Source organism: Vipera berus (assembly GCF_964194415.1).
Source record: "Vipera berus genome assembly, chromosome: Z".
Taxonomy (NCBI): Eukaryota; Metazoa; Chordata; class Lepidosauria; order Squamata; family Viperidae; genus Vipera; species Vipera berus.
The window spans coordinates 55,839,554-56,114,431 of record NC_138205.1 but is presented as its reverse complement, the minus strand read 5'-3'; the positions used below and the strand labels follow the sequence as shown (position 1 = coordinate 56,114,431).

General features: G+C 41.9%; 3 protein-coding genes and 1 long non-coding RNA gene across 7 annotated transcripts; 2 read left to right on the top strand and 2 right to left on the bottom strand.

The window, feature by feature from the left end:
* Nucleotides 1–19,102: 19,102 nt before the first annotated feature.
* BAG1 (BAG cochaperone 1) lies at nucleotides 19,103–92,857 on the bottom strand. 4 transcript variants are annotated; one of them, XM_081346487.1, is made up of 8 exons: nucleotides 92,734–92,857; nucleotides 65,633–65,758; nucleotides 63,909–63,991; nucleotides 38,984–39,097; nucleotides 35,820–35,927; nucleotides 24,937–24,999; nucleotides 22,085–22,165; nucleotides 19,103–19,563 (listed from the first exon to the last, which is right to left on the bottom strand). In XM_081346487.1, exons 1-7 carry the CDS (start codon nucleotides 92,780–92,782, stop codon nucleotides 22,127–22,129), a joined length of 582 nt encoding a protein of 193 aa, XP_081202613.1. In that variant the 5' UTR covers nucleotides 92,783–92,857; the 3' UTR covers nucleotides 19,103–19,563; nucleotides 22,085–22,126. The 4 variants fall into 4 exon arrangements, with proteins under 4 accessions (XP_081202613.1, XP_081202612.1, XP_081202614.1 ...); XM_081346486.1 differs by lacking the exon at nucleotides 22,085–22,165; XM_081346488.1 differs by lacking the exons at nucleotides 22,085–22,165; nucleotides 35,820–35,927.
* Nucleotides 92,858–112,247: 19,390 nt separating this feature from the next.
* Nucleotides 112,248–174,895, top strand: CHMP5 (charged multivesicular body protein 5). The gene is made up of 8 exons (XM_081344323.1): nucleotides 112,248–112,401; nucleotides 120,646–120,750; nucleotides 131,884–131,930; nucleotides 149,266–149,359; nucleotides 149,446–149,517; nucleotides 168,598–168,706; nucleotides 169,568–169,680; nucleotides 174,024–174,895. Exons 1-8 carry the CDS (start codon nucleotides 112,333–112,335, stop codon nucleotides 174,072–174,074), a joined length of 660 nt encoding a protein of 219 aa, XP_081200449.1. The 5' UTR covers nucleotides 112,248–112,332; the 3' UTR covers nucleotides 174,075–174,895.
* Nucleotides 174,896–195,111: 20,216 nt separating this feature from the next.
* On the bottom strand, nucleotides 195,112–246,508 carry FH (fumarate hydratase). The gene is made up of 10 exons (XM_081344322.1): nucleotides 246,163–246,508; nucleotides 233,029–233,163; nucleotides 231,935–232,045; nucleotides 229,757–229,933; nucleotides 228,741–228,923; nucleotides 228,400–228,565; nucleotides 220,978–221,181; nucleotides 209,526–209,653; nucleotides 207,409–207,562; nucleotides 195,112–195,670 (listed from the first exon to the last, which is right to left on the bottom strand). Exons 1-10 carry the CDS (start codon nucleotides 246,280–246,282, stop codon nucleotides 195,528–195,530), a joined length of 1,521 nt encoding a protein of 506 aa, XP_081200448.1. The 5' UTR covers nucleotides 246,283–246,508; the 3' UTR covers nucleotides 195,112–195,527.
* Nucleotides 223,968–228,387, top strand: LOC308677697. The gene is made up of 3 exons (XR_014028549.1): nucleotides 223,968–224,032; nucleotides 224,112–224,266; nucleotides 226,915–228,387. It is a non-coding gene; the product is annotated as an uncharacterized lncRNA (long non-coding RNA).
* Nucleotides 246,509–274,878: the final 28,370 nt, after the last annotated feature.

Below are 274,878 nucleotides of genomic sequence, written 5' to 3'. Positions count from 1 at the left end.
ATGAGATTCGGCTGTAATTCAGGTTCTATAGAGATGGAAAATTACTATTTTAAAAAGTTTTATAGATAAATAGTTCTATAAATAATATAGAACTATATTACTGTTGCATTATCCAATTAAATCACTGCTAGCGTTCTATCAGTAGAAGTCCTCTAATTCAATCTCCTGACACAAGTAAACAATTGTATGATAAACAGAGGCAAATTTTTAAAGAAACAATTACAACAAAACAATGGGAGAAATTTTGGAAAAAAATAAAGCTGATTCCATGTTTTTACTGTAAAAAATAAAAAGTACAAAATATTTTATATATAACAGAATAACAATTGGAAGGTACCTTAGAAGTCTTCTAGTCCAACACCATGCCCAAATAAAACACTCCATACCATTCCAGACAAATGGCTATCTAATCTCTTCTTAAAAACCTCCAGTGACGGAGCAGCCATCATTTTAAAGGCAAGCTGTTTCACTGAATAATTGTTCTCACTGACAGGAAATTTCTCCTTAGTTCTGGATTGAATCTCTCTGTGTTAAGCTTCCATACGTTACTTCATGTTCTGCCATCAGGTACTTTGGAGCATAGATTGACCCCTTCCTCTCTGTGACAGTCCCTCAAACATTGGAAGACTACTATCATATCACCCATACTGCTCTGTTACACTAGACCACAGGTCTGCAAACCGCGGCTCTGGAGCCGCATGTGGCTCTTTCAGCCATCTCCTGCGGCTCCCAGTCCTCTGCCATGTGCAGTCCAGAAAAAAAAGTGGGACTAAAAAAGTTCAACCAATCAATTCAAATATGCAGGGTAGGTGCATATCTCGCTTTGTCTCCACTCTTCAGTGAAACCCTGTTCTGCACATGCGTGCATGTACGCGCATGCGCACACATTTTTTCCTTTTGTGAGGGAACCAGTTCCGAGTGGCTCTTTCACTGTTTCAGGTTGCTGACCCCTGCACTAGACATTCCTGGTTCTCTCAACCCTTCATCATATACTCTCTACTCACTCACTCACTCCCTACTTCACTCTCCCTATTCATCTTTGTTGCTCTTCTTTGAACACTTCCTTATTTTTCAGTTGCTAAGTCTTGCTCTATTTTCTGCAAACTCATGAACCACAGCATACCAGCCCCACCCCGCATCCTCAGCTATCACCCAGAATTTGCCCAAACTCAAGCCCACCACATCATTGACACTATTTAACCATCTTGTGGTCTGTTGTCTCCTCCTTTGCCTTCCTTTTTCCCCAACATTACAGTCTTTTCCAATGAGTCCTGTGTTTTTATTTAGTGGCCAAAATATTTGAGTTCAGCTTCAGTATCTGTTCTTCAAAAAGTCAGGGTTGATTTGATTTCCCTGGAATCCAATGGACTCTCAATCTTCTCCAAAACCACAGTCCAAAAGCATAAATTTTTTGGCGCTTAGCCTCCTTTAGGGTCCACCTCTCATAGCCATACATTACTACTGGGAAAACCATAGCTTTGACTATATAGACCTTTGTTGGTAAAGAAATTGCTTTTTAATATGCTCTCTAGGTTTGCCATAGCTTTCCTCCCAAAGAGCAACTGTCTTTTAATTTCATGGCTGCATCTGCCATCTGCAGTGATCTTGGAGCCCAAGAATTAAAATCTGACACTGCTTCCATTTCTTCCCCTTCTATTTGCTAGGAAGTGATGAGACTAGATGCCATGATCTTAGTTTTTTAATGTTGAGTTTTGAGCCAACTTTTACACTCTCTTCTTTCACCGTCAGCAAGAGATTCTTTAGTTCCTCTTCACTTTCTGCCTTTAGAGTGGTATCATTTGCCTATCTTAGGTTGCTGATATTTCTCCTGGCAATCTTCTCGCTTGTAATTCATCCAGCCTGGCATTTTGAAAAATACTCTGCATATAAGTTAAATAAGCAGGGTGACAATATACATCCTTGTTGTAGTCTTTTCCCTATTTAAACCAATCTGTTATTATATATCTGGTTCTAACTGTTTCTTCTTGACCCATATAAAGGTCTGTTAGGGGACTATTAAGGTGGTCAGAAACTTCCCTCTCTTTAAGAACTTGCCAAAGTTTATTTTGATCTACACAAGCAAAGGTTTAGAGTAGTCAGTGAAGCAGTAGATGTTTTCCTGGGACTCCTTTGCTTTCTTCATAATCCAATAAATGATGGCAATTTGATCACTAGTTCCTCTGCCTCTTTGAAACTCAGTGTCAGGTCTCCAAATCCTTATTGTCTCCTTTATTGTCTCCTTCCTGTCCTCTACCATCTTCTGGAGTCCATTTAAGCTCACACCTACTGCTTCAGTGACTCCATCCAGCCACCTCATTCTCTGTCGTCCCCTTCTTCTATTGCCCTCAATCTTTTCCAGCATTAGGCTCTACTCCAGTGAGTCCTTCCTTCTCATTAGGTGGCCAAAGTATTTGAGTTTCAACTTCAGGATCTGACCTTCTAAAGAGCAGTCAGGGTTGATCTCCTCTAGGACTGACCGGTTTGAGTGCCTTGCAGTCCAAGGGACTCGCAGGAGTCTTCTCCAGCACCATAGTTCAAAGGCCTCAATTCTTTGGCGCTCAGCCTTTCTTATGGTCCAAATTTCACAGCCATACATTGCAACTGGGAAAACCGTGGCCTTGACTGTATGCACTTTTGTTGGCAGGGTGATGTCTCTGCTTTTTAGTATGCTGTCTAGATTTGCCATAGCTTTCCTTCCCAGGAGCAAGCATCTCTTAATTTCTTGGCTGCAGTCCCCATCTGCAGTGATCTTGGAGCCCAGGAAAATAAAATCTGTCACTACCTCCATTTCTTCCCCATCTATTTGCCAGGAATTGAGAGGGCTGGATTCCATAATCTTGGTTTTTTAAATGTTGAGTTTCAAGCCAATTTTGCACTCTCCTTCTTCACCCGCATCGAGAGGCTCTTCAGTTCTCTTCACTTTCTGCCATTAGAGAGGTATCATCTGCATATCTTAGGTTGTTGATATTTCTCCCAGCAATCTTAATTCCAACTTTTGATTCATCTAGCCCTGCCTTTCTCATGATGTGCTCTGCATATAAGTTAAATAGGCAGGGTGACAGTATACAGCCTTGCCGGACTCCTTTCCCAATTTTGAACCAATCAGTGGTTCCGTGTCCAGTTCTCACTGTTGCTTCTTGACCTGCATATAGGTTTCTCAAGAGACAAATAAGATGGTCTGGTACTCCCATCTCTTTAAGGAGTTGCCACAATTTGTTGTGATCCACACAATCAAATGCTTTAGCATAGTCCAGGGGTAGGCAACCTCGGCTCTTTTATGACTCATGGACTTCAACTCCCAGAATTCCTGAGTCAGCATAGCTGACTCCGGAATTCTGGGAGTTGAAGTCCATGAGTCATAAAAGAGCCGAGGTTGCTTACCCCAGGCATAGTCAATGAAGCAGAAGTAGATGTTTTTCTGGAACTCTCTAGCTTTCTCCATGATCTAGTTCCTCTGCCTCTTCGAAATCCTGCCTGTAGTTCTGATAGTTCTCGATCCACATATTGCTGGAGTCTAGCTTGTAGGATTTTAAGCATAACTTTACTAGCATGTGAAATGAGAGCAATGGTGCGATAGTTTGAACATTGTTTGGCATTGCCTTTCTTTGGAATTGAAATGTAAACTGACCTTTTCTAATCCTGTGTCTGCTGTTGAGTTTTCCAAATTTGCTGGCAAATTGAGTGTAGCACTTTTACTGCATCATCTTTTAAGATTTGGAATAGCTTAGCTGGAATACTGTCACTTCCACTAGCTTTGTTGTTGCTCAGCTTTTCTAAGGCCCACTTCACTTCACATTCTAGGATGTCTGGCTCGAGGTCAGTGACCACCTCATCGTGGTTATCAGGGACGTTAAGCTCATTCTTGTATAGTTCTGTGTAATTTTGCCACCTCTTCTTAATCTCTTCTACCTTTGTTAGGTCCCTGCCATTTTGGTCCTTTATCATGCCCATCTTTGTATGAAACATTCCCTTCATATCTCCAATTTTCTTGAGGAGATCGCTGGTCCTCCCTATTCTATTGTTTTCTTCTATTACTTTGCATTGCTCATTTAAGGAGGCATTCTTATCTCTTCTGGGTATTCTCTGGAATTCTGCATTCAATTGGGTGTATCTTCCTCTTTTTCCCTTCCTTTCACTTTCCTTCTTTCCTCAGCTATTTTAAAGCTTCCTCAGACAGCCATTTTGCTTTCTTGCATTTCTTTTTCTTTGGGATGGTTTTAGTTGCTACCTCTTGTACTATCTTGTGAACATCCATCCATAATTCTTCAGGCACTCTGTCTATCAGATCTAATTACTTAAATCTATTTGTCATTTCTACTGTGTATTCATCAGGGATATGACTTAGTTTTTTTATTTTTTTTTATTGAAAAGTTTTACAATAGATTTTAAACATAAATTGCCCCCCCCATAAAATCCACCCTTCCCTCCCCCTCTACCCCCCCCAACTTCCCAGAGCTGAATACAGGGTATTGCATCTAACAAGCTTGAGCTAGAATATGCTAACTAACTATAAATACACTTTAAATCCTATCGCACTTTAACTCCCGTTAAGCATAACTAAACAATAATACATCTTATTAAATTCTAATACTCATTCATATGCTAAATAAAACTTTTTAGTCCCATATTTATTCAAAATGTAATCAATCCATCTTCTCCATTCCGAAATGTATCTTTACTGCAATTAACCTTTCAAATATACTGAAATTTTTACCATTTCTACTAAGTTCGAAACTTTTAAAGTCCACTCTTCTATAATAGGCAGATCCTCCTTCTTCCAATATTACGATGCCCAAAGTCTTGCTGCCACTATTAAATTCAACATAACTTTAATTTTTATAACAATACAATCTGTAATAATGTCCAACAAAAATAACTGCAAAGAAAACCTTATCTTTTTCTTAAATATCTTCTACGTATTCCACCAAATTTTAATCCAAAAATCCCTTTGCTCTTATAGGTACATATATTCCAATTAAAAATATATTCTTTCCTTCTATTAAGCTTTGTTGCCATCCTTTGCAGCTTGAAGCTTTCAGAACATATCTTGCAGATCCATAAACACCTGCCTCTTTGGTCTCATTCCTCCCACTGGTTCAGTATTAGTAGATTCTTGAGCTGTGATTTTAGAATACTGTTTCTGTTGTTCCTGTTGTTGTTCCTTTCGTCTGGTTGCAGCCCATGTCATTATTTGATCCTTTGGCTCTTCTAATAGGACCAGGGGCTGTGCAGTTTCCAAAGTTTGCTGTGCTTCTTTTACAATCAGCGAGGTTATTTCTTCACCATACTGTATTACTTCCATTTGAGGCTGTTGCGCTCCTTCTTCCTTTCCTCTTGCAATAAGCTGACTTTGTAATAATGCCACTTGGGGGGGGCTAATAAGCAGGCATATACATAGAATGAAGGCTATTGCTAAGCACACTGATTTGTGCTTTAGATTGTAAGCCACCCTGAGTCTTCGGAGAAGGGCGGGATATAAATGGGATTAAAATAAATAAATAAATAAATAAAATAAATAAAAATCTCTTGCCTTCAGAACTGTATTAAGACGATATCTTGTACCTGCATAGTTCACCACCATCCCAGTTGGTATCTCCCATCTGAACTGGATCTGTCATTTTTTTAAATTCATCTACCAAGAAACCAAACTCTTTCCTTTTTCTTAAAATTCTTGATGGAATTTCTTTCAAAATTAGGACCTCTTGATCAGCCACTTTAAATCTGTTATTATAAAAAGCTTGAATAATCGCATTTCTAATCGTTCTCTTTGTAAAATAAACAACCACATCTCTTGGTAGTTTTCTTTGCCTGGCAATCCAAGAGTTGACATGAAATATTCTATCTATTTCCCTTATAAAATCTTCAGCTCGCCATCCCAATATAGGTGCCAGGGCCTTTGTGAATGTCTCTTCCAAATTTTCTTGTGGGTTTTCTTTCAGACCTCTTATCCTCAAAGCAAACTCCATGTCTCTATATTGTATCATTACCACCTCATCATCAATCTTATCCATTAGAATTCTCAACTTCACATATTTTAGCTTCACATATTTTAGCAATATCAAATTATTTTGGTTAATTTCTTCCACATGTTCATCCAAACGCTCAATACAAACTGCCAACCCCTGGCATGCCAGTAAAATATCCTTTCTTATTTCTTTATTTTTCTCACTAATGAGCTCTGCAATTTGCTCAGATTGAAGTTTTAACGCCTCTTGTAAGTCTTTTAATGTTAATGTTGATGAGGGTGGTGCAGGGGATGGCATCAAGGTCTGAAATACAGATTGTTGTTGAGCTGGTGATGCCCCCGCACTTCTGGAAACAGGAGCTCTAGGCGGTTTAGAAGCCATTTTAACACTCATTAACTTTCGTTTCTCACTTTCACTTTTTCACCCAGTCCTAAAAAAAACACAGTTCAACTTAGAAACCCAGGTTGCAACTTTGTTGCTTTCCTTTTAAATCTCCGAATCTTGTAAATCTCTTTTGTACCAGCTTCAAATGTTTTTTAAAAGAGTCTTTTACAGCTTTTAAAAGTTCATTCCGGCGCCATCTTCCACCCCTTTCTTTTAAATTAAGCTTTGGAGAAGAGAAAAAAAAATAACTCCCCAGAGTTAAAGATCTTGTACTTGCAATTTCAGAATTCTCCTGCTCAGCTCTGCCTGCATCCGAGTAATCCAAAGTTCAATATTGAATGCAGGGATGGTTGCAGTGTCCCGCTCTGTTTTAAAACCTTAAAACAGAGGAGTCCCCGAGTCCAGAGCTGAATTCAGGCTCCGAGGGAGCTCTCGCCCTTCGCTCCCCAAACTAATCATTCTGGGGATCTAGGGGAGCTCTATCTCTACCTGAATGCTCACCCCCCCTTCTCCCGAAGGGGGGATTCCCAAACTGCGAAACAGCTGATTGTTGCTGTTTTTGCGATTTGAACGGAACAACGGGGCTGACGGTCAAAAATGACCGCCATCGACGGAGCCTTGCCACTTGGAAGTCCCAGGAATATGATTTAGTTTGTATCTGAGTGGCCTAGTGCTTTTCCCTACTTTCTTCAATTTAAGTCTAAATTTTGCAACAAGAAATTCATGATCTGAGCCACAGTCAGCTCCTGGTCTTGTTTTTACTGACTGTATAGAGCTTCTCCATCTTTGGCTGCAGAGCACATAGTCAATCTGATTTCTGTGTTGGCTGTCTGGTGATGTCCATGTGTAGAGCCATCTCTTGGGTTGTTGGAACAGAGTGTTTGCTATGACCATTGTATTATCTTGACAAAATTCTATCAGCCTGTGCCCTGCTTCATTTTGTTCTCCAAGGCCAAATTTGCCTGTTATTCTGGTTATCTTTTGGCTTCCTACTTTAGCATTCCAATCCCCCATGATGATAAAGACATCATTTTTTGGTGTTAATTCTATAAGGTGCTGTTAGGCTTCATAGAACCGGTCAATTTCCTCTTCAGCCAGTGGTTGGGACATAGACTTGGGCTACTGTGATATTGAATGGTTTGCCTTGGATTCACACTGAGATCATTCTGTCATTTGGGGGGTTGTATCCCAGTATTGCTTTTCCTACTCTTTTATTGACTATGAAGGCTACTCCATTTCTTCTGAGGGATTCTTGCCTGCAGTAGTATACCTGATGGTCATCTGAATTAAATTCACCCATTCCTGTCCATTTTAGTTTGCTGATACCTAAGATGTCGATGTTCAGTCTTGTCATCTCTTGTTTGACCACGTCCAGCTTTCCTTGATTCATGGATCTTACATTCCAGGTTCCTATGGAGAATAAATTTCTACAGCATCGGACTTTCCTTTCACCACCAGATGCATCCACAGCTGAGCATCATTTTGGCTTTGGCCCAGTCACTTCATTCTTTCTGCCGCTACTATTACTAGCCCTCTGCTCTTCCCCCGTAGCATATTGGACACCTTCTGACCTGAGGGGCTCATCTTCCAGCGTCATAGCTTCATTGAGTTATGCAAGACCCTTCGCCACCAAGGCAGTAATTCATAAAGGGGATAAATGAAAGCTGGAGAAGACCTTGAGATGACTGCCAACTGTACCAGTTACCCGCTCATTTTGCCACCTGTGGATTGGCTGGATTTCAAATGGACATTATGACTTTGGTGGGAGGAGGAATGTTGCTGGTTTAATTATACCGTTCAAGTGGGATTTTCTCCAGATCTCGCCTTGACTTCCCTACTGTCACTAGCCCCTAATAAAAGTTTCCTTTTGAGACAATGTCTGTTTGAAGAGTTCTGCTTTTTTGGGTGGTTAGCTGAAGTGGGTCCTTACACCCAGCTTGTACTTCTGGTATTCTCAGTTCACATATTGCTGAAGCCTAGCTTGTATGATTTTGAGGATGACCTTGTGTGTGAAATGAGTGCAGTTGTACAGTAGTTTCAACATTCTTTGGCATTGCCCTTCTTTGGGATTGGAATGTAAGCTGACCTTTTCTAATCCTGTGGCCCTTGTTGAGTTTTCCAAATTTGTAGGAAAGTATGGCACTTTAACAGCATCATCTTTTAGGATTTTAAATAGCACAGCTGGAATACCGTCACCTCCACTAGATCTGTTGTTGGCAATGCTTCCTAATACAAAGCATATTCATCCCCACCTTATGTTACCAATGCCAAACATAGATGCTCGCAATAAAGCATAAGCAAATGTTAACTATTATGGGAATGAAATGTTTGAGAAAAGCTGCTGAAATGACTAGAAGGGATAAAATGAGGAATGAGATTATAAGGGAAAGAATCGGAATAAAACTAACATTAAACTATATACAAAGACAGGAAATAAACTGATTTGCCCATACTGGAGAGAAAGTCTGGGAATTCCATATCATATAAGATACACATAACAACAGGAAAAGGTCAAAAAGCATGAGGCAGACCCAAATGAAGATGGCAAAACAACATCAAAAACACACTATTTATTTATTTATTTTATTTATTAAATTTTTATACCGCCCTTCTCCCGAAGGACTCAGGGCGGTGTTGTTGTTGTTAGTTGCGAAGTCGTGTCCGACCCATCGCGACCCTCCTCCAGGCCTTCCTGTCCTCTACCATCTTCTGGAGTCCATTTAAGCTCACGCCTACTGCTTCAATGATCCATCCAGCCACCTCATTCTCTGTCGTCCCCTTCTTCTATTGCCCTCAATCTTTCCCAGCATTAGGCTTTTCTCCAGTGAGTCCTTCCTTCTCATTAGGTGGCCAAAGTATTTGAGTTTTAGCTTCAGGATCTGGCCTTCTAAAGAGCAGTCAGGGTTGATCTCCTCTAGGACTGACCGGTTTGATCGCCTTGCAGTCCAAGGGACTCGCAGGAGTCTTCTCCAGCACCATAGTTCAAAGGCTTCAATTCTTTGGCGCTCAGCCTTTCTTATGGTCCAGCTTTCACTGCCATACATTGCAACTGGGAAGACCATAGCCTTGACTATACGCACTTTTGTTGACCGGGTGATGTCTCTGCTTTTTAGTATGCTGTCTAGATTTGTCATGGCTTTCCTCCCCAGGAGCAAGCGTCTTTTAATTTCTTGGCTACAGTCCCCATCTGCAGTGATCTTGGAGCCCAGGAAAATAAAATCTGTCACTACCTCCATTTCTTCCCCATCTATTTGCCAGGAATTGAGAGGGCCAGATGCCATGATCTTGGTTTTCTTAATGTTTAGTTTCAACCCAAGTTTTGCACTCTCCTTCTTCACCCGCAACAAGAGGCTCTTTAGTTCTTCTTCACTTTCTGCCATTAGAGTGGTATCATCTGCATATCTTAGGTTGTTGATGTTTCTTCCAGCAATCTTAATTCCAACTTTTGATTCATCTAGCCCTGCCTTTCTCATGATGTGCTCTGCATATAAGTTAAATAGGGAAGGCGACAGTATACAGCCTTGCCGGACTCCTTTCCCAATTTTGAACCAATCAGTGGTTCCGTATCCAGTTCTCACTGTTGCTTCTTGGCCCGCATATAGATTTCTCAAGAGACAAATAAGATGGTCTGGTATGCCCATCTCTTTAAGGACTTGCCACAGTTTGTTATGATCCACACAATCAAAGGCTTTAGCATAGTCAATGAAGCAGAAGTAGATGTTTTTCTGGAACTCTCTAGCTTTCTCCATGATCCAGCATATGTTAGCAATTTGATCTCTAGTTCCTCTGCCTCTTTGAAATCCTGCCTGTACTTCTGGTAGTTCTCGATCCACATACTGCTGGAGTCTAGCTTGTAGAATTTTAAGCATAACTTTACTAGCATGAGAAATGAGTGCAATGGTGCGATAGTTTGAACATTCTTTGGCACTGCCTTTCTTTGGAATTGGAATGTAAACTGATCTTTTCCAATCCTGTGGCCACTGTTGAGTTTTCCAAATTTGCTGGCAAATTGAGTGTAGCACTTTTACTGCACTGTCTTTTAAGATTTTGAATAGCTCAGCTGGAATACTGTCACCTCCACTAGCTTTGTTGTTGCTCAGCTTTTCTAAGGCCCACTTCACTTCACATTCTAGGATGTCTGGCTCGAGGTCAGTGACCACCTCATCGTGGTTATCAGGGAAATTAAGCTCATTCTTGTATAGTTCTTCTGTGTAATTTTGCCACCTCTTCTTAAAATAGTAGATAGTATCAAATATTTAGGTATTGACATCCCAAAAAATATTCAAGAATTAAAGAAGATAAATTATGAGAAGTTAAAGAAAGATATGAAAGATAAAATGGATAAATATAGAAAAGTAAAATTATCATGGTTCGGAAGAATTGCAGCAATAAAAATGAAAGTTTTACCAAAAATTAACTTTTTGTTTTGGATTATCCCAATTAAGTTTTCAGATCAAGAATTAAAGGAAATACAGAGATTGCTGGAGGTGTATTGTAATGGAGGCAAGAGAGCAAGAATAAGTAAAGCTTTATGGTATGAACCATTAAAAATGGTGGGCTGGGTCTTCCAAATGTTAGAAATTATTGGATAGCTAATCAACTAAGGGTGGTCCCAGATATTATAGCAGATAGAGATTTATTATGGAGTGATATAGAATTGAAGGAATTAAGGGAAATAGGCGATCCTATAGAAACATATTGGTTTAAAAAAGATATTAAAAATTAAGAGAATTCAAAATCCCTTTTTAAAAAACTTGATAGAATTATGGGATAAATGGAGATATCGGTTAATGCCAGGAATTTCTCCTTTAATACCGGTAGTAGAAATGGAAAAATTCCCTAAGATTGAACTGAAAGATTGGATTAGTAAATTTTAAAAAATCAAATATATAAATGGGAAGACTGGAAGAACAAGATAAAGAATATAATACAATTAAAGAATGTTTTATCAGATACTAAATTAAATTGGTTGAATTTAATACAATTAGAGAAATGGATAAAAATGAAAGAAAAATTCGAGGTGAAAGGTAGACAGTTAACAAAATTTAAAATGATTATAAAAGAAAGTGAGGAAAATGAAGAATATATAGATAATGGAAGAATTGGGAAGATATACAGAACTAGAACTAGAAGATCAGGCAAAAGGTTTAAAATTAATCTGGGAAACAGATTTAAGAGAAATAAATGTTAAAGATTGGAAAACTATTCAGAACAGAAGAGTATATAAGAATATGTCAGTTAGAGTTAAGGAAAATGAATATAAAGTGATATGGAGGTGGTACCCAACATCATGCAAATTAAATCAAATAGATATTAAATATACGAATATTTGCTGGAGGTGCGAGAAAGAGATTGGAACATATAAACATATGTGGTGGGATTGTGATAGCGCACAAAAGATATGGGACATGGTATTTAGGGAAATTAGAGAACTTTTGAAAGTAAATTTAGATATGTCACCGAGGATCGCATTATTGTTACTGGTGGAAAAACAAGATATAAATGAAGCAAAAAAGGAATTGATTGTAAATTTGATAATGGCAGCTAGATTAGTGATGGTTAAATATGGGAGATGGAATTGGGATATTCAAAGAAATGAGTGGTATAATGAAATATGGAATATGGCAATAAATGATAAATTAATAACAGAAATTAAATTTTAAAAAGGGATGATTAAAGTAAATAATTATAATGAAATATGGGATGATTTTATAAAAACAATCTTGGTGGAAGGCAAAGGGAATAAACCTGCTCAAGAATATATGCTGTTTTGGAGGGGATTGTTCTGTACCAGCCTGCTACCGGCCCTGCAGAAAAGGCAGGGACAACCCCTTTTACAAGAAGGCAAGAGGCTGGAACTAAGCCTGCCAAATTTATGGATACAAAAGCAAACAGAACAAGACACGAACCATGAAACAGGAGCTATTCAAGCGGTTGCCTTCAGCAAACCAGCCCTCCCACGCATTCCCCTTTTATACAGTTCAGGGCGTGGCTTTTCTCTGCCTCCTTCCGAGGTGCCCCATTGCCTTCCTCTGTTTACTCCTGATTGACTGCCTCCTGCGTCGGGCGTCCTTGAACAGGGCCAGCTGTGGGTCATCTTCATCCACGCTGTCAGGCTCACACAGCTGGGTCTGCGTCGTGACCAGGTGGGAGGGGCCTGGCTGAGGGCTCTCATCAGCAAGCTCTCCAACCCCCTCAGCAAGCTCTTCAACACCCCCCTCCTCCTCTGAGTCGTCCGACCCAACTGCCGAACCCACAGGCTGACCCTGAATCACAACAGGGATAAGGGCACAATTGAAATATATTGTATATTGTTAGTTGTTATATGAGAACAAATATAGGTAATAAAAATGGTCTCCAGGAGTGTGGGTGCACTGTAGTATTTGTATTTTTATACTGTTTTTTATTTAGATTTATATGTGTTATGTTTGTATTATTTGTATTTTAATAAAATAAAATTTTAAAAAATCATCCCAATATTTTTACATTTTGTGTCTTATCAAAAGTATCATATTACTTATATCTCTTATCCTACTTATTCTAAACCCCATTTATAGCCAAAGTTATTTGTTTATTTAGCCGTATTCAAACAAGTGTTTGCTCGTATAATATTCCATCTGTAGGGTGAGTCAAGTCTCTTAGGCCACTCTCTAATCTTCTTCCATTGCCAAATTGTTTTCCAAATTAATATTTTCGACTTGTCAAACAGTTCTTGTATTTTTGTAGTTGTTGTTAGGTGTAGAGGTATATAATACGTAAGATGAATGTTTGTTGACTCCCAGACAGTGATTCTCCTAGCAGTGTCCATTTTGTTAAATCTTCTTTTTTCTCAGGTTTATTTTGACATTCTAAGGTATCTTTTTCATATTTATTATAGTATCCAAATCTTGTGAGCTTTTTCTTGTTTGTATTAAGTTATAGTTCCATTCATTTGTGACTTCTCCAATTAAGTCATTTTTTTTCTAGTTCACATTCTGTTATCTGGTTTGTTCACTCTTTACCATCATTCTTTGAATGTTTTTTTATTGTAGATTTAAATGTATTCATTTATGTTATTAAAGTTGTGTTTCATCTTCTCATGGTTTAGAGCTATTGTGATTTGTATCTGTCATAGCATTGCATAAATTTCTTCTTGGAAAGTATTTGTCTTGTCTTGAAATGTTGCTTCTAGAGGTCATTGATCTTTCTGGTTGAATCCTTCAAGAGTAGATATTAAGTGTGGCTTTCTACCATTTTTTAATGAGTATGTCATATCCATGTTGTCTCTTCCTTTCGAGTAATCTGTCATAAGTGCCATATTCTCTGTAATTAACCTTGTCAAGCTAGCCAAAACTCAAAATCCAAACACTCCAATTTTATATAGTTCTTATCTTTACATATAATTTTTATAATACACTGTAATTTTCAATTGTCAAAGTTTCAGTAAAATCAGTGTTTTATAACAATTCTTTCTTTCAGGAGTCAATTGTCAACCAGTCAGAATCCTTCCTGTAACTTTCCCTCTCAAAACTTAGTCATAGATCAAAGTTTTTAAACAACTCATAAGTTTAGACCACAATCAAAGTATTTCTTTTCCTTCAAACAATTTCCAATCTTATAGCTGGCCCAGTATACAATCTCTTCTTTGTTACCTGGCAACTATCTTCTTAAAGGTTATTAGAGTTCATGGGAACAGATTTTTCTTTGTTTCTGGGCATTGTCTTTTAATGTCCTATATTCTAATTATAGGGACGCGGTGGCTCAGTGGGTTAGGATGCTGAGCTTGTCGATCAGAAGGTCGGCAGTTTGGTGGGTCAAATCTGAGTGCTGCGTAACAGAGTGAGCGCCTGTTACTCGTCCCAGCTACTGCCAACCTAGCAGTTCGAAAGCACATAAAAATGCAAGTAGAAAAATAGGGACCACTACGGTGGGAAGGTAACAGTGCTCCGTGCGCCTTTGGCGTCTAGTCATGCCGGCCACATGACCACGGAGACGTCCTCCTACAAGCGCTGGCTCTTCGGCTTTGAAACGGAGATGAGCACCTTAGAGTTGGAAACAACTAGCATGCATGTGCGGGGGAACCTTTACCTTTACCTTTTATTCTAATTATCCACTAGATGTCAGCAAATATTTGTTTTCCAGCTTTTTCAGGCAAGATGTTCTTATTGTTTTTCTTTTTATATATAATTTCATTAAAATCCTTTAGAATATAATCTTAGCAGTTTGTTTTAATTTCTAAGTTTGATCAGATTGTAGTATTTTAAATTTAATTTCAATATGTTTCTTTCTTCCTTAAAGGTTAATTCACTGCTTCCATCTATGGGGGAATGGGAATGTAGTTCCCATCCCTACCCCACTGCACTTTGGCAGGTTTTTTGCTTTGGGGATCTTTCCAGGTTTGCGCCCATAGCGCATGGCCATATGACAGTGGACCTTCACTCTGCACGGCTAGTTTTGTCCTGCCAGGGGGACCCTAGATCGGTCCAAAGTCACCATGAAGAGGTGACCATGAAGGAGGGGCATCCTGTTGTTCACGAAGCAACAGCAATCACTTCGTTTGATCTAGGGAAAGCCCTCCGAACCCGACAGGAGAAAGGCTAGCCACATGCTAACGTCTAGCCCAAGCTACCTGCATCCAAAGTCCAAGAGCACTAAGCAGAACAACGGTAAACAGCGTGCTTGGAATTGGTGAGAGTATTTGATCTTCTCTCCCTTATTTTGCAACTAAGTCCCAGGTGTGGTCTTACTGTGGTTTTATAAAGCGGTACTAATACTTTGTGTGATCTTGATTCTATGCCTCTGTTTTTACAATCCAGGATTGTATTAGATTTTTTTGCTGCTGCTGCACACTGCTGGTTCATAGTCAAGTGAATGTCCACTAGGACAGGTTACTCTCACAGTTACTGTTTTTAAGCCAGGTCTCGCCCAATCTGTACTTGTACCTTTGATTTTTTCCTGCCTAAATGTAAAACTTTGCTTTTCTCCACACTGACACTCATTTTGTTGGATAGGGCCCATAGTTCAAGTTTTTGGATCCTGAGTTTGTCTTCTGGGGTGTTGGCTACTCCTGCTAGTTTGGTGTTATCTGCAAATTTCATGATTTCCCCTTCAATTCCCTCATCTAAGTCATTGATGAAGATATTGAAGCGTACTGGGCCTAAGACGGAACCTTGTGGTACCCCACTCCTTACTTCTCCCCACGTGGATGTAATGCCACTGAGGACTACTAGTTCAGTACAGTTTGCCAGCCAGCTACAGATCCATCTGATGGTGATGTTGTCTATTCCATCTTTTTCTAGTTTACTAAGGAGTAGGTTGTGGTCTACTTTATCAAATGCCTTACTGAAATCTAAGTATACTACATCCACAGCATTTTGCTGCTCTACTAGTTTAGTCACTTTATCAAAGAATGAAATGATTGGTTTGGCATGATTGGTTTTTAACAAACCTGTGCTGGCTACTAGTTATAACTTTGTTTGCTTCTAGTTGTTCATAGGTCTGCTTTTTGATTATCTTTTCTAGGATCTTCCCAGGTGTTAATGTTAAACTGATTGGTCTGTAGTTTTCTGGGTCCATTTTTTTCCCTTTCTTGAAGATGGGAACCACATCAGCCCTTTTCCAATCCTCAGGTACTTCCCCGGTGTTCCAAGATATATGAAAGATGTGATGCAATGGTTCTGAGATAACATCTGCCAGCTCCTTCAGAACTCTGGGATGTAATCTGTCAGGTCCCAGTGATTTATATTCATCAAGGTTGGATAGCTGTTCTCTTACCATTTTCTTGCTTATTTTAATTTTTATTTCTACTTTGTCTTTTGCAGTGGGGTTTTTTTTGGTACGTTGGGCTATAATTTCTTTTTGTGTGAAGACAGATGCAAAGTATGAATTAAGCAGCTCTGCTTTCTCTGTTGCCTGCTATTTCCTTGCCATCTTCTCTCTTTAGTGGACCTACAGTTTCTTTGACTTTTTTCTTGTTGTTAATCTGTTGGAAGAAACTTTTTTATTATCCTTGATTTCTGTTGAAAGTCTTTTTTCATTCTGAACCTTTGCTTTCCTGACTTCATCTTTGCGTGTTCTGGCTGTCTGCTGATAATCGGCCTTAGTTATGTGCCCCTCTTTCCATTTTTTTGTATTTGTCCTTTTTGTCTTTCAGTTTTTCAGAGAGAACTTTGTGCAGCCATGTTGGTTTCTTCTTGAATTTCTTGTTTTTCTTTCTCAGTGGTATTGTGCTGGTCTGGGCTTTTATGACATTTTTCAGTTTTCTATACTTCTTAGGTTGTATTCCCCTTTAGGATTTTCATCCATGGGATCTTTCCTAGGTTCTCTCTGAGTCAGCTCTTTTGAAGTTTAAGACACTGGTTGGGTTGTTTTCTATTGCCAGTGTTTGCATTATATTAAATTCCAGTATGACTTTCACCCAATGTTCCGGCAGCTTCAACTCCCTCTATCACTTTTTCCCTATTAGTAAGACTTAAGTCCAGTATACCTTTACATCTAGTTCCCTCTTTCATATTTTGGGTGACAAAGTTGTCGGCTAGGTTAGTTAGGAATCTATTTGATCTCCCAGTTGATATCTGGATAATTGAAATCTCCCATTACTACTATGGTATGTATCCTATATACATTTGTTAACTGGTTAGTTAGATAGCCATGGACTTTTTAGTTGAGCAGCCAGAGAGTGATGGGAATACTGTAATATGGACCATTGTTGACCTATTCTCCAAGCAGACACATTTCGTACCATGCCCAAAGCCTTTCTCAGGCCAGCTCCTAGCGAAAATGTTTGTGCAATACGTTTACAGACTGGACAGGGTCCCAAAGAGGATTATCTTGGACCAGAGAGTGCAATTTACTGCAAAGTTCTGGTGGGAGTTCGTGAGCCTAGTAACTCATCCTAGGAACTTGGCTCCAATTTTCATCCCAGTACTAACAGATCAGCAGAGCAAGTGAACTCAGTGGTGGAGCAATACCTAAGGTGTTACGTAATTATCAGCAGAGTTACTGGGCTGAGCTGCTGCTGTTCATTGAAGTGGCTTACAATAAATTGGTGCATAGCAACACGGGACTTACCCCTTTTAACATTGCTATGGGGGGTTGAGTTCATAGCCATGCTGGAGCTTTTCCCCAGGAACCCATCATTGCAACACTAAAAGAAATGGGTGGACTCTCTGAGAGGCACATAGGTTATGGTGAACAAGCCACTAGGGAAAGCAAGAGAAGACTAGAAAAAGCCAATTGGAAGAGAGTCCCTCAAAGGGAGTTCAGAGTGGGTGATAAAGTGTAAAAGGTAAAGGTAAAGGTTCCCCTGCACATGCATGCTAGTCGTTTCCAACTCTAGGGGCCGGTGCTCATGTCCGAGGACGTCCCCGTGGTCATGTGGCCGGCATGACTAGACACCAAAGGCGCACAGAACGCTGTTACCTTCCCACCGTAGTGGTCCCTATTTTTCTACTTGCATTTTTATGTGCTTTCGAACTGCTAGGTTGGCAGAAGCTGGGACGAGTAACAGGCGCTCACTGTGCTATGCGGCACTCGGGATTCGACCCGCCAAACTGCCGACCTTCTGATCGACAAGCTCAGTATCCTAACCCACTGAGCCACCGTGTCCCTTGTGATAAAGTGTACTTGTCCACAAAGTATTTAAACCTAAGACAGGTCTGTAAGAAGTTGGGTCCTAAATATATAGGTCCTTTCTCCATTGTGTGGATGATAAACCCAGTGACAGTCAAGTTACAAATGCCGAGAAGTCTTAGGCAGATCCACCCAGTGTTTCATTGCAGTCTTACTAAAATCCATTTGAGATTCTAAGCTAAGGCCAGTGGAGGGATCCCTCCACCTCCAATCTTTATAAAAGGGGAGGAACACTATGAGATTAAGGATGTCTTGGACTCTAGGCACCACAGGAAAATTTGCAGTATATGTGGTGGAAGTGCTCTCCTGTAGCACAGACATGTCAAACTTGCAACGTCACATGACATCGTGCAACATATCACAGCTTTTTCACCATTGCCAGCAATGGGGTGGCCGTGGTTTCCCGATGATGCGTCTGGCCCATGGGCCGGCAGTTTGACACCCCTGCCGTAGCGAATGCTGAATGGGTGGTGGCAAAGAACCTTAAAGCAACTAAATTAATAAAGAAGTTTCATGCCAGGTACCCTAAATGACCAAAGTGAAAGTGTTTTGTAAATGGTAGGTTGTGTATGATAATGTGTGTTTGTGTTCATTCCAGATGTATCATTCTTCCAGCATGTCAAGAGTGATTCGCTTTTCACCTAGTTTCTTCTCCGGCTCTCAACTTGACAACAATCAGGAGGGGAGTAGTTGAATTGCTTGGGATGGTAATGGAATGCTAGGAATCCATCTACAGATTATGAGGCCCTGCTTCCCCCTTCAAGGTCATGCTGCACAGGTGTTTGAACAATCCAGGCAGTTCTCATAACAAAAGGAGTGTAGTTGATTGAACAACGCAACGGACTGAAGAGAATGGGCAAAGGGGGGGAATGCAAGTTTAATTATGTGGACTTTTTAGCGGAAAATTCAGAGCTGATTTTGCTTTTTTTGTGCCAATGTAGTGTATTCACACACTACTACTCTCAGCTGCTGCTGTGGGCACCCCAACCCACTGTCATACAAAGTGTGTGTGTGTGTGTGTGTGTGTGTAGTCATAGACATATAATCTTATATATGTGATATATATTCATACATATAATCATATATATGTCATATATTCATACACATATAATGTGGTAGGATATTTGTTGCAATGTATTACATTGTTTATTGAGTTTATTTTCAATGACAATGATAAAAGATATTTGATTTGATTCTACAACATCCATAAGTTATTAAAAGATAGAACAAATAAAAATATTGAAGCCTCAACAGCTGAAACATGTATGTTTATAAAACGATATATTGCAATGTAAGAAAGGAAAAAATAATAAACAAATAGAGATGGGTTGTGTGTCTGAAGACTATCCTTAAATATAACCAGAATACATATAGATGAATAAAAAATAGCTAGCATGCAATGCTCTCACAAAACTCTGCTAAAACTAAAATTCTGAACACTTGAATAACTGTTCCAAAAGCAAGTTCTTTGTGCTCACAGAGCAATTCATTATCCTAGTTACTTAAAAGAGCTTCATTCTGCAAGGACCATATTCTTTGAGTGTAGTTTATCCATTTCTTGACCAATATTTCCTTCCACAGTATCACACTGTGCAAGAAAAGCCTGAAAACAAAAATAAAGACAAAGCAATATTTTTCAAAATGTAATATTCTTACTACATTTCTAAGATAAAAGTGACAATTTAATTATTTTAGTTATTAATTATACAGTGAACACCACAGACAATTCTATTAGAGCATCTTATTCCATATAGTTATTATAATATTAACACAGTTGTCTTCCTCCCTTCCATTTTCCTTCTCCCCCCTAGTGCAGCTGTTCTTCATTTGACAAAGTAACTGACTGACAAACCATACTCAACATATAGTCCTTAATAGAACTACATCTATATGGAGGGAAGAAAGCAGAGGGGTACCCAAGGTTCCATTTTAGGCCCAAGAATCTTCAACATCTTCATAAACAATTTAGATGAGGGATTAAAAGGGAAACTCATCAAACTGGCAGGAATAACCAACACTCCAGAAGATACTTGAACACTGGGGCCTATTTAATAAAATGAAATTCAATGGAGAGAAAAGTTTTACACTTAAGCAAGAAAAAACAAATGTACAAGTACAGATTAGGTGAAACCTGCCTCAATAGCAGTAACTATGAGAGGTTGAAGTCCTAGTGGACAATCACTTAAATATGAGCCAGCAGTATGTGGCAGCCACCAAAAAAGCCAATACAATCCTAGGTTACATTAACAGAGGAGTAAAATCATCATGTGAATTATTACTACCACTTTATAAAGCCTTAAAAAGACTGCACTTAGAATACTGGTTTTGGTCACCATATTATAAAAAAGATGTTGAGACTCTGGACAGAATGCAGAAAAGAGAAACAAAGATGATTAGGGGTCTGAGGGTAAAACATACGAAGAACAGTTGCAGGAGTTGGAGATGCAGTCTAGTGAAAAGAAGGACCAGGGGTGATATGGTAGCAGTGTTCCAATATTCAAGGGGCTGCCACAAAGAACAAGTCAAGCAATTTTTTTAAAACACCAGAAGGCAAGAGAAAAAACAATGGATGGAAACCAATCCAAGGAGCGAAGCAATCTAGAACTAAGGAGAAATTTCCAAATAGTGAGAACAATTAACCAGTGGAATGGCTTGCCTTCAGAAATTGTGATGCTCCATCACTGGAGGCTTTCAAAACGAGACCAGACAGCAGCTTGTCTGAAATGGTACAGGGTCTCCTGCTTGAGCAGGGGGTTGGACTAGAAGACCTCCAAGGTCCCTTCCAACTCTGTTATTCTGTTATTCATTTACCCTATTTACATCCTATTATCTTTTTTTTGCTATTTTTTCTGGAAAGAAAGATGGAATTGTACAGGTCTGTGTTTTGGTTTATGAAAGAATGGTGGCATATGCACATGGAAATAATTTTATAAATTATTATTAGTACTTCAGTTTAGAGATTAATTTTAATGGATAATTATTAATTCAATTAATTTATCATAATGCTTTTTGAAGATGGTTTCTGGAACAAATGCATAAACACACAAGCTTACACACAAAAAGGTATACAATTTTTATGTATTATTATATAAGAATATATAAGTAGTATTAAAAAGATCTATGTAATCAATGACATTTAGCTATTCTAATGCAAAAATTTGCAAGTATTAAATTATTTATTCTTCAAATATAAATGTGTATTTAACTGTCATGAAATTATGAAGATAAGAACTTGCTGGACAGGCTTCAGGAATTGTTTGCAGTGGTTCTTCTCTTTTCTTGTAACTGTTTCCAGTTGGTGTTAGTGGAGGAAGACAGGTCTAGACCTAGGTTGCTGCAGTGTGGTATGCCACAAGGTTCTGATCACTCATTTTTAACTGTTACATGAAATGGCTGGGTGAGGTTATTTGATAGTATTGGATGCAGTACCATCAGTACACTCTACTTACTTAATCAGTGTATTATTTGCTGGTCTTTGGTTTGGACTATAAATACATTTTGATTGATTGATTGACATAACTCCACCTTGGGCCAAGGATGGGATGCTATTTCAGTGCTGACTCAGTAAACGTTGCTGTAAAGCCTTGGGTGGAAACGAACTGTCTCTTAGTCAACCCTATAGTCTTGTTATATAAGCGAAAAATGATTCTGTGCTGGAGTTCTGTCAGCCTCCTGAACATACCAGACAGGAAACAAAACTTGATGAGCTAAATCTATTTTAAAGCTACATTAACCGTATCTTGCAAGTCCGAAGTTACAACTCTTCCAATGCCACTTTTAACCATTTGCAATTTCTGATTTTCTAATATCTGCTTTACATGCAAAACAGACTTTATCTTTAAAGGCAATCTATCCATTTTTGCACACTCTAAAATATTCTTAATTAGTACTTCTTCAGCTGGTAAATTTTTGTTTTTATAATGTTGGGCAAATACACTTCCTGCTGCTGTTAGTACGTGTAGTATTAAATATATGCAATCTTTCTCATAATTTGCTCCTGTTATTCCTAACAAAAATCATTCTGGCTTAAAGTTTATTTTTTAGTTATTTTCTCCAACCATAAATGTATTTTAACCCAAAATCATTTTGCTTTAGGCATGTCCACCAGATATGATAATAAGTACCTGGTCTTTGTTTGCATTTCCAACAGTTGTTTGAAGTATTTTTTAAATATTTTTGCTAATCTCACTGGTGTCATATGCCATCTGTAAAACATTTTATTTAAGTTTTCTTTATATGCCACTGCTTTAGATAATTTAACATTTCTTTCCCATAACTTTTGCCAGTCTTCTAATTCTATATTATATCCAAAGTTCTTTGCCCATGTTATCAGTTTCTTTTACTTGTTCTTCCTCCATCTTTAAGTTTAACAGAAATTTATAGTTTCTTAATCAACTGGTTCTTACTTATAAAGCCCTACATGGCTTAGGTCCAGGATATTTGCAGGACCGTCTGCTGCCAGGAACGACTTCCCATCGCCCTGTGCGCTCACACAGAGAGGGTCTCCTCAAGGTGCCGTCGGCCAGACAATGTCGGCTGGCGACCCCCATGGGGAGGGCCTTCTCTGTTGGGGCACCTGCCCTTTGGAATCAGCTCCACCGAGAACTTCGGATGGCCCCAGATCTCCGGTCCTTTCGTCGCGACCTAAAGACATACCTTTTCCAACTGGTCGACTTGGACTGATGTTGGGGGTTTTAATCATGTTTTTAATTTTTACAGGTTTTAGTGGGGCTTTGTAAAATTTAATCTCTTTTAATATTTGTATTCGTTGTTTTTATTGTTATTTTTATTGTTGTTAGCCGCCCTGAGTCCTTCGGGAGATAGGGCGGCATATAAGTCCCATAATTTAATTTAATTAAATTAAATTAAACTTTTCATCTGTTTTTAACAGTATCTGATCAAATTCTGTCTGTTCTTTATAAAATCCCATTGTTTTAGCATCTTTTTCATATCTCGTTTGAATTTGCAGATATGGCCACCATGCTAAATCAATACTTTGTTCTTGTAAATCTTGTCTGTCTTTCAATTTTCCTTCATTGTCCAAAATATCTTTATATGTCACAACTTTATCACAGTTAATTAAATTTGGGTAAGCAAAAGCTTCCATTGTTGAAAGCCATCCAGGTATCTTAATATATTTTTTTTCTTTTCTTTTTCCCCATTCTGAAAGAAGTGCATTTTTTATAAAATGGTTTTGAAAGTATCTATGTATTTTATTCTTTCCATACCACAGAAAGGCATGCCAACCAATTTGTAGATCATGCCCCTCCTCTAGGTACGTTTATAAAGTTTTTTCCAAAGTCCATTTCTGCAAGCTGCTGGAACATAAATTGCCAGTTTACGTTGTCAAATGCTTTCTGTGCATCAAGGAATATTAAAGCCATCTGTTTCCCTGAATGAATTTCATTGTACTCTAACACATCAAGAATCATTCTTAAATTATTTTTTATCTGTCTTTTAGGTAGAAAACCATTTTGGTCTGTATGTATAAATTTGATCAAAAATTTCTTTAGTCTTTCTGCCATTACTGAGGCGAATATTTTATAATCTACATTTAAGAGTGATATTGGTCTATAACTTTTTATTTGTGTTAAATAAGAATCTTTGGGTATTAAAGTAATGTTGGCTTCAGTCCATGTATTTCAGACATGTCAAACAAAAGGCCCGGGGCCCAGATCTGGCCCGTGAAGTGGTTTTATGCGGCCCGTGAAACCATCCTGGAAACAGTGAGGGAACGGCCCCCACTGCCTTGGCCCTGGCCCAGAGACCCTCCTTCTGCCAGAGACCCTCAGATCTGTCCCACTCCTGCCCAGGCCCCCATAGGCACCCTTGATGCGAACGATGTAGAGCTGGCCATGCCCACCCAGTAGGCCATACACACTTTAGCCATGCCCACCCAGTAGGCCACGCCCACCCAGGCCACACCCACCCGCCCCCCTGAGGGCAACCGCAATGCTGATGCGGCCCTCAATGAAATTGAGTTTGACACCCCTGATGTATTTGGTATTTTAGCCTCCAGAAGTATTTCATTACAGTTCTTTCAGGATTGGACTTAATACATTTTGTAATGATTTATAAAACTCTGCAGGTAATCCATCTGGGCCAAGAATTTTATCATTTTTTTGCCTTTTTATAGCCTCTATAATCTCCATCATTAATATTTTTCCATTTAATATGTTTCGAATATTCTCTGGAATTTTTGGTAAATCTGCTTTTTTTAAATACTGCTGAATTTCCTCTGCCTTATAAGTATCTGATAATAAACTTTCATAATTTTTTAATTGTATCATTTTGAAACTGTAATTCACCTTTTGGATCTTGCAGCTTGTTTATCAATTTTTTATCTTTTTCTTTTTTCAGTCTATATACTAACCATATCCCCGGCTTGCTGGCATTTTCAAAGAAGTTCTGTTTAGCCCTTTTAATCTGTTGAGCCATTATTTCCATCTTGGCTAGATTTAATTTATGTTTTATTACCCCCATTTGTTTCTTAAGTATTTTCTTTTGTGGATCTATTAGTAATACTGATTCTAACTTTCTGATTCTTCCTTCAACTTTAACTGTTGTTGTTTCTCTTCTTTATTCTTTTTAGCGATATAAGTTATAGCCAACCCTTTGAAATATGCTTTAGCTGTATCCCACACATTTTAGCTAAATCTATTTTAAAGCTACATTAGCCATATCTTGCAAGTCCAAAGTTACAATGCTCCCAATGCACTTTTAACCATTTGTAATTTCTGATTTTCTAATCTTTGCTTTACATGCAAAACACTCTAAACTTACCTGTTCCAGCAGTCCGGCCTGGCCTGATAGCTCTAATTGGGGTCCCAGTTTGTTTTTACTATTGTTTTTCACTATTGTTCAATCTGTATACCTACCTTACTCTGTACACCGCCCCGAGTCCCTCGGGAGAAGGGCGGTTTATAAAAACAAATAAATAAATAAATAAATAAATAAACTTTATTATAGAACTTACCTGAATTTTTTTCACTAGCCCTTTCTTTTTCTGTTTACTATCATTAAAGTTGTCTGGTAGAATCTGAGAAGAATAAAAATAAATATCATTAAAATTGTCTGGTAGAATCTGAGAAAAATAAAAATAAATCTTGGATGAGAAGCGAAATGTCTTCAAGGAAAAACAAAGAAGTCTAGTTGCCTCTTGGAAAAGCACTTTTGGGGCAATCATGACCTGGATGACTGAGAATTTCCATAGACATCTTGGAGTCCTTGTTATTTAAAAGGTAAGTTGACTCCCACTGTTAAATGTTGAATTCTGGTAGAGCAGGCATGTCACTCACATCATGTGATGTCGCGTGACGTATCACGACTTTTTCCCCATTGACGGCAATGGAGTGGATGCAGTTTTGGCATGACGCATCCGGCCTGCAGGCCAGCAATTTGATATGCCTGTGGTAGAGGAATAATGGCTTCAAACATTTGCCAACAAGGGAAAAAGAAATTCCCTGTTCCCACTTCGTCTGTGAAGAGAAATGTTAACAAATATATTTATAAATAAAGGCTTTAAAGAAGCTGACAATAAACTACTGATAAATATTTCTGAATTAGAAATAATTATTCTCTTTCCATATCCTATTAATATTCTTGAGAGAGAGGAAAAAAACCTTTCTTATTTGAAATTTTTGGTCTTTTGGAATCTCTTTTCAGTATTTATAAAAGCATTAAGCTAATGTCAACACAATGCTGCAGAACATCTATTTTTCATAAAGATATGAAAATTAAAGACAACTACATGAGACAAGGTTTTGAAAACAAATAGCAAAAGTACTAATAAATAATTTAGAAACAAGATTTCAAAATATTAATATCAACCACTTAAACATCTTTATGGAGTCATTTTTAATGAGCTTTTTTCACAAAATAGATACAATCAGGAAATTAATCCTGTATCATGTAGGGATAAGAATAAGATATGTTCAAGAACTTTATCAGACAATAGCCCAGTATGGATGGAATTGGACAAGGGAAAGGGAGATGGGAGATCTTGGAGGTTAAATGAAAATTTGTTTAGATATGAAAATGTGGAAGAATGTAAAAAATATATGAAATATTTTTTATAACAAATATGCATAAGGGTACTTCCATTGAAATGATTTGGGATGCAAGTAAAGTTTATATGAGAGGAGTGTTAATATATTTGAATAATAAATATAGATGTAGATTGGAATATAAGCGTAAAGAATTAGAGGAGGAAATAAAGATGAAAGAGAAGGCTTTTATTTTGAACCCATCTAATAAGAGGGTGAAAGAAGCAATTAATCTGTTAAGACGGCAGTTTAATATGTTGATGGCAGACCAAGTGGCAACTAATTTACGGTATGCCAAACATAATACTTTTTGTAATGCTAATAAGCCAGGTAGGTGGTTAGCTTATCTGTTAAGGAAAAATGAAAGTCACGTAATATAGATGATAGAATATAAAGGTAAAGAGGTGTTTCAGCAAAATTTTATTAAAAAGGCTTTTGTTGAATTTTATTCCAAATTATATGTTAGGGATGTAACTCAAGGTTTAGATATAGATAGATATTTACAAGAAGTGAATATCCCTGTACTTACACAAGAACCAAGGGAAGGAATGAATCAACTGATAACTGTTGAAGAAATTATTTTAGCAATTAAACAATTAAAAGTGGGTAAGGCACCTGGAACAGATGGTTTGACAGCCATTTATTATAAAAACTTACAAATAGAAATGGTGAAACCTCTAAAAGAATTATTTAGAACAATTCAGTCTGGAGAAGTGCCTCCTTCATGGAAAACAGCTTTTATAACGTTAATTCCAAAGGAAGATCAAGATCTTACTCAAACTAAAAATTACAGACCAATATCGCTTTTAAATACTGATTATAAGATATTTGCTAAAATTTTAGCAAATAGATTAATGAAGGTTATGCAGCAAATGATTCATAGTGATCAAACAGGATTTATAGGTGGTAGACAAATAAAAAATAATGTGAGACATATTGTAAATTTATTAGAATTTTTGGAAAGAAATAATCAAGTCCCCGCAGCGCTGATCTTTGTGGATGCCGAAAAGGCCTTTGATCAATTGAATTGGCAATTTTTATTTAAAGTATTGGAGAAGATGGAGTTTGGGGATAGGTTTTTACAACCTATTAGGGCAATATATCAGAAACAAACAGCCCAAATAATAATTAATGGTAGTTTAACAGAAGCTTGTAAAATTGAAAAGGGTACAAGACAGGGATGTCCGTTGTCACCTTTGTTGTTTGTTTTAACATTGGAAATATTATTGATCAAGATACGTGACTCAAATAAGATAAAGGGAATTAAAATAAAAGATCAAGATTATAGATTAAGGGCGTTTGCGGATGACTTGGTTATTACATTAAGTCAACTGACTCTGTCGGTTGTAGATTTGATGGAGATAATTTTGCAATATGGAAAAGTTTCTGGATTTAAGATAAATAGGCAAAAATCTAAAATACTGTCTAAAAATATGACTATAGAACAAAAGGTAGTCCTAGGAAAATTAACAGGATTTGAAATTGTTAAAAATTAAATATTTAGGGGTATATATGAGTTTGGGGAAAAATATCGATATAAGTTAAATTATAAAATACCAATTTGGGCAATACCTAAACACGCAATAGAAAATATAAGTGTGGGATTTAAACATGATGTGACTACATATAAAGAAATTCTTAGAATGGAAAGGAATGTATGGCAATTAAAGTTGTTTAATATTTTAAAAGAAGAAAAAATAGTTCAAACCTGGTTTCAGTATGGGCAGTTACAAGCTAGATGGAAAGAAGACCAGAAAATTGGTATTTTGACAACTGATGAAAATTTGGTAAAACAAATTAGAGATCAAAGTCAAGTGCATATAAGAAGGATATATAATGCATTGATAGAAATAGATTCAGAAATGGAACTTGTTAAAGATTGTATGATAAAATGGGCCCAGAATTTTCAGGAGCCAATAACGATGGATATTTGGGGAAAAACTTGGGTCAGAAATGTAAAATTCACACAGGCAAAAAATTTAAGAGAGAATTTTTATAAAATGTTTTATAGATGGCATTTAGATCCTAAAAAATTAGCATGTATGTATCCAAATTATCAGCCTAAATGTTGGAAGTGTGGTTGTGATGATGCAACGTATTATCATGTATGGTGGACTTGCAAAAAAGTTAAAGCTTTTTGGATTAAAATTTGGTGGAATATGCAGAAAATATTTAAGAAAAAGATAAGGTTTTCTCCAGTTATTTCTGTTGGGTATTATTACAGATTGTATTGTTACAGAAACCAAATTGATGTTGAATTTAACAACGGCAGCAAGACTTTTGGTATCCCAATATTGGAAGAAGGAGGACCTGCCTACGATAGAAGAGTGGACTTTTAAGGTTTCAAACCTGGCAGAAATGGCAAAAATCTCAGCATATTTGAAAGAACAATCGCAACAGAGATATATTTTGGAATGGAGAAGATGGATCGATTATATTCAGAATAAATATGGGACGAAAAAGTTTCATTTAGCATATAAATGAGCATTAGTATTATAAGATGCATTATTATTTAGTTATTATTATTTAGTTATTTAGTTATGTTTAAGGGGAGTTAAAGTGCAATAGAATTTAAAGTGTTTTTTTTAGTTGGTTAGCATATTTTAGCTTAAGTTTGTAAAAGCTAATACCCTGTATTCAGCTCTGGGAAGTCGGGGGAGGGAGGGGAAGGGGGGAGGGGGAGGGAGGGAGTTTATGTTTTTAAAATGTATTTTAAAACTTTTCAATAAAAAAGAACACAAGAAGTGATAATACTGCTTAATTCTGTACAAATGAGGCTACACTTGGAACACTGCATCCAAATCTGATTACCATGATACAGTGAAAATGCTGAGACCTAGAAAGAGTGCAGAGAAGACCTACAAAGGTAAGGAGTCTGCAGGATAAATCATATGAGGAATGATTAAGGGAGCTAGATATGTCTGCAAATTTGAAGGAAAAAATTAGGGGTGACATGATAGCTGTCTTCCAGTACATGAGGACCTGCTTATTCTCCAAAGCTCCTAAGGATGGGAGAAGAAGCATTGGGTAGAAGCTCATTAAGAGAGATACAGCTAGGAACTAAGGAGAACAATTAACCAATGGAACAGCTTGCCTCCTGTAGCTGTGGGTGCTCCATTGCTGGAGTCTCAAAGGTGTTTTTTGAAAAGGCAACTGGACTGATTTTTTTTGAGGAAGGAGAAGAAAAAGATATTTTGCTTCCTGTGTACAACTAACCAAGCTTCCTGGATGGGAAGCAAAATGTCTTTTTCTTCTCCTTCCTGAAAAAAATCAGTCCAGCTGCTTTAAAAAAACACACAAAAAACACACACACACCTTTGAGAAAACTATGACCTGATGACTGAGAATCTTCATAGACATGCATTGCTGGAGGTTTTCAAGAAAAGACTGGACAACCATTTGTCTGGACAGCCATGGCAGAGGGGTTGGACTAAAAGACCTTCAAGGTCCCTTCCAGCCCAATGATTCCATTCCATTCTATTCCATCCCATCCCATCTCAATCACTACACCACATTGGCTCTCTTTAGCTTCTCCTATCATTTATTTATTATTTATTTTATTTTAATTCCATTTATATCCCGCCCTTCTCCGAAGACTCAGGGCGGCTTACAAGCTTAGCAGTAGCCTTCATTCTATGTATATGCCTGCTTATTAGGGTTTTCACCCCCCCCCCCAAGCGGCATTATTACAAAGTCAGCTTATTGCCCCCAACAATCTGGGTCCTCATTTTACCTACCTCGGAAGGATGGAAGGCTGAGTCAACCTTGAGCCTGGTGGGACTCGAACCTGCACTAATTGCAGGCAGCTGCAAGTCTAAGCTATGTGTTTAACTACACACAGTTTTCCTTAAAATCAAGAATTCTTTTGATGTTCCATTTCATGTATAGTTAGATCTAAACTATTCTTCACTTGATGCCTTTTTTTACCCTCTGAAGAAAGAAGTTGTTCATAGGACAGATCAGGAATCTCTAACAAGGGCCATAACTGACTTTGTTCCCAGTAGATATATTAGTTTAATGAAAATCCCTTTCACTATCGCTTCATTTCCACTGAAAGATCTGCAATTTGTTTCTTGGAAAATATTGTATCATTTAGTTTCTTTTTGGATAGATGAGTGAGGTTATATACCAACATGAGACTTAAAACATGATACTTAAAACATTCTTCTATTTACTCATTTTTAATTTTAATTTAGAAATCCACTTGCCCTAGCGCAAAGCACAAACTTGCATCAAAACCATCAACCATGACCGCAGGGGAGTGTCAGCTTACAATCAAGAGTTCTATGAGCTGGCCTGCCAGCTAGCCAATTAGCCGGAAGACATCCTGATAGAATGTTTCTAAGATAGGCTCAACAATATGTACACAACACCTGCATTTCGCGGGGAGCCCCCTGCACTCTACACCTGTGGTACGTACTAGCTAAGGAGGTGGAAATCAACTTGGCCAGGTATCACAGCCACAATGCCCACAGATGGCACTGTTCCTCCGCCCTGGAGAAGAAGGATGCCCCAAGAACACCTGGATGCCCATACGCCAACTCATTGGCTGCTTCAAATGTGGGAAGGGCACCATGCTGCCGACTTGCCAAAACAATCCCAAAACCCAGTGGCAATGCTAGGAAGAAAGTGGGAAAGCTCAGCCCGAGGGCCCACAAGACGGTGTTGGAGGGACTCAAAATCGTTGAGTTCTCCCTGCCTAGCTACGGAGATCAGGGAACTCCAACCATACTGGAGAGGAGCAACATGAACTCCAATAATGTCTCCCTGGTAAGTCACCCTTGAACCTCGTCACCATTCCAGTCTAGCTGATTGTGCCGTCATCGGGCGCCTAGGGGAAGGTGTTGGCTTTACTGGACTCGGGCTACACGAGATGTATGGTGAGTTCTTAGGTAGTAGAGAGTTCAGATACTGGTTGTCTATATATAAAAATAATGATATAAGTCTGCCAGTTAGATTTATGGGCTGATGTTTTGGAGGTATAAGGTTTTCCCTCATTTCTTTGATGTAGAAGTTAAACAGCAAAAGATTTAAAATATACTTTTGTTTAACATCTTGAAGATAAGTGCCACAGCAGAAAGCTGACCAGAATGGTCAAGCCTTAATTGAATATATATGTTATTAAGCAATATTTTTATGAATGCCAGCAGTTTACTAATATCAATTGAAGCTTCTAATTATTTTTTACACAATTTTTCTCCAGAAATGGAGTCAAAGCTTTTTAAAAAATTAATAGATAAAGGTAAAGGTTTCCCCGCACATGCGTGCTAGTCATTTCCAACTCTAGGGGCCGGTGCTCTTCTCTGTTTCAAAGCCGAATAGCCAGCACTTGTCCAAGGACGTCTCCGTGGTCATGTGGCCGGCATGACTAGACGCCAAAGGCGCACGGAACGCTGTTACCTTCCTACCATAGTGGTCCCTATTTTTCTACTTGCATTTTTACGTGCTTTCGAACTGCTAGGTTGGCAGAAGCTGGGACGAGTAACAGGCGCTCACTCTGCTATGCGGCACTCGGGATTCGACCCGCCAAACTGCCGACCATCTGATCGACAAGCTCAGTGTCCTAACCCACTGAGCCACCACGTCACTTTAAAATTAATAATGCAGCATTATGAAATTTATTTGCCAGAATGGACCAGCAAATGGCCACATGACACTGCCCATTTCATCCTGGCTGACCCACCATAGCTGTTTGTCTACGGCTGATGTATCACCGCCACAACTTCACTGCTTCTCCAAGACTGCCTAATCATGGCTGATGCATTGTATCCCAAGTCTTCACAGTCAATTCCCCCAGAGGACGATTAAATGTGCTTCTAGCATTTCTACCTCACTTTTGGCATGCGCCTGATGGGGAGAGGCACGGGGGCATTGGCAGGAGCAGGCAGGAGCAGTGCTGTAAATCAGCGGTGGTTTAGCAGGTGCTGGGGGGCTGCGGTGCCATGTTTGCCAGCAGCATTTGGATGATGAGGGGAGGGGTGACAGAGAGGCTTTGCCAGCAGCATTTGAATAGCGGTGTGTGTGTGTGTGTGTGTGTGTGTGTGTGTGTGTGTGTGTGTAACAGAGAGGCTTTGCCAGCAGTGATATTACCACATTTGGGGCATTAAATTCTCACACAACTTGGGGAAAAATCTATTAGTTTGGGGTCAGGGAGGGAAGGTCAAAACGTGTGCATGCAGGCATCAGGCGCAATGAGTAGCCTCCCATGTGCCACCATCCCCTTAGTTTGAAGAATGAGGGTTTGGCCCCCATGCAGGTCTACTGGGGCCACAATCCCATGCCACCAAACATGCCCTCCCAATATGCCTTTTCCCCCTGACCCAATATATCTCTTCATTCAGAATCTGCCCCTTTTATTTTCCACACCTGAAACATCTCTTGCACTTGTTTTTGCACTGTGAAGTTCTTTGCAGTGGGGGGAAGGGGGAAACTTAACAGCTGCCTTGAAAAAAGGGGGCGATCACCATCCCAGCAAAAGCAGATTAAAAGTGGGCTGGGGGAGATTGGCAGGAAGGCAGCCACAGCTCCAACACAGTGTGTGTGTGTGTGGGGGGGATGCTCGTCCCAGTTGGTTGGCTACCAGAATCCATCACAGCTGCTGAACTTTGACGAAAAGAAAGCCAGAAAGGAAAAAGAAGGGAAATTGGGAATCATTGTAAAGTAACCCAGCAGCAACCTGAAACCTATCTTTCCAGTGAGAGACACACACCAATGCACACATCTTTCCATGGCCAACCCCAAAGTTCATCCCAGTTGAACTAACAAATGAAACACGATTAAACATTAATGTTTAATTTAAACCCATGGAAGGGGTATGCACGTTGGTATGTGTATCTTTCTGGAAAAATAGATTACAGATCCTGGTCATAAGAATAGTACATTTCAGCCACTCTTTTCATCTCCCACCCTGAGCTATCCAAATGCTGCTGGCAAAGCCTGTCATCCCCTCCCCTTGCCATCCAAATGGTGCTGATGAATGTTACACCCCAGCCCCCCTTATATCGCCACTGCTTTCCAGCACCGCTCCTGCCAATGCCCCTGTGCCTCTTGTAGTTGGGCACAAACCAAAAGCGGGTCAGAAGTTAGAAGCACCAGAGGCGCATTTAATCATCCACCAGGGGAATTGGTCGTGAAGGCCAATTCTCCCATTCAGGCCCCCACAGCCACCAGGTATTGTGCAAGGCAGCTATAGCATTCCTTGGGTACCAGTGGTGAAGATGTAAAGCTAAGTATCATCAGTATATTGATGATATCTCATCCCATTGTGTTGGATGATCTCACCCAGTATGTAGAAGCTAAAAAGGAGTGGAGAGAATACCATGCCCTGTGGAACCTCACAAAGAAGCAGCCTATTAACCCATATTGTAACTGGTCATGGAGAAAGAAATTAAATTGGTGCAACACTGTACTTCCCAGTCCCAAATCTGGCAGCTGGTCCAAAAAGTGATGGTTGATGGTATTGAAAGCTGCAGAAAGGTCAAGAAGAGCAAGAAAGGATGGACTGCCTCTATTATACTGTCAGCAGAGATCATTGACTAGTATGACCAATGTTGTTTCTGTCATATGACCAGGTCTGAAACCCGATTGAAAGGAAGCTAGGTAATCTGTGTCATCCAAGACCTTCTGGAGCTGCAATGCAATCATTTTTTCCATCACCTTGTCTAGAAAGGGAAGGTGGGAAACTACATGACAATTGTCCAGTACAGTAATCCCCCAAGTATGAACATTCATTTAGCAAGTTTTCACAAAAACAAATTTATTCAGAAAGGGTACTTACATTAGAAATTCAAAATTGTGAGCAAAGAGGGCTCTATAGCCATGTGACTTGGATTCAGTTACTGCTGCAAGCCATGGCCATTTTTAACTCTGTGACTTGCCTGGGCCAGTCAGGTTACAAATGCAATTTCCTGAAGTCAGGAGGGGATGTTTTGGTCCCTGGTCAAGACTGGATAGGCATTTATCAGAAATATTTTGTTGTGAGAACAGTGGGTTAGACTAGATGATCTCAAGGTCCCTTCCATCTCTATTACTGTTGCAAACTGAGAGTTCTGTAAATCCCTCCCCCATCTCACTTTCTGTGCCTGGCTGGAGACTCTTAAGCTAAATAGTGGCAAGTGGGTTGTTTTTTGTTAAGCACTTGCTCTGGGCAGCTGAAAATGCTTGAACTAACTACAATAGCAGCAGTTGGTTTTTTTTTTTTAAAAAAAAGCAAAAAAGCAATTGCAATGGCTGCAAGCCCAGCTTGGAGGCAGTTTAGTTGCTGAGCTGGCTGCACCACAAATAGCTAATGGGCAGGCGGCAGGAAAGCCTTTCAGTTCAATTAACTGAACTGAACGTGGCAGCGATCAATTAGCAAATCGGAGAAAATAGTAAGTCAGACCTTCATTCATTTAACAACCTATTTCATTCAATTATGAATTTGATTTTAAAAATTTGTAAAATTGAGTCTGAGTCATTGATGAATTTTTGATTTACAACCCTAATGGGCAGGGTCCATAAGGTTCGTACTTCAAGGACTACCTGTACAGCGAGGTCTAATGATGGCATCTTGAGGGAGAGACAGACCACGGCCTTTTTAAAGGATGTCGGGAAATTCCCCTCCTGCAGTGATACTTTAATTGTTCCTTGCACCCAACCCACAATTCACTGTTCTGGAAGTTTTCAATAATTAAGCGGGACAGAGATCAAATAAGCAAGTAATTGCACTGACAGTCCCAAAGATCCTACCTACTTCATCAAACTGCTCCCACATAATAGGGTAAGTCCATTCCCTGGGCATTTCAAATGGAATTACAATACACTTGGACTCCAATCAAGAGTGAATCTGAGTGATTTTATCCATCAAGTGTTGCACAAACTCTTCTGTGAGGCCCTGAAGATGATCGTCTGAGACTTTTCCCAAAGGTGGGACCAGATGCCCTGAACAAGCCCAATGGGTGACACTCTGTGGATGCAATGTGCAGAGAAATACTGACATTTCACTGCTTTTATTGTACAAGGTACACCTTAATCACAGCTTTAATACGTGTTTAGTTGGATTCGTTCTTTGTTTTCCACCAATGTTGCTTTTGTCGTCAACTCTTTTCAGTTCCTTGTGGACCATGGGGAATGTTGGGGCTGATTTGCCAGGGGAAGACACATAAGTGTAATTCTGTTCAGGACTTTCCAGCCTCTGAGGGCTTGACAGTCTGCATTAAAAATGGCTAACATTAAACTTAACTAATAAAATGCAGTTTTCTCAAAAGGAGATTTTACAACTAATGATTTAAAACAGGGGTGTCAAATTGGTGGCCCATGGGCTGGATGCATAAGTGCAGGCCACGCCCACCCTGGCTCCACAAAAGCAAAAAAAGTCACAATACGTCGCAATATGTGATTGAGTTTGACACCCGTGATTTAAAACAACAAGATTTGGTTATAAGACACCTATAAAGCCATGGCTTATCTTCCAAAATCATGTCCATAAACACCAAGAATTTAATTGAAAATAAAATAAAATAAATAAAATGGCCAAAATCTCATGAGAATTTGACATTCCACAAAACTTCATAAAATCTGGATATGTAGTTCAGCAAATCTTGTGGATTTAAAAGTCTTTTAACAATTCAGAAGATTTTGTTGGGGTGAGGGAACTACTTAGATCATTGAAGGTTGGCAACCTCTGTGACAAGGTACTATATCACTATAGCGATTATTATAAATTTATGTTGACTATTATGATTAACCATGCTTAATAACTCTGATATCAACATCATTTAAAATTAAAGAACTGAGATTTCTTTCAGTTAACCATATGTTGTCATTATTTACTTACAATAGCATCTATTTGTTCCAGAATTTTCATAAACTGCTCAGCAATTCCCTTTATCCGCTTATCCAACTGACTAAGAGCTTCAGTTTGATTATTCTTTGCAAGAAAATCCTATATGAAAAATACACTGTTTACATTATGCTTATTCATAAGTTAATTGGAATAGGCATTTTTATTATTACAGCTATAAGAGCTATGTTCCTATAATATCCATAATTCTGTAACTAATTCCATGTATACAACAGGCAATGTGTGTCCAACTTTCTATGCAGAAAAGCACTGACTCATATGAATATAAATGAAATTTACTAAAATACATCAGTAAGCATGGTACACCATTGATTACATTTGTTCATCAACATCACATACTCAAACTGGGCTGAGGAACCGACCAGGTGGTTCCGCCCCAGGCGCCTAATGGACCCAGAACGGTTCCAGATGGTGCTTGGGTCTATACCCATCACCCTCACAGCCTGGCCGATGCCTTGGTGGATGCCTGGGAAAGGGCGGCCACCAAGGCACTCAACCGTGTTGTACCCTTGCGACCCCTGACCCAGCGCAGATCCCGCTGGGCTCCATGGTTTTCTGTGGAGCTCCGGGAGATGAAGCGTCGGAGACAGGGTCTAGAGAGCGGTTGGAGGTCTAGCCGATCCGAATCTGACCGATTGCAGTTAAGAACCTTTATAAGGTCTTATCTTGCTGCGATGAGGACGGCGAAGGCTAACTACTTCACTGCCCTCATTGCGTCCGCAGATAATTGCCCGGCCGCCCTGTTTAGGGTAACTCACTCCCTTCTTAACCAGGAGGTGAGGGAGGACCCCTTACAGGGGTGGGCCGAGGAATTTAGTCATCATCTGACGGACAGAATTGCTCAGATCCGGGCCGGCTTAGACTCTGACTGGGCGGAATCTAACGTGGAGGAATCAGACGGTCTTGAGCATGTTATCTGGACTGAGTTTGATCCTGTTTCCCCTGATGATGTGGACAGGATTATGGGGAAACTGAGCTCCACCACCTGTTTGTTGGACCCATGCCCCTCCTGGCTGGTTTATGTGGCCCGGGAGGAGACACGAGGCTGGTTCCAGGCAGTAATAACTGCTTCCTTGAAGGAGGGTATCTTCCCCTCCGCCTTGAAGGAGGCGGTGGTGAGACCCCTTCTCAAGAAGCCTGCCCTGGACCCGGCTGTCTTAAATAACTATCGTCCGGTCTCCAACCTTTGCTTTCTGGTGAAGGTTGTTGAGAGTGTGGTGGCGCACCAGCTTCCTCTGTTCCTGGACCCATACCAATCGGGTTTCAGACCCGGGCACAGCACGGAGACAGCATTGGTCGCGCTGGTGAATGATCTCTGGCGGGCTCGGGACAGGGGTTGTTTCTCTGTCCTAGTCCTATTAGACCTCTCAGTGGCTTTTGATACCATCTACCATGGTATCCTACTGCGGCGTCTCAGGGGGTTGGGAGTGGGAGGCACCGTTTTACAGTGGTTCTCCTCCTATCTCCTGGGCCACTCGCAGTCGGTGTTGACAGGAAGGCAGAGATCCGCCCTGAGGCCTCTCGTTTATGGAGTTCCTTAGGGGTCGGTTCTGTCTCCCCTCCTGTTCAACATCTATATGAAGCCGCTGGGCGAGATCATTCATGGTTTCGGGTTGGGGTATCATCAGTATGCTGGTGATACCCAACTTTTATTCTCCACCCCGAACCAACCTAGTGATGCCCTCGCCGTGATGTCCCGTTGCCTGGAGGCGGTCCAGGTCTGGATGGGGAGAAACAAGCTTTGTCTCAATCCTGCCAAGACTGAGTGGCTATGCATACCAGCATCTCGGATTAACCAGACTATTCCAACTTTAATGATGGGGAGTGAGGTGTTACCCCCCGTTGATAGGGCTCGCAACTTGGGCGTCCTCCTGGATTCATGGCTCAATTTTGAAGATCACATAGGATCCGTGACCAGAGGGGCTTTTGCCCAGGTTCGCCTGGTGCGCCAGTTGCGACTCTATCTGGACTGAGATTCCCTACGCACAGTCACCCATGCACTCGTGACCTCCTGGTTGGACTACTGCAATGCTTTCTATATGGGGCTGCCCTCGAGGACCACTCGGAGGCTTCAGCTGGTGCAGAATGCTGCTGCGCGAGTTGTGATGGGGGTTTCCCGATACTCCCATGTAACACATCTACTCCGCGAGCTACATTGGCTTCCGGTTGCCCTCCGGGTGAGATTCAAGGTGCTGGTGATGACCTATAAAGCCCTAAATGGCTTGGGTACAGGATATTTGAGGGAACACCCACTGCCGGCATCAAGTTCCCTTCGTCCTGTGCTTGGAGGGCCTTCTCAGGGTGCCACCTGTAAAAGACTGCCGGCGGATAACACCCAGGGGGAGGGCCTTCTCAGTGGGTGCGCCTGCCCTTTGGAACCAGCTGCCTGTGGAGCTTAGGACTGCCCCCGACCTTCGGTCATTCCGCCGGGACCTGAAGACCTGGCTCTTTGAGCTTTCCGGCCCAGGCTGAGAGTTTTTTTTCCCTCCTCCTCAGGGATCAAATTTAATTATTTTAACTGTTTTTAACTCTTGTATTGTATTGATGTTTTTAAATACTTTGTAAACCACCCTGAGTCCTACGGGAAAAGGGCGGTATATAAATTCAATAAACTTATAAACTTAACTTATAAACTTCCTTCATGTGCAGGCTTCTGTTCTCTCATATTTTCTTCTCTCCCTACTGCTATACAAGCTGGCTGTCTTCTACCTCAACTCTGAATCTATACAGTCCTTCCCCAATATCACATGTACAGATCACACAGTCTTACAATTCCACAACATTAATTGGGAGAGTTACATTCAGATATAGGCTTTATTATAATGTTAATAACACTCATAGTCGAAGACATATCACTCTTCCCTCACTGGGAGTGCCTTCCCAAATCTCAGTTAGATTAAATCTATCACAATTCTAGAGTAAAATATGCATGATCTGTGTTACACCTACACACATCTCAGAGTCATACCTCCTAAGCCCTACATATTATATAGCAATCATTCTGAAGAAAATTCATTTTCATATTCATATATACTTCTGACCATACATTTTGCTAGATTTTGTCAGATTCTAAATTGACAAATCTATACCTGACTTTTACAAATATATATTAACTATTGAAATGTAAAGTAACTTACTTTCTGAATCTCTCTAAGCTCTTTATTTACTTCATCTATTTTTTTAGCAAGATGTTCCACTGATTTCTCCAAAACTTTTAATTTCTTTAATTCAGTCTCCTCCTCAGGACTGTTCTGTTAAGAGAAGAAAACATTACTATCATGAAGTACCTGGCTTGCTGGGGTGGATGCTTTCAAATAAAAGGCAAAAATATTATAATCACAGAACAATATATAAGGGAACAACTGAATAAATCACAACAAAATTTGCAGTAAAACATACGATGAGCAGGCAGCTATATGACATAAGTACATGCTATTCCATTTGGCCTTAAATGGATGCCTAATGTTATAGTCCAAATGACGGAGTATAACTGCTCTGCAATCTATGGGGAAAGTGAGATGCTTAGCTAGCTTTTCTGGTTTCAAATTGCTACATATTTGCCTATAGATAGGTTTCTGAAGCAGATAACAATCTCCAATTGTCAAAATCTAAAGTTTTTGCTTTAGTACAATCCCTGCTTGATTACTGATGCTACAATAAGTTAAAATATATTTATGCCTAAAAAAGATAGGGCAATTTTTTTCACAACATCTTCCAAATCTTCTTAGAAGCAAGTATGTGATTGCATTGTAGAATCATTGTATTACAGATGTTGAATATTATAGTACTAATATATTATTTTGCAAACCAGACAACCTTAATGGCCAATATTAAAGGGCTTCACATGACCATAGTGGACGGATGATAACTGCCCAGGGAGGTTTGTTTCTCTGGAATGGCGTTTTTTTCAACTTAATAACAGAAGAAAAAGGCATTCCTTTAGTTTATATGATTCTCCTTGGTAAGGGACAGTCCTAAAATCACCCCAGAAGATCCTCCATATAGCAGTAGTCTGGAAGAAGCTTCAGGAACTGTGCTTCAGAGTAGCTGGTAAGCCGTTCAGCTGGGGGTGGGGCTGAATCACTTCATTGTTGAAAAAGAAACCATTTTGGAATTTATTTTTCAAACAGAGAGTAAATTGTGCCTTTCATTTCTTAATTTTAGCTAAAAGAGGCTTGTTTTAGTCACAGTCTGCTATGACTGAATGCACCATTTTTGAGTCTTTATTGTTACAACAAGGAAGAGGGTTGCTGAAGGCATGCTAAAATAAGTATGGAGTATCAATTTTTTAAAAAATTGATGGAGAAACATAATGGAAATCTGTGACTTTATTTTACTACACTTAAGTAATCTGTTGCTTTGAACTGCTCTATTGTGGATGACTGAAACTTTTCAGTTTTTATGAACTCTGGCTAGGAATCAATAACTACTTTATAAAAACATTATTCTTTGACCACAAGAGGGAGCTAGGAGAATGGTTAAAAACAAGTGCCGTATTTTCCGGCGTATAAGACGACTTTTTAACCCACAGCCACTTTTTAACTCACAGCCCGGTCGATGCCTTGGTGGATGCCTGGGAAAGGGCGGCCACTGAGGCACTCGACCGTGTTGTACCCTTGCGACCCCAGACTCGGCACAGATCCCGTTGGGCCCCATGGTTTTCCGTGGAGCTCCGGGAGATGAAGCGTTGGAGACGGGGTCTAGAGAGCGGTTGGAGGTCCACCCGGTCTGAATCTGACCGATTGCGACTAAGAGCCTTTACAAGGTCTTACCTCGCTGCGATGAGGACGGCGAAGTCTAATTACTTCACTGCCCTCATCGCGTCCGCAGATAATCGCCCAGCCGCCCTGTTTAGGGTGACTCGCTCTCTCCTTAATCGGGAGACGAGGGAGGAAGCCTTACAGGGACGGGCTGAGGAGTTTAGTCATCATCTGGTGGATAAAATCGCTCAGATCCAGACCGATTTGGACTCTGACTGGGCAGAGTCTGGAATGGAGGAATCAAGCGGTCTTGAGCATGTTACCTGGACTGAGTTCGACCCTGTTTCCCCTGATGACGTGGACAGGATCATGAGGAGACTGAGTTCCACCACCTGTTTACTGGACCCGTGCCTCTCCTGGCTGGTCTGTGCGGCTCGGGAGGAGACACGAGGCTGGTTCCAAGCAGTAATATCTGCTTCCTTGAAGGAGGGTACCTTTCCCACTGCTTTGAAGGAGGCGGTGGTGAGGCCCCTCCTCAAGAAGCCTGCCCTGGATCCGGCTGTTTTAAATAACTATCGTCCGGTCTCCAACCTTCGCTTTTTGGCGAAGGTTGTTGAGAGTGTGGTGGCGCATCAGTTCCCTCTGTTCCTGGAGGAAACGGATTATCTTGACTCGTACCAATCGGGTTTCAGGCCCGGGTACAGCACGGAGACGGCATTGGTCACACTGGTGAATGATCTCTGGCGGGCTCGGGACAGGGGATGTTCCTCTGTCCTAGTCCTTTTAGATCTCTCAGCGGCTTTCGATACCATCGACCATGGTATCCTACTGTGGCGTCTCAGGGGGTTAGGAGTGGGAGGCACTGTTCTACGGTGGTTCTCCTCCTACCTCCTGGGCCGCTCGCAGTCGGTGTTGACGGGAGGGCAGAGGTCCGCCCCGAGGTCTCTCGTTTGTGGAGTCCCCCAGGGGTCGGTTCTCTCTCCCCTCCTGTTCAACATCTACATGAAACCGCTGGGCGAGCTCATTCGTGATTTCGAGGTGGGGTATCATCAGTACGCTGATGATACCCAACTTTTTCTCTCCACCCCGAACCAACCCAGTGATGCACTCGACGTGATGTCCCGTTGCCTGGAAGCGGTCCGGGTTTGGATGGGGAGAAACAGGCTTCGTCTCAATCCTGCCAAGACTGAGTGGCTGTACATACCGGCATCTTGGATAAAGCAGGTTGTTCCACCACTAATGATGGGGGGTAAGGTGTTACCCCCCGTCGATAGGGCTCGCAACTTGGGCGTCCTCTTGGATTCACAGCTCAATTTTGAAGACCATATAGGAGCCGTGACCAGGGGGGCTTTTGCCCAGCTTCGTCTGGTACGCCAGTTGCGGCCGTATCTGGACCGAGATGCCCTACGCACAGTCACCCATGCGCTCGTGACCTTCCGGCTAGACTACTGCAACGCTCTCTACATGGGGCTGCCCTTGAGGACCACTCAGAGGCTTCAACTGGTGCAGAATGCAGCTGCACGAGTTGTTATGGGAGTTTCCCGATACTCCTGTGTAACACCTGTTCTCCGTGAGCTGCATTGGCTTCCGGTTGCCCTCCGGGTGAAATTCAAGGTGCTGGTAATGACCTATAAAGCTCTCAATGGCTTGGATCTGGATTATCTAAGGGAACACCTGCTGCTGGCATCAACTTCCCATCGTCCTGTGCGGTCCCACAGGGAGGGCCTTCTTAGGGTACCGCCGGTCAAGGAATGCCGGCGGGTTATCCCCAGGGGAAGGGCGTTCTCTGTGGGTGCGCCGGCCCTTTGGAACCATCTTCCCATGGAGCTTAGGACTGCCCCCGACCTTCGCTCATTTCGCAGGGATTTGAAAACTTGGCTTTTTGAGCTGTCTGGCCCAGACTGAGGGGTTTTAATTATTTATTAATGGGGTTTTAGTTTAAATTCAGGGACTTAATTTAATTTTAGTTTTAATCGATTTTAACTTTGTATGTATGTATTTTAAATTTTTCCCTGTAAACCGCCCTGAGTCCTACGGGAATAGGGCGGTATACAAGTTTAAATAATAAATAAATAAATAAATAAAATCTTCTCAAAAGTCAGGGGTCGTCTTATATGCCCAGTCGTCTTATACGCCGGAAAATAGTAAATCAATCCTCGGGAGCAGAGACGTTAGTGGAAACGGACAAATCCAGCGCTCGAGAACAGTGAAAGACGGCCTCCTCATAAATAAACTGACCAGCCCAACCGAGGCTGAGGCTCCAGCTTACCGGCGTCCTAGGGCAGCAGCCCTTTTTTTTTGGAAGGGAGCGGGAGTTAAGCGCGTGCCAAGCCACTGGCGCTCCGCGAGCACAAGAGCTCAAGGGAGTGCGGAAAGCCAGGCGGAAGCCAACCTGACATGTTCGTGCAGAGCTAAGCTTCACCTGACCCTGGGAGTTTAACTTCAGGGTGTGGTGCCGCGGCAGACCTACAGCAACACCTGCCCGGGAAGGCGCAGCTCAGGAATTGCAACAGGCAGACCGCAGTGGAAAGCTGGTGCTGGGGCTTCAGCAGCCCGGGGTCGCCCCTCTGCCCTGAAGTAGAAGGCGACCTTGGGGAGGGTGTGTGAATCTTAAACTTGCGGCGCAGGGCTGAGCCCGTTTCTTCCCCCCCCCACTCCTCCATCGCCCTGTTCATTAACTAACCTATGGAAAGAATTGCCTTCTTTCAGACCTGGTGCCTTCCTGAAGTGTTGGGCCACAATGCTCGTCGCTCCTGGCCGAAACAGCCAGCGCGTGTGGCTGAAGTAGAAGGGGGTGCCAAGGCGAGAGGAGACAAGGTTTAGGTGAGGCAGAGCAAAGCTGATCTCAAGGCCAAAAGCTCTTGATAAACCTTCACCTAATTGAGAAGCAGCCCTGACTTCCTACTTATGTCTGGCAGAAGCAGTTTGTTCACTTTGTCTAGACAGGCACAATCATACCAAAGAGAATGCCTGTGGAGATTCTCAGTCATGAGGTCATGGTTGTGTTTTTTTCCAAAAGGCAACTGAACTTTCTTGGTGGTTGTTTTTTCCCCCTGTGCAAATGTTTTGCTTCTCATCCAAGAAGCTTCTTAGTTCAACTAAAGAAGCTTGCTTGGATGAGAAGTGAAAACATTTTCAAAGGAAAAAAAACCAAGAAAGGCCAGTTGCCTTTTGGAAAAAGCACCTTTGGGACTACCAAAGAGTGTTATCATTAATAAGTATGAGTGTTACAAATATGCAAATAAAATCTACATGAACCAGTCAAGTCAATAGTATTGTATTCCTACATTGCCTCATAACTACAAGTGTGCTAAAGCTCACAACATACTAGAAATGCATCTTTTTTGTATGTCAGTCAACTGGAGAGAGCTGGACATATCTAGAAGATTCTGCTACTGAGGACATTTATAAAATAAAAATAAGGTCACAGTTTAATGCTGTGCACAAATAAAAAATAGGCTGGGTTTATTTAGAAAGATCAGAAGCAAACAATGAATGTTAAACATCAAGACTCTGTATATCCGAACAGCTAAGATAAAAGCGTCATTGTCTCTTTTTGCCTAAGATGCTGAGAATCAAAACATTTGGTTAAATCAGTCTTTCCCTAGCTTGGCATTCTCCAGATGTGTGAAAATTAAAATTCTCAGCCAGAACAATTTTGAGCATTGTTAACTCTAAGGCACCTGAGGAGCACCACATAGGGAAAACTACTTTTTAACCCATGAAAATCTTCTCAAAAGTTGGGGGTCATCTTATACGCCCAGTCGTCTTATACGCCGGAAAATATGGTGTAATTTTATAGAAAATAATTCACTTTATAGACCAATTATGTTCTAAGGATGTCATAAAGGAAAATATGTTATAGATGATATAAAAGAAGAGAAAGAGGTGCAGTCATGTATAAAAGGTATCAGACCACTGACACAATTTCACAAAAACCTGACAATGTAAAGCAGGAGTCCCCAACTTGTGGGTTGTGGCCCACTACTGAGCCATAGTCTATTGGTCGCCAGCATTTGCAGCCCGGCCTGTACAAGCATTGTTATGAGTGTCACGGGCATTTGTGGCCCCATCGCACGAGCATTGCTATGAGCATCACGGGTGTTTGCAGCCTCACTTGCATCAGTGTTGCCACAAGCTTTGCAGGTGTTTGCAACACCCATGAGTGTTATGGGTGCTTGCAGCCTCACTCGCACAAGTGCTCATGGCCCTGCTCATATGAGCGGGGCCACAAACATTGGCAATACTCGCACAAGTGGGTCTGTATGCATACACACACACTCATGTACAGGCAAGCCACTCACACGGCCCAGTGGCCAACTGGTGCTCATGTGCACACACACACACACACCTGCCCCTCCACAAAACCATCCCTTCTTTTCCTCTCCCCCCACCCCGAGCTGCCAACCTAGAAAGGTTGGGGAATTCTGATATAAATGACTTAAATGCAACTATCGAATACAAATATGACACCAGTCTTTATTATGATGGTGCATTGAATCCAACCCTCTCAGCGCAACTGAAACAAGAGTTCCAAGTAAATCCACAACTCTCAAGAGGACAAGTTTGGGACTTTTTCTTCATGGATACTAACAAGGATGAAAATTCTTTGAGAAAAAGAGACTTCAGTCATTCCAGAGAAAAATAAGATTTTGTTCTCTGAGGATAAGTGGAAGGGAGTGACTTAAACTTAATGAAGCAACTGGAGTTAACACAGCTCTTTACAAATCTGATATATGTAATTGAAAGAAAGCTCTAATGTAATTTTGTGTTTATAAAGTGAAAAATGTTTTATATATACAATGTTTAAGTAATTCTTAAAATTTGTAAATGCTATTGAAAGTGAATTTGAAGGTATGTTAGAAGTAAAAAGATGTACTAAAATTTATTGATTTTAGAAATATTTTCAAATAAAAGTCTTGAGTCTTAAAATGGGTTTAAACAAAAAGTTTTTCTCCTTTAAAGAAAGAATCTGAGAGTTACCGTATTTTTCGGACCATAAGACGCACCTGACCATAAGACGCACCCAGTTTTTAGAGCAGGAAAACAAGAAAAAAAATATTCTGAACCAAATAGTACCGGTATACTAGGAAGGAAGGAAGGGAGAGAGAGAGAGAAGGAAGGAAGGAAGGAGGGAGGGTGGGAGGAAGGAAGAAAGAGAGAGATAGAGAGAAAGAAAGAAAGAAAGAAAGAAAGAAAGAAAGAAAGAGAGAGAGAGAGAGAAGGAAGGAAGAAAGAAAGAAAGAAAGAAAGAAAGAAAGAAAGAAAGAAAGAAAGAAAGAAAGAAAGAAAGAAAGAAAGAAAGAAAGAAGGAAGGAAGGAAGAAAGAAAGGGAGGATGGAGGGAGGGAGGGAGCAAGGAAGAGAGAGAGAGAGAGAAAGAAGGAAGGAAGGAAGGGAGAAGGAAGGAAGAAAGAGAAGGAAGGAAGAGAAGGAAGCAAGGAAGAAAGGAGGGAGGGAGGGAAGAAGAAAGAAAGAAAGAAAAAAAAGAAAGAAAGGTAGTTTCTTTTCCCTGAATAGGTTTTCTAAGAGCAATTTCAAACAATTAGCAGTATTATCTTGCAAATGGGAAATCACTTCCAATAAACTTCGCAGAGACAACTCCTCACGGCTTTGCTGGGGCAAGTTGCCTATGAGGTTTAGTTTAGCAAAAACTATTTCTTTAGCAGCGAGGTAAAAGAAAGAAAATGTGCGCGCGCAGGGAGGGGGAGGCAGTCAGAAGGCATGGCAGGCACGTCCGTATTTCCTCCCCTGCCGACCAATCACAGGGGCGGGGCGGAGAATTCCATGTCTTCATTCAATCACGTCTCTCCAATGGAGCTGATGGACTGCGTTGACTGAACGGGAGACAAGTGTTTTCACTTACCTTCAGACCATAAGATGCACCTCGTTTTTCCACCCACTTTTGGGAGGGGAAAAGTGCATCTTATGGTCCGAAAAATACGGTAATAAATTTGGTTAATATAAATGATAGTTTAAAAAGATTAATTACAAACAGAAATATATATTATTTCCCACACCAAAGAAAAAAAAATAGACAGTTATTTTATTTTAAAAAAAGAACCTAATCTTCTTTCCATTTGCAAAGCACTTCTGGATTTTGTGATTGTGATAAAAAATGAAATTTTGATTCTGCTGATTAGATGGGTTTGTGCTGATTAGAAATGGCTAGTAATTATTATGTAAAAGTAAAAAGTTGAGGCTCTACTTTTATTATCAGAAGTCAACAGCTTTTTCCCCTTCTAGTCCCTTCTTTCTCCCTTTATTTTTTTTCTCCCCTAGTTTCTCATTTTTTAAAATTTTCTTTGTATTTTATATTCTGATAAACTAATAAATTTTGTAACAGAGAACCTTAAAAGCCAATATTAATCAGTTTTTAAAACCCCAAAGTCTTAGGTTTTTGGACCAGAAAGTTGAAAACTTCTTAAATCTTAGCCTCCTCTGTTTGGAAGGGATTTTAAAATCATCATAAATAAATGGGGAGCTATAAGGAATTGCTCTGACATGGCTAGATATACTAAAGAAAAGATGCTCAATGTTTTAGACTCCATTCCTTTCACTTATAACCTAGCAGGGGGAAAAAACATTCTGTTCTGAAACTCTAAACTTTTCTTTGGAAAATTTTTTGATAAAAGTTTAAAAAATAATAAATCCATGGCGAGCAGGGTATTCTTTTAAAAAACGAATAAGATTTAGACAATTTTACTAAACAAGCTGGATGCAAATACATTTTGTCCTAAACTATTTGTTTAGTGACTATTTGAAGTTAAAACAGCACTGAAAAATGACTTACTCAAACTTACAACTGTTGAAAACATCCCCACAGTCATGTGACCAAAATATGGGCTCCTGGCAACTGAAGAAGAAACTTCCCTGTCTCAATTCTCTGGGTATCTGGGTTCCTGTGGAAAACTTTGGAGCAGCGTGAAGAGACTAGGTTAGTCTTCAGCTAGGGACAGGCAACCAAGAAGCAAGATTACCACTGAAGAATCAGAGATTTTTAATTATTTTTAAAATGGACAATAAAATGTGTCTTCCATCTCTTAGGCATTTAATTTTGTTGATTTTTTTCTACTTTAAAGGGGACTTTTTTTGGCTGAAGCCTGCTTCTTTTTTCAAACTGTATCATTATAGAAGCTCCATGATTTTAAAATGGCAAGGAGGAAAGATAATGGAGATGAACCAGAATTAGGAAGCTTAAAACTATTTTCACATTTTTTAAACATAATGACTTAAACTTTTTTGAGTATATTTCTTTTACAATGACTTTGCCTGAAATTTTGAATAAAACCTTTATAACTAGTGATTTTAAGAAGTTTGTTGTGGGAGAAAAAGAATTCTGATTGGACAGGAAATAATATCAGAATTAAAGCTGTTTAATTTTAATGAGATATATGACCACAAGAGAGAGCCAAGACAGAATATCGCTTGTACCGCTAAGCTATAATTTAATGGAACAAATTTCTAGAGCTACTATTTGACCACAAAAGGACATCAAGGATCGCAAAATTGTCTGCAAGCAATTAATTTAACAAACTGAGCCTTATCATAATATGAGTCTAGTGGTTAAAACATCAGACTAGAAATTGGGAGACCATAAATTCAAATCTTGCCTTATCCATGAAAGCCAGCAAGTGACCTTGGGCCATATACTCTCAGCCCAATTCACCTGACAGGGTTGTTGCAGTGGGGGAAATAGGAGGGGGAAAGTTTGGGAGTTATTAATATGGTGATAAGGAGAAGGCAAGAAGGAAGAGGTTAAGAGTAACCTCAACCCCTAAGAGCTGTTCTGGAGAATATTCAGGTGAAACACTTCAAGCAATTCAGGCAAATGAAAGCAAAGCTAGAATTAAAATTAATAGACTCCTAAAGGATATTTGTGAGAAGATTCATCAGCTTACTGGAGAAATCAAACAGATAAAGAATAGTGTGGAATTTTTGAACTGTAAAATAGAAAAGAAAGATATTCTGTATGAAACTGATTTAGATGAGAGCCCCCCCCTTTGGAACTACTTGACAAAAAAAATCAGTTGAGATAGTTAGGGCCATTTATTTAGAGCTGAAAGTTGATTTCTCAGCCCTATCTAGAAACACTTCTTGAGCCACTCTGCACACCCTCTTTACCAGCTAGGTATCTCAGTCATATAACTATCCCAAAATTCAGAAGGGCCCTTTCCTTGCCAGATTCAATATTCTTCCAACAGCTGTTACTAAAGGAAGATATCAAAAAGTTCTGTTGAACAAAGACTGTCCATGTAGTGGTAGTATAACTATATCGTTGGAATATGTTATGCTCTTTTGTCTCATCTATACAGGAACACTCCAGAAGCTATTATTTCCATTTCTTATTAAATACTCTGGTTCCTATTTATTTTATCTTAAAATGCTATTAATAGGTCAGACTCCATCTTTCTCCCCACAGCTAAATACTGCTCAGTAATTTGTTCTTTATACCATAGGATTGATTCTAATCCCTTTTAGATACAGGTATTGTAGTGTGTGTATGTGCACGTATGTGTATGTATATATTTGTGTACACACACACACTCATACATTCTCTTGTATTGTATTTTAAGTAACTATGATTTCTGTATTCTACATGCTGCCCTGTTACCAAATAAAGATTTGATGATAAATAAAATGTAGATATAATTATCCTGAAGGAAATTCTTGTTAGAATTTTAAGAAAGAGGAAAACCTATCCCTTCTTAATGGACATTCTGAAGAAGAAAAAGATTACATTTCACTGGGACAAACTTGAATGAATGATATTTACTTATCAAGAATAAAGATTTAAACTGAACTCCACAGAAAAAGCTAACTATTTTTTGATTAAACACGAACTAATCCTGGACCCAATGCAAGAAATGTATACGGGGAAACAATCCAGTGTGGACTAACCCCAAACATCAGATATAAAAAAAACCAAGGAAGATGCTGAGGAAATGACTGTACAGAATTTTGTTTCACTGTTTAAAGATGGAGAATAAATACTTAACATGAAACATTAATAGGGCAAATGCCCCATCTAAAAGGAAAAAAATATTTCCCTATCTGGAAATTAAATGTTGACATAATTTGTTTGCAAGAAATACATATTATTTTAATAAGAAATATTTAGCAACTAAAAGATTATATAAAGAATTAACTCCAATGGAATTGTCTTAAATATAAAATGACAATTTAAAACCAGTTATTATCAGATGAGCAAGGTAGATTTCTAGCTGTAAAAGTGGAGCTTATTGGAATAAAATCAATTATAGTGGAGCTCTCTAAGATGATAAAGGTTTTTTTTTTTAAAAAGTATCTTATGGCTCAATTATCACTCTTTTCTTACGAAAACTGGTTCATTTTGGGTAACTGGAATGGAGTTCTCTCATCTACTTTGACAAAACATCTACAAAAGGGATCAAATTCTCAGGATAAATTACCAAAGATTTTTGTGACATCATCGACAATTTAGTACTGATAGATTCATAGAAACAAAAAAAATGAACTGGCTAGAGAATATGCTTTGTTTTCAGAACAACATAAATTAGCCTCAAGAATTGATATGATATGGATTTCTAAAAGCCTCACAAATAAAATCTTAGAAGCTGATATTTTGCCTAAATAATTTTCTGATTACAATCCAGTTCTTTTGATACTCAGAAAAAAAGATTTTGAATTATAGGTGAAGATTAAATGAATCTATTTTACAGAAGAAAATTATTATGAAGGATTATAAAAAGAAATTAAATGAATATTTTGACCAGGGGTCCTCAAACTATGGCCCATGGGCCGCATGCGGCCCGCCTTGTCTTTTTATCCGGCCCACCTCAACCTCTCAGGCAAGCCATCCAATCGCAAGGATATAGTGGGTGGATGGTGGCGAGAGCCCCAGCCAGTGGCGGGACCATGAGTTGGTGGGAGTAGATTTTTTCCCCCCAGTTTCTCCCTCATGTGCCCAACTGTGTGTTCGCATTTCAGCCAGGCCCCCCTTCCTCTCCTTCTCTTGCCTCTTCACGTTTTTACCTCAGGGCCGGGTTGAGAGGTTTAGGCCTCACTTGCAGCCTCGGCCTCGCTTAGGGCAGTCAAGCCGGGCAATGAATTTGTCAACTAACCAGAAGTTTGGCTGGTATATAAACTGAGAAAGGAAAAAGAAAATCATAGAGGAAATCCAAAAAGGAGACAATGACCTTATTAAAAAGTTGTTTTATAATTTCTTTTCCAATTTTTATAAGAAACAGGAAATACACAGAAAAAATAGATGAATATCTACAAAACATTTACATAAGGTCTCACAAGTTTAGAGATAACCTATGAATGAACCACCTTTGAAATATCAGAAACTATTTTTAAAAAAATGAAAATAGGCAAAGCTATACATCCACAAGATCCCACAAGCCAATTTTATAAATGTTTTGAGAATCATTCCTACAGCCATTAAAAGATATAAATGAATTGTCTACTACAAGAAGCAAAGATTCTTCCAACTTAGAAAGAACCCAACATTGTGGCATTACCAATAACGGAAAGATGCTTTGAGTATAAAAATTATAGACCAATTTCATTATTAAAGAATAAGTATAAAATCTTACTTCAATTTTGGCAGAAAGACTGAAGAAAGTTCTACAGCCTTATATTCATGAAGACCAATCTGGCTTTCTGCCAATTGAGAGACAATTTGAGAACTGTTTTGAATGTTATTGATTCACTTACAATATTGCAATAAGAACCAATATTTAATATTTCTGTTTGTGGTGAATGCCTTTGACAACTGAAATTGGCTTCTTTACATTTAAAGTCTTGTATTTTGGAGAGAAATTTATTCAAGGGATTATTCAAGGGATTAAAGCAATATACACATCACAGCAAGCAATAACATTATTAATGGAGATTTAATCAAACCATATGAAATTCAAGAGAGCGTGAGACAACAATGTCCTTTATCTCCTTTGTTGTTTATATTAGTGCGTGAAGTTATGACTAAAGATATTTAGTCCTAAGGAGAAAATAATGCATTTAAAAATTAAAAAGGAAGTTGATAATCTTTACTGATGATCTACTTTTATTTCTGCAAAACCATAACCTGTATAGAATATTTGTTGAAGAAGTTATATGACTTTATTTTGAAGCCTGCTAACCCTCCAAATAGAAAACAACAATGCTTCTCAAGAATATAGCTTTTTCAGATTATAAAATATTGGCAAGAAAGACAATTTTCAAGGTGAGGAAAAAGGTTAAGTATTTTGTGGTTACCCTGACAAATACAAATTCTAAAAAACAAATTTGAATCCATTTGGAGTGATATTAAAAAAAACTTATTAAGATGGAACAATTTACAATTAGATAGAATCTCAGTAATTGAGAAATCTTACCAAAGATATTATTTTTATTTCAGAACTTACTGATATTGACAAATGACACCCCGTTTAAACAATGGCAAAATGATATTTCTAAATTTATATAGCAAGGAAAAATTGCAAATTATTGCAAAATGCTACAGAAGAAAGTAGTTTTGGATTTGCCAGATTTGAAACTGATTCTGATGATCTCAATGAAGGAGTAGGTAACTCTCCAAAACAAGAGATTACCGTACTTCAATTACAGGGCCATGAACTAAGATTTGGATGGCATGCTTACTTACAGTATGACAAGATTTAAAAAATAAACATTGACTTTAAGAATAATTTTATTATGCATGGCATCCTAAGCTCTGGAACAAATATAAAACAAGGTTCTCTACAAGGTAACTCTTTGAATGACACCTTTGTTGTTGTTAGCTGCGAAGTCGTGTCCGACCCATCGCGACCCTATGGACAACGTTCCTCCAGGCCTTCCTGTCCTCTACCATCTTCTGGAGTCCATTTAAGCTCACGCCTACTGCTTCAGTGACTCCATCCAGCCACCTCATTCTCTGTCGTCCCCTTCTTCTATTGCCCTCAATCTTTCCCAGCATTAGGCTCTTCTCCAGTGAGTCCTTCCTTCTCATCAGGTGGCCAAAGTATTTGAGTTTCAATTTCAGGATCTGGCCTTCTAAAGAGCAGTCAGGATTGATCTCCTCTAGGACTGACCGGTTTGATCGCCTTGCAGTCCAAGGGACTCGCAGGAGTCTTCTCCAGCACCATAGTTCAAAGGCCTCAATTCTTTGGCGCTCAGCCTTTCTTATGGTCCAACTTTCACTGCCATACATTGCAACTGGGAAGACCATAGCCTTGACTATACGCACTTTTGTTGACAGGGTGATGTCTCTGCTTTTTAGTGTGCTGTCTAGATTTGCCATGGCTTTCCTCCCCAGGAGCAAGCGTCTTTTAATTTCTTGGCTACAGTCCCCATCTGCAGTGATCTTGGAGCCCAGGAAAATAAAATCTGTCACTACCTCCATTTCTTCCCCATCTATTTGCCAGGAATTGAGAGGGCCGGATGCCATGATCTTGGTTTTCTTAATGTTAAGTTTCAACCCAAGTTTTGCACTCTCCTTCTTCACCCGCAACAAGAGGCTCTTTAGTTCTTCTTCACTTTCTGCCATTAGAGTGGTATCATCTGCGTATCTTAGGTTGTTGATATTTCTTCCGGCAATCTTAATTCCAACTTTTGATTCATCTAACCCTGCCTTTCTCATGATGTGCTCTGCATATAAGTTAAATAGGCAGGGCGACAGTATACAGCCTTGCCGGACTCCTTTCCCAATTTTGAACCAATCAGTGGTTCCGTGTCCAGTTCTCACTGTTGCTTCTTGGCCCGCATATAGGTTTCTCAAGAGACAAATAAGATGGTCTGGTACTCCCATCTCTTTAAGAACTTGCCACAGTTTGTTATGATCCACACAATCAAAGGCTTTAGCATAGTCAATGAAGCAGAAGTAGATGTTTTTCTGGAACTCCCTAGCTTTCTCCATGATCCAGCGTATGTTGGCAATTTGATCTCTAGTTCCTCTGCCTCTTCGAAATCCGGCCTGTACTTCTGGTAGTTCTCGATCCACATACTGCTGAGGTCTAGCTTGTAGGATTTTAAGCATGACTTTACTAGCATGAGAAATGAGTGCAATGGTGCGATAGTTTGAACATTCTTTGGCACTGCCTTTCTTTGGAATTGGAATGTAAACTGATCTTTTCCAATCCTGTGGCCACTGTTGAGTTTTCCAAATTTGCTGGCAAATTGAGTGTAGCACTTTTACTGCACTGACCACCTCATTGTGATTATCAGGGACATTAAGCTCGTTCTTGTATAGTTCTTCTGTGTAATTTTGCCACCTCTTCTTAATCTCTTCTGCCTCTGTTAGGTCCCTGCCATTTTGGTCCTTTATCATGCCCATTTTTGCATTAAACGTTCCCTTCATCTCTCCAATTTTTTTGAAAAGATCTCTGGTCCTCCCTATTCTATTGTTTTCTTCTATTTCTTTGCACTGTTCATTTAAGAAGGCATTCTTATCTCTTCTAGCTATTCTCTGGAATTCTGCATTCAATTGGGCGTATCTTTCTTTTTCTCCCTTGCCTTTCGCTTCCCTCCTTTTCTCAGCTATTTGCAAAGCTTCCTCAGACAGCCATTTTGCTTTCTTGCATTTCTTTTTCTTTGGGATGGTTTTGGTTGCTACCTGTTGTACAATGTCGCGAACCTCTGTCCATAGTTCTTCAGGCACTCTGTCTATCAGATCTAATTCCTTAAATCTATTTGTCACCTCTACTGTATATTCAACAGGGATATGATTTAATTCATACCTCAGTGGCCTAGTGCTTTTCCCTACTTTCTTCAGTTTAAGCCTAAACTTTGTAAGGAGAAGCTCATGGTCTGAGCCACAGTCAGCTCCTGGTCTTGTTTTTATTGACTGTATAGAGCTTCTCCATCTTTGGCTGCAGAGCATATAGTCAATCTGATTTCTGTGTTGACCGTCTGGTGATGTCCATGTGTAGAGCCGTCTCTTGGGTTGTTGGAAAAGAGTGTTTGCTATGACCATTGTATTCTCTTGACAGAATTCTATCAGCCTGTGCCCTGCTTCATTTTGCATTCCAAGGCCAAACTTGCCTGTTATTCCGGTTATCTTTTGGCTTCCTACTTTAGCATTCCAATCCCCCATGATGATAAGAACATCATTTTTTGGTGTTAGTTTTATAAGGTGCTGTAGAGCTTCATAGAACTGGTCAATTTCATCCTCTTCAGCACTGGTGGTTGGGGCATAGACTTGGACTACTGTGATATTGAATGGTTTGCCTTGGATTCGAACTGAGATCATTCTGTCATTTTGAGGATTGTATCCCAGTATTGCTTTTCCTACTCTTTTATTGACTATGAAGGCTACTCCATTTCTTCTGAGGGATTCTTGCCCGCAGTAGTATACCTGATGGTCATCTGAATTAAATTCACCCATTCCTGTCCATTTTAGTTCGCTGATACCTAAGATGTCGATGTTCAGTCTTGTCATCTCTTGTTTGACCACGTCCAGCTTTCCTTGATTCATGGATCTTACATTCCAGGTTCCTATGGAGAAAAAATCTTTACAGCATCGGACTTTCCTTTCACCACCAGACACATCCACAGCTGAGCGTCCTTTCGGCTTTGGCCCAGTCGCTTCATTCTTTCTGGCGCTACTAGTACTAGCCCTCTGCTCTTCCCCAGTAGCATATTGGACGCCTTCCGACCTGAGGGGCTCATCTTCCAGCGTCATATCGTTTTGCCTTTTGGTACTGTCCATAGGGTTTTCATGGCAAAGATACTGGAGTGGGTTGCCATTTCCTTCTCCAGTGGATCACGTTTTGTCAGAACTCTCGGCTATGACCTGTCCGTCTTGGGTGGCCCTGCACGGCATAGCTCATAGCTTCATTGAATTACGCAAGCCCCTTCGCCACGACAAGGCAGTAATCCATGAAGGGGAATGACACCTTAAGAAGCTTTTATTTTTTTAAGAAAAGAAATAAATGATGGTGAGGTCAGATTTGTGGACTTAGTGCAAAATAATACTTTTTAATCAAGATGAACCTACTCTTATGCCCAAGAGTTGGAGTCAAAAGGATATGTCAGTCACTGCTCTACATTTATCAGTTGAAAGAAAGATTTAAACTAGACAAAAAAATGTTATGGGTCTGACCTTGTAAAAATGAATTTCAAATTGTACTGTATGGTAATAATAAACATCTTTTTTTTATTTTTTTAAAGTTTATTTTAAATATTTACAGACACATACACACTAAGTATATACATTTCGAATTAAGAAAGAAAAGGAAAAGGACAAACAAACACTTAACAAACATGCATATAAACTAACTGGGGATTGAAATCCCCTGTGCAGTTATACATAATTACATCCCGGTAAATCTTAAATCTTATTTAACGTTGTCTATTTCGACTATTAAATATTATCATAAAGATTACTATGAAGTGTCATATTAACTATTCTAGGTTTGTTCTATTTTTTAACCAATCATACCATCGTTCCCAGTTGGTGTAATACATAGATTCTTGTTTCTGTTTTAACATATAAGTTAGTTTATCCATTTCAGCACAATTCAGAATCTTATTAATTAACATTTGGTCCGTTGGAATATTTATATCCTTCCACTGTTGAGCGAAGGTTATTCTCACTGCTGTTGTAACATGTACAAAGAGATACCAATCTTGTCTATTAATTAGTTTTGGCTTTATACCAAGTAGGTAAGAGTCTGGAAGCAGAGGGAAGATGACACCAGTTATTTGTTTTAACCAGTTTTGGACCTTCTCCCAATATTTCTTACTCTGAGGGCAAGTCCACCACTGGTGGAAAAAAGTACCCTTGGCCAGTCTACATTTCCAGCATTTATCAGAGGCGTCTGGAAACATTTTGGCTATTCTAGCTGGCGGCAAATACCATCTATAAATCATTTTAAAATAGTTCTCTTTGAATGCCGAAGATAATGTTATTTTCATCGTTCTGGCCCATATTGTCTGCCATTCCTCTAGTTGGATCGACCTCCCTATGTTTCTCCCCCAGGCTATCATTGTATCTTTCATGATCTCATCATCTATATATCTAGCTAGGAGGAGATTGTACATTCCAGAAATAAATTTTAGTCCGGGGCCTTCCAAACTTTTATCGAAGGGTTGACTAGTTTGGGAGATGCCGTATTCCTGTTTATCCTTAGAAAACCTGGTTTGGATTTGAATGTATGACCACCAGTCTATATCTATACCTTGTATCTGTAATTGTTCTCTAGATTTCAGATTCCCTTCTTCATCCACCAGAATCTTGTAGGACCAGTTTCTTTTCAGGTTGTGAACAGTCGGCTGGGTTGTTATCTCCAATGGGACCACCCATTTGGGAATCTTAGTATACATTCGTTTTTTAACTTTTTGCCAAATTCTGATCAAAATTCTCCTGATGTAGTGGTTAGTAAAGTACTTGGATGGAGTTTTTTGATATGACCATAAAGTTGAGTGCCATCCTTGGTTAAGGTCAAAGCCTTCAATAGTTAATATGCGTTTCCTCGACAGGGATACCCAATCTTTAATCCAGAGGAGTGCAGAGGCTTGATAGTATAACTCCCAGTTTGGAAGTCCCAAGCCCCCCCTTGTTTTGTGCTCCTGGAGCATTTTTCCCTTTATTCGTGGTTTTTTACCCCGCCAAACAAATTTCCCTATTGCTTGATCCAATTTCCTAAAAAATTTGTTGCCTAAATTTACGGGGGCCGTTTGAAATAAAAAAATCCAACGTGGGAGGATGTGTGCCTTGATTGCGGCAATTCTGCCCAAAAATGATAATTGAATATTTTTCCACCTGTCAAGGTCTTGTAGTGTATTGGCAAATAATTTATTATAATTAAGTTCTTTAATATTGGAACATTTATTGGTTAATTTGATTCCCAAGTACTTTACTTTTTTAGCAAATTTTAACCCCATAATTCCTTCTATTTCTTTTCTCTTTACATCAGTTAAGTTTTTGGACAACATTTTGGTTTTTCCTCTATTTATTTTCAGTCCTGCCACCTCACCATATTGTTCAATCCTTTTTACTAAATTTGGCCCAGAGACTAGGGGGTCCTCTAACACAAACACTAAATCGTCGGCAAAAGCCTGAAGTTTATATCCTTCTCCTCTAATTTTGAGGCCCCTAATAGTCTCATCTTGTCTAACTATATCAAGAAGTGGTTCCAGAGCCAAAACAAACAATAATGGGGAAAGAGGGCAACCTTGTCTGGTGCCCTTGAAAATTCCAAATTCTCCAGACATCGCTCCATTAAAAAACAGCCTAGCCGACTGTTCAGAATATATTGTTTGAATTGCATTCATAAATTTAGGGCCAAATTCCATTACTTTTAATTGATGCATAATAAATTTCCAATTAACTCTGTCAAAAGCTTTTTGTGTGTCTACAAATATCATCGCCATGGGCCTGTCTGAAAGTTTCTGGTAGTACTCCAATACATTTAAAATTATTCGCACATTATCATTAAGATGTCTACAGGGTAAAAAACCATTTTGGTCCTGGTGAATAAAGTGGGAAAGAAATATTTTAAGTCTTCCTGCCAATATGGTCGTAAAAATTTTGTAGTCTGCATTCAATAACGAAATTGGTCTGTAATTTTGGATCAACGTCAAATCCGAATCAGGTTTAGGAATTAAGGAGATATGAGCCTCTCTCCAAGATTCGGGCATTTTTGCATCAGTTAAAATGTTATTAAATATATCCCTTAATTGAGGACCTAGCAGGTCAATGAATTCCTTATAAAGTTCACAAGGCAGGCCATCCGGGCCTGAAGTTTTCCCCCTTGTTTGTTTTTTAATAGCTTCCTCAACTTCATCCATAGTTATTTCCTTATTCAGAAGTTGTCTAAAAGAATCCGAAATCGGTTGGGGGCGATAATTCTGAAAATATTGTTCTAACTTGCTTTGTGGACATTCTTCCTCACTGTAAAGTAGTCTATAAAATTCTTGTGCAATTTTTAGTTTTTGTTCCTTATTAATCACCAGGTTACCATCCTGATCTTGTAGATAGTCTATCCTTTTTGCTTTTTGTTCCTTTCTTAATCTGTAACTTAACCATTTCCCCGGTTTATTAGCGTGTTCAAAGTACCTCTGCCTGCTCCTCTTAATTTTATCTGCCAGCTCTTTTTGATCAATCAAAAGAATCTCATGTTTGATCAAATCTTTTTTTTCTTTATGCTGGGAATTTTGGGGATCTAATTGCAGCGCCTCCTCTATTTTTGATAATTTTGAAAATAACTCAACTCTTTTTAATCTTTCTTGTTTCCAACTATAGGCCGAATGTTTTATAGCGAGCCCTCTCACTACTGTCTTAGCTGTGTCCCAAATAGTTTGCAGAGAGGTGTCCTCTCTTTTGTTTTCTATAAAAAAAATTCTAACTCCTTTTTTGTACTTTTGAGAAATTCCTCATCTCTCATTAAATCTGGTCTCATAGACCACCTCGCCCTTTTTTGGGGGGGGTCCTGCCCATTTGACTATTAAGGGGTGGTGGTCTGCCCATACATTGGTGTTTATCTCTACCTCTATAATGGTCTCTTTAATCTCAGATGTCGACCAAAACATATCTATTCCAGACCATGAATGGTGCCTAGGGGAGAAATAGGTGAATTGTTTTTGAGTAGGATGTAAATCTCTCCATACGTCTGAAAGTCCAATTTGGGTTACTAGCTTGTCCCATATTTTAGGCAAAATTTTCCTTTGTCTTTTTATGTACCTTGGGGGGCCTGCCCCTGGTTCGTAGTCTTTATTAACATCTTTAATCGCATTAAAGTCCCCCAAAATACATATATTTTCATAATCAAGATCAGTTAATTTCTTATATAACTTTTTTAAAAAAAAAATCTGATCCGTATTAGGCGCATATATAACTACTAATAATACCAGTTTTAAACCTATTTTAGTTTCCAGCGCTAGTATTCTTCCCTCTTCATCAGAGTACACTTGTTGTGTCACTAATCCTTTGCGGTCGTACACAGCAATACCTCGTTTTTTCTGACTGGCCAAGGATACATATAATTTCCCCAATTGGGGACACTCTAATACTTTTTGATGGTTTTTACATATATGAGTTTCCTGTATACAAATCAAATCACAATTTTGTTTTTGTAAGTTAAGCCAAATTCTTTTCCTTTTAGCAGGGGCATTTAATCCGTTAATATTAACGGAAAACAAATATAATTCTTCTTCCATACTCTTACTTACCTGCGGCCTTTTGTCTCTGTGATCTAGTTTCAACTTGTAGCCCTGTTGCATCTCCAGTCCTATTGTTGCCATTCATCCTCTTTCCTTGATCATCCTGCTGCTCTATACTGGGTTCTTGTGAAGTTTCTTCCATACTCTTACTCTCTGTTTCTCCTTCACTTTCTCGATCAAATAAGGTAACTTGTGTTTCATAAAAGTCCTGTGCATCCTGAAGTGACTCCAGTTTAAGCCTTTGAGTTTGCCACGTGAATGATATTCCTTCTGGTAGTAACCAACGGTACCGAATCTTATATTTCCTTAAAAAAGTTGTAAGAAATTCAAACTGTCTTCTCATATCTCGTACTCTCTTTGGTATTTGTGGCAGTACTACTATACGTTTTCCCTTGTATGTAAATGCTTGGAGCCTGGTTTTCTGGAGTATCTCATCTCGAATTGACTTTTTAGTAAGACGGACATGCACTTCTTTGGGTAGATTATTACGTCTGGCATAACTAGTATAAATGCGATAAGCTTTGTCCACATCTCGTAATATCTCAGTTTGGTCTCTTCCCAAAATCCCAGCCATAACTTCTCCCATCACTTCTCGAAGGCATTCCTCTTTTTCTTCCATTATATTCTGGAAACGTAGGAAGTTCCCAGATTTATCCATTTCCAACATCACCATCTCATTTTCCAATCGTTTGTTGACTCTGGCAAAATGGGCATCCATCCTCCCCACTTTCTCATCTGTTTTGGCAATTTTCGTTTCTATAGTTTGCAGCTGATCTTCATGTTTAGTTAAAATATTCTGTATTTCCTCGAATCTTGTATGAAATTGTCTAGTCTCGTCTGTCAATATTGCCACATTCGATTTTAGTTCCTCCAGTACCTTAAATGTAGATTCTTGATTATTGACCAAGGTATCTTGGTTCTTAAGAACCATATCCTGTATTGATTTAAGCATGTCTTGCCATTCTTGGGGTATAGTTAAGGATTGGCTTGCAGCTGGGATATCTTCTGCAGATTTCTTCAGCATCTGTGGAATCGTTGTCACGGGGGAGAAACATCTTATTGTCAATATTTATAAATTATTACTGAAATTCAGTTTGGAGAATACATGAAACATTGTATGATTTAATAAGAAATCATTTGAATACAATATAATGCTTGAACAATGGGAAACATGTGGATGAAGTATTTAAAATTTGCACTAAACTATAATTTAAAAGACATTTTTTATTAAATGATATTTTATATTGGTATTTAACAGCTGATAAATTGTCAAAGTTATTGCTAATGTATGTTGGAAATGTAAATGTAAACAAGGAACTTTTAACCATCTTTCGTGGATTTAGAGAATACAGACTAATAAGAGTTGGAAGAGACCTTAGAGATATTCTAGTCCAACACCCTGTTCAAGTAGGAAAAAATATATCAGAGCTCCCCAATCTTTCCGGGTTGGCGGCCTGAAGGTAAAGGGAGGAGCAGGGAAATGGGCCGCATACGTGCAAGCACAAATGGGCATGCATACAGCGGCAGCACTAGCACCCACGCACATGTGCAAGCAAGCCATGCACAGTTGCAGTGGGGCTAGCGGCAGAGATGGCACATGCATGCATTTACAAACAGGCTAGCGCCCGTATGACACTGGTGGTGGTGTAAGCACTCCTGCACATGTGCAACAAGGCCGCTAGCGCAAGTGGAGGGGTGCGTGCACACGTGCATGCATTTGCCAGCCATTCCCGCAGCCTGGTGCCCAACAGATCACAGGTTGGAGACCCCTGCCCTATACCAGTGGCGACGAACCTGTGGTACACGTGCCAGAGGCAGCACTCAGAGCCCTCTCTGTGGGCACATGCACCATCGCCCCAGACCCCACCCCCTGCAGCCCCTTGGTGGGCAGGGGGGCAGAGCGGGTCCGGTTATTGGGCACTCAGTTTCTAAAAGGTTTGTCATCACTGCCCTATACCATTACAGACAAATGGTTGTTCAATTTCCTTTTAAAAACCTCCAGTGATAGAGCACCAACAACTTCTGGAGACAAGCCATTCCACTGATTAATTGTTCTTACTGACAGGTAATTTCTCCTTAATTCTAGGTTCAATTTCTCTAACAATCTCCCTTCCATTGTTCTTATACTGCCCTTAGGTGCTGTGAAGAATAGGTTGACTCCCTCTTCTCTGTGACAATCCCTCAAGTACTGGAAGACTGGTATCATGTCACTGAAGAACTTTTGATACTTATTCCCACAATTGAAGAATGGCTGGAAAAACTTATGGAAGTAGCAGAGATGGCCAAACTATCTTCAAAGAATACATCCATTTTTACTTGGAAACCACTTCTGGATTTTGTGTTTGAGATAGAAAAAAATTGAAACTCTGATTCTGAGATTTGCAGCTGAGACTAGTTTGTTGTCATAGAAATGGCTAATACGAATTAGGTATGCAAAAGTATAAAGTTGAGGCTACAATGTTATTGTTTTTATTCTATTGCACTGAAAAAAGTAACACTTTTTTTCCTTTTTCCCCTTTATGCTAGTTTATTCCTCCCTTTTCACCCTTTCCTTTTTTCATCTATTTTCTTTTTCATGTGTATGTTATATTTTTATAAGTTTAATAAACTTATGTATAAAAGAAAAAATAACTGCCTTGCTTAGCAATGGAAACTCTGGTCACAATTGTGGTCATAGGTTGAGGACTTCCTATAGTGAATAAACTGTACCACTGAAATGAAGACTGGATTAAAAGGGTTCTGTTCATAAAATTGCAGTTTCTAAGTCAATACTGCAGGAAAATGAGTAGATTTTAGGATATTTTTCTGTAATTTCTTAAAAACTTTTAATTATTTAAATTTATTTAAATTTAATAAAAAGATTTTAATTAAAAATAATTTTAATTTTAATTTAACCTTCAATGTTAATTATAATTTATTTTTAATTAATTAACTTTTAATTAGTGTGGACTAGATATTTCAAATTCATCTTAAGTGCAAAATATGGCCTAGCTCAGGGGTGTTAAACTCACAACGTCACGTGACGTGTCACAACATATCATGACTTTTTTTGCTATTGCTGGCAATGGGGTGGCGTGGTTTTGCTATGATGCATCTGACCTGTTGCCTGGCAGTTTGACACTCCTGGCCTAATTTATTAGCTTAAGGACTGCAATAAAGAAGCTCTTTCATAAAGTGAGACAAACATGAAGAGTACTACAGTATGCCACTAAACATTAATTTATTAAATAGCAGAAATAAACAGAAAGGTGTTATCAATTTCAAATACAACAATACAGTAACTACCAAATGTAGGGCAGCAGCTTGACTAGATGTAGGGCAGGAGCATAACAAGAAATAATTTAACACCCAGTCAGAGAACGATGAGAGGCTGATGCATTCCTTACCCCATATCAATGCAACGTCACAGCCAGGAACAGGCCCTATAAGCTTGCTGCTAGTAGTAGTGATAGTAGTAGTAGTAGTGATAGTAAGGCAGGATGTAGGGCAGGAACATAACAAGAAATAATTTAACACCCAGTTAGAGAATGATGAGAGGCTGATGCATTCCTTACCCCACATCAATGCAACGTCACAGCCAGGAACAGGCCCTATAAGCTTGCTGCTAGTAGTAGTGGTAGTAGTAGTAGTAGTGATAGTAGCAGGAACTACACTCTTCTTGTGAGGATGGATCTAGAGCGCATGGCCAAGATCAACAAGCTGTCCTAATGCGTGTGTGAGAAATAGATGCACAAAATTATATAAGGGACATTTTGATTTTGTAAGCCTCCCTAAAAGCTGTATCTTGATTATTTATTGCCTTTCTTGTACTGTAAAATAGCTTTCCATTAATTGAACTGTTTCACGTTTCATCAATACATTAAGTTATTAACGTGATTTATTAGGTTTTTACTTCCTATATTATGTGAACCATGCCACTCTGATTTATTCAACACATGGCAAGAGCAAACCATGAGTTTGAACAATATGTGAGTCCAATTGTACTGCCATTACCAAACCAAAATCTTTTGGTGGCAGTTGTGCAAGTAATTGGGCTTAAATGGAACAAGAGCAAAAAATGCAGAATTAAATTTTCTTATTGTTCCTTTAGTTCCTTGAGGACATAAAATGAAATAAAATTATGTAAGAGTTCCAAAAAAAGACTAGAATACAATACCATTATGTACTTATCACGTAATGGATATTCACCAATATCATTGATTTGCAAAATTCAATATAGACTTCATAAAAACAGTTACCCTTTTCCCAATCAGCATAACTTTACAACCATTTTTCACTCCAAGCGTTGATAATGGTTGTTCCATTTCTTTCAATGACTTTCCTAATAGAAAAAGAATAACCAAATCCTCAAGTTCATTTTGGGAAATTCAACAAACAAAAACAAAAATAAAGTTTTAAATGTATTCAAAATGTGTGAAACAACTTTATTTTAAAAAAATATATTATACTTCATATATACAGCATATGTGGAAAAAAAACTTAAGTACAATCTGTTTCCAATAAAATTATTAACCTCCTGCCCCAAATGTAAGACTACTGCTTTGGGGAGTGGGGCAGGAAGGAGGTAGCATTTTGGAGGCATGCTGTGTTCAGAGCAAGTCTGCTTTAAGCTCAGATTCCTCCAAAAATTCATGAAGTATCATTATAGGAATTAAATGTTTTACAAAAATCTTCCCCCATCAAAATATTTTAAATCAAAATAATTTTTGTATTTTTTTTCAATCCATCAAATAAGTGGTTTAGAAATTATTTTAACATTTCAATTTTATTTCAAATTTTAAAAATATTTTAAAATTTTATTTTCTTTAACATTATTAAAAACAGAAAGCAAGTGAAATAATTTGGAATGGTTTCATCATTCTTTATTATTACTGATATTTTTGTTAATATACATATCCTTATTTTTCAAATAAAAGGTAAAGGTAAAGGTTCCCCCGCACATGCGTGCTAGTCGTTTCCGACTCTAGGGGCCGGTGCTCATCTCCGTTTCAAAGCCGAAGAGCCAGCGCTTGTCCGAGGACGTCTCCGTGGTCATGTGGCCGGCATGACTAGACGCCAAAAGCGCACGGAACGCTGTTACCTTCCCACCGGAGTGGTCCCTATTTTTCTACTTGCATTTTTACGTGCTTTCGAACTGCTAGGTTGGCAGAAGCTGGGACGAGTAACAGGCGCTCACTCTGTTACGCGGCACTCGGGATTCGACCCGCCAAACTGCCGACCTTCTGATCGACAAGCTCAGTGTCCTAACCCACTGAGCCACCGCGTCCCTTGTATTTTTCAAATATTCCTAAGTAAAAAAGTTAATATGAAATATTATGAAAATATTTCTGTGTCAAAATCTCTTACATATTTCCTCAATAACAATAAAATAATTGTATATGACAGTGATGGCGAACCTTTTAGAGACCGAGTGCCCAAACTGCAACCCAAAACCCACTTATATATTGTCGGGTGCCAGGTGGCTCTGGCCAATTGGGTGGGTGTGGCCCATTGGAAGTGTGTGGCCCATCGGATGGGTGTGGCTGCAGTGGTAACGGCAGACTGGGTGGGACTAAAAAGTTCAATCAATCAATTCCAACTTTAGAGATCTTTTTTTTTCCAGCGAGAAGTTGAAATTGATTAACCTTTTTTTGTTGCACATGGCAGCGAGGCCTAAAGCGAAAAGGTTTTATAAAACCCAGCTGAACGGCTAGGACTGGGGCAACGGCTTGTGTGCTCACAGAGAGGGCTCTGCGTGCCACCTGTGGCACGCATGCCATAGGTTCGCCACCACGGGTATATGATTTTAAAATCAACTCACAGATGAATAAAATATGAAATTATTTTAACTCCCAGTTTTCCAACTAAGTAGTATATTTAATACTGAATACAGAAAGCATTTTGCTTACATTTCTATCCAGAGAGTAATCTGGATAGAACTTAACAGGACTTATGCCTGAATATACAGGGAAGTTATACTTACCCTTATAAATCAGTTTCTGAAAAGAAACTGGAACTCCAGTTACTTGCTCAGTTAGTAAAGCCAAATCATGTACTGTTGGTTGACTACCTTCTTGAGAATCAACCTGAAGATTATGTTTTTCATTGCCTAAAGATAAACAATATAAAAACATATTCAGGTTCCATTCAGGGAAAACAACAACTAACATTAGAATCCTTTTTAAAAAAATAAATCTGCCCTGATTTTAGAATACTATCAAAGATCAGATCAAGCACAGTTCTAATTCTAAAATCTCTAAGAAACTAGGTAACAGCAGAAATTTCAAGGATTTTTACTATTAAAGTTTTTAATGCAGATACAACAGTCATTTGGTAAATACATAGGAGCCTACTGCATAAATCAAGCCATATAAAAATGCCAGCCCCAAAGATTCAACCTTAATTTCCTTCCAGCTTTAAATAAAAAAACCTTTTGATTATTATTATTTTTTTACCTTGACAACAAAATCCATACAACAGATCTGTCTGGTTTGGATATCATTGGTTGTCACCTCATCATCTTTAATCATTACAGCTTCTTTCTTTAAAAATGTTTTGTTTTAAAAAAACTAAACTATTTTTCCTCACAAATTTTTATTTTATTCAGAGAATTAAAATACAAACTTCAAAAAACTTCAGAAAAACAGAATTGACAAGTATATTAGAAAAAATTGTGTGTCCCATTTTGTGTCATGGCGAAATGGGGCGAAGGAAGGCATGGCTTTGCCTTCCTCGCCCGATTTCACCCTGCTGGGGGCCCTGAAAAGGGCTTAAAGTTGACCCGAAGCGGCAATGAAGAAGAGGGGTGTCTTGTCGATCACAGAGAGATGGTTGTCTCTCCGTTCGATCCAAGGAAAGCCTTTAAACCGGCAGGAGTAAGACCGGCCACATTTCTCCTGCCAGCCATTAGCTGCTGACAACTGAACAAAAGCTTTACTTAGCACATTGTAAACAGCATGTCTAGGGACGCGGTGGCTCAGTGGGTTAGGATGCTGAGCTTGTCAATCAGAAGGTCGGCAGTTTGGCGGGTTGAATCCCGAGTGCCGCGTAAAAGAGTGAGTGCCTGTTACTCATCCCAGCTTCTGCCAACCTAGCAGTTCGAAAGCACGTAAAAAATGCAAGTAGAAAAATAGGGACCACTACGGTGGGAAGGTAACAACGTTCTGTGCGCCTTTGGCATCTCGTCATGCCGGCCACATGACCACGGAGACGTCCTCGGACAAGCGCTGGCTCTTCAGCTTTAAAACAGAGATGAGCACCGGCCCCTAGAGTCAGAAATGACTAGCACGCATGTGCGGGGGAACCTTTACCTTTACCTTTAAACAGCATGTATGGACTGAGTGAGAATACTGATCCTTTCTTTACTATTTTACAACTGAATTTCCTGGGAAAGGCTCCCAAGAAGCTTAAAACCTCCGGATGTGAACAGAAGCAGCGTTTTAAATTTTTTATGGGGGACCGAAATACACAATACTGAAGTGTATTTATCAAAGCTACAGTTTTGATAAATCTGAGAACTGAGATAATTATTAAGATTTTCTCTTTGGAAAAAAAACTATTCAGGTGAAATATAAGAAATCTACCCTTTGTTTTAAAAATGGAAAATGGACTTTGAATGACATCTAGTGGTGGATTTGAGTATAGCACTATAACTAGCTTCTTGGCTGCTTGGTGACTTTCAGCTTAAGGGAGAACAGCTGAAAATAAAGGAAAATATTTATCATCCTTCTTGGACTATAATTACCTACTGAGCTTGGACTTTTTATCTCAAGAGCTAGTGGGAGAGAAAGAAAAATTTGACTTTTGAATATATCTGGCTGCAGGGAGGCTGAACATTTTGAACACTTGGAATACTGTGGATTACAACCTTGTCTGACTGATAATTTTCAGGATACTTGAGACAAAGGATTACTATAAAATATTGCTATTAGGACTGGAATATAAAGGCTATATATAAAGACCAGAAAACTAGAGGAAATTTTGTTCCATTCTTATTGAGATTGGTGATACTAGAGGATTTCTAGGAATGATGCCTCAAGAAAAAACAAATACCTTTCAGAAGGAAATATTCTCTATGCTACAGCAAATTCATCAAATAGTTAGTTCACACAAAGACATAAAAAGAAACCATAATGAGACTAAAAATAACCTAGATATAAAGAACCAAATCACCAAATTGAACCTACAACTGGAAAGCTCCCAGATGACTATAAAGTATGAACAAATAAACCAGAAATCAGAGGGTGAAGCAGAAGAAATGGACCTAGAGATGGAGGAGATAGGAGAAGGGAAATATGGACTGCCATACACAAATAAAATACTACAAGACCTACCTATAACAATGAAAATATAAAAGACCCGTTACTCCTTTCTCCAAAATACACCTGATGACAAGGAAAAATATTCTAGAAAATGGAACATAGGGCGGGTAGGGGAAATGTCTAGGAAAGGTGGATGGGTGGAGTTTCCCCCCTCTCCAAATACTCTACCTAAATTGTCTTTCTTATGCCAAGCAGCTTTCGCAAAAAGAGAAAGAAAATTCTTAGGCAATTTAATTGCCTTGGCCTGGAAAGCTGCTTGGCAAAGAAAGAAAGCGAGAGTTAGTTTTAAAAAAACAAAGGATTTGACCCATCAGAGGGGGCACTATCTGTTTTAATATGATTAAAAGAATGAATGACCCTTAGATAGAACTAGATCTTTATAATGGAAGATATTATTTAGAATTAAAATAGCATTTTATTTCTTCTTTTGATATGGGAAATTTGAAAATAAGAGGATTGGTATGAATAAAATTTTTAGCTATATAAATGTAATTAATATCGAGAAAATCATAACTGACAAAAATACTTTAAATATTGATGGGGAAAATAGGATATTGACTTATGAATTGATATTATTGTTATTTTTATATTAGTAAAATGATGAATGATGAAGATGTCTATATCTAATTTTGTATACATCAATAGTACTAAGAATTGTAATTGTTTAATGAGGGGAAAAGGGAAAAAATATGGGGAAGGAAGATCAAGGAAAAAATACTGGATTGTGCAGTACTGAATAGATTTATATTGAAGAAGTTAATGTTAATGTTAAATATGTGAACCCAGACAACATGTTGTTTACTAAACTCTAAAGATTGTAATTAATAAAATTAATAAAACCTATAAAAAAGAAAAAGAAAAAATTGTGCATTAAAAAAAGACAAAAACATGTAACATATATGTTATATATATGATATATATTGTTGTTGTTATTGTTAGTTGCGAAGTCGTGTCCGACCCATCGCGACCCTATGGACAACGTTCCTCCAGGCCTTCCTGTCCTCTACCATCTTCTGGAGCCCATTTAAGCTCACGCCTACTGCTTCAGTGACTCCATCCAGCCACCTCATTCTCTGTCGTCCCCTTCTTCTATTGCCCTCAATCTTTCCCAGCATTAGGCTTTTCTCCAGTGAGTCCTTCCTTCTCATTAGGTGGCCAAAGTATTTGAGTTTTAGCTTCAGGATCTGGCCTTCTAAAGAGCAGTCAGGGTTGATCTCCTCTAGGACTGACCGGTTTGATCGCCTTGCAGTCCAAGGGACTCGCAGGAGTCTTCTCCAGCACCATAGTTCAAAGGCTTCAATTCTTTGGCGCTCAGCCTTTCTAATGGTTCAACTTTCACTGCCATACATTGCAACTGGGAAGACCATAGCCTTGACTATACACACTTTTGTTGACAGGGTGATGTCTCTGCTTTTTAGTGTGCTCCCTCCCTCCCTCCCTCCCTCCCCCCCCCCTCTCTCTCTCTCTCTCTCTCTCTCTCTCTCTCTCTCTATATATATATATATATATATATATATATATATGTTTTCTGAGGTTTTCGCGGGTGTTTGTATGTGGATCTTTGGTCATTCGGGTTTTTCCCCGCGTAGAATTGAAGGTGTAGGAGCAACGTTTTGACGGAATCCCATCCGTCATACTCAGGCTGGTGGCTTCTCATGCTTCTCCCAGAAGAAGGAAGCTGAAGCCACCAGCCTGAGGATGACGGATGGGATTTCATCGAAACGTTGCTCCTACACTTTCAATTCTACACGGGAAAAAACCCGAATGACCAAAGATCCACATATATATATGTGTGTGTGTGTGTGTGTGTGTATATATATATATATATATATATATATATATATATATATATATATGTATATATATATATATATATATATATATATATATATATATATATATATATATATATATGATATATATATATGATATATATGATATATATATATGATATATATGATATATATGATATTTATGATATATATGTTATATATATCAAATCACCAGGACCAGATGGATTACACCCCAAGGTTCTCAAGGAACTGGCACACGTGATCTCAGAACCACTGAACTATATTTTTCAAAGATCCTGGAGCACTGGGGAACTACCAGAGGACTGGAAAAGAGCTGATGTAGTTCCCATATTCAAAAAAGGAAAAAAATAGATCCAGGAAACTACAGACCTGACCTCAATACCTGGGAAGATTCTGGAAAAGATAATCAAACAACAAATCAGCGAACACCTTGATGCGAACAAAGTTATCACTAAAAGCCAACATGGGTTTGTCAAAAACAGATCGTGCCAGACAAACCTTATTGCATTCTTTGACCAAGTGACAAAACTAGTGAACCAGAGGAATGCTGTAGATATAATTTACTTGGACTTCAGTAAGGCATTTGATAAAGTAGATCACAACCTACTACTTGATAAGATAGAAAAATGTGGGTTAGATAGTATCACCACCAGATAGATTTGTAGCTGGCTGACAGGCCGTACTCAGAGTGTGGTCCTCAATGGAACTGCATCTACATGGAAGGAAGTCTGTAGTGGGGTGCCCCAGGGTTCTGTTCTGGGCCCAGTGCTCTTCAACATCTTCATCAACAATTTGGATGACGGGATAGATGGGGAACTCATCAAATTTGCAGATGACACCAAGCTGGCAGGAATAGCCAATACTCCAGAAGATAGGCTTAAGATACAGGAGGATCTGGACAGACTCAAACATTGGGCACTATCTAACAAAATGAAATTCAATTGTGAAAAAAGTAAGGTTCTACATTTAGGCAGGAAAAATCAAATGCACAGGTATAGTATAGGTCAGGGGTCGGCAACCGGAAAAAGGAAAAGAGCCACTCAGAACCGGTTCCGTCACACAAACAAAAAAGTGGGAGCCGCAAAAAGTGCGCGCGCGTGCGTCCACTCACACGCATGCGCAAAAAACATTTTGCGCATGCGCAAAATGGGAGGCACCTGCGCGGTGACGGGTCTCCCCTTTGGAGAGGTGCGCACCGTCCCGTCCGGAGACCTGCCGCGTTCGTCAAACGGGGCCAGGCCGGCGCGCGCAGGGGGGAAGGGGCGACGGGGGCTTTTGTCCTAAGAACAGCGGCTTTTAAAAGTGGGAGGGTCGGAGTGCCGCGGGCAGGTCCGGAGAGGCAGGGGACGAAGCCCCGCTTGCCTGGACGGGGGCAGAGAAGCGAGTTGCTGCAGCCCACCTTGGGCAGCTCCCGCCCTTTGTTCAGGCGCCAGCATCCCAAAGAAGCCCGGCCAGGAAGCCCGCCCCCCCGCCCGCTTTTCCGGAGCAGGGCAGAAGGAGAGAGCACGTCCCTCCCTTCTTTGTCTGCTCCGCGGCTGCCCTGTGGGAGGGGAACAACGCTTCGTATGCCCAGCCTGGCCCCTGGCCCCGGCGCAGGGGGCGAGAGAGGCAGCGTTTGGGCCAGGCCAGAGGACGAAGCCGGACTGTGCGAGCTGCGCTCCCCCCTCCCTCTGAGCAGAAACCCGGTCCTTGCCGCTCCCGAGGATCTGCGAGGCTGGGGGAGCCGCCCTTCCCCTCGTTTGCCCCGGCGGATGCTCCTGGCGCTGCTGCCAACGGGTGTGATTCCAGCCGGAGGCATCAGAAAGCCGCCGCCGTCCTTGGGAGAGGTGCGCGCGCACTCTCCAAACCACCGCGGCAGGTCTCCGGGCTTCCTTCGGGGGGCCTTTCATTCCTGTACAAGGGGGAAGGGGAACTCTCTGTGTTTGTGTGTGTTTGTGTGTGTGTGTGTGTGTGTGTGTGTGTGTGTGTGTAAAGCACGAAAGAGGGAGGAAGAGGGGGGGAAAGCGAGATCTCAAGCCCCGATGTTTCCTGCCTTCCACTGCTGGCGGCCGCCCCACATTCTTAGGCTGTGACTCCGAGGTCATCGTCGCCGTCTCCGCTGAGCAGTGCCGCTTGGAAGAGAAAGGGAGCAGGACAGGCATGCTCGCCCCAGCGGAGTGGCCGGCCCTCATTTTAGTAGCGAGACAGTAATCACTCCCTTCCGCCCCCCAATGCTCCCGGTTCTCCTGTTCGCCCACCGCCCCGCTTTCCTTCCTGAATTTTGCGCTTCCTTACGCAACTCCAAACTTTCTCTAGCGCCCCTGTGCTTTAGGAGGGGGAACCAAAGGCGGAGCCATTTCTCTCTCTCTCCCCCCCTGCTTTTGCCGCTCCCCCACCCAACCAGTATCCCGCTTCTCCTTCCTCGGCAGCTTTGCAGATGGGCCACACACACACACACACGCACACACAAAAGCACAGAGAGTTCCCCTTCCCCCTTGTACAGGAATGAAAGGCCCCCCAAAGGAAGCCCGGCCTCTTCACCGCACCGATCCGCTGAGGAGGTTCTTTCAAGCGGGACAAATGTCATAATAAAATTAACAGTACAACCCATGTTAGCAACAGTCTTTCATTCTTACCTGCTTTAATCTACAATAACTATAAGCATACAGTATTACTCAGATGACTCAGTATTCTTACTCAGTATTCTTCTCCTCAATAAGTTCAGCTATTTGCTGGGATTGTATTTTTAAAGCATCTTGTAAATCTTTTAATGTTAATGCGGGTGCGGGTGCCACAGGAGGAGGCATCAAAGCCTGTAATGAAGAATGCTGAACTGGTAAAGCACCAGCACTTCTAGGAACAGAAGCTTTGGTTGATTTAGAAGCCATCTTAACACCCAGTTAATTTCCGTTGCGCACTTTCATTTTCCACACCACTTGCAACTTTTTCTTTCAAAGTAAACCAGAGTTAAAGTTCAAATACTTGCTGTTTCAATATTCTCCTGCACAGCTCTCCCTGCATCCAAGTAATCCAAAGTTAATTGTTGATTGCAGGGATGGTTGCAGCATCCTGCTCCGCTCCAAAGCCTTGGAGCAGAGGAGTCCCCGAGTCCAGAGCAAATTCAGGCTTCGGGGGGGCTCTCACCCTTCAACCCCCAGAGTTAAAACTCTGGGGGTCTAGGGGAGCTCTATGGAAAGCAACGGGGCTGACGGCCAAAACGGCCGCCATCGACGGAGCCTTGCCACCCGGAAGTCCAACTAATACAGTTCTTTATATCAATTAAATAGAAATAACTTTCTTACATTTGTCAATAATTTTTAGTTTATACATATCGTGGTTATTTTAACATTCAATCTTTATAGACAATCAATGTCCTAATTAGTTTTTCCCAATTTTTAGTTTCCCATTAATATTTAAGTTTAAAATTTAATATTTATAGTTTCCAAGTTTTAAATGACAATTCCCTTTATCACAATTCATCACAAAATCTAATATTCAGAATACACCTCTTATCTATTTAAATATATTCTATTTCTCACCATCTTACATCAACTAATCAATAATACAGTATAACATTATTTTCTATTAATTTCCAAATATCTTAAATTTAGTAACCAAAATTTTCACTTATTTCAACACTAAATACTCTTTTTCTCGTCTACTATCTCATATTTAAGCTAGAAATTTTTATTATAACAGCTATGTATAAACATATTTATTAAATTTATCAATAGATTTTTAGCTTATATCTATCTTAATTACTTTTACATTCAACCTTTATAAGCAAATCAATATTCGAGTTTAACTTTTAATATTTATAGTTCCAAGTTTTAAATGACCAGTTTTCTTTATCTCAGCTCATAAAAAAATCTAGTATTCAAAGTACTCATCTTGTCTATTTGCGTATGTTCTATTTTCATTCTCAATAATAAGTTAAAATCCCAATTTTTTCAGCCTTATTCTAGCTTTCTTTCACTGCCAACTCGCCTTCCATGTTTGTGCTTTTAAGTCGTCCAATAGATCTCCCTGTTATTTTATATATATTGTTTGAAGTAGAAAAGGCCATTTGGTTGACATTTTTTTGGAAGGACTAACAAATCGTCTTTATTTTTCCATCTTGACATAGTTATCCTGAAATGTTTATCTTCCATTCAGTCTGTTCTTCTTGATCTTCAGGTTTCTTCTGGTTTATATAAAAAGTCTTTTCCTTTTTCCATGTTGTCAGTCTCTTTTCTGGGTTTTCCATTAACTGTATTTTGTTGATCAATTGAATCTTCTATCATAGCATTTAATTGTTCCATTTCTTCTATTATATTCTGTGTAGTTGATTCTTTAGTTGTAATCAAAGTTTGGGTTCATATATCTGGGCTGACATCTTGTTCTTTTCTGTAGCTTATTTCATCAGCTTCTTATTTTATCACTGAGTATAGAACACAGCTGTGCTTCTCAGCTGGTATCTGTCAAGGTTGCAAAAGTCTTATCATAGTCTGGGCATCGAGCCATGTCTCCTTTAGACAATAACAAATTGTAATATCAGGTTTAGCCACAAAATGTCACCCATACCATTTAGAGCAGGGGTGTCCAAACTTTTTTCAAAGAGGGCCAGATTAGATGAAGTGAACATGCTGGAGGGCCGAACATTTTTCCGAACATTATAACAACCTCAAAATTCAGAGCTGTTTTCAAACAGGTACAAAATTCTTGCATGAAAATACCCTTGGGCATATGTGTGTGTGCGGGGGGGTCGCTCCCAGGAGGCCCCCTAAGCACGGCCGTCTGGAGGTGCGTCCTCCCTTCCCTCCAAAGCACGCAGCAGCCCCCCCGCCCTTCCCTGGACGTCGCCTTCACCCAGGGGAGCCAGAGAGCTTCGGAGCCGGGGCAACTCCGGCGGCGAAGAAAGCGCGCCCTGATTCTCCCGGGCCAGACCTGCCCCGCCGCTGCCTCACCTTCCTCCCTGCCGAGGAGGAAAGAACCAGCGTCGCACGCCCCAACCCGCTAGCCGCACCCCGGTAGCCTCCGCTGCCCGCACCGGGCTCAGCGCCTCGCTGGGAAGGAGGGGTGTTCCTGCCCCGCCCAGCGGAGCCGCGGCTTACCTGGGCCGCGACTGGAAGGCATTCTGCACGTGCCCAGAGGCGCCACGCCCCTCCGCCAATGCGGGCGGCCCCTCTCTTGAAACCAAAAAGCAGCTCTCCCCAATTTCTGTAAGCCCCCCTTCCCCCGCCGCCTTTCCCCTAAAGAACGCCACAGCCAGCTTTCCGTGCAGGAGCCTTGCGACCCCGCGCGCCGGCTCCCTCGCCCGGTCAGCCCCTCCAGTCTTTCGCAGAAGAAATGGGCTGATGTTGGTGGAAAGGACCCCCCACCACTTGCCTCGCCTTGAAGCTGCTGAAGAGCCTCCAGCAATGACCCGACCTACTTCCCTCGCTTGCCTTCTCCAACTCCAAACTCGCTTGTCTTACGCTCGTCTTCCAAGTTTGGGCGGTGACGTCAGGATCGGGCTTCCGATGCGGCCCTCTCACCGCCCTCCCTCCTGTGGCAGACAGTCTTCTGTTTGCCGCCCTCAATCAGAAGGGAGGGCCGCATTTACACAGAGCAGGGAGGGCTGTTAGAGGGCCGTATTAAACCGCCCCCCGGGCCGCAAATGGCCCCCGGGCCGGACTTTGGACATGCCTGATTTAGAGGTTGTTGTTTTTTAGTTTGAAATTTTTATAATCCTTTTTCCAATTTTACTTCTTTTTTCTAAGTAGAAACCCAAATCTTCAATAACAATAAACAATCTTTTAGACCACAAATTTTAGAAGGATAAAGCTCTAGTTAAAATCAGGTTATTGTTGCAACATTTTAAACTCCCCTGGATAGTCAGTCACCACTGTTTTTAGAGGGTGGGATAGAATCTCCCTTCCCTCTCTTACAGGGGGAAAAATACTTTGGCAGCTTATACAGGTGGAAAAAATAAGTAGGACTGAAGAGAGGTAAATCTCACCCAGTCTCATCCGTGCTGCTTTGTAGGTGCCTGATGGTAAATTTGACTTCGCTGTCAGCAGCCTAGTGACGGGCCATATTTCTATGGCTGGTCTTCTGTCCACCGGTTTGTAGGGCTGCCCCGGATCGAGCAGAAGGGCTATTGCCCTCCTGCAATCAAACGGGGACCAGGTCCTTGCTGGTTGCCCCTACAGGGCAACTTTCTACTCTTTCCAGGGTCCCCCAGTGATGCAGAATCGGGCGTGGAAGACAGAGCTCGCCCTCCAAACGTCCAAACAGCAAACCAGAAGTCCAGAGAATCTTTTTTAAATACCAGCAAGGGCTTAGAACAATTCAGCATTCAATCAGTCAATTAGTATTTAAAACTAAAGGTCAAAAGGAAAAAATAAATATCAAAATGTAGGGTTTAAACAAAGGCAGGTTTAAAAAAATAGATAGCTAAATGGAAATGGTGGAGACCCAATGCTCTGGCCACTCCTATCCAAAATTAAAATAATCAACATTCCTCTTCAGGTAGGTCCACAGTTGTCCAAGGGTCATTTTGGATCATTCAACTCTAGAAAGCTATGTGCAGCCAAAAGACCAGCTTTAGCAGCAAATCAGCTGTCTGGCAGCAGGTAGAAAAATCACTTTGTGATAAGAAACTAAACGAAACTCTTTTTCTGACTTAAGATTTTTTATTAAATCAGCAAAAAAAATTGAACATGAAAGTTTCTGAGCTTAAAACAGCTGTTTTCAGCACTTGTATTCACTTGTATTCGGAGCTAGAGATAAAACATAGCCATATTTGCAGTATTTCACTTTGTATCTTTTGTGGGAAGCACACACTGGATATGAATAATTACAGTTTGAATACAAACTTCCTTGGCAAATGTTTGGCCTGGCTGCCCCACAAGTCATCTGAGTAATACTGTATGCTTATAGTTATTGTAGATTAAAGCAGGTAAGAATGAAAGACTGTTGCTAACATGGGTTGTACTGTTAATTTTATTATGACATTTGTCACCTGTATTTTATTTGACTTCTAAATCCCATTTCTAAGCAAACTACAGGAATTCTGCATTTCATATTTTCCTTGCAGAAAGTAATATCACTTTTAAGAATATCAGTAAGAAATGGACCGTAAAACAAGACATATATTACTCAACCTCACTAGAAACAAAAGGATTTATTTAATTTTAAACTTGGTTTTATACTACTCCATTTTACAACCAAGTATCATGTTCTCTTACACCACGGGTCAGCAACCCGCGGCTTCAGAGCCACATGTGGCTCTTTAAGCCGTCTCATGCGGCTCCCAGTCCTCCTCCACCATGTGCAGGTCTGGAAAAAAAGTGGGACTAAAAAAGTTCAACCAATCAATTCAAACTGCTCACAAAAAAACACCTCCCGAAGTTTGAATTGATTGGTTGAACTTCTTTGGTTTGTGGGACTGCCCACAAACCTCTGCTTCTTCGGACTGCACGTGGTGGCAGCAGAGGAAGAGACAGGAGGACTGGAAAGGTGAGTGGGCCCTTTTTCTACCTGCTGTGCGGGTGGGGACAGCCAGTCTCGGGGTGCCCTGGGCCTGTCTCTTCCATGCCTGGCAGGTCTCCCCTTGCCCTGCTCTGCCGCCACCTCTCATAGCCTGGGGGGGGGTTCCACCAGGAGTCTCAGAAGCTTCCCCTGTCGGCCTCCGCCTTTTGGCCATCCCCTTCTCTCAGCTGGCTGGCCTGAACTAAGAGGAGCTGAAGGCAGCAGCTCTGCAATCCTCTGCCGCCCCCTTCGTTTGGGCCAGGCAGCTGAGAGAAGGGGGCAGCGGAGGCTTGCAGAGCTGCTGCCTTCGGCTCCTCTTCGTTCAGGGGGGGGGGGCGGAGGCTTGCAGAGCTGCTGCCTTCGGCTGCTTTTCTTTCGGGCCATACAGGCTCCGCTGCCCCGTTCTCTCAGCTGCCTGGCCCGAACGAAGGGGGTGGCGGAGGCTTGCAGAGCTGCTGCCTTCGGCTCCTCTTCACTCGGGCCAGGCAGCTGCATTAACCATAACTTTGCCAATATAAGGTCTGAAGCTCCTTGAAATTTCAATCCCACAGGAGTATTGGCTTCTGGATTTTGAAGCATCGTGTAATTAGCCCATTTAAGGTACTTTGATTCGAAAATTGTTGCCCTATGATGCACCATTGTGGGTTACAGACATGAGTTTTACTAGTGTATAGGTAACTGCAAACTTAAAAGGTATAATAAGTCATTAAACTTAAAAATTAAATCTCAATCTTCACAAAAAATGGATGCTGGACTATTTGTGAAAAAATGAGATTAATTTTTCAAATGAGACTGAACTATTTCTGCTGCAGACATACATATCAACAGAATCCTTTCCTTTATAGCATCTCCAAATCATATACCTCTGCTTACAGCCATCTATCTATACATTGGCTCCCATCTTCACCTGATCTTTAATAAATTACTGGATATGTATTATGTTCCTTCTTGCTTCAAACACCCTACTATCATTCCAGTTCCCAGGAAACCCTCCATCAAGATGCTGAATGTCTACAGATTGATTGCTCTGACATTTGTAGTTATGAAGACCTTTAAAAGATTAGTGTTGCCTATATGAAAAATCATCATGAATCTGGTGTAAAACTCCTTGCAGTTTGCCTATCCAACAAATAGACTGGCAGATGATGCTGTCAATATGGTACTGCATTACACCTTGCAACATCCTGAATCTCCAGGGACCTATCATGGGTCCTTTTTGTAGACTTCAGCTCAGCACTCAATACCATCATTCCAGACATTCTTCTCTTTAAACTGACTCAGCTAGCTGTGTCTGTCCATGTTTGTAGGTGGATTATAAGCTTTTTGACAGATAGGAAGTAACTGAAAAACCTAGGGAAAATCACATCAAGTAACTGGACAATTAGCACAGGTGCCCTTCAGGGCTGTTTGCTCTCTCCATTATTCTTCTCTCTATATACCAATAACTGCATCTCTAAGAATATATTAAAGATTAACCAAAATTTCTTACGTTTCAACATTTAATACATCCTTTCATGTCACTACATTTAAGTATATTAGTTACACTCTATCGTTCTTAACATATATACATTTTAATCCTGTCATTTAAAGAATTCAATATTTCAATGTTAATATTCATACTTCTGTATTTTGTTTTGTTTTTAATTAGTCAGTATTTTTATCTAGTCATCAAAAACCATCTCTCGTAATCCAAGTGCAATCCTGTCTATTTTGATATTATCTATTTCAGGCCTCTTAAAAATCTCCATATTTCTTCAGTCTTATTCTTGCTTTCTTCCTTTGCCATATCATTTTTCGCTTCTTTGCCTCAGGGTCATCAAAGCATTTTTGTGTTGTTATATCATATTGATGTGGCCATCTAGTCTCCATTTTTGAAGGATTGAAAAGACTATTAAATAACAGCACCAAATCTTCTCATCATTTTCACCTCTAGATATAACTGTCTTGGTCTGAATAAAAATTTTTCCACTTGTTTCCCATCATGATCTTTGAAAGACTGTATTTGTTGAATATTTAATTCTTCTGCCAATGTATTTGATTGTTCAATTTCTTCTGTTAAGTTCTATCCCAATAAAATATTAGTTGTAGTCAAAGTTTGAGTTTGTTTCTTTGAAATGCTTTCTAATTCTTTTCCAAAAGCTCTTATTTCGTCGCCAGTTGTAGAGAGGAACTGATAGGTTTGGTAAGATATTTCCCACATAGCATAGATTTGTTTTTGAAACTCTTCCATAGTGGAGTTTCACATCTGGTGTTCAAGGTTAATCTTATCTTGTTTTCCTTAAATGTTTTCTTGATTTTTTTTAAAGAGAAAGTCAGATTGCAGTTTCAGGTTTAGCCACTGAGTGTCCCCCAAGTACTTTGAAAATTCTTTTCTTTTAGTCCGTTTCTTTTTTCAACGCTTTTTTTAAAAAAACACCCTGGGCTTGCCTGCCGCTTATTTGAGGGGTGGGTTGAATTCCCCCCTCCCTCTCCACAGGGGGGAAAGTACTTAACAGCTTGTTTAGGTGAAAAGAAGATGATTAAGGTATAAGAGAGGAATCTTACCCCCGTCTCTTCCACGCTGCTTTAATGTTGCCTGATGGTAAGTTTGACTTCGGCTGTCTACAGCCTAGTAACTGGCCATATTACTATGGCCAGTCTTTTGTCTGCCGGTACGAAGGGAATGCAGGCATTAATGGGGGGGGGTTGCGGCTCCCCCGCGTTTCTGCAAAAGCCCCTTCTATCTGGTCGCCCCTCCAAGGAGACTCTTCGGTCCTTTTAGGATCCCCCAGAGATGCAAATCATGACGGCTGGCTTGGCAAACCGGAAATCCATTTGTACTTCTATAACTATCTGGTTTTGTATAGCAACTAAACAGTACAAGTACTGACTCCAAAAGATAGTTAGGACTGCAGAAAAAACAACTGCAACCAGCTTGCCTTCATAGAGGACCTCTATATTGCACGGGTCAGAAGAAGGGCTGAGAAATTATCTACATAGCTCTCATATCTTGGACATAAACTGCTTCAACTGTTTCCCTTGGGATGCTGCTTCAGGGAATTGCTCAGATTGAAGAAGCTACGTTTGAAGCTTCTTCAAGAAGAGAGACATCCTGTTCCTGTTTTCCAGCGAGCAGTCTGAAGATTTGGAATGCCGAACTCTTCGGCTGGAATTTCTTTTTGTTGGGGACCCTAAGGGGCCAGAACCCACCCTGAAGGGGTGGAATGAGGGAAGGAAATCTCAGGGACTTAGGAGAGACGGTGGTCTCTCCAAATGGTCCAGGAGAAGCCTCCCAGAAACCAACAGAAGAAAAGGCTGACTAACTGCATGTTCAGCCATAGTTGGAGACAACAGAAGTCATAAGCCTTTAAATTAAGCGGATTTAAAACAGCATGCTTGAATCTCGGTAAGAATATTGATTTTCTCTATCCTACTTATTTTCCTGAATAAGAAACTCCCCAAAATAAGAGATCTCCGAAGAAGGAAAGGAGGAGGGGGATTCTGCTCCCTCCTTTTGGTTATCGGAAGCGGCGAAACTTACCCTTTAGAAAGAGAAAAAAGACTAGAAAGACCTGAAAAATGAGCAAACGCTGACACCTGCTGGTGGGTGAGGATTTTTTTTCTCTGACCCTCAAAGTTTTTAGAAAATGCTGCTGTGTAAACAAAGTGAGAGTAACAAAGCTGAAGCATAGAATACTTCACAAAAGGAAACATATGATAAGCAGCAACAATTTCAAAGGACAATGACTTTAAACTACAAAGAAATTCAGAATAACCTTGAGACCATGAATCAACTTATTTCCAACTTAATTTCACTCCAAGAAATTTCCCAGGAAAATACTGTAGAGATGACTGAACATAATTCTGAGGATAGACTTAAAGATGGAACCATATAAAATAAAAAATCATGATTTAATCCAAATGGGAAATATTTGAATGCATCCAAGCAACTTTGAAGATAAGGAAAAGAATGAGAAAAAAATCTTTACAGGGAAACAAACGATGCAGCAAAACTTACTGGTTAAGAAAGGCAATGGCCAGAGAAAAAAGACTAAAATGGAAATCAAGAAAATAGATGGAACTTATCAGAGACAATACTTAAAAAAGAAACATTTGTTTAAATATGGCTAAAGAAATGGAAAAACTCTGAAATATATTACTCTTAAAGGGATGATTTTTTCTTTTTTTTCCCCTTAATATATATTTTTTTCTTTGTTAAAAAAAAGTTGAAATGATTTAAACAATGCAAATGTTTTAGTTATTTAAATGTGATAAGAAAAGCATAAAAATGTGTTTTGAATGAGTTAAAGGATTAGATGATTAGAACTATTGAATGGAATGGTTAAAATTTAAATAGATTAAATACATTCCTAGCTATGGTCAAAAAGAATAAGAAATTGAGGGAATAAATATATATATTAAATTAGGAGGGATACATACTTTAAGTTGTATGTTATTTTTTGTATCTCAGTGCTCTTGTCTTTCTTTTTTCCCTTTTCTTTCTTTTTCTTTTCTTTTTTCTTCTTTTTTGTCTCTCTCCTCTTTTCTTTTCTCTTTCTACTTTTTTACTTATTAAGAAATATAAAATTATGAGAGGGCTTATATAGAAAAAACAGAATTAAATCCACCAATGTAAATATAGTTAACTGTTGAAAAAATTGTCACTAGTAAGAATATTTAGAATTTGGGGGGAGAAATAAGCTGAAATAAACATTGTAACAGGATTTACGATGAGGCAATTAAAATGACAAATAGGATTATTGAAATTATGTACTTAATTGTTAATTAAAATAATGAGAATTGTTTTAATCTAATGTTTTGCAAAGAAAGATACTTTGGGGGAAGGGGAAATCAAATGAAATTAATATATGGAATATAGTTCATAGAAAATAATTGTTAAAGATTGTCTTATAAATCTTTTTTCTTACCCAGACAACATACTGTTTACAAATTACTGATTTATGTTGTTAAAAATTCTAATAATATATATATATATACAAAAAATGAAGCTTCTTCAAGAAGAGAAACGTTTCAAACCAAAAAAAGAAAAAGTCCAGTTGCCACAACTCAACTTATTTATTTATTTAATTAGTTTTATATACCGCCCTATTCCCGAAGGACTCAGGGAGGTTTACAGGGCAAAATTTAAAAGACAATATAAAAGTTGAAATAGAAATAGAATTAAAATGAATTAAATTAATTAATAGCCCAACAAATTAAAACAAAGTTTAAAAACTTAAAACCCCTCAGTCCAGGCCAGATAGATCAAAGAACCAGGTTTTCAGGTCCCAGCGAAACAAAGGTCAGGGGCGGTCCGGAGTTCCACAGGCAGATCATTCCATAGGGCAGGCGCGCCCAGAGAGAACACCGTCCCTTTGGGGATCACCCACCGGCACTTCCTGACCAGTGGCACCCTAAGGAGGCCCTCCATATGGGAGTGCACAGAACGATGGGAAGTTGATGCTGGCAGCAGGTGCTCCCTAAGATAATCCAGGCCCATGCCATTTAGGGCTTTATAGGTCATCACCAGCACCTTGAATCTCACCCGGAGGACAACTGGAAGCCAATGCAGCTTGCGGAGAAGAGGCGTTACACAGGAGTATCGGGAGACTCCCATCACAACTCGCACGGCTGCATTCTGCACCAGCTGAAGCCACCGAGTGGTCCTCAAGGGCAGCCCCACGTAGAGAGTGTTGCAGTAGTCTAACTGGGAGGTCACGAACGCATGAGTGACTGTGCGTAGGGCATCTCGGTCCAGATAGGGCCGCAACTGGCACATCAGGCGAACCTGGGCAAAAGCCCCCATGGTCACGGCTCCTATATGATCTTCCAAACTGAGCCGTGAATCCAGGAGGACGCCCAAGTTGCGAGCCCTATCAACGGGGGGTAACACCCCACCCCCCATAGTTAGCAATGGACAAAGCTGGTTCTCCCAAGATGCTGGTATGCACAGCCACTCAGTCTTGGCGGGATTGAGTCGAAGCCTGTTTCTCCCCATCCAAACCCGAACCGCCTCTAGGCAACGGGACATCACGTCACGGGCATCACTGGGTTGGTTCGGGGTGGAAAGAAAGAGCTGGGTATCATCAGCATACTGATGATACCCCACCCTGAAACCACGAATGAGCTCACCCAGCGGCTTCATGTAGATGTTGAACAAGAGGGGAGAGAGGACCGACCCCTGAGGAACTCCATAAACGAGAGGCCTCGGGGTGGATCTCTGCCCTCCCGTCAACACCGACTGCGAGCGGCCCAGGAGGTAGGAGAACCACTGTAAAACAGTGCCCCCCACTCCCAACCCAGAGACGCTGCAGTAGGATATCATGTTCGATGGTATCAAAAGCCGCTGAGAGATCTAACAGGACTAGGACAGAGGAACAACCCCTGTCCTGAGCCCGCCAGAGATCATTCACCAGCACGACCAATGCCGTCTCCGTGCTGTACCTGGGCCTAAAGCCCGATTGGTACAGGTCTAGATAATCAGTTTCCTCCAGGAACAAAGGAAGCTGATGCGCCACCATGCTCTCGACAACCTTCGCTAAAAAGCGATGGTTGGAGACCGGACAATAGTTGTTCAAAACAGCCGGGTCCAGAGCAGGCTTCTTGAGGAGGGGCCTCACCACCGCTTCCAGACAACTACTTAGATAACTGAGAATATTTATTGATACTGAGATTGCTACTTTTTCACATTAGGATCTGAACAAAAACTATAGCAGTTTATCCCAGAGATTTTTTTAAAAAACTTCTATTACAGGTTGGAAATTATCTGAGTAGATTAAAATATAACAAAAATAAGTGTCTATATAGATTATTCAAATTAAAATTTCATTGGATATTAATTTTACCCTAAAACTTCCCTATTTTCCATATATAAAAAAGCGAAACTTTTTTTTTAAAAAAAGCCTTCACTTTTCCAATTCTGTTCCACTGTTTCTTAAGACAGAGCTTTTCAACCAGTGGTACGGGTACCAACTCTGGTACATTGGCACCTGGCAGGTGGTACGTGACCATCCTAGAAAAGTGGTAGCAGGGGAGGGGAATGGCAGCAGCACATAAGCCTGAGCGAGAGATGGCTGGAGCTGCAGGGATCTCAGGGCTCAATGGAAGTGTCAGGATCAGCGCCAGTCTCCAGCTGGAGCTCGGCACTGATCCTGGCGCTTCTGAGCCCAGAAGAACTGCCGATCAGCTGGAATGTTGCAGCATCTCCAGGGTCTTGTGATTTACATTCAAATGCTTGGCAACTGATTCATATTTATGATGGTCACAGTGTCCCGGGGTCATGTGAAGTGACCAAAACCTGCTGCAACCACCTAGCAGACGGGGGGAATAAAAACCAAACATCCCCACCCCCCACCCCCATTGCCAATTCTCAACAGAAATGCTCACAACAATGAAAACCTCAGACAGGAGGAAGAGCGCCGCCAGGTGGGCAGGTAGGTGTCTTGCTCGGCTGTGGCTTGGGTGGCACTTTTTTCAGTGCCACTGTAACTTTGAACAGTCACTAAGCCAACTGTTGTAAGTCAAGGACTATCTGTACTTCATCACTTTTTTCCTCTTTTTTTTGGTCATCAAGTTTTTGACACCTTGCTAGGTGACTGGTGGTACTCGGATGTTGCCATATCTTAAAAGTGGTACAATGGATGAAAAGGTTGAAAAGCCCTGCCTTAAGAGACAGAAAAAGTTATGGCAGTAGAGGCAGAAATAGGAATTAATATAGGAATTAATGTAAACATCAGACTATGGGTTTGGGAAACTATATCTGTAACAAAACAGGCTGTTGTTAAAGCACTCCTCCTTAACCCCAATTCATCCTCTGATTTAGCTTCAAACAACTCAGTGAATTAACTCCAAGAGGGCTAAGCTCCTTATGTGAAAAATGGCTTATAATTCATAATTTGGTTAATTATGACTTACTGAATAAACCATAATTGACTGGGTTCATATAATTTACTAAACTTATAATTAAATGAACCACTGTTTGTGTCTGTGTGTGTGTGCCCATTTTATCTCCAAACCCCATAAATTTTAAATGAAAACAGACATACATGAAGAAAAAGAAGTGTCCCCGGCAATCGAAGAAAATAGGGGAACTCAGGCACCACACAGGTTATGTAGAAAGTAAACATAGGGTCAGTCATAAAGGACTCAAATGTCTATACCAGGGCTTTTCAACCATGGTACGCGTATCACTAGTGATACGTGAACAGCTGGCTGGTGGTACGCGAGCCCTAGCTAATTGTAGTGGGGGCTACAGCTGATACAGCCACCCAGAAGCATGGATCAGCTGTAGCCCGGCCCTGATCCTGGAGCTTCAGTTAGCAAGCAGCTTGTTTTCCAGAAGCGCAAGCAAGTGAGCTGGGTAGGAGCCCAGGATCAGCGTCTGCAGCTACAGCTGAACCGTGCTTCTGCGGAGCCACCCAGAAGCGTGGGTCAGCTGTAGCTGCACACGCCGATCCTGGGCTCCTGCCCAGCTCACTTGCTTGCAGAAAACATGCTGCTTGCAAGTTGCATTGTCCCAGGGAGATCACGTGATCCCCTTTTGTGTGATCCCCTTTCCTTCTGAGAAGGAAAGTCAAGCTGGATTCAAACAACTCTGGGACTAACTTAACAACTGCAGGGATTCACTGAACAAACATGGCAAGAGAAATTTGTAAAATGGGGCAAAATTACAATGGCTGAGCGGCTCTGTAGCGCCGCTGTGGGGAGCCTACTTGCGATCTCCCCCGGGATTCAGTTTCCCCCTCGGGCAAAGGGGAGACAGAGCGACTCCCCACCTTCCCGGCCAGGCTGCTCGGATGCGGGCGGGGAGGTCTTGCGCTCTCCAGAAACAAACTCCACTGGCCCAAAGGGAGCCATGGGGGGTGCCACGGGTGGATCCAGCAGAGAGATCCAGGCAGCTCCGGCCCGTGACCCCCACCCATCCCTTTACCTGGCTGTAGAGCAGGGCTTTTCAACCAGTGGTACGGGTACCACCTGTGGTACATTGTCACCTAGCAGGTGGTACGTGACCATCCTAGAAAAGTGGTAGCGGGGGAGGGGAATGAGTTGAACCAGTGGCAGCACCACAGAAGCCTAAGCAAGAGATGGCTGGAGCTAGGCAACTGGTGGTACTCGAATGTTGCCATATCCTAAAAGTGGTACAATGGGTGAAAAGGTTGAAAAGCCCTACTGTAGAGCTCAGTCAGCGACATGGCCAGGCCAGTGGGGCGCACAGCCGAAGGGGTGCAAAGCAGAGGAGTTACGTCTGCAGGCAGCCCTGGAGCCGAAGTGGTGGCCAGGGGAGCGAGGGCATGGGAAGGGCATTCCGACAGCCGGTGCACCACACAGAGAAGCGCCCACGACCTTTGCCTGGCCTCAGCCCAAATTCTCTACCCGGCGGCCGTCAAAGGGCAGTTAGTGGACAGGAGCAGCTGCTGCCCGGCGAGGCGGGGAATGCGCCGCTCCCTCATGGCCAGGTAGGGGAGGTGCTGGGCCTGGCAGGGGGAGGCGGCTGCCCGGCTCCACTTCCCTGCACTCGCCTGGTTCCCTGCACTCTGCCAGCTGAGCCCGGGAAGCCAGGGTTCACCGCCCCCGATGGGGCCTCGCGGTGGTGTGGCCAAGCTGCAGAGGGCTGGGCCAGATACCCTCGGGGGAGCCCTCTGGCTCTTCTCCCCCGGAGCGCTCCCAGGAGCCCTTTCATTGAACTCCCCGGCCAAAGCCGCGCTTCTGCTCCCGGCCCTCTTGGCTTCCACAGAGGTTCTGAGGCAGTGCGGCAGGCAGCCTTCCTCTCCTGCGAATAAGGCCATAATAAGGCATCCTGCACCTGAGTCCCATCTTTTTTACACAAACACACACACACACTTTTCCCATACAGGATCAAAAAGAGGAGCAGCCCCGAGTCTCTACCTGTCAGGTAGTAAAGTGGCATCCTGACGTCCCTGGAGAAACCCCCTTGTCCTTCCGGGAACATTAAGGAGCTCCAGCAAGACCAGGTCCCCCGATTCCCACAATTCTTCTTGGTGAGAGAGGCCACCAAGCCCCCACCCGCTGGAGGGTGCCCAGTTGAGAAAGCTGCCTTGTCTCTCCTTTTTTCTTTTTTTTAAAACTCCCCTGGAGTGATCTGTCAGACAATTTTACCGGCTGACCAAATGGGGAGGGAGGGAAAGGGAAAGTATGCGGATGGGGAAGGGAAGGGAAAAAAATAAATGGATGAAAAAGGGAAGGAAAGAAAAGGAAAGGGAAGAGAGAAATATGAGAGAAAGCAAGGAAGAACAGTGAGTAGGAAAGAGAGGGAGAAAGGTGAGGAAAGAAGGAAAGAGAAAGGGTGAAAGGTGGAAGGAAGGAAGGAAGGAAGGAAGGAAGGAAGGAAGGAAGGAACAAACGAAGGAATGAACGAACAATGGGACAGAGGGAGGGAAGACACCCACCCCAGTCCCACCTCCCTCTACCAGAGACTCACGGATTTTCCCCCCCCCCCACAGACATCCTACAACCTGAGTGATGAGCTGGCCATGCCCCCACCAGCCATTGACTTTGCTTGTCAAAAAGTTGCAAAAGGTGATCACATGACCCTGGGACATTGAACATCATAATTATGAATCAGTTGCCAAGCATCCAAATGTAAATCACATGACCCTGGGGATGCTGCAACAGTCTAAGTGTGAAAAATGGTCATAAATCACTTTTTCAATGCCGTTGTAACTTCGAACAGTCACTAAGCGAATTATTGTAAGTCAAGGACTACCTGTACTTTATCATTTTTTTCCTTTTTTTGGTGGGGGGGGGTGTCAAGTTTTTGACACCTTGTTGGGCAACTGGTGATACTTGGATATTGCCTTATCCTAAAAGTGGTACTGTCAGGACCCACCCCAATCCACGTCTTAGGAAAACAAAAACTCTTGGAGTCAGTTCTAGTCCAAAAGGAATTTTTACTAGGACATGCTTGGTTGTGGAAATACAAGACAGGACTTGGTATTGTTTTACAGATTGAAACTTTATAAAGAGTTCACGGTTCAACCCCCCTTCCCTCAACCCCATTTGGTCAGCCCCCCATCATTTTACTTCATGTCATGCCTTTCGTGGGAAAAAGGGAACTTTGAATCTTTATGGTTATTGCCTTCTTCCTTTACAGATTCAAATGGAGACACAGGCCAGATGCCTTCTTCCCTAACCCTCCCCTTTGTTCCCCCAGTTCAAAAGGTTTCACTTGGTCTTTGAAATAACCTAAGGCAGGCTGAATCCACAAGCGCTCTTCCTTCCTCGGGAGATGGCAGAATCCATGGGGGGGATGTTTTAAACATACATTTATGAATGTGATATAAATGGATTCTGACAGGTACAATGGTTGAAAAGCCCTGGTCTATACACCAATGCACAGAGTATGAACAGTAAGCAGGGTGAACTAGAAATTCAGGTAAATGAGGGCGGATATGATATTATTGCAATTATGGAAACATGGTGGGACGAAACTCACAAATGGAACACACAGCTAGAGGGATTTAAATTATTTAAAAGAAACAGACCAAACAAAAGAGAAGGTGTAGTTGCTCTCTATATAAGAAATAACTATATCTCTACAGAAATAGAGCACAACAATGATGAAAACTGTCTTGAATGCATTTAAGTCAATATAAAAGGGAGAAGAAAACATTGCCAAAGGTGCATACTATAGGCCACCCAACCAAACAGAAGAAATAGATGAACTTTTTGCTAGTCAGCTAACTAAGGTATGTAGGAAGCACATCACAATAGTAATGGGGGACTTTAATTACCCTGACATCAACTGGGAGATAAACTCTACACCAAGTGAAAGATCAAACAGATTCTTGACAAACCTAGCAGACAACTTTGTCTCCCAAAAAGTAGAGAAGGGAACTAGGGGATTAGCCATATTGGATCTAACCTTCACTAACAGAGATGAAATGATAGAAGGTGTTGAAGCCACAGGAAACTTGGGGGAAGTGATCATACAATATTGGAATTCAACACTATGCAAGCACAAGCAATAGAACACAGTCAAACTAGAGTCTTGGACTTTAAAAGAGCTAATTTCAATAAACTTAGAGAGAGCTTGGGAAGGATTCCATGAATGAGAATCCTAAAGGGGAAAACAACTCAAGAAGCTTGGGAAATTTTGAAAAGTGAGATAATAAAAAGCCTAGTCTAGCACAATATCAACAAAGAAAAATAATACCTCTCAAAAGAAAACAGCATGGCTGCATAAAGAACTCTCTGATAAATTGAAAGATAAAAAGGACAAGTATTAAAAGTGGAAAGAGGGGTACATAACTAAGGCAGAATATCAGCAAATAGCCTGTGCCTGCAAAGAAGAAGTGAGGAAAGCTAAGGCTCAAAATGAACTAAGGCTTGTGACCAAAGTCAAAAAAAACAAAAAAAAGCTTCTTTCAAGATGTAAAAAACAAGAAAAAAGTTAAGGAAATGATTGTTCCATTAGGGGGGAAAAGTGGCAAGAAAGTGACAAGAAACAGGGAGAAAGCAGAACTATTTAACTCGTTTTTTGCATCTGTCTTTACACAAAGGGAAAGAACAGTCCAACCTTTCAAAAACAGTACCATAAAAAACAGAATAGAAACACAAGTTAAGATAGGCAAGAAAATGATAAGTGAGCACCTGTCCAGCCTAGACAAGTTCAAATCACCAGGACCAGATGGATTACACCCCAAGGTTCTCAAGGAACTGGCAGATGTGATCTCAGAACCACTGAACTATATTTTTCAAAGATCCTGGAGCACTGGGGAACTACTAGAGAATTGGAAAAGAGCTGATGTAGTTCCCATCTTCAAAAAAGGAAAAAAATAGATCCAGGAAACTACAGACCTATCAGCCTGACCTCAATACCTGTTAAGATTCTGGAAAAGATAATCAAACAATGAATCAGTGAATACCTAGAGGCAAACAAAGTCATTACTAAAAGCCAACATGGGTTTGTCAAAAACAGATCATGCCAGAAAAATCTTATTGCATTCTTTGACCAAGTGACAAAATTAGTGAACCAGAGGAATGCTGTGGATATAATTTAATTGGACTTCAGTAAGGCATTTGATAAAGTAGATCACAACCTACTTGATAAGATAGAAAAATGTGGGTTAGACAGCATCACCACCAGATGGATTCATAGGTGGCTGACACGCAGTGTGTGGTCCTCAACGGAATTGCATCCATGAAGGAAGTATGTAATGTGGTGCCCTAGGGCTCTGCTGTGGGTCCAGTGCTCTTCAACATCTTCATCAATGATTTGGACGAGGGGATAGATGGGGAACTCATCAAATTTGCAGACGACACCAAGCTGGCAGGAATAGCAAATACTCCAGAAGATAGGCTTAAAATACAGGAGGATCTGGACAGACTCGAACACTGGGCGCTATCTAACAAAATCAAATTCAATGGTGAAAAAAGTAAGGTTCTACATTTAGGCAGGAAAAACCAAATGCACAGGTATAGTATAGGTGGTACCTTGCTTAATAGTAGTGACTGTGAAAGGGATCTTGGAGTCCTAGTGGACAATCACTTAAATATGAGCCAGCAGTGTGCTGCAACTGCCAAAAAAGTCAACACAGTACTAGGCTGCATTAACAGAGGGACAGAATCAAGATCACGTGAAGTACTAATACCAATTTACAATGCCTTGGTAAGGCCAGACTTGGAATACTGCATTCAGTTTTGGTCACCACGATGTAAAAAAGATGTAGAGACTCTAGCAGTGTTCCAATATCTCAGGGGCTCCCACAAAGAAGAGGGAGTCAAGTTATTCTCCAAAGCACCTGAAGGCAGGACAAGAAGCAATGGATTGAAACTAGTCAAGAAGAGAAGCAACTTAGAACTAAGGGGAAACTTCTTTATAGTTAGAACAATTAACCAGTGGAACAACCTGCCTCCAGAAGTGGTGAATGCTCCAACACTGGAAGTTTTTAAGAAGAGACTGGACAGCCATTTGTCTGAAATGGTATAGGGTTTCCTGCCTGAGCAGGGGGTTGGACTAGATGACCTCCAAGATCCCTTCCAACTTCTTCTTATTATTAGTTTAGTGACTGCTCAGTTACAACCACATTGCAAAATGTGACCTATGACCATTTTTCACAGTTATGACCCTTGCAGCATCTCTATGGTCATATGATCAAATTTAAGATGCTTAAAAGCTTACTCATATTTATGACAATTGAAGTGTCTTAGGGTCATGTGATCATTTTTTGTGACCTTCTGACAACCAAAGTTAATGGAAAAGCCAGATTCACTTAACAACCATGTTACTAACTTAACAACTATAGCGATTCACTTAACAACTTTGGCAAGAAAGGTTGTAAAAGGGAGCAAAATTCACTTAAGTGCCTTGTCAACTGTGGTCATAAGCTGAGGATTATCTGTACAATCCTTGGTATGCCATACAAAACCTAATACGACCATTAAGGTGATGAGATAAGCCATAATTGGTTTAGTTTTAGTTTAATGTGATAACCAACCAATAATTGATTGTTATATGAGTGATGGATTGTTACATTTTTTTTACAGGGAAGGCTAGTAATTGTATTGCGAATTACAGTCACTTGAGGTTTATTCACTACAATTATAAATCTTTTTATGCCAGTACACACTATGAATTATGAGTTAGCATCTCAGTACTATTTCCAATAATTCTATAACATTGGTCACTGTTACTAGATTATAATCTAGATTTTGGAAAATAGGGTATTTAGTTGCTAAAGTTGACTGTCAGTAATAAAGCTATTATTGTTCCTATTTGTTGCTACATTTCATAATTTATAGAATTATAATTTTAATTACATTAATTTTAAAAATTAATTAATAACATTTAACAGTCTGACGGACCACTCTTTAGGAGCAGCATGACCAATTCATCCTAAATATGTTTTCGAACAGCCATGTTTTTACAGTTCTATGAAACTATATTAAGGACAGAATGTTCCAGATATCCAGGTATAAGCTATTCCAAAGGCACAGTTCTTGAGTTTTGCCCAACCAGATAAAGTGTAAATCCAGTCACTGTATATGCCTCATCTAATTGTTAACTTTACATGCATGTATGAGAAGTCTAATTCAGCCTTCCCAACCTAGTTGCTATGGTAGAACTACAACTGACATGCATATCAAGATCATCAAGAGCACTGTCATATGAGATGATGGGCTCTGTAGACCAGCATCAGGTTAGTAAAAGCTGCTCTAAGCAAGAAGTAGTCGAAATTTGGTTTTACCAGTTTTTTATTTATGCACGAACTCACCAAAATACAGTATGGCTACTTCCACTGGGAGAAGTAATTACCGGGCCAACTGGTAGATTAAATTCGTAAGAAATGGGAATAGGATGGGGAAATGGAGGCGAAAACTGCACAAGAGATACGAAGAGAATTCCTGTACAGTTTCTGTGGACACTCTACCTCACAAACCCGCGAAGCTGCGACAGTCAGGCATCAGCGGTCGCAACAAGTCAGCGAGGAAGACTTACCCACTCCCTCCTTTTCCCGTTTTCTGGCATGGCTTCTTACCGTATGTGACCGTTACTATCATGGCCGACCGCTCGTAAGGCCCCGCCATTCCTCTTGTCCACCTCTCCGCTCGAGTTGCCTCTGATGCCCAGCAGCTGCTTCTCCTTCCTTTTAATCCGGAAACTGCCCGGCGCCTAGAAAAAAAAGGGAAGAAGGGGTGTGACGCCAGAAAACTTCCGATAACCAGCCCCTCATCCTGATAGCAGCGATTGGAGGGCAAAGAAATACCGCCTTCTTTGTCCTACAAATAAGGTACTGCAAGATATTTCTGAGAACCAAGTTCAAGCAGCATTTAGACGTTCATTGTGTAGAAAGAAAATTGTTAGCAGACAGTTTATTCCATTACACGATTTCAAAGAAAAATTTTACAGTAACACAATTCTGAAGGCAGAGGTGATTGTTCCAGCAGTCATAAAGGGATTTATTTTATATGTATATTTTTACTTGTCTGTTCAAACTGAGTGTCCAAAACAGTATATATCTTAAAAATAACAATGATAATTAAATGGTGTTGTTTTGCTTATGTACCAATACAAATCATATTGCGTTATACCATCAGAGCAAGATTTTGTGATTAGATCTAATTGGCAGAAAAAAGGAACCTGAAATCCAGCAGTTTATCTGTTTTGAAGTAATTGAAATAATATTACTTTTACACAACATTTATAAATCAGGTTATAAATACATCTATTTGTGATTGTATGACATGCTTTTTGTGTGTCATCTTATCCTGGCAATTGTCTGAATATGTCCCTGCAGTTTTCTTGGAAAGTTTTCAAAAGTATACGGAATAAATGTACTTTATTAACCTCAGCATTTGAGTATTCATAGCACTCTGAATCATAAACATGACTGGATTCACTTAGCACGCTAGACTAAAATGTAATTAGGTTGTTTCAAATTCAGTGTGGTACATGGATGCAGACTAATGGAGATGCACTGGGAACCATAATTTTTACTTATAGCTTGTAAAACTCTCAGTTTTATCCAGACCAAGAAATGGACATTAAGACCTGTTCTTCCAGCTTCCCAAAATGGTTTTGAAACATTATTCCAGTTCAGCATTTTAATACAATAAACTGAACCATAGAAATAGAGGAACTATAAACTGGACAGATTCATAATGAGGCAGGCCATAAGGAAAAATATAAATAATACATATGGATGCTGTATGTCATAAATGTGAGGTAGGACACAACAGTGAGGCATAGAGAATAATGCGTGTATTAGTTAGAAGAAGAAGAACAAGGAAATGGAAAATGTCAAACCACACATTCACCCCTGGGGCACCTTTGGTATAGCTGTCACAGAATTCAGTTACAGCTAACCACATATGTCTTGCTTGTACCCAACCACAGACATAGCACAGGAAACTTAGATGCTAGCAAGGTGCCTGTGACCATTGTTAGAAACAAGGTTGCACGATATTTAGCTAGAATTTCGCACTGCAAAGGGGGGCTAGGGATGAGCTAGAAGGGGGCTTAGAATCCATGTAACCAATCAGAATTAATAATTTACATTTCCGTGTTCTGTGACTTTTGAAAACTATAAATGTACCTGCTTGTTTCCTGGAAAGTTGTTCAGACATTGCCTTTGCTTTCTAATCTGAACCTTTTGCGCGCAAAATAAAACAAACTTCTTTTGATTCCGAGGTCTGAGTCTCTTAATTCTGCAATATTTTCTGGCACCCCAGATGGGACTTGGAGCGATGTTTCGCTGAGGACGGCACGGACCACCTGGGGCCCAGCCGGGGTCGTCCTGTCTTCCTTTAGCCGGCACGGACGATTTCTCCGAAAGGAGGCGGAGGACTCTGTGGGGGCGCCTGGTGGACACCCGACCGATCCAAGAACCCGCACGGAATCAAAATAAGTCATCCACAACCAGAACTTGACATCTGAGGGAGAAGATGCCTGCAGGCAAGTATATTGAAAAAAGGGTAGTCCCGCTCGTTTAAAAAAAATGGATGAAATAGTCCCATTCGTTGTAAAACGTAGGGACTATAGACCCACTAAGAGTGGAAGAGGGGGCCTGATCACCCCCCTGGGTCCAGGATCAGCGCGTCCTAATGTGACCCTAGAGATAGTGTTGTGTGGGTGGTTAAGCCATTGCAGTTCCTGTTGGTGACCGTTGGAACGTCCGGCACCACAGGTCAGTGGCAGTGTCTTAGAAAATGGGTGGTGGAGGAAGTGTCCCTCGGACACCTCTTCAATGTATGCTGAAGAATTTCAAGAAAGGTTTTAGTGGAGATTATGGTCACCCAGATCAATATCAATAGTGGCAAACAGTAGTAAAGGAGAATCCTGAATGGCTCCGCAAATGCTGAGTAGAATTCCTGCGGGTCTGTGTGGCACGAATGAATAGAAATCCTAGATGTCAAGAAGGAAAAAAAGGGTCAGATTGAAACCATACCTGTTTCAAAAACTGATCCCTATGAAGAAGATGCGCCCCTCCCCCATGTCCCTGTGTATCACCCTGTGCCTCAAGTGCCACCACCAGTGGTTCCAGTCCAGCAGCCAGTGGTGAGTCCAGTTCAACCCGCAGATGTTGATAATGACACTAATCAAGTTCAAGGGATAGGAGCCCAAGGAACTCACCAAGAAATCCTATTAAAAGCACTAGTGCATTTTGCTCAAAATATGGAAGTTTTAAAAATTGGCTATGTCAAGCACTAAACATATAGGTTAATAAAAGAAATTTATGTGCCTGATGGATCCCAGGCAGTATATAGTCCATTTTTTGTTAGAGGAGTGTGGAGGTAGTGTTTGTGTGTCTGTGTTGTGTCTAATAATAATAATTAAGTGTCTGTGTTGTATCTAATAATAATTAATAAAAAGGCCTTATTAAAAAACAACCAACAAACAAGGGAGCTTATTGGCTTCTGAACAGCTCCTTGTAATTATAATATTAGTTATTGATTTGTCAGAAGAAAGTATGAAATGAAATATCTGTATGTGAAATTGTTTATGCAAGCAGTTTGAATGGAAATGAATGTATGGATATGATAATCCTCTGTGTGTGAGAGAGAGAGAGAGTTTCTCCCCCACCACAGATTGTGAAAGAAGCAGTAAACTGCAGAATTTCTTTTGTTTGTTTATTAAAAAGTGAAATGAAAAAGCAATATAAGCGTTTGTATGAAAAGTCTCATGGAAGATGTGTGAGAGAATTCATGGAAATGCATGTGAAGAAGAGAAAACTATTTTGTTAGTGGTGAGATTTTTCTGTAATTCTTCTTTTTCTGTCTTCTCACCTTTGCTGGTTGTGTTGCTTTAAGAGCGAGAGAGACAGAAAGGAAAAGGGGGGGTCTAATCTTTTAAACTATTTTTTTTTCGGTTTAGAATTCTGGTTTGAGGAAGCTGGGATGGATGTGAAATTTAATGTTTTAACCTACTTAATGGAAATTTGTTTCCATCTGAATGGAATCTGATTAAATTGGAATTTGACTAAATTTATATTAAGAGCGAAGAGTTGATATTACAGTTTGATACAAAACTATTTCAGTAACTCACAATATCTTATTAATCTTGTTTATTTTATTTATTTTGCTGGAGTTGCGTTTTGTTGTCATTTTATTTTTATTTTTTTAATGTTTTTATGCCTGTGTGTGGGACACACTGATAGAAAACAATACCTAAGAGAATTGAAGGAATTGTAATTCAACCCTTGTTTAAAACGAAGAAGTTGAGAAAAAGTTTGGGATTATAAATGAGTTACTGTATATTGTTTTGAGTGAAGATTTATGTGCAAACAAACTCAATCAGAGTTTGGTGAGGATTCCTTTGTTGCTCTTTACTAAGCAATTTGTTTGTGAATACAGACAAAGGAATGGCTACAGGAAGGGGTTCTTTACCCAGAAGTGGGGAAAAGAAAAGAAAAAAAGAGAAAATAGAGGCTGAGGCCAATTTCAAGAAAAAGTTGAGGCCATAGGGTTGGCAGCAGCTGAACAATGGACTGAAAACTGAAGGGGACCAGAGTTAAGTCAAGCCCCCCCCCCCTGAACCCTTGGTCCGAATGAAGATAGGGGACAATAATGTGACCTTTCTAGTAGATACAGGGGCATCTAGATCTGCAGTTACTAAGTTATTGGCTCCCTTTTCTACTGATGTCATATATGTGCAAGGAGTTGATGGCTCCATTCATCGTCATTCTTTTTTGAAGCCCCTGAGATGTTCCCTAAATGGATGGGACATTGAACATCAATTCTTATATATGCCTGAGTGTCCCATTCCTTTGCTGGGGTGAGACCTGCTATGAAAAATGGGAGAGACATTGTCATTTGAAGAAGACAGAATGGCACTTGTAATGAAGTACCTTCCAGATGAGATGTGGCGAATAATGGTGGCCCAAGAGGTTCAAGTCCCCGATACGTGGCAGGAATTTGGAGTGCTCCAAGTATGGGCAGAAGATAATCCTCCAGGTTATGCAGCCCAGCATGCACCACTAGTCATCCAAGTGAAGCCTCTGGCAGTGCCTATTCGTCTCCGGCAGAGAAGCTACCCTCGCCCCATTGCATACTGAATTTTGCCCTGCTAGCCAAACCACTCTATGAGTCCACAAAGGGGGGAGAAAAGGAGCCTTTTGTTTTGAGACTTTAAAATCAGCTTTATCTCAAGCTCCTGTCACAGGACTTCCCAATCTGGAGAAACCTTTTAATTTGTATGTGGACTCAAAGAGTAATGTGGCTATTGGAGTCCTGACTCAAGAAAAGGGAAGTTGGCAACAGCCCATAGCTTATTTGTCAACACAACTTGATGCAGTTTCAAAAGGGTGGCCACAATGTCTAAAAATTCTGGCAGCCACAGCTCTCCTGATAGAGGAAGCTAATAAATTGACTTTGGACAGATTCTGAATATGCATTCCTCACATTACATGTACATGCTGCACTCTATAGAGAGAGAGGACTCTTGACAGGAGCAGGAAGAGAAATTAAACATCCTCTTTTGATTGAAAGACTCATCAAAGCTGTGTGGGGACCTAAAAGAGTAGCGTCATGCACTGTAAAGGATATCAAAAGGGACAAGATGTAGCCCGAGGAAATACAGCAGCTGACAAAGAAGCAAGGTTATCAGCAACTCGAGATAGCCAACCCTACCCTGACATGACAGCTTGTGTAGCATTAGAAATGCCAAGAGGATTGAGCCCTAAATATTCCAAAGCTGAGGAATTACAGGCAAGTGTAGACTTCCAAGGACACAAACAGGGAGAGTGGTACATGCTCCCAGATGGAAGGATTTTTGTCCCTGAGAATTTAACCTGGCCAGTAGTAAAAGAAGCTCAGCTAACTACTTACATGGGGAAGAGTGCACTAACTGAAGCCCTCCGTCGTATTGTGTACATTAATCGCCTTCACTTGCTGTGTGCCCTTGCAACCAAGAGATGTAATACCTGTGCCCAGGTTAATCCAAAACAAGGACCTACTCTTCCGCCAGGAAGCCAGCCTAAGGGATATCACCCCATGGATTCTTTAGTTGTTGATTTTACAGAAATGCCAAAATGTGGACTATATAAAGCAATGCTAGTTATGGTGTGTAATTATACTGGGTGGCCTGAATGTTTCCTTACCAAGACAAAGCATGCATGAGAAGTGGCTAGAATCTTACTCAAGGCAGAATAGAGGAAAAGGTGACTAAGGTGTGCCTTGAAATTCGCCTTAAATGGGCGGATGCATTGCCACTAGCACTTTGGTCTGTGAGATGCACCCTTCAAAAGGGAATTAGGCTATCTCCTTATGAAATGATGTTTGGAAGACCTCCCCCTCATGAGTACTAATTTGAAAAATCATGTAGGGAACTTAAGTCAAATAGGGACTTCATGGGTGAGTCAAATGGTGGGAGAGTTAAATAAGCAAATACAAGAAATCCAACACTATTGTGTGTCCCTAAGCCCACCATTTCTGAGTACTCCCAGTCATAATATCCAAGTGGGAGACAAAGTATGGGTAAAACACTGGAAAGGAGAAAACTTGAAACCTAGATGGAAAGGCCCGTATATTGTGGTCATGTGTTCTCCCCTAGAAGTAAAAGTGTTAGAATCCAAGTCTTGGATTCACTGGAGTTAAGCCCGCAGCTGATGACTGTAGGGAGTCAGAGCAGGACGAGACCCGTCCTCTAGTGCTACACTTGAAGAAGTGCCCCCTATAACTGCCCTACCGGCAATGGGCAGGCAACATACGGGGCAGAAGAGGCCCTACTGGTGTCACTCCGGAAGCTGACCCTCTACGTACGGCTGAAAACGAGAAGAAAAACAATTGTTAATGTGTTAGGGATGGTTTGTGTGGTGTAGGTTGGACCTATCTCGAGAAATGGTAGTCCGACAATATATAGTCATAGGTGTAATGTGTCTGGCATTAGTGATCTTAATTATTTTGATTGTAACCTGCTGCATTGGAAACCTTTTCTTCTGGAATCACCCCACACCCAAAGTAACAAGTGTTGCACCTAAAATCACTAAGTGTGACCAAGGAAAGTGTGTATCTTCTGTGGACACTTATGTTTCAAACACCCTGGGAGTGGGTTCTTTGGAGTCTGTTGGGAGTCTTGGGATTGTGGACACTAAATTTAGCAAATAAGACTAGGCTTTGTGATTCATCCAATACTGATACTGTCCTTTCCCAAATTCCACCTAATCCCCTCCATCCTCCGGGCGTGGTAACCTTGTAATTGTAATTATTCCCCTTGTTGTGACTGTGAGTGTGGAATAGAAATAATAGAAAATGACATTGACCTATTTTAGGTTGTCAACCATGAATCTCCTATGGCTATGGATACTATTTACAAGTGGCCTATTGGGTAAGAAAGCCATGGATGGTAGTCCCAAATGTTGTGAGAATGGTCAGACAGTTCCTTTCACCCTAGAGGAAGGCTCAGGGGCTGTTGAAGAACCTGAAGGGACAAGTAAAGCCCAGGCTTTGGGGCCACTGGAGATACTCGGCAAAGAGAGACCGGAGCAAACCCACTCCTGGTCTTATTTCCCAGTGGGGAGTGCACCCCAGGCCAACCCCAGCTCCTAAATCTAAGCGTGTTATTCCTAGACTAAAACCAGGTTTGGAGCAATGAGTATAATCATAGATTTCATGCCTTTTCCATGAGTATGGCAGTGTGTTTGGAAGAGGATGGAGTCTTTTTCTTGTGTGGAGAAAATGTGTATGTATGTTTGCCTACTACTTAGACTGGAACTTGTACTCTGGTACACCTCTTCCCAAAGATGGGTGTTGTTAATGGGGAACAAGCCCTCCCTGTTCCTCTCATAGGACATGTGCAAAAAAGAGTACCTCTAGTGATACCCTTGTTACCTATCTGAGGAATAGGCACTGCAGTTGGAACAGGTGTGGGAGGCTTAGCCCATTCTGAGGAATTTCAACAAAGTCTAACTCAGATTGCTGGGACCTTGGTCGAAGTACAAGACCAAATAGATTCCTTGGCAGCAGTAGTCTTGCAGAACAGGCGGGCCCTAGACCTCCTGACAGCTGAAAAAGGTGGCTTGTGTCTCTTTTTAGGAGAAGAATGCTGCTTTTACATGAATAAATCAGGAATGGTCAGAGAAGTGGCAAAGGATCTGCAAGACAGACCGTCCAGGATTAGCCAGAGACTCCAGGGAACTGACCAATGGTTCTCATGGTTACCAGGAACCGCATGGGTCAAGCAAGTGCTGTTCCTATTGCTCCGTGGAGTAGCGGGGTTAGCCTTCATCCCATGTGTAATTCCCTTAATGAGGCAATTGGCTGTGAGATCAATGAAAGAGATAAGGATTGAAAAGGAACTGATTATGCTCGAGGGATCTTTGGAAAATGGATACACACCTGGGATTCCAAGGGAAAGAAGGGATCCGGATGGTGGAATATATGTGCGGTTTGGACCGTGGGGCTTAGAGAGAGTGCCTGAGGAGGATGAAGTCTAACTCATGGAATACTTCTTTCTCTCTTTGCTTTTCGCTATCTATCTCTATCTTGATAAGTGTCAGTTCAAAGTGTTGGTCTGCTATACTGTTCACCTATCCTAATATACAATGGTTTTGATCTTTGCTTGCTGGGGAAACTGGAATTGCTTGCTGAAATAAAGGAATATCATGGAAGGTGAGACTCCTTGTCCAAATGGAGATTGAGTCTCAACAGGGGGGAATGAGGCAGGCCATAAGGAAAAATATAAATAATACATATGGATGCTGTATGTCATAAATGTGAGGTAGGACACAACAGTGAGGCATAGAGAATAATGCGTGTATTAGTTAGAAGAAGAAGAACAAGGAAATGGAAAATGTCAAACCACACATTCACCCCTGGGGCACCTTTGGTATAGCTGTCACAGAATTCAGTTACAGCTAACCACATATGTCTTGCTTGTACCCAACCACAGACATAGCACAGGAAACTTAGATGCTAGCAAGGTGCCTGTGACCATTGTTAGAAACAAGGTTGCACGATATTTAGCTAGAATTTCGCACTGCAAAGGGGGGCTAGGGATGAGCTAGAAGGGGGCTTAGAATCCATGTAACCAATCAGAATTAATAATTTACATTTCCGTGTTCTGTGACTTTTGAAAACTATAAATGTACCTGCTTGTTTCCTGGAAAGTTGTTCAGACATTGCCTTTGCTTTATAATCTGAACCTTTTGCGCGCAAAATAAAACAAACTTCTTTTGATTCCGAGGTCTGAGTCTCTTAATTCTGCCATAATAATATATGGCACTCTAAAACAGCCCATATCATCTTTTGTCTAGCAACTTTTTATTTCCTTTGCCCAAGCCTCCCTCCATATCTCTTTTTACTGCCATTCCTTCATGACATTGTATTCGTCTTATTCAGAACTCATAACTAAGGCAACTTAAAGTTATCCATAAATATATTTTAAATGCTGAAATACTGCTTTTTCCCCAAGCAACAAGGCAACTTATTTTTTGTGTTGAAGAATCTGTACATCTTATCAATCATTTGGATGTTACTGAAATCGGGTGACATTGCATCTCACACCCCAGAACTGGAATTAGTTTGGCATCTACTGGCTGATTTGGGCTAAGACTGGTATGTGCTCTCCTCTCTCTGGTTCAGAGCTATTTTGCTTTATACACAAAGAGAATCTACTTTTTGAAACCAGACTGTCCTTCTGTACTCAACTGGTCTACAAACTGACCACAGTTCAGAGACCTATATCATTCTGAAGATCAGTTGATGGCCAATGGCAGTAGATAAGATGGGGGGGGGGAGGAATACGCCATACTGTAAAGCGAGAGGAGATTATCTGTTGTGCAAGTCTCCCTATATTGCAAGTCTTCCAAGTTACTCATTGGATTGCTTTTGAACACAGGTGTGGCATTCTTCTGTAACTGCCTTGTTTTGCCTAATAATTACACTTCCTTTGATTGCAGCCATATTTGCATACAATCAGAATGAACTTTGACAGGTAGCTAAACTCTTGGTCTAGCCATCAGTCAGAACTTGTCTTCCTTATTTCCATTTCATATTAAGAGAGTGATTAACTTTTCATCTGCTGTCAGAACCCTCAATTATTAATCATGCATATTCTCTGGGTTTAGGTTATTTGGGTTCTGCCATTCTCCTATAGAGGGAGGGGGGTAGCTGGGGGCTTGTAGTGCATGTAGACCGTTTCCTCTATCTGCTTTAATGTATCCTTTATGGGGTGTGAAAGGAATGCCTCAGGGCCATCTGCCTTATCTCAGAGTACAGGGAGGAACCAGACAAGACCTAACAACCTTGAGAGAGGTGCCTTATCAGTTGTTTTCCCTCAACTCAATGTCACCCGTGGATTGGCCTGTTTGAACTGACTGGATGGACAGTTGGGGTGGGGTTATTGTTTTGCAAGTTTAAACCTATTGATTGGGGCGGGAAGTCTTCAGATCCTGCCTAGCTTTCCTGCTTTCTGTACCTGCCAATAAAAGTTCCTTTTGAAATGATGCCAGTTTCAAGAGTTCTGCTTTCTTGGTAGAGAAACAGAGGCAGGTCCTTACAATTACCTTACAGCAAATACCGGTAAATGCAAACAATGAAAGTGATTGATAAGTAATCATTATTAATCATTAATAAGTAATCATTATTCAGGAGAGGAGAGAAACAAAGATGGGGGAATCCACCAGTCTCTCTCTTTAACATCTCCTGTGCACTATAATTAAGGAAGCATCATTTGTCTATACAGTGTCTGTGGAAGAATATTAATCATCAGTGGGAGGAACATGTTTTATGCTGTACAATTTTCTTCCAGTTCAAGGGCTCATGGATAATATCTTAATTCAACAATGAAACAGAGCCCATAGTATATTACACTGAACCCAGAAACAAGTGTATATGTGTAAAATGACTTTAATATTTGAAGAGTGTCAAGGAATAATTCTTCCTATCAGAGGGCGATGGACCGTGCTTCAGAAGATGCATAATGCGTGTGGGTAAAGGAAATAAAGCCCGACACATATTCTATTAAAAACCTTTAATCACAAAAGAAATATACAGTCATGCTCGAAATTGTTGGCACCCCAGAAACTTTTCCAGAAAATCAAGTATTTCTCACAAAAAAGTATTGCAGAAACACATGTTTTGCTATACACAGGTTTATTCCCTTTGTATGTATTGGAACACAACAAAAAAAGGGAGGGAAAAAAGCAAATTGGACATAATGTCAAACAAAACTCCAAAAATGGGCCGGACAAAATTATTGGCACCCTTAACTTAATATATGGTTGCACACCCTTTGGAAAAAATAACTGAAATCAGTCGCTTCCTATAACCATCAATAAGCTTCTTACACCTCTCACCTGGAATTTTGGACCATTCTTCCTTTGCAAACTGCTCCAGGTCTCTCTTATTGGCAGGGCGCCTTTTCCCAACAGCAATTTTAAGATCTCTGCACAGGTGTTCAATGGGATTCAGATCTGGACTCATTGCTGGCCACTTCAGAACTCTCCAGCGCTTTCTTGCCATCCATTTCTGGGTGCTTTTTGACGTATGTTTGGGGTCATTGTCCTGCTGGAAGACCCAAGATCTCGGACATAAACCCAGCTTTCTGACACTGGGCTGTACAGTGCAACCCAAAATCCTTTGGTAATCCTCAGATTTCATGATGCCTTGCACACATTCAAGGCACCCAGTGCCAGAGTCAGCAAAACAACCCCAAAACATCATTGAACCTCCACCACATTTCACTGTAGGTACTGTGTTCTTTTCTTTGTAGGCCTCATTTCATTTTCGGTAAACAGTAGAATGATGTGCTTTACCAAAAAGCTCTATCTTGGTCTCATCTGTCCACAAGACGTTTTCGCAGAAGGATTTTGGCTTACTCAAGTACATTTTAGCAAACTGTAATCTTGCTTTGTTATGTCTCTGTGTCAGCAGTGGGGTCCTCCTGGGTCTCCTGCCATAGCGTTTCATTTCATTTAAATGTCGACGGATAGTTTGCGCCGACACTGATGCTCCCTGAGCCTGCAGGACAGCTTGCATTCCTTTGGAACTTGTTTGGGGCTGCTTATCCACCATCTGGACTATCCTGCGTTGCAACCTTTCATCAATTTTTCTCTTCTGTCCACGACCAGGGAGATTCGCTACAGTGCCATGGGTTGCAAACTTCTTGATAATGTTGCACACTGTGGACAAAGGCAAATCTAGATCTCTGGAGATAGACTTGTAACCTTGAGATTGTTGATATTTGTCCACAATTTTGGTTCTCAAGTCCTCAGACAGTTCTCTTCTCCTCTTTCTGTTGTCCATGCTTAGTGTGGCACACACAGACACACAATGCAAAGACTAAGTGAACTTCTCTCCTTTTTATCTGCTTTCAGGTGTGATTTTTATATTGCCCACACCTGTTACTTGCCCAAGGTGAGTTTAAAGGAGCATCACATGCTTGAAACAATTTTGTTTACCCACAATTTTGAAAGGGTGCCAATAATTTTGTCCGGCCCATTTTTGGAGTTTTGTTTGACATTATGTCCAATTTGCTTTTTTTCCTCCCTTTTTTGTTGTGTTCCAATACACACAAAGGGAATAAACCTGTGTATAGCAAAACATGTGTTCCTGCAATACTTTTCTGTGAGAAATACTTGATTTTCTGGAAAAATTTCTGGGGTGCCAACAATTTCGAGCATGACTGTATATATAAACAAAGAAAGCTAACCGACTACATCCTCTCTCAGACAGTAAAGGGAAAAATGTAACGACAAAGACTAGAAAAACTTTTTACGCTTGCGCACACAGCAAAGCTAACTCATAACATTGCTAGACCACATGACATTCACTATGGTTACCAGATAGGTTATCAACACAGGTGCAGAACAGAAGGAAATGTACAATTAGAATTGAGCTTTTCGGACGAACTAAAAAAAAGTGCAGTGACAAAGAGCACATTGGGACTTCTATTAACTTAGATTACCATGTTCTATAAACACAAGGGCACAGGCTGATAGAATTTTGTCAAGAGAATACGATGGTCATAGCAAACACTCTTTTCCAACAACCCAAGAGACGGCTCTACACATGGACATCACCAGACGGCCATCACAGAAATCAGATTGACTATATGCTCTGCAGCCAAAGATGGAGAAGCTCTATACAGTCAGTAAAAACAAGACCAGGAGCTGACTGTGGCTCAGACCATGAGCTTCTCCTTGCAAAGTTTAAGCTTAAACTGAAGAAAGTAGGGAAAAGCACTAGGCCACTCAGGTATGAATTAAATCATATCCCTGTTGAATATACAGTAGAGGTGACAAATAGATTTAAGGAATTAGATCTGATAGACAGAGTGCCTGATGAACTATGGACAGAGGTTCGCGACATTGTACAACAGGTAGCAACCAAAACCATCCCAAAGAAAAAGAAATGCAAGAAAGCAAAATGGCTGTCTGAGGAAGCTTTGCAAATAGCTAAGGAAAGGAGGGAAGCGAAAGGCAAGGGAGAAAAACATAGATATGCCCAATTGAATGCAGAATTCCAGAGAATAGCTAGAAGAGATAAGAATGCCTTCTTAAATGAACAGTGCAAAGAAATAGAAGAAAACAATAGAATAGGGAGGACCAGAGATCTTTTCAAGAAAATTGGAGAGATGAAGGGAACGTTTAATGCAAAAATGGGCATGATAAAGGACCAAAATGGCAGGGACCTAACAGAGGCAGAAGAGATTAAGAAGAGGTGGCAAAATTACACAGAAGAACTATACAAGAATGAGCTTAATGTCCCTGATAATCACAATGAGGTGGTCACTGACCTCGAGCCAGACATCCTAGAATGTGAAGTGAAGTGGGCCTTAGAAAAGCTGAGCAACAACAAAGCTAGTGGAGGTGACAGTATTCCAGCTGAGCTATTCAAAATCTTAAAAGACAGTGCAGTAAAAGTGCTACACTCAATTTGCCAGCAAATTTGGAAAACTCAACAGTGGCCACAGGATTGGAAAAGATCAGTTTACATTCCAATTCCAAAGAAAGGCAGTGCCAAAGAATGTTCAAACTATCGCACCATTGCACTCATTTCTCATGCTAGTAAAGTCATGCTTAAAATCCTACAAGCTAGACTTCAGCAGTATGTGGATCGAGAACTACCAGAAGTACAGGCAGGATTTCGAAGAGGCAGAGGAACTAGAGATCAAATTGCCAACATACGCTGGATCATGGAGAAAGCTAGGGAGTTCCAGAAAAACATCTACTTCTGCTTCATTGACTATGCTAAAGCCTTTGATTGTGTGGATCATAACAAACTGTGGCAAGTTCTTAAAGAGATGGGAGTACCAGACCATCTTATTTGTCTCTTGAGAAACCTATATGCGGGTCAAGAAGCAACAGTGAGAACTGGACATGGAACCACTGATTGGTTCAAAATTGGGAAAGGAGTCCGGCAAGGCTGTATACTGTCGCCCTGCCTATTTAACTTATATGCAGAGCACATCATGAGAAAGGCAGGGCTAGATGAATCAAAAGTTGGAATTAAGATTGCCGGAAGAAATATCAACAACCTAAGATACGCAGATGATACCACTCTAATGGCAGAAAGTGAAGAAGAACTAAAGAGCCTCTTGTTGCGGGTGAAGAAGGAGAGTGCAAAACTTGGGTTGAAACTTAACATTAAGAAAACCAAGATCATGGCATCTGGCCCTCTCAATTCCTGGCAAATAGATGGGGAAGAAATGGAGGTAGTGACAGATTTTATTTTCCTGGGCTCCAAGATCACTGCAGATGGGGAATGTAGCCAAGAAATTAAAAGACGCTTGCTCCTGGGGAGGAAAGCCATGACAAATCTAGACAGCACACTAAAAAGCAGAGACATCACCCTGTCAACAAAAGTGCGTATAGTCAAGGCTATGGTCTTCCCAGTTGCAATGTATGGCAGTGAAAGTTGGACCATAAGAAAGGCTGAGCGCCAAAGAATTGAGGCCTTTGAACTATGGTGCTGGAGAAGACTCCTGCGAGTCCCTTGGACTGCAAGGCGATCAAACCGGTCAGTCCTAGAGGAGATCAATCCTGACTGCTCTTTAGAAGGCCAGATCCTGAAGCTAAAACTCAAATACTTTGGCCACCTAATGAGAAGGAAGGACTCACTGGAGAAAAGCCTAATGCTGGGAAAGATCGAGGGCAATAGAAGAAGGGGACGACAGAGAATGAGGTGGCTGGATGGAGTCACTGAAGCAGTAGGCGTGAGCTTAAATGGACTCCAGAAGATGGTAGAGGACAGAAAGGCCTGGAGGAATGTTGTCCATAGGGTCGCGATGGGTCGGGCACGACTTCGCAGCTAACAACAACATAAACACAAATTGAATATAAGAGCTAGAGTGAGGGGGGCAAGTATTTGATTCCCTGCTGATTTTGTACGTTTGTCCATTGACAAAAAATGGATCAGTCTATAATTTTAATGTTAGGTTTATTTTAACAATGAGAGACAGAATAACAACCAAAACAATCCAGAAAAACACATTTCAAAGAACTTACAAATTGATATGCATTTTAATGAGTGAAATAAGTATTTGATCCCCTATCAATCAGCAAGTTTTCTGGCTCCCAGGTGTCTTTTAAACAGCTAACAAGCTGAGATTAGGAGCACTCTTAAAGGGCATGCTCCTAATCTCAGCTTGTTACCTGTATAAAAGACAAATGTCCACAGAAGGAATCAATCAATTAGATTCCTAATTCTCCACCATGTTCCAAGACCCAAGAGCCATCCAAGGATGTCAGGCACAAGATTGTAAACCTTCACAAGGCTGGAATGGGCTATCACCAAGCAGCTTGCTGAGAAGGTGACCACAGTTGATGCAATCATTTGCAAATGGAGAAACACAAAATAAATGTCAATCTCCCTCGGCCTGGGGCTCCATACAAGATCTCACCTCATGGAGTTCAATGATCATGAAAAAAGTGAGGAATCAGCCCAGAACTACAAGGGAGGATCTTGTCAATGATCTCAAGGCAGCTGGGACCATAATCACCAAGAAAACAATTGGTAACACACTATGCCGTAAAGGATTGAAATCCTGCAGTGCCTGCAAGGTCCTCCTGCTCAAGAAAGCAGATGTGTAGGCACATCTGAAGTTTGCCAGTGAAGATCTGAATGATTCAGAGGAGAACTGGGTAAAAGTGTTGTGGTCAGATCAGACCAAAATTGAGCTCTTTGGTATCAGCTCAACTCATTGTGTTTGGACGAGGAATGCTGCCTATGTCCCCAAGAACACCACGCCCACTGTCAGACATGGAGGTGGAAACATTATGCTTTGGGGTTTTTTCTGCTAAGGGGACCGGACAACTTCAGCACATAAAAGGGAGGATGGACGGGGCCATGTACTGTCAAATCTTGGGTGAGAACCTCTTTCCCTCAGCCAGGGCATTGAAAATGGGTTGTGGATGGGTATTCCAGCATGTCAATAACCCAAAACACATGGCCAAGGAACAAAGACCTTAATCCCATAAAATGAGTCCTCAACCCCTGCTCCATGGACCGGCACTGGGCTGCAGTATGCCAGAAACTGGTCTGTGCAAACAAGCAAAGCCCCATTTGCAGGATGCAGGCAATACATGAAACCACACTCCCACCAGTCCACAGAAAAACCTCTCTCCATGGAACCAGTCCCTGGTGTTCAAAAGGTTGGGGACTTCTGCCATAGAAAATCTGTGGAGGGAGGTGAAGGTTCAAGCCGCCAAACAACAGCCTCAAAACCTTAATGACTTGGAGATCTGCAAAGAGGAGTGGGACAAAATCCCTCCTGAGATTTGTGCAAACCTGGTGGCCAACTACAAGAAACAGACCTCTGAGATTGTCAACAAGGGTTTTGATACCAAGAACTAAGTCATGTTTTGCGAAGGGGTCAAATACTTATTTCACTCATTAAAATGCAAATCAATTTATACCTTTTTTGAAATGCGTTTTTCTGGATTGTTTTTTTTGTTATTCTGTCTCTCACTGTTAAAATAAACCTACCATAAATTATAGACTGATCATTTCTTTGGCAGTGGGCAAATATACAAAATCAGCAGGGGATCAAATACTTTTTTCTCTTACTGTAGTTCACAGAACATATTAAACCATGCATTTTATTCAAGTTTGGTTTAATCTCTTGTATGAACCTGTAGGAATGTACAATATTCAAAATGGGTAAGAGTTGAGGATATCTGTGCTAGATTCAAAGAGCCTTTCCTGTTTTGGACCCAAATATTTCATATCTGTACAATTGAGTCATTGTGGTTTTTAAATCATAAATTTCAGCTAGTGTGTTATGTGAACCCAGCCAATGGTTTATTCAGAAAACCTTGATTAAGTAAAACATGATTCAGTGCAATTAGTGAACTCCTGACTCTGAGATCACATTCTGTTTACACAGTAAAATAGCATTTGTAGAATTGTCCATGGTGGCAGAAAAATAGCATTAACTGCACACTTGTGTTGGAAGAAAGGTCTTCATCGTGGTTCATCCAAGCTGGGAATAAACATGGCAACCACTTTAGGAAAACGTTTATTTATTTATTTATTTATTTATTTGATTTATATACCGCCCTTCTCCCGAAGGACTCAGGGCGGTGTACAGGGCAATAAAAATAAGAATACAGGATACAAGATTTAAAGTTAAATGATTGTGCCCAATGTAGTAAGTTAGTTAAAAATAATGTTAAAACCCCAAACCCATCAGGCCAGGCCGGCTTGTTCGAATAGATAAGTTTTTAGATCACGCTGGAAGGAGCGATGGTCGGGGGCCATCCGTAGTTCAGCCGGTAAGCGGTTCCAAAGGATTGGTGCGCCCACCGAGAATGCTCTCCCCCTGGGGGTCACCAGCCAACATTCTCTGACCGGTGGTACCCTGAGGAGGCCCTCTCTGTGGGAGCGTACAGGACGGAGGGAAGTTGACGCCGGCAGTAGATGCTCCCGTAGGTAATCCGGACCCATGCCATGTAGGGCTTTGTATGTCATCACCAGCACCTTGAATTTCACCCGGAAGGCAACTGGAAGCCAATGCAGCTCACGGAGCAGAGGTGTAACATGGGAGTATCGGGAGACCCCCCAAAAGAACTCACGCAGCTGCATTCTGTATCAGCTGAAGCTTCTGAGTGGTCCTCAAGGGCAGCCCCATCCAGAGAGCATTGCAGTAGTCTAGCCGGGAGGTCACAAGTGCATGAGTGACTGTACGCAAGGCATCCAGGTCCAGATAGGGTCGCAACTGGCGCACCAGACGAACCTGGGTGAAGGCCCCTCTAGTCACAGCTCCTATATGATCTTCTAAGGAGAGCTGTGAATCTAAGAGGACACCCAAATTGCGAGCCTTTGGTTTATTGGAGAGGAGAACCAGACAGGAAGATGTCTGGCAGAAAAAAGCACTGATCACATGTAGGGAGTGGGTTTTTATACTCTCTGGAGCCTTTTGTTTGGAGCTGTTTCCTGTTTGTTTGAGGCTATTTTCTGTGTCGTGAACTTTTGACCTGAGTGTGCCTTTCTGGTATTCTGATGGTGATGGGTTATGTCCAAAGGTCATGTCCAGCTTCCCTGGGGCTGGGGTATGTAGATTTTAGGTGTCTTTGCCTTCTTAATCTCCCAGCTGGGGGCCTGCAACCTTCCTGGATTTACATTGCATTTGCATAGAACAGGTTTCTGCTTGTGGGAGGGAGACCTGGGGTTATCAAGAAAAACTGGGCATGTTTTCCTGCCTCTTCAAGATCCTTTGAGGAAATATATTTTTTCTGCCCTTTTAATATTTCCTTTTATGGGGAGCTGACTTCCCACACTTACAAGTCAAGATTTGTAGTTGACCTTACCCTGAAAACAGTCTATATATTATTGTGGGGGGAAAATGGGATATCTCCAATCATGCTGGCTCAGCATAATAAATGGGCACATATCTTCTTTATGATCTATTTTTTCCATCTAAAGCAGCAGTTTCCAACCTTTTCTATCCCCGCACCCCTAGAACACTTCTGATATATTCTTGCATTCCTAACAAAATTTCAAAATAATGGAAATGAATTATGCATATACACTATAATTTTGAAACTTCTAAACTCAAATTTTCGCACCCCCTGGAATATTGTCTCGCACCCCCAGTTGGGAACCCCTGATCGAAAGTGTTTGTATTGAACCTATAATTGTGATTTCTATGTGCATGAAATAAAATTCTATTTAAAAAGTTCTATCAGTACTTAACTCTTTTTTAGACCAGGATCTTATGTAATTCAAACTTTTAATTCAGTGATGTTTGAACACACAGTCATTGTGGTTTATAAATTCATGTCTTAATTTATTATATGAATCCAACAAAAGTCTTTCCTATTAGCTGTATTTGCATGATGCACCTACATTATCTGAATATTATGGAACATTTAATCTTTTAAGCTTCAGTGGTACAAAGAACCAGTAACTTTATAGATTGGGCTCACACATACTGGAGTAAAATTTGGTTGGTTTTTTCAGCATTCTATGCAAAACAAGAAATACCGGTAGATGCACCTAGAGTCTGAACACATTCAAGGAAAAGGAACCCTAACTTTTATATTGTTAAAAGTAAATTAAGCCACTCAGTTATTGGTCTTTTGTCATTATTCAAGTCACTGTTAAAGCTGGTTTACCTAATGCACTAAAACATATTTAAAGAGCAATCCAAATGTAGCCAACCATTATTAAATAAAGCAAGCTTAACAGAATGTATAAACTCACTCTGTAAGTTTGCTCTTAAACGTGCAATGGGAACCTGTTAAAATAGTTTCCATAATAATCCAGAAGATCTTGTAGCCTTCCTTTTAGTCCAATCTGTCATAGTATTTTGCCTACTATTTTGCAAAAGTAAAAAGAATAAACAAATATTCCTAATACTTTGCTCTGTCTCTTTTACTCCATCCTTTATTTCCATCCTTTCCTTGTTCGAAGCAAATACATCCTTGCTCTACTAACAAGTTCTCCTCCACAACGGTGTTTTCCAAAGAAACCCGGAAGAGTTTAATTTTTCTATAACAATTTTTTCTCAACATCTTCCGGTCTTTAATCCAAATGTCACGCGCAGTTTCTATCGTCAACTGATTGGTCGTTGTCTCAGAAGGGCGAGATCACTGAGCAGGCGCAATGGATAGTTTCCGGGTCCGAGGGGGTTGTGAAACTTTTGAAGTCGCTCTTTGTTTTCTATTTGGGCTGTATTTCTCTGGCTGGTTGCTGAGATGAATCGTTTGTTCGGTAAATCGAAACCTAAGGCGCCACCTCCGAATTTGACGGACTGTATTGGCACGGTGGGTACCACACAGAGAGGGTGTGTGGCTGGAGCACCCTTACTGCCGGCTTCTGTAGAGAAGAAAATCGTCGTCGCATCTGTCTGAAGGCTGAATCTCATTGTCAGAACATTTTAGTACAGATATCTATTGGCAGATTTACTATGTTGTTTTTTGATAATCTAGGGCAGTGTTCCTCAACCTTGGGCCCTTTAAGATGTGTAGATTTCAACATCAGAATTCTCCAGCCAGCTTTGCTGGTTAAGGAATTCTGGGAGCTGAAGTCCACACATCTAAAAGGGGCCAAGGTTGAAAAACACTGATCTAGGGTGAATAAGAAGACGTAGTCGCTAGCAGAGCAGCATATTCTTTCTCGGGAGCAATATTTACTGGTCGATAATTCGTCAAATGAGTGTTTTTAATGTAGTTTGAGCACTGACTTGCGTATGGCTCCATAGCTCTGACTTGAATTGTTTAGATGTGGTCAGTAATTTGATTCATGTCTTGTGAGCCATGGTTTGCTTAATGATAGATTGTTGAATAAATTGTTGGCTGGATCTGAGAACGTGCTTTGCTTGATGTGGTTGTGATTTATTTAAAACCAAAGAATCTATGCCTGCTAATCACTTCTATCCCTCTCTTTTGCCCCTCCAAAGAATTATGTGGTTAATTCTGCCTGTTTATAATGGTTTGTGTCTTGTGCTTTCTAAATAACAAGTTTCATAATAAGCTTTTTATTGTTTTTTCACCCTCTACATACATGTTAGTTTTTCAAACAGCGTGTGATCTGGGTGCATAAAACGCTAATACATAGGCAAGTCCTACTCTTTGGTTCTCTCTTCTAGCCATTTGTAGAATAGATTCCAGCTTTGGTAGTATTCTGTTTCTTATCTTTCAGCCTCATAGTTAATCTGTCCTTCTCGCATTCCAGTATCTTTTTTATTACTTCTTCTGAAGGTATTCATTCATTCTTCCAACATTGCGCATAGCTTATTCTTCCAGTGTTTATAATATGTAGAACCAAATATAGGTTTTGCTTATTATTCTTTTCTGGTACTATACCTAATAAAAAAATCAGGATTAAATACTACAAGTTCTCCTAATATTTTTTCTAGCCAAGCATGTATTTTTTTCAATAGGCCTTTACTTTGTCACATGTCCACCAGATATGATAATACCTACCTAAATTATGTTTACATTTCCAACATTTACCTGATACATTTTTAAACATTTTTGCTAATCTTGCTGGAGGCAAATGCCATCTATAAAACATTTTATACAGATCTTCTTTATCCGCAGTTGACATTGTCAATTTATAATTTCTCTCCCATAATTTTTGCCATTTTTTTAATTCTATATTATAACCAAAGTTTTTCGCCCACCTTATCATTGTCTCTTTAGTTTGTTCACTTTCCATCTCTAAAATTAACCAAAAAATATACATTTTCTTAATTAATTTCTCATCAGAAGTTAATAATATCTTATCAAATACAGTTTGTTCTTTATAGAATCCATAGTTTCATATCTTTTTCATATCTATTTTGTATTTGTAAGTGTACCCACCATGACATGTTGATGCCCTGATTTTCCAGCTCTTGTTTCGATTTTAATGTCCCATCAATATTTAAAATATCTCTATATGTCCAGGTTTTTTCAAAATCTAACAAATTTGTGTGTTAAAAAGCTTCAATTGTTGATAACCACCCTGGAATTTTTACATATATTTTCATTTTAATTTTTTCCCATACTGTTATCAAAGCATTTCTAATACAACAACAACAACAACTTTATTGATTAGCCCTTGGGCCATATCAAAGTACAAAGTTCCAGGAACAAACCATCACCAAAACTAGATAAAAGGCATTTCTAATACAGTGATTTTGAAAATACTTATGGATTTTGTTTTTCCCATACCACAAAAAAGCGTGCCACCCCAATTGTAAGTCATCTCCCTCCAAGTATAACAACTTTTTGTTCCTAAGCATTATCCATTCTTTCACCCATGTTAATACAGATGCTTGATAATACAAAGCCCACTCAGGTAGACCAAAGCCTCCATTTTCCTTAGTATCTTGCAAGGTTTTCATCTTTATTCTAGCTTTCTTTGCCATACAAACTTTGAAATTAATGAATTCAACTCTTGGGAAAAAATTTTCCCAAGTTTTATCAGAATTGTTCGAAACAAAAATAAAATCTTAGGCAATATATTCATTTTAACTGTAGCAATTCTTCCTAATAATGACAGTTTTAGATTCTTCCACTTTTCCAAGTCTAGCTTTATTTCTTTCAATAACCTTGTGTACAAAATGAAGCAGGGCACAGGCTGATAGAATTTTGTCAAGAGAATACGATGGTGATAGCAAACACTCTTTTCCAACAACCCAAGAGATGGCTCTACACATGGACACCACCAGACGGTCAACACAGAAATCAGATTGACTAGAGGAGATCAACCCTGACTGCTCTTTAGAAGGCCAGATCCTAAAGCTAAAACTCAAATACTTTGGCCACCTAATGAGAAGGAAGGACTCACTGGAGAAGAGCCTAATGCTGGGAAAGATTGAGGGCAAGAGAAGAAGGGGACGACAGAGAATGAGGTGGCTGGATGGAGTCACTGAAGCAGTAGGCGTGAGCTTAAATGGACTCCAGAAGATGGTAGAGGACAGGAAGGCCTGGAGAAACGTCCATAGGGTCGCGATGGGTCGGACACAACTTCGCAGCTAACAACAACTAGCTGATAAATACTGTATATACCCAAATATTTTACCTTTTTCACTATCTGTACTCTATTACTTCTGACATTCGGCTTTTTTGCTTTTCTGTAAGATTCTTATCTATTATCTTGGGTTTTTTAAAATTTATTTTTAGTCCCACTATTTCACCCTATTCTATTTACCCCAGAATTTTGGGATCACCTCCAAGGGTTCTTTCAAAATAAATACTAAATCATCAGCAAATGCTTGTAGTTTATATGTTTCACCCTTTATCCCCAACCCTCTAATTTCTATATCTTGTCTTATATTTCGATTTAAAACTTCCAAAGTAAAAATGAATAACAGAGGGGATAGAGGGCATCCTTGCCTTGTGCCTTTCTTTATTTCAAAGCTCTCAGTACAATCTCCATTCACAATCACTTTGGCTGTTTGTTTATTATATATTGTTGTTACCATATTTATAAAATTCTGTCCAAAGTCCATTGTTTGTAACTGATGAATCATAAATTGCCATGAAAGATTATCAAATGCCTTTTGAGCGTCTAAAAATATTAATGCCATTTGTTTCCCTGGATGTAGCTCATAGTATTCCAATACATCTATTAGCATTCTTTAAGTTATTTTTAATTTGTCTCTTTGGTAAAAAGCCATTTTGATCCGGGTGTATAAATTCAACCAAGTATTTTTTCAATCTCTCTGCCATTATTGAAGTAAAAATTTTATAATCCACATTGAGCAATAAAATCGGTCTATAGTTCTTAATCTGGGTCAAATCCGAATCTTCTTTTGGTATTAAAGTAATATTTGCTTCAATCCACATCATTGGTATTTTAGCTTCTAATAAAAGTCCATTACAATCATCTTTCAATGGTTCACTTAATATCTCTTGTAAGTTCTTATATAACTCTGCCGGAAGTTCATCTGGACCAGGGGTTTTCCCATTTTTTTGTCTCTTTATGGCCTCCGTTATTTCCATCATTGTAACCCCATTCATATTTATGATGGTCACAGTGTCCCAGGGTCATGTGAAGTGACCAAAACCTGTTGTAACCACCCAGCAGAGGGGGGGAAATAAAAACCAAACACCCCCCACCCCACTCCCGCTGCCAATCCTCAACAGAAATGCTCATAACAATGAAAACCTCAGGAGGAAGAGCGCCACCAGGCGGGCAGGCAGGTGTCTTGCTTGGCTGTGGCTTGGGGGGCACTTTTTTCAGTGCCATTGTAACTTCGAACAGTCACTAAGCGAACTGTTGTAAGTGAAGGACTACCTGTACTTCACTTCTTTTCCTTTTTCGGGGGGGGGTCATCAGGTTTTTGACACCTTGCTAGGTGACTGGTGGTACTCGGATGTTGCCATATCCTAAAAGTGGTAGAATGGGTGAAAAGTAGAGTAAAAGTAAAAGGTTGAAAAGCCCTGCTCTATATAGACTGAGCTCTGTCAAGTTGTTTTTAAAAATTAATATCTCAAGCAGTCCCCAATTTTTTTTATTTCTTCTGTTTGGCTTGCTAACAAAGAATAAAGGGAGATTGATATGATCATTTCAAACTTATTTGTTCTCATCAGTCAGCCATACCCTTCTGAGATTCGAACTTGGGCCAACTGCATCTTAAGCAGTTGTTTTAACCCCTAGGCCTCAGGCTCTCTCTCTCTCTCTGTTAGCTGAGAAGCAAGGAAGATATGTGTTAAATGTTTGTTAAGCATTCAGAATACACTTGTTTTAACCTAGGGGTTAAAACAACTGCTTAAGATGCAGTCGGCCCAGGTTCGAATCTCAGAAGGGTATGGCTGACTGATGAGAACAAATAAGTTTGAAATGATCATATCGGTCTCCCTTTATTCTTTGTTAGCAAGCCAAAAAAATTTACACAAATATGAGCTGCCACTGCTGTGGCTACTGCCTGTAGATGGCCTTGGGCTAGGCTGAAACAGGAAATAAGATTTGTCCCGTGTCTGGGACTAAGCAAGTATATTCTGAATGCTTAACAAACATTTAACACACACACACACACACACACACACACATATATATAAAATTGGGTTTTTTTACATATCACCATTAATATTTGGTAAACAGTATGTTGTCTAGCTTTGTATTTACAAATAATAACATTTAATTTTTATAGTTCCATATTCCACATAGTAATTTTCCTTGATTTTCTCTTCTCCCAATAATCTCTTTTATCAACCTTAAATTAAAACATTTCTTGATATTTTTTTTGAAAAATAATTAAATGTCTATGAATATCCTCCACTTCATTATTAAGCTTCTTTTCTAAATAATCATCTTTTCTAAATAAGCTTCTTTTCTAAATAATAATCATCTAGATCACCTTGTCATAGATCCTTTTTAAACTTCTCATTTAAATTTATTTTCCCCACAATATTCAAAATAAAGCATTTTTACTTGTTAAAACTTTCTTAGAGTTAATTACGCTTATATATTGAAATCTTTTTCCTCATGAACCATGCCAACACTTAAAATCTTCATATCTTGAAATAGAAAGAAGAAAGGACAAGAATAATATACTATCTAAAAAAGCATATCCTCTTAAACTAAAATACCTTAATAATCATTTTTTAAAAACATCCATATCTTCAAAATCCATTATATTTGAATATGTTTTTTAAAAATGAAACATTTCCCTCATATAAATCTTCCCACACATTTTTATATTTCTCACATCATAGGCAAAAAAAATACTGTATTGCTTAAGGAGCCTATCCCTTCTAAGCTTCTTTAACCGTATTTAAACAGGTATTTGTTTAATCTTTAAATATTGCATCAAACTAATCACATCATCTAATTTAATTCTGGCTTTATCCCTTTTTTTTGGCCAAACATTTTTCCTAGTCAGTATGTTATGTTGAATCCCAAGATCTTCCCATGGTTTTGTAGATGTTGTCAGGACAAAAGCTAAGTCAGTTAAAGTATTTTTGTGAAGATATTCCTCAGAGATCTTTTGCTTTCATTCTCTCTTAGTTTCTCCCATCACCTTTTTTCTCTCAAATTCTTGAATTCTTGACGTATTATAGATTGTCTTTTCTGTGTCCAGTATTTCCAGGAAGCTTTTGTCCATCTGAATCCTTCCATTATTAAATTCCATCTCAAAGTTTCTTTCCACTAGTTTATATTCAGTTGTATGCTTTACACGATCTGTCTCTTTTTTGTTTTCTGATCCTTCATTTGTTGTGACGTTGTGCATTCATTTAAATTTTTAAATTCATTTTTAATTTCCTTGTGGTTTAAAATTAATATCATTTGTATTTGTCGCAACATAACATACATTTCCTACTGGAAAATATTTATTTTTTCTTGATATATTCTTTCTGCAGGCCTCTGATACTCCATAATGACCAAAAATCCTTTCTCTGCCAATCGCTTTAAAGTTATAGTTTAAAAAATATTTTTAGTCCAGGAAGGTCAATTTTTTTCTAAATTTTATAGAGCTAGTCTACCATGTTTTTTTTAATTACAGCTTTCTTTATTTGGTTAAATCTTTGAAGGTCACAATAACAAGTTTTTTTTCTGGGCTGTATATTTAGGGTTGTATTTCCATCCACCACTAGATGTCGGCACCAGTCCATCTTTCAATTTTCAAAACAAATAAAGCATTTACAGGTAGTCCTTGAGTTACGTATCTCAGGGTGGGGAAGGTCATGGAGGACTAGTGCTGGAACAGGCCCCCAAGGCCTCCCCAACCCACTAAGATACCGCATGTTTCCCCCTCCCTTCCTGCTGTCACCTGGATTTGAGGCCAGGGAATGCTTCTGCACACCCTGTGTGGCCCGATCTGGGCTCCAGAGGCCTTTTCCAGGCACCTGCTGCCTGGATTTGGGGCCGGGGAATGCTTCCATCGTCCCTCCGCAGCCTGAATGGGGCTGGAAAAGGCCTCCAGAGCCCGGATTGGGGTGCACATAAGCATTCCCCAGTCTCAAATCTGGGTATCAGCGGCCTGGAAGAAGCCTCTAGAGCCCAGATCAGGCTGCACAGGTTGTGCAGAAATGTTCCCTGGCTTCAAATCCAGGGACCAGTGGCCTGGAAAAGGCCTCTGGAGCCCGGATTGGGTGCGCAGGGTGCGCAGAAGCGTTCCCCGACCTCAAATCCGGGCAGCAGCGGCCTGGAAAAGGCCTCCGGAGCCCCGATCCAGCCTCTAGACGCACGTAGAAGTGTGTCCCAGCTTCGGTTCCATTCTCTGTTGAGAGAACAAGGCCTAAAGTACCATGAGAGCACGCAAGATCAGTAGCGTGATATCTCACCCCACTGATCTTGCATGATCTTGTGTTACTTTAGGCTTCTATTCTCTGCAAACACACTGAAGGCTGGAGCAGCCAAGAAAGCAAAGGATCTGGATCTTCGCAGGATATTGAAGGCTTGGTGCCTAGGGAAACCTGGGGCGGGAGGAAATAACCAGGGTGAATGTTGCAGAGCCATTGCGGTTGCTCGTAAGGCCGAACGACTGCCGTACTGCAATATTCATAACTTGCTCGTAAGCACTAGGAAGTGCTCATCACATAACTTTGAATGAACGTTAAGTGAACGCTCATAACTTGGGGATTACCTGTATCTCCATCAATAATCTTTTGCCAGGAAAATCTTAATAAATTCCATCGATTTCACCTTTTCCACGTTTAAATATTATTTTAATTTTATTTCTGTGTATTTTTATTCCCCATAAATTTAATTTCCTGCTTCTGTTTAGAGGAGGGTGGAGCAAAGACCCTCCCCTCGCTTTCAGAGGATTTTTACTTCTGGGGTTTTTTTCTCTTTTTTTCAGGAAATCAGTCAGGTAGAAGAGAGAGAATCAATATTCTTACCCTGTTTACGATTGCTTAATTTAGTGCTTTTTGGCTTTGGCTGCATGTAGCTTTGGCGCGGTGGCTCAGTGGGTTAGGACGCTGAGCTTGTTGATCAGAAGGTCGGCAGTTTGGCGGGTCAAATCCCGAGTGCCGCGTAGCAGAGTGAGCACCTGTTACTCGTCCCAGCTTCTGCCAACCTAGCAGTTCGAAAGCACGTAAAAATGCAAGTAGAAAAATAGGGACCACTACAGTGGGAAGGTAACAGCGCTCCGTGCGCCTTTGGCGTCTAGTCATGCCGGCCACATGACCACGGAGACGTCCTCGGACAAGCGCTGGCTCTTCGGCTTTGAAACGGAGATGAGCACCGGCCCCTAGAATTGGAAACGACTAGCGCGCATGTGCGGGGGAACCTTTACCTTTACCTTAGCTTTGGCTAGACTCACAAATGATGCTAGCCTTTCTTCTGTTGGTTTCTGGAGAGCTTTCCCCGGATGCCCGGATTGACCACCATCTCCCGAGGCTCGGCGGGGCTTCCCTCCTTCTTTGCCACCTCTCCGAAGTGGCTTTTGGCCCATTTAGGGTCCCCAAACAGAGAAATCAGCTGTAGAGTGCAGAGCACCACAATCCCTCGGCTGTTGTACTAACTGTAGAAAACCAGAAGCGATACTGTAGAACATTTTTACTTTTTATTTTGGCTGATGTCTTTTGCTGCCAATTAATAGTTTATTTATTTATTATTATTTACTAAAGGTGGATAGCAGAGCAGAATCGATTGATAAGAAAATTTCTAGACTTGATGCAGAGCTGGTGAAATATAAAGACCAAATGAAAAAAATGAGAGAGGGGCCTGCAAAGGTAAGATGTAAATTGTTTTATGGTGAAGTGATTCGTGGTCACATGATGACTTATGTCTCCTGGTTTTTAGGAGGATTTTTCAATGTACCAGAAATTAGAAGAAAACCAATGAATAATAGTATATAATGGTAGAAATAGGATCTGCAGGGCTTGAAATCAGTGACCAAAAGGAGTTTCTAGGTGATGGCACTTGTCTGTGACTTTTTAGAACAGGTACATACTTTTCAATATATACTGTTGCTATATTAACTTTGCCAACAGAAGCCAACAGTATTGATGTTGAAATCCTGCTTATGTTAAAGAATTTTGAGTCTAGGATGGGTATCATCTTGCACTTTGAACTGTGTATTTATGTTCAGGTAATAATAAAGCCATAGTAAAGCCTTAATGAGGCTTTAGTGCAGGGAGGCATACTGTATGTGAATTTTAGCTCAAGAGGTATGTAACTGAACTGAATAAGGTACAATTGACTTGTGGTTCATCTATAATGTGAACTTTACAACAAGGCAAATCATCTAACTTTGATTAATAAATTTATATTGATTTTACATTTTTATAATGATTATTTATACATGCAATGGGTTGGGGAGTCTCTTTTTGTAAGGTGGGTGGCTGTATAAATTTGAGTACTAAATAAATAAAGCTTTTCAACTGACAGTGGGTGAGTCCACAGAATATGATAGGCCAAAGTCATTTTAAGTATAAAAAAGGTAAAGGTAAAGGTTCCCCCGCACATGCGTGCTAGTCGTTTCCAACTCTAGGGGCCGGTGCTCATCTCCGTTTCAAAGCCGAAGAGCCAGCGCTTGTCCGAGGACGTCTCCGTGGTCATGTGGCCGGCATGACTAGATGCCAAAGGCGCACGGAACGCTGTTACCTTCCCACCGGAGTGGTCCCTATTTTTCTACTTGCGTTTTTACGTGCTTTCGAACTGCTAGATTGTGGCTTAATATGTGTGAATACGTTGCACGCACAGCGCTTCCGGACGTGCAGGAACAGCTTGCTTCCTGCCGTCCGTTTCTTTCTTTTTTGGAGGACCCTGAAAAGGGTCAAAAATCGCCCTGGAGGGGCGATTACCGAGAGAAGGATTTTCCTGTGATCGTGGAAGGGTGGCAGCCCTCCACTGGAATCCGGAATCATCTCCTTTGGCCCAAAGAAGAAGAGACCGGCCATAAAGATGGCAGATCATTAAGCCGCTCCTTGCCGAAAGCCAAAGCACTACCTAGCACTAAGAAGCAATCTGGAGGACCTGGGTGAGCTTTTACCTTTCTTATTCCCTAACCATTTTCCTGTGGGACTTTCCTGAAAATCTTTTCCCCCATTTTTTGAGAAAACGGTGAATATCTACTTTGGGAACAAATCTTAAAGCCTCAAAGCTATAAAAGAACTTTAATTAATTCAGCAAAGAAATTAAGTAATTTCATCTGTATTTACTAAAAAGCTTCTATTTGTTGCTGGGAATCCACTACCCTATCTTTTCTCTAAGCTGTGAATTAAGGAAAAAATTTGGACTAATCCTACAAAAGTTCTATATTAATTTGGAAAAAGAAAAGAAAATTCCTACATTGCATGTTATATGTTACTGATGACATCTTGTAGCGAAACCTGGTACAGCAAGTAAATTTCCTTTTTTTGTTGTGAGAACTGACTGAATAACACAGCTGTCCTTGACACCAAGATAAGGGTGGGAACACCTGGCACTGAATACAACTCTTCAGGAGGTGGAAAATCTTTGACTATTATTAAAACAACCTCCATGGAAGATTTATAAACTGATACTGGACACGATTTTGGCAATGACAGAGCAAATTAAAGTCAAATTGCAAGAAAAATCTGACAACCTAAAGCCACCCAGTCAAATTTTGACTTTAAATGAGGAAAAGATAACCCAAAATCAAATAGAAGAAGTGGAAACTTACACTAAAATAGGAGATTTCAAAGAAGAACAAAAGCAACCTACAGAAGACCTTAAAGTCCAAACTTTAATGCAACTACAAAACCTACAAACCAGATAGCAGCAGCACCTGAAGAAAACACCAAGAGTGAAGACACTAAAGGCCTTCAAGTACAATATATTGAGAATTCAATTAATAAAAGGACAATCATAATACCAGCTACAACTTTCTACCTAACCCAGAGAGAATTGGAAGAACAAAAAGATTTGACTGATTTAGTGACAACTATATTATATCAACCATCAAAAATTGAATTATCAAAGCAAAAATACAATGGTTACAAAGGGGACATCTTCCTTGCAAAACTGACATTTGGATACGCTACCTGGATTCAAATAAGGGGTATAGGAAGAAAGGAAGATACATTTGAGATTTTAAAGATGCCAAGAGGGAAGCATGATTGGCACAAAAGGAAGGCAAGAGTTAGATTTTTTTAAAAAAAACTGAACTTGTTTCTCTTGGGATTCCTAAAGATAGACTATAAAAATATCTCTTTTATGGATTAAGGGGAATCCCTAAAAAATACAACTGATTTTACATTTAGCTTTTAGATCGGTAAAGGAAAACAAATGTAAACTTTTAGAATATAACTCCGAACTATATTTTAGAACTTTGAATGACATATCAAAAGATAGTACTTTAATAATTGATGTACGGTCAAGATGACTTATAGAATATTCAGTGGTTACTTTTGAATCATAGTATAGAATCTAGAATTTTATATATAAAAGATAGTATTTTAATAATTGTTGAATGGTTAAGGCAAAAAACACATTTCTAATAACTGGTGATTTCTTAAGATGGAAATTAGACTTTAATGGTAAAACATAAGAATGCTTTGTAATGAACAATATAAGTTTTGTAGACAAAAGAATTATTCTTTATTGAAATAGGGAATTGTGGGTTACCCAAAAATTAAGCTTTTTCCTATATACTATAGGTCACTGTAGAATATCCTATTGCAGTTAGATAAAATTTAAAAACAGGATATTGATATGTGTTACTGAAAATATATTTTAAGTTTTGTTGATTGACTAGGTTACAACTAGAAATGTACTAACTTGCCTATTTTGATTATGTAATAACTAAGGGAAGTAGAGAGGGCATCTCTGTTGATGTAACCTGAACTATTTACAACTGGTTATTTCTTATTTTAACTACCCAGCCACCATATTGTTTCACAAATACTTGTATATGTAAATATTAAAAAATCAATAAAACTTGTCTTAAAAAATATGTGTGAATCCATGTTCACTATGTTATAAAATTTACTCCATAGCTTTTCTTCTAAATTAAGTTGGCTAGCTTCAAGTCATAAACTGCAATAAGCAAAGTGCATATTGGTTTAATGTAATGAATATACAGGTGAAACTCGAAAAATTAGAATATTGTGTAAAAGTTCATTTATTTCAGTAATGCAACTTAAAAGGGGAAACTAATATATGAGATAGACTCATTACATGCAAAGCAAGATAGTTCAAGCCGTGATTTGTCATAATTGTGATGATTATGGCTTACAGCTCATGAAAACCCCAAATCCACAATCTTAGAAAATTAGAATATTGTGAAAAGGTGCAATATTCTAGGCTCAAAGTGTCCCACTCTAATCAGCTAATTAAGCCATAACACCTGCAAAAGGTTCCTGAGCCTTTACATGATCTCTCAGTCTGGTTGAGTAGGAATCACAATCATGGGGAAGACTGCTGACCTGACAGTTGTGCAGAAAACCATCATTGACATCCTCCATAAGGAGGGAAAGCCTCAAAAGGTAATTGCAAAAGAAGTTGGATGTTCCCAAAGTGCTGTATCAAAGCACATTAATAGAAACTTATGTGGAAGGGAACAGTGTGGAAGAAAAAGGTGCACAAGCAGCAGGGATGACCGCAGCCTGGAGAGGATTGTCAGGAAAAGGCCATTCAAAAGTGTTGGGGACTTTCACAAGGAGTGGACTGAGGCTGGAGTCAGTGCATCAAGAGCCACCACACACAGATGGATCCTGGACATGGGCTTCAAATGTCGTATTCCTCTTGTCAAGCCGCTCCTGAACAACAAACAACGTCAGAAGCGTCTTACCTGGGCTAAAGAAAAACAGACCTGGTCTGTTGCTCAGTGGTCCAAAGTCCTCTTTTCTGATGAGAGCAACTTTTGCATCTCATTTGGAAACCAAGGACCCAGAGTCTGGAGGAAGAATGGAGAGGCACACACTGCAAGATGCTTGAAGTCCAGTGTGAAGTTTCCACAGTCTGTGTTGATTTGGGGAGCCATGTCATCTGCTGGTGTTGGTCCACTGTGCTTTATTAAGTCCAGGGTCAACGCAGCCGTCTACCAGGAGATTTTGGAGCACTTCATGCTTCCTTCCGCAGACGAGCTTTATGGGGATGCTGACTTCATTTTCCAGCAGTACTTGGCACCTGCCCACACTGCCAAAAGCACCAAAACCTGGTTCAATGACCGTGGGATTACTGTGCTTGATTGGCCAGCAAACTCGCCTGACCTGAACCCCATAGACAATCTATGGGGCATTGCCAAGAGAAAGATGAGAGACATGAGACTGAACAATGCAGAAGAGCTGAAGGCCGCTATTGAAGCATCCTGGTCTTCCATAACACCTCAGCAGTGCCACAGGCTGATAGCTTCCATGCCACGCCGCATTGAGGCAGTAATTGCTGCAAAAGGGGCCCAAACCAAGTACTGAGTACATATGCATGCTTATACTTTTCAGAAGTCCGATATTGTTCTATGTACATTCCTTGTTTTATTGATTGCATGTAATATTCTAATTTTCTGAGATTGTGGATTTGGGGTTTTCATGAGCTGTACGCCATAATCATCACAATTATGACAAATCACGGCTTGAACTATCTTGCTTTGCATGTAATGAGTCTATCTTATATATTAGTTTCCCCTTTTAAGTTGCATTACTGATATAAATGAACTTTTGCATGATATTCTAATTTTTCGAGTTTCACCTGTAGATAGTGGATCTTATTGCAATAAAGTGTGATAGAGACTAGTCTCCTCACGGTGCACCCTGGGCAACATGATTTTGTCATGGCTAAATAGTCTACACCAGGGGTGTCAAACTGCCGGCCCAAGGGCTGGATGCGTCATCCGGAAGCCGCGTCATCCGGAAGCCACGGCCACCCCACTGCCGGCAATGGCAAAACCATCCCAATACGTTGTGCGGTGTCACGTGACATCACGAGTTTGACATGTCTGGTCTGCACGTTCTGGCTGCTAAACCTCACAAGGATATCCCAACAAGAAGCAGCAGCATAAATACTGAAAATAAAAATAACATCTCTTTTCATAATCAAGTGACAAAAGACATAAGAGATGTCCTGAAAATTGTATAACTTTATGCAGAAGATATGAGCGGGGCTAAAGCTGACTATTTACTTAGGCTTATGAATGATTCATTCATAAGCCCAAGTAAATAGTCAGCTTTAGCCCCGCTCATATCTTCTGCATAAAGTTATACAATTTTCAGGACATCTGAAATTCAGTGGATGTTGTCGTACTACAAGAAATTCCTGGCGCTGATGAAAAACCCGTACCAATCGGGTTTCAGGCCCGGACACAGCACGGAGACGGCATTGGTCGCTCTGATGAATGATCTCTGGCGGGCTCAGGACAGGGGTCATTCCTCTGTCCTGGTCCTATTAGACCTCTCTGCGGCTTTTGATACCATCGACCATGGTATCTTACTGCGGCGTCTCAGGAGATTGGGAGTGGGAGGCACTGTTCTTCAGTGGTTCTCCTCCTACCTTCTGGAACGTTCACAGTGGGTGTTGGCGGGTGACCAGAGATCGACCCCGAGGCCTCTCATTTATGGAGTTCCTCAGGGGTCGGTCCTCTCACCTCTCCTGTTTAACATCTATATGAAGCCGCTAGGTGAGATCATCCGTGGTTTTGGAGTGGGTTATCATCAGTATGCTGATGACACCCAGCTTTTCATCTCGACCCCAAACCACATCAGTGATGCCCTCGACGTGATGTCCCGTTGCCTGGAAGTGGTCCGGGAATGGATGGGGAGGAACAGGCTTCAACTCAATCCGGACAAGACTGAATGGCTGTACATACCGGCATGTCAGGATATTCAGATTATTCCATCTCTTAATATCGGGGGCGAGTTATTACCCCCCGTAGATAAGGCTCGCAATCTGGGTGTCCTCTTAGATTCACAGCTCTTCTTAGAAGATCATATAGGAGCTGTGACTAGAGGGGCCTTCGCCCAGGTTTGTCTGGTGCGCCAGCTGCGACCCTATCTGGACCTGGATGCCTTGCGTACAGTCACCCATGCACTTGTGACCTCTCGTCTTGACTACTGCAACGCTCTTTACATGGGGCTGCCCTTGAGAACCACTCGGAAGCTTCAGCTGGTGCAGAGTGCAGCTGCACGAGTGCTTTTGGGGGTGTCCCGATACTCCCATATTACACCTCTGCTCCGTGAGCTGCACTGGCTTCCAGTTGCCTTCCAGGTGAAATTCAAGGTGCTAGTGATGACATACAAAGCCCTACATGGCATGGGTCCGGATTACCTACGGGAGCACCTACTGCCAGCGTCAACATCCCTCCGTCCTGTGCGCTCCCACAGAGAGGGCCTCCTCAGGGTGCCACCGGTCAGAGAATGTCGGCTGGTGACCCCCAGGGGGAGAGCATTCTCGGTGGGTGCGCCAATCCTTTGGAACCGCTTACCAGCTGAAATCCGGATGGCCCCCGACCTTCGCTCCTTCCGCCGTGATCTAAAAACTTATCTATTCCAACAAGCTGGCCTGGCCTGATGGATTTGGGTTTTAAAATTTTCTCACTTTATTGCTTTATTGTATTCTTACTTTATTGCTCCCTGAGTCCTCCGGGAGAAGGGCGGTATATAAAACAAACAAACAAACAAACAAACAAGTAAATAAATAAATAAATAAATAAATAAATAAATAAATAAATACAGATGGAAACTTCTAGAATATTTTCTGACTGCAGCTACTTACCATGCAATGTAAGGACTGCAACCTACGTAAAAAACAACATAGATCAAGTACAAGATATGAAAATCATACTGAAGTAAATGTCACACAAACAAAAATTTCCAACATTGAAATTGTCAACTTGTATAAATCATCTGCACAACCATGGAATGATAGCACGTTGTCTAATATGCAGCATTCCACAATAATTGTAGGCAATTTTAATAACTAAAATACTTTATGTGGACAAAGACACTAATGAAGATGGTAAAATGGCAGGCACTGAAAATCTCTTCTTAGTCCATGATGCTGAGAATAAGGGTATGTTCCACTTGGCCAGATGGAGTAAGGACTATAATAACCCTGATTTACATTTTGTCTCCAAATGTTACAGACCATTACATTGTAACAAAAAAGTACTTCCAGAAATCCCTTGAAGTCAGCACAGACCTGTGCTATTAAATGTTGGAGTGCAGATCTCAAATGTAAGACAGAAGTCTAAGCCTTGATGAATTTTCAAAAAAGCCAAATGGAAACATTTGTTGTTGAATTCAACCACACATACAGTGGATCCCCCTAACGCAAAAAATTACAATCGATATGTGGGATTAAGTTAAGAAACATATCCCAAGGGCCTGTAATAATAATAATATCTTTATTGAGTAGCCCGTGGGCCATATTAAGGTGCAGAGTTCCAAACACACATTATAATAAAATGCAGTAAAAACAATTTAGAATGGAATTGGTTAAAATATAGTTTAGAATAAAATAGAAATAGAATACAATTTTAAATGAAATTGGGATAAAATACATTTTTAAAATGAAATTAGAATTAAATATGGCACATTAAGATGTAGATAGATAAAATATGATAAAATTATATTTCACTATCACCCCTACAATCTACCCCAATCAGTCTCACATATGCCAATCTCAGCCAAACCATTTTGCTCAGGTACTATTAAATAAATGTATTAAATGTATTTTCAAATTCTGGCCTCACATAAAGTAAGTCATTTTGATATGGGGGTCCCAATGGGTCATTCATTTAGTGTATAGGCCAAGATGCCTGTCTCTCATCCTCTTATATATAGGCAGCAATGAAATAGGATGTGAGCCAGGTCCTCAACCTCTGCCACTCCGCAGATGCAGAAATGTCCATTATAGCAGGGCTTTTCAACCAGTGGTACAGGTACCACCTGTGTTACATTGGCACCTGGCAGGTGGTATGCGACCATCCTAGAAAAGTGGTACCGGGGGAGGGGAATGAGCTGAACCAGTAGCAGCACCACACAAGCCTGAGCGAGAGATGGCTGGAGCTACAGGGCTGCTTAATAGCTTGTGCAATCCTACTTGTGAATACAATAATAGGATCATATCATCGGCATAGGGCAAGCTATTACAGTATGTATTTAGGATCATCAGCATATGTAACCCTGGCAGGTCATTAATGTGTAGATTAAATAATAATGGGGCCAGGATACACCCTTGTCTTACCCCTTTATTTGTGTGAATCCTGTTAGTTAGGGGCCCATAAATCCTATACCACACCTTCAAACAGGTACTTGTGTAAAGGGCTTTAATCAAAGCTAGCAATCTAGGTTCTATTTTAAGAGATGTCTGTTTACTTCATAGTACTTCTCTGTTTACAGTATCAAATGCTGCTGTAAGGTCTATAAAAGCAGCAAACGGGTCTCCTCTTATAGGCATATTTGGCAATTAGATGGTTCAGGACAAAGCAGTTATCAATGGTAGATTGGTTTTATCTAAAACCTGCTTGTTCTTCTGTGAGGATATGATTTTCCTCTACCCAGATTTCAATTCTATTCAAAAGGAACCTAGCATATATTTTTGCTATAATGTCAATAAGACTAATGGGCCTATAATTATTAGGATCCTTTTTATTCCCTTTTTTATATCTGGGGACAACTATTGCCATCTTCCACCCATCTGTTATATAGCAGGTGTTATTTATATGTGTAAAAAGACCTGCCAGTACTGGACCCCACAAGTCGGGAATTTCTTAAATAATTCTGCTGGCAAAAAATCTTCACCTGGGACTTTATTATTCTTTAGGCTTTTAATGATGGATTGTATCTCTTTTACCAAGACTGGATATATGGGATTGCTACTTTCAGTAGTTAAGAAGCATATCCCAAGGGGCTGTAGAAAAACATACATCCCAGCCTAGAGCCAAGAATGCCAGAATTATACAATCAATATGTGGAGAGTCATAAACCTGAAGTTGCTGATGAACTCCTCCAACTCTAGACTCTGCCAGAAGAGAAAAGTGGCACTCTCTTATGGAGCAAATGAGTTTTCAACATGCCAGCAAAAAGGCTTACCAAACTGGGTGATAGCTCCATGAAAGAAATCTGAAATGTTGGCAATATCAGCCCTAATGATCCTTACAAGGAAAACATCAGGATCAAATAAAGAGAGAACTAGTGAAATCAAAAGGGGAAAAAAACCAGAGTCAATGAACTAACACCTGAAAGCAACATCTCAGAAGAATTTTCTACATTAGAAATCGCTAAAGTACTATCGATAAAATCAGGAAAAACAGCTGACCTAGATGGAGTATATCCTGAACTTCTGAAGCATCTGACTTACACAATTTTATAACGATAAACAACAAACAGGGAGGCTTCCAACAATACCCAAAAGACTCCAAATTGTAGCCATCCTGAAACATGGTAAAGAAGAGAAATCTGTGAAAGATTTTAGACCTATAATGTTCTTAAGCATTTCTTATAATGTACTAGAGAGACTCATCATAAACAGAATTAAACCCCTGACCAAGGAACATATACCTATAGAATAGGCTGGATTTAGCTAAAAAGAAACTGTGATCAGGTATCATCGCTAATACCCCATACAGAAAATGGATTTCAGTGAAGAAAAATTATGTTGTTGTGTTCATCAACCTATCATCAGCCTACGTGAAGAGAAAGGATGATTCTAAAGTTCTTATACATTGTGCCTTGTAAGAAAACAGTTATTCTATTCAACAATATGCTTTCAAACAGATACATTGAAGTACATCTGGATGGCCAAATCAGTCAGAAGTATAGGTTAAATGACAGCTTCCACAAGGTTGTGTGCTGAATCCACTACTTTTTAATATTTTTACATCAGGTCTACCAGGCACTGCTGCAAGAAAGTATATATGGATTGATGAAATTGTGCAGATAAAAAAATCTGAAGACTTTAATACCTCTGAAAAAGCCCTCAAAAATTATCTAAAAGAAATGGAGTTTTTTTAAAATCTGGAGACTAAAATTAACAAAACCAAAGTCTCCAGTTTTCACTTGAACAACAGACAAGCAAACTATACACCCGAAGTGAAATTTAGGAATCAGCTGCTAAAGTTTAATTTTAATGCAAATATTTAGGAGTGGCCCTTGACTGGTCCTTAATCTACTGGGAACTGGTACTAGCTGAAGAGCAAATGCTACAGCTCTTAGGATATCAGCTGTTGTTTTGGTATATTTGGCAGCTGAGTATTGCAGCCCTGTATGGTTAAATAGTGTTCATATAAAAGCAGTGGGAACTCAGCTTAATCATACTATGATGCTAATATCAGGAACTATTAAATAGATGCCTTCTGAATGGCTATCTGTACTATTTAACATATCACCCTCACACTTTAGAAGATAATCAGCCTTAAAAAGGGAGTGGCAAAAGTGAAAGGCAAACCAATTATTACCTATATATGAGGACTGTCACGTCCAAATACTCAGACTCAAATCTCAGAACTCACCATGGAAATTGGATAGCAATTAATCAGAGAAGACTTTGATATTAGATAGCATGACACCAGGAATGCACTACCTCTAACCTAGATCTATTTATTTAGTGTCTGATCCAGTACAATGCCTCTCTGGCTGTGATCTTCCAAGGAAAAATTGGACAATGCTCAACCAGATCTGAACCTACCATGCAAGTGCCAACACTGGAAATAAAATGGGGGTTGTTTAATAACACTAACTGTGACTGTGGGAACATCAGGCAAACTTTATATTAAGCAATTTTGGATTTTTTAAATTGGTTGATTATTGCTAATCTTATCAATGAGTGTCTTATTGGTATTTATTGATCCTAGGCATTATAGTAAAAATCTTATATATACATTTTAAAATTCATTATAATTAAATGTTTCTATTCAGGTATTAATCTTTATTGAATTTAACATCTGCTTTTTATATTTCCTTTAGAATATGGTAAAGCAGAAAGCCCTGAGAGTATTAAAACAGAAACGAATGTAAGTGTCTTATTCTCTAAACATTGTGTTCAAACAGGTCGTCAATCTGAATGGATATCGACATGAGTCTTAAGTTGTGTTTATAACTAGGCTGCTATCCAGCTATTCTTTTGAATTGGACTTGGGAATAAGATGGTTCATCACTCATTTTGCATTGACTGTTGTATCTTGGTTGCCTCTAACGGTTAACCCTAATTTCCCGATTGCAATTCATCTCACTGTTTTATGGCAGAGAAAATTGAAAAAAGCAAGGTTCTTAGGATGGAAAGAGAAGGAACTTATTTTCTAAAATAAATTTATTACATATGGTGGCAAAGAAAAATCAAGAATCTAGTAGCATTTTTTATTGTTTGTAGGAAAAGGTGAAGCAATTGGGCCATGACAGGTTTTATAGGCAGTAATGCTCAAGAAACTGAATTATAATAATTTCATAGGACTAGCTATACATAAAATCAGCTAGAGTTGTCTAGGTCATCAAATTGCGAGTTATAAAACATGCATTCTTTCAGAAGGCACAATACTAACAAGGGCATTAACATGCAGTCTTATAAGCTGTCTGGAGTCATTCATGTGAGATTTGGTAGCTATTTCGTGTAGTGGTAAAGATACTGGCCTAGAAAACAGAAGTCTATGATTTCTTTCTTATGAAAGCTATTTTTTATCATCTTAAAAACCAAATGTCTAAATTTGCCCTATTGTGTAATATGTTCTCAGCAAAGTTCCTCTTTTCCACTGTCATGCCAAATTTGTCCTTGCAGCCACCAGAATGTCTCTTAAACGGATAGGCTAGGCTAGGCTAGGCTAGGCTAGGCTAGGCTAGGCTAGGCTAGAATAGAATAGAATAGAATAGAATAGAATAGAATAGAATAGAATAGAATAGAATAGAATAGAATAGAATAGAATAGAATAGAATAGAATAGAATAGAATAGAATAGAATAGAATAGTTCCGACTGATGGAACTCTTCAAAGAACTTCGAGGTATTGTTTACCTTAAAGAATCTTTATTTGAGTAGCATAGCATCGGCACTAACATAATCAAAGCCAAAAACTGAATTCCCCTCCCCTGAGCACATGGTATCAAGCACAAGTCCCTCCTGCAGTTGACAGTCATAAATCACATTCCCCAATTAGTTTAAAGCTCGGGTTTCCCTTCCAGTTCTCCAGCCCAGGGCTTTTCAACCTGTGGTACGCGTACCACTGGTGGTACGCGAGTACCTGGCTAGTGGTATGCAGCATTGCCTTCTTCCCCCACTGCTTCCTCCGCCTCCCCCGCTCCTTACCAGCTCACTTGCTGCCAGAAAACATGTTGCTTGCCGGCAGCCTGCAGGCGAAGAGCGCAGGAGGAGTGAGACCCCGCCCTCCCTTGGACTTATTGTCAGCAACCTTCCCCCAGAAGCAAGCCTGAGCCTGAAGGGGACAGAGACATCCTCGGCAGGTAGATGTTCATTTTCTTTTCCTCCTCCTTCTCCTCTTCCCGATGTTCTTTATGGAGGGGAGAGCAAAGCGGCAATGAGTCCCCAGGACTCATCCCGCAGCAGCAGGTGGGAATCAAGTCCCACATTTTTTTCTGATCCGCGCCAAGGTAGGAGAAGCCATCAGAATGTGGAGGGAAAAATGCGCCTGCCTGACTCCCTCCCCCCTCCACTGTTGGTGACTCTGTTCAGCTGGCCCCGACCTCCACTGACTGGAGCCTGTCGGCGGAGGTCGGGGCCGGTGGTACAGAGTCAGCTGATCGGCGGCCCTGTGTATGTGTCCTCCCAGGCCCACGGGAGCTCTGGCGACTCCGTAAGGCCGGCCCCGACCTTCATAAGTGGAAATCAAGGGAGATTGCCAGGAGCACGAGATCGGCCTTTCTCAGCTCGCGCTCCTGACAGTCTCCCTCTCTTTCTTTCAGCTTTCTTTCTGTTGATCAGCGCGCGTGGAGAAATGCCGATTCCCTCTGCTGCGCCATCCCAATTGCTTTCCTTGCTGCAAGTATTTACTGGCCTCACTTTATTTATTTATTTATTTTATTTTAATCCCATTTATATCCCGCCCTTCTTCGAAGACTCAGGGCGGCTTACACTCTAAGCACAAATCAATGTGCTTAGCAATAGCCTTCATTCTATGTATATGCCTGCTTATTAGGGCTTTCGCCCCCCCCAAGCGGCATTATTACAAAGTCAGCTTATTGCCCCCAACAATCTGGGTCCTCATTTTACCTACCTCGGAAGGATGGAAGGCTGAGTCAACCTTGAGCCTGGTGGGATGCGAACCTGCACTAATTGCAGGCAGCTGGTGTTACTTAAGGAGGCATTAGCCCACTGCTCCACCAAGGCTCTTAGCAACCTCAAGCTCCCAGAGAAGACAGGGAGGGAGGAGGAAAGGTGAGGAGGGAGGGGGAGGTGGGAGGGAAGGAAGGAAGGGACAAAGAAGGCGGTAAGAAAGGAAGGAAAGAAGGAACGGACAATGGGAGAGAGGGCGGGAAGGAGGGCACCCACCCCAATCCCACCCCCTCCACCAGAGACCCGTGGATTCCCCCCACACAGGCACCCTGCAACCTGAGTGATGAGCTGCCCCCCCCAGCCATTGATTTCGCTTGTCAAAAAGTTGCAAAAGGTGATCACATGACTCTGGGACACTGACCGTCATAAGTATGAATCAGTTGCCAAGCATCCGAATGTAAATCACATGACCCTGGGGATGCTGCAACAGTCATAACTGTGAAAAATGGTCATAAGTCACTTTTTTCCAGTGCCGTCGTAACTTCGAACAGTCACTAAGCGAAATGTTGTAAGTTGAGGACTACCTGTACTTTATCATTTTTTTCCTCTTTTTTTTTGATCATGTTTTTGACACCTTGCTAGACGACTGGTGGTACTCGGAGAGTGCCTTATCCTAAAAGTGGTACAATGGGTGAAAAGGTTGAAAAGCCCTGCTCCAGCCCACCAATTCTTATCATCTCTTATTTCAATCACCTTGGTTCTCACACTAGGTTCAGTGTTATTATGTCTAGCTAGACTATCTTGCACATTCCCGCCCCCCTCCCCAGCATCAACTAATTCTAAAAGCAAAAAGAAGAAAATGGTTGCATCTCCATCTGTTGTCAATGCAAAAACATCCAGTTAGCGCGTTGACATAGGAGCTGGAAGGGAACTTGGAGGTCTTCTAGTCCAGCCCCCTGCTCAAGCAGGAGAACCTATACCATTTCAGACAAGTGACTGTCCAGTCTCTTCTTAAAAACCTCCAGTGATGGAGCACCCATGATTTCTGAAGGCAAGCTGTTCCACTGGTTAATTGTCCTCGCTGTTAGGAAGTTTCTCCTTAATTCCAGGTTGCTTCTCTCTTTATTTATTTCCAACCAGTGTTTCTTGTCCTGCCTTTTGGGTGCTTTGGAGAATAGTTTGGTGCCCTCTTCTTTGTGGCAGCCCCTCAAATACTGGAATACTGCTATTATGTCACCCCCAAATTGTGTTATTTTTCATTTATTTTCTGGAATTTAACATTATTATTATTTGAATATTTTTATATATTTTTATGACATTTATAGCATATATTATTATATGATTTGTCTCTTTTGGTATTTATTGACAGAGTCGTATGTCATCTCTTAATACATTTTATACCAATTATGTCTTAAATTTTAAGTTGAAGTAAATTATATTATTTTTTCCCATAGCTCATCCTTTTAATGTACTATGATTACTTCTTTGAAGATTTACCGTATATACTTGAGTATAAGCCGACTCGAGTATAAGCCGAGACCCCCAATTTTACCCCCCAAAACTGGAAAAAGTTATTGACTCGAGTATAAGCCGAGGCTGGGAAATGCAGCAGCTGGAGGCTGGATCCCCCGAAAGACGTCTCTGCTGAGATGAGAGAACGGGGTGGCAAGCCGCCGAGAGAATGGGGCGGTGGAGTGCTCCGCCGAGAGAATGGGGCGGCTTGCTGTTCTCTCGGTGCAGCACGGCAGAGGCTGGATCTCGCGAAAGAAGTCTCCGCTGAGCGAGAGAATGAGGCGTCTCAGCGCCCATTTTCTCGGCGAAGACTTCTTTCGGGGGATGCAGCTTCTGCCGCCCCTTTCTCTCAGCTGCCCAGTGGAACAGCTTGCCACCAGAAATCAAGAGTGCTCCATCACTGGAGGTTTTTAAGAAGAGACTGGACATTCACCTGTCTGAGATGGTGTCGGTCAGTGGTGGCGAAACTTTTAGAGACCGAGTGCCCAAACCGCAAGCCAAAATCCACTTGTTTATCACAAAGTGCCAAGGCAGCATCGGCATTCTGGTGCCCTCGGGGGAGGGGACAGGGAGGCGCCTCTGAGTGCCGCCTCTGGCACGAAAAAAAAGGGGGAGCAAAAAATGGGCCACCGTACCGCAAGGCACAAAAACGCCAACCGCCGCGCCGCAGGGTGCAGATACAAGGCACCGCACCACGTGAGAACGGGGCTGGGCTAGTGAGTATCACGCAGGCACTAGCCCCGCCCCCTTTGCAGCATGTGCCTGCTCGTGGCCCCGTGCACGCATGCACGCATGTAAAATGCTTCCCCCTCCCTTTTCTTCCAGTCCACCAACTGACAAGGACCTGCTGCTGGCAGCGGTGGTGGCGCACGTGCCAACAGAGAGGGCTCTGAGTGCCGCCTCTGGCAGGCGTGCCATAGGTTCACCACCACTGGTATAGGTCCTCCTGCTTGAGCAAGGGGCTGGACTAGAAGACCTCCAAGGTCCCTTCCAGCTCTATTCTATTCTATTCTATTCTATTCTATTCTATTCTATTCTATTCTATTCTATTCTATTCTATTCTATTCTATTCTATTCTATTCTATTCTATTCCATTCACTTTCTATATTTCTATTCTATTCTATTCTATTCTATTCTATTCTATTCACTTTCTATATTTCTATTCTATTCTATTCTATTCTATTCTATTCTATTCTATTCTATTCTATTCTATTCCATTCACCTTCTATATTTCTATTCTATTCTACTCTATTCTATTCACTTTCTATAATTCTATTCTATTCTATTCTATTCTATTCTATTCTATTCTATTCTATTCTATTCTATTCTATTCTATTCTATTCTATTCTATTCTTATTACCATTCTCTATTCTATTCTATTCTATTCTATTCTATTCTATTCTATTCTATTCTATTCTATTCTATTCACTTTCTATATTTCTATTCTATTCTATTCTCTTCTATTCACTTTCTATATTTCTATTCTATTCTATTCTATTCTATTCTATTCTATTCTATTCTATTCTATTCTATTCTATTCTGTTCTATTCTATTCTATTCCATTCACTTTCTATATTTCTATTCTATTCTATTCTATTCTATTCTATTCTATTCTATTCTATTCTATTCTATTCTATTCTATTCTATTCTATTCTATTCTATTCTATTCTTATTACCATTCTCTATTCTATTCTGTTCTATTCTATTCTATTCTATTCTATTCTATTCTATTCTATTCTATTCTATTCCATTCACTTTCTATATTTCTATTCTATTCTATTCTATTCTATTCACTTTCTATATTTCTATTCTATTCTATTCTATTCTATTCACTTTCTATATTTCTATTCTATTCTATTCTATTCTATTCTATTCTATTCTATTCTATTCTATTCTATTCTATTCTATTCTATTCTATTCTATTCTATTCTATTCTATTCTTATTACCATTCTCTATTCTATTCTATTCTATTCTATTCTATTCTATTCTATTCTATTCTATTCTATTCTATTCTATTCTATTCTATTCTATTCTATTCACTTTCTATATTTCTATTCTATTCTATTCTATTCTGTTCTGTTCTGTTCTGTTCTGTTCTGTTCTGTTCTGTTCCATTCCATTCCATATTTTCTATTCCATTCTGTTCCACTGTCAGAGCCCATCGGAGGCAACCCAGTCAGCCCAAACAGGAGTTACACTAAGGCTACGCAGCCTGTCCTCTCAACCTGAACCCCTCCTTACCTTTCCTTTTATCTGCATCCTATTTTTAACTGCCGGCTCTGCCCTGCCCTATTTTGTCCTTGAGCACTCGTGAGCTCATCAAGAACAGAAGGTAACTGTGGGGGGAAAGGCAGGGCAAGATCTGCAAGATCCCCATTTGCATTTGACTTTGCCATCCCATCTGGTTCGAGATAACACACCACACACACACACACACACACACAGAGAGAGAGAGAGAGAGAGAGAGAGAGAGAGAGAGAGAGAGAGACATGCACACCTCAGCAAAAAAGAAAGAAAGAATAAAGAAGTAGTAGAAGAGGCAGAGAGCCCCTGTGGGTAGGAGTGAGGATGGGGAGAAACAGCAAGAAGACCGGGTGGGGTGGGGTGGGTTAATCACTAAACCTTCCAGTGTTTAACCAAAGCAGCTTTTGCATTTGTCAAGCTCTGCTAGCAGGGCACTGGACGGGCCTGGCGGAGCTGCTGAAGGTGAACGGGAGAAGGTGAGTCTTCGCCGAGAAAATCTCAGCGCCCATTTTCTCGGCGAAGACTTCTTTCGGGGGATGCAGCTTCTGCCGCCCCTTTCTCTCAGCTGCCCAGCTGAGAGAAGGGGGTGACAGAGGCTGGATCCCCCGAAACAAGTCTCCGCTGAGACGAGAGAACAAGGCGTTGGAGCGCTCCACGAAGTATGGGGCGGGGAAGCTTGCCGCCCATTCTCTCAGCGACGAAGACTTCTTTCGGGGGATCCAGCCTCTGTCGCCCCCTTCTCTCAGCTGCCCAGCTGAGAGAAGGGGGTGACAGAGACTGGATCCCCCGAAACAAGTGTCCGCTGAGACGAGAGAACAAGGCGTTGGAGCGCTCCGCGAAGTATGGGGCGGGGAAGCTTGCCGCCCATTCTCTCAGCGACGAAGACTTCTTTCGGGGGATCCAGCCTCTGTCGCCCCCTTCTCTCAGCTGCCCAGCTGAGAGAAGGGGGTGACAGAGGCTGGATCCCCCGAAACAAGTCTCCGCTGAGACGAGAGAACAAGGCGTTGGAGCGCTCCGCGAAGTATGGGGCGGGGAAGCTTGCTGCCCATTCTCTCAGCGACGAAGACTTCTTTCGGGGGATCCAGCCTCTGTCGCCCCCTTCTCTCAGCTGCCCAGCTGAGAGAAGGGGGTGACAGAGGCTGGATCCCCCGAAACAAGTCTCCGCTAAGACGAGAGAACGAGGCGTTGGAGCGCTCTGCGAAGTATGGGGCGGGGAAGCTTGCCGCCCATTCTCTCAGCGACGAAGACTTCTTTCGGGGGATCCAGCCTCTGTCGCCCCCTTCTCTCAGCTGCCCAGCTGAGAGAAGGGGGTGACAGAGGCTGGATCCCCCGAAACAAGTCTCCGCTGAGACGAGAAAACGAGGCGTTGGAGCGCTCCGCGAAGTATGGGGCGGGGAAGCTTGCCGCCCATTCTCTCAGCGACGAAGACTTCTTTCGGGGGATCCAGCCTCTGTCGCCCCCTTCTCTCAGCTGCCCAGCTGAGAGAAGGGGGTGACAGAGGCTGGATCCCCCGAAACAAGTCTCCGCTGAGACGAGAGAACGAGGCGTTGGAGCGCTCCGCGAAGTATGGGGCGGGGAAGCTTGCCGCCCATTCTCTCAGCGACGAAGACTTCTTTCGGGGGATCCAGCCTCTGTCGCCCCCTTCTCTCAGCTGCCCAGCTGAGAGAAGGGGGTGACAGAGGCTGGATCCCCCGAAACAAGTCTCCGCTGAGACGAGAGAACGAGGCGTTGGAGCGCTCCGCGAAGTATGGGGTGGGGAAGCTTGCCGCCCATTCTCTCAGCGGCGAAGACTTCTTTTGGGGGATCCAGCCTCTGTCGCCCCCTTCTCTCAGCTGCCCAGCTGAGAGAAGGGGGTGACAGAGGCTGCATCCCCCGAAAGAAGTCTTCGCCGAGAAAATGGGTGGCAAGCTTCCACCGCCCCATTCTCTCAGCGGAGGCTTGCAGAGGTGGCGGTGGAGCTGCGCGCGCAGCTCTCCAAACCGCTGCAGCCCGTTTGGAGAGCTGCTGCCTTTGTCCATGTTTGATGAAAGCAGCAGCTCTCCAAACTGGGGGGTGGAAGTTCTTTTTTTTTTTGTTCACTGGAGTATAAGCCGAAGTGGATTTTTCAGCCCAAAAAGTGGGCTGAAAAATTCGGCTTATACTCAAGTATATACGGTACATCCAACTTGTCATAGAATTTTTTTTTAACATTATACATAACTTTAGCACATAATGATAGTATTGCATAATGATTAGTATTACATCATCTGCAATGTTAGTGGTATTCTGAGTTGGCAAAACATGATTTAAATAATTAGTTACTTTAAAGAAATGGACTATTCAAAAAACATTTCCTATGTAGCACATATTAATTCAGTTATGGAATCAGTATAATACACTAAATACCTTGACATTATTTCTCTGCTTCAAGACCAGTTTAAGCCAAAGTCATCCTTGATTGATGATTTAGTGCCAGAGAGACCTAATTAGGGAACATGACGTTTCTGATTTTGTCCCTCTACCACATTAGTTACCATTGGCCCTGTTTTTCCTTTATATCAGAATAATATGTCAAGATAAAAGTAAAGAGAAAAAAAAGAATGGAAAGAATAATGAAGTGAGAATTCTTATTCTTCCTGCCAAAGACCTAGATCAGCCATGTCAAACTTGCAACATCATGTGACATTGCACAACGTATCGTGGTCGCGATTTTAGTGTGATCCATCCGGCCAGCAATTTGACATGCCTAACCTAGATGAAGGGCCAGATTTTTCTGATTCTTCTAAACAACAGCAGAATTGGGGCTATTTGGATATGGAGGGAATCCCAGTACAGAAGGCAAACGTTGCTACAAGAAAAGGCACGCTTCTAGTCTTGAGAGACATTACGTGTAAATCCTTGATTTATAACTATTACATGTAAATCCTTGATTTACAACTATTCGTTTAGTGACTGTTCAAAGTTACAAAGGCACTGGAAAAAGTTACTTGTGACCATTTTTCCCACTTAAAGTTGTTTCAGTATCCCCATGGTTATGTGATTACATTTTGGATACTTGGCAACTGGCATGTATTGATGACAATAACAGTATCCCAGGGTAATGATCAACTTTGGCATCTTCTGATAAGCAAAGTCAATGGGGAAGATTGGAGACACCCAAGTTATGAACATCTATAAGCCTCCTACTATCTCTTGGCCTAACACAGTTCTTCCAAGGATTCCACACCCGGGCATCTATATAGGAGATTTCAATAGCCACCATACCCAATGGAGATATATGCTTAATGATACTAACGGCGAGACCCTCTGCGAATGGGCAGAGCAGAACAACTTATACCTAGTTTTTGATGCTAAAGATCGAGGTACTTTTAAATCAGCTGCATGGAAGAAAGAGTATAACCCTGACTTATGTTTTGTTACACAAGATAAAACCAAACCTGTACCTGCCTCTCGGCAAGTGCTACCAACCTTCCCCCATAGCCAACATAGACCTATTATCATTAAGACAGGAATAAAGATACCTATTATCAGATCTATACCCCGACCAAGGTGGAACCTGAAGATGGCCAACTGGGAAAAGTTTATGATGGACCTTGAGAACACAATAGGACGTATCCCGGCAGTTAGTAAAAGCTACTATTGCTTTGTCAGAGCAATCATGTCATCGGCTAAAAAATCCATTCCACGTGGCTTCCACAAGGAATGTATTCCAGGATGGAATGAAACTTGCGAAAACCTGTACCAAAAACATCTAGAGAATGGTGATGCTGAGATAGCCGATGAACTTCTTCATAACCTTGACCTGGCGCACAGGCAGAAATGGGAGCAAACTACGTCTGGATTAGACTTTAAACACTCAAGCAGGAAGGCATGGAGCCTACTGAAAAAATTGAGAGGAGACCAACCAGCTCAACGCAAACAACAAGAGGTTACTCCAGATCAAGTAGCAACTCGAATTGTCAACTTAACTAGAGTACCCCATGATAAGAAACATACTAAATTAGTGAAAAGAGAACTAAAGCAGTTAAAAACTTTGTGCTCGCCTAGCCAGGAATATGCTCGACCCTTCCAAGTGGCTGAAATAGATACTGCCCTGAAGAATGTCAAAGCTGGAAAATCTCCTGGTTTTGATGGAGTAATGCCTGAATTTATCATCCATTCTGGGCCTCGCACAAGAGAATGGCTGGCAAAATTCTACACAGATATCCTAACTTCCAGTAAGCTCCCTCCAGAATTTAAGAGAACTAAGGTAATCGGCATATTAAAACCTGGAAAAGAAAGCAACAAGCCAGAAAACTATTGTCCCATTGCTCTGTTATAAACTACATGAAAGGTTGATACTTAACAGAATTGGACAGAAAATTAACAAACAAATACTGATTGAACAGGCTGGGTTTAGATCTTATTGGAGCTGTGCCGATCAAGTCCTTAGTCTTACTAGCCACATTGAAAGCAGCTATCAGAATAAAGTAAAAACATCTGTTGTATTTGTGGATCTCACAGCAGCATATGATACAGTGTGGAGGGATCTATTAAGCAAATTCATCCACGCTGTCCCTTGTAGTACCATGGGCTGCCTAATAAATAACATGCTCTCAGCAAGGACCTTTCAAGTCATCATGGGCGATAAAATTAGTAAGCAAAGACATCTGAATAATGGACTCCCTCAGGGCTCTGTATTGGCCCCATCCTTATTCAACTTATATATTTCCGATATACCACCCACACTATCAACAAAGTTCTCTTACGCTGATGACTTGGCATTAGCATATAGCCACAAGGACATCGAAGTTACAGAAGGTGTACTTACAGCCGACCTTACAACTCTGAGCACTGTTCTGTACCAGCCTGCTACCGGCCCTGCAGAAAAGGCAACCCCTTTATAAACGGCAAGAGGCTGGAATGACCTCTGCCAAATTTATTACTACAAAAAACAAGACACGTACCAAGATACAGGAGCTTTGAAACACTATCTGAGCGGTTGCTTTCAGCAAACCAGCCCTCCCCAAACATTCCCTTTATAAAGAGTTCAGGGCGTGGCCTCTCTCTGCCTCCTTCCGAGAAGCCCCACAGCCTTCCTCTGTTTACTCCTACTTGACTGCCTCCTGCGTCGGACGTCCTTGAACAGGGCCAGCTGTGGGTCATCTTCATCCACACTGTCAGGCTCACACAGCTGGGTCTCCATGGTGACCAAGTGGGAGGGGCCTGCCTGAGGGCTATCATCAGCAAGATCTTCAACCCCCTCAGCAAGGTCTTCAACACCCCCCTCCTCCTCTGTTTCATCCGACCCAACTGCCGAACCCACAGGCTGACCCTGAATCACAACAAGCACATACTTCCACCAATGGAGGTTAATCCTAAGCGTAAGACAGTCACATCATGTTTCCACCTTAATAATAAACTGGCAAAAAAAGAACTCAATGTATACCTAAATAACAAATTGTTCCCATATGAGGCAACTCCAAAATATCTGGGGGTCACCTTAGACAGGACCTGTCTTTTAAAAAACATATTCAGAATATGGCTGCCAAGGTTAACAGCAGAAACAACATTCTGCAAAACCTATGCGGAACAACTTGGGGAGCTTCAGCTCCAACTCTTCGATGCGCAGCCCTTGGGCTTTGCTACTCTGTAGCGGAATACTGCACACCTGTATGGATAAACAGCTCACATACAAGACTTGTTGATGTTCAACTCAACCATACGATGAGATTAATTACTGGGTGCATAAAATCTACACCTATTCATTGGCTACCAGTTCTTGCCAACATAGTTCCCCGCACTTACGACGACAAGAAGCTCTCATTCAGGAGTATAGTAAGATCCTGCTAAACTCCTCTCTACCCATTCATGCCTATACCTCTGATTTCTTAAGATGTCAATTAAAGTCAAGAAATCCACCACTCCTCACAGCGCTTAAGCTGCTGGCCAAACATCAGAGCACTATACAAAAGTGGATGGAAGCATGGAGTAGCTATACCTCCCAAGATATTTCTGAGCATATTAATCCTAATAGTATACCTCCAGGATTTAATTTACCCCAACACATATGGGTGACATACAATAGAATTAGAACGACTCATGGGGTGTGTGCCAATTCTCTGTATAAATGGGGAAAGACAACTTCAGCACAATGTGATTGCAGGGCTCCCCGACAGACTATCCAACATATAGTGAGGGAATGCACTAATAGAAGATACCCAGGAGATTTTAAGGACTTCCTCTGCGTAACAACGGCAGCTACTGACTGGATCTCCAAACTCAACATTAACCTCTGAAATGTTATTTCTGTTTTCCTCTTAGGTTTTATAATTGCTTCTTTTTTTTAAAAAAAAGAGTTGTTTTGACTTCTAACTTGTAGATATGAAGTGCTTTTGGTTCTGTGTGTGACCAGCCATACACTAAATAAATAAATAATGGGGAAACCAGATTGACTTAACAAACATGCTAGTAACTTAAGAACTGCAGTGATTTACTTAATAACTGTGGCAAAAAAGGTAAAATGAAGCAAAGCTCACTTAACAACTGTCTTGGTTAGCAATGGAAATTTTGGACTCAATTGTGGTCATAAATTGAGGACTATCTGTATTTTATAGCAGGAACCCAGAGCATGCCAACCCTGCAGGACTGAACATGCAGATGCTATGCAAGATAGGTGGTCCCTCAGATAACAAATACCTATGCCATTGAGTTCAAATGCAAATTGGAACCAGTACATCTGTCAGCCAAGTGATTGTAGCATAAGCAAAACCAGATCTGAATATTCCCACAGAAATCCTGTGATTTTCCCTTTTTTCAGGTCCCCCCCATTGGTCATTTGGTCAAAGTCCAATAGTATTCAGATTGGGTGTTTTGGTAACAGTTCTAAAGTTTGGTGCTTCTGGTGGGTGTTTGCATTCAATTCTCATGCTTGTGTCCTTAGATCTCTCATCTGTTGTTTCTGGTTAGTACATCTGATTCCTGTCATCCCCCTTTGAACTTTCCCCCCCTCCCCCGCTATTTCCCCTTCTCCTCTTTTATGGCAGGATGCCATCAGTGCCAAGTGAAGCTGAAGCAATCTGGTGTTCTGCTCCCCTTTGAAAAAAGAGGCTTAATCCTGAAAAAACAGAAAAATTAGAGAAGTGTTTTGAGTGTCATTTGGGTTTCAATGGAGTTTGTTGGGTATTTGTTACGGAATTTGCAAAGGAGTTGGGGAGCTTTGATGTGTTGGGCATTAACTTATTTAGTTTCGGAAGGGGCAAAGACTTTCCATGATATTAAGTACTGCATTTTCCCTCTATGTTTGACTTCGAAGTGTTGTTCTCCTTTGATAAATACAGGGATTGGAGGTGGCCCTTTTGTGGATGCAAGGGGGAGATGATTGCTGGTTTCATCAAGCTGTAGTTGAAGACTGAATGGAGACATCAAAGTTTTGGGAAATCTAATTGCACTGTTATGAAAAAAGCTCCAATGTACTTTGATCAAAGTTTTTTCAGGGGTTGCCAATGTATTTGATAGGTAGATTTTGTCACCGATGTTAAAGTCTTTCAGTTTAATCCATTTTTTATTAGCCTGCTTCTTATAGTTTTCTCGTGCTTCGGCCAGCGTTTTGCACACCACCAGCCACATGCTTTTAGTGCACTGATCCATTCTGTTAGGGATGGATTTGTGGGAGGGTGACCTGAGGTAGCTTCAGCATGGCTACAAAGTCCTGACCTGTGGCCACTTGGAATGGCATAGTGGTATAAAGCCTGTGCTTCTTGTGAAGGGGAGGAGATCAGTCCAGTTGTCCTGTTGATAATTAATGTAACATTGAAGGTACTGTTCTAGAATACCATTCGCATATTCACAGCCTCCATTCAATTGAGTATGATGCAAGGAGCTGAGTCCCTGTGTTTTACAAATAAGTTTGGCTAGCTTATGTGCTGAAGGAATTATGGGTTATGCTATAAAGCAGGGGTCCCCAACCTCCAGTCCATGGACCAGTACTGGGTTGCAGCATGCCAGCAACCAGTCTGCACAAACAAGCAAAGCCCCATCCGCAAGATGGAGGCAGCACACAAAACTACCACTACCCTCCGGTCCATGGTAAAAACTCTCCACGGAACTGGTCCTTGGTACCCAAAAGGTTGGGGACCTCTAGTATAAAGTGTACTTGTTTGGAGAATAGATCTGTGACAATCCAGATCACAGTACTTCCTGAGCTTTCTGGTAGTTTTACTGTAACATCCATACAGATCTCCTTCCAGGGCACTTGGATTTTTGCTACTGGTTACAGGAGACCAGGGGTTTTCCCTGGTTGTCCTTTGGCTGAGGAGCAGATGGGGCAGCTGGCAACATAACTCTAAATGTCCTTTTTCAAGGATGGCCACCAAAACAGGCATTTACTAAATGTAAGGTTTTCATGAGCCCCAAGTGCCCAGTCGCTTTTGAGTCATGACTGCATTGGAAAATCAAGTTATGTTAATTCTCGGGAATATACAGTTTAGTATCAATCCAAGGCAGACTATCCTGTAAGTACAGTATGATTGATGACTTTTAAACCATTCATCTTGATTTAAGGCCTCTTTCAGTATTGCTAGCAGGTCGTCAGCTATCTCGGGGGTGGATTTTTTCTAAATTCTGGTGATAGTAGTGGGCAGCCAGGTGGCTGGTGGGGATGAATGGGCTAATGACTTCAGTTTTGGAGCTGTTGTACTGAGGCAGCCAGAAAGTTTTCCCCCGGGAAATAGTACAATGTAAAATTTAAATCAGTTGAAGTACTGAACTCATTGCAGTTCAGTACTAGGAATTTTCAAAGCTCTAGATTTTTGTGATCTACCCACACTTCGAAAGGAGCTTTACTATCCTCTAAAAAATGTCTCCATGTGAGGAGAGCACACCATATGTCATGCCCTTCCTTTTCCCAGAGTACCCACCTCTGCTCAGCCTTGGATAGTTTTCTAGAGGTGTGGCTGAAGAACCCCTTGTTCATTTTTCTGGAGTAGGACAGCCCCAACTGCCACATCGCTGGCATTGGATGACAAACTGCGGGTTTGGTTTGGGTGCTTCAGCACAGGTTCACCTGCGAACAGGTGCTTAAGTTTTTCAAACTCCACTTGGCATTCCATAGTCCATTTGACGGGTTTCCCCTCTCCCTTGGTCTTTAGAAGGTTAGTGATAGACGTTATTATTTGGGCAAATGTAGCAATTTAATGTGATGTAAAATTTTAGAATCCATTGGTAACACCAATGGTGTTCACAATATGCTGGGAGGGTTGTATATGAGGGAATTTCTCAGCCCACAAGGTAGAATGAGCAGCTTCTATGTCTACGAGCAACCTAGCAGGGTGGCCATTAATAGAAACTAGAAGTTCTGCATTGGAAGAACTGAGAGGAATAAGGGGGTATGTTGAAGAAAAAGCAAAATCATTGATCTTCAGACTATTGGATAGTCATTGGGGAGGGTGAGACGAATAAGCAGGAGAATGCTGAGGGAGATTCCTGGAGCGAGGGACAGTGAGAAAAATTAACCAATGGAACAGGTTGCATTCAGATGTTGTGGATATTCCATCACTGGAAGCTTTTAAGAAGAGACTGGACAGTCATTTGTCTGAAATAGTATAAGGTCTTCAACTTGTGCAGGGGATTCGACTAGAAGATCTTCAAGGTCCCTTCCAACTCTGTTATTCTAGTATTAATGACTGTTTGGGATACCAGTAAAGTGGTGAAGAGTGGCTATTTTATAAAATAAAATCATCTAGAGAAGAAGAAATCCCAGGAAAGGATGAAAAAGATATTGATGAAATCTGGGGGGGGGGGGAGAAATTGAACTGCAAAAACCATCAGTGGATTCTAAAATTTTACATCAAATTTAACTGTTACATCAACAATTGTCTATAAGGTAAAGGTGTAAAAAATATGTTGAGACTCTAGAAAGAGTACAGAGAAGAGCAACAAAGATGATTAGAGGTCTGGAGGCTAAAATATATAAGGAACGGTTGCTGGAATTGGATATGTCTAGTTTAATGAAGAGAAGAATGAGGGGGGACATGATAGTAGTGTTCCAATATCTCAGGGGCTGCCACAAAGAAGAGGGAGTCAAGCTATTCTCCAGAGAGCCTGAAGGCAGGACAAGAAGCAACAGATGGAAACTAATCAAGGAGAGAAGCAACCTAGAACTAAGGAGAAACTCCCTGACAGTTAGAACAATTAACCAGTGTAATGACCTGCCTCCAGAAAGCGGTGAATGCTCCAACACTGGAAGTTTTTAAGAAGAGATTGGACAGCCATTTGTCTGAAATGGTATAGGGTTTCCTGCCTGAGCAGGAGGTTGGACTAGATAACCTCCAAGTTCCCTTACAACTTTATTATTGTTATTATAGAATACAATAGGGCTGGAAGGGATCTTCGAGGACTTCTAGTCCAGCCCCCTTCTCAAGCAGGAGAACATATACCATCTCAGATAGGTGACTATCCTGTCTCTTCTTAAAAACCTCCAGTGATGGAGTGGCCACGATTTCTGAAGACAAGTTGTTCCACTGGTTAATTGTCCTCACTGTTGGGAAGATTCTCCTTAATTCCAGGTTGCTTCTCTCTTTGGTCTGTTTCCAACCATTGTTTCTTGTCCTGCCCTCTGGTGCTTTGGAGAATAATTTGACCTCCTCTTCTTTGTGGCAGTGTCTCAAACACTGGAATACTACTATCACATCACCCCTATTTCTTCTTTTCTTATTATGTAATAATATTATGTAGTATTATGTAATATTATTATGTAAAAACAAAAAGTTGAGATTGTATGTTATTTATTTTATTGTGCCAAAGAATCGGAAGTCAGTGGGTTTCCCCCCCTTTTTCCCTACACTTTGTTCTTTTTACCTTTTCCTCCCCCTTTTTCCCCATTATTGTCATTTTTCTTTGTACATCTGTATTTTTAATATTTTGATAAACTAGTAAATTTATAACTCAAAACAGCATCTATTTAAATTGAAAGCTAACTTTTCTTTAATCTTCAGACTGAATAGATGCAGAATTAAAATATGGCAGCATCTTGTTGACTATCTCAGATCCCCAAAAGCTAAGTTACCCTGTTGATACTTGAATGAAAATCTGCTAAAGAACTTTGAACTGGCAAGTAAAGAAGGCACTGGCAAAACAGTAATATATTATTCCCAAGAAAACGCATTTAGTCATCAGGAAATTTTGTTTTCGAATCATTGGAAGCCAGTTATATTTACTACAAGAACTTATGCTGCTCTATGAGCATAGTAAAGATTTGATTTGATTTATTATAGGAACTGACATGCTCATTTTTGTTTCAAGTTGTATATTTGGGGACTGCGACTCAAATTTGTACTGTTGGATTTGTAATATTTATGAAAGACAAGTAGTACGGCAATTGTACCATGATTTTAAGTTTATATGTTATTAATGTAGGTACGAAAACCAACGGGATAATCTTGCCCAGCAGTCTTTCAATATGGAACAAGCCAACTATACTATCCAGTCCCTAAAAGATACAAAAACAACGGTAAATCTTCATTTCATTTCCATGTGTATTTATTTATTGTATATGTATTAATGAGTCTTAACTATTTTATCTGCTAACTTTTCTAGGTTGATGCTATGAAGCTAGGAGTGAAGGAAATGAAAAAAGCTTACAAGCAAGTAAAAATTGATCAAATTGAGGTGAGTTTTAATGTTACTTTAAAAAAACATTATAATATAACAATACCTGCATCCACTATCCAGACTTTTTTGTCTGTCTTGTCAACAATTGTTAAGTCTGGGGTGTTATGTGACAGGTACCTGTATGGAAACAACAGAATAGAAAAGAAAGAACTGGAAAAGACAGCAAAATACAAAGACCTGCAAATAGAAATAAAATGACTGTGGCAAAATAAACCAAAGGTAGTGCCAATAGTCATAGGTGTAATCCCAAAACATCTGGAGCACCACTTGAACACCATCAACATTGACAAATTCACCTCAGTCAAGTGCAAGAGGCAGCTTTACATTGAACAGCTTATATCTAAACAGACTGATCCAGTCTGAATATCTGGCCGACTATGCGACAAAAAGTCTCTCTCTCATAAAGACTGTGGTGAGACATAAATTATAGAAACTCATACCGGCTCAGTAGTCGCCTAGGTCAACAAGGACTACAGTAGGAATGGGAGTTCCTAGACATCTGGTGAAAAATGGGCTATAGGACTAGGACTGATGGCTAAGCAGCTAGGGCCAGCAGCTGCAGAGCTACTAGAAGGAAAGGTGTTTACCTGTCACAACTGTACCATGATTGAAAACAAAGAAATAATGATCTTTATTACAGATCAAGTCCAATAAGAAGATGATATTTGAAATGAATGTATCAGTTTTTAAAATCCAGAATCAGAAATAACAGAACACAGGCTAGAAGATCAGTGTTGATTTATAATATGAAATAAAGTATTCACTGAAACAGAATTGGAAGAATTGCAAAGGTGTACCCAGGACAAAGAAATCAAAGCCTTGCCAAAAGTAACAGTCTACAGAGGCAATCTGGGGAGTTCGCGGTAGTGGAAGCCAGCACAGTTACAGAATTGTTTTCATATGGAAACCAGGCACCTCTCCTCTGCCTAAGAAATAACAAAGCCCTCTAAAGAAGTAGAAGAATTAAAACAAAGAATGACTTACCCTCTAGAATAGCACAAATACAACAGAATAAGGTTGCCTGCATTGAAGCTTGTTCCAAAGAAACAGTACAAGCATTAAAAGATGCCAATACTGCAATAATCAAATATAAACACCAGCTTACTACAAGAAACAAATCAACTAATGTACACCACAGTTGCATTTATCCTGGGATACAAAATCAACAAAAAAACCAAACAGTATACCACCAATATGGAAGATCAGGCTGGAAAAAAAAAGATTAGCAAGCTGAAATCACATGCAAATAAGCTAAAACAGATGCAAGAAAAGAAACTGAAGAAAAGAATATCTAATCAAGAAATATAACTTAGAAAAAAGGAAGATCAAGAAAGCACTGTAAATAATAAAACAGCAAACAACATCCATAGCCAAGAAGACTAGCAAATACAAATCTTGAATTGCAAAGTATAGGCAGAACTTCCAATTTCAATCTAATCAGAAAATTTCCAGCAATCCCTCAATAGAGAAACTGTAGTGAATCAGTCAGTACAAAGAATAGAATAGAATAGAATAGAATAGAATAGAATAGAATAGAATAGAATAGAATAGAATAGAATAGAATAGAATAGAATAGAATAGAATAGAATAGAATAGAATAGAATAGAAGAGAATAGAATAGAATAGAATAGAATAGAATAGAAGCTGGAAAGGACCATGGAGGTCTTCTAGTCCAGCCCCCTGCTCGAGCAGGAGAACCTATACCATCTTGGATAGGTGATTGTCTAGTTTCTTCTGAAAAATCTTCAGTGACAGAGTGCCCATGATTTCTGGAGGCAAGCTGTTCCACTGGTTGATTGTCTTCATTGAGATATGGTGACCAAAATTGGCTGCAGTATTCTAGGTGTGGTCTTACTAGGGCTTTCTAAAGCATCTTTTTTGAGATCTTTTTTGAGATATAGTGACCAAAATTGGCTGCAGTATTCTAGGTGTGGTTTTACTAGGTTTTACTTTGCATGTACTTGTTTCTTGTTTTGCCCTCTGGTGGTTTGATGAATAACGTGACCTCCTCTTCTTTGTGGCAGCCCCTCAAATACTGGAATACTGCTATCACGTCTCCCCTATTTCTTCTTTTCTTTAGACTAGCCAGATCCAAGTCCTGCAGCCATTCTTCATATGTTTTAGTCTCCATGTCTTGGATCATCTTAGTTTATTTATTTATTTATTAAATTTTTATACCGCCCTTCTCCCGAAGGACTCAGGGCGGTGTACAGGGCAATAAATATCAAAATGTAAATACAAAAGTTAAAAAAGAGTTAAAAAGAATTAAATAATTATGCCCAATATAATACAATAATAAAACTGTGTTAAAACTAAATCCAACCCCAAACCCATCAGACCAGGCCAGATTGTTCAAATAAATAAGTTTTTAAATCGCGCCGGAAGGAGCGAAGGTCGGGAGCCATCCGGAGCTCAACCGGCAAGCGGTTCCACAGGTCTGGCGCGCCCACAGAGAATGCCCTCCCCCTGGGGGCCACCAATCGACATTCTCTGATCGGAGGCACCCTGAGGAGGCCCACTCTGTGGGAGCGCACTGGACGGAGGGAAGTTGATGCCGGCAGCAGGTGCTGCCGTAGGTAATCCGGACCCATGCCATGTAGGGCTTTGTAGGTCATAACCAGCACCTTGAATCTCACACGGAGGGCAACTGGCAGCCAATGCAGCTCGCGGAGCAGAGATGTAACATGGGAGTATCGGGAGACCCCCAACACAACTCGCGCGGCTGCATTCTGCACCAGTTGAAGCCTCCGGGTGGTCCTCAAGGGCAGCCCCATGTAGAGAACGTTGCAGTAGTCCAAACGAGAGGTCACGAGCGCATGAGTGACTGTATGCAAGGCATCCCGGTCTAGATAGGGCTGCAACTGGCGCACCAGGCGAACCTGGGTGAAGGCCCCCCTAGTCACAGCTCCTATATGATCTTCTAAGGAGAGCTGTGAATCTAGAAGGACCCCCAAGTTGCGAGCCCTATCTACGGGGGGTAATAGCTCACCCCCCATAGAAAGAGATGGAATATTCTGAATATCCTGAGATGCCGGCATGTACAGCCACTCAGTCTTGTCAGGGTTGAGTCGAAGCCTGTTCCTCCCCATCCAGACCCGAACCACCTCCAGGCAACGGGACATCACGTCAAGGGCATCACTGGGGTGGTTTGGGGTTGAAATAAAAAGCTGGGTATCATCAGCGTACTGATGATAACCAACTCCAAAACCACGAATGATCTCACCCAGAGGCTTCATGTAGATGTTGAACAGGAGAGGCGAGAGGACCGATCCCTGAGGAACTCCACAAACAAGGGGCCTCAAGGTCGACCTCTGCCCTCCTGCCAACACCGACTGCGAACGCCCCAGGAGGTAGGAGGAGAACCACTGAAGAACTGTGCCTCCCACTCCCAACCCCCTGAGGCGCTGCAGCAGGATACCATGGTCGATGGTATCGAAAGCCGCTGAGAGGTCTAAAAGGACTAGGACAGAGGAACAGCCCCTGTCCCGAGCCCGCCAGAGATCATTCACCAGCGCGACCAATGCCGTCTCCGTGCTGTACCCGGGCCTGAAGCCCGATTGGTACGGGTCTAGATAATCAGCTTCCTCCAAGAACAGAGGGAGCTGATGCGCCACCACGCTCTCAACAACCTTTGCAAGAAAGCGAAGGTTGGAGACCGGATGAAAGTTATTTAATACAGCTGGGTCCAGGGCAGGCTTCTTGAGGAGGGGTCTCACCACCGCCTCCTTCAAGGCGGCAGGAAAACTACCCTCCCTCAGAGAAGCAGTTATCACTGCCTGGAGCCAGCCTCATGTCCCATCCCGGGCTGCATAAACCAGCCAGGAGGGGCACGGGTCCAACAAACACGTGGTGGAGCTCAGCTTCCCCATGATCCTGTCCACATCTTCAGGAGTCACAGGATCAAACTCCTCCCAGATAATATCGACAAGACTGCCCTCGTCCTCATCGTCAGACTCTGCCCAGTTGGAGTCCAAACCACTCCGAATCCGAGCGATTTTGTCCGACAGATGTTGACTAAACACCTCAGCACGACCCTGCAAGGGCTCCTCCCTCACCTCCTGATTAAGGAGGGAGCGAGTTACCCTAAACAGGGCGGCCGGGTGATTATCTGCGGACGCGATGAGGGCAGCAAAGTGATTAGACCTTGCCGTCCTCATCGCCGCGAGATAAGATCTTGTGAAAGACCTTAGCCGCAACCGGTCGGACTCAGATCGGCTGGATCTCCAACAGCTCTCTAGGCCCCATCTCCGACGCTTCATCTCCCGGAGCTCCATGGAAAACCATGGTGCCCATTGGGATCTGCACCGGGTCAAGGGCCGCATGGGTACAACCCGGTCAAGTGCCTCCATGGCCGCCTTTTCCCAGGCTTCCACTAGGGCATCGGCCGAGCTGTGAGCAAAGGAGGCAGGTGGGGACCCAAGCGCCGCCTGGACCCGCTCCGGGTCCATTAAGCACCTAGGGCGGAACCATCTCGTTGGTTCAACCACCCCACGACGGGGAGTGGCAAAACGGAAGACCAACCGCAGGAGGTAATGATCGGTCCATGACAGGGGTATAATAATTGGAGAACCCCCACCTAGATCATGTAACCACCGTCCAGATAGGAAAACCAAATTGAGCGTGTGACCCCCCCCATGAGTTGGACCCTGAATAACTTGCGTCAGGTCCATGGCCGTCATGGAAGCCATGAACTCCCGAGCTAACTCAGATGATCCCCCCAGGGATGGTAGATTAAAGTCACCCAAAACCATAGGTTTGGGGAACTCAATCACCAACCCTGAGAGGATGTCGAGAAGCTCGGGCAGGGCTGCTACTATGCGACTAGGCGAAAGGTACACCAGCAGCAAGCCCAACTGAGCTCTAGGGCCACATCTCAGGAGGAGGGACTCACACCCGACTATTTGGACAACGGTGGCCTCCCGCGGACATAAGGTCTCCCTCACAACTACCGCCACTCCTCCACCCCTACCCTGAGCTCGAGGCTGGTGCAGTACCCGGAAACCCGATGGACAAAGATCAACCAGAGGGACACCGCCCTCTGGGCCCAACCAGGTCTCCGTGATGCAAGCCAGGTCCGCATGCTCCCCCTTGATCAAATCACGTATAAGGGGAGCCTTATTAGCTACGGACCTGGCATTAAGATACACGAGCCTGAGCTCAGGTGGCTGCTCATCCCCGCTCCCGGAACCATAGGCTGAAACCAGGGGGTCGGAGCGCATCACTGCTCGGAGACAGCGGGGACGCACTCCCAGATATTGATATGGCCCTCTGTTCATACACCTGCTGCCATTCCCAACCGCTGTGGGAATAGACAAACCCACACCCCGCTCCGGGGTCCCGGAGGCATCCAACCCAAGCCTCATCATGGCGCAATCAATCCCAGGCCTGGTCTGAGTAACGGTTGGTGGAACCCCCCCAGTCTCCAACCAAACCTTTTGAGAACCCTCCCCCCTCCCTAACCCCACAAAAAATTGAGCTAAAAAGTGCACCAGGGGCCTCTTATTAAATTTCTGACAGAGGCTCCTGTCCTTGCCCAACCATCTATTAGTTGCTATTCCCCGAATTTTTCCCAAACTCTCAACAACTTTTTTTGTGATATGGTGACCAAAATTGGCTGCAGTATTCCAGGTGTGGTCTTACTAGGATTTTATAAAGAGGTACTAATACTTTGCATGCTCTTGATTCTATTCCTCTGTTTATACAACCCAGGATTGTATTAGCTTTTTTGGTTGCTGGTGCACACTGTTGGCTCATAATCAAGTGATCGTCCACTAGGACTCCGTCCCTCTTACAGTTACTGTTTTTAAGCCAGGTCTCACCCAATCTGTACTTGTACCTGACTTTTCCTGGCCCATTGTTCAAATTTGTCTAGATTTTTTTGGATCATGAGTTTGTCTTCTGGGGTGTTGGCTACTCCTGTCAGTTTGGTGCCATCTGCAAATTTGATGAGTTCCCCTTCAATTCCCTCATCTAAGTCATTTATGAAGATATTGAAGAATACTGGGCCCAAGATGGAACCTTGTGGTACCCCAGTGCTTACTTTTCTCCATGTCGATGTAGTGCCATTGAGAATTACTCGCTGAGTATGGTTTGTCAGCCAGCTACAGATCCATCTGGTGATGTTTTCTATTCCATCTTTTTCTAGCTTACCAAGGAGTAGGTTGTGGTCTACTTTATCAAATGCCTTACTGAGATCTAAGTATATTACGTCCACAGCATTTCGCTACTAGATTAGTCACTTTATCAAAGAATGAAATAAGATTGGTTTGGCATGATTTGTTTTTAGCAACCCTGTGTTGGCTACTGGTTATGACTTTCTGTCAGGGGCCACTTCAATACCTCATCCCAAGAAAGCAGAACTCACGGAAGCGAATTCTTCCAAAAGGAACTTTTATTAGGAGAAGCTGATAGCAAGCATACTAGACAGGATCTGAGAATTTCCTGTGCAGATCGATAGGTTAAAGTATCCCAAGCAAAACCCCACTCCATAGTTCATCCCATCGGTTCCAATCGATCAATCCCCAGGTGATAACTCCATCGTGGGAAAGGGGAGCTAACATCAGGCCAGCTCTGGTTGTAACAGCGATGTTTAGGTGGGTCTTCGCATTTTCTCTTGAGAGCGCAGAGATAAGCTAGTTGCTGGAGGTTACATTCCTTTCTTCCTCCCCCCTTTACTAGCTGACATAAAGGGAGAAGAAAGTTCAGAGAGAAATAATGCAGGAAAGCAAAGTGTTACATTGTAGCAATAGAGGAAGTCAAGTCAATAACCCTCAAGCAATCCCCCCTCCCTTCCAGGAGTATGGCAGAACCCAGGGAGAGAAGAGAATGGGAATTGGGTCAGGGAAGAAATAGGAAAGAGAAATAGAATAGTAATATAGATATGAGTTCTGACATCCTGCCCCCCTTTAAAAAATGGGAGGTCACCTGTTGAGAGACAAAACAAATGTGCAGAGGTTAGTTGGGTTTGTTCAGGTAATCTGTGTGAAAAATTTTTAACAGTTTGGAAGCTCTAATGTGGCATTTGTGAACCCATTCATTTTGGGAGAAGGAAAAGTGCTTCCATGCGACCAGATATTGGGTTGCTCCGTGGTATTTTCTGTAGTCTAGGATTTCTTTTATTTCTTTTATTTATTTGGTGGAGCAGTGGGCTAATGCCTCCTTAAGTAACACCAGCTGCCTGCAATTATTGCAGGTTTGTATCCCACCAGGCTCAAGGTTGACTCAACCTTCCATCCTTCCGAGGTAGGTAAAATGAGGACCCAGATTGTTGGGGGCAATAAGCTGACTATGTAATAATGCCGCTGGGGGGGGGAAAGCCCTAATAAGCAGGCATATACATAGAATGAAGGCTATTGCTAAGCACATTTGATTTGTGCTTAGATTGTAAGCCGCCCTGAGTCTTTGGAGAAGGGCGGGATATAAATGGGATTAAAAAAAATTTTAAAAAATAAAAAATGTTGTTCTCCCTCAATCATGATGGGGGGAGGGAATGGTTGGTCTTAAAGGTGATTGCTGCTCCCGTTTTAACAGGCTGCAGTGAAAGATTGGGTGGATTTATCTGAGGGTTTTTGGTAATTTTATTCTACTGTTACTGGGTTTATGATTCTCTTGATAGGGAATGGTCCTACATATTTTCATCCTAGTTTTTTTGGATGGTTGCAGAGGCTTTAGGTATTTTGTGGATAGTAGACCATTTCTCCCACGGAGAAAGGCTTTGGTTTGACTCTTTTCTTATCTGCTTGTGTTTTGTATGCTTGTCTGGCTTCGTCTAAAGCTTTTCTGACTGCTGGCCAGGTGTTTCTCAGCTGTGTGATCCATTCCTTTAAGGAGGGAATGGTTGGTTCAGTGAGAGACAGTTTTGGCATGGGATTTAAACTTTGGCCGGTAGCAACTTGAAATGGGGTGTAACCTGTGCTGGAGTGAACTGCATTGTTGTATGTGACTTCCGCAAATGGAAGCAAATCTATCCAGTTTGTCTGTTGGTAATTAATAAAGCATCTTAAATATTGTTCAAGTACTGAGTTCAAATGTTCCATCGCTCCATTTGTCTGAGGATGATGATTAGATGTCAGTCCCTGGGTGGTCCCCAAAAGAGACAGGAACTCCTTCCAAAAGTCTGATGTGAATTGCACCCCTCTATCTGATATTATGTGTTGGGGCACTCCATGCAGTCTATAGATGTGCTGAACAAACAGCTTTGCTAAGGTTTTTGCTGTGGGGATTTTTTGGCAAGGGATGAAATGTACTTGCTTTGAAAATAAGTCCGTGACTACCTAAATGGCTGTGTTTCCGTTACTCTCGGGTAGCTCTATTATGAAATCCATGGAAATTTTGTTCCATGGTGCTGACGGATTTGCTACTGGTTGCAGTAGTCCTGGCGACTTTCCTTGCAGTCTTTTGGTGGCTGCACAGGTTGGGCAGGTGGCCATATAGCTCTCAATGTCTTTTTAAATAGAAGGCCAGCAAAATTGTCTTTTGACTAAGTGCAGTGTTTTCACGAATCCAAAATGACCTGCTGATTTTGTGTCATGGCACAGTTGCATGAATATAATTCTTTGACTTTTTGGGATGTATAGTTTCTCCTGCACCCAAAGTAGTCCATTGGTAATCATGCATAGGTTCTTGTGGCTTTGAAACCAGTCATTGGATTCTAGTGCTTTTCTAAATTCAATCCCTGCTTGGCTGGCTAGCGGTTGCTTTAGTTTTGCTTGGGCTCGGGTGGTTACTTGAGCCGCCATTTGCGTTTCAGGAATCAGTGGTTTGGAGATGGTGGGTCTGGTGCTATTATATTGAGGCATGTGGGACAGGGCATCCAGTAGGAAATTCTTTCCCCCAGGCAGGTGTTTAATGGTTAAATTAAACCAGTAAAAGTACTGTGACCACTGGGCTTGTTTGCGGGTGAGCTTCCTCAGCGCTTTGAGAGCTTCTAGGTTCTTATGGTCTGTTCACACCTGAAATGGTATTTTGTTCCCTTCTAAGAAATGCCGCCAGGTGAGGTGTGCCCACCTCACCGCGTACACCTCTTTTTCCCACACCGCCCATCGTTGTTCCGTGTCAGAGAGTTTTCTGGATGTGTATGCGCAGGGTTGTAACACTCCTTTGTCATTTTCTTGCAGCAACACAGCCCCTATGGCTACGTCGCTGGCATCTGCTTGGATTATGAATGGCTTGTCTGGGTTGGGGTGTTTTAAGACCGACTCAGCTGAAAAAAGTTTTTTAACCTTTAAAAAGTGGCTTGGCATTCCACTGTCCACTTTAGTGGGTGACTGGGCTTTATTGTACTCCTCCTTTCCTTTTTAACAAGTTTATAGTGGGCAAGGCAAAAGAAGAGATGAATTGGTGGTAGAAGTCAGCGAACGCCAGGAAGCTTTGTAACTGCTTTCTCGTGCAGGGTGGCACCCACTCCATTACCACCCGGACCTTTTCGGGGTCCATTTCTATGCCATTGGGGTATATGCAGTATCCCAGATAGACTATTTTTCTTTGTGGAATTTACATTTTGATAGCTTAGCATAGAGGTGAGCGGCTTGCAGTTTTTTCAAAACAGCTCTAATTAGTTTCACATGTTCCTCCATAGTCTCTGCGAAAATGAGGATGTCAGCCAAGTAGACTAGGACCCCCTTGTATAGGTGCTCCCTTAGTACCTCATTTATTAATTGCATGAAAACTATGGGGGCTCCTTGTAATTCAAATTGCAGAACTTTAAATTGGTAACATCCCATAGGACAATTGAATGCGGTTTTCCATTCATCCCCCTCTTTGATTGTAATATGGTAATAGGCTTCTCTGAAGTCCAGTTTAGTGAAAATCTTTACCTTCGATAGGTGGGACAACATGTCTTTCATGAGGGGAAGGGGGTACAGGTTGCTTTTGCTTATTGCGTTCCGAGCCCTGTAGCCCACACACAGATGCAGAGTCCCATCCTTTTTCTCTCGGAAGAGGACTGAGGCTACTACTTTGGGTGAAGCTGGTTCGATGAATCCCCTTTCTCAGTTTTTATCTATGACTTTCTGCATTTCCTGCAGCTCTTTAGGGCTCATAGAGTTCAATCTGGGTTTGGGGAGCTTCACTCCCGGCTTAATCTCTATTGCACAGTCCGTGGGTCGGTGAGGTGGTAGTTCATCTGGCCTCTCCTTGCTAAACACCTCAGTAAGGTCCCTGTATTCCTCAGGTATCTCAAGTAACGTTCCTCTCCTACTGTTGCCTTCTCCATGGTGGAATTTTGTGGAGCCCCCTGGGGTGGCGTTTTCGACCAGTCTCCCTTTGGGAATCTGAGCTTGGCTGTCCTGCAATCCACTCGGGGGTTCCATTTCGCGAGCCACACCATCCCCAGAATTATACGGCACTCCATGCCTGGAGTACTACAAATGTTATAGTCTCTATATGGTTCCCTAGGGTGAGGTGGATTGGTAGCGTGGCTAGCGTGGCCGGCATCCCCCCCCTGCTATGGACCCATCTAATTGACCGAATGAGATAGGTTTCTTCAGCCTCCTCACCGGAATGCCCAGAGTCTCCACCAGCGTTGGGCTAATAAAGCAACATGTACAATTGGAGTCTATTAGAGCTCTAACTTTTACAGCTTCAGGCATGGAGGGGGCTAATATAGTCACTGTCTAGGTGAGGGGCGCAATGGGTCCACTAATGAGGGGTTCGTCCTCAGAGTTGTCATCTGACAAGTTGGACGCTCCCGCAGTGTAGGCTGGAGTTCCTTTTCCACGTTGGGCGGAGGGGGGGAACTCTACGGCTTTGGTGCCTTTCATGGCTGGCTCTCGCGGCTTGGCTGGTGATTTCCTGGGTTTTCTGGCTGGGATCCGATCCGATTTCTTCTGGGGGGTCCTTGAATGGCATTCTGCAGTGCAGTGTCCCTCCTTTCCACACTTGAAACAGCTGGTGGGCTTTTTGGCAGTGGGCTGTGACTTCGCTGGTTCACGGGATGGCTTGGATGGTGATCGGTTCCATAGTTTCCCTCTGCGATGTCCCTTGGCCAGGTCGATCTCCGCTTCTTCTTCCAGGACATACCAATCATGCAATTGGTGTGGGTCTCCTCAGGGTAGGCAGGCATCGTAGAGGTCGTAGTTTAGACCATCTTTGAAGTGGCTAAACAGGATGTCGTCCGGCCAATTTAACTTGCTAGCGATGCTTCTGAACTCCTGGGTGTATTCGGCTACCAGGCGTCTGCCTTGCTTCACTGTTTTTATTCTTTTGTGAGCCTTCCAGTCAGCCAACGGTCCTCAAAATGCCGTCTGACAGAGAACATGAACTGGTTGAAATTCTGCACCTCCGGGGCATCAGAATTATGCAGGTCCATGATCTAGTCAGCTACAACCCAATCTAATGCTGCTTGCACGATGCGGATCCAGGCCTGGTCATTGGGGATGTCCCGGCCACATGCTTCCATATAGTTCAGGACCTGGGCTCCCCCTGGAATTTCACATCCAATGGCGAAAATTCTGGATGGACCGGTGTCTTCTCTGTCTTCTGTGATGCCTCCCATCCTGATCGGCAGCTGTGGAGCGGCGTGGAGTGGAGGCTGCTGTGGCGATAGCTGCAGTCTCGGTAGCTCCACCTGATGTTCCCAGGACTTTGGCCTCAGATTCCCCTGCGGTGTCCTTCTTACTGCAGCCTAAGGTAACAGTGCGGGTGCATGGTCTGGGTTTCTCCTCTTTGAGGGAGCTGAAGGCTGACTTTTATTAGGTCGATCACTTTCTCCAGCATCCAGGTTGAATGCCCCACACGATCTCCTTTGTCCTCGCTCAGATGGAGAAACCTTTCTCCTGCTTCCAGCCCGGCTGGTGGCTACCCCATCTCAAAGTCACCTTTCTCAATTTCTTCTCCCAGTCATCCTTCTTCCTGATGCCCATCGACCACCGGGGTTTGTGGCCACGTATCTCCACTACCTCTTCCTCTGAGGTGTAGGAAGATTTAGAGTTGGACAGCTGGCAGGTCTCTGACTGGAGGGAGGTCTCCTCCTTCATGGTAGCTTCTTCTTTTCGTGTCCGGGGAACCGACATGATAATCTTACAAAATCCCCCAGTAAGAGTCTTTCTTCCAGGCTGACTATTACTGCTGATCCTGTCTAATGTCAGGGCCCACTTCAGTTCAAATCGGCCAATCCCCAGGTGTTAACTCCATCATGGGAAAGGGAGATAATATCAGCCCAGCTCCAGATGTAACAGCGATGTTTAGGTGGCTCTTTGCACCTTCTCTTGAGAGCACAGAGATAAGTCAGTTGCTGGAGGTTACATTCCTTTCTTCTTCCCCCCTTTACTAGCTGACATAAAGGGAGAAGAAAGTTCAGAGAGAAATAATGCAGGAAAGCAAAGTGTTACATTGTAGCGATAGAGGAAGTAAAAGCAATAAACCGCAAGCAATCCCCCCTCCCCTCCAGGAGTTTGGCAGAACCCAGGGAGAGAAGAGAATGGGAATTGGGTCAGGGAAGAAATAAGAAACAGAAATAGAATAGTAATATAGATTGGGTTCTGACACTTTGTTTGCTTCTAGTTGTTCGCAGATCTGTTTTTTGATTTATCTTTTGTAGCATCTTCCCAGGTATTGATATTAAACTGATTGGTTTGTAGTTTCCTGGGTCCATTTTTTCCTTTCTTGAAGATGGGAATCACATCAGCCCTTTTCCAATCCTCAAGTACTTCTCCAGTGCTCCAGGATTGATGAAATATGTGGTGCAGTGGTTCTGAGATAACATCTGCCAGCTCTTTCAGAACTCTGGGATGTAATCTGTCGGGTCCCAGTGATTTATAATTGTCAAAGTTGGATAGCTGTTCTCTGACCATTTTCTTGCTTATTTTAATTTTTGTTTCTAGTTTGTCTTTTACAGTGGTTTTTTTTTGCTATGTTGGGCTATAATTTTTGTGTGTGCGAAGTATGAGTTAAGCAGCTCTCCTTTCTCCATGTTGCCTGTTATTTCCATGCCATCTGCTCTCTTTAGTGGGCCTACAGTTTCCTTGATTTTTTTCTTGTTAATATATTAGAAGAATTTTTTATTATCTTTGATTTCTGTTGCAAGTCTTTGTTCATTCTGAGATCTCTTCAAGAAAATTGGAGAGATGAAGGGAACATTTCATGCAAAAATGGGCATGATAAAGGACCAAAATGGCAGGGACCTAACAGAGGCAGAAGAGATTAAGAAGAGGTGGCAAAATTACACAGAAGAACTACACAAGAATGAGCTTAATGTTCCTGATAACCACAATGAGGTGGTCACTGACTTCGAGCCAGACATTCTTGAATGTGAAGTGAAGTGGGCCTTAGAAAAGCTGAACAACAACAAAGCTAGTGGAGGTGACAGATGATACCACTCTAATGGCAGAAAGTGAAGAGGAACCAAAGAGCCTCTTGTTGCAGGTGAAGAAGGAGAGTGCAAAAGTTGGGTTGAACCTTAACATTAAGAAAACCAAGATCATGGCATCCAGCCCTCTCAATTCCTGGCAAATAGATGGAGAAGAAATGGAGGTAGTGACAGATTTTATTTTCCTGGGCTCCAAGATCAACTGCAGATAGGGTCTGTAGCCAAGAAATTAAAAGACGCTTGCTCCTGGGGAGGAAAGCCATGGCAAATCTAGACAGCACACTAAAAGCAGAGACATCACCCTGTCAACAAAAGTGTGTATAGTTAAGGCTATGGTCTTCCCAGTTGCAATGTATGGCAGTGAAAGTTGGACCATAAGAAAGGCTGAGCGCCAAAGAATTGAGGCCTTTGAACTATGGTGCTGGAGAAGACTCCTGCGAGTCCCTTGGACTGCAAGGCAATCAAACCGGTCAGTCCTAGAGGAAATCAACCCTGACTGCTCTTTAGAAGGCCAGATCCTGAAGTTGAAACTCAAATACTTTGGCCACCTAATGAGAAGGAAGGACTCACTGGAGAAGAGCCTAATGCTGGGAAAGATTGAGGGCAATAGAAGAACGGGACGACAGAGAATGAGGTGGCTGGATGGAATCACTGAAGCAGTAGGTGTGAGCTTAAATGGACTCCAGAAGATGGTAGAGGACAGGAAGGCCTGGAGGAACATTGTCCATGGGGTTGCGATGGGTCGGACACGACTTCGCAGCTAACAACAACAAAATCTATAGATATACATAGCTGGATTAATAGATTGGACTCAAGCAGAATTAAAGGCCCTAGATAGAAAGACAGGAATTAATTACAATGAATCATGTTCTTCATCCACACAGCGATGTTGACAAACTCTACTTACCAAAGAAAATAGGTGGATGTGGAATGTTGCAAGTATATCAGAAAGTTAAAGAAGAAAAAAGGACATTGGAAGAATATCTGAAGGATAGCGAAGAAGATGCACTGAAGTTAGTATAGCAGGGAGCTCTACAAAGTACTGGAGAGACCAAAATAGCCTGCAAGACCAAATGAAGAACAGAAAAGAGACTTGGGATGACAAACCATTTCACAGCCAGTACATTAATAAAAATAACAGGGAAAACATAATAATAAAACCTCGGAATGGCTAAGAGCAGAAAGTTGAAGAAAAAGACCAAGGAGCTAATTTTGGCTGCATAAGAACAAGCCTTAAGAACAAATGCACATAAAGCTTCCGGTTTGCCATCGCAGCACCGCTGACGCATGGAGGCGAGCTCCGTCTTCATCTGATTTCATCCCACTGGGGGACCCTGAAAAGGGTCGAAAGTCGCCCTGTAGGGGTGACAAGCAAGGATGGGACCCCTGTTGATTGTGGGAGGGCGGCAGCGCTTCTGTTTGATCTGGAGCAGCTCTCCAAACTGGGAAGGGAAAGACTGGCCATAGCAATATAGCTCATAACTAAGCTGCTGAGAGCCGAAGTCAAAATTACTACCAACACGGATGAAACTGGATGAGATCTGATCTTCTCTTTAAGACTAAATATCTTTCCTGCAAAAGCTGCCCAAAGTATTTTTTCCTCTGAGAGGAGAGATGGAAGGTAATTCCTATCCCACCCTCTAAGAACAGCTGACTACTTTGGGGAAATAGAGCAATTATAAGAACAACTTTAATTGGATGCATATAGTTTTGAAATCTGCGGACTAGAAAGTTTTCCTATTCTTACTGGGGACGTTGGTTTTTATCTAAAAAGAAAAATAAACTTTGAAAAACTATTATAAAAACTCAGGACTTGTTTTAAACAGCATCGGTTACATCTTGTGGCAAAGTATATTACAACTTGTTATTGACTAAAAGAAATTTGGCTTGAAGCCCAGAACTTTAAAAAAAAACTTTCCTGACCTTGACAGATACCAGCTGTGAAAAAATCAGCTGTAAAGAAGGAACTTCAGGGCAGCATATTTGGCCTGTTTGAACTTTGAAGATAAACCTTTACTGACTTTCAGAGTTATATGTGGGAAATTGTTTTTCCTATTTTTTTACATGAGAAGTATCTGTTATTATACAATGGAATACTTTGGACTATAAATTCCTACTTGGCAAACAATTTCCACTATAAAGACTACCTACAGCACATGAAATAGACGTCCCATACCTAGTGATAAAAAACTGTTTTTAATGTTTGATTTTGAAATCTTCAACTTAATACATTAGCAAGAGAAGATGGATGAAGATCAGGAAAAAATCCTTTTTATGTTGAAATCAATACACGAAACCATTCTTTCAGCATATAACAAAATAAGAGGCAACATAAAGGAACAAGATGCCAACATAGATATACAAACCCAGATCTTGACTACAACCAAAGAACTAACAATGCAGAAAGTAACAGGAGAAGTGGAACAACTAAATACTAAGACAGAGGACCCAACTGACCAACAGATCCAGCCAACGGGAAAAATAGAAAAGAGAGTAACAACATTGAAAATGGAAAAGCCTTTTTACATAAATCAGAAAAAAATTGAGGAAAAGGAAGAACAGATTGAATGGAAGATAAACTTATTAGGACAATTGTGGGAAATTGGAGTAAAGGGGAAGTGATTAAATGAATGCAATTGGGCTAGTTCTTCCAAAAACCCTGTAATTAAATGGTCTTTCTTATTTCAAATAATACATATAATAATAGAGGGAGAACTGTTTGAGGATTCAAAAGTATTGACATGGAAGGTTAGTTGGCAAAGGAAAAAAGCCAGAGTAAGGCTGAAAGAAACGGGTTTTGATTTATTAGAGGGGATTTTATATTACTGATTAGAGGGTTGAATATGGTGGAAAATAGATAATTTTTAGAAAATAGAATAAGATTATATGTAAATAGATAAGATGTGTATTTATAATATTAGATTTTGTTATTAAAAGGGAAAAATGTAGAAGTTGAGATGAGGGAAACTCTGATCACCTAAAGCTTGGAAATTATAATACCAAATGTTAAGTTGAATATTTAGGGGAAATTAAAGCCTAGGGGGGAAGCAACAATAATAATAATAATAATAATAATAATAATAATAATAATAATAATAATAATAATAATAATAATAATAATAATAATTTAATTTCTATACTGCCCTTCTCCCGAAGGACTCAGGGCGGTGTACAAGGCAATACAATAAAAAATACAATGTACAAAATTTAAGAAGGAATTAAATAGTGTAGCCCAAAATTACAATAAAAATTAATAAAATTAATATTAAAATACCCCACTCCCATCAGACCAGGCCGGCTTGTTCAAATAAATAAGTTTTTAGGTCACGGCGGAAGGAGCGAAGGTCAGGAGCCATCCGGAGCTCAACTGGTAAACGGTTCCAATGGTCTGGCGTGCCCACAGAGAACGCCCTCCCCCTGGAGGCCGCCTGGCGACACTCTTTGACCGACGGCACCTTGAGGAGGCTCTCTCTGTGGGAGCGCACTGGACGAAGGGAAGTTGATGCCGGCAGCAGGTGCTCCCGTAGGTAGTCCGGACCCATGCCATTTAGGGCTTTATAGGTCATTACCAGCACCTTGAATCTCACCCGGAGGGCAACCGGAAGCCAATGCAGCTCGCGGAGTAGAGGTGTTACATGGGAGTATCGGGAAGCCCCCACCACCACTCGCGCGGCCGCATTCTGCACCAGCTGAAGCCTCCGAGTAGTCCTCAAGGGCAGCCCCATGTAGAGAGCATTGCAGTAGTCTAAACAAGAGGTCACGAGTGCATGAGTGAACGTACGCAAGGCATCCCGGTCCAGATAGGGCCGCAACTGGTGCACCAGGCGAACCTGGGCAAAGGCCCCCCTAGTCACAGCTCCTATATGATCTTCCAAGGAGAGCTGTGAATCTAGGAGGACACCCAAATTGCGAGCCCTATCTACGGTGGGTAATATCTTACCCCCCATAATTACATAATAACAGGACATTGATTGTATATAAGGATCGAATGCAAACACAATTATGTATAAGCTAAAAATATTGATAAATGTAACAAAGGTGGTTTTACTTAGTTGATAACAATCAGAACTATATTAGCTCAACATGAGATAGTAGGTATTAAGGGAAAAAGAGACAAAATATCTGATGTTGTAACTTGGAATTTGTGCTAAAGATTTATCTATGTTATTGAGTTATTGATTACCCAGTCACCACGTTGCTTTTTAAATTTAATTGTAAAATTAGAAAACTAATAAAATATTATTAAAAAAGAACAAATGCACATAAAGCTAAAATTGAGAAGACAGCAATAGGCAGCAAATGCCACTTCTGCAAAGAAGCTGAAGAAACAGTGAGTCATTGGATTACCTGCTGCAAGAAGTTCACACAGACTGACTACAAACAATCGCATGACAAAGTAGCAACAATGATATATTGGAAGATCTGCAAGAAATATCATTTGCTTGGAAGCAAGAACTGGTGGGACTATGAAATAAATGTATAGAAAATGAAGAAGCTAAAGTACTCAGAGATTTTAGAATTCAACAGAAAACACCTGCCACATAAAACCCCATACTTAAGAATTGTCAATAAGAAAGATAAAAAAAAAGTTTGTATAGTGAATTAGATTGTACTTCAAGATAGCAGAAGAGAAGAGAAACAACTGGAGAAAATAACAATATGAAGACTCACAAATAGAAATAAAATGACTGTGGCAAACAAAAGTAAAGTTGGTACCAATAGTCATAGGCACCTTGGGTGCAATCCCAAAACAACTGGAGCACCACTTGAACACTATCAGCATTGACAAATTCACCATCAGTCATTTGCAAAAAAACAGCTTTACCCTGCAACAGCTTACATCCTGCAAAGATATTTGTAACACCATCAAACATCCACATCTGCCTATCCAGTTTTTGGGAAGGACTTGATAGGTAGACAAAAATGCCAAATTCAGTCTAAACAACTGGCTGACTGATGAACTATAATAATAATGACAAATTCATTAATTTATTAATTATTATTGATAAATTCATTAGCATTGACAAATTCATCATTAATCAATTGCAAAAGGCAGCTTTGCCCTGAACAGCTTATATCCTGTGATGATACCTCTAATGCCATAAAACATCAACATTTGCCTATCCCAGGTACTTGGAAAGGACTCAATAAATAGATAAAAATGCCAAATCCAATCCAAACATCTATGCAACAGATAAATAGTAATACACACATACGGTTTGTGTGTGTGTAAAATACGGTTTGTTATATAAGTTAAATGCCTTTATTTATTAAATTTATATTCCACCTTACATTAGCACTTCAAGGTGATATACATAGCACTCCGTTCTCTAGTTTTTCCACAACAACCCTCTCAAGTAGGTTGAGATGAGAGTGAATAACTTTCATGAGTTGCCAGTTTCAGTTAAACAACTTTTCCAATATGCTGTTTTTAAAGTAGGAAAAGAATGAGAACAGCTGGATCCAGACTTAAAGTATTAAATCAGTGGAACATGAAATCATAGTTTACTTTCTCTGATTTCAAGGTCTAGTCTATAGCTTGGTTCTCATATTCAATAAACAATGGTTAAACAAGTCATGGTATAGTATAGCTCAAATCCAACAGAAGTATATCTTATGTCAGTACAAATATGAAATATTTACCAATTACATGAATTAAAAGAAAATGCAAGAAGGCTTTGTTAATTTCAGGCAAATAAGTTATTTCTGTCATTGTGAAAGACAGAACACCACTGTCCTCTCCTGTGATGGATGTATATTTTATAATCCAGGACCTGCAAGACCAGTTGGAAGATATGATGGAAGATGCTGGTGAAATTCAGGAAGCATTGGGTCGTAGTTATGGAACTCCAGAGATAGATGAAGATGACTTGGAGGCAGGTGAGTTACCATTAAACACTGATATACTTATAGCCAGAGCTTGGTGAGTTCAGTATAGATAATTTAATTTCTATTTATACAGTGTTGTCTTGATTATAAGCAAATGGCAGAAAGTGTAAAATATATATTTTATATGGGGGTCAATAATACAGCAAATATAAAAAAATTTGAATTCCCTTCAGTTTCAATTTATTATAGCCATTTGCCAACAAACAAATAAAAAGAAACAAAGAAAAGACCAAAAAAAGTATTACTGTATATTGCATTCAGCCTTCTGTTTCACTGTGGATCTCCTGCTGCATCTTGAAGTTAGGTAACCAAACTACAGAATATTGTTTCATTAAAATGCTTGTCTGCAAAAAGGAAGTATTTTTGTAAAAGCCATATAGAAATCTAAATGAATATATAAAGAGGGGGCGACATGATAGCATTATTCCAGTATTTGAGGGGCTGCCACAAAGAAGAGGGCATCAAACTATTCTCTAAAGCACTAGAGGGCAAGATAAGAAACAATGGTTGGAAACTGACCAAAGAGAGAAGCAAACTGGAATTAAGTGAGGACAATTAACCAGTGGAACAGCTTGCCTCCAGAAATCGTGGGTGCTCCATCACTGGAGGTTTTTAAGAAGAGGCTAGACAGTCGCTTGTCTGAAATGGTATAGGTTCTGCTGCTCGAGCAAGGGACTATACTAGAAGACCTCCAAGGTCCCTTCCAGCTCTATTCTATTTTAAATACAGTATATTAGCTTTCCAGAAATGCTAGGGTTTTTAATTGCTGTACTGTTTGAATTTAAATCAACCTCACTCCTCTCTAAATTTCACTCATTTATTAGACATTTTCTGTCCACAACATAATTTTAGAACTAGAAGCACTGGGTGATGAACTTCTAGCTGATGAAGACAGCTCCTATCTCGATGAAGCTGCAACCGTTCCATCAATTCCAGAGGGAATGCCAACTGAAGTGAAAAATAAAGTGAGTTACTCTTCACTCTGTCACCTCCACTGTCACATAGCACATAGTAGTCAATAGAATTTAGAGAGCAATATTCACCAAAACATATTGGTGTTGTTTTTTTTTAAAAAAACCCCATCTTTTAAGCAACAAACAATAGGCATATTGGAAGTATTTATTTTTATTTTCATTTTATTGCTGTGATAATTTGAGAATTTATGCATAGTAGATTAAGGGGTTACAAACACTTCAATAGTTTGTTTTCTTAAATTCATATCAAATATTACAATTGGTATAACCATAGTTTGTTGACTAAGGCAAAGTGATGTGGTTCACATAATTCTAATCTATAAATCATTTAAAATGTAACAAATAAATTCATGTGTGACATACTACATGTAATACATTATCTAATTTTTAATTTTTAAATTTGTAAAGCTGTCCAATTCAAACAATTCTGGGTAATGTACTATGCAAAAAATGAACAATAACAAAACAAAATCCACTAGGTACACTAAATACATATAACATATAAAATAGTGAGTAAGCAACATAATAGAACAGTTAAAAGGGTCGTTAATGTCTGCAGGAAAAGCCAGGTCTTCATGGTTGCCTAAAGCAGGGCTTTTCAACCTTTTCATCCATTGTACTACTTTTAGGATATGGCAACATCCAAGTACCACCAGTTGCCTAGCAAGGTGTCAAAAATGTGATGACCAAAAAAAAAAAAAAGGAAAAAAGTGATGAAGTATAGGTAGTCCTTGACTTAGAACAGTTCACTTAGTGACTATTCAATGGCACTGAAAAAAGTGCCACCTAAGCCACAGCTGAGCAAGACACCTGCCTGCCTGCCTGCCCGGTGGCATTTTTCCTCCTGTCCAAGGTTTTCATTGTGAGCATTTCTGTTGAGGATTGGCAGTGGGGGGGGGTGTTTGGTTTTTATCCCCCCCCCCTCTGCTGGATGGTTGCAGCAGGTTTTGGTCACTTCACATGATCCCGGGACACTGTGACCATCATAAATATGAATCAGTTGCCAAGCATCTGAATATAAATCACAAGACCCTGGAGATGCTGCAACATTCCAGCTGATCGGCAGTTCTTCTGGGCTCAGAAGTGCCAGGATCAGTGCCGAACTCCAGCTGGAGCCTGGTGCTAATCCTGGCGCTTCCATTGAGCCCTGAGATCCCTGCAGCTCCAGCCATCTCTCGCTCAGGCTTATGCAGTGCTGCCATTCCCCTCCCTCGCTACCACTTTTCTAGGATGGTCAGGTACCACCTGCCAGGTGCCAATGTACCACAGGTGGTACCCATACCACTGGTTGAAAAGCTCTGGCCTAAAGGCAAGAAGTGTTGGGGCCTGCCAAATATTGTTCTAGAGAACAGTGCAACCACAGAAAAAGCATGGTTCCTTGGTCCTCTAAGATGGCAAGAAAAAGAAGAAACCTGGAGCATTCTTCCCTGTGGGAGTATATGGCAGGGCTTTTCAACCTGTGGTACGCGTACCACTGGTGGTATGTGAGCAACTGGCTGGTGGTACACGGCATTGCCTTCCTCCCCCACCACCTCCTCCCCCTCTCCCACTCCTTACCACCTCACTTGCTGCTGGAAAACATGTTGCTTGCCGGCAGCCTGCAGGCGAAGAGCGCAGGCCCTCCCTTGGACTTATTGCCAGCAACCTTCCCCCAGAAGCAAGCCTGAGCCTGAAGGGGACAGAGACATCCTCGGCAGGTAGATGTTCATTTTCTTTTCCTCCTCCCTGTCCTCTTCCCGATGTTCTTTATGGAGGGGAGAGCAAAGCGGCAATGAGTCCCCAGGACTCATCCCGCAGCAGCAGGTGGGAATCAAGGCCCACATTTTTTTTTCTGATCCGCGCCAAGGTAGGCAAAGCCATCAGAATGTGGAGGGAAAAATGCGCCCGCCTGACTCCCGCCCCCCTCCACTGTTGGTGACTCTGTACAGCTGGCCCCGACCTCCACTGACATGACCCTGGGGATGCTGCAACAGTCATAAGTGTGAAAAGTGGTCATAAGTCACTTTTTTTCAGTGCCGTCGTAACTTCGAACAGTCACTAAGCGAAATGTTGTAAGTCATTTTTTTCCTTTTTTTTTCTTTTTGGTCAACCTTGCTGGGCGACTGGTGGTACTCGGAGAGTGCCTTATCCTAAAAGTGGTACAATGGGTGAAAAAGTTGAAAAGCCCTGGTATATGGGATGAGCAATTATTCTTGGAAGAAATTATACAGTCTTATGTCATGTTGGAATGGGACAATTGACACCAGTCATATTTCCGCGCCTACTTTTCCATGGGCCCCTCACTGCAGTCAACCTACCCTGTTGTTTCAGGCGATTCAGTGAGGGATGCTTGTGCCTGGGTGATTTGCTGTGCAGGACAAATAAATGCACCTCCCGGTGGCCAGGTGGAGTGGGCAGAGGCAGCCCAGCCCTTCCAGGCTCCCTTAACTTTTGCAGGACAGAGGAGGGCCTGTCCTATCCTGGCCCAAGCCAGACCACCAGAGGAGGTGATGTGCACCTGGCACAGCCCCTCCAGTAGCAGCAGTGGCATCAGCCCAGTAACAGTTGCTCACCCTGTGGTCAGGCTACATTTGTAGCCACATTCCAGCTACATCCCAGCTCCAGCCTTGCCAACATTCATTGGCCCACATCCCACTTGGGAGGGCCTGAAAAGGAAAAACGAGACTCTGCTATGATTAGAACCTTGGCCTTTGGGCAGGCAGGCAGACGTGTGGCCAGTCTCCTTGGTGACATGGATATTGCGGCGGTCAGTCAAGCAATGTTTGAGTGCCCCCCCCCACCCCTGCATGCACCCTGGTTGCATTGCTTCAAAAGAGTGATCTCCTGGTGCAGCTGCCAGAGTATCTTGCTAGGTAATTGCTGCAAGAACTGCAGACTGTACTCCAGCTCGGGGGCCACCCACCTAAAGGGGCATTAGTGGCAGGGGGGCAAGTGAGGCTCAAGCGGTGCATGCTCTGCTTCCCTGTGATGCCCTCAGGGCTGTGGCAGCACTTGTATGACTTGGGCTTTCCGCCTCTGAGCTACCTGCTGCACTGGCCATGCATGGGACAAGAGGAGGCTGACCCTTTGTGCCCAGTGCCCCTAGTCTGGCCGATGCCCCCCTGCCACAAATAGCCCCTCAAGGCATGCAGCTCTTGCTATAATAAAACAGCAAGATGCTCGACCAGCTGCACCAGATTGACCAGTTGAAGCGGCACAATCAGGGTCCATGGGGGGGTCCATGTGGGGCCGCTTGAGCTTTGCTCGCCTGATTGCTGCGGCATCTACCTATCTGTCCACCGTGGCCACATGCAGGTACTCCTGGAAGGAGGGACCACCTGCACAAAGTCACGTGCATCCATAGAGTGCACAAGCAGCCAAAGCATAAAATTTTTATACTGTATAACACACACACACATTATAATTATATAATAATGTAACCTTGCATTCATGCAACTTCAGCAACATTAAGCAACAGTTCTATATGAAATTATTCTGTGAGAAAGATGAGAGTTTCTAAATCTGAAAATAAAACATAACTATACTATGCAAATAAATGTGCATGCATACACATTCCTTGTATGCCTGTCAGTAAAACAAAGCTTACATTGTACATACAGTGCACTGCCCCAAGCACATGAAACTTTAATTTTTCCATAGCAATTTTTTAAAACAAGTAACTTAACGGGCAGGCTAATAGCCCTGTAATTGTCAGCATAGGCATATCTGCTTTGTTAAACTGTCCCATCACCTTATTTGTGATGCTATTTTGGTTAGGCTGGAAGCATTTTGTAATTTGTGATTGGGTACTGTTTTCAGTCACAGCCCCATTACAGTTCTTAATGATCAGGTTTGGTCTTGTTTGGGGTCAGAATATGATTTGCTCTACCTTCGTAACAGAATTCTCCAAACACATGTATTTCTCTCCAGCTTAAAACACATTTGATAATCATGTGAGTATTGAAATATTTTAAACATCCCTACAATATTTGCAGGAATAATTCCCAAGTCATGAATTGGTTACTTCCTTTTTCATATGAAAGTCAGCTGAACTTTTTTTTTTGGTTATCCTCATATAGGATTTGGGCTTACAACATATCTATTTGTATTGTTAACTTACTAACTTGTTCAATTAACTTTGTAAAGCAATCATATCACAGTTAAATAATTAATATTTATAAGATCTTTTGATGAGTGATCAGTGCTTGACATATGGACATAATACTTCACTGTTTGCTAGGGCATTCTTGATCTAAATAAGATTATTGCAGTATTAATCTCTATTTAAAATGAGTTTGCATAGTTTGGGGACAAAGCAACAGTTAATCATAAGTTTTGTATCTTCATTCTCACAGGATGGGGTACTGGTGGATGAATTTGGACTCCCACAGATTCCTGCAACATAATTCTGAAGTTCCAAAGGAATGTTGTTTTTCATATTATACATTTCTGAGCAAAAACAATTGAGGGGGTTGAGTCTATACTTTTGCAATATCACGTAATAACACTATGTTACGGAATAAAAATGGATGATAATTTTTTTAGAAAATATTACAGCATTAAAGATTTTTTATTAATGCCAAGAAATTAACATTACTTTTCTTTCTGATATATTCAGAGTTCTAAAATTTGGTTTTGTGTAAAAGTAATACATAAAAATACAGCTTTTTGTTAAAGATTATTGTGCTTCTGCAGTGTCTTCTAATATGTCTCTGAATCTGTTTCTTGATGAAGTAAGATTATTGGATTTATTCACATTGTTTTTATACTAGATCCTTATCCTGATTGCCTTGCAAGTCCCTCTAAGTATTTTGTTCTAAAGATTTTTCAAAACAGAAATCTCATGCTGATCTAAAAGAGGTGGTGATGTTACCAACTATCAGCCAGGATCCAATACACTGAATTTAGCCAAGGTGGGACTGCAGTTTGAGTAACTATAATGTTATTTGTCTTCATCCATTCCTGCCTAGTTTTAGAACAGAATTTGGCATGTAGGTAGACAAAATCATTCAGACGGAAATATTATACTATGAGACACGTAAGGCACTGCTATTTATTCATGGGGTGGGGAGTTGGACTTGCAATCTGATGGATCCATTTTCTTTGTGTTACAAGTATGTAATAGTAGGACTTTTTATTTGACATCTTGGGAATTATTCTGTGTTTAGTAATATTTCAACTTGCTAGTCTGGTTATTGAATGCAATAAAAATACTGATTCTAATTTATTCTTGCCTTCCATGTTATTTAATATCAATATGAAGTCACTGAAAAGATAGTTTGCCCTTTTGAAATTACTGCCCAATACTCTGATGACACTCAGTTGTAAATCTCTTTTTTGGAGCTTGGGATTTGATATTTTCAGGTTAATAGCTTTAGGGGTGAATGTGGAAGACCTGAATTTGGAAGAATAAATTGAAACTAGTCAAGATGTTATTGATCTGAGGGATTAGATTTTGTTAGGTAGACATTTTTAATGGAATTAAAAATGTTCTGGGTACATTTACCAAGGTGACCTTCTAGATGACTGGATATCTACATGACATTGATGCAAAAATGACATGTGTCAAGTACTGACAGAGTTAAGTTCACCCCTACCTAAAGAAGATGGACCTGACTTCAGTGACTTATTTGCAGGCAATACTAAGGCTGAACTATTGCAATATTTATTTATTTATTTGTTTGTTTGTTTGTTTTATATACCGCCCTTCTCCCGGAGGACTCAGGACGGTGTACAGAGCAAAGTAAGTATACAATAAAGCAATAATAAAAAAAATAAAACCCCAAATCTATCAGGCCAGGCCGGCTTGCTGGAATAGATAGGTTTTTAAGTCACGCCGGAAGGTGCGAAGGTCGGGGGCCATCCGGATTTCGGCTGGCAAGCAGTTCCAAAGGATTGGCGCACCCACTGAGAATGCTCTCCCCCTGGGGGTCACCAGCCGGCATTCTCTGACCGGTGGCACCCTGAGGAGGCCCTCTCTGTGGGAGCGCACAGGACGGAGGGGTGTTGACGCTGGCAGTAGGTGCTCCCGTAGGTAATCCGGACCCATGCCATGTAGGGCTTTGTATGTCATCACTAGCACCTTGAATTTCACTCAGAAGGCAACTGGAAGCCAGTGCAGCTCACGGAGCAGAGGTGTAATATGGGAGTATCGGGAAGCCCCCAAAAGTGTTCGTGCAGCTGCACTCTGTACCAGCTGAAGCTTCCGAGTGGTTCTCAAGGGCAGCCCCATGTAAAGAGCGTTGCAGTAGTCAAGACGAGAGGTCACAAGTGCATGGGTGACTGTACGCAAGGCATCCAGGTCCAGATAGGGTCGTAGCTGGCGCACCAGGCGAACCTGAGTGAAAGCCCCCCTAGTCACAGCTCCTATGTGATCTTCTAAGGAGAGCTGTGAATCTAGGAGGACACCCAGGTTGCGAGCCCTATCTACGGGGGGCAATAACTCGCCCCCAATATTAAGAGATGGAATACTCTGAATATCCTGACATGCCGGTATGTACAGCCATGTAGATGTTGAACAGGAGAGGCAAGAGGACCGACCCCTGAGGAACTCCACAAACGAGAGACCTTGGGGTCGACCTTTGTCCCCCTGCCAACACCGACTGCGAGCGTCCCAGGAGATAGGAGGAGAACCACCGAAGAACTGTGCCTCCCACTCCCAGTCCCCTGAGGCGCCGCAGTAGGATACCATGGTCGATGGTATCGAAAGCCGCCGAGAGGTCTAATAAGACTAGGACAGAGAAATATCCCCTGTCCCGGGCCCTCCAGAGATCATTCACCAGAGCGACCAATGCCGTCTCCGTGCTGTACCCGGGCCTGAAACCCGATTGCCACGGGTCTAGATAATCCGCTTCATCCAGGACCAGAGGGAGCTGATGCGCCACCACACTCTCAACAACCTTTGCAAGAAAGCGAAGGTTGGAGACCGGACGAAAGTTATTTAATGTAGCTGGGTCCAAGGCGGGCTTCTTGAGGAGAGGTCTCACCACCGCCTCCTTCAAGGCGGCGGGGAAGTTACCCTCACTCAAAGAAGCCGATATGACCGCCTGGAACCAGCCTCGTGTCCCCTCCCGAGCTGCATAAACCAGCCAGGAAGGGCACGGGTCCAATAAGCATGTGGTGGAGCTCAACCTCCTCATAATCCTGTCCACTTCCTTCGGAGTCACAGGATCAAACTCCTCCCAGATAACGTCGACAAGACCGCCCGTGTCCTGTTCGTCAGACTCTGCCCAGTTGGAGTCCAGGCCGGTTTGAATCCGAGCGATTTTATCCAGCAGATATTGACCAAATTCCTCAGCTCGACCCTGCAAGGGCTCCTCCCTCACCTCCTTATTGAGAAGGGAGCGGGTCACTCTAAACAGGGCAGCCGGGCGATTATCTGCGGACGCGATGAGGGCGGAGAAGTAATTGGATCTCGCCACTCTTATCGCTGCGAGATAAGACCTAATATGGGTTCTTAGTCGCAACTGGTCGGATTCGGATTAACTGGATCTCCAACGGCTCTCTAGGCCCCGTCTCCGACGCTTCATCTCCCGGAGCTCCGCAGAGAACCATGGGGCTCGCTGGGATCTGCGCCGGGTCAAGGGCCGCAAGGGTACAACTCGGTCAAGTGCCTCCGTGGCTGCCCTTTCCCAGGCTTCCACTAAGGCATCCGCCGAGCTGTGAGCAGGGGGTGCAGGTGGGGTCCCAAGCGCTGCCTGGAACCTGTCAGGATCCATTAAGCGCCTGGGGCGGTACCATCTGGTTGGCTCCGTACACCCACGGCAGGGGGTGGCAAAACGGAAGTCCAGCCGCAGGAGGTGATTATCTGTCCATGACAGGGGCATAATGGTTGGAGAGCCCCCACCAAGATCATCAAACCACCGTCCAGATAAGAAAACCAAGTCAAGGGTGTGGCCTCCCTCATGAGTCGGTCCAAGAATTATTTGCGTCAGGTCCATAGCCGTCATGGAAGCCATGAACTCCCAAGCTAGCTCAGATGATCCTCCTAGGGATGGTAGATTGAAGTCGCCCAAAACTATAAGTTTGGGGAACTCAACCACCAACCCCGAGATGACATCGAGTAGCTCAGGCAGGGCTGCCGCTGCGCGACTAGGAGAGATGTACACCACCAGCAGGCCCAACTGCGCCCCAGGACCACATCTCAAAAAGAGAGACTCACACCCGACTATCTGAGGAATGGTGGTCTCCCGTGGACCTAGGGTCTCCCTAATAATTACCGCCACTCCTCCACCCCTACCATGAGGCCGGGGCTGGTGTAGCACCCGGAAACCTGGTGGGCAAAGGTCAACCAAAGGAACACCGCCCTCTGGGCCCAACCAAGTCTCCGTGATGCAAGCCAGGTCCGCGTGCTCACCCTCAAATAGATCCCGAACAAGGGGAGCCTTATTAGCAACGGACCTGGCATTCAGGTAGACCAGCCGGAGCTCAGGAGGCTGCACATCCTCGCTCCCGGGTCCTCGGGGAAGAGACAGAGGGTCAGAGCGTCTCACCGCTTGTAGATAGCGTAGATGACCCTCCCGGTGTCGATATGGCCCTCTGTTCACACACCTTCTGCCGTTCCCCAACGTCCTGGGAATTGGTAGTCCCACGACTCGCTTCCGAGCCTCGGTGGTGATCGAACCCCGCTCCTCTCCTTCGCGATCGATGCCAGGCCTGGCCTGAGCAACGGTTGTTGGACAGCCCCCATTAGCCAAACAACCACAGCCCACTCCCACCCCCTCCCTAACCCCACAAAAAATTTTGCTAAAAAATTAACCAGGGGCCTCTTATTGAATTTATGCTGGAGGCCCCTGACCCTGCCCGGCCATTTCTCAGGGTCCCAACAGTCGGGCCCTTCATCGAGATTGGAGGTGGTAGAGAAGGCGAGTCGCACCCAGGAGAGGGGGGCACCCCTGAGGGCGAACAGGTCCATGCTAGAGTAACGTAGGTGCATAAAGTCAAGGAGGATCCAGGGAAGGCAGTCCCATAGATGGTAGTTCAGTAGGAGGGTCGAGTCAGAGGGTAGGTGAGTATCTGGACCATCACCCAGCCTCACTGCCACTTAGCCGGGTGAACCCCAGAAACAGGCCACTCCCCATCCTCTCACGATGGGGTGTGACTCTGTTCCCGGGGATAGTCCAGAAAACGCACTCTGGGTGAAGCACACCCCATAGAGCTCCCACCTCTATGGGGCTGCAGGTGTAAGATCAAGCCACTCTCCCACCGTGGCTTGAACCCAGGCCCATCTGGTCCTATGGGGAAAGAAGGGAAGGCAAGAGGGTTTATATGCAGGCAGAAGTCGCAAGGTGGTGAGTTCCCGTCTGGTATCGGATTCGGTGGTCCAGTCACCCCCACAGTTCCCTCGCCGCACTGATATTCTGGGCATCGTTCCCGGCCGCAACTCCATAGGCCCCTACTGGTTGGGGACCGTCCAGAGCGCGGCCTCCCAGAGGTACGGGAGTCCCAGGTCTTCAAAGGGGGGATGAGGAGTCGGGAAGCGGAGGGCTTCGCCGTTGCAGGAACCACTGCAAGTGCCACTACTGCTGCCGCTGCCAAAAAAGGAGCGCTGTCCGCTGCAACGTCGCTGCCACCGTCGCTGTTGCTGAAGACGCCGCCGTCGCCATTCGGTCCAAAACTGGGTCAGAGGAATGCTGTCGGCGAAACAGGCCAAGGCCCGGAAAACGGCATCGCTGATCATCGAAGCGGGCCGAGCAAGGACCAAGACGCCATCACCGACGCCGCCAAAAGCGGCCTGAAAAGCGGCCCGAGAGCGGCCCGAGTACATCGCCGCCGTAGCCGCCGCCGCCGTCTCCTCTGCCCAGATGATCCGCGGGCGTCTCCTCCGGTGAAAGCAGCTCAGAGACGACGCCGACGCCAAGAGTGGTCCGAGGAGGCTCAGAGCAGTGAGAAGGCGTCGGTATCGGTTATAAACGGCCGCGAACGGCCCGGGAGCTGCCTGGAGATGCCACGCCGCTGCTGCCGCCGCCGCCACTGAAAGCACCCCAAAAACGGCCCGAGAGCGGCCCGAAGACATCGCCGCCATTGTCGCCGCCGCTGTCTCCTCTGCCCAGATGATCTGCGGGCGTCTCCTCCGATAAAAACCGCTCAGAGACGCTGCTGCCGCCAAGAGTGGTCGGAGACGGTTGAAGGCAGCGAGGAGACGTCGGCATTGGTTAGAAACTGCTGCAAACGGCCCGGGAGCGGCCCAGAGATGACATGGCGACGCTACGGCCGGCCCGGAGAAGCAACGGACGGCACATTGCCTGTTTTGTTGCCTGTCACCCTGACCCCAACACAGGGGCTCAAAGGCATTCCTGAGGGGCTCCTGGGGGACGCCTTACCGCTGGGGCTCACGGAGCTCACCTCAGCACGTCCGCCATCTTGGGAGCCGGGGAAAAAAAATATGATCTTTAGCCAACAGTTCTTACTTAAAGCTTGCAGTCTTTCAGACTGGAAATTTTCAGCTGCTTCATAATGTGGCAACTTAGATGTATATGGCTCCTTTGAGATCCCACATTATCCCAGGCTGGTACAGTTGCACAGCTTGCTGCCTGCCTTTTGAACCAAATTAAGCAAGTTTGCAACAGTCAGCATGAATATGGGTCCTGCCACAGAAGTGTTTAGCATTAACAACTATTTATGCTTTCTCTAAGAGAAGTATGATCTATTGGAATTGAGAAAAACCTTTTCCATACTTCAGACTCAAAACTATTTTTTAACTGTTTGAATGTTACAAGCTATTCTCCCAAAGCATCTGAAGGCAGGACAACAAGCAATGGATGGAAACTAACCAAGGAGAGAAGCAACCTAGAACTAAGGAGAGATTTTCTGACAGTTACAACAATTAATCGGTGGAACAACTGCCTCCAGAAGCTGTGAATGCTCCAACACTGGAAGTTTTTAAGAAGAGACTGGACAGCCATTTGTCTGAAATGGTATAGCACAATTGGCCTTTTTCACAGCTATCGCCCATTGAATTTCATATCTTCACTGAGTTATTCATTTTTACTTTAATATCTTCTTGTTAGTTATTAATAGCTCAGATCATGTGTCAATATGTATGTAACCTTGAGGGTATTTCCTCAATGTGCATCTCTCCACAATTTATTTAAAATTATTGTCTTCTAATTGTTGTTTCTTCCCAGCATGTTCACCAGTTTGTCTAAACAATTTGTGATATTAACAGTTCTTATGCTAGATAGTAAGTCACGACAGAATCTATATATTCATCACAAAACTATGTTTCTAAATAATTAAATTGTTCAAAACCAAAATGCTCTGTGCCCCCAGAATATACACAGTACAAACGGTAGGTTTATTCTTGTTATTGCCACCTGTAATGTTCAAATATTCATGAAAGATATTGGTATAAGTTGCTGATTTGATACTTTAGTTTTCTAGTACACCCAGCCATTTAAAAGATGTGCTAATAGCTCTGTGCATTTGATAGTTACTAGAATTCATTGGTTTTCCTACATTCTGAAAAGTCTTTATCATGGTTAGGAGCCTTTTCTCTTTTTTTAATCAAATTTTATTAAATTTTGTTTGCTCATTGTTTATATACTCATAATTCATATTAATAAAATTCAGTGTATTCTTTCAGTGTTTTTAATCCTAAAGGAAAAAATATTTTTCTAAATTTTAAAATATTAAACTTTTTAAAAAACATTTCTAAGATCAATAAGTTCTAACATCTTTTTTTTACTTTTTAAACTTCTTAACATACACAAATACATTAAACTTTGGGAGTTATTCAAACATAAAAAGACAGAAAATAAACATTTACAAAGCCATTTTATAAACATAATACTACATTAAAACTTTCTTTCAGTACATATGTCAGACTTGTAAAGATGTTGTTGTTAGTTGCGAAGTCGTGTCCGACCCATCGCGACCCTATGGACAATGTTCCTCCAGGCCTTCCTGTCCTCTACCATCTTCTGGAGTCCATTTAAGCTCACGCCTACTGCTACTGATACATCCTAACTTTTCATTGCATTTAGGTCACTCCCTCAAGCGTATCCTTATAGGATAAAATCTTTTTCTTCTAGGAATGTCTTTCAACTCCCAATGTTGGAAATGTAAATGTAAAGAGGGGACTTTTTACCATTTATGGTGGGCATGTGATAAAGCAAGAAAATATTGGAATAGGATTCATATGTTAATACAGAAAATTCTTAAGTAAATATAGAAAGAAAACCAGAGAATTTTCTCTTGGGGCTAATGGACAAAGAATATGGAACTTTGATGTTATATATGTTGACAGCAGCAAGATTACTCTACCCTCAGAAATGGGGTAGACTGCATTGATTCCTACAACATGTCAGAGTCCTTACCAGCCCTGGTTCCACAAATGATAATTGATGGTCAACAAGGTAGCTGGCTAGGCAGCAACAGTCTGACCAGTGTTTATTGATGGCAATTAACAGCAAATTAACACAGGAATGGTTACAAAAACTGATGGAGCTAGCAGGAGCTAAATTGACTGTACTGATTAAAGAAAAGAATACAATACTTTTATTGTCATGTGGAAACCGCTTCTAGATTTTGTGCTTAAGGTGGAAAAAAATGAAAATTAGATAAATTTAATGTTATTGAAATGGCTAGTTTATATTATTTTGTAAAAGTAAAAAGTTGAGGTCTGAAGTTGATAGCCTATTGCACCAAAGGAAGTTGGAAGTCAATGCCTTTTTCCCCCCCTTACCTCACTTCTCTATTCCCCTTTCCCTTCCCCTTTTCTGATAATTACTTTTATATTTCCATTGTATTGTATAACTAATAAAACATTGTAATAAAAAGGAGTGTCTTTCAAGTCCCATTTCCTCCACAAATTTTTAACAACCATGGGAAAAAATCCCAAAGCTGTTCTATTAAAAATTGTATATTAACGTGAAGCTCTTCCACATAAAGTCATCGTCTTCTCAGAGATCAGTTCTCTTTTACTCAAAGAATTCTCAACCTTGTTAGTTTCCATGAAGAAAAAGTCCAAAACTGGTCCTCTTGTAATTTTTTTCAAAAGTCTTGTTTCACTTGTGCTAATAGAATGTCAGATTTGTATTTCAAAATTGCAGTTATCTGCATTGACTTTCAAGATGGCAGGCGTGCAGGCGGACGTGTTGGGCTGAGCTCTGCAAGTCCCAGAAATTAGGTGTCCTAGGAGCCCCTCAGGGGTGCTTTATGCCCTCTGTCTTGGGGTGATAGTGATGGGCAATGAGTTATGCAGCTGGACAATGCTGTCTGCTGCCTGCTAACCTTACCGTTGGCGTTCCGCTGGTCTGCTGGTGTGCTGGTCTGCCGGGCTGGGCGTTCGCGGCGTCTTCCTACCGCTTCGGGCGTCCTCCGAGCCATTCTCGGCAGCGTTTTTGGCGGCGGCGTTTTCAGTGGCGGCGGCAACGGTGTCTTCAGATGGTTCCTGACTGTTGGCGGTGTCGTCGAAGGCGTTTGCGGGCCGTTTCAGGCCGTTTTGGTGGTCTCGGTCTGCTCTCGACTGTGACGGCGACAGCACTTTCGGTCCACTTTGACGGCGGCGGCGACGGTGGCGGCGGCGGCATTGCTCCCGGGCCGTTTTAGGCCTCTTGACATCGACCGCTGCTTTTTGGGCCGTTTTTTCGGGCTGCTTGCGCCGCTGGCACCTGGGCCTTCTCGGCCCGTTTTCCATCGGCAGTGGCAGCAGCGTTTTCTAGATCGTTCTCGGCTCTGGCGGCGCTCCGGTATCAACAGTGACGGCGACGGTGTCTGCAGCGGCATTCCGGCAACAGCAGCAGCCTTGGTAGCTCCGCGGTGGCATTGCTGTCAACCTGTTTTGTCTCCTGTTTGCTCTGCTTACTCCAGACAGCCTGGCACCTTCAGTGTTTCTGGTGGCCCCGAAGGTTCCTGGGTTAGCCGGTTAACCCCGGTGGAGCCCAGTGGGCCCTGGTTGTTCCGGAGGAGCCTGAAAGACCCGTGCTCTTTGCGGCACCATTGTGATCTGGTCGGTGCCGTTGGATTCTGATGGGGCTTGGGGGAAATCAGTAAGCCTGGAGGAGTTAGACTTTGTAGACCACACTCTGGAAGGCTCCAATTACTGTAGAACTGGGGGCCCATGGAGTTGTGGCCAGGAACAATCTCCTGGAATGGCGGAGCAGCGAAGGACTTGGTTGTTAGCAGAGCAGACTATCATGGCTTATCACACTATTACATTCTTGCCTTTACGAACTATTGCTTATTGTCTTCTACACATCATCCCCAAAGGACTCAGAGGACTCTGGGTATTAGCCACCGTGAGAGGGTGGCTTGAACTTACACCTGCTGCCCCTAGAGGTGAGAGCTCTATGGGGCATGCTATACCCAGAGTGTGTGCTTCAGACCATCCCCCCGGGAATAGGCTCTGCGACCGTCGTGAGAGGACAGTGGTTGGCCTGTCCTGGGGGTTCACCCAGCTGAGTGGCAGTAGCTGGGTGGAGGGTCTGGACACCCATTTATCCTGTTTGGACCCTCCTTATTAACTATGGACTGCCTTTTACCTGGATTTGCTTCTTATGCCTTGTTTCAGGTATTCTTTCACGGACTTGTTTGCCCTCAGGGGTGCTCCCCCTTCCTGGGTGCGACCCGCCTTTCTAGCCGCTTATAATCTCGATGAAGGGCCCGCTTATTGGGACCCTGAGAGATGGCTGGGCACGGGTAGGGGCCTCCGACATAAATCCAATAAGAGGCCCCTGGTTAGCTTCTTGTCTAAATTTTTTTGGGGGTTAGGGAGGGGGGAGGGTACTTCTTTTGGTTGTTTGGACAAGGGGGGCAGTCCAACAACCTCTGTTCAGGCCAGTTCCAGGGTGGATCGCAGGGGGGAGGAGCAGGGGTCGGTTGCCTCCGGGGCTCCAGGGCTGGTCGTGGGACTACCCATTCCCACGATGTTAGGGAATGGCAGCAGGTGTAGGAACAGAGGGCCGTATCAATCTCAGGGAAGGCCTCTCCGCTGCTTGCAAGCGGTGAGGCACTCCGACCCTCTGGCTCTGCCCCGAGGTCCCGGGAGCGAGGACGTGCAGCCCCTTGAGCTCCGGCTGGTGTACTTGAATGCCAGGTCTGTTGCTAATAAAGCTCCTCTCGTCCGCGACTTGGTCGAGGGTGAGCAGGCAGACCTGGCTTGCATCACAGAGACTTGGTTGGGCCCAGAGGGCGGTATTCCTCTGGTTGATCTTTGCCCACCAGGTTTTCGGGTGCTACACCGGCCTCGGGCTCAGGGTAGGGGTGGGGGAGTGGCTGTTGTTATGAGGGAGACCTTGTGTCCGCGGGAGGCCACCATTCCCCAGATAGTCGGGTGTGAGTCTCTCTTCCTGAGATGCGGCCCTGGTGCGCAGTTGGGCTTGCTGCTGGTGTACCTTTCGCCTAGTCACGCAGCAGCAGCCCTGCCTGAGCTTCTCGATGTCCTCTCTGGGTTGGTGATTGAGTTCCCGAAACTTATAGTTTTGGGGGACTTCAATCTACCATCCCTGGGAGGATCACCTGAGTTAGCTCGGGAGTTCATGGCTTCCATGACGGCCATAGACCTGACACAAGTAATTTCGGGACCGACTCATGTGGGAGGCCACACCCTTGACCTGATTTTCTTATCTGGACGGTGGTTAGATGATCTTGGTGGGGGCTCCCCAATTGTTATGCCCCTGTCATGGACCAATCATCATCTCCTGCGGCTGGTCTTCCGTTTTGCCACTCCCCACCGTGGGTGTGTGGAACCAATCAAATGGTACCGCCCCAGACGCTTAATGGATCCCGAGAGGTTCCAGGCAGCGCTGGGGACCCCACCTACCTCCTTTGCTCACAGCTCGGCGGACGCCTTAGTGGAAGCCTGGCAAAGGGCAGCCACCGAGGCTCTTGACCGAGTTGTACCCTTGCGGCCCCTGACCCGGTGCAGATCCCGTCGAGCTCCATGGTTTTCCGCGGAGCTCCGGGAGATGAAGCATCGAGAGACGGAGCCTAGAGAGCGGTTGGAGATCCAGCCGATCCGAATCCGACCGATTGCGACTTAGAGCCTATATTAGGTCTTATCTCGTAGTGATAAGGGTGGCGAGGTCTAATCACTTTGCTACCCTTATCGCGTCCGCAGATAATCGCCCGGCCGCCCTGTTTAGGGTGACTCGCTCCCTCCTTAATCAAGAGGTGAGGGATGAACCCTTGCAGGGTCGTGCCGAGGAGTTTAACCAACATCTGTCGGACAAAATCGCTCGGATTCGGACCAGTCTGGACTCTGACTGGGCAGAGTCTGATGATCAGGACACGGGCGGTCTTGTCGATATTACCTGGGAGGAGTTTGATTCTGTGACTCCGGAGGAAGTGGACAGGATTATGGGGAGGCTGAGCTCCACCACATGTTTATTGGACCCGTGCCCTTCCTGGCTGGTTTATGCAGCCCGGGAGAGGACACGAAGCTGGTTCCAGGCAGTTATATCGGCTTCTCTGAGTGAGGGTAGCTTCCCCGCCGTCTTGAAAGAGGCGGTGGTGAGGCCTCTCCTCAAGAAGCCTGCCTTGGACCCAGCTGTGTTGAACAACTTTCATCCGGTCTCCAACCTTCGCTTCCTTGCGAAGGTTGTTGAGAGTGTGGTGGCGCATCAGCTTCCTCTGGTCCTGGATGAAGCGGATTATCTAGACCCGCACCAATCGGGTTTCAGGCCGGGGTACAGCACGGAGACGGCATTGGTCGCGCTGGTGAATGATCTCTGGAGGGCTCGGGACAGGGGACATTCCTCTGTCCTAGTCCTATTAGACCTCTCAGCGGCTTTCGATACCATCGACCATGGTATCTTACTGCGGCGTCTCAGGGGATTGGGAGTGGGAGGCATGGTTTTGCAGTGGTTCTCCTCCTATCTCCTGGGACGTTCGCAGTCGGTGTTGACAGGGGGGCAGAGGTCGACCTCGAGGTCTCTCGTTTGTGGAGTTCCTCAGGGGTCTTTCCTCTCGCCTCTCCTGTTCAACATCTATATGAAACCGCTGGGTGAGATCATTCGTGGCATTGGAGTTGGGTATCATCAGTATGCTGATGATACCCAGCTTTTTATTTCGACCCCAAACCACCCCAGTGATGCCCTCAACGTGATGTCCCGTTGCCTGGAGTCGGTTCGGGTCTGGATGGGGAGGAACAGACTTCAACTCAACCCCGACAAGACTGAGTGGCTTTGCATACCTGCATCCCAGGTTAATTCGGATATTCCACCTCTCTCTATGGGGGGTGAATTATTACCCCCCGTAGATAGGGCTCGCAACTTGGGAGTCCTCCTAGATTCACGGCTCACTCTGGAAGATCACATAGTAGCTGTGACTAGGGGGGCTTTCGCCCAGGTTCGCCTGGTGCGCCAGTTGCGGCCCTATCTAGGCCGGGATGACTTATGCACGGTCACTCATGCGCTCGTGACCTCTCATCTGGACTACTGCAACGCTCTCTACATGGGGCTGCCCTTGAAGACCACCCGGAGGCTCCAACTGGTACAGAATGCAGCCGCGAGAGTTGTGTTGGGAGTCTCCCGATACTCCCTTGTTACACCTCTGCTCCGTGAGCTGCATTGGTTACCAGTTGTCTTCCGGGTGAGATTCAAGATACTAGTAATGGTGTTTAAGGCCCTACATGGCAGGGGTCCGGAGTACCTTAGGGAACACCTGCTGCCGGCATCAACATCCCTTCGCCCTGTGCGTTCCCACAGAGAGGGCCTCCTCAGGGTGCCACCGATCAGAGAATGTCGATTGGTGGCCCCCAGGGGGAGATCCTTCTCTGTGGGCACCCCGGAGCTATGGAATCAGTTACCGGTTGAGCTCCGGATGGCGCCCGATCTTCGCTCCTTTCGTCGCGATCTAAAAACATTCTTATTCGAACAAGCCGGCCTGGCCTGATGGGGGATTGGGGGGGGGGTTATTGGGGTTTTAATATTGTATTTACTGTTTTTAGTGGGCATATATTTAATCCTTTTTTAATTTTTGTAATTTTTTATTTTTATTCTTGCCCTGTTCACCGCCCTGAGTCCTTTGGGAGAAGGGTGGTATATAAATATTATTAAATAAATAAATAAATATATTTGTGAAGTTGTCTCAGTGGTTTGGTAATTTTGCTCTTTTTTATATCATCTTTAATACCGATTTGATTTACAAAATAAGTTGTTCTCTGTAAAGATTTATGAACAATTTCTCTAACAAAGGGCTTTTGAACCTGTAGTACATGTACCATCAGTGGTACTTTGGCACCTGGCAGGTGGTACATAACCATCCTAGATAAGTGTAGAGTGGGAGAGAAATGAGCTGAAGTGACAGCAGCACTGCACAAACCTGAGGGAGAGACATCTGAAGCTGCACGGCTGTTGGAGCTCGGCAGAAGCCCCAGGATTGGCGCATGCAGTTACAAGCTAATCAGCACTTCTGCAGGGCTGTTGGGGCTTGGCAGAAGCCCCAGGATCGGTGCATGTGGCTACATGCTGATCTGCACTTCTGTAGGGCTGTTGGGGCTCGGTAGAAGTCCCAGGATCAGTGCATGCGGCTACATGCTGATCTGCACTTCTGCAGGGCTGTTGGAGCTTGGTGGAAGCCCCAAGTTGACGCACGTAGCTACATGCTGATTGGTGCTTCCAACACTCCCAGAAGAAAAAAGGGTGGAGAAAGGAGAGGATATAAAAGGAGGTTTTGGCGGGAAAGGATGACAGAACGAGAAGGGGACAAAGAGAATGGAGAAGAGGCTTTTGTGAGAGAAACAGGAGAAAGGGAGAAGAGTAAAGGCTTTTGTGAAAGAAGCAGTGAGAAAGGAGAGGAAAAGAGGCTTCTGTGGGAGAAAAAGTGAGAAGAGAGAAGAGAGGCTTGTGAGGGAAGCAGTGAAAAGAAAGGAAAGAAGAGAAGAGAGCTGTGAGAGAGGCAATGAGAAGAAAGGAGAAGTTTCTGTGAGAGAAACAGGGATCAATGAAGGAGTAGGCTGTGAAAGAGAGAGGAGAGGGAGAATGGAAGAAGGGTCAACCAGCCTCCTGACCACCATGGTAGTGATGCATGTTAATAAAAATGAATAAATTTGTCATATGTTCATCAATGCAAAGGTAAAGCAATTCAGTAAAGGAACCGCCACAGAAGAAATTAAAACCCGTACTTTTTCCGTTTTTTTTGTCAAGTTTTTGACACTGCTAAGCACAGGTGGTATCCAAATATTGTCATGTCCTAAAAGTGCAATCTGTGAAAAGGTTGAAAAGCACTACTCTAACAAAAGACTTGAGCTCAGGTTTAAGCATCTTCGTAACTCCATCTAATGGTCAAAAAGTTATTTTTATTTTTTTAATTTGTTTTTTCTTTTTCTAGTCAGAGTTCATAAAAATTGGGGAATTTTAATAACCCACAACAAAACCAGAGCTATAGATTATTTCAAAAATAATGTAATAAAACTGTAAGATCCTACCTCAACTAGTCCTCCCAAGGAAGTAGAACTCTTGAAACAGGCATTGTCTCAAAAGGAACTTTTATTGAGAGATAGTGATAGCAAGGGAGCAAAGCAAGATCTGAAGTTTTCCAGTGCTAAAGTCACATTAAACTATTACCTTCCTAAACCCTACCCCAACAGCCAAATGTCTGGTTTCAGTTCACCCAATCCCCACCTGCGAAGTTGTTATGGGAACCAAAGTGATAAGCACAGTTCCCAGGCACCATTCCTGGGGTTTTGTTTCTCTTTCAATATCTTCCCATCAAGGTAGAGATAAGGCAGATGACCCATGGCACATTCCTTCTTCTCTTCACACCCAGAGACATTAAAGGAATAACAAACAAATTGGAGGAAACCCAGATTCCCCCCCCCCCAGCAGAATGACAAAAACCACAAATTTCTATCCTCCTACTTCTCCATCAAAATTAAGAAAAGATACTTTACACTTCCTTCTTTTAGCTTGCATCCAGCAACCCTTTTCCTTGTTCTTTAACAATAAAGCCTCAAAAATGGTACAAAGTTTCAAAAAGGAGTAAAAGGCTGGGACTAAAGAAAGCTTCGTTTAGTTAATAAAGAGAATAATTTCATAGATTAAGAAATGAAAGGCACAACTTATTGTTTGTTTGAAAAATAAATTCCAAAATGACTGTTTTATCCAACAATTGCAGCCTGGCCTCCCAGCTTCGGCTCACCAGCTGCTTAAAAGCACAGCTTCTGAAACTACTTTCAGACGGTTGCTGTTTTCCAAGGATCTTGACTCTTGAGCGATGATTCTAGGACTTTTTCTAACCCAGGAGAATCAGATAAAAGGAAAGCCTGTTCCTTCTGTTAGTAAGTTGGAAAAAAATGACAGTCCAGAGACATTCTCTCTCTGGGCATGTCAGTTGCTGGCCATATCACAGGAAATCTCCATTTCAGAGCCTTTTCTCATGTGACTCATTGTTTTATTTAAATGACTTTTATTGCTACTCACCTTATGTGTCAGAATTCTGGGTGACTCACAAAACCACAATAAAGCCAAAGGAAACAATAAAGCCATAAAAATAAAATCTATCTCCTGTTTAACATTTACATGAAACTGCTGGGTGAGGTCATCTGACGGCATAGGGTACAGTATCATCAGTATGCTGATGTTATCCAGTGGCAGTGTACATTTCTATCCTTGGCTGATTAGGTGATAACTGTTGTGATGTACAAGTGCTTGGAGGCAGTAAGGAACTGAATAGGGATGAACCAGCTTTGGGTCAACTCTGGCAAGGTGAAGTGGCTTTGGATTTTTGCCTTGTCATCTTTGACTTTGGAAAGATTGCACTACATTGGACTGAGCTCGTCTGCAATTTGGGGATCTTTCAGGATTTGCATCCCATGCTTCTGGCAGCTGTGGCTAGGGCAACTTTGCACAGAAGTTTTGTGTGCCTATGACACCCTTTCTTGGACCAGAAAGTCTTCTTCACGGTCACTCATACCTTTGTCAATTCCCATTTGGAATACTGCAATATGCTTTACATAGAGCTGCTCTAGCTGCTCACTTGGAAGTTACAACTCGTGTAGAATGTAGCAGTGGCACTGTATTTGTTCATGGGTTCAGCCATGTTACACCTCAATTGTGTGAGCTGCATCAAGTCCCAGTTTCCTTCCAACTGCAATTCAAAGTGCTTTAAAGCCCTAAATGGCATAGCACTGGGTTGTCAACATGCCTATCGACAAGGATATGCCTGTGCCACTAGAATGAGTAAAGTAGGCATACTCCCTATCTCTTCCCTATGCTATTACTCTCACACATACATACACACACCATTCAGGTCACACATCAACCCCATCCACATCTGATTTACAGGCAAGCTCAAAAAATATCTATACAAAGAAACCACTTAAGTGGTTTTATCTGCACTGACACTTGGCCGCAGCTGATTAATTGTATCTCTTCAGGAAATGGAATTTCTTCAAGATAAGGAAAATCTCTTAACACAATAGTGGATCTGGACACCAGAGCCCTTATAAAATTCCAAATCAAGAAAGAGATACATACAAGATCAACACATCCTACAGGGCAAAAAAGAATTATCCTGTCCAGACTTTGTATGTCCCCATGAAAGGTACACCTCATGATTAAAGCCCACTATATTAATATAAATACTCTTTAACATTCTGATTTTGTAGCCTACTTTTATCAGCTGAATTGTGCATTTGTTTTGCTGTTCAATAAACTCTACCTCCACTTCAAGCAGGTGTCCTTTGCTTATTTACCCAGCTGCAGAATGGACTAGACATTTCTTCTAGCATAACTTTAATTTTTGGCTGAAATTATTACACAGCCAAGCTGCATTGGTTCCTTTAATTATAACAGATAACTACAACTCCATTTGAGAAAAAAAAACACTTCCAACACTCTTTTTGACAATGGATTAAGACAAGCCAACTCAAGTTTAAAACAAAGGATTATAAATATAGAAGGTCAGTTGGATTATGCAGCTTGTATTAGTGATGTATTTAACAACCAATTTACAAAATACAAATCAGCCAATTATATGGATAAGATTTCTGTTTCAAATTTCAGATTTTTATCCTTGGTTTAACGCTTTCTCTACAACAGTGCCTAATCATTAGCAAATCTAAATAAAAAATAATGGTGTCTGGAAGAAACCATCAGAGACATAAGTGGCAATTAGATGGTGAACCAATTGAACATTTATTTATTTATTTATTTATTTATTTATTTATTTATTTATATTTATATACCGCCCTTTCCCGAAGGACTCAAGGGTGATTAAAACGAAAAATACAAAAGTTCAAAAAACAATTTTAAAAAATTATATCAATCCCTGAACAAATAAAAACCCCAGTTAAAATTAAAGTTAAAATTCTCAGAACAGGTTAACACCTTTGTATATTTGGGTGTAACTTTTTCCAAGACTGGATCTTGGGCCTGCCATTATCAACAGAGTACATTTAGAGCAAAAGCCTGTTTGAATTTACTGCTCATACTAAAAACCATAGATACCCAGGGTCCCTACTCCCATTAATCAAGGTTTATAAGGCTAAGGTTACCACAATGCTCTTGTATGGAGCTGAAATTTGGGGTCTTTACTCAACCACAGTCCTAGAACAAACACAGTCCCAGCATTTGAGATGTATTTTGGGTGTAGATCCAAGAACGTCTGCTGCAGCAGTTAGAGCTGAATTGGGAATTTATACAATTCATGCATTATCTAAAATTGGAGCTTATAACTACTGGTGCAAAGTTAATGAAATGGAGACTGATAGACTCCCCAAGTTATGCCTACTAGAGCAAATGAAACTACAATCACAAATCTCCTGGATCATCAAACTAACACATTTTGTAAGAAGCTGTGGCCTTTCTGTCTCTTCCATAACAGGAGAACAATCCAAAAAAAGAGTTGCCCAAAGAATTAAGGATATAGAAGCACAAACTGATATAGCTATCCTTAGTAAGGTGGGTAACTTGAAATGGCTGAGTAAATACAAATTTACTTTTCAAGTAGACAGTTATTTGAAGTTACAACTGCTAAAACATCTTAGGGAGATATTTACGCGAGCGAGATTCGAATAGCTTGACACAATGGTCAGATATGGGAGATTTCATGCTATACCCTACAATGAGTGTCTCTGCATTTGCAGAGCAGCAGAGGTAGAAGACCCGGCTCACATCCTATTTGACTGTTGCCTGTATAAGAGGGTGAGAGACAGGTATCTTGGTCTATATACCAAACGAATGACCCATTGGGATCCCCATATCAAAACAACTTACCTTATGTCCGGCCAGAACTTGAAAATAACATTTAACGTAGCACAGTACTTAAACAAAATGGTTCGGTTGAGATATGCATATGTGGGACTGATTGGGGTAGATTGCAAGGGCGACTCCGAAATATAATTTTATATTTTATCTATATCTTAAATTATTATACACTATTACAATTTCATTTTAGATTGCATTTTATTCCCATTTCATTTTAAATCATATTTTATTCTAATTCCATTTTAAATTGTATTTTATCAAATTCCATTTTAAATTGTTTTTATCAAATTTTAGTAACAATTTGTTGCTGGAACTTTGCACTTTGATATGGCCCAAGGGCTAATCAATAAAGACTTAATTAATTACAACAGTGCCAAAAGGGATATACAAGAAAATCTCCTTTGGTGAATGATGGTGCTCCTGTAGTACAGCTGCAATAGAAACTAAAATCCATGTCTTGTACAAAGACATAATCCATGTCTTTGTACAAAGTTGTACAAAGACTTTTATTTGCAGTAGATATCCGTGCTCATCTTTAAATGCCAAAAGCATTCTGCCTTACTTTATTTACGCTACATATTAGGCAATTAAAAAAATTCTATATCCATTAAAAATTGCTACATTTTGTAAACTCAACCATATCTCAAGCTGTGACTGTTGATGGTTATTTTATTATGGAACTGTTAGATTCATGGCTCCTGCTAGAAGAACAGATGGAAGTCATGGCCAAGAGAAGCTTCCTATTTGATTTATCAGTTGCTTTTGGTAAGCCTTTGGGGACAGCAGGAACAAAAGGTTTAAATTACAAGGATGTTTTTGCTAGTAAGGGAGAGGAAATTTCGGTCTGCTAAGTATTGGGTTATTTAGATGTGGACTTTCTTGTTTTTCTTTGAAGATGTTTCACTTCTCATCCAAGAAGCTTCTTCAGAATCCTACACCACCAAGCTGAAGGCCTGCCTACCAGCGAAGATGGGAAAGAAAAAAAAACTAAAACACATCAAGGAAGCCCTCAGAACCTGTGGCTATCCCAAGTGGGCTTCATCAAATCCCCCCAAAAAACCAGCAGTAGCTCCTCCATAACAGACAAAGAAGAAAACAATAAACGAAGCAACATAGTCCTTCCATATGTTGCAGGAATATCGGAAAAGCTCAGGAGGATCTTCAGCCAATATAACATGCACACTTCAAACCCAAGAATACACTAAGGGAGAAAGAAGCCTGTCTACTCCAAAGATAAAACACCCAGATACAAACTGAGCAACATGATATATGCAGTATAATGCAGTGAGCCATGTGCAGATCACTTCATAAACGGCATAACAGAACAAATCCATCAGGATAAGATTCAGAAGTCCATCTGGATTCAGAAGTCCATCTGCATTTAAAAGACAAAGACCATTCTTTCGAAGACAGCAAAGTCCACATTTTGGACAGAGAGGACTGCTGGTTTGAAAGAGGGGTCAAAGAGGCCATCTATGTCAAAACTGAATAGCCCTTCAGTCTACAACGCAGTCCTTTCAACAGTTCCAAGAAGGCTCCATACCCATTTGCACTATGCCTGACAACACAGATAAACATTCAGGTGACCTCAATGATCTAAATGAATGCAAATGACCAGCTGTCTCCAAGGAGTATAAATCCTTCCAATCTCCACCATTCAGTCAGCTTCCTGGATGAGAAGTGAAACATCTTCAAAGAAAAACAAGGAAGTCCAGTTGCCTCATGAAAAAGCATCTTTGGGGCACTATCTTGTATTAAACTGAATTGTGTAAATTGATTAGTCACGTCAACCTGATCCACCATAGCAGGGAATGCTAGGGGGTTCCCTCTCCAAAGGTGGTCTTTAGCAAGACATAGGCCTTCTCGGTGGTGGCTCCCTTTGTTGAACATTATCATCTTGGAGATAAGACTGCCCCCGACTTTGACACTCTTTCACAAGGTGCTAAAACATGGTTTTGTCAATGGGCCTGAGGACCCCAGAATGGGATGGAGCCCATCAAATGTTTTATTTACTTGTTGTCGCCAGGGGGATGGGGGTGTTATTATTTTTTGTAATGGGGTTTTAGAGTTTAGCCTAGAGTCACTGAATAAATTGGGTGGTCATGTACATTTTCTTAAATAAATAAAAATAAATAAATGAAAGCAGCATGTAAATGATATTAATAAATAAATATTTTAAAGAAAATTATTCCATATGTCTTGAAAAAATTACATGTGGCTTAATTTACCTTAACTGATAGATTATCATAGTAGACTAATATAAATCATATCAAAATGGATTGCTATTGCTTAAGAAAATAATTCTTTAATTTATTGAACATTTTATCACTGTTTTATCTGGAAAGAACAAACTAAAATATCTACAAAATATAAGAAAATCTAATTGCAAAGACAAACAAGCATAAAACATTTACTTTAGATGAGAAATATTCATTTCTTAATATAAACATTTTCTTGTCTGTAGGGAACCATTTGATTTGAAAATAATAGTTATATTTGTTGTGTCTTGATTCCAATCTATCTGACAATGATAGGAAATTAACCAGACCTTTCCTGAATTGCTTCATCTAGTACTAATAGTTGCATTTTTATAGCAGTATATTCATTTTTTGTGTTGTTACGAATACAAGCACAACCATTAACATGTTTTGGACAAAACATCTGATTTATATATTTTATTTTTTTCCTGTTTTATCACATACACCAGCATCACTTAGGACCCAGCATATTTTCTGGCTTTACCCACTGATCAAATTGTTCTGCTGTAAGAAATCCAAGTTTGATAGCAGTAGCTTTTAATGTCATCCCTTCTTTATGTGCAGTTTTGGCAATCTTGGCTGCTTTGTCATAACCTAATAAAAAGGAAAAGTACGGCATATGAGATTAATTCTGTATTTTGGACCACTAAGAAACAACTTCAGTGACAAGTCACCCAAGGCAACCAACTAGAATTTTACTACTATGTTTCCCTGAAAATAATACCCGGTCTTAAGTTTTTGTCTTACTTTAGGACCATTGCAGCCAGGCCTCCCATGCCCTGACACCTGTCGTGAGGTTGCACGAGTTCTTCTGCAGCCACTTGCAGCCACATGCCATATGGTGCATTGCGCCAGTACTGCTGCTCACGGCACGAGGCTGCGTGGCTCGTGACAATTGCGCTGCTGCCACTGCTTGCGGCAGGGAGCTGTGTGGCTCATTGCACTGATACACTGCTGCCAATGCCTGTGACATCAGGCTGCATGGTTTGTTGCACCAATCGTGCCACTGCCATCACTTGCAGGAGGCCAGGCATGACATCACGCCAATTGCACCAGTTCCGCTACTCGCAGCAAGAAGCTGCGTGGCTCGTCATGTCGATCACGCTAGTGCCACCACTTGCTGCCTCCTGCAGCAAGCGGCAGCACCGGTGCGATTGTTGCAATGTGCCACACAGCCTCTTGCGAGAGGCAGCATCTGTGTGATCACTGCAACAAACCACGCTGTATCCTGCCATGAGTGGCAGCAGTGATGTGATCAGCACAATGCGCCACACAGCATCCTACTGCGATCAGCAGCAGTGGTGCGATTGGTGGCAGTGGCGCAATTGATGCAATGGACCTTGTGGCCTCCTGCTGCAACTGGCAGCAGCAAAGTGATGTACCATGTGGCGTGCAGCCACAAGCTGCCACAGAAGAACATGGGCAGTGGTGCACCTGAGGTAGGAGTGAGGGAGGCCTGGCTGCAGCAGTCCTAAAGTAAGCAGGTGCACTGTGCTTAGGGCAGCTCCAATCCTCACCTAGCTTGATTTTTACCTGTGTGCCTCGCCCCAAATTAGGGCTTATTTTTGTGGTAGCACTTATACTGGGCGAACCTGTAAAAATCAAGCTAGGGCTTATTTTTGGTATAGGGATTATTTTTGGGGAAACACAGTATCAAAGGGGCACAGTACACACAAATGTGTAGTACTTATGCAAGTAGCAACCAATAAACTGAACCAGGATAGTAAAAGTTGCAGGATGTATCAATACTGCATACTGAAGACCAATAATTTAAGTGAGGGCTAGTTCCAGTAGAATCCAAATATAATGTTAATAATTTTAAATCAGTGCTAAATCACTTTTCCTGAATCACAGATTATATCAGCCTTAAATAGTTTATAGTTTATAGTTTATTATATTTGTATACCGCCCTTCTCCCGAAGGACTCAGGGCGGTGAACAGGGCACATATAAAATACAAGGTACAAAAGTTAAAAAGAGAATTAAATACAAAGCCCAAGCTAAAACAATAAATAATAATGTAAAAAACCACAATAAAAACCCCCAACACATCCCCCATCAGGCCAGGCCGGCTTGTTCAAATAAATAGGTCTTCAGATCACGTCGGAAGGAGCGAAGGTCGGGCGCCGTCTGGAGCTCAACCGGCAACCGATTCCATAAGTCTGGGGCGCCCACAGAGAAGGCCCTCCCCCTGGGGGCCACCAGACAACATTCTCTGATCGGTGGCACCCTGAGGAAGCCCTCTCTGTGGGAACGCACAGGGCGGAGGGAAGTTGACGCCGGCAGCAGGTGATCCCCGAGGTACTCCGGACCCATGCCATGTAGGGCCTTGAAAACCATTACCAAAACCTTGAATCTCACTCGGAAGACAACTGGCAGCCAATGCAGCTCGCGGAGCAGAGGTGTAACATGGGAGTATCGGGAGACTCCCAACACAACTCTCGCGGCTGCATTATGTACCAGTTGGAGCCTCCGAGTGGTCCTCAAGGGAAGCCCCATGTAGAGAGCGTTGCAGTAGTCCAAACGAGAGGTCACGAGCGCATGAGTGACCGTACACAGGGCATCCCGGTCTAGATAGGGCCGCAACTGGCGCACCAGGTGAACCTGGGCAAAGGCCCCCCTAGTCACAGCCACTATATGGTCTTCCAAAGTAAGCCGTGAATCTAGGGAGGACTCCCAAGTTGCGAGCCCTATCTACGGGGGGTAATAGCTCACCCCCCATGGAAAGAGATGGAATATTCTGAATATCCCGGGAGGCAGGTGGGGACCCCAGCGCTGCCTGGAACCTATCAGGATCCATTAAGCGCCTGGGGCATACTAGTGGACATACTGAAGTCAAATGAAGATATAGTACTCCTTGACTTATAACCATTCATTTAGAGACCATTTGAAGTAACAATGGCAGTGGAAAAATTATTTATGACCATTTTTTACACTCAGAACTGTTGTAGCATCCCCATGATCAAAATTTGGAACCTTGCAATTGGCATATATTTATGATGACTGCAGGGTCCTGGGGTCACATGATCCCCTTTCGCGACCTTCCGATAGGCAACATCAATGGAGAAGCCAGATTCTTTTAATAACCAAGTTACTAACTTAACTACAGTGATTCACTTAACTGTGACAAAAAAGATCATCAAACAGGGCAAAACTCACTTAACTGTTTTGCTTAACAATGAAAATTTGGGGCTCAGTTGTGATTGTAAGTCAGGACTACCTGTACACGTAATCCTCAGTTTACAAGCATTCAGTGACCATCCAAAATTACGATGGTGCTGAACAAAGGGACTTTGATACTCACAAAGTTATGGCTGTTGATTACTGGTTCTCTAAGTTACAAATCCTCTGCAATCATGTGATTGCCATATGCAATCTTCCCTGTCAGCTTCCACAGAAAGTGAACAGGTAAGCCAGTAGCCAAGTTCATAAGACATTTTGTTTTCCGGGTGCAGTATGCCTCCCCTCCCCCAGCTAAACAAAGATAGGGTAGGGAGACACTGCATTGAAGAATGAAGCTGGGACAGCTTTGCTTCTCCACATAGTGTCCCACTTCCTTTTTCCATATCAGACTGGAGGCTTTCTCTCCAGCCCAGGTAAGGCAGAGCAGAGCTGTGCTAAGTGGAGGACATGTAATTGTTTTATCTGATGAAATGTTAATAAACAATCAGAAGGAGCTATTTTTATAAAATGTTGTACAGATAGTCTTTGAGTTATGACCATAATGAAGCCTTAGTGAGGCACCCATGATTGTCTTGCTCAACAACTGCTCAACAATGATAACATGGGGGAAAAATGTTGGGCACAATATAGAATTAGAAAAATGGTAAAATCTTTGGGAAAGAAACTATAAATTGACAGTGGCAACAGCGTATAAAGAAAAATGTATATAAAATGTTTTATAGATGGCACCTGCGAGATTAGCAAAAATGTTTAAAAACATGTCTAGTAACTGTTGGAAATGTAAGCAAAAACCAGGCACGTACTATCATCTTTGGTGGACGTGCCCTAAAGCAAAAATTTTTGGACAAAAGTACATATATCTGGTTAGAAAAGATGTTAAGAAAACATGTAGATTTTAAACTGGAACTATAATATCAGAAAAATATGATAAAGAAAATGTATATTTAATGTTGCATGTATTAACAGCATCAAGAAATTTATTTGCTCAGCACTGGAAAAATGAAGAAACGCCATCTGAAGAAGAGATAATTAAGAAAATACTGTACTGTGCAGAAATGGATAGACTTATGCTGAAGATTAAAGAAAAAGATACAGAATATTTTCAAATATGGGACATATTTTATCAATGGCTGGAAAAATGGAGTAGTGATTAGGAATTTAATGTGTATTACCTAGTAAAACAAATGGACCCAGACAACACATTTTTACGAAGCATCTATGAATTGTAAATATAGAAAACGTAATAAAATATTATTAAAAAAACAACTGCTGTCCTTGACCTCCCAGGTACAGTTGCTAAGCAAGTTATTTATAGAAATACAGCGAGAGAAAAAATTATTTGATCCAATGCTGATTTTGTACATTTGCCCACTGACAAAGAAATGATCAGTCTATAATTTTAATGGTAGGTTTATTTTAACAGTGAGAGACAGAATAACAACAAAAAATCCAGAAAAATGCATTTCAAAAAAGTTATAAATTGATTTGAATTTTAATGAGTGAAATAAGTATTTGACCCCTTCACAAAACAAGACTTAGTTCTTGGTATCAAAACCCTTGTTGGCAATCACAGAGATCAGACATTTCTTGCCTGTTGGCCACCAGGTTTGCACATCTCAGGAAGGATTCTGTCCCACTCCTCTTTGCAGATCCTCTCCAAGTCATTAAGATTTCAAGGCTGACGTTTGGCAGCTCAAACCTTCAGCTCCCTCCACAGATTTTTCTATGGGATTAACATCTGGAGACTGGCTAGGCCGCTCAGGACCTTAATGTGCTTCTTCTTGAGCCACTCCTTTGTTCCCTTGGCCATGTGTTTTGGGTCATTGACATGCTGGAATACCCATCCACGACCCATTTTCAATGCCCTGGCTGAGGGAAGGAGGTTCTCACCCAAGATTTTATGGTACATGGCCCCATCCATTGTCCCTTAGATGTGAAGTTGTCCTGTCCCCTTAGCAGAAAAACACCCCGAAAGCATAATGTTTCTACCTCCAGGTTTGACGGTGGGGATACTGTTCTTGGGGTCATAGGCAACATTCCTCCTCCTCCAAACACAGCAAGTTGAGTTATTTTTATTTTATTTTATTTTTATTTTTATTCCATTTATATCCCGCCCTTCTCCAAAGAATCAGGACTGCTTACAAGCTTAGCAGTAGCCTTCATTCTATGTACCGTATATACTTGAGTATAAGCCGAATTTTTCAGCCCACTTTTTGGGCTGAAAAAATCCACTTCGGCTTATACTCCAGTGAACAAAAAAAAAGAACTTACCGAGGACTTGCGCGCGGCCGAGCTACTTTGCCTGACGCTGCTGGGGTCGCCCGGGCGCCTCTGCTCGCCCTCAGCAGCACCTGGCCCGGAATCACATGCGAAACAAGCCCGGCAGAGGAGCCGGAGCGGCGAGCAGAGGCGCCCGGCCCAGATCCTGCAAGGCCCGGCCGAGACGCGCCCCCAGCAGCGGAGCCGCTCCGGCTCCTCTGCCGGGCTTGTTTTGCATGTGAGCTACTTTGCCTGACGCTGAGAAGACCCGCTTGGGCACTCGGGTTGGTGTCAGTCTCCGCAGGCCCTTCTCGTTTCCAGGAACGTCAAGCGCGCCTGGCTCCCCACCCCCACGGCAGGGCAGGGCAGGGCAGAGACTTGCTCGCCCTTCTGACGGCCCTGAAGAGAAACGAAGGGCTTGCAAACTCCCCGCGAGAAGCTGGGCGAAGTGCGCGGCTGGGCGAGTGTGTGCCTGCGTGCGTATTTACGAAAGAAACGCTCCGAGAGTTCTTCTTTCTCTGCCCCCTTGGGGGGAACTCTAGCGACTGCTGTAGCCGCGCTTCTCTTCTCGGCTCCGAAAATAGGGATTTCTACTCTCTCTCTCTCTCTCTCTCCCCTCCCCACCCCACATTCTCCTGCCTCTTCGATTGCGACAATAAAAGGGCGAAGGGTGCGCTGGTTTCTTCCTCCTTCCTCCCCCCCTCCCCCCCCTCCCCAATTGTCAGGTGTGGCTTCGACTTTAGTTTTTGCCTACGGTGCTAGGGAGTTGCCAGTGGTGGGATCGTTTTCGGAGTTGCGTGCTTGGCCCAGAGGTGCAAACAAAATGTTTGGAAAAAGGGGGGTGAGGTGGGGTGGGGTGGGGTGGAGGAAGCAGTTTGCGAAGCAGCCGAAATGGGGGTATATAGAGGATGGGAGGTTCCCACCGAGAGAGCCAGCAGAGTTGTTGTCAGGAGGGGAGAGAGAGAGAGAGAGAGAGAGAGTAGAAATCCCTATTTTCGGAGCCGAGAAGAGAAGCGCGGCTACAGCAGTTGCTAGAGTTCCCCCCAAGGGGGCGGAGAAAGAAGAACTCTCGGAGCGTTTCTTTTGTAAATACGCGCACAGGCACACACTCGCCCAGCCGCGCACTTTGCCCAGCTTCTCGCGGGGAGTTTGCAAGCCCTTCGTTTCTCTTCAGGGCCGTCAGAAGGGCGAGCAAGTCTCTGCCCTGCCCTGCCCTGCCGTGGGGGTGGGGAGCCAAGCGCGCTTGACGTTCCTGGAAACGAGAAGGGCCTGCGGAGACTGACACCAACCCGAGTGCCCAAGCGGGTCTTCTCAGCGTCAGGCAAAGTAGCTCACATGCAAAACAAGCCCGGCAGAGGAGCCGGAGCGGCTCCGTTGCTGGGGGTGCGTCTCGGCCGGGGCCTTGCAGGATCCGGGCGGGCGTCTTTGCTCGCCGCTCCGGCTCTTCTGCCGGGCTTGTTTCGCATGTGATTCCGGGCCAGGTGCTGCTGAGGGCGAGCAGAGGCGCCCGGGCCGGATCCTGCAAGGCCCCGGCCGAGACGCGACCCCAGCAGCGTCAGGCAAAGTAGCTCGCATGCAAAACAAGCCCGGCAGAGGAGCCGGAGCAGCTCTGCTGCTGGGGGCGCGTCTCGGCCGGGCCTTGCAGGATCTGGGCCGGGCGCCTCTGCTCGCCGCTCCGGCTCCTCTGCCAGGCTTGTTTCGCGTGCAAGCTACTTTGCCGGCCGCTGCTGAGGGAAGATCTCTGGAGAGGAGCATAAGGTGAGCTGCTGCATTTCCCAGCCTCGGCTTATACTCGAGTCACTAACTTTTTCCATTTTGGGGGGGTAAAATTAGGGGTCTCGGCTTATATTCGAGTCGGCTTATACTCAAGTATATACGGTATATGCCTGCTTATTAGGGCTTTCACACACACCCCAAGCGGCATTATTACAAAGTCAGCTTATTGCCCCCAACAATCTGGGTCCTCATTTTACCTACCTCGGAAGGATGGAAGGCTGAGTCAACCTTGAGCCTGGTGGGATGCGAACCTGCACTAATTGCAGGCAGCTGGTGTTACTTAAGGAGGCATTAGCCCACTGCTCCAAAGAGCTCAATTTTGGTCTGATATGACCACAACACTTTCACTCAGTTCTCCTCTGAATCATTCAGATGTTCACTGGCAAAATTCAGATGGGCCTACACATCTGCTTTCTTGAGGAGGACCTTGCGGGCACTGCAGGATTTCAATCCTTTACGGCATAGTGTATTACCAATTGGTTTTCTTGGTGACTATGGTCCCAGCTGCCTTGAGATCATTGACAAGATCCTCCCGTGTAGTTCTGGGCTGATTCCTCACTGTTCTCATGATCATTGAAACTCTATGAGGTGAGATCTTGCATGGAGCCCCAGACCGAGGAAGACTGACAATTATTTTGTGTTTCTTCCATTTGCGAATACTCGCATCAACTGTTGTTACCTTCTCACCAAGTTGCTTGGCAATAGTCTTGTAGCCCATTCCAGCCTTGCGTAGGTCTACAATCTTGTCCCTGACATCCTTGGACAGCTCTTTGATCTTTGCCATAGTAGAGAGTTTAGAATAGGTGAATAGTAATAAGACTAAGATATTATCTAAGAACTTATCTATGAGTGAAAGGGTTATGTTATCTAAATTAACAGGTTTTGAAACAGTAAAGAAGGTTAAATATTTAGGAGTATATATTGCAGCCTCAAATGTAAAATTGTATAAGAATAATTATGAAACACTATGGTTGAAGGTACAAAGGGACTTAAATAATTGGAAAAAATTACAATTATCATTACTGGGAAGAATTGCAGTTGTTAAAATGAATGTTCTACCAAAGTTTCTCTTTTTGTTTCAAATGATACCTATATTGAAAAAGGATGCCAACCTTGATCAATGGCAGAAGGGTATTAACAAATTTATTTGGGCGGGGAAAAAACCAAGAGTTAAATTTAAGATTTTACAAGATGCCAGGGAAAGAGGGGGACTCAAGGCGCCGAATTTGAAATTGTATTATGATGCGGTTGCCTTGACGTGGGTTAGTGATTGGCTTAATTTAACTAACAAGAGAATACTTCATCTTGAGGGATGGGATTTGGTATATGGATGGCATGCATATTTGCTTTACGATAAGAAGGTGGACAGGGCTTTTAAATCCCATATTCTTAGAAGTGCTTTATTGCGTGTCTGGAAAAAGTATTATTATAAGTTAAATTATAAAATACCGATTTGGGGAATTCCTGGACACGCGACAGAGGGCGTATCTATGGGAGTGAGTATGGATATGGTTTCTTATAAGGAACTAATTAGATTGCAAGGGAATGATTGGCAACTTAAATCATTAGAGGAGTTAAGACAAGAAAACATAAGTTACTGTTGGTTTCAATATACCCAATTGAAAGCTAGGTGGAAGTCAGATCAAAAGGTTGGCATCACAATTACAGATCAAAATTTAGTAAAACAAATTAGAGATTTAAATTGTGCACATATAAAGAGGATATATAATGCTTTAATTGAATTGGATTCGGAAACGGAACTGGTTAAAGACTGTATGATAAAGTGGGCACAAAATATTCAGGAACCAATTTCGTTGGACACCTGGGAGATAATTTGGGTCAGAAATGTTAAATTTACTCAGGCTCAAAACGTAAGAGAAAATTTTTATAAAATGTTTTATAGATGGCATCTGGATCCCAAGAAGTTGTCCAACATGTATCCTAATTTACAGTCTAAATGTTGGAGATGTGGTAGTTTAGAAGCTACCTATTTTCACATGTGGTGGACTTGTAGAAATATAAAAGCTTTTTGGATCAAAATTTGGTGGAACATTCAAAAGATTTTTAAGAGAAAGATAAAGTTTTCTCCGCAATTGTTTTTATTGGGTATTGTTGTAGATTGTGATGTTAAAGAAACTAACTTGATGTTGAACATGATAACAGCAGCACGGTTACTGGTGGGACAATATTGGAAGAAGGATAGTTTGCCCACTATAGAAGAATGGGTGTTTAAAGTTTCGAATCTTGCAGAAATGTCTAAGATTTCTGCTTATTTGAAAGATCATTCACAGGAAAGATATATTTCAGTTTGGAGGAGATGGATAAATTATATTCAGAACAAATATGGGACTAAAAAGTTCCATTTAGCTTATGAGTAGATTTTAGTGGGATATTGTTATTGGATATTGTTATTGGTGGGACGCGGTGGCTCAGTGGGTTAGGACGCTGAGCTTGTCGATCAGAAGGTCGGCAGTTTGGCGGGTCGAATCCCGAGTGCCGCGTAGCAGAGTGAGCACCTGTTACTCGTCCCAGCTTCTGCCAACCTAGCAGTTTGAAAGCACGTAAAAATGCAAGTAGAAAAATAGGGACCACTACGGTGGGAAGGTAACAGCGTTCCGTGCGCCTTTGGCGTCTAGTCATGCTGGCCACATGACCACGGAGATGTCCTCGGACAAGCGCTGGCTCTTCGGCTTTGAAACGGAGATGAGCACCGGCCCCTAGAGTCGGAAACGACTAGCATGCATGTGCGGGGGAACCTTTACCTTTACCTGTTATTGGTACTTTGTTTGTAGTTATGTTAAAGGGGAGTTAAAGCACATTATGAATTTGGTTAATTGTATATTATGCATAATTTTTATTTAGAATATGATTATTGTAACTATAATCCTGTATTTAGCTCTGGGAAGTGGGGGGGGAAATGGGCGGGTTTGGGGTGGGAGGGATTTGGGGATATATTGTAAAATTTTGTTTTTGTAAAACTCTTTAATAAAAAAAAGGAAAAAAGTTAAAAAAAAGAGTTTAGAATCTGATTGATTGATTGCTTCTGTGGACAGGTGTATTTTATACAGGTAACAAGATGAGATTAGAAGCACTCCCTTTAAGAGAGTGCTCCTAATCTCAGCTCGTTACCTGTATAAAAGACACCTGGGAGCAAGAAATCTTGCTGATTGATATGGGTCAAATACTTATTTCACTCATTAAAACACATATCAATTTATAAGTTTTTTGAAATGTGTTTTTCTGGAATTTTTTGTTGTTATTACGTCTCTCACTGTTAAAATAAACCTACCATTATAATTATAGTCTGATCATTTCTTTACCAGTGGACAAACATACAAAATCAGCAGAAGATCAAATAATTTTCCCCCTCACTGTTTAATGAACAGAGTGAAAGAACTGCCTTCTGAAAAAGGCAGGCAGCTCCCTTCCATGAACAGAACTGGCATGCCAGACTGGAAAAAGGAGGCTTGGATCCTGATGAGAGTCTTCTTTCCAGTCAAAGGAAGGCAGGGAAGAAACCCCAGTCCAGCTTTATTTCTCTGCATAGCACATTTCGACTGTGCCTTCACTGCGCTGGAGAGAAGGCCTTCTCTCCAGCCATTGGTGAGAGGGAAAGTGGTGTGGTGTGCTGTGTGAAGAACTGAATTTGTCCAAGAGAAGGCTTCCTCTCCATCCCAGGGAAAGTACAGTAGGACAGAGAAATGCTACACCGAGTTTCACTCCTCCCCACAGCATATTGTTTTTCCTTCCCACTCTGGGTAGGTAAGAAAGACTTTCTAGCACCCAGAAGGCAGATGAGCTAGTGCACACTGAGGCATAGAAAGGAAGCTCAGATCATTAGGATATACACTTCTTTTTTTCTAGCCCAGAACTCTGATTCTGCCCAAGGAGGAAACTGTCTGCCCTCTTTCAACAACTATTAATGACTGACTTAGCAACTGCACCTGTGGGAGTAAAGAGAGCAATCATCAAGCGAGGCAATCATTTGGTTGTCTAATTTAATGTCTGCAAACTTTTACATTTGTAATATGCAGGCTCCACTGTGGTCATAACTCAAGGACTACCTGAATAACATTTTGTAAAAAGAGCTTTTGCTTTTCTGATTATCTATTAACTTTTCATCAGATAAAACAGTTACAAATTCATAAATGTTTTTACTTAGTTTGACTTATAATGGTTCTTTTTAACTGGAACAAATTTTTGTTACCACCAGTTTCCCTGATGCAAAGATTGAGTTAACTCTTATTGCCCACTTATCGAGAGGTATTACAACTTCATTAGAAAGAAAATAAAATTGACTTTTAACAGCTGTTTTTTGCATTTCCAAAAATGGGGAACAAGAATATTGCCTGTTTCTTCTTAGAATATTTACAAGAGCAGTAGTTTTCAAGACACATTCACATGCACCCATGTTCATACACGCATGCACATACCCATACAAACAAAAGAGAATCATGAATATAAGTATAAGGAATAAAATCCTCAGTTGAGCATTATAGAAGGAAGGAAGGAAGGAAGGAAGGAAGGAAGGAAGGAAGGAAGGAAGGAAGGAAGGAAGGAAGGAAGGTGGTTTCTCTTTGCACAAGTTTTTGGACAAGACCTCTGAACTCTATGATATCATCATTTCTGCTCTCCTCCCCACCCTCCCACCGCAACTTCAGTAATTATCAACAACTACCTGTGAGAATGCCACAACTGTATTATAGTTTTTAATACTGTTAATTTTATTTTAGATTACACTGGTTTACATTGCTTATCAATATTCTAGGAGAACTGTTATCTGAAAACATAATAATACCAGGCCTTCCTTTCTCAATAAGAATAGATACTATATGGATTCACACATCCTATCACCAAACAAAATCTATTTCTCCTCTTTTTGTGTGCCAAATGAAAGTATAAAGATCCCATAATGGCAATTTTAACACCTTCTGAGGCATAATATCTGCCCTCTTAATCTTACCATTTTGCATGATACCCTTCTATTTTCTACTTGTCTAGTAAATCTCCAACAATTTATAAAAACAAACTTTATGTATTATTCTGAAAATATACCTATTTTTGAAATGCCTACATTTTTAGCATATTTATTTAAAATATTTATTAGATACTTACCAATGTGGGGATTAAGGGCAGTCACCAACATCAATGACTCATTCATTAACTTATTTATCCTCTCTGTGTTGGCTTCTATTCCAATTACACAATTTTCAGTGAAAGAGACACAGGCATCTCCTAAGAGTCGTGCAGAATGTAACACATTTCTGATCTAAATAAATTAAAAATAATAATTTTAACAAAAAATTGTTCAGACTGACTACTACATTAATTAACAAGAGCTTTACCACACTTACAGCAGAATATTAAAGATAAATATTTATATGATAAAACAACAGGCCCAAAAGAAGACACTTGATATAGTAGACAACACCCTACTTCTTGATGAAACCAACTGCACTCAGTGTGTGGTCCTCAATAGAATTACATTTATGTGGAGTTGTATGCAGTGGGTTCCTCAAGGTTCTGTCTTGGGCACAGTGCTCTTCAACATCTTCATAAATAACCTAGATTAGAGGATTGAGGCACTCATCAAATTTGTAGATGACACATATCTCAGGGAACACTTAGAAAAACAGACTCAAGATTCAGAAGGACCTTAGTACAATTGAGCATTGGTCCCTATCCAAAAAGATGCAGTTCAGTGGCAAGAAAAGCAAGATCCTACACTTAAGCAGGAAAAAACAGATGCACAGATACAGGATAAAAAAATATAATAAAAAGTTAAAGTAGTCCTGGGCTGCATCAACAGAGGGATAGTGTCAAGATCAAGGTAATGACAGAATTACCCTGAGCTATATTGTGTATTTGGATAAACATCCAATTCTGGTCACCATAATACAAAAAAGATCCTGAGGCCCTAGAAAGAGTATAGAGAAGAACAATACAGATCATGTTTGGTCTGGTGGCTAAATCCTATGACAAATGGCTAAAGAAACTAGGTATGTTTAGCTCACAAGAGAAGATTAAGAAGAGACAAAATAGCAGTTTTCCAATACTTGAAGAATTGTCACAGGGAACAGTACTTCAATTTATTCTCCAAAGCACCTGAGGGTAGGACAAGAACAACGGCTGGAAGCTCATCAGAGGAAAATCCAATCAAGAAACAAGGAAAAATTTCCTGACATTAAAAACTTTTAAGCTTGCTTCCTGGAATTGTGGGTGCTTTATTACTGGATGTTTTCAAGAAAAGTTTGGACAAATATTTGTTCAAGATGGTACGGGGATTTCTGCCTTGGCTAGAAGGCTGAACTAAAAGATATCCAAGGTCCCTTCCAATCCTATAATTAGATGTTTTCAATTTTTTGGAGGGTGGGGGGAGTGTTCATATGTTTTAAAAAACTAATGGCACATATATGGTCACTAAACAAATGATTATAAGTTGAGAACTACCTGTATTCCCACAAGGCACTGAACAAACATAACAGTAACAGAAAACCATCAAATTGAACCTGGATTGCTAAGAAGAAGAAAAAGCCAATGAGGTTCTTACTTCTTCTTATGCATTTTTTAATGTTGGCAGTAATGGGGCCAACATTCTTTAAGACATAAGAGTAAAAAGAGGCTAATATTCTTCTCTTCCATGTGGTAAACATCCTGAACAGCATCAAAAACATTGGGGCTTTTCTTGCACTCAGTAATATTGCGGTGAACTTGTTTGTATGTATACAGCTAGTCCTTGACTTACAACAATTTACTGACCATTTGAAGTTACAACTGCACTGAAAAAAATTATTTATGACTATTTTTCACATTTACCACCATTGCAGCATCCCCATGGTCATATGATCAAAATTCTGACTGACTCATATTTATGACAGATGCAGTGTCTGCAGTCATGTGATCACCTTTGTGACTTTCTGACAAGCAAAGTCAATGAATAGGGAAGCCAGGTTCATTTAACAACCATGTTACTAACTTAACAACTGCAGTGATTCACTTAATTGTGGCAAGAAAGGTTGTAAAATGGGACAATATTCATTAACAACTCTCACTTAGCAACAGAAATTTTGGGCTCAGTTATGATCATTAAGTTAAAGATTAGGACCAAAAATTGAAGTGAACCTATGTGACTCCCACAAATGCTTCTATCTAGCATTACATATTACAATTCCTTAGTCTCTATAACATAGTGAAATTATGTCATTCAATTATATTAATTTTAACAAACTTACAATCATAGGCTTAAAGACATTCAATTCAAAATGACCGCTGCTGCCTCCTACTGTAACAGCAGTATGATTTCCCATCACCTGTGCTGCTACCATAGTTATGGCCTCACATTGCGTGGGATTCACTTTTCCTGTGAGGGGACAAATAGAGATTTGTGAAATTAATTTGTTATTAAACATAGCAATATTTATTTTGCTGTTCATTCTCAAAGGAACTTTGACAACCAAATAATGAATCAAATATTCCTGAAAACGCAGCCTTGTAGTTAAGGTGTTGGTCTGGAACAGGGGTCAGCAACCCGAAACAGCAAAAGAGCCACTCGGAACCGGTTCCATCATACACACAAAAAAGTGGGAGCCGCAAAATGTGCACGCGCATGTGGGCACGCACGCGCATGCACAAAACAAGCAAACAATACACCACCCCCTACGCCCGCACCGCATCCTGAGCTGCATGCACCTGTCGCTGCCCAATGCCGCCAGCTTACGCGGGGGGGGGGAGAGACGGACTCGCAGGCGACGGGCACTGGGTTGCGGCAGCGCCTTCAGCCCGGGCACCGCCAGAGCCACCCGAGCGCCCTCCCCCTCTCCCGGGACCTCCAAACCTCTGCGTTTGATGAATGCAGCAGCTCTTCAAATGTGGAGGCGGAGGTTTGGGGAGCTGCGCAGCTCTCTAAACCGCCGCCGCCCCATTTGCAGAGCTGCTGCATTCCTTCGCATTTGAAAGAAACACGAACGCAGCAGCTGTGCAAAGAGGACGGTAGCAGTTTGGAGAGTGCGTGCGCACCTCTCCAAACCGCCGCCGTCCCGTTCGGAGAGCTGCTGCGCTCGTCAAACATGGACGAACGCAGCAGCTGTGCAAAAGGGACGGCGGCGGTTTGGAGAGGTGCGCATGCACTCTCCAAACCGCCGCCGCTTGTTGGGAGACCTGCCACGCTCGCCAAACATGGATGAATGTGGCAGCTGTGCAAACAGACCGTGGCAGCTTTCCCAACGAGCAGCGCCACTGCCCGTTTGGGCGGAGCTGCGCGCGCACCTCTCCCCGTTCGAAGAGGTGCGCGCGCACTGGGCGACTGGGAGCCACAGGAGACGGCTCAAAGAGCCGCATGCGGCTCCGGAGCCGCGGGTTGCCGACCTGTGGTCTAGAACATAAGACACCCAGTTTCAAGCACATTCTTAGCTGATTTTAGGCCAGTCATTTTCACAACATATGCTGTGGGAATAGAATGAAGAAAACTTCCTTTAAAAGTGGCTTGTGTTCCTGCATGAAAGTCAGGATATAAATCTAAAGGATGATGATGACGTTACAAAAATATTGGGTTGATGAAATGAATCCAAATCTATTATGAATCCAAAACAATAATTTCAAATCCCTGTGGAATGCCTTGAGAAGCAGAACATCAGTACTGGTAATAAAACAACTGAACCTATTTTGGGGGTTTGGGGGAAGTGATTTTATTAAAAATTACAATTACAATGATAAAAGAATACAAACTAAAAAAAGAAAAAAATACCAAGTGCAGAAAAGAAAAATAGAAAGGAAAATATATGAAGTAAATATATGAAGCAATTATTTCCCCCTCATCACAAGTCTGAACAATTTTAGTAATTTATAACCTCTTAAAATACAACTAATTATCTCTTTTTCCCATATCTAATGTCTTAATCTATAAACAGATTTTAAACCTGATCAATTTCAGTCCTGATCAACAAAACTCCACTAAGAATTGTAGAAATAACATATCTATTTTAACCAACTCTATATTCCTTTATTTTGCTTTTAATAATCATCTTTAATGCATTTAAATAATGTCCTAAAATGTCATTTCATTTCATTTTACTTTGTTCCTTCCCATGAAATTCTTCAAACCTTTGGCAAATCCAATACAGGAAAATTGTCCAGATTTCTCTCTTTGTTTGTTATTTGTATATCCTTTTTAATTATTAAGACATCAGCCACTTTATTCAGTGTAGCATCTTTTCCCATACATTCCTGAGCCTGATCCATTTGTCTTGTTTGTCTTTTAATGCAATCTGTTTATAGAAGCAGACACTCTTAAAATTAACTTCTGGCTCCATTGTTCAAAAATATTTTTTAATATGTCAAATGTATTTTGCTCCATTCTGTATTAGAAGTCAAATTTAAGTGTACTTATTCTTTAAATGTAATTACTAGTTGCTTCTAATTCCCTCTAGCATCCAATCTTTATTCAAGTTCTAACCTATATATTTTTAAAAATGATAATGAATTTTTGTAAGGTCCTGCCTCAGCTAGTTCTCCCAAGAAAGCAGAACTCTTCCTCATGGGTGAGGAAGAAACCCAGTTGCTGAGGAGCTCCATCAAATTTGACACGAAGGGGGGGGTGCCTTCCATTCCCGCTGAGGATGTGCCCGCCGGGCTCTGCAAGCATTCGTGCCCCCTGTCCCTCTGGGGAGGGTTGGCTGGCGATCCTCTCAGCTAATTTGGTGGTCCCTGCAGCCGTCTCTGGAAGGGGGATTTCTTGCTTCACTGGTCTCCCCTTCATGCTCCTCGTGTTCTTCACTCATCCTTTCCTGGTGGGCTAAAACTCCTTGTTTTCAGGCTTTGGAATGCTTCCATCATGAAGTGCATGGCTTGCTTCATGAGGCGATCGGCATGGTCTGGTTCTTCATCTGATTGATTGTCCTCATAGAGCACTTCCTCCATTTCACACTTCCAGCCACAATGTTGGCTACCATGGGTGATGGTGACCCCCTTGGCTCTTCTTTCCCAATCCTCCTTCTTCCTCATGTCCATAGACCATCTTGGCTTCTCAGGATCCTCAGGGCAGCAATTTCTTTCATCCATTCACCAGAGTTTGTGTCTAAGTGAGGTTTTGTAGAGGTCTCTTCCCAGCAATCAGCCTCTCCATGTTCACTGCCTGGGTTAGACATCATGTGCTGGATACCCACAGTGGGTATCTTTGTATATCTTGCCTAACGTAAGGTCCTGCCTCAGCTAGTTCTCCCAAGAAAGCAAAACTCTTGAAACTGGCATTGTTTCAAAAGGAACTTTTATCGAAAGATAGTGAAAGCAAGAAAAGGCAGGCACAATCTGAAGTTCCTGCGTGAAGTCATTAGGTTAAAGCCCATTGCTAAAAACCCCTCCCAAGCTTCTGGTTCCGGATTTCGGTGCAGCCAGACGCATGAGGCAATCAATCCTCGCGTTGCCTGGCTTTCTTCATCGGGAGGCCCCTGTAAAAGGGTCAAAAGTTGCCCTGGAGGGGCAATGAGCGGGGGAGAGGTCTTTCCAGTTGGCGGTAGGACAGCGGCCCTCCCATCAGTTTGGAGCTACTTTCCGAACCGAAGAAGAAAGGATCAGCCACTCCCATGTCCCATCATTTAGCCGTTTCCTGCCAAAGCCAAAAGCACAACAAAGCACTTGAAAACTGGGTGAGAATTGCCTTCTATTCCTAATCGTCTACTTTGCCTGTCAAAAGCTTTCCGAATTTGCTTCCCCTTGCGAAGAGAGAGGGAAGGGATTTCCCCCCCCTCCTTAATAGCAGCCTTTATCTACATTGGGAGAGAAAAGAAAAAGCCTTGTACTAAATTATACTGATTAATTGGACTTACTGCCTTTGTACTTTTGGCCCAAAGTTCCTATATTTACAAAAATGGACTATTCTACCTATTAAGTCTAAAAAAGGGGACAAAAAAAGAAATAAATAAAAAGACTCTGCCTGAAAAGGATTTGGTCAAGTCTGTTACTACTGGCAAACAAGCTTGCTTACATTTTGGACTGACCTTGGCATTAAGATAAAACCTGAAACAGCTGGAGATGAATTTGGCTTAGACTTGTGGAGGTGGACACTTACTGATTTTTTTTTTGAAAAATAGCCTCCACTAAAGGACTATTTATAATTATTACAAAATGGAGAAGTATCAGCCACAAACCTCGCTTGACTATAACCTTATACTTGAAACAATTTACAGAGTCACTGAGATGTCTATCTCCAGATTTAATAATCTACATGCCAACATTAAGTCACAAATTGAAACCCAGACTGCAACTAAAGAATTTACACTTTAGAATATAACAAAATTGGAAGATATTACTATTGAGACAGAGGAATATAAACAACAACAACAAACTGAAAAAACTAATATTCAAAACCTTACTCAAAGAACCTACAATTTTTAAAGTACAAGGAACCACTACTATGACAGACAATCTTAAAGACCAACAACAAACTAGGGAAAAACTTAATACTCAACTTCTGACCCTCTCTAAGGAGCCTACAATTTCAGACATACACTACATGCAAGTGATGCCAATATAGATGAAGCCGAAGACCAACAAAGACAACCTGTAGAAAGCTTGAACAGCCAATCACTAACTATAAAACTGGATAAGATTTTCTACTCAAAACAGATCAACCCAGATGGAAGAAGAATCCAAACTGAACTGCAGACAGAGATGTCAGAGCAAATAGAGAATGGAATTAACATGGCAACAATGTAATGACTATAAATGGTTCAACCTTTGTATATTGCTGATGGTTAGATGGCCTCCTCTGGGGCAAATAATATATATGCAAGCAAATGAAGACCTACTTGGCAATTTAAAGCCCTGGGTCTGGAAACCTGACTGGCAAAAAAAGAAACCTGGAGTTAGATTTAAAATATGAATTCCTAGAGAATTATTGCAGGTCATTTTGTTAGTGACTTATTAGGATCTGAAATAGAAAATATTTATGAGATAGAATTAAAATGTGTTTAAGTATTTACTAAGCTTATTTCAAATATCATAAATTTATATATTGATATAATGGAAATTTGGCTTATGGATCCTATGTTTGATGTTAAAATTTTGGTTATGTATAAGTATAAGTAGATTGATATAGACTCTCCAATTGATAACTTGTGATGTATTAGGATATGAAATAAACAATGTTTATTAGGTAGAAGCTAGCTATTTAAATACTGAGTGTATGTTAGATGATACAATTTTTGGTGTAATAAAATAAGAGAACTTTGGGTTGTGAATACTATTTGGGATGTTAAAGGTTAAACTTGGATACTATAATTAACATCAAAATTAGATAAAATTTTATAACAGGATATAGATATAACTTATCAAAATTGGATTGACTAATCTTCTTTGACTATGCTATTCCTAGAATTTTGTTAAGTTTAAATATGTTGTATTGAATGTTGAGGGAAATAGAGAAGGATGCTATGATAATGTAACCCAAACTATGTATTGAAAACACTGTTACTCAACTGATGACTACCCAGTTATCATGATGCTTTCTAAATATATAGGTTGTAATTTTAAAAACTAATAAAACCTGTTATAAAAAAAACCCTCCCAACTGCCCAGTCAATAGGAGCCAATCCAGAGGTGCAAAGATGTTGTGAGAACTCTGGACAGAAATTGCAATAAGATGTTCCCAGGCATCTCTTTCTTGGTGAGGCAAAGCAGATGGCCTTCGGCACTTCTCTCCCCTCTAACATTCCCCAGAAAGGTACATCAAAGCACACAGGAACAGAATAAACAAAGCAAAGCTAAATACATCACATGAAAGCTCCAAAGGTACCCCGTCCCATCAGGATGGCAGCATCCTGACAGGGATCTATAGCAGGGGTGTCAAACTCAATTTCATTGAGGGCCGCATCAGCATTGCAGTTGCCCTCGGGGGGGGGGGTATGGCCTGGGTGGGCGTGGCCTACTGGGTGGGCGTGGCTAGAGTGCATATGGCCTACTGGGTGGGCGTGGCCAGTTCTACATCGTTCACATCAAGGGTGCCTATGGGGGCCTGGGCAGGAGTGGGACAGATCTGAGGGTCTCTGGCAGAAGGAGGGTCTCTGGGCCAGGGTCAAGGCAGTGGGGCCGTTCCCTCACTGTTTCCAGGATGGCTTCGCGGGCCGCATGAAACCACTTAGCGGGCTGGATCTGGCCCCCGGGCCTTGTGTTTGACATGTCTGATCTGTAGGAATCTGACAAATCTATTTAAATACTTGAATTAAAAAGTATTTTCCCACAGGTAGTGTTCTTGTAATTAATTCCAAAATCACACAAGTTAAAGATGACACCACCGATGGCAGCCTTAATGAAACACTCTCTAGTAGTTCTGATATTTTGTATTATTTTCTGTGGCTCTGAATTTTCATACTCAAGAAATGAGATTTTGAGTAACAGACAATGGACTTTAAATAACAAGCAGCTTTCTGGAATTATTCCTCCCTTATTTTTGAATGCGGGGGGGGGGGGAATTCTGACTGAAGGAATGGCTTATCTCTTTCAGCAGAAGAAGCAGAAGAGAATCAAAAGAAGGAGAAGGAGGGGTGAGGCATTTTACAAAGACTCAGGAAGCATGGGGTAAGAAAATCTCCCCTCTCCTTGATGTATTTAACTAATCTTCACTTACTTGTAAATAAGATAGAAGAATTGCTCCTTTAAAATAGTAACAACTCAGATTTTTCTAATTCAGCAGCCCTCTGCTTCACTGAAACATGGCTGAATGATTCGACTGATAGCTGCTTGCAAATCCCAGGATTTCAGATTAAAATAGCAGATAGAACTGCAGAAATGTTCGGTAAAAAGAAGGGAGGAGGTATTAACAACTGATGATGTAAAAATGTCACTATACTAAAGAAATTTTGTGATATGAACTTAGAGACACTATTCATTATTTGCATACTCTATATGCCCCCTGAGTTTTCTTCATTCATCCTAATTGGGATCTACATACCATCCCAAGCTTGAATAAACAAGGCATTGAAAACTTTAACTGTCCAAATCCTGTGGGTTGAAGAAAGATATCCAGACTCCCTGCTCGTTGTTACGAGACTTTTTTATTGAAAAGTTTTAACATACAGTTTATCTTTAACAATCCCCCCTCCCCCTCCCCTCTCCCTCCCTCCCTACCCCTCCCCCCCTCCCCCCCCCCCGACTTCCCAGAGCTAAATACAAGGTATAGAAAAGAAAAACAATCATAAGCAAGCATATGCTAACAACCATAAACTCTAAAATCCATCACTCTCTAGCTTATACAGACTTTTAACAGCACTAACCTAAGCTAAGAGCTGCCAAGATACACTCAGCATGTCAACTGTCTCACAAGAGGCAAGAATATTTTAGACCACTGCTACTCTACATTAAAAGATGACTATTGCTCTCTACCAGGAGCAACTGTGGGACATTGTGATCACTGTATGATTCACCTTGTACTTGTTTATAGACAAAGACTTAAAATCATAAAACAGTGAAATCTTGGACTGAGGAGGCAAAGTCAAAGCTACAAGTTTGCCTCGACTGCACAGACTGGAATGTTTCTGAAGCTGCCTCAGCAGACTTGGATGAACTCACTGACTGTCAGGCCTACTCCAATCTAATCCCTTAGGAAATAAAAATCCTTGATTCCATTTGGTTGAAGTAAAGGTTCTTTTTCTAAAAAGATATTGGCTGCAGTAAAGTCAAGATAGCTCTGGGTTTCTTGTGTGCTCAAAAGATACAAAAAGGTTACAACGTACAGACAGAATGCTGTACAATCAGGCCAGGAATATATTAAAAAGGGAGATCAGGGCAGCAAAGAGAAGTTATTCTGAAAAGGTGAAGAATCAGCTCTCTACAAATGAACCAGCAAATGTGTGGAAAAGCCCAAAAAATATCGCTGGTTACTGCAGACACCTTCCCTTGCTGAAGAGAATGGACAACTGGCAGATGACTTGAATGTGTTCTACTGTAGGCTTGAGAGGAGAGCACTGTCAACTATCACTACTCTCTCCATCTCAGATACACCAACAATAGGCTAATCTCCTACACCCACTCTATCCCTCTGCCCCCGCCCCGCACACACACTTCTGGTGATCACAGAAAAAGATGTGCGAGATCTGTTTCACAGACAAAAGTCTGGAAAAGCATAAGGGCCAGACAGGGTAACTTCCTCTTACTTGAAAGTATGTGCTGATCAACTGGCCCCCATCTTCACCCACATGTTTAATAAATCACTGGAGATATGTTATGTCCTTTCTTGCTTCAAACCATCTACTATCATCCCAGTGCCCAAGAAATCCTCCATCAAGGAATTGAATGACTACAGACTGGCTGCTCTGACATCTGTAGTTATGAAAACTTTCGAAGGGTTAGTGCTGCCCCAGCTGAAAGCCATCATGGATCTGCTGCTAGATCCATTTCAATTTGCCTACTGTGCATATAGATTGGCAGATGATGCTGTCAATATGGCACTACAATACATCTTACAATGTCTTGAATCCCCAAAGAACTATGTAAGGATCCCTTTTGTAGATTTCAGCTTGGCATTCAACACCATCATTCTTGAAATCCTTCTCTCTAAACTGACTCAGCTAGCTGTGCCTGACCACACTCATAAATTTATAAGCTTTCTAATGACTAGGAAGCAGGTGAAACTAGGGGAAATTACACTGAATACCTGTTTGATTAACACAGGAGCACCCCAGGGCTCTGTGCTCTCTCCGTTAGTCTTCTCTCTCTATACCAATGACTGAATCTCAAGGATTCCCTCTGTTAAAGTACTGAAGTTCGCAGATGATACAACAGTTATTGGTCTCATTCAATATGATGGACAAGACTTCATGTAGACAAGAGGTAGAGCAACTGGCTCTGTGGTGCAGCTGGAACAATCTGGAACTGAACACTTTTAAAACTCTAGAGATAGGAGATTTCAGAAGAAGCTCTCATATTCTACCACCTCTTACAATATTAGGCAACACAGTATTAACATTACAGACCTCAAGTTTCCAGTTTCTATTATCTCCCAGAACTTGAAATGGTCACTTAACATTACAACTATCATTAAAAAGGCACAACAAAGAATGTTCTTCCTATGTCAATTCAGAAAGCTCAGATTGCCCAAGGACCTGCTGATACAGTTCTACAAAGAAATTATTGAGTCTGTCATTTGTACCTCAGTAACTGTCTGGTTTGGTATAGCAACCAAATTGGACAGGTACAGGCTTCAACAAATAGTTAAAACTTCAGAAAAAACAATTGCAAAAAGCCCGCCTTCCATTGAGGATCTGTATACTGCACGAACTAAAAACAGGGTTGAGAAAATATTGACAGACCCCTCACATCCTGCACATAAACTGTTTCAACTTTTCTTCTCAGGACGCTTCTATAGTGCATGCACCGAAGACAACTTCCTTATGTGTCCAATCAGTTGGCCAATAAAGATTGTTGTATTTGTATTTGTACATATTTGTTATTCTATTCTATTCTATTCTATTCTATTCTATTCTATTCTATTCTATTCTATTCTGTTCTATTCCCTTAATTGTTTGTAACTTTCCAAAACTAAAGTTATAATCACACTTTTGCTACTTATTCTAAAAAAAATTAAGTCCTTAAACTTAAATTTCTTTCATTAAAGATTGGAAGGAACTCACCTGATGATATAAAACTTGTTGATCTAAAGATTCTTAATAGCTAAGTAGTCAACAAGCAATCTCCCAAAGTGATTAGAAAAATAAATATGCAAACCTAGTGTTCTTTTAAAAGCACCAATAGTGTTTTAACAAGATGGCTATCCCATTGTTTCCATCAACTGTGTGGAGCACTTTGTGGATGATCTCAAATATTTTCCTTGTCCAGAGAGCAATTACAAGGAGCTGGTCTACTCACTATCTCTTTATTTTGCTGTGCTTGTCAGCTCCGCTCTTCAATTTGCCCTTTCTTCACAGAAGTCCTGGGTTATTTTGATTTATAAAAACCCCCACATATAATAGGAATATTCTTTGATAATTTATGTTGACATTGCTATTATACAGACTAACATCACACAAACATGCCATAAATGAAATAGAAAATGCATTTAGCAAAACAAGAGTATTGGATGTATTTGGAACCTATCATCCAAATAAGATAGTTTTTTATATTTGTATGTGTAATTTCATCTCTCTTAAGATTTTTCTTTAAAATCTTAGGTTCAAGTAACAAGAACTTTTGATATTGTAAAATGAGCACCTGCTGCAATAAACCAGGATTATGGCCTTGATGTTGAGCTTGCTAATGCCATTATAAATGCAGCAACTGAAGTAAGATGTAACATGTGTGACAACCTCTAATATTCTATTTAATATTGATTGATGATGACCTTCAGTATAAAATGAAGTATTTGAAAAGTAATTTCTCCCAGAGCAATAAACTGACCAGAGACTACTGTCTTAGTCTCGTGATGAAGAACTGTATGGAGCAAGTATGGGTGATCTCAAGTCCTCTCCTTGTCCAGAGAGGAATTACAAAGACCCAGTCTATCTGCTGGCTTCTCATTCCACCAAGATTGTTTGCTCTTTTAATTGAGCCATCTTTAGTTCACCATTTCTTTCCTGGAAGTCCATAATAGTAATGTAAGTAAGCTACAAAGAAGTAATAGAATGGTAATTTTCTTTAGTAAGTAAGGTTTAGCAGTTAAATTTAAAAATAATTACCTCTTGTACATGGTACAAAAAATTATTCAGTGAAGTTCCCTTTCCAAAAGATCTAAATGTAATTTGATGTATAATGTAGAACTTGTAATAACTTTTAGGGACCTTTTAAATTAAAAAAGCATTTTAAAAGTTAAGAAAAATATGCTCTTGAGAGAGGACTTGGTTCACATTAACACAATTTCCTTTAATGGCTCAATGATGTTTGTCTTATTTACAACAGCTGAATATTTCAATAGACCTAGAACATCATTTTGAACACTGTTTCTTTTCTAATTATAGTATGAAATGTGTCCAGTACTCTTCAGTTGTTTATATTTAATTTGTTCCCTCTCATTTACTTGTTTTTCCTATGCATTTTACTTAAAGAAGCAAAGCAAGCAAAGCACTTTTTCCCATTTCCTTCACTCCTGAATTAAAATATTGTTAATGAAAACAAAGTACAGAACTAAGTTAATAATAATTTGAGGATATGCCATCTGGTATCCAAGACTTCACACAAGGTCCATGTTATCTATGGTAGTTGTATCTTTTCTTGAATAAATTCAGATAAAATAGCATGTGATGACATCACGTTACTTTATAATAATTTGTGTCTATTACTACAGTTCTATAAATTTAAACGTGTATCTTTTGGAATTATTAAATCTAATTAATATTATTTCTCATTCTTAACCAATTAGCACAATATTAACTAGAAAATAAAGTAAATAAATACGAACAAAAGTTTACTCAGGGAGAAAATTAATTGTTATAAATAATAAAATAAATTAAAATAAATTAAAATTAAATTAAATTAAAATAAAATAAAATAATAAAATAAAATAAAATAAATTTATTAATAAATTTGTGATCAATATAATACATTTTATCTATTTCAATCTATTCCTTTTTTACTCTACTGATAAAATATGACTGCTAACGTGTGTAAAAGACTATGCCAGGTTGTAATTAATAAACACATTATACCATCAGTCTTTCAATATCTATCATCCCAAAGTTAATAATCAAATCTTGGCAAGGTTACCTGGCATAATACTACTTCCAGGTTCATTTTCAGGCAAGATAAGTTCCCCTAAACCACATCGTGGACCAGATCCAAGAAAACGAATATCATTAGCTATCTTCATTAGGCTACAAGCCACAGTATTCATTGCACCACTCAGTTCAACCAAGGCATCATGAGCTGCAAGAGCTTCAAATTTGTTTGAAGCTGTAACAAAGGGCAAATCTAAAGAAAATAATGAAATAAGATATTATTAGCTTTCTATCTATTCTTATGCACACTTCAAACACTATAAGATTAATATGTGTAGGCTATTTTATTTTGGTCTGAGTGAACGTTCATAAATAAAATTAGACAATCACCATTTTTATGAGTTACCAGACTAATATCTCATGGAAACAATAAATGGGAAAATAGATTGCCAGACTATTAGCACAGAATTTACTAGGTGTCTCCTAGTAGGAGAGCTACCATTTAGAAATAGAAATTATATATTTTTCCATGAGTTCTCATTTTAACAAAATGAATGAAGACAGCTTGAAGAAGATTCTACCTACGGAAATAAGGAAAATCATTTCCATTTCTTCTAGAGGAGATAAGGCTGCCAGTATTACTGAAAGACTGTCTGTAGACAATTAACTGAACTTGAAGATTTTGAAGATTCCTTGAATAACAAAATCTAAAACTTGATAGGAAGACAGGATGTTACTGGCACTGAGCAGACCTAGCTAATTTTGATTGTTTAAACAGAGCAGGAATTCGTGGATTAGTACAGAATTTCTGGTTTTCACCAATGCATAATGATTAACCAAAATGGTTCCCAGTGAAATTTCAATGTTTTAATACTCAGGGAAGATAAACACCCAACTCAAAGACTCTCAGGGAAGATAAACACCAAACTCAATGACTCTCTCTTCCATCTATTCCAAAATATGCTTTTTCACAAACTGTAGCTGATAGAGGCATTTCTTTAAACTGTGTTCACTGGGATTCTTCTCCAATCTGGCAGGCTGCTGAAGGAATAAGATAAACTGTATTATCCCTTCCCCAGGCAGATCAAATTGGACACTGCATCTCCGTCCCACAGGGATCTGAATAAAGCAAATAAGCAGATGTGGCATATAATGCATATAGCAATTGACACAAAATTGGATGTCTACATGATGACTCTGCAAACATCTAAAAAAATTTTTTTTGTCCTTTGGAGAATAAAATAGGGTCAAATGACAGAATTACTATAGTAAATCCAAGGCCATATTTATTTTTGAGATTACTTTGTCCTGCTTGAAAATCAGAATGAAGTTAATTAAGTTCAGGGTTTCCTCACGATAGCCACAAGAAAAATAATATTAAAGAGCAGGATTTTGAGAAAGAGTGCCCTTGATAACAAAGGGAAGTTGAGGGATTTACTGGTTATGAAAGGGCTTGTTAGATGTATACAAAGGAAGAAATTGTTTGAATCTGACCAATACTTAGAGACTCATAGTCATGGACAGAGAGGCAAAGTGTGCATCATGTTTATGTTTCTGGTTGGGGAGGAACATAACATGAACCAAGTGCAAATTCCTTATGTTGCTGGAGGAGAAAGTGGAGGGAGAGGATGCTTAGCTTGCCATTTTGAGACTTATAATAGGAAATATGAAGAGTGCCTTCTGAATAAGGCAGAAGGATATTTTTAAAAAGAATAAGAGATTCTCCCCAGAAAACAGCAGTCTTGGAAAAGGAAGTCTGACTAACAGTAACTGGTAGAAACAAGAGAATCAGAAGATAAGGTATCAGTTGTTTAGAAGAATCATAGACTTCTAGAGTGAATTTTCATCTTGAATTCCAGGAAAAGAAAGGAAAGGTCAGACTGACACTGTGACAAGGAAATAAAACAATAATTACCCCACATGTCATGATGATGAATGCCTTGCTGCTCACAGGAATGGTCAATGATCCTTAGACAAGACAATGATCAAAGAAAGTATGTTGTCTTCCAGGTGTACAAATTCATGACATGATGGGGAAGCTGACCATTCAATCAAATTTACTCTCTACAATCCCTTTCTTCAGTTTTATTCTTGAACAAATAATATTGTCTCCATGGAAAAAATAGTGAGTCTACAAGAAGCTAGGAAGGCAGACAAAAGAATTCAGAGCACAGGTAGTGTTTTCATCTATACCTCCAGCTGATGGTCATGGTCTGAGGAATGGAGGAGTCTAGAGGTAAACTACTGGCCCAAGGGATATTGTTGAGAAAACCTTGGATTCCTGGACCATGGTGTTCTTTATCTATAAGAAAAACTTCTAGCAAGAGATGGGTTGCACCTCAAAAAGAGTAGGAAGAACACCTTTGGAAATACATGTAACCAAAGTCATCTAGAGGATTTTAGACTACATCTAAGGAGATATATAACTACACTCAAAACAAAGAGCAAAGGCAATAAATCCTATATAACGAAGGAAACAGTAGGAAGGAAAGGATTATATACCAGGCGATGCAGTAGCTAGTGAACAATGGCAATACTAAAGGTTTCAATGTATTTGTTCAATTCAATGTATTTGTTGTTTATTACTATTTATTATTTTTCACATTTTTTGAACTGCCCATCTCCCCCAGAGAGGGACTAAGCGGATTTAATAAATAATTTGAGAAATAATTAAGGCCCAAGCACAATCATTACAAAAAAGGGAGAAATGGGAGATATCCCATGAAACCAGTCTGATTGTAGCAAGAACTCTTTAATAAACAAAAATGACAATTTTAAAAAATTGAAAGAGGGCATATAAGAGAAGTAGAATATTGAAAAATAGTCCAAATTTGAAATGGGTGAACCCAAACTTAATATCCTCAAATTCTCTCTTCTACAGTCAACTAAAACTTATTTAAAAATGATAGGGAGGGAGCAAATTATTCCACAAGACAGGCCCTGTTTCTTCCATCTTAGAAGACCCTCAGCAGCCTTCTATCTTTTAGGATGAGCAGATGTTTCAGAGCATGTAATCTTGAAGATAACCAGAATGGGTTATGCAGATAGCTCCTTGAATTACACCTGGAAGATGACTGGCAGTGAATGCATCTCCTAGAGTTGAGGTATTAGATCATGGGTATCAAACTTGATCATGTCATGTGACATATTGTGAGGTATTGCAATGTTTATTTGCCTTTGCAGAGTGGGGATGGTACTGGGACCCTTGGTCCTGGGGTACTTGGAGATGCCCCACCCGAAGGAACGGGGTGGGGGGATTGAACCTTACGGCTAGCAAGAGCCAATTTTTTACCTGCAGAGATGCAACGTAAGGCCAGAAGTGCAGAAGATACTCTGAGGTAACTAATCTGGGGTCGAAGGGGAGGCATTGTTTGCTGCTGACACACTGTTCCTCCCCAGCAAAGGTGCCACAAGAAAGTAAAAAGGCACAGGAATTTGCTTGCATTAGCATGTGAAAGCAAAGGTTATTTGGAGGGGGAGGACCCTGGTTGCCCAGGGGCTGCTCATTTTGCATCCAGGGAAGTTGATATCTTGCACAGAAAGGGCAACAGGACCCAATCCAGGAGTCCACTGTCAGCCTCCCAAAGGATGGGCATTCTCAGCATGTTGTGCATTCCAAAAGTCATGGAGAGTGCAACCCCTTTCCTTTTCCTCCTCCTATGTCACCAACAGCTCATGGGTTCAGGAATCAGAGGTCTAGAGGGCAGCAGGGGCAGCAGTCAGGGAGTGGCAGTAATGTGAGGACAGCCCCCTATACCTCCATGTAGGCCCCAAAGGGCCGCTTAGCCAACAAGTACCTAGGGGTGAGGGTCCCAATGCCACCCCTGCACTGCTGCCCCCTTTGTGGCAAGCCACTGAGAAGGCAACATCTTCCCTCGTCCTCCTACTCCTCCTCTAATACCACCAACCTCCATGTAGGCCCTCATCCCAGCGTCACTTCCCCACAAGTGCCCCTGCTGTCAAAGTTGAATTGCTAAGATGCCTGCCAACTTTTCACTACTCAATTTGCCATAGAAATAGAGGGGAGGAGTAGAAAGCATAGGGAGGAAACGGGATTCCAAGAGGCCATCCATGGACTGTGAGAGCCTACAAGAATACCAAGGTCACTAAGCAGGTGTCTGACGGGGAAGTCGAGCGTTCTCATAACAAATCAAAGATATATGATTGAGCAATGTGAACAACCGGTAGGTGAGGGTTAAGAGAAGCTATTGTTAACTAGGCAGATTTTTGCACCGGAAAACCAGAGCTGCTTTGCTTCTTCAGTTCTGAGATATGTATTAAATAAAGTTTATTTTTATGGAACTTCAAAGCCTTGAAGATTCCTTGATTTTGAGTTCACTAGTTGGATAGTTCACATCTGCTGTCATCCCTGGTTCCTGCCCCCTCCCCAACTACCCCATCACTGTCCCCTGCCCCTCCATGGCCCCTCTGATCCCAGCACTGTTTCCCTGCATGCGCACTTTGACTAAATGTCCCAATGCAGACCCCACACTGCTGCCCTTCCCTTTCTGCTGCCACTCCCTGCACTTCTATGGAGGCCCAATTCCGGCACCACTTTCTTGCACCACAGGACTGAGGGTCCTGCTGTTGCCCCACACTGCTGCCCCCTCTGTAGCAAGTTATGGAGAGCCCAACCCCTTCCATCTTCCTCCTCCTCCTCCTGCAACACCACCACCACGTGTTGAAATTGGGGTCCCTGTGTCAGAAGGTGGGGAGAGAACAACAGTACAGGGGCAGCTCCCTGCCCCCTCCATTTAGGCCCTGAGCCTAGTGCCACTTCCATGCAAGCACCCCTGGGCTGAGGGCCCTGCTGCAGCCCCTGCTCTGCTGCTCCCTCCCTAACTACCACTACCCCTGCGCCTCCATGGAGTCCCCAATTCCACAGCACTTCCCTACAAACAGACCTGGGCTGAGGATCTTGATTCCTCCCCCTGCACTGCCATCCCTTCTCTGCCTGCTGACCTCACCCCCTGCCCCTCCACGGAGACCCTGATCCTGGCATTGCTTCCCTATAAGTGCCCCAGAGCCGAGGGTCCTGCTGCCACCCCCTCTCCACCTTCCGCTGCCCCACCCCCCTTTATCTCCTGTCTCAGTTAGCAATGACACACCACATGCGTGGCTAATTGTCCCATGCACAGAATCAGCCATGAAGATTTGTCTGTGCAGCACATCACTTGTGACTAGGCAACATAGGACAGAGAATGGGACAATTGGTGTCAGCCAGATTTCCACACCCACTTCTCTGTAAGGCCTCCACTGCAGCCAACCACTGCCAGTATTTATGTTCAGTGCACTCTGTCGGCACTCCTTCCCCAGCAATAGTTCCCCAGCGGTCCTGTCCCACTTCCCAGCCAAGTCAGCAGACACTTCTTCCCCAGCATTTTGCTGCATGGGACACTTAAATGCTTCTCCAGGTGGTCTTGTGGGGTGGGCAGCACCCTCAGGCACCAGGTCAGGAGGTGGGAGAAGCGGCAGAAGCAGCAAAAGGGGCAAAGAGGGGTGGGAAGCAGGATGGCTCCTTCCCAGCCTGACCCTCTAGTGCTCCCTTGCCCTTCTTGGGATAGGACGAGGAGGGCTTGCCCATTCCTGCCAGGCCATCTACACCAGTCTGGTTGGTATCCACTGGCCCGTGTCCCACTCAGGCTGAAAAGGGAATCGTAATTCCGTGCCATGACCATAGTCTCAGCAACCCCATGGGGAAGAGCACACATAGGTGACCCCTTCCCTCCTGGGAGTCCCCATGCATTCCTGGTAGATGGACAGGCGGGGGGCATGCAATCGGTCTCCTTGACAATGGGGGGCACAAAGAGTGGGCCAGGCCCCTATGCCTGACAATGCACAGCCAGTGCGGCAGGTGGGCCAGCATGTCAGAACCCTGTCTTTCTATGGGCATGGGGTTTCTTGTTCTTTTGGGGTTCTGCCATTCTCCTGGGGGGAAGGGGAAGCTTGAGGTTGCTGATGTGTATTGCCTTTCCTTTGTTCCTAGCTATAACCTCTTTGATGTTTCTCTATTGGGGTGAGAATGGAATGTGCCTCCAGCCATCTGCCTTATCTCTGGGCACAGAGACCTAACAACCTTGGAATCGGTGCACTCGTTCCCACAGTGTTTTCACATCTGCGGATTGGCCTATTTGAACCGTCTGGATGGACAGTTGGGGTGGGGTTACCACTGACTCTTTTGACTTATTGATTTGTGCGGGAAGCCTTCAGATCCTGCCTTCTATTCCTGCTGTCAACATCTCCCAATAAAAGTTCCTTTTGAAATGATGTGTTTCAAAAATTCTGCTTTCTTGGGAGGACTGATCGAGCCTAGCCCGTACTACCACGGCCTGGGGGACATGGTGAGAAAGCCAATAGGTACCACTCAAGTCTTGCTTGCCTGACTGCTGTGGTGCCTGCTTGGCTTCTCTGTCATGCCCCTGCTCAGACCTGCTTTCCCCCCACAAGCACCCTGGTTGTGCCGCTTCAACCAGTCAATCTCCTGGTGCAGCTGACAGAGCATTTTGCTGTGTTGCTGCTGCAGGAACTACAGTCTGCATTCCAGCTCAGCGGCCACCCGCCTCTTTTTGTACCAACTGTACCTTAGCACACATATGTCCATTCTTGATTTTGCCATCAATGTGCCAGTCATGTAATAACTGTGGCAAGAAAGATTGTAAAATGGGACAAATGTCTCACTTAACAACAGAAATGTTGGTTTCAATTGTGGCTGTAAGTCAAAGACTACCTGTAGAGCTACCAATGTTTTTAATTAGATTTTATATACTCCTTGGTTTAAAGGGGCTTATTTGTACTTTCTGACACTAGCCTCACAATTAATAGAAAACCTACCAGTGGCACAAAGAGCCATGGAAAGATACATGCTCGGCATTACAAGAGAAGATAAAAAGACCTGCATATGAAATAGAGAATGAACAAAAGTATCATCAAGAGAATAAAAGAACTGAAATGGAAGTTGGGTGGTCATATAGCAAGAGGAACTGATGGCAGGTAGACCAAGGCAGTCATAGAATGGATCCCACTTGATAAAGAGACCTAAAACAAAATGGATGAGAACATTTGCAAGTATTGTGGGCCTAAATGGCAAAAGAAAGCTAAGGACTATATTGGCTGGAAACATGCAGAAGAGGCCTTCATCCTGCAGTGGATAGACAATGGCGAGGAGGAAGAGGAGGATTATTTGTACCATTTGCTTCCTATAGAAGAAAACTTCCTTTTCAGACCTGAGTGTGGAGTTTTCGCCAACTAGCTTCCTGAATTGGAGTGAGAATGTACCATGACACATTTCTAGCAATTAAGCTGCTATAAACATTGATAATATTTGCTACTTCTATAATAAACCAATTTACAAAGTTCAGTGAATGAAAACAAAAAGACAGCAGGTTCATTTTCTTCTTATTTTCCATTTCCCCCATTTTTATTCTAGCAAGTTGAAGGTTACATCAAGATTACTTTTAATGTCTTTTCTTACTTGTAAGTGCAGCTATTTTACATGCAATCTTCTCAGCAAAACCAATTCTTGTATTCAGTCCTGTGCCAACTGCAGTGCCACCAGCTGCCAGTTCATAGACTCTTGGCATGACTGATTTTATTCTTGTGATACTATATTTGACTTGTTGCACATAAGCACTGAATTCCTTGGCAAAAACAAAAAGAAATATTGCAACTTTCACAGCATTTTATTTCATGTGACAAATGTTTAAAATGACCCACCTATTACTTTATAATTAACAAAGATATATTGTATTTAAAGAATTTCCTCACAAGCAATTAATACTTTTTCATTGTATAAAACTGTAAAATGATTTGTACCTGGCCAAGGGTAAGAGGAACTGCATCCTGTGTATGAGTACGTCCAATTTTAATGATTACAGAAAATTCTTTTGACTTGGCATCAAGGGCATCTTGAAGCTTCTGTAGCCCTGGTAACAGCACTTCATGAACTTCCAATGCTGCGGCAATATGCATTGCAGTGGGAAATGTATCATTTGAGCTCTTTTAACATTCAAAACAACAGCAAATTATTATCTGAACATTTCTTTCGTGAGCATCAGCTAAATTAAGAAGTAGGGTTCAGGAAAAGACTAGGCATTTGGCAGGATAATGATGCAGTAGTAAAGCAATTCTAGAAAACTATGTTGCTGATTTTAATATTATTCATCATCTGTCCCTAAGTTCAATTAAAAATGGGGTCCTTAATAATACATGTTAAACTATAGGTAAAAAATTAGGAAAAGCTTCCACCTTCCCAGGTACTGCCATGTATGATACCATTCAAACCATTAATAACTCACCCAAGCTGACACACATTATGCAGTATTTGAGAAAGAATTCCAGATAGGAACTAAAAGCTATATATCCCAAAGGTGTTTTTTCAAGAGGCAACTGGACTTTCTTGTTTTTCTTTGAAGACATTTCACTTCTCATCCATTAAGTTTCTTCAAAGAAAAACAAGAAAGTCCAGTTGCCTCTTGAAAAAGCACCTTTGGAACAACCATGACTTGGAAGACTGAAAATCTCCTTGGTCATAAGTTATGTATTACATACCAGGAAGTTAGTTCTCACTCAGTTAAATCCCACAATTGTTTTTATGTAACAATAAAATTACCTCAAACATGATTTAATCTAAGAATATAACAGTTATTTTCTTCAGATATAAATATAATTTATTGAAATGCAGCAGGCAATAAATACAATGAAGTTTACACATGCACACACATGTTGAGACACACTGAATATTTTATGTCTAGCTAAGCAACATTTAATAAATATTATGATGGACTTAGAGATACTTGCTACTGCAGAAAAAAGAAAAAGAATATATTCACCTGGCTTTTATTAACATGATCATTGGGATGCACTGGGTCCTTGCTCCCCAGTTTACCACCTAGCATCTCAATAGCTCTGTTGCTGATGACTTCATTAACATTCATGTTAGTCTGAGTTCCAGATCCAGTCTGCCACACCACCAAAGGAAAGTGATCATTTAATTTACCTTCAGATACCTATAAAACATACACCTTATTATTTGTGTTCCTATATAACATACATCAAGGAAAAAAGTGTTATTTTATGTTTGAAATAGCAAACAGATACAGCAAAAAGCCAACAAGAAACAGTCCCAACCATCAACAAATAAGTTCAATGTAATAATAACAAACATATCCTAAGGAGAAAAAAAAACCAGGATAATAGGAGGCCTGAATTTAAAATTTACATATAGTCCTTGGGTTACAATAGCAATTGGGATCATGATCCCCATTATTAAGTGATGCAATTCCTGCGGGCCGGTTTCATCATACCGAAGCTGCGCCCACCCCATTGCTGGCAATGCAAAAAGAGTCGCGATACATTGTGACATGTCATGTGACGTGGTGAGTTTGACACCTGTGCCATAGGATATGGGTGTCACTAAGCAGGAAGAAGGGGAGTCCCAGGAAAGCAATGAAGAGTGTATGTATACCATGGATCACAAGGAAGTGGGTTGGTGGAAGCCATGGGAGGAGCAGTCTCAGGTGGTGGGCAGTGGCTTCAAGTGGATAGTTGGAGGCTGTTAAAGGTTGCTGCAGTCGGGTATGAATACTACAGAGTGTAGGCTGGAAGGAGTGCTACAGAATATGAAATCCCTGGGAACTGGGACTCCATAGTGGACTCCTTGGGAGAAAAAGCAGTGGTAGTGACTTAATGGGACAACTTGTAACCTTCCCTGCTGGCTTACCCATTGACTCTGCTTGTGAGAAACAAGCAGGGAAGGTCCCAAATGGTACAACATCATAATTGCAAGCCAGGCAGCTGAACAGTATTCATGTGACCATGGGAATGTTGTGATGGCCACAACTTTGCAGACTGATCAAAACCCCATCTTTTCAGTTCCACCATAACTCTGAACAGTTGCTGAATGAATAGTTGTAAGCTAATAAGTATCTGTCAGGACCCACCCCAAACCACGTCTTAGGAAGACAAAAACTCTTGGAGTCAGTTCTAGTCCAAAAGGAATCTTTACTAGGACATGCTTGGTTGTGAGAATACAAGACAGGACTTAGTATTGTTTTACAAATTGAAATTTTATAAAGGGTACCCGGTACAACCCCCCTTCCCTCAACCCCATTTGGTCAGCCCCCCCATCCTTCTACTTGGTGTCATCCCTTTCCTGGGAAAGAAAAAAAAGGAACTTCGAATCTTTATGGTTATTGCCTTCTTCCTCTCCAGAATTAAAAGAAAACACAAGCCAGATACCTTCTTCTCTAACCCTCCCTTTTGATCCCCCCAGTTCAAAAGGTTTCCTTGGTCTTTGAAATAACCTAAGGCAGGCTGAATCCACATATGCTCCTCCTTCCTCAGGAGATGGCAGAATCCATATGGGGGGGATAATGTTTTAAACATACATTTATGAATGTGATATAAATGGATTCTGACACTATCTTTATAAGGAATATAAATATATAAATATAAATATATACTGCATATATTTAGCCTGCAAGAAAGAAATCAGAGGCACAGGAAGCTCTAATTTAAAGGAAGTAGATTGAAATTGGATAGTATGAAGAATTTGGAACACTGCCCTCAGAGGTGAGATGGAAATCCACTCTTCCAGCCTTTGGAAAATGTTGAAGACCTAGTTCTGCAAACTCACAGTGGAACATGCAGCTTTGGGATTGGTTAGCACTTGAAAACCCTTCCCCACAAAGTTTTCTGAGCTAACTAAACTTTTGAAAATGCTGTCAAATATTTTAGAAGAGCAGATCCTCAATTAGTCTATCAAATCACCACAAAGAATTTGCTAAGAAAACACATTACTGATTTGTTCAGCTTTAATCTGTTTACACTGGTTTTTTTCTTTTTCTCTGTTGATGAAACATTCCTAGCATCTTTAAACAGGTTAAGGGAATTAGATACTTTAACACAAGACTAAATGGAAATATCTCACTTTATGCAGATGATCATCATCTATCTATCAAAATTAAATACAATATTTTAGGATGTCGTACATGCATCTTACATCTTACCTCATTTGCTGCATTTATAATGGCATTAGCAATCTTAGCCTCAAGGCCATAATCCTGGTTTACTTCAGCAGCTGCTCGTTTTAAGATACCAAAAGCTCTTATTACTTGAACCTAAGATTTTCAAGAAAAATCTAAAACTTCACATATAAAATAATACATACAAAACATAGAAAATTGTTTTACCAGAGGCTATCTTATTTAGATGCTATCTTCTAAATAAATCCAACACTCTTGTTTTACTAAAAGTATTTTCTATTTTATTTACAACATGTTTATATGACATCACTATTTAATAGTTAAAAGGTAAAGTTTCACCCACACATGCGTGCTAGTCGTTTCCAACTCTAGGGGCCGGTGCTCATCTCCGTTTCAAAGCCGAAGAGCCAGCGCTTGTCGGAGGACGTCTCCGTGGTCATGTGGCCATGACTAGACGCCAAAGGCACACGGAACGCTGTTACCTTCCCACAATAGTGGTCCCTATTTTTCTACTTGCATTTTTACGTGCTTTCGAACTGCTAGTTATCAATGAATATTGCTATTATATGAGAATTTTTTCATACAAATCTAAATAATTAGTGACTTCCTGGCAGAAAGGGCAAACTGAAGAGAAGTCAACAATCATGGTGGAATAAAGACCACAGCTCTTCATATTTCCTCTCTGTATAAGAAGAGTATTTGAGATCACCCACAAATACTTCAAACAGTGGAAACAATAGCATGGTGATCCTGCTGAAACCACTGTTGATGCCTTTAAAAGAGCACTAAGTTTGCATACTTCCTTTTCTAATCACTTTTGGAAATTGCTTGTTAACTACTTTTCAGCTATTAGGAATAAAATTAATTGTGGAGTATTCTAAAATTCAAAGGTAAGAAATACATCTTACAAGCTAGCATTGGTCTGTATATTTATTAACTAATTAGTATTTAAGGATTAGGAATGGCACACTGTCCTACTTTCTCACTTACCTGCTTGTTTATGAGAAGCAGACATAATTTGGAAACCTACTTTTTTAACCCTTAACTCTGAGTAAATATATATCTATACTAAATCAAAGTTTATATTCAGAGAATAAATTCAGGTTTGAATAACTTACTGGCATCCGTTCAGTTGCACCACCAATCTTAAAATTCATTGTAGATCTCACAGTCTGTGCACCATAATACTTGTCATTTGGAACACTGAGTTCACCAAAAGTATCATATTCAGTTCTAAATGATGACTGACTAGCCTAAAAAGGGAAAAGGCAAATTAAATGAAGAAGCCTGTAAATTTAAAAGATTACTAAAGATACAAATAAATACTCTTGTTTTTAAACTGGCATGTATAAAAATGTATGTGTCCCAGTTAAAAAAATTCAAATACAGTGAATCAATAAGGAGAAACAGAATGAAACATAAGGTTGGCATTAAGCACATCCAAATGGAAGAAGCCAACCACTTTCCACAATATGGTATTGACCATATCATGTAAAAATAGGTCTTTAAAAGGACTCGTCAGACTTGCCCCAATTTAGATCCTTAGGAAAGAAAGACCTTCAACTCCTTTTGGTTGAAGTAATAGGTTCTTTTACTAAAGTTAAGTGATTGCAGTAAAAGTAGTTAAGTCTGAGTATTTCCGCACAAAATTTTACAATTTTCCCCTTTCCCTGGCCCTCCTCCCTTGACCAGTTCAACAGTATCCAATCCTGGTTTGATATTTTGGGAACTGCTTTGATCTAGGTCAGGGGTGTCAAACTGCCAGCCTGTAGGCTGGATGCGTCATCCAGAAGCCGCACCCACCCCATTGCTGGCAATGGCGAAAAGGCTCCGATGCGTTGCACGTCACATGACGTCGCGAGTTTGACATGTCTGTGCCAGGTGCTTCTCAAAGTAGTTTCATATTCCGTTCCCAGGCCAGGTGTCTTTGGCAGCCGGTTCATTACCATGATTCCTGTCAGCTTGTTTTCCTCCCCTCTTTTATGTGTCTTCTTCTCTCCAGCCCAAGCTTCCCCAAATTCCTTCCCGCGCACATTTTGGTTTATGGCAGAATGCCAGAGAACCAAAGCAGCTGAAGATGGCAGACCTGACAGGACTACTATCAATAAGCTGTGCTATGCTAATGATATAGACAGACAGAGTCATTATAGATTGTATATAGATGTATGCTACACTGATGATGCTATGAAAACTGAATATACAAGTAATATACAAGACAGTTACGGAGAATGGACAAGAAGTTGGCCATGCTAGAAAGATCGCTGACATAAGAAAAGAGACATACAGAAGTCCGTCCTTCCCAAAACAAAGGGTTATGTGGTAAGTCACGAGATTTGTTGGTACTCATCATTTTTAAGTATTCATCATGCTTCCTGGAACTAATTAAAGATGATTACTGAGGTACCACTATACTTGCATCTAAAGTTAACCCTAAAGAAAATTCCAGAATCCTGATAAGAGCAACTTTAAAATAACTCAAGATTACAAAATAGTGTTCAAAACTTTCCAAATACATAGGGTTTCTTGATGACTTCTTTCCAAATCACAGGTCAGAGTTTAAGCATTTTTTCTCAACCAGTTATACATTTACTTTTAAATAATGAATTGGCCAACATACAAGATTGCACCATATCATTAAAGTAGGACAGAAGGTTAAGAATAAATGCAGTTGCTTTTTTAATTGTTTTGTAAAACAACTAATTATAAATTACATTGTTTTGCTATTACATAATGATGTAATTAATTAATTTTGTAAAAACTGCTGATTCTGCTGTCTATTCCTTTACAAAACACATATAAATCAAGAATATTATTTGTCAATTAATATATTGCAATACCCAAGTATATTACAGAACCAAGCACGATTGTGTTTTGCTCAGTTATAAAATGCAGATTAGTTTTAGGGGCAAAAGTGATAGAATATAGAAAGTATTTTAGCCAAAAGTGTTCTAAATATTATCTAATTTTAAGATACTCCTGTAAAGACAAAATTGCCATTAAAAACAGCATTAAAAATTATATCCTCCTCTGTGACTAGCATGATAGCAAGGATGCAGAACAGATCATAGACTAAAGTGCATGTTTGTTTGGGATGATTATGCTATACAGATTTTCAATATCCAATTTTGCATGAAAAGGGGGCAAACAGATTTCTTTGCCTTCTTAAAAGTAATTTGATAAGAGTCTATGACTGTAATTAGAAAATTATCAGATTCTAATTACTGTATTTCTTATTGCTTCATAGAAGAAAACCAATTTCTATCTAGAGGACCAACTAGAGAATACACACAAAAGTATCAACATCTTTGAGGGAACAAAATTAACAAGGGAAGATGAAAACAAAAAGCTACCCTTCCTGTATATTCCCATCAGCAGAGGCAATGCTTAGAAATACACATCTAATGTAAAACTACTCACACCAAATGCTCCTCTATTGAAGTAACAACCCAACTTCCCACAAGAGAAGCTATGTAAGAACACTATTTAGATGAGCACAAACATTGCAGCAACCTTCACCATCAGAAAAAAGAAACAGGTTGTCTGTACAATATCTTCCAACAAAATGGATGCCCAAGCAACTTTATCAAAAAGTGCCTGACCATTCAATTCAATATACTTTAGTACCACCAACACAAGCTATTAAAATGATAACACTACCATTCATTAATAACTAGCATCAGACTATTATAACCACATGGCATTATCATAGCACTCAAAAGAACTAATTCCCTCCAAAACATCCTAAGTAAACCAAAGATCTAGCAGCCCCAGAAGAAAAAACAGGAGTCATCTACAACATACAGTGTAATAGCCACTATTTTAGACAAACAGGTGGAAGACTAGTAGAGCGGATCTCATGAACATCAACTAGCCATTAGAAGACATGATGAAAATTTGAACTTCCGGTCTGATGCCATGATGAGATGGGTGGAAGAAACCAGGGCGCCGGCTTCTTAGCCCAATTTCGTTTGGTCCGGCAACCCCAAGGGGTCGGAAAGTTGCCCTGGTGGGGCAACAAAGAAGGGAACCTTTGGGAATCTGGATCAGACGGCGGTCAGTCCAAATAGACCGGCACTCCAAGTCATCGTCAGCTGGGGGGAAAAAACAAGGAGTCGCACTGCACCACCAAATAGCTGATTGTCAACAATATGCTGAAACTGGGTGAGATTGTTTTATTCCTCTTCCTTATGGACTTGGAAATAGAGATCCCCGATTGGAAAAAATTTCCGAAGCAAAGACCCCAAAAAGACCAGGGAAGAAGGGAGTTAAAAGCGGCGAGAAATTACAAAGAGGGGAAGGAAATTAAGGAATATAAAATAATTCTTAAAAATGGAATTCAGACTACTTAATCCCTAGGGTGTGGAAAATCTTTTTATATTCAATTTTTATGAGAAATAATTTGAAAAGAACTTTAAAAGAAAACCCGGGTATAGACAATATAGTGAATAAGGACATCTTATTGGTGAAAGGAGATACTATATATAGCAATACCAAATACTAAAAGAACTTGAAAAGGTCTTGACCTTAAAATAACACCTGGTGTAAGCAAACAGCTTTATAAGACTTTAAACTAGAAAAGACTCTACACAATCATATCTCTTGACCCTGGATATAATTAAAAGAAGAGACAGAGGGCTTTTTACTATTTGGAGACAGAGGTCTTTTTACATCTTTGAACTGACTGGAACATCTGGATTTAGCCTAAAGTAGTTGGCTCGTTTTATGGCTGGATTTTAGCCTAAGATAGTTGGGTTTTTTCCTTTTCCTTTTTTTTCTCGTTGTGGATTTATAAATTTACTTAATTGAAAAATGAGTGCACCAAATCTCACCAGACGTATGAAAAAACTTCCTCTGTACCCTCAGTTGGAACATCTATTCTAGCCCCACAAGCCAGGGATCTATTGAAACAATGTTGCACCGAGAAAAAATTAATACTGCTCAAACTGAGATGCAAACTACATTAAAATTAATTCAAGAATCAATACAGAAAAATCATGGAGACAAAAAGTAACTTTGATAAATTAAATCAATGAATGCTGGATATAAAGACACAATTTGAGGCTCATCAGCAAATGATTGTTAAAAATGAACAAAGAATAAAGAATATGGAAAATAAATCAGATGACACTGACAAAAAAATGGAAGCACTAATGCAAGAAAATGAAAAATTAGAACAAGCATATCAAAGATTAGAAAGAGCAGTGACAGCTTTGGAAATGGATTTTAAAATTTCAAAATATCCCTGAAGATAGAGAAGAAGATATTAGCAGAAGTGATTATTAATTTATTGGCAGAGGCTTTAAAAACAGACCAAGCAGAGATACAAATGTAGATGAAATATTTCAAATGAACTCAAGTTATGCAAGGAAATATAGACTACCCAGAGAAGTCCATGTAAGATTTATAAAGAAAACAATAAGAGATGAAATACTGAGAAGAGTCAGAGATGAACCATTACAATATAAGAATAAAGAAATTGTGGTATTTTAAAGCAGATCCCTAAGAGAATAAAAGACACTCGAAGACAGTGTCACTTTCTTAACTACAAAGCTAATTGCAAAAGGTATAAACTTCAGATGGCTGATGCCAGAAGGGATCCTTATCAACTGCAATAATACAAGATATCGACTGGACTCAATTTGGAAGGCAAAAGACTTTGATGAAAGAACTTTGACACCCCTGTTTCTAGAAGAACCTTTGGAGACAATCCCTAAACTACTAGAGTAGATAGAACAGTATGGAGAAATAGCAGGACTGAAAATAAACAGAGAAAAAACTAAAGTAAGTTAAAAATCTCTCAGATAAGCAAAAAACAAAACAAAACAAAATGTCATAAAAAATAGACTACAAATAGTTAAAAAGGTTAAATACCTGGGAATATACTTAATAGCAAGATGTTCAACAATAAAAGAAGATAATTTTACAAAATTATTAAATCAAATAAGACTGGACTTTGAAAAGTGGAAAAATCTGCAACTGTCGATATTAGGAAGAATTGCTACAGTGAAGATGAATATATTACCAAAAATTTTGTTTCTATTCCAAAAATACCTATAAAACTTGAAAAAAAATATTTGAAGATTTAAATTCATTAATTTTGAAGTTCATTTGGCAAGGAAAGAAAGCTAGAATTAAGATGAAAATGTTACAAGAAGCCAAGGAGGTTTTGGTTTGCCAGAGTAGGTATTATATTATCAAGCATCTGTATTAACATGGGTAAAAGAATGGATAACTCTTAGAAACAAAAGGTTGTTATACCTGGAGGGACATGATTTACAACTGGGTTGGCAGCTTTTTTATGGTATGGAAAAAATAAAATCCATAAGTACTTTCAAAACCACTATATAAGAAATGCATTACTAGTAAAATGGGGAAAAATAAAACGTAAAATATACCTGAAAATTCCAGGACGGGTTTCAACAATGGAAGCATTTGTACATACAAATTTAGTTGATTTTGAAAAATCTGGACATACAGAGATATTCTAAATTCTGAAGGGAATTTAAAATCTAAACAAGAAATGGAAAATCAGGGTATAAATCTATCATGGTGGACATACTTACAAAATGCAAGTTAGATATGATAAAGATGTTAAACTGTATGGATTTTGTAAGGAGCAAACCTTGTTTGATAAGATATTATTAATCTCTGATGAGAAATTAATTAAGAAAATCTATAATTTTCTATTGAATTTGAAAATGGAAAGTGAACAAGTCAAAGAAACAATGATAATATGGGCAAATTTGGGGGGATTAGAATTAGAATTAGAAAAATGGCAAAACTTGTGGGAAAGAAACTATAAATTGACAATGTCAATTCCTTATAAAGAAACTTATATAAAATGCTTATCTTGCCACCAGCAAGATTAGCAAAAATGTTTAAAAACATGTCAGATAGATGTTGGAAATGTAAACACAAGTCAGGTACTTATTACCATATTTTGTGGACATGTGCCAAAACAAAGAGTAATTGGAAAAAAATACATAGGTGGCTAAAAAGGATGTTGGGAAAACATGTAGATTTTAAACATGAATTTTTTTATTAGGTATAATGCCAGAAAAGACTAACAAATAAAGCATATATTTGATTTTGCATGTCACAACAGTGACAAGTATTTGTGCAATACTGGAAAAATGAAGAAATACCATCAGATGAAGAAATAATAATAATAAAAATACTAGAATGTGCGTAGATGGATAGACTGGCTTTGAGGTTGAAAGAAAAAGAAGAAACAATATTATCAAACATGGGACTTATTTTATCAATGGCTAGAGAAAAGAATAAATGATTAGGAATTAAATCTGTGTTAGTGAATGTAAAACTCAGACATGTTTGTTGAACAAGTACTATTGAATGTATGAAAAAATCAATTAAAATCTTATAAAAAAAGAAGACATGAAAATTCCTTAATTTCACAAGACAACAGACTTAACCATAGTTTCAACTGGGAAACTGGGAGCATCATAGATGGAGTCCAAAAAAACCCACTAGAAATTTCTTGAAAGCCTGGCACTCAGACAAGTTAATCATGAACAAACACCTACAGACAAACAGTATCTGCATTACTATTCAAGAGACAATCAAAAAGCCAAAAAGAAAACAAAAACATCAAAGTATCTCCCCCCAGCAAACAACACCCAGATGAGCAGATATTAAAATTAAGATTAACACTAGATCAACAATCAAAAAGTAAACAATACCACAATAAAGGGACTACCAATTCAGACAGACAACTTAACAGTAAACAACAGCCTAATCAAAGAACCACCAAGACCACTCCCACTGACAGGGCAAACCACTAGTATGTAAAATGAGAGTAAACCCCACTCCCTTCTAGCACTGATGACGTTACTTAGTTGGTAATGAAACATCTGCAAAAAAATAACCAAATTGTGAGAATACCAAGGAACCTATAGTTCAACTCAGATACAATTATTCTCTTCTATCAAACCAAACTCTGCCCAAATCAAACCCTTTAAAAACAAAAAACAAAAAAACAAAAAGCATTCTCTCTCAGTTTCAGCATGTTCTCTTCCTAGCCCCCAAAACTACATTTGGATACAATATTGCAAAAATGCATAAAACAGACAATACAAGTTGCAAAAGGCAAGAAAATGCTAAGAGAACACCTGTCCACCCTAGACCAGGGGTAGGCAACCTCAGCTCTTTTATGACTCATGGACTTCAACTCCCAGAATTCCTGAGTCAGCTGACTCAGGAATTCTGGGAGTTGAAGTCCATGAGTCATAAAAGAACCGAGGTTGCCTACCCCTGCCCTAGACCAATTCAAATCACCAGGACCAGATTACATCCCAGGGTTCTGAAGGAGCTGCAGACATGATCTCAGAACCACCGAACCAAATCTTTCAAAGATATTGGAACAATGGGGAACTACCAGAGGATTGGAAAAGAATTGATGTGGTTCCCATCATCAAAAAGGGGGGGGGGAAATTGGAGCCATGAAACTACAGACCAATCAGTCTGACATCAATACCGGGGGAAATCCTGGAAAAAATAATCAAGCAACAGATCTGCAAACACCTAAAAGCAAGCAAAGTTATAACTAGAAACCAACACGGGTTTGTCAAAAACAGATCATGTCAAACAAAACTTATTTCATTATTTGACAGTGATTAAATTAGTGGATTAGCAAAATGCTGTGGACATACTATACTTGGATTTCAGAAAGGCATTTGATAAAAGTAGATCACAACCTGCTGCTTAGTAAGCTAGAATAATATGGGATAACAACTTCACCACCAGAAGGATTCTTAAGTAGCTGACAAATCACACTCCACTTGTAATCCTTAAAGGAACTATATCTACCTGCAGGGAAATAAACAGTGAGATACCTCAAGGTTCTGTCTTAAGTCCAGTACTCTTCAACATTTTCATAAAAGATTTCAATGAGGGGATAGAAAAAGAACTCATCAAATTTGCAGATGACACCAATCCCCTTGCAGGAATAGCCAACACTCCAGAAGACAGGCTCAAGATCCAAAAGGATCTCAACAGACCTGAACACTACTAGGCCCTATCTAACAAAATGAAATTTAATGGTGAAAAAAGTAAGGTTTTATGCTTAGGTAAGAAAAGCCAATTACACAGGTTTGGAGTAAGTAGAACCTGGCTCAACAGCAGTGAGAGGGATTTAGGAGTTCTAGTGGACAACCACTTAAATATGAGCTAGCAGTGTGCTGCAGCCACCCAGAAATCCAACACCGTCCTAGACTGCATTAATAGAGGATAAAATCAACATCATGTGAAGTGTTAGTATCACTTTATAATGCCTTGGAAAGACCATACTTGGATTATTGTATCCAATTTTCATCACCATAATATTAAAAAATCTTGAGACTCTTAAAAAGGGCTCAAATAAGAGCACCAAAGATAATTAAGGGCTGAAGACTAAAATATATGAGGAATGGTTGCAAGAATTTGGTATGTCTAGTCTAGGGGTTCCCAACCCCTGGGCTGTGGGCCAATACAGACCATGGCCTATTTGCAACTGGGCCGTGTGATGACTTACACGAGTGGAGGACTGGCACGCTTGCACATGTGCGTGCAGCTCAACTTACACATAGAGCTATGCATGTGTGTGTTTGCCCACTGCTCAAATTGAGCTGTGCGCATGTGCGGCGGTCCACCAATTACATGGCCCGTTTACCCTTTCCTCTCCCCCTCTGCTGGACCACTGAGCCACAAAGGTTGGGGACCGCTGATCTAATCTATAGAAAAGAAGGACTATGGGTGACATGTTAACAGTCTTCTAATATTTGAGGCAGTGCCACAAAGAAGACAATGTCAACTTAATCTCCAAAGCACCAGAAAGCAAGACAAGAAGCAATGGATGGAAACTAATCAAAGAGAAAAGGAGCCTAGAACTAAGAAGAAGTTTCCTGACAGTGAGAACAATCAACCAGTGGAACAGCTTGCCTCCAGAAGTTGTGGGTGTTCCATCACTGGGGTTTTTTAAGAGATTGGACAGCCATTTGTCTGAAATGGTACATGGTCTGCTTGGGAGGGGTTGGACTGGAGGTCCCTTCCAACTTATTTTATTTTGTTATCCTGTTTTTCTATGATCACATGTATCCATCCCATCAATTTGCAATTTTTTTCCATGTATATGTACAGGTTCGAACTAGACAGTGATGTTTCTGTGTCATATATGTCTGGGTATGTGGGTATATGCATAATGGCATTTTTTGACAGCTGAATGCAATGCAATTTCATTTTAATGTATGCTGATTAGTGTACATTTAAATGTTTTTTTTATTCTGTTCTATTCTATCCTATCCCAAAGAAAGTCTGAAATGTTTACAGGATTGCCTGCCATGGTCAGAGGGTTGGATTAAAAGACCTCCAAAGTCCCTTCCAATCCTATGTTTTACTAAAGATCACACATTTTACAAGTTTTCCAGACTTTTATTTTATCAGGTGTAGATATATATTTTTCTGAATTAATACTGGAGAATCTAATGTTATACTTCACAGTACTATATACCATACACTTTATATATCTATTCCAAACAAACAGGGCACACGTCAGAGACATACCTTACTATTGCAGGACAGCCAGAAGAACCTGGTCAGTAAAAGCGTCAGAAAAAGGATTGACTTGAAATCACAGGATTGGAAGAGAAAAGTTCTATGCAAGTTTCCAGAAAAATGGCAATCTTTTCTGAATATTTAATAAAACTTTTTCTGAAACATAGGAAGTGAAAGGGAAATCCTGTCCCTCCACCACCCCAAATTAATGATTCCATTTCTGTTAGAATCTGATTCTGTAGAACTTAAGTCTATAGTTTACATCTGCACTCTGGATACATTAAAGAACATGTCTTTTTCTGTGAGGCATCTTTTCAAGTATTGAAAGGGTGCTATCATGTTCACTTTTTTCATAAGAAGAAGGCCTAGCTTCTTTTAGGTTGAACCTAATTCCAAGAAGAATTTTTCTCCCAATTCTTCTTCCCTGAATCTGTTCGTTTTTCTCATTATTTAAATGTGGAATCCAGATCTAGGCAGAGTACATGAGGGGGAGCAATGACAAAGAAAATATAGAACTACTGCCCATGATTTAGAAAAGTAAAATACTGAAATACTAAAAAGCTGCATTTTCCCATAACCAACGGTTGAAGGAAAAGTCTTCATCAGGGTCCAGTCCAAGCCGGGAATACACAACATGGCAACTGCTTTAGAAAGAAGGTTATAGTTTACTGAAGAGGAGAGAGCCAAACAGAAAGATGGCTCTGGAAGAAAAAAGCACACGTAATAGGGAGTGGGTTTTATATCCTCTTGGGCTTTTGTTTGGAGTTAAGTTTCCTGTTCCTGTTTGAGGCTTTGTATTCCCTGTGTCATGTACTTTGACCTGAGTCTGACTGTGCCCCTTTGGCACTGTGGGTTAATCCTATTATGTCCTGTCCTAGAGTTTGGGTGGGGTAGGTAGATTTTAGGTGTCTTTGTCTTCCTAAGCTTCAAGCTGGAACGCTCCAACCTTCCTGAATGGATTATTACTTCTGCATTTCTACAGAGCTGGTTTCTGCTTGAGGGAGGGAGACTTGGGGCTATTAAGAAAAACTGGCAAACAGAATGATTGGATAGAAAAGAAATATATTGATGTGATTATTTTTAGGACTATTGGGAAAAATTATATATTTAATTGTTATCTGTCAAAGCAATAAAAATTGTATTAACTCAATGTTTGCAAAAGAGGATATTTTGGGAAAAGAGGAAATCTATTATGTGGATTATGGATTGTAGAAATCAATTGTTAGTGATTGTTTTACAAATGTAACCCAGAAAACACACTGTTCACCAATTATTAAGTGATTTATGTTTTAAAAAATCAATAAAATATATTACAAAAAAAGAAAAGAAAAACTGGGCATGCTTTTCTGCCTCTTTGAGATCCTTTGAGGAAATATAATATTCTGCCCTTTTAATGTTTCATTCTCAGGGGGAAGGCTGACTTCCCCCACAACTATATAAACCAATTAGTATTTCAGGATCTTTTACACAAGTACAGTACAATTGGCAAGTATCCTTTCCCTCCTCCTTATATGAATGCCATTTCAATCACTTAAGTAACTCTAGATAACTCATAATACATACAAAATTTAAAACAATTGTTAAAAAATATCAATAACAAAACAGACAATATTACATAATTATACATATCAGAAGGAAAAATTCAGGGCTTGCTAAAAGTGTTGATTCCACAGCTTTATGAAAGCCCAATGGGGTTTACGCTATTAGAACTTTAGGGAGATATTTTAGCACAGCTACAAAAAAGGTCATCTAGATTGCAAAAAGTGGCAATATTTTATACCTGGGACGAGGAGTGTCCAACTGTACTGTATCATACTGACCAGGCAGAAATAGTAAGAGAAAGACAATCTCAAAGGAATCCAAATCCTAAATCATATAGAACAGGGGTATCAAACTGCCGGCCTACGGGCTGGAGCATTACGGAGAAACCACACCCATCCCATTTTCAGCAATGGGAAAAAGTTCCAATACGTCGCGCGACGTCATGTGACGTCGCGAGTTTGACATGCCTGATATAGAGCTTTATAGATTATCAACAGTTTACATTGCACGTGATTTTCCAATGATAATCAATGCAAAATTTCAGTTTAATAAGTAAAGAATTTTGCATGAATCTCTTTAAATTTTATTTTATTTTCAATCTATTTTACAAATATACCAAGATCCTTTCAATTTTATATATTTTTCAAAAATATAAATATTCCACCCAAATTTAAGCTATTTACAAATTTGATAATACTCTTCACCTAATGCATGAAAATGCTAACTACAAGATCCAAGACTAAATACTGCAGCTTCCTAATTGATATTTCTCTTCAATTTGTTGAAAACCATTGATAAACATACTGAATGATTTTCGACTGTTATATATCTATTAGTTTGCTAATCAGTATATATGGGGTAGTCTGCTAAAAGTTTTGTCAAAATATATCTACACAATGTTATCTTAGAAATCAATATATTTCTGATCTGTTCTAAAGTCCTTCCAAGTTTAGTATTTGCAGTTTCCCTTCTCCCTCTTTTTTCAGAACAAGAACAATTGCTCTTTTCTAAGTTATTTGTTATTTCACTACCTCTCCAGGGTCAAAGTTTCTTTCAGCAAAAACTAGAACTGGCACAAACAGCCAATAAACCAATGAGCAGAAGCTACATAAATATCTTAAATAAATAAGGATGCAAACTATTGAGGATAAATTTATTGCAAACTATTGAGGATAATTATGATACAATTTCAATCATTCCTATACATCCAATGAAAGTTCTTATTATACTGTAGAGAAATCAAATTTCTCACCCATGCAATGCAGTGAACAGTAGACTAGTCTGGTTTCAACCTACTTGCTTATTTTATCTTGGCAAAACTAACACCAGGAGTTCTTAAAGATTTAATTTCACTTAAAATGTCAGCTTTAAGTGAACATAATGCCCTTGTTCCTGTGACTTCCATTTTATTCAAAGATAGCACATCTCTCACTCTTTGGAAGATAAAAGCTATCAGGAAAACAAATCAAGAATTTTCTGGAAGACTTTTGGCAGAATTTATCTCCAAGCAGATGTGAATGAAATGTATTTAAAAAACCTCCAATGCCCAGTCATTAGTTTGAGATGGGCGGCCATGTAAACAGCAGCTATAAATAAGTTATATCACTTTGAAAGATCTGCAGTTTGATTCTGAAAGGCATCATATACATTTTCTTTGATTAGATGAGCAATAGCATAGTCACAAGGATTTTTTTTAGCATTAGTGTATTGATAATGGCATGAATTTTACAAGGCCATGATTTTGATTTTGCATCTAGTGCCTTAGCATACTCAGCATATTCAGTTCTCGTTCCTAACAGAGTAACGTGCAACCGGCATTGTTCTTATTAGTTTATTGCTCAACGATGTTGTTGTTCCTTCTTAATTATCTTGATTAGTATCAGATAGTACACATTTGTATTTTAGAAACCACTTTAACGAGGGCCTTCCACCATGTGTATTTTGGAGGCGTTCAACTTGATGGCGTCATTTCCTCATCCTTCTCTGCAGTATTAATATCGTCAAGGGCGCAATGAGAGGAATCCCCTTCTATCCTCGCGGTCTTCCTTCTCCCCCCCCCCCATCACCTAATACTAGCAGCCGGTACACCCAGAGACTGTCCAAGGTCACCTTCCAAAATTTATTCTGGTCCCCTTTCCCGACACAAGAAATTACACGCTCACCATTCCTCGTTGGTGGGGCTGATTGTAGAAACAACTCAGCAGACGAACGCTTCGGAACTGGGACTCGACAGCGAGGGCCGCACAACAAAAACGGTGGAAAGGAGATAACGAGCGATACATGGCGTCGGAAGGTGTATAGCTGAAAGGAGGAGCCAGGAGACGGAGTGAAGATAGCCAATGGAAGTACAAAAAAAAAAAAGGAAAGAGCCGGACTGAAAACTTCGTGGCCCGCCAAACCAATCAAGAAGACCGGGTGGAGTTGTAAGCGAGCAAGAAAATAAACCAATGACACAGCGGCGTGGAAATCAACAAGGAAAACCGAGTTGGGCCGAATGAATTTCACACATTTTTAATATATGCGCATGCTTCCCTTGTAAACGAGCTTGCGTAGAGGTTACTTTGATGCCTTTTATGTGTCCTTTGGAGAGACAAATCTATTTTTGGTAGCTATGGGGGAAAACGGGAAGATGATACTTACACACTGGCAACATATCTTCCTTTTTTCCTCTATTTTATATCTCTTTAAACCATCATACTTGAGGTTTACTCCTCCTTGAAACGAAAACTTTCAGACTATTTTGCAATTAGGCTAATAAATGTTTATTATCACCTGAAAATTTTTGCATGAACAATATGGTGGCTTAAAAAATGTTGTATTTTTATTTATTTGTATTCCGCCTTCCTTTTTACAAATAACTCAAGCCAGAGAACACATCCAACTTTCCTATTTCCCCACAATAACTCTATGACGTCGGTTAAGCTAAGAGAGGGTGACTGGCCAGTCAAAAAGTGGCTTGCATGGCTAAGGTGGAACGTGAGCTTAGTTGCTCTTCTTTGCACTTTTTCCAAAATCTCAATATCTTTTTTGTCATGTGATCAAAATTGGTTGCAGTATTACAGATGTAGCTTTACTAAGGTTTTATAAAGCAGTATTAATACTTCACGTGGTTTTGACTTTATGCCTGTTTATACAACCAAGCATTGTATTCGTTTTTTTGGCTGCTGATGCACACTGCTAACTCATGTTTAAGTGATCATCCACTAGGACTCCAAAGTCCCTCTCAGTTACTGTTTCTGAGCCAGGTTTTGCCTAATATGTGCTTGTACCTTTGGTTTATCCTGCCCAGGTGTAAAACGTTGCTTTTTTCACATTAAATATCATTTTGTTGGATAGGGCCCATTGCTCAGGTCTGTCAAGATCTTTTTGGATTCTGAGCTAGAAAGCTTATTACATTTTTTTCCTTTTTTTAAAATGTGATAGTTATTCAAAGTTGAAAATATTACCATTTGATAACTTTGAGCTAGCTCGATATATGTATGTTTTGCACAAAATATTTTGAATTTTGTGATCTATTTTTTATCCTGCATTGGATGCCTTAGTTAAAAATAATAAGGCTGGACTAAGTTCTTTCTGCCTTAAAAAGATTATACTCCCATAAGTATCTTGGAACCATTCAACCATATCTTTCAGATCCTGGAGAACCAGGGAACTACCAGAAAAAAAGAACTGATGTGGTTTGCATCTTAAAAAGGGGAAGAGAAAAAAAACTGTAATGTAGTGGGTCCGACGCAAGGAAGAGACGCCAGCTGGAGTACATGTTCAGCTCTTTATTGTGGGGGGTGAGTACTGAAGAACAAGGGCTACCTGGCCTCCTTATATACCCGGCCAGGTAGGCAGCCAGCCAATGGGGTTGGCCCTAGGTTTCCCGCCGAAACTAGGCTTCCTGCCAAAACTGTCCAGGCCAACGCCCCCTAGTGGCTGTTGCTATGCAGATGCCTGCACCTGGATACATAACACCCCTCCCCCCTTAGAGAAGAACCATCCTACAACTATGTACATGCATAACTATATACAATGTGTGCCCATACATATACAGCGAGTTGGGGATCACTTGCAAACATAGTCCACTAAATATGCTGGTGTCCTGTGGGGCCTGGTGGACCATCTGGGTGTGGCTTCGCCCTGGCCTTGAACGTCTGGCTCGTGATGTCCCTGTGCTGGGTTGAGTCCGGCCGTTGGATTCCCACCTCCTATGGTGCCCTGCTGCTGCTGCAGGGCCGGCTGCAGGAGGCCATCCTCCTCTAGTTCAGGGTCCGAGCCGTTTCCGGTTGTCCTGGCCTCCTCTGGGGTGTGGCTATCCCGTTGGCCGTGGGTGGTGCACTCAGGGACCCTTCCTCTGAGCTGGTCAATGTGCCGCCTGATGTGTCGATCCCCCTCCACCCCCACGATGTAAGAGAGAGGCCCTGTTTTTTCAGCCACGATCCCCGGAATCCATGGGTGCCCTGTCCCGTAGTTCCTTACCCAAACCAGGTCCCCCACGTTGAGTACCCTGTGAGATGACGGCCTATCAGTCTCTGCCGCCACTCAGTCAGGGTGCAACCAGTCAAGCTTGGTGATGAGGCGCCGTCCCCATCGTAGTTCTGCTGGGCTCTTCCCGGTGGCAACGCACGGTGTGGTGTGTTGGGCGAGCAAAACTTTCGCCAGTCTGTGATGCCAGTCCCTGCTGATGATGCGCCGGACTGTGTCTTTGGTCATCCTTACCACCCACTCAGCTTGCCCGTTAGTCGATGGGTGGAAAGGCGTGGAGGTGGCGTGTCTAATCCAATTCGCCTTCAAGAACACCTGAAAATCATTAGCAGTAAACTGAGGCCTGTTATCAGACACAATTACGTTGGGGAGGCCGTGTGTGGCAAAGAGGGCCCTGAGCACCTGGATTGTCCTTGCTAAGGTCATGTTGGGGACTGGGACTACCTCCAGCCACTTAGAGTGGCTGTCAACTACCACTAAGAACAGTTGGCCCTGGAACGGCCCCGCATAGTCGATGTGAATGCGGGACCAGGGTGTGTGTGTGTGGCCTCCCACCTGTGCACCGGGGCGTGAGGCATTTCTGGCCTGGATCTCTGGCATGTGTAACAGGCCTTGACCCGTTCCTCAATGTCCTTGTCCAGCCCTGGCCACCAGAGGTAACTTCTGGCCAGTGCCTTCATCCTAACCACCCCCGGATGTCCCTCATGTAGAGACTCCAGCACTCTGCCCCGGACTGCTGTGGGAATGATGACCCTGATTCCCCAAAGGAGGCAACCCCGGTATGTGGAGAGCTCGTGTCACCTGGTGAAGTATGCCTGGAATTCGGGCCCTGGGGACTTGTCCTGCCAACCAGTGCAAACCCACGAGTGTACCCTGCTCATGATGTTGTCAGAGGCTATGCTGACTGCAATGTCCTTGGCATGTACTGGGCATTCTGGTAGTTCCTGCAGAGCTAGGATCTGTGTTGCTGGTGCCGGATCTGGTTCAGTGGTGTCTATGGGTAGCCTACTCAGGCCGTCTGCGTGGCCCATCTCCTTTCCTGGCTTGTGCACCAGCTTGCAATTGTAAGCTGCAAGGAAGATGGACCACCGGAGCATTCTGGGAGATAGTATTTGGTGGGTCTGCTTGTCCGTTGTGAACAGGCCTAGCAGTGGTTTGTGGTCTGTGTAAATGGTGAACTCCCTGCCATATAAATAATCGTGGAACTTCTTAATCCCTGCCACGATTGCCAGGGCTTCCTTATCTATTTGGGCGTAGTTCCTCTCTGCTCTAGACAGCGTCCTGGAATAGTAGGCTATTTGGATTTGAGCCCCAGTAGGCTCGAGGTGGCTTAGTACAGCGCCCACGCCATAAGGAGATGCATCGCACGCGATGCATATGGGCTTCGTTTCTATGAAGTATGTTACTGTGGACTTGTCAGACAGTAGTGCCTTTAAGGCTCTGAAACTTTGGTCGTGGACGGGAGTCCAGGCCCATGCTGCCTTCTTGTCCAATAACCTGTGTAGTGGTTCTGCAATTGCTGTCTTGTGAGGAAGAAAGGTGTGATAGAAATTGAGCAGGCCCAGGAATGCCTGAAGCTCTGCCTTGTTCCTAGGTGTGGGTGCCAGTTTGATTGCCCTTACCTTGGACTCTGTGGGGTGGATTCCCTTGGCATCCATCCTGAATCCCAAAAATTCAGTGGAGGGAACACCAATGCTGCACTTGTCCCTCTTCAGTTTGAGGCCAGCAGCGCGCAGCCTGGTTAGTACCTCCCTCAGCCTGCCTGCCAGTTCTTCAGCTGATGCTCCTGCGATCAGGACGTCATCAAAATAAGGGCAGACCCCTGGGATGCCCTTGAGAGTTTTCTCCATGAACTCCTGAAAAATGCCAGGAGCTACGCTGATCCCAAACTGCAGCCTGTTTACCCTGAAAGCTCCCCTGTGAGTCACTATCGTCTGAGTATCAGCCGTTGCCCTGGTAACCGTGAGCTGTTGCTACGCCTGTGCAAGATCGAGTTTTGCAAAGATGGCGCCGCCTTGGAGGGAAGCGAGAACATGGCTGACCGTGGGGACCAGGTAAGTGTGCGAGTTTAGGGCGCAGTTCACCGAACACTTGTAGTCGGCGCAGATCCTCACCTCCCCGTTGGCTTTCAGTGGGGTGACTATCGGGGTTTCCCACTCTCCCCCATCTACGGGCTCTAAGATTCCCTGGGCCACCAGCTTGTCCAGTTCGCTCTCGATCTTATGCTTGAGCGCGAAGGGGACTCACTGCGGCCTGACTCTAATGTGGGGAACGCTCGGGTTCAACTTGAACGAGATAGGGGGCCCTGTGTACTTGCCTAGCTTCCCATCGAAGACGTCTGCAAACTCCTTGCAGACAGCCTCGATGGATTCTCCCTGGATCCGGTGGATCCCGGAGACTGTGATTCCCAGGGCCTCAAACCAGTCTAGGCTGACTAGGCTGGCTCTCCGGCCCTCTACCACTACGACCTCCAGGTGCTCCTCGCGACTCTTAAACCCCACGGAAATGGTGGCCTCCCCCTTTACCTTGACCGGCGAGTTCTGGAAGTCGGTCAGGGCTAAATTTGAGGGCCGTAATTGAATCCGCTGCTTGCTCCGGCTGTTAATATAGTTAAGGGTCTCGTCCGAAATGACGGAGACCGCTGATCCGGAGTCAAGCTCCATGCTGCAGGGGATGCCCTGCAAGCGGATTGTTAATTTAATTTTTGATTTGAGCAGCCGGCGGCTACCCATGTGGTGGATGGCCAGCCGGCTCTCAACATAGCCGATTCGTAATTTGATCTGGGCCCCAGTACCTCTCAACGGCGATTCATCCTGGCGCAGCTCGTGGATCTCTTCTTGGGGGCGGCAGCTACGAGAGACCGCAGCTATGTGGCCTGTCTTCTTGCAGGCCCGACACGTGGCTGACCGGAACTTGCAGAGGCTGCACACGTGGTTTCTGCTGCAGCCTGCGCACTTCTGCGAGTTGTTGGCCAGCTTGGGCTTGTCTGGGCGCCCACCTCGTTGGTCGGGGTCGACTTCTGCCGGAGGAGGTTGATGCTTTGTTCGTCCTCCTTGTCCTCGGCTGAGATGACTTGCTGGTGGATGCTGGCCGTCTGGCTGCCGGTTCTGGATTCCTGGACAGCCTGGACAGCCCTGCAGGCAGCTTTGTGGGCCAGGATGGCGTCCTGGGCCTCCTGGAGTGAGACCTCATCTATCGCGAACAGGCGCTCCTGCAGCCTCGTGTCTCGTAGGCCGCAAACCAGCCTGTCGCGTAGCCGCTCGTCCAGGTTTGAAAATTTGCAGGCGATGGCGGCGTCTCGCAGGGCGGCGATGTAGTCGGCCCCGGACTCATCGGGACGCTGGTCCCTCTTCTCAAACTGCGACCTCAAAGCCAGTTTGGACATGTGGGGCTGGAAATTCGTGTTAAGCTTGGTGACGAGGTCCCGGTAAGAGACGGTTTCTATGGCCTCCGGGGCGAACAGGTTTGCGGCGACCTTGAGGAGTGCGGGTCCACCTATGCAGAGCAGGGCTGCTGCCTTCGAGCCGTCCTCCGAGATTTGGTTAAATCTCATGTACAGCTCGGCGTGCGACAGGTATCGGGCCCATTTCTCCAGGTGGTGGGTGTTGAACTCGCAGGGTTGCCCTGTTCATGCCATCGTCCTTCCGTTGGTTTCGGCAGCGTGTGGTCAAGATGCTTGTTGCAGTGGCTGGAGCCGGTCTCGGGTCTCTCGCGGTGGCTGGCGGTCGTGTTGGGGAAAAGGAAAAGATTCTTCCTTTCCTTCAGCACACAGTGTGTTCCCCTAGTGACTTCAGCTCTTCTGTCAGCTGAATCCCACCTTTGTCGCCACTGTAATGTAGTGGGTCCGACGCAAGGAAGAGACGCCAGCCGGAGTACGTGTTCAGCCCTTTATTGTGGGGGGTGCGTACTGAAGAACAAGGGCTACCTGGCCTCCTTATATACCCGGCCAGGTAGGCAGCCAGCCAATGGGGTTGGCCCTAGGTTTCCCGCCGAAACTAGGTTTCCTGCCAAAACCGTCCAGGCCAACGCCCCCTATGTATCCTGCACCTGGATACATAACAAAAACAGATCCAGGAAACCATAGATCAAGTAGCCTGACATCAATACCTGGAAAGATTTTGGAACATGTCAGCAGTGATCAAGAGAAATGGGAGGCACCTGAGCTAAATTTCAACTGTTGCAAAGGATCTGAATACTTATGCCAATGTGATATTTGTTTTTTCTTTTTAATAAATTTACAGACATTTCTAAAATTCTGTTCTCTGTCATTAAGGGGTACTAAGTGTAGATTAATGAGAGAAAAAATGAATTTGAATAACTGCAGAATCAGGCTGCAGCATAACAAAGTTGACAAAAGTGAAAGTGGTCTAAATACTTTCTGAATGCATACTGTATGTTCTAAAGAACATACACAGAAGTGTGTGCCATCACTGCCACTGACTTCAATATGGTAGGTGTGACCAAGTCATCTAAGTTCCACCCAGTGGTGAAATTCAAATATGTGAACAACGGGTTCTCTGTGTGGATGCCGCTTCTGGAAGTCTATTCAGGGCCTGGGCAACAAAAATTTAGCTACTGGTTCTGCCAAACTGACGCGAACTGGCTGAATCCCACCACTGGTTCCGCCTTTTTTAATGTATGTTTCAAATAAAAATGGTAGGGCTTCATTCAGTAACATTCTAAAACCAATAGGTGCTGCTGACATCTGTTGTCTTATAGATATATGATATCAATTCAAACAATCTGTCCTTTATGAAATAGAATAATTTGAAATACATTAAGTCCAAATCAGTTCAAATCAGTTTAGGATTATTCTGCACAAGGTAAACTATACATACAATAGTTAAGAATGAACATACAGGCATTTTCTTTTTAACATGTTCATTTTTTAAAATTACAGCATATATAAAGCCAATTTACTGTCCCTGCAGTCAAAAATCAGAATAATTTTAAATCTTTTAAGATGCTTTAAAAGTCAAATTATTTCATTACTGATACAACTGTTAGAAAATTGCACACATCTGTAAGGTATGACTACTGTTAGATGCACATCAAAAAAAGTCAACATGTCAGGTCGGCCCCAGCTCAGGATCCTAGGAAAGACCCTCGATTCCATTTGATTGAAGTGATAGGTTTTTTTACTAACATTAAGTGGTTGCAGCAAAAGAAAGGCTAGATCTGAAGATTCCCAAGCAAAATATTTTTCCCTTTCCCCTAGACCACAGGTCTGCAACCCGCGGCTCCGGAGTCGCATGCGGCTCTTTCAGCCATCTCCTGCGGCTCCCAGTCCTCTGCCATGTGCAGTCCAAAAAAAAAAGTTCAACCAATCAATTCAAATATGCAGGGTAGGTGCATATCTCGCCTTGGCTCCACTCTTCAAACCCTGTTCTGCGCATGCGCGCATGTACGCACATGTGCACACATTTTTTGCGGCTCCCAGTTTTTCCTTTTGTGAGGGAACCGGTTCCGAGTGGCTCTTTCACTGTTTCAGGTTGCTGACCCCTGCCCTAGACTAATCCATCTCTGTCCATTCGTGTGCAGTTTAGATGTCTGGGGAACAGCTTAGATGGTTGGCACCACTTGGTGCAGTTTCACATTCTTTTCCCAGGCCAGGTATCCTTGAAGACTGATACATGCCTCTGGTTTCCTTTTTTTATTGAAAAGTTTTAAGATACATTCTTAAAAACATAAACTCCCTCCCTCCCCCTCCCCTCCCCCTTACCCTCCCTTGCCCTCCCCCCCCAACTTCCCAGAGCTGAATACAGGGTATTAACTTTACAAACTTAAGCTAAAATATGCTAACTAACTAAAAAAACACATTAAATTCTATCGCACTTTAACTCCCCTTAAACATAACTAAATTACTAACAAATAATGAATAACTAATAATACATCATATAAAACTAATAGTTATTCAAATGCTAAATGAAACTTTTTAGTCCCATATTTATTCTGAATATATTCGATCCATCTTCTCCATTCCACAATGTATCTCTGTTGCGATTGTTCTTTCAAATATGCTAAAATCTTATCTTTTTCTTAAATATCTTCTTCATGTTCCACCAAATTTTAATCCAAAAAGCTTTGACTTTTTTACAAGTCCACCATATATGATAATACGTTGCATCCTCACAACCACACCTCCAACATTTAGGCTGGCAGTTCGGATACATACTTGCTAATTTTTTAGGATCTAAATGCTATCTATAAAACATTTTATAAAAATTCTCTCTTAAATTTTGAGCCTGTGTAAATTTTACATTTCTGACCCATATCTTTTCCCAAGTGTCCATTGTAATAACCTCCTGAAAATTCTGGGCCCACTATATCATACAATCTTTAACAAGTTCCGTTTCTGAGTCTATTTCTATCAGTGCATTATATATCCTTCTTATATGTGCTTGACCTTGATCTCTAATTTGTTTTACCAAATTTCCATCAGTTATTGAAATACCAACTTTCTGATCTTCTTTCCATCTAGCTTGTAGCTGCCCTTACTGGAACCAAGTTTGTACTATTTTCCTTTCTTTTAAAATATTATATGGCTTTAATTGCCATACATTCCTTTCCATCCCAAGAATTTCTTTATATGTAGTCAGATCATGTTTAAATCCCACATTTATATTTTCTATTGCATGTTTAGGTATTGCCCAAATTGGTATTTTATAATTTAACTGTGAGATGGTCTCACGAGGTTGATGATTCGTTAAGGTGCTTCCAAGTAAAAGGCATCACGCAGGAATGCAATCATTCAAAGCTTTATTTAACGATAAAGTAAATAGAAAGAGTTCCCTGGCATGGAGGCATCCATGCCTGGGTTGAGGCAAGCAATCAGAAGAGAGAACAAAAGAACAGAGAGAGAGCAGCCCCTGAGCAGAGGTTTTTATGGGGGGTCTCAGCCCCTCCCTTACCATAAAACTCTCACCAATGGGGCTGCAGGGACCGGGGACCCCTGACCCACCAGTGGGAGCAAAGAAGCCTCTTTGCTCCCATCTGATGACCTTTTGGGGAACTGCCATGGCTGGCACAAAACATCTAACAATTCCCCTTCTTGCCAGCCAATGACAGGGACCAGTGAATGTATGTGAGGGGGCGAGCAGGTGTCATAGACATGCATATACACGTTCAGAAGACCAAACACAAACGCTTACACAGAAGGTTGTGCCGGTCAATGGGAACAGCTTTGGTGAACAGATCAGCTATCTGGTCAGTTGTGTTACAATGCTCAACATGTATAAACCCCTCTTTGGCAAGCTGCCTGACATTTTCATAGCGTATGTCTATGTGGCGGGACCTAGAACCCACTGCATATGCCCCCGAGATTGCAATTGCAGCCGTATTATCCTCTTGAATTTGGATGGGCAGAGGGGGAGATGCCCAGATGCTCGTTATCAGAGCATCGAACCAAATCAAATCATTGGCCGTGTCTGACAGGCTGGCATATTCCGCCTCGGCCGTGGAGCAAGAAACAAATTTTTGCTGCCTAACATGCTAATGGATAGGACAGCCATTTAGTAATATGAGGAAACCAGAGGTGCTCCATCTACTCTTGGTGTCGCCATCCCAGTCTGCATCTGAGTAAGCGGAGAGCTGGGCCGTCTTCCCCTTCTCTGGCTCCAGCACAAGGAGAGCATCGGTCGTGCCCCTGAGGTACCTAAGTACCCTCTTAACAGCAGTCCAGTGGAATTCCTTTGGGTGTTCCACATGCCTGGACAGTAGATTCACAGCTAAAGCTATGTCAGGCCTGCTCCAATTGCTGATATATAGCAAGGAGCCGATCACAGATCTGTAAAGTGTATTATCTGTGAACTCAGGACTGTCCTTGTGAGTGTGATTGTAATAGTCACTTTGTATCGGGCTACGCGTTGGGTTAGATTCTGCCATTTTGCATTTGGCCAATAACTCCTCTATCTTTTCTTTCTGAGATAGGGCGGACCCCCCCTTAGTGGCCAAGATGTGCACACCCAAGTACTTGTCAACCCGCCCCAAAGACTTCAGGGTAAACTTTTCCCCAAGGGCCTTGGCAAATTCGTCACACCCTTCCTTGTCAGGCCCTACATATAGGAGGTCGTCCACATAAACTAACACCCGTTCTGTGGTACCCTTGGAGTTGCGTGTGAAAACACATTCATCTGCATGGGATGCACTGAAACCAACTTGTTCTAAACTTTTTCTAAGGCAGTCGTACCAAAGTTTCCCTGACTGCTTGAGGCCATATAACCCTTTGTGGAGCAACTATGTATTTCCCCCTTCCTGCTGGTAGCCAGGAGGGGCCCTCACGTAGATCTGCCGGTCCAGGTTGGCGTGGAGGTAAGCCATCTGGATGTCGAATTGGAAGACTTCCTCCCCCAGAGCGGCTGCAGTTACGAGGGCGGCCTTGACACTCTCTGCCCAGACGGTTGGAGAGTAGGTCTCCCCGTAGTCCTCCATGTAGCGCTGAGCGAACCCCTGAGCTACCAAACAGGCCTTATACAGGTAGAGGCCATTGGCAAGTGGTTTGGCCTTGTAAACCCACCTTGTGCCAATGACTTTCCTCTCCTTTGGAGGTTGCTGGGGGGTGAAGACCTTAAGTTTTTTTTCAGGCTTTGCATTTCCTTCTCCATCGCGAGCTGCCATTTCTCCTGTTCTTCGATGGGTAGCTCCTGGATCTCAGAGAAGGATTTTGGGGTGACCACAATGCTGTTGATGGACGCGATGTGCCCAATGTTGATTCTCTTTGGCGGGATCCCTTTGTTGGACCGCTTTGATCTCCTGACCTTCTGCCACTCACCGCCCTTTTCTTCCGCGGGTTCCACGTCTGCCGGCATTTCATAATTGGGATGTGTAGACCCTCAGTCCCGGGTGCTGGGTATCACGGGTCTCTGAGGCGTCGCTGGGGGTGAAGATGGCGTGTCTTCCCCCTTGTGACTGGACGGCTCATCCTCCCCATCTGATCCAGGTAGGATGACATCTTCGTCTTGTTCCTCACTTTCGTCGGTGGCAGGGTATGTGGTCATCTCAGGTGATGTCGTGGTCGGTGTGTCCTTGCTGGGTCGGTTGACATATGGGCTCAGATCATTCGAGTGGATCTGGGTCCAATTGGAGTCCTCTTCGAAGGAGGCAGATTGGGAAGTCACAGTCCTGCCCCCTTCTCCCAGGAAACGGTAGGCCTTGGAGCCAGGAGCATAGCCCAAGAACCTCAGTCTCTGGGAGACAGATCTCTCCTTCTTCCGCAGCTGCTTGGGGATGTGCACCCAAGTGTAGGAGCCAAACACACGCAAGTGTCCCAGACTTGGTTTCCTACCGTGGACCAGGAAATATGGGGTCTGGTCCACAACACTGCTCCAGGTGCGTTTTAAGGTGTAGTTGGCGTAGTGCACCGCCTCTGCCCAGTATGATTCTGCGACCCCAGTGTCCGCAATCAGACTACGCATCATAGTTTGCAGGATTCCATTTCTTTTCTCTGCCATGCCATTTTGAGCGGGAGTGAATGGCGCGGTAAGAAAATGGCGGATGCCCTTACGCCTTACCCAGTCCTGGAATTTTCGGGACATGAACAGCCCCGCGGTCGCTCTGCAGTTGTGCGATCTTGGTCTTATACTGGGTCTCTACTAAGTTGTACAGTGACTTAATGGCGTCAAAGGCTTCGGATTTTTCTGTGAGGGTATACACGTGGCCGTATCGTGAAAAACCGTCAACGGCAGTGAGAAAATACTGTCTTTTCCCTAGTGATGGTGTGAATGGCCCAACCAAATCAACATGTACTAGTTGATACGGGTATTGGGTCTTACGCAGTGACACCTTAGGGATGGGGGCAGCCTTTCTCTTTGCCCTCTTACAGATAGCACAGTCCAGGAACACCTCACAATCCTTGAGCTGGACTCCCTCAGCAAACTCTCCCATCTTTTTAACCACAGGGAAGCTCGCATGACCTAATCTTCGGTGTAAGAGATGGGCACACTTATCGTGGAGCGGCTTCCCCACTGACACCCTCTTGGCACTGGTTGCCTTGAGCGGTGCTTTATGTGACTGCTAAGGTTCGGGTTTCTTGTCCGCACTGCCCTTGGAAAGCCGTGGGGCTGGCTGAGGTGGCTTGGGTGCAACCGCTTCGGCCTTGCACTTCTTAGACAGCTTTGGAGCTGGCTGTGGGGGCTTTCTCTCTTCTCGTGTGCAGGCCCCTTCTGAGGTGGCACCCAGTGGACTGTCTTCTGTGGCTGGGTTCTCAGGGGAGAAGTATGGCAAGCCATTTATGATGGCAATACTTCCAATGACCCTCTGGTTCTGGGTGACATGACCTCCCCCTTTGCGAAATAAAACTTCCACCCTGTCATCGTCACATAATTTGATAATGCTTAATAGGTTGTTGGCAATGGAGGGAGCATGCAATACCCCTGCAACTTTTCCTAGTCCGGGTACAGAGACAGTGCCCTCCCCAACAACCAAAGCCTTATCTCCATTGGCCACCTTGACAGATGAGTTAATTTTCTTTAACCTTTTAAACCCTTGTTTCATATTGGTAATGTGAGATGAAGCTCCAGAGTCCAGTAACCATAAGTCAGTGGGGCTATCAGCCTTTGTGGTGGGGGTGAAAGCACAAGTACGCACAAAATTGCCCTTGGCACTACCTTTGCCCCCGCCATGCCCCCTTCCTTGTCCCTTGCCCCTTCCTTGATTGGGACCACGCTTGGGGTCTTGTTGGTGATGGGGCAGAGTCCTTCTTCAGATGCCCCTCAGAGCCACAGATGAAACACTTAAGTAGAGCATTAACCTGCTCTGAGTTGTGGTGCCTCCTGCTGGCTCGCTGGGTGGTGACTCTGGCGTATTCTCCTGCATCTCTTCGTCTCCTATCTTCCTCAATGAGCCTCCCTGTGAAGTAGGACAGAGTCATGGCTTCCTTCCTGGTCCCCTCCAGTGAGACAATGAAACTGCTCCAATTTTTGTCCAGGGAAGCCAGAATGACAGCGACCATGTTTGCCTCAGGTACAAGGTAGTCTCTGGATATCAGTTCTGCCCTGAGCGCCTTTAATTTTCCCAGGTGCTCGGCCATGTTAGCTCCATACCTAAGTCTAGTGGTATAAAACTCAGTTGTGAGTCTGGTGAGCGAACCGATGCTGTCGCTGTTGAATAAATTGTATAGTAACCGCCAAACTTCACCAGCTGTGAGCCCATCTGGAATGCTGGAGTACAAGTTAGCATCCAGTGAACTCAGTAGAGTGGTGTATGCTTTCCTATGATACCACTCTTCTTGGGGTCCCCAGGGAAGAGGTGGGGGGTCCAGAACCATCTCTAGAGTCCCTTGCTTTAATAGATACATCTGCACTTCTTTATTCCATCTGCTGAAAATTTCCCCCCCAAGTTGCAATTTTTCAAATTTATTGGAGAATGCAGGAGCAGATGAAGAAATCTGTGAATGAAAGAAGTTTTCCCCAGCTCTTTGTCCATGCCTATACACCTTAGAGCTTTCCATTGAGGTGAATGGAAGAGGGACCCCTCTGCTGGCAGGTGGTGGTATTTTTCTCTGATTTTTGGATGGCCCCGACTGGGCATGCTCAGAGCTCATTTGGGCCTGGGAGGCGGAGAGAGTGGATGTCTGTCTCTCTGCCTCTGGACTAGGCCCAGTCCTGGGCCTGTAGGCCGGAATTTGGGCTTGAAAAGGGGCTGAAGGCCGCAGAAACCCCGAAGATTCCTCCTGAAACCCCCCCCGGCACTGGGACACTCACCGGGGGGCGAAGATCGCAGGATGGGGGCTGGATGGCACATGGATTGCCTGGATTGCTTGGATTGCCCAGAGGAGCCCATCGCTGGTCCTGAAGACCCTGGAGGCGGCTGAAGATGGGGGAGGGGGCCTTGTCCGGAGCCCCCCGAAGATCATCTGGCAAGCAGGGGGTCTGGGTGGTGGTGAAAAGTAGGCTAGAGGGCCCGGGGGTTCACTGGGGGCCCTCTGGGGTTGCAGGACGCAGCTGGGAGACTCCAGGCCGGACACCTCCCGGCAGTTAGGCCCCGGGGAGAGGGTTGGAGGCCTTGTAACTCTTCCAGGAGGCCCCTGGGGGTGGCGAGGGAGGCTGGCTACCCCCGATGTTGAGGCTGCGGTCTTTTTGACTTCCAGGGCTGCAACCAGAACCTGGATGGCTGCTTCAAGCCCTGCTGTAGCAGTCTCGGCTGGGCAGGCTTTGAGGCTATCATAGGCCTTGAGCCTTTCTGGTGGGGAGGACCAGGGGGTTTCCATGCTGCTTCAGCTGGATGCCACTGATTGCTGGGCCTCAAGGCTTGGCTGAGGCCTATCAATATCAGGCCATGTGGGTGTCCTGGGGCCGCCATCTTGCTTCCGGTTGCCCCCGGAAGCTGTAGATCACAGTTTGGTGGGAAATTTTGCACCAAAAGCTCCGGGGTCCCGGGGTCACTCAGGGTGGCCGGCACCATGTTAGGGGGCCTCGTGGGCACTGGGGAAGGACTTACCCGGTGTCCATTGGGCTCCTGCACTGGCATCCCCCATGGAGAGGCTTGTGGTGTCCTTTCTGCTGCAAGAAGCGTTAAGAGCAGTTCCTCGCGTTCCTGTTCAGTCATCTGGCCCACGCGGCGCTTGTCTTGGGCCCGGGCTGCTTCCGCTGCGTCTGGGCAGTCTTGGGTAGACTGTAAGCCTTCCATGTTTCTCTCTGTGGCTTGCAGCTGTAGGGAGGCATGCGAAGGGGTCCCTGGCGCTGAGCTTGCGTCAGGGGCTGGATGCAGGGCTGCCGTCTTTGATTGAAGACTCCTGGTCAGAATCGGGGATCTCCTGCCATCCGTTTCAAATGGGTTCTTTGAACCTCCAGGCATCTTGCGTGACTTGGAAGCGTTGCCTTAAACCATCCTCTTGCTTCCAATTTGTGAGATGGTCTCACGAGGTCGATGATTAGTTAAGGAGCTTCCAAGTAAAAGGCATCACGCAGGAATGCAATCATTCAAAGCTTTATTTAACGATAAAGTAAATAGAAAGAGTTCCCTGGCATGGAGGCATCCATGCCTGGGTTGAGGCAAGCAAGCAGAAGAGAGAACAAAAGAACAGAGAGAGAGCAGCCCATGAGCAGAGGTTTTTATGGGGGGTCTCAGCCCCTCCCTTACCATAAAACTCTCACCAATGAGGCTGCAGGGGCCGGGGACCCCTGACCCACCAGTGGGAGCAAAGAGGCCATCTGATGACCTTTTGGGTCATCTGATGACCTTTTGGGGAACTGCCATGGCTGGCACAAAACATCTAACATTAACTTATGTCGATATTTTTTCCAAACTCGCAACAGAGCATACCTTAATATATGTATCTGAAAAACATTATCCACCTTCTTGTCATGCAATAAATATGCATGCCAACCAAATAACAAATCATAACCCTCAATATTCAATAATCTCCCTTGTGTTAAATTAAACCAATCACTAATTGATGATAAAGCAGCAGCCTCATAATATAATTTAAAATTGGGCATTTTAAGACCACCTCTTTCACGTACATATTGCATTATCTTAAATTTAACTCTTGGTCATTTCCCTTCCCAAACAAATTTATTAATACCTTTCTGCCATTCCTCCAAGTTTGAATCTTTTTTAAGTATAGGTATCATTTGAAACAAAAATAAAAATTTTGGCAAAACATTCATTTTTACTGCTGCAATTCTTCCCAATAAAGATAATTGTAATTTTTCCCAACTATCTAACTCTTTTTGTATTTTTGACCATAACAATTCATAATTTTTTTTATATAATTTTACATTTGAAGCTGAAAGATATACCCCCAAATATTTAATCTTTTTAACTATTTCAAATCCAGTTAGCTCTTCTAAAACAACCTTTTGTTCTGTAGTCATAGTTTTAGACAAAATTTTGGTTTTTTGCGTATTTATCTTAAATCTAGAAACTTTTCCATATAACAATATTATCTCCATCAAATCTACAACTGAGTAAGTCGGTTGACTTAATGTAATAACCAAGTCATCCGCAAACGCTCTCAATCTATAATCTTGATCTCTTATTTTAATTCCCTTAATTTTATTTGAGTCTCTTATGTTAATCAATAATATTTCCAATGTTAAAACAAACAACAAAGGTGACAACGGACACCCCTGTCTCTCCTTCATCCTTCCTTCCTTTGAAATCTGGAAATGGCGGAGGACCTGCCTTCAATATGATAGAATAAAAATCTCGTGCCTTCAAAACTGTATTAAGACGATATCGCGTGCCAGCATAATTCACCACCAAGCCTACTGGAATCTCCCATCTAAACTGAAGCTGCCGTTTCTTTAATTCATCTGCCAAAAAACCAAATTCTTTTCTTCTCCTTAAAATTCTTGGAGGAATCTCTTTCAGAATTAAACCTTCTTGCTCAGCAACTTTAAATCTATTGTTATAAAAGGCTTGGATAATCACGTTTCTAATTAATCTCTTTGTAAAATAAACCACCACATCTCTAGGTAATTTTCTTTGTCTGGCAATCCAAGAATTGACACGAAATACTTTGTCTATATCCCCCATAATATCTTCTGCTTGACACTCCAAGATCGGTTCGAGGGCTTGTGCCAATAACTCTTTCAAGTTTTCTTTTGGATCCTCTTTCAATCCTCTAATCCTCAAAGCAAACTCCATATCTCTATATTATATCATAACTACATCATCATCAATCTTTTCCATCATATTTTCAGCTTCCAACATTTTAGCATCCAATCTCAAATTATTTTGATTCAGCTCTTCCACACGATCATCCAGGCGCTCAATACAGACTGCAAGCCCCTGAAATGCAGCTAAAATGTCTGCTCTTATTTCAGTATTCTTCTCCTCAATAAGTTCAGCTATTTGCTGGGATTGTATTTTTAAAGCATCTTGTAAATCTTTTAATGTTAATGCGGGTGCAGGTGCCACAGGAGGAGGCATCAAAGCCTGTAATGAAGAATGCTGAACTGGTGAAGCACCAGCACTTCTAGGAACAGAAGCTTTGGTTGATTTAGAAGCCATCTTAACACCCAGTTAATTTCCGTTGCGCACTTTCACTTTCCACACCACTTGCAACTTTTTCTTTCAAAGTAAACCAGAGTTAAAGTTCAAATACTTGCTGTTTCAATATTTTCCTGCACAGCTCTCCCTGCATCCAAGTAATCCAAAGTTAATTGTTGATTGCAGGGATGGTTGCAGCATCCTGCTCCGCTCCAAAGCCTTGGAGCAGAGGAGTCCCCGAGTCTGGAGCAAATTCAGGCTTCGGGGGGGCTCTCACCCTTCAACCCCCAGAATTTAAACTCTGGGGGTCTAGGGGAACTCTACCTTTACCTGAATGCTCACCCTCCCCTCTTCTCCCGAGGAGAGGGTTTCTGAGCCGCAAAACAGCTGATCGTCGCTGTTTTAGCGGTTCCAACGGAAAACAACGGGGCTGACGGCTGGAACAGCCACCATCGACAAAGCCTTGCCACCCGGAAGTCCCCCTCTGGTTTCCATCAGACCTGTCACCTCTCCCTTCCTCCTCATTGCTACTGTCTACATTCCATAGCTCCTCCTCCCTCCCTAGCATTTTATGACAAGGTGCCATCAAAGCACAGAAGCTGAAGGTGGCAGATCAGATATTCTCCCCCCCCCTTTTTAGGGACATTAGTCCTGCATGGGAAACAAAAAAGGGGAGAAGAGAAATAGAGAAACAAATACAGTATCAAAATAATTTGTGTTCAATGGGGTTTGTCTAGGTATCATGGAATTTTTTATTTTGAGGCTCTTATATGTTGGGCATCTACCCACTGTTTCTGATCGGTAGACTTTCATGGAAAGTCTTTCCATGGAACTAGGTATTGGATTTTTCTCATGTGTGCATGACTCTAAAATGTCTTTGACTTCGAAGTATTGTTCTCTCTGAATCAGGCTGGGATTGGATGGTGGTTCTGTCACCAGGCACCGGAGAGAACTGGTTCCTGGTTTTAGCAAACTAGTAGAATACCAGATGGATGCACCCAACAATTTTGGGCATTTCAAGTAGGACAGTTACTGGGTTACTGATTTTTCTTTTTCTTTAATATTTATTGTTTTATCATAAATAAAATACAAAATAGGAAAAACAAACAAAATGAACCAAAACAAAAGCATACATTCAACTCTAAACACAAAAAAGAAAAAAATAGTGTACAAAAATAAGAAGAAAAAGGGATGAATTAAATATTTAATATGTAGGATCCATCCTGGCTGTGTGCTGAAAGAAAAGGCAGTACATTTTTTCCCTTTTTCACATACACGCTCACACACACACACCATTATACTAATTTTCAAATCCCTCTGTTAACCATCTGTTATTATATTTAACATGTAGAATGTCCACAAATGTTTTCCAGTCTATAAAGCCGTCTAGTCCATTTTCTCTAATCAAAGGAGTTAATTTTGCCACCTCTGCTAATTCAGTTAATTTCAAAATCCATTCTTCAATAGTTGGCATCCCTTTTTCTTTCCAGTGTTTGGCAAGTACAATCCTGGCAGCTGTCACTATGTGAAGGAATAACTCCTCAAATTGTTTTTCAATTGGCTTGTCCATCATAACTAAAAGAAAAGTTTCACATTTCATTAATATTTCTATCTTAAATATTTTTTGCATTGTCATTGTTACATTTATCCAGTAAGTTTTCAAATATTTGCAAGACCGCTGCATATGATAAAATGAACCTGGATTTTGTCTACATTTCCAGCACTTATTAGAAATCCCTTTATACATTTTTGCTAGTCTGTCTGGGGCCAAGTACCAACAATACATCATTTTATGAAAGTTTTCTTTTAAATTATAATTTAATGTAAATTTTAGTCCATTCGTCTATACCACAGGTCTGCAACCCATGGCTCTGGAGCTGCACGCGGCTCTTTCCGCTGTCTCCTGCTGCTCCCAGTCCTCTGCCATGCGTTGTGCGTCTCAGCTGGTGGTGCTTTAGTTGGTGTATGCCACAGCGAGGAGATTTTTCTCTCCCTCCCTCCTCCGATTGAGATGATTGGGCTTTGTGAGGTCTTGACCATCTGTGGTGCTGTCTTTGCACCATGGAGGCCTCCCCCCCCTTGGAGTTGCAGGACAGTGTGGAGATATGGTGGCTAACAACCATCTTCGCTGCCTCGGAACAGCTGATCGGCGCCATTTGTATGGCGCAGTGACTTCTTTCTCCTCGAGATTAATATCTGTGCTGAGAAGCCCCCATCTCTCTGGTCTACGGAGAGTCAGCTGCAATTGTAAGAATTGTAACAACTACTTTGCTACCCTCATCGCGTCCGCAGATAATCGCCTGGCTACCCTGTTTAGGGTGACTCGCTCCCTCCTTAATCAGGAGGTGAGGGAGGAGCCCTTGCAGGGTCGTGCTGAGGAGTTTAGCCAACATCTGTGAGACAAAATTGCTCGGATCCGGACCGGTTTGGACTCCGACTGGGTAGAGTCTGACGGTGAGGACATGGGCGTTCTTGGTGATGTCATCTGGGATGAGTTCGATCCTGTGACTCTGGAAGAGGTGGACAGGATTATGGGGAAGCTGAGCTCCACCACGTGTTTATTGGACCCGTGCCCCTCTTGGCTGGTTTATACAGCTCGGGAGGGGACACGAGGCTGGCATCAGGCAGTGATAACTGCTTCTTTGAGTGAGGGCAGTTTTCCCGCCGCCTTGAAGGAGGCGGTGGTGAGACCCCTCCTCAAGAAGCCTGCCTTGGACCCAGCTGCTTTAAACAACTATCGTCCGGTCTCCAACCTTCATTTTCTTGCGAAGGTTGTTGAGAGTGTGGTGGCGCATCAGCTCCCTTTGTTCCTGGAGGAAGCTGATTATCTGGACCCGTACCAATTGGGCTTCAGGCCCGAGTACAGCACGGAGACGGCATTGGTCGCGCTGGTGAATGATCTCTGGCGGGCTCGGGACAGGGGTTGTTCTTCTGTCCTAGTCCTTTTAGACCTCTCAGCGGCTTTCGATACCATCGACCATGGTATCTTACTGCGGCGTCTCAGGGGATTGGGAGTGGGAGGCACCGTTTTACAGTGGTTCTCCTCCTACCTCCTGGGACGTTTGCAGTCGGTGTTGGCAGGAGGGCAGAGGTCAACCTCGAGGCCTCTTGTTTGTAGAGTTCCTCAGGGGTCGGTCCTCTCGCCTCTCCTGTTCAACATCTATATGAAGCCACTGGGTGAGATCATTCGTGGTTTTGGGGTTGGGTATCATCAATATGCTGATGATACCCAGGTTTTCATCTCTACCCCAAACCACCCCAGTGATGCCCTCAATGTGATGTCCCGTTGCCTGGAGGCGGTTCAGGTCTGGATGGGGAGGAACAGGCTTCGGCTCAATCCCGACAAGACTGAGTGGTTGTACGTGCCGGCATCCCGGGAAATTCAGATTATTCCATCTCTAATCATGGGGGGTGAGCTATTACCCCCTGTAGATAGGGCTCGCAACTTGGGTGTCCTCCTAGATTCACAGCTCTCCTTGGAAGATCATATAGGAGCTGTGACTAGGGGGGCCTTCGCCCAGGTTCACCTGGTGTGCCAGTTGCGGCCCTATCTGGGCCGGGATGCCTTGCATACGGTCACTCATGCGCTCGTGACCTCTCGTTTAGACTATTGCAATGCTCTCTACATGGGGCTGCCCTTGAGGACTACTCGGAGGCTTCAGCTGGTGCAGAATGCGGCTGCGTGACTGGTGGTGGGGGCTTCCCGATACTCCCATGTAACACCTCTACTCTGCGAGCTGCATTGGCTTCTGGTTGCCCTCCGGGTGAGATTCAAGGTGCTGGTAATGACCTATAAAGCCCTAAATGGCATGGGTCCGGACTACCTACGAGAGCACCTGCTGCTGGCATCAACTTTCCTTCGTCCAGTGCGCTCCCACAGAGAGGGCCTCCTCAGGGTGCCGTCAGTCAAAGAGTGTCAACTGGTGGCCCCCAGGGGGAAGGCGTTCTCTGTGGGCGTGCCAGACCATTGGAACCGTTTACTGGTTGAGCTCCGGATGGCTCCTGACCTTCGCTCCTTCCGCCGTGACCTAAAAACTTACTTATTTGAACAAGCCGGCCTGGTCTGATGGGAGTGGGGTATTTTAATATTAATTTTATTAATTTTTATTGTAATTTGGGGCTACACTATTTAATTCTTTCTTAAATTTTGTACATTGTATTTTTTATTGTATTGCCCTGTACACCGCCCTGAGTTCTTCGGGAGAAGGGCGGTATAGAAATTAAATAATAATAATAATAATAATAATAATAATAATAATAATAATAATAATAATAATTAGTATTATCATTATTATTATTATTATTAGTATTGATGGCCAAGGACTTGACAGACCCGGGATCTGACTGCGGTGAGAGGGCAGGACAATTAACAATTAATCCACCCCCTGATGTGAGAGATCAGTTGAGGTGGATCTTTCCCGGTTAATCTGTGACCAAGTTTAGCCTGGACTTAAGTACCATTTGTTGTGAGAGAACTGTTATGGTTCTTATATGTGTAACTGGCTCAGGTGAGAGTCGAGCCAGCTGGGCTTGGCTTGGCTTAATGGATTTGTTTTGCCATCCTGATTTGTTAACATCAATAATTTTTTTCAACATCTTCTGCCTTGCTCATCTAGCTGCTGTAAACGACCCAATGCGAACATCTTTGGCATATGGTTCGCTTACATTATTCCACTGCGGATTTATATGCCCTCAGGAGAGTTCCTGCCTCCTGGGCGCGACCTACCGCCTTGTGTTCCATCTCCCTTGAGGACGGGCCCAATTTTTGGGACCCTGAGAGGTGGTTGGGCATAGATAGGGGCTGTTGGCTGAACCTGATCAAAAAGCCCCTACTATGTTTTTTAGCCGGTTGTTTTAGGGGGTTAGGGAGGGGGGCGAATGATAGAGGTGGGAGGGATAAGGGTATTTTATCAACTGGCTGTCAGTCCAGGCCGGAGACGGTTCCCGGCGAGATGGGCTTGGGGTTGGGGGCTTCGGGTTCTTCTGGCTATGGGGTGGGGTTTCCTATCCCCATGACTATTGGGAATGGTAGGAGGTTGCATGGAGGGCCATACCAACATCGGGGATCACGCCCCCGCTGTTTTCAAGCGGTAGCGTGTTCCGACCCTCCGGTTGCTACCTGTTTATCCGGGGGTGAGGGAGATCGGGTCCCTGAGCTTAGACTGGTGTATTTCAATGCCAGATCCGTGGTGAACAAAGCTCCCCTCGTCCAAGATTTGATCGAGGAGGAACGTGTGGATCTGGCATGCATTACGGAAACCTGGTTGGGCCCAGAGGGAGGTGTCCCTCTGACTGATCTTTCCCCTCCAGGTTTCTGTGTGCTACATCGGCTGCGGGCTCAGGGTAGGGGCGGGGGTGTGGTGGTGGTTATACGGGAGACCTTATATCCATGGGAGACCACTGTCATACAGATTGGTGGGAGTGAGTCGCTCCTCCTGAGGTGTGGCTCTGGGGTTCAGTTGGGCTTGTTGCTGACATACCTGGCGCCCAGCTGTGTTGCAATGGGCCTGCCCGGGCTTCTCGACACCCTTTCAGGGCTGGTGGTTGAATTCCCCAGACTGATGGTTCTGGGTGATTTCAACCTTCCATCCCTGGGCGGGTCATCAGAGTTAGCTCGGGAGTTCATGGCCTCCATGACGGCCATGGACCTGACCCAGATAATTCAGAGTCTGACCCATGGAGTGGGTCACACTCTCAACCTAGTTTTCCTATCTGGGCAGTGGTTTGATGATCTGGGAGGGGGCTTGCCAAATATTGTCCCCCTGTCATGGTCCGATCATCACCTCCTACGGCTGGTCTTTGAATACGCTACCCCTCGCTGCTGGGCTGCAGAGCCGACCAGGTGGTTCCGCCCCAGGCACCTGATGGATCCAGAACAGTTGCAGATGGTGCTTGGGTCTATACCTATCTCCCTCACTCACAGCCCGGCCAATGCCTTGGTGGAGGCTTGGGAGAGGGCTGCCACCGAGGCACTTGACCGTGTTGTACCCTTGCGACCCCTGACCCGGCGCAGATCTCATTGGGCTCCATGGTTTTCTGTGGAGCTACGAGAGATGAAGCGTCGGAGACGGAGTCTGGAGAGCTGTTGGAGATCCAGCCGATCTGAATCTGACCGATTGCGACTAAGATCTTTTATTACATCTTATCTCGCGGCGATGAGGACAGCGAGGTCTAATCACTTCGCGGCCCTCATCACGTCCGCAGATAATTGCCCGGCCGCCCTGTTTAGTGTAACCCGTTCCCTCCTTAATCAGGAGGTGAGGGAGGAGCCCTTACAGGGGCGGGCCGAGGAGTTCAGCCAGCAACTGGTGGACAAAATTGCTCAGATTCGGACCGGTTTGGACTCTGACCGGGCAGAGTCTGACGGGGAGGAATCGAGCGGTCTTGAGAGTAGTATTATCTGGACTGGGTTTGATCCTGTGACTCCCGAGGAGGTGGATAGGATTATGGGGAGGCTGAGCTCTACCACCTGTTTATTGGACCCGTGCCCCTCCTGGCTGGTTTATTCAGCTTGGGAGGAGACATGAGGCTGGTTCCAGGCAGTGATATCTGCCTCTTTGAGTGAGGGTGTCTTCCCTGCCGCCTTGAAGGAGGCGGTGGTGAGACCCCTTCTCAAGAAGCCTGCCCTGGACCCAGCCATTTTGAATAACTATCGTCCGGTCTCCAACCTCCGCTTTTTGCTGAAGGTTGTTGAGAGTGTGGTAGCGCATCAGCTTCCTCTGTTCCTGGAGGAAACTGATTATCTGGACCCGTACCAATCGGGTTTCAGGCCTGGGTACAGCACGGAGACGGCATTGGTCGTGCTGATGAATGATCTCTGGCGGGCTCGGGACAGGGGTTGCTCCTGTCCTAGTCCTTTTAGATCTCTCAGCGGCTTTTGATACCATCGACCATGGTATCCTGCTGCGACGTCTCGGGGTTGGGAGTGGGGGGCACTGTTTTACGGTGGTTCTCCTCCTACCTCCTGGGCCGTACGCAGTCGGTGTTGACGGGAGGGCAGAGGTCCACCCCGAGGCCTCTCATTTGTGGAGTTCCTCAGGGGTCGGTCCTCTCTCCCCTCCTGTTCAACATCTATATGAAGCCGCTGGGTGAGATCATTCGTGGTTTTGGGGTGGGGTATCATCAGTATGCTGATGATACCCAACTTTTTCTTTTCACCCCGAACCAACTCAGTGATGCCCTCGACATGATGTCCCATTGCCTGGAGGCGGTTTGGGTCTGGATGGGGAGAAACAGGCTCCGACTCAATCCTGCCAAGACTGAGTGGCTGTGCATACCGGCATCTCGGGAGAACCAGTTTTGTCCATCGTTAACTATGGGGGGTGAGGTGTTACCCCCCGTTGATAGGGCTCGCAACTTGGGCATCCTCCTGGATTCACGGCTCAGTTTAGAAGACCACATAGGAGCCGTGACCAGGGGGGCTTTTGCCAAGGTTCACCTGGTGTGCCAGTTGCGACCCTATCTGGACCGAGATGCCCTACACACAGTCACTCATGCGCTCGTGACCTCCCATTTAGACTACTGCAACGCTCTCTACATGGGGCTGCCCTTGAGGACCACTCGAAGGCTTCAACTGGTGCAGAATGCGGCCGCGCGAGTTGTGATGGGGGCTTACCGATACTCCCATGTAACACCTCTACTCTGCGAGCTGCATTGGCTTCCGGTTGCCCTTTGGGTGAGATTCAAGGTGCTGGTGATGACCTATAAAGCCCTTAATGGCTTGGGTCCGGGTTATCTGAGGGAACACCTGATGCCGGCATCAAGCTCCCTTTGTCCCATGTGCTCCCACAGGGAGGGCCTTCTCAGGATACCGCGGGTTAAGGAATGCCGGCGGGTTATTCCCAGGGGAAGAGCGTTCTCTGTGGGTGCGCCTGCCCTTTGGAATAATTTACCTGCGAAACTCCGGACTGCCCCTGATCTGCGTTCATTTCGCCGGGACCTGAAAACCTGGCTTTTCGATCTATCTGGCCTGGACTGAAGGGGTTTTAGCTTTTTAAACATTGTTTTAATTGTTGGGCTTAATTAATTTAATTTATTTTAATTTATATTATCTTTTATATTGTATTTTATGCTGCCCTGTAAACTGCCCTGAGTCCTTCGGGAATAGGCGGTATAGAAATTTAATTAAATAAATACATAAATAATTAAATTAAAATGCAAATCAACTTACCTTTTTTAAAATGTGTTTTTCTGGATTTTTTTGTTGTTATTCTGTCTCTGATTGTTAAAATAAACCTACCATTAAAATTATAGACTGATCATTTCTTTGTCAGTGGGCAAATGTACAAAATCAGCAGGGGTTCAAATAATTTCCCCCCCATTATAGATGGCCTTCAGACCCTGTATAAAGCCCAATCCAAAATCCATCTTTTCCACTATTTTAAATATAAAGGCCCAATTCAAGTTGTCAAATGCTTTTTCTGCATCCAGAATGATTAATACAACTTATTTATTGCTACATTGTTGTAAATATTCAATTATATTCAAAATTACTCTTACATTATCTTTTAGTTGTCTTTTAGGCAAAAACACATTGTATTGTAATCATGTAAAAATTTTAAGTCTTTCAACTAAAATAGATATAAATATTTTGTAGTGATTATTAAGGAGAGAAATTGACCTGTAATTCTTCACAGAAGTTAAATCCAGTCCATCTTTCGGTATTAAAGAAATGTAAGCATTCTTCTAAGAGTCTGGTATAGCAAGGGTCCCCAACCCCCGGTCTGTGGTCTAGTACCGGGCCACAGCATGCCAGCAACTGGTCTGCAGAAACAAGCAAGGCCCCATCCACAAGATGCGGGCAGCACACAAAACCATGCATATCTGGTCCACAGAAAAATCTCTCTCCATGGAACTGGTCCCTGGTGCCAAAAAGGTTGAGGATCTCTGCAGTATAGGATTCTCCTATAAAATAGAATTCATTAAGTCCCTCATCAAAAAAGTAGTTGATCTTCAAAACTTTTATAAAATCTACACAGTAGGCCATCTGGTCCCAGAGCTTTGCCTGTTTTAGTTCTTTTAATTGCTTCTATTATTTCAAAAGTTGTTATTGGACTATTTCAAAACATGCTTATAATTTTTCTATAATTTAGGATGATTTTTAGTTGTTATATAACCTTTCATAGCATCTAAAGATGTTCTTTACATAAATTGGTATAATAATTCTAATAAAGTCTTTGAATCTTTTTGCTATCCATGTCTTATTCCTCTCTTGAAGTTTCGTTATCATCTTTTCTATTTTCTGAGTGTATATGCCAACCATCTCCCTTTATTTATGTGCATGTTCAAAAAAGTGTTGTTTTGTATATTTAAGTTTTGTATATTTAAGTTTCTTTTTAAAATATGAAACAGTCAACGAAGAAATCTGTTGTTGCAATCAATTTAGTTGATTAAGTATGTTAGAAACTTCTAGAGTTCCCTTTTTTAATTTCTTGTAACACATTTTGGATTTTTTCATTTATGGGTTAATGGTTTTTATGATAAGGAAAGGGTCAATATATTTCAGGTCCAGCTTCTTAGAAGGTTGCCTGGATTGCATATATTTGGTAGATAAACTTTATCACCAATTTTAAACTCTTTGGTTTAGAGTGTCTTATATTGACTTGTGTTTTATATGATTCCCATATAAAACTGCTTTCCAAACAATTGGCCAGATGTTTTGCGGTTCTGCAATCCATTCTGGTAGGGTGGTAGTTTGTGGAGTGGTTTGGGGCAATTCAGGAATAGATACAAAGTCCTGTCCTGGCACCACTTTAAAAGGAGTAAACCCTGTGCTACTATGCATGGCATTACTATATGCCACTTTGGCTCTATTAATTACCCTGTCGATAGTATAGCATCTCAGGTATTGTTCTAGGATGCCATTTATACATTCACATCTCCTATTCGTTTCTGGATAATGGGAGGGGCTAACTCCCTACATGGTCCCCAACAGCTTCAGAAACTTGTCAAAAGTGTGAAATGAACTCAACATTGCAATCTGATATGTTTCTTTCTAGTGCCCCATTGAGTCTGTACATGTGTTGCACAGTTTAACTAATGTGCATACTGAGGGGTATTTTTTGACACGACACAAAGTGTACTTGTTTAGAAAGCAGATCGATTATCATGCAAATTACTGTCTCCTCAAGCTTTCTGGGAACTCCATTATAAAGTCCAATGAAATTTCTTTTCAGGGCACTTTGACTTCCACCACTGGAGGAGTCCTGATGTTTTCCCTTGGTGCCATCCGAAGCCTTTTAATCGATCCTTTTTAATCAATGGCCATCAGAATTGGCGTTTTACAAGATGTAGGGTTTTTATGAACCCAAAATATCTTGTTATCTTTGAGTCATGGCATTTTCAGAGAACCACAGTTCGCTGACCTTCCAGGACATATAGTTGGCCCCTACCCATGCTAAGCCATCACATAATATCTACTCAATCTGGTGGGTTTGAAACTACTCATCTTTCTCTAATGCTGCTTTTAGCCTGCTGAGTAGTAATCTGCTACCTGATGTTTGAGTTTCCTCTGAGGCCTAGTGATGACTGGAGCTGCCAGCTGCCGAGATGGGATAACTGGCCTGATGATTTCAGGCTTGAAGCTATTATACTGCGGTAGCTTTGAGAAAGCATCAGCTAAAAAGTTCTTCCCTCCTGGAAGGTACAACTTAAAATTGACCTGGTTAAAATACTGAGTCCAGTGTACTTGGTTAGGGGACAGTCTCCTAGGGGTTTTCAGGGCCTCCAGATTTTTGTGGTCTGTCCACACTTCAAACAGGGCTTTGTTTCCTTCTAAGAAGTGCCACCAGGTCAAGAACACCCAGAGCACCGTGTATGACTCTTTCTTCCACACTGCCCACTTGCTCTTGGTCTCAGGGAGCTTTTTAGAGATGTAAGCGCATGGTTGTAGGACCCTGTTCATTTTTCTGTAAAAATATGGCTCCCATAGTCATATCACTAGCATCCGCCTGAATAATAAAATGGGCATTCAGATCAAGTGCTTTAACACTGGTTCAGCCACGAATGGGCACTTAAGTTTCTCAAATGCTGCTAGATTCTAACCTGGTAGTATGCTTCTCACAAGTCCCATTTAGTGAACATCTTTTTGTTGGCCAAGTAGGCTAGCATGTTTTTCATGAGAGATAGCAGATAAACATTTTTGATGCAGACCACATTAAGCCCATGATAATAAATGCACAGGTGAAGGGACCCATCTTTCTTTTTCTTGATAAGCACCAGGGCGGCCACTTAGGGTCTAGCTGGCTATATGAACCTATTTCAGGTTTTTGTCTTGGGATTATGGAGGACAGCTTGGGCTTGGGTAATTTGGCCCCCAGTAATATTTCTAATGAATGGTTTATAGGGCAATGAAGGAGGTGCATCCAAGCCCTTGTCACTAAAAATGTCCCATTTGTCCCAATACTTGTTAGGTATTGGGGGGGCAGTTTTGGGGTGTTCCCACATTGCCACTCCCTCTTCACCTCATCACCCAA

Excerpts from the sequence above, each read along its gene's own strand:
- FH (XM_081344322.1), bottom strand. The coding sequence starts at position 246,282 with ATGTATCGCTCGTTATCTCCTTTCCACCGTTTTTGTTGTGCGGCCCTC. Across the intron at positions 233,164-246,162 it reads AGCCCCACCAACGAGGAATG|GCTAGTCAGTCATCATTTAG; the intron begins GTGAGCGTGTAA and ends TTCCCTTTTTAG. Across the intron at positions 207,563-209,525 it reads ATGTCTTTAAGCCTATGATT|ATCAGAAATGTGTTACATTC; the intron begins GTAAGTTTGTTA and ends TAATTTATTTAG.
- BAG1 (XM_081346485.1), bottom strand. The coding sequence starts at position 92,782 with ATGGCGGGGCCTTACGAGCGGTCGGCCATGATAGTAACGGTCACATAC. Across the intron at positions 63,992-65,632 it reads TCAGAAACTGATTTATAAGG|GAAAGTCATTGAAAGAAATG; the intron begins GTAAGTATAACT and ends TTTTTCTATTAG. Across the intron at positions 25,000-35,819 it reads TGGAACAAATAGATGCTATT|ATTCTACCAGACAACTTTAA; the intron begins GTAAGTAAATAA and ends TATTCTTCTCAG.
- CHMP5 (XM_081344323.1), top strand. The coding sequence starts at position 112,333 with ATGAATCGTTTGTTCGGTAAATCGAAACCTAAGGCGCCACCTCCGAAT. Across the intron at positions 131,931-149,265 it reads GTATTAAAACAGAAACGAAT|GTACGAAAACCAACGGGATA; the intron begins GTAAGTGTCTTA and ends TTATTAATGTAG. Across the intron at positions 149,360-149,445 it reads TAAAAGATACAAAAACAACG|GTTGATGCTATGAAGCTAGG; the intron begins GTAAATCTTCAT and ends TAACTTTTCTAG.